We start from the raw sequence: 267,578 nt of genomic DNA on the forward strand, positions 1-267,578 counted from the left end.
ACTGCTGTTTGATGAGTTTTCCATCAAACCAGCTCCCTTCCAGTTTGAAAACATAAGCTAAAGAGTTAAGGTGAGGTGGGCACATTTGAGACAGATGTTGCACATGCTCAGTTGACAGCTCCACAAATAGGAGTCTGGGGGTGGGGGACAGATGTGGCAAAACCAAACAGGTAATGCACATTGGATGTAGATAACCCTGTCCCCACTCTGGTGTGCCATCTGAGAAATTTCGAGCAGCTCTCCTTCTAGCATTTCACTGTTGGCTTTTAGCAAATGAAAGGTGGCTTTTATTTAGCTGTGCATCTGAATATTAGATTTGAGCTAGTGTTTAGGGCAATGCTACATCCCCCTATCTGGGACGCGGGTGGCGTTGTGGTCTAAAACACAGAACCTAAGGCTTGCTGATTGAAAGGTTGGTGGTTCGAATCCCTGTGATGGGGTGAGCTCCCATTGCTCGGTCCCAGCTCCTGCCAACCTAGCAATTCGAAAGCATGTCAAAGTGCAAGTAGATAAATAGGTACCACTCTGGCGGGAAGGTAAACGGCATTTCCATGCGCTACTCTGGTTCGCCAGAAGCGGCTTAGTCATGCTGGCCACATGACCCAGAAGCTGTACGCCGGCTCCCTCGGCCAGTAAAGCGAGATGAGTGCCGCAACTCCATAGTCGTCCGCGACTGGACCTAACGGTCAGGGGTCCCTTTACCTTTACCCTTTACATCCCCCTATATTTCAAGTCTGCTTCTTCTTCTGCATGCTTTGCTTAATCTACAATACCATGAAGACTGTGTGAGTAAACAGCAATTGCTTCTTGGCTTCAAAACATGAAAACAAGGAGGTCATCCATTTAGAGAAGAAGAAGAAGAAGAAGAAGAAGAAGAAGAAGAAGAAGAAGAAGAAGAAGAAGAAGAAGAAGAAGAAGAAGAAGAAGAAGAAGAAGAAGAAGAGGAAGAAGAAGAAGAAGAAGAGTTTGGATTTGATATCCCGCTTTATCACTACCCTAAGGAGTCTCAAAGTGGCTAACAATCTCCTTTTCCCTTCCTCACTCTGTGAGGTGAGTGAGGCTGAGTGTGACTAGCCCAAGGTCACCCAGCAGCTGCATGTGGAGGAGCGGAGACACAAACCGGTTCACCAGATGATGAGACTACTGCTCTTAACCACACTACACCACACATTAGCTGACAAATGAAAGGATGTGCTGCTTCACGTTCCAGGTTCATGTTCCACCATCCAGGTTGTGGGGATGGCAATATGATCACAAGTAATAAGGTCTTTAAAAGGGGGTTGGGTGGTTTATGGTGGATGAGTATCTCAGGGAACAGTAGCAATCCAGATTTAGAAACAGTACACCAGATACTGGGGGCAAACAACAAAGAATAGCTATATTCAGCATGCACTGCTTGTAAGCATCTTTGGAGGATCTGACAGGCCACTAAAGCAGCCAGCGTAGAGGTTCTGGACTGATTCAGCAAAGTGAAATCTTACATTCAAACAGTTACTAGATGTTTTCATTGTATATGCATTATCCGTCGAGCAGCACCAGCCAACACTACAATGTGTTGAGTAGTTATCTAAGCAGAGCAGACCCAAGATTTCAAAATCCAAAGGCAAGCCACTCTATATCTATTTAAAATTGAAAGCAGGCACATTTTTTAGATGTATGGATTTGTGATTTGATCGCTGGAAGTCTGGTGATTTCATCTTTAGCCCTGTGGTTTATGACCTCATCAGTACACCATTACCACTATTTTTCCCCTTAGCAGATCACAAGTGCCTGTTCCTGATTACTTCTTTTTTAAAAGATAGGGGGGGGGGTTGATGGTTGGCACCTAACTTTCTTGCAGCATTGTGTTGTATTAAATAAGACTTCCAGGAGACTTAATAGCTGCCTTCTGAGGCACTCTGGCTTGTTCCTTTTAAAGCATGCAAATTAGATTTACTTTTACTCTGATATCACAGTACTTCTTATGTGCTTACATGGAAACAGCAAAGTTGCACAACACTGCTGCAGAAAGGATTGCAGTATTTAAAAGAGCACGTTTGATCAACATGGCATACCTTTATTTTGAAAACAGGTAAGGGGCCACAATTCTCTTGCACCGTTTTAAACCCTTTGCCACTGACATTGGTTTTCAGCATACCATCAGCAGTCCAAACTCAACTTTCCTCCAAGTAATGGAGAAGAAGAACAGGTGTTATGTCCACTCATTTTGACATACAGTTGAACCTCTTTGGAGGATGGGTAGAGACCAGCAGACTTGCTCGTGATTCTGTACCAGCTTTGCAGCTGACTTGATGCCAAAGATGCAACTGTAAATTAATTTTGTTGGCAAGATAATCTGATAAAAGATAATTGGGGGACACACCCAATGGTGCTTATTATACTACATTAATTAGGACATCCTTCAGTTCTTACAAAGAAATTAGATTTGTAAAAGAGCCAATTCTAAGAGAGAAAGCCAAACTAATGATAAATCTGAACACTGTTCTGGGTTTGAATCCTTCCAGAGAAGGGGGTGTCATAGAACGGGCTAGGGTCCTTTGTGGAAGTAGAAATGGAAGATGACATCAACAAGGGACAATCTTGCTAGGGATGTTAGTTGAATTAAGGCAGTCAGAAAACCAGGCCTGCCTCAGCTCTTAATATAGTCCCTCAAGGTAAGAAGGTAGCTTGACAAATGGGATATGATTTCTGCTTCTTTTTCGTGCTGATCAGATGTATATCACTCCTGTCAACCACCAAGTCTTATTTCTGTCCTTTTGCATCATGTTTGCTGTGATGGGATCAGGTAGCTTTCATATCAGTTTGATATGAATATGAAGTTCTCTTCCCAACCATGGAGGAAAAAGTTATGCCATCTGTCCTTTTCATCTCTTCCTGGTTTTTGACAACTGATCCCCTTGTGGCCTTTCCTCACTCTCTAATGCCATTCTTAGAAACAGAAACTGCAGTGTAACTTGCAAAGATTTCCCATTACTGGACAGCCATCCTTAAAACATGTGGTACAAAAACCAAGAGTCTTCTTCTCTGTATCTCCTAGGAAATTATACAACTGGCTTTCATTGAGTCAAACTCTTGGTCTATCTAGCTCATTATTGTTTGCATTGATTGGTAGCAGTTCTGGGCTCTCTGGGTTTTTCAGACTGGAGTATTTTCCAGTCTTAACTGGAGATTCTAGGAAGTGATCTTAGGGATACCCATCATGTAATGCAAAACATACACTCTACCACTGAGCAATGGCAAGTCTCCAAACTGCTGAATTGCAAAAGATAATTGTAAACTTAGGTTGTGAGGCTATCTAGTTCAGAAAAAAAAGCTTTCTGGGATTGTGCTTTGCTTTAAATGTCTTAATACCTAGTGCCTATGAAATAAACTATGAAATGAAAATATTTTGCCTGCTTCTGCTGCTGATTATACCCAAGGAGAGCTGGATTGAGAGACATCTGCAGTCACTGATTTGGGGGGAAATTGAGCTGAATCAGGGAGGATTAAGTTGTCTGAAGTCTCCCAACATTCATCCATATCTGTAGCCAATATGTTTTGGAGAAGTGGTCAAAAACAAACAAAACCTTTTTACCGAGACTGATTGAGAAAGACACGCCCCCTGCAAACACTTACAAAGTGAATACAAGTTGTGGGGATCACATTATGGCACTCACATGCTGCTTGTGGCCTTCTCATAGGCATCCTGTTGGGAGTAAAGCAACAATCCTTACAATAAGCTACCTGAACCAGTGAGGGGCAATAAACAGCAAGAGAACCTTCTTTCCAAGTTTAGTCAAGATGAATTAGCATGTGCTAGTGTTTACTCCTTGGCTCCCTCTTGGCCACATACATATAATGGTTTTGTTTGCCGTGGGTAATGAATCTTCAGTTTTCTTTATCCTTTCTGTTGGTGCAAATATACAGTGGTACCTCGGTTTAAGAACAGCCCTGTTTACGAACTATTTGGTATAAGAACTATATATATATATAGAAAGGAGAATTTCTGGATGCCAAGATCCAAGTTTGAGGCAAGCACTCTTTGGTGAGAGAACCCCAGGTGGGATTTAAAATCACAAAATATGTAAAACCTAAAGATATGTCCTTGCAAGTGAATTCCAAAGTTTCCCCCCCTTCTCCCAGCTTAGGAAAAGACCACACATTTAGAAAGTTTAAAAAATGGTTTACTTACAAACTCTGCAAAGTTCAGATTCATAATAATAATAATAATTTATTATTTATACCCCGCCCATCTGGCCGGGTCTCCCCCGCCACTCTGGGCGGCTTCCAACATACATCAAAATACATTAAAATATCACAGACTAAAAACTTCCCTAAACAGGGCTGCCTTTAGGTATTTTCTAAATGTCAGGTAGTTGTTTATCTCTCTGACCTCTGATGGGAGGGCGTTCCACAGGGCGGGTACCACTACCGAGAAGGCCCTCTGCCTGGTTCTCAGTAACTTTGCTTGTCGCAGTGAGGGAACCACCAGAAGGCCCTTGATGCTGGATCTCAGTGTCTGGGCTGAACGATGGGGGTGGAGACGCTCCTTCAGGTATACAGGACCGAGGCCATTTAGGGCTTTAAAGGTAAGCACCAACACTTTGAATTGTGCTGGGAAACGTACTGGGAGCCAATGTAGATCTCTTAGGACCGGTGTTATGTGGTCCTGGCGGCCGCTCCCAGTCACCAATCTGGCTGCCGCTTTCTGGATTAATTGCAGTTTCTGGGTCACCTTCAGAGGTAGCCCCACGTAGAGCGCATTGCAGTAGTCCAAGCGGGAGATAACCAGAGCATGCACTACTCTGGTGAGACAGTCTGCGGGCTTTTCCATGTATCTGTCCAAAAAGTTGCACAGGCAGAAAAACTTAGTTTAGTTACAAAGTGGTTGGTTTAGAAAAAAACAAGACTGGCTGGCAACAGCCATGTGACTGAGTTTCTCCCTCCCCTCAAAAAAGTCCAACAACTCCTGGCAATGACAATGGGTAGATCACAGCCAGTCTTTTTATACTGTGAGTAGATCGCAGTCTCTTGGGAGTTGGACGTGCCTGCTTTATCACATGTGGTTTGTGCTGCAGAAGCTTCCTCACTAAACTGCAGACTGAAAAAGGAAGGTGCAATCGGATGGAAGTTACTTGCCCTGCAACCAGACATGACGTGAAAGCAAAGAATTCAAGCTCTGGCGGTTGGAGGCTCTGAGTTTTCTTCCCAAGGCAAATGTTCTGAGGGTTGGAGGAGATCAAGGAGAAGCAGATGGCTCAGACTCTCCCTTTCCCTTTCTCACTTGTCAATCGGTGGCTGGAAAGATGCAGGAAAGAAGGTGAAAAGCATCTGGAGATATCCTGTTCTGAAGGATTATGATGGATAGTGAGCTCTTCAGCAAATCCTGCCAGAAAGTCAAAGTGAATCCAAATGGCTCGTGTCTTCATGTCCTAGCTCACTCATTCTGGGCAGATGGGCTCTGAATCAATGTTTTTCTTTCCACCTCACCTTTGCAAATGTAAAATGAGATGTGTATTGTAGGTAGGAATGAGTGAGAAGAAGGAAAGGCTGGTCCTTTACTTTTGTCTGTGTACACTATAGGAAAAGGAAAGAGGTTTGGGGAAGTGGCACGTTGCAAGATGGCAAAGGGCCGGTTCACACAACTATGTGTGAATGATCCATCATGGGTCTAAACACCACAGACAGAACTTTTATCTTGCCTCATATCTCCTGACATGCAGTGTCTTTCAGAAAGTCAGTTCACAAATTCAACCAAGTGAAGAGGCATGCATGTGTGTGCAGGCGAATTCTATGCAAGGCATTATTAGGAAATGGATTGAAAATGAGTCTCATTATCACAATGCCATTATACAAATATCATGGAGTACCATTACAGTTCTGGCCCTTACACCTCAAAAAGGATATTGTAAGGCTAGAAACAGTGCAGAAAATGACATCCAAAATAATGAAGGGAGTGGAGCAGCTCCCCTATAGGGGCTTTTTAGTGTGGAGAAAATGCATACAGTATTGAGGGAGCAGGGACCTGATAGAGATGTATAAAATTCTTCATGGTGAGAATAAAGTGGTTAGAGAAACGTTTTTCTCCCTCTCTCATAATACTGGAACCTAATGGAGTCATTCCAATGAAGCTGACTGGTGGCAGATTCAGGACAGGCTAAAGAAAGGACCCTGGAAAAGACCCTGATGTTGGGAAAGATGGAGGGCACAAGGAGAAGGGGACGACAGAGGACGAGATGGTTGGACAGTGTTCTCGAAGCTACGAACATGAGTTTGACCAAACTGCGGGAGGCAGTGCAAGACAGGAGTGCCTGGCGTGCTATGATCTATGGGATCACGAAGAGTCGGACACGACTAAATGACTAAACAACAACAACAAAGAAAGGAAATTTTCCACACAGCACATAGTTTAAACTGTGGCATTTGCTGGCACAAGATGGAATTATGGTTACCAAAAGGGGATCACACAAATTTGTGAAGGATATCAATGGATATTAGTCCCTAGGCCAGGATACCATTACTTCTAGGATCAGAGCAGAATGCCTCTATGTAAAAGTTCCTGGGAGGACAAAACAGGGTGATTGCTGTTGTGTTCAAGTCCTGCTTTTAGGTTTCCCAAGAGAGGCATCTGATGGGCTATTGGGTCTGATTCAACGGCTCTCCTCTTTTGGTGTGATGTACCTATCAACTCATGCATAAGTGGATCGTCCAAAAGGCACAACCAGAAACCAGTGTTAGGCTCTCCTTTCACATGCAGCAGAAGGGAGCGAGCAGAGGATGTGCACCACTTAAAAAGTGCTTCCTACAGGGCATCTAATGCTAATAACAAGGCCAGCTGAACTATTTAAAATTTTAAAAGATGATGCTGTTAAGGTGCTACACCCAATATGCCAGCAAGTTTGGAAAACTCAGCAATGGCCAGAGGATTGGAGAAGATCAGTCTACATCCCAATTCCAAAGAAGGGCAGTGCCAAAGAATGCTCCAACTACCGCACAATTGCGCTCATTTCACACGCTAGCAAGGTTATGCTTAAAATTCTACAAGGCAGGCTTAGGCAGTATGTGGACCGAGAACTCCCAGAAGTGCAAGCTGGATTTCGAAGGGGTAGAGGAACCAGAGACCAAATTGCAAACATGCACTGGATTATGGAGAAAGCTAGAGAGTTCCAGAAAGACATATATTTCTGCTTCATCGACTATGCAAAAGCCTTTGACTGTGTCGACCACAGCAAACTATGGCAAGTTCTTAAAGAAATGGGAGTGCCTGATCACCTCATCTGTCTCCTGAGAAATCTCTATGTGGGACAAGAAGCTACAGTTAGAACTGGATATGGAACAACTGACTGGTTCAAAATTGGGAAAGGAGTATGACAAGGTTGTATATTGTATCCCTGCTTATTTAACTTATATGCAGAATTCATCATACGAAAGGCTGGACTAGATGAATCCCAAGCCGGAATTAAGATTGCAGAAGAAATATCAACAACCTCAGATATGCAGATGACACAACCTTGATGGCAGAAAGTGAGGAGGAATTAAAGAACCTTTTAATGAGGGTGAAAGAGGAGAGCGCAAAATATGGTCTGAAGCTCAACATCAAAAAAACTAAGATCATGGCCACTGGTCCCATCACCTCCTGGCAAATAGAAGGGGAAGAAATGGAGGCAGTGAGAGATTTTACTTTCCTGGGCTCCTTGATCACTGCAGATGGTGACAGCAGTCCCAAAATTAAAAGACGCCTGTTTCTTGGGAGAAAAGGAATGACAAACCTAGACAACATCTTAAAAAGCAGAGACATCACCTTGCCGACAAAGGTCCGTATAGTTAAAGCTATGGTTTCTCCAGTAGTGATGTATGGAAGTGAGAGCTGGACCATAAAGAAGGCTGATCGTCGAAGAATTGATGCTTTTGAATTCTGGTGCTGGAGGAGACTCTTGAGAGTCCCATGGATTGCAAGAAGATCAAACCTATCCATTCTGAAGGAAATAAGCCCTGAGTGCTCACTGGAAGGACAGATCGTGAAGCTGAGGCTCCAATACTTTGGCCACCTCATGAGAAGAGAAGACTCCCTGGAAAAGACCCTGATGTTGGGAAAGATGGAGGGCATAAGGAGAAGGGGACGATAGAGGACGAGATGGCTGGACAGTGTTCTCGAAGCTACAAACATGAGTTTGACCAAACTGCGGGAGGCAGTGGAAGACAGGAGTGCCTGGTGTGCTCTGGTCCATGGGGTCATGAAGAGTCGGACACGACTAAACGACTAAACAACAACAACAACAACAGGGCATCTGCTGTCTGGGTGGCAAGACTGTCACTGCTAATGTATTTGCATCTTCTATGTTCCAGCCACTAAGCAAGCACCAGGCTTCAGCCCTTGTGGCATGCTTGACTAATAGGGAGGGGTATAATGCACAATTCTCCTGTGCCGCTGCAGGAATGCACATGTGTCAAAGCATTATAAGCCAATGTAGTAATAAAACTTTGTGCCTCCTCCCCCCCCCAAAAAAAAGTTTGCAGGAGAAGCTTGTAATCAGTAGTCCAAATATGGCCCAATCAGAGTGGACTTTTACACTTCACTATAAAACATATTTGCTCGCTTTTTGCTCTCTTGCCTGTGGATCTCACTCCATGATCTTTTCCAAATGTGTTTTAGAACAGAATGAGCAGGATTCTGAAATTCAGAATTCACACCCACACCCTTTAAATATTTCTGGAGAGGGAAAGAAGATAAATGTTCATTCAAAATGCAAGAATCTTATGGTCTCCCTAACTATGCAATTCCCTTTCCATTTTTTTTAAAAAAATATTTAATAGGATGTGTAAATTGGTTTACACTTGTTAGTTCCCTTTCTCACACATGCCATATTGCAGTTCCAGCGATTCCTTTGACAGTCAGAGAGCAAACAATTACTTGCTTTTTAAGTCTGCTTTTAAACAGAAGGAAGAGTTAATCATCTCAGTCAAATTATGTTGCAAGTTGCAACAAAGAGTGTTTTAATCTGAAGTACTTTCTAGTAATTTAAACAAAATGAGGTTAGAGTGAGGCATTTACCTGTGGAAAACAATTGCTTGTTTTCTTCCAATTAATTCAGCTTCAAATGCCTTTCCATTCCTTCTTTATATAAAAAAGTTTCCTATTATGAAGAAGCTTCCACAACAAATCTCACAGATCTTCTCTCTGGGTGGCTCTCCAAATAAGGAAAAGATTTCCAAGAACAGATGAGAGAGACTTTTTAGGACTAGGATTTCTGCAGTGGTTCCTGCAGTATTTGTAAGTAAAATATTGTTGCTCTTGCAAATATACAGTATTTACCCGAGTCTAATGTGCCATCGAATCTAATGCACACATCAATTTTCAGAACCTTGAAACCAAAAAAAGTATTTGCAGGCGAATGTAAACGTGCCATTGAATCTAATGCGCACCTTCATTTTTGCAATGTAATTTGGCCAAAAAAGGTGAGCATTAGATTTGAATAAATATGGTAGATCATGCAGACTCTCCTTTTGTTGTTACATATTCTTCACCCCGAAGGACACCTTTCCTGGGCCAATAGAATACGCCATCAAACATTACTAAACACCAGAAATTGCTTCTCTGGGTGCTGCTTCACACAGAAGCTGTAGCATTTTGAAAAACATTTCCCATGTGATTAGTTGAACCATGTGGGAGTTGGCTTTCAAAGGACCGGATTATATGCCACAGGGAGTGAAGTGTAGAAGTGGGAACTAGGGTGTGCTGATTTCCCATTATTCTGTTGTTGGAAGACTGATGTCATCATGGAAATTACTGTCAGCTGCAACCATGTACAGCCCAGTGAAAAAGGAGTGAAAAAGGAGTTACGTAACTTCCAATTGACTCCCTTTTAAAAAAAGAAGGGTGGATTTCCTAGTGTATAACAGCATTGACCACTTTTTAAAATATTTCAGTTCCGTTTCTATTTCTGGCATTTTGGAACACAAGCATCTTGCTAACTCATAATTTCCATGCCTTAGATACTGGGTTGGGTCTGTGCTGCCAGGCTAGCCATTGGCTCTCTTCAACAGGAAGTGGCTTCTTCTTCAGGCTGGAACTTTGTCATTGGTAACCTAGAAGGGATGCAAAGTGGCAGAGTGGGTTTTCCATGGGATGCATAGGTTTTAAGCGGAATGCAGTTCTTGTTGCCTACGTGTTGTGCGTGTGCTCAGATATTTTATCTTACTGCTGCTTTTTTAGATCAAATTACTTTTTTTATTATGACATTTGCACTTTTTTGTGTTTGTTTTATGATGTTGTATTTTATTTTTATATTGTATTTTATACAGTACGTTGCCTCTAGACTATTTTATAACTAGGTGCCCCATAAATTGAATGAATGAATAATACCCGCAATGACATCCAATGAAGCTGAATTTTGGAAGATATTCAGGACAGATAAAAGACTACCTCTTCATGTGGTGCATAGTTAAATTATGGAACTCTCTGCCACAGGAGGCAATGATGGCCACCAACTTGGATTGCTTTAAAAGGGGATTAGATAAATTAATGGAGGACAAGGCTATCAAGGGCTAGTAGCCATGATGGCTGTGAGGTGATCATGGGTGGTCAGAGGAATCCATTTGACCATGGTGGGAAGAGGATGCTGGACTACATAGGCCATTGGCCTGATCCAGCAGGCTCATTTTATGTTCTTGCATTCTTACCTTCGCTGATGAATGCGGCTAATCTTTACCTTAAAATTCAGCATTATTGTTGGCCATTGCAACCCTACTGTGACTGTGAGTTCCAAATATCAATTTGTGCACTGTATATGGCGGAAACCCCTGTTTTCTAAAGCACCATTACCAAAACAATTATTTTAATGTCATTGTGTCCCCTCTAGTATATGCCAAATGGCAAACAAACACACTTCTATTAATCTCCCAACATACATAATTTCTACTAAATCAGCAACGCTTAGTTCCTATCACTGAGTCATCTCTCTCTTAACTGGAAGTCTTTTGCTTTTATTCCCCATATTTTGTGTGGGAGACATTGCATCTCGCTTAATTGTTTCCCTCCCATCGTTATGTTTTCCTAAAGACTGGAACAGGCCTTGCACACATTGGTCAGATAACAGGTTCAATGGTGGATAAAGAGCCCCTGTTTACCCAAGGACTATTTCTCTTGCATTTACCTGGCTCCTACCTTGAGGAATATACCTGAACAAATTAATGGGGTTGTGTTTTTTGCCTTGCTCAGACTTGGAACTTGCAATCTCCTTGGAAAAGTAGGAGGTTGTCGGACTCCAGAATGTCCAGCAACCTGGGCATTTTGAGGAATTTTGAGGCAAGTCACAGGGACTCACTTCTTTCTTCCAATGCTTGTAAAAAGGTAAAGGTAAAGGACCCCTGACAGTTAAGTCCAGTCGCAGATGACTCTGGGGTTGTGGTGCTCATCTCGCTTTATAGGCCGAGGGAGCCAGCGTTTGTTCGCAGTCAGCTTTTCCAGGTCATGTGGCCAGCATGACTAAGCTGCTTCTTGCACAACGGAACACCGAAACCAAGCAGCGCACGAAAACGCCGTTTACCTTTCCGCCGGAGTGGTACCTATTTATCTACTTGCACTTTTTGGCATGCTTTCGAACTGCTAGGTTGGCAGGAGCACGGGCTGAGCAATGGGAGCTCACCCCATCGCGGGGATTCGAACCGCCGACCTTCTGATCGGCAAGTCCAAGAGGCTCAGTGGTTTAGAGCACAGCGCCACCCGCTTGTATCTCCTAGCTAGTCTCCCCACTGCCCTCACCACCTTAATAGGTAGCATGACATTGGTGGACACGCTGTGGAGCAAATCTCAATACAGTTGGGCCTGCCATCTTAATTTCTAGAGTCTCATATTCATTCATTCATTCATTCATTCATTCATTCATTCATTCATTACTACTGTATCTCACCTTGTCCTCCAAGTAGCTCAAGCTGGCATATCTCCCTCTCCCTGTTTCACCTTCACAACAACCCTGTGAGATATGATAGGCTGAGAGACAGTGACTGGCACAAGGTCACCCAGTGAGCTTCATGACTGAGTGGGGATTAAAACCCCTGTCTTGCAGGTCTCCGTCCAACACTCTAGCTCAGGCATCCCCAAACTTCGGCCCTCCAGGTGTTTTGGACTACAATTCCCATCATCCCTGACCACTGGTCCTGTTAGCTAGGGATCATGGGAGTTGTAGGCCAAACCATCTGGAGGGCCGCAGTTTGGGGATGCCTGCTCTAGCTCTTACACCATGTTGGTGTAGAAGCACAGCATTCTGAGAGGCAAATGCGGTGGACGCAAGTGTTGCCGATGGGTGATGTTGTTTGGTGTCTCCTCAGACTGTGGGCCCCCCAAACTGTGCCCTGCCCAGGCACTAACAACGCCACTGCTTCCTGATCCAGGGGGAACAGAGAGTCTCTTGTCTCAGGATGACTAAGGATTTGCACCCGGAACTTGCAGAGCCTCATTTGGGCAGGAGAGTGCCCAAAACTTAGCACAGCTGCCTTCGTTACATTTTGAAGTAATACACATTACCATCTAAAGAGGTGTTACCCCCCCCTAAGAACATTAAGCCTGGAGTCTAAAATCACCTAGCTGCACCAACGCACACACTCAAACCTGAGTGTGCAGTTTTTTCTCTGACACATGGAGGTGCTTTGAAATGTGCAGATAAGGCCTTAGTTAGTCGGGGTATTCCTTCTTCTGAGTGTTTAATGAATGCAAGAGACTGCAATAGATCAACAGTAAGTGGTTCCCAGGACCAAGAATTAGGGATTCTACCTGTTCTAGATGGAGTTGCACTCCCTCTGAAAGAAGAGGTTAGGGAGTTCAGGGGTGCTCTTTGAACCATCTTTGTTCCTGGAGAACCAGGTGGCCTGTGATGAAGAGTGCCTATCATCAGCTTCAGGTGGTCTATCAACTGGATTGCTGGTGCACCTGGACAGGGATATCTTGGTCCCTGTGGCATTGGTAACCTCAGGGCTGGACTACTGTATGTGGGGCTTCCTTTGCAGTTAGTCTAGTGCAGAACACCCCAGCTTGGGTGATGAGTGGTGCTCCTTACTGGGCACATATCATGCCAGTGCTTGGGGGAGGGGGGTCTGCACTGACTGCCTATTAGCCACTGAGCCACTCTTAAGGTTCTGCCCTAAATGCCCTGGACCAAGCTGAAAAACTGTCTTCCCCTCCACTGTCCATTAAGGGCACTAGGGTCAGCTAATGGAACCCTGTTAGTTTTGCCACAGCCTGAAGATGATTGACTTGTGGTAACTCAGAGACAGGCTTTTTAAATGGTGGCACTACCGTAGTGCTTAGATATGAGAGACCCCATCAATACTGGCATTCTGCCAACTCTTGAAGACACACCTGTTTAGGCAATCCTTCCTCTCAGCAGAATTTTATTGTTCTGTTTATGAAAAGGCTCTTGTTATTATTTTAATTGCTTTTTTATACTGTATACTTTAATGTTTTAGTATCCTATGGAATTGTTATTGAATATTTTATTTACATATTGATTTCATAGTTGTAAACAGCTTAGAAGACATTTTGGCGTATAATTGGCTTATTTATTTCATAAATTTTATATACCACCTGACTGTAAAAAAAAAAAGTACCGTAAAAGTAAAAGCAGACCCAGTTTCACTTTCCATGTTATACCATGTCATATTCAGGATTACATTTCACCAGAGTTCCTGGGAGACCTCTGCTGAGAGCTGAAAGCTGGATTCTGGCACAATTGTCCCTCCCTGTTTTTCAAAACATAGTAGCACTTTAAAAAAATAAAGTTGGAAAAACACTTGATTTTCGAGACACAACTGAAGCTGTGCCTTGGTTTAGGTAGGAAACCTTTTGTTTATTATTGCGTTTATTTATTATGGCTTCATGGTTGTAATAAGTTTAAACAAATATAAAGGATCAATTTCATGGCTAGCCTCCAAGAGATATTGGAGACTAATCTGTCAGATCAGAAAAAAAAGCATCCTGAGTTTTTGCAGGAAGAACTCACTGAAGGACTCCCCCTATTATTTAAAGAAATAATTCTAGTGTTGCCCTAAGCACTGTAAAACCACACGTCTGAATTGCCGTCACGTTTTTTTGCAAGTGGGAATTTTAGAGAGAGAAAAGAAGAGGCAAAAATGCCACTAGTCCTTCTTGGAAAGGAATCCAGATCCCCCAAGAGCCAGTCCATCTTTTCTAGGCGGTTGCATCTGCTTCTCTCCAGTACTCCTTGATGCTTATTGCACTGTACTATTTCGGTGGCCAGTCTGGGTGGAAGAACACGGTGAGGTGCCACGCCCCTCCTCCCTTCCCAACAATCCCACCAAAGCAAATCCAGGACGGCGCAGGGATCTCTTGTTGTGCCTGTGTGCTGAGGCTGGGACTGTCACTCATTCTCTGATCAGCTCATGAAAGCAGCTAGATAGCAGCTGGACAAAATAATATATATATATATATTAAAATATTACACCGTTCTGGGGGGATTTTTTCCCACGTCTCCCCCCACCCTTCTTCGCTTTGCACCTGAATCTCTCGTCTTAACCGGCCTAGGTTCCTATTGAAAGAGGAAAATATATATGCAAGAAAACTTCGTCTCCATTCAGCAGATGACAATGCTTCAAAGCAAGGCTCTCATCTGGACTTTGCTATTCATCGGGACTGCAGGTACACCTTTTTGCATTTTTTAAAAAAAGAAAACCTTAAAGTGATGATTATTTGCATGTAATTTCCTCTGGATTGGATGCTGGTGCCTTACACTCCCCACCCCGCGCCCCCGGCTTCAGTTTGCAGCAAGGGATGGAATCCGGTTTGTTTGCTTGGATGGCAGACCGGGGGGCTTTGCAATTGCCTTCTCGGCTGGCTTCTTCCTCCAAATATTTGTCGCGTGGAATTTGTACGCGTGAGGTTTTTCTTATTTTTTTGTGACCGTTGCTTTTGCTCCCCCCCTCCCAAATTCTCCATCCTTGTTGCATGCCTACATTTTTTTTGAAGGAAACATTTTTTGGTGACTTGATGGTGCTAGGAGACGTTTGGTTTATATGGGAGGTGCTGCTCCAACCACTCGGAATGCTAAACATGACCCCCCCCCCTATTCCCCACCCCAAGATCTAACTCTAGCATCTTCAGAATAAACCAGGCGTGGGGGGGGGGTCCTCTCAATTTTTATTTCTTTTTTAAAAATAAAAAATTAAAAATGGCAGGGACCCCCTTCTGCCGTTGCCTGCCTCGGAGGATTGTCAAGACTGCTCTATTTTGTTAACGGTTTGCAAATTTGAGATCTAGAGGGGGCACGAGGGAAAGAAAATCCGGGAGTGGAATTGGTCCGGGGGTTGCGGCGGGGTTGGGGTGGAGGGAGAGAGGGAGTTAAGAAACCCTGTGGAGCTGGCGGGGGGGGGGGCGAGAGAGAGAGCGTCTCGCTTTTGGAATTTATTCGGAGTCCTTGCTCGCCCCCCCCCCCGGGCTGAGTGCATGGTGTCTTTGCTTCACGAGCAACATTGTTCTCATTCAAAAGAGCATACAGAATTGAGGGATTGGCTGGAACCAGGGGCGGGCGAGGCGCGGGGGGGGGGGGGGTTGGCAAGAGGCAGACAGAGAAGGGAAGATGGTCCAGAGACCGAGCGGTTTGACAGCAGAAAGTGGAAAAGCAGAATAGAAAGCGGGGGGTGGATGGAGAGGGCGTGAACCAAGGGCATGCGGGGGGGGGGAGGGCTCGGGCACGTTTGATGACTCTATTTTTTTGGGGGGGGAGATTGGAGGGAGATGCAAATAGTGGCGAGATCAGCCCCCCTGTCTCTCTCTCTCCCCCCCTTGTTTGATCCTCAGGCTTGTGTCTATTGCCAATTGCAGACAATGGAGGGAGGAGAGAAGTGGGGGGGGGGTGAGGATGCTGCGTGCGATGTGTTAATGGTGCCGCCGTGTGAGCAGCTGAAGCGCGTGGGGGCGGGGGGGCGAGCGAGGCGGCGATTGGGGCTGTTTATTTCTTCAGCACACCAGCGAAAGGCTGCTGCAAATTCCCCACAGGCAATTCTTGCCATTATTCTTATCATTATTATTTGCAGCCGGGAGTGGTGGAGGGAAATCGACGCTTTGCATTTTGCAAATACATCCCTGCTTTTGGTCGGGAGTGGCGCGCGGGGCACACAGGATTGCTCGCTCGCTCGCTAAATAGATAGATAGATAAACAAACGGATAAGGGAGGCGACGTCGTTGTTGCAAAGGGGCCAGGTGGGGTTGCGTGTGACTCCTGTGAATTTATGGCGGCGCAAATGGGGAACTGCTTTTTTAATTTTTTTAAAAATCAAATCAAATCTGGGTACGGGGGAGGAAGCTCCCCACAGTGCAAACGCGTCCCCCCCCCGCTTTCCATCCCCAGCGACTTGTGTGTGTGTGTGCGCGCGCGCGCGCGCGCGCATTGCAATAGATGGAGCGCGCGCGCTGCTGCTGCTGCTTATGCTTATGCTGAGGTGTATGTGTGTGTGCGCGCGCGCGCGTTGGGGGGGGGTTGTTGATTGAGTCCTCGGCCAATCAGAACCTAGCAGAGGCCGAGCGGGAAATGCCGTTAGGGTCTCTCTCTCTCTTTTTTTTTTTTGCTAGCCCAACGTTCGGAGCCCAACGTTCGGAGCAACCCCGCCCCTCGGGAGCGCCCCCTCCCCTCCAGTTCCTAACGGGCATCATTACCTCAGAGGGGCAGTCCGCCAATGCAGCCAAATGTCCCTTCTTCTCTCCTCCCCGCAAATATAAAATAAAATCCACGAAGCATCACAGCTTCCGACTGTTAGGCATATTATAAAGCAGATTCCTATACCACACTGAAAACCTCTTCCATAACGTACCAAGAATGCCACACTTGTGGACTTCATACAGTGATAGTTGTTTCTCAAAGGTTTACTCTTCGTCTCAGTACACACTGTGAAATTGCCCCCCCCAAAGACCCCACATGAAGATACAGCCGAAGAAGAGGCAGACTAGAATCCCTCAGCCCCACCTGGCACTGCGCTTGCCTGGTGCCAGGCGTCTCTCGCTTGTTGTTGACGGAAATCCCCACAGAACTGCGACAAATGATAAAAATACCTCAGCCATGCCACCCCCGTGGAAACGCAGCCTCACCTGAAGAAGCTTCCCACTTTCATGGCTGCTAGTACTGTAGCTTGTTTTATTCTCCTGGGGCCAGCCAGATCCCTCACAAATGCCATCCTCACATTCTGGGCTTAATGCTGCGAAACGGGGGTCGTTGGGAAGGAGCTGTTGGCAACAGGATATTTTTAATTTATCAGATCCGCTTCTCCCCTAGTACTGTAAATAGTAAATGGGCGGGAATGCAGGCTAGCATTTTGCTTACAGTGACGTTATTTGGTTGGTGCGAAAAAATCTTGCGTGCATGAAGAGCACCCATTCCAAGCAAGCATCCGATGCCTGGAAGCACCTTTGGTCACTGGTCTCCATCATTACGAAAACATCACAAAAGCCCTTGTCCCATCAAGGCAAAGGGTCAGCCTTCCTCATAGAAAATGGGGAGTTCCTAAGTCTGTTATCATGTCCTGTAGTACTACAGCCACTGTCATGATAAGCACCCCTTTCAGTACCCTTGTTGGGCTTAAGGGTGGAGACTTTGCTGTGATTCCCTCCTTCGTGAATGATGCTCCGTGCTTTTGAAACTCTGCACCAGGATAGGGAATGTCAGGGGCCAGGTGTTGCCCTCCAGCTTCTCTGTCTGGCCCTTGGGACTTTCCCCAGGCCACACCCTTCGCTGGCCTTTCTTCACACCCTCCATGAATGCTTTTGCCTGGCTGGAATGTGTCCTTGAACTCTGATAATGCTTATTGCTTGTCTGGATGGAGGCAATGTGTGTGTAGAAACTTGCTTGCTGTACAAAGATTAAAAAAAATTGCATTTGTTGCTCCTCCCCATTTTGTCTCTAACCCCACCCACCACTGATATATGGCCCTTGGAAAGTTGTCTAGAAGGGAATGTGGCCCTCAGACTGAAAAGGTTCCTCACCTCACTCTAAAAAGATAGTATTCCCTCACCTGATTTCAGTAAGAGGCCTCACAGGTTTGTACCCATCGTTGCAATAGCTCAGCCTGCGTTAGAATACTATGCCATGTACACCAAATTATTTACTCTTTATGTTCTGCGTGAATAGGTCTTGCATAAGTTACCACCTCTAGTTATGTATGCATTTAAATGGGTTAAAAATACCCAGTTCACCCATAAGTATGTAGTGAACGTGTGAAGCTCCAGGAAAGGTGAGTCTATAGTTTGTTTGGACAATCTACTCTTTATTTATTTATTTCATAAAATTAATATACTGCTTGTTTGTGAAACAAAAACAACCCAAAGCGTTTTACAAAAGGAATACTGTAAACAATAAATATTATTGCTTGCAAGTTGAATCCATTGCTTCTTTTCCAACCTGCAACAGCTCTTTGCTGAGGTTTACTGCTACCTTGCCCAGTATTGCTGAGATAACACATCCGATCAGTGCAAATAACAGTTGCTGTCACATCAGAGGTGGATTTAGGGAAGTGCAACTGGTTCTCCCACATTGGGCACCAAGCCAAGAGAGGACGCTGCAGGGGGTGTTGCAACAATGACAAGCAATGGAAGATTGGAGTGGTGGTGGTGGGGCAAATTTTGGCTTTGCAGAATTTTCTTGTGAAAGCTCAAAGTCTGCCACTGGTCACATAGTCTGCAAACAACCACTGTTGGGATTCCATGCATCTTCTCAAGATACTGACACGTCAAAGCCCAGTGATCACTCATACACTTGATATTTCACCATTGCCATGACAAAAATTGCAAACGTAACTCAAACAAATTACCATTACTGTATACATATGCAACTGAAACCTCAACTGGATTACTCCTTCCCCCCCCCTCATTTTTGCTACAACACAACACACCTCATACAGTTCTATTCCTCACCTCTATGTAGTGGACTCATGCAGGCAATACCAGGAGCTTTCCATGAAAATTCCAGACACTCACATTCTTAATGCATGCTCAAAACCATTTAATACAGATTATTATCTATTGGCATACTTTAACTAGCATGCATTGCATAGCACCATTGTGGTTGAAAGTGGGACTTTGAACACTTTCTTTTTTTTTTTTTTGATTGTAAAAAGCATCTTTATTAGGTTTCATAAAACATAACAATTTAAAATCGTAAAGCCATAATATTGAATATGAATCATATAATACTATAATACACATATAATACTATATACACATATTCCCAATCAAAAGAAAAAGAAAGAATAAACAGAAAAAAGAAAAAAGGAAGGATAAAAGAATTACCTTCCGAGTCATTTCCCACCGCTTACCTTCTGAATATATTTTAAAATTGCGTTACTTTCATTTGTTATAACTGTCTCAATTTTGATTTATTTTATTTTATCATATTATTATTATATATATTTTATTATATTATTATTATTACTAGTGGTTTTCAGCCCGTTCAATAACGGGCGCTAGAATCCTGGGGTTCGGAGAAGCGCTTGCGCAGCGCTTCTCCGAACCCTGGGACCTGTCCTTGCTGTCGGCGGCAGGGGGACAGGAACGGAGGAGGAGAAAGCGCTGCTTTTTCCTTCTCCGTTCCTCTCCCGCAGCCGCCGACAGGAAGCAGATATCCCAGGGTTCGGAGAAGCGCTTGCGCAGCGCTTCTCCGAACCCTGGGACCCGTCCTTGCTGTCGGCGGCAGGGGGACAGGAACGGAGGAGGAGAAAGCGCTGCTTTCTCCTTCTCCGTTCCTCTCCCGCAGCCGCCGACAGGAAGCAGACATCCCAGGGTTCGGAGAAGCGCTTGCGCAGCGCTTCTCCGAACCCTGGGACCCGTCCTTGCTGTCGGCGGCAGGGGGACAGGAACGGAGGAGGAGAAAGCGCTGCTTTCTCCTTCTCCGTTCCTCTCCCGCAGCCGCCGACAGGAAGCAGACATTCCAGGGTTCGGAGAAGCGCTTGCGCAGCGCTTCTCCGAACCCTGGGACCCGTCCTTGCTGTCGGCGGCAGGGGGGCAGGAACGGAGGAGGAGAAAGCGCTGCTTTCTCCTTCTCCGTTCCTCTCCCGCAGCCGCCGACAGGAAGCAGACATCCCAGGGTTCGGAGAAGCGCTTGCGCAGCGCTTCTCCGAACCCTGGGACCTGTCATTGCTGTCGGCGGCAGGGGGACAGGAACGGAGGAGGAGAAAGCGCTGCTTTCTCCTTCTCCGTTCCTCTCCCGCAGCCGCCGACAGGAAGCAGACATCCCAGGGTTCGGAGAAGCGCTTGCGCAGCGCTTCTCCGAACCCTGGGACCCGTCCTTGCTGTCGGCGGCAGGGGGACAGGAACGGAGGAGGAGAAAGCGGCGCTTTCTCCTCCTTCCTTCCTCTCCCCCAGCCGCCGACAGGAAGGACGCGCGCACTCTCCCCCCCCCGCCTCCTCCAACCGCCGCTCCTCACGGCCAGGGAGGGTTGTGAGGAGGCCTTCGCCGGCCTCCACCCCGGCGGGAGCGGCGGTTGGAGGAGGCAGAGTGGGGGGAGAGTGCGCGCGCGCAGTCTCTGCTGTCCAATCCCTGTATCCCTGGGGCACATGCGCAGTGACCCAGGGACACACGGGACATCTGGACGCAGGGACAACATGGACATTATTATATAGGATTATTATCATATTAACACTTTCATTGTTTAATTAACAATACATGTAAATAAATTAATAATTAAATTATTAAATTATTTAATTAACAATAAATAAACTAATTGTGTAAAATTGTACCTCTATATTTTGTATTTGAGTGGAAGAAAGATGTAGAAGTTACAGTATTTGTTACAGATCATAGAATCCTAGAGAAACCTGTTGTCCTCCAGATGTTCCACTCCCATCAGCCCCAGCCAACATGCCCAATGATCAGGAATGCTGGGAATTGTAGTCCAGTGCCACAGGTTGCCCCTCCCTGATCTATTGCAAGAGATTATTTTGCATACATATTCTTTATAGGCTACCTATTTATCTCCATCTTCTCTTCTCACTGTTAACAGCCTATACCAGGCACCCCAAAAGTGCAGCCCTCCAGATGTTTTGGCCTACAACTCCCATGATCCCTAGCTAACAGGACCAGTGGTCAGGGATGATGGGAATTGTAGTCCAAAACACCTGGAGGGTTGAAGTTTGGGGATGCCTGGCCTATACCACTAATTTTAATAAAATTGATCCATAGTTGGCCTCCACAGTCACTTACGGACCGAACCCACTGCTAAGACTGTGTTCATGGAAGACAATCTTACTCGGCTACGAGTGATCACCAATGAAAAGAAAGAAGTCTATACCACTTCTCTGAGCAGAGTAATAAGGGCCGGGTTTGGTTTCCGTTGGAATGAGGCAAATGAAAGCTTATTGGTATTTTGTGTAATATTTGCCTTTATTTATGAACATATGAGTAGTGGCACAGGTTAAAGACTCCATAGGACAAAGTCAGCTGCTGTCATCAGCTCTCTGGGAGAAGTCCAGCACCCTAAGATGCATACAGAGCCAAACCCCAGCTCTCTATGTGTCTCTCAAATTCAAACTGCAGCCTGTTGTTATTTTTGACACACAACCTCGCTTGCCCCCTCTTCCTGACTAGAGGTGGTGCTGGGGAATTCAGATGAGTCTTGGCAAACTACACCACTTGGTATTCTCACAGAAATCTGATGGGAAACCCACAACACCTCATATAAAATTAGTTCTTCTACACCCACTGTACTTTCAAAGCTATTATTTGTTTTTAAAATGTATACAGTACACAGCTTTTCACGTGTCTTTCAAAATGGCTTACAAAAAACAAATAAACATATACAGTAATGTACACAATTTAAATTTATATCAAAACATCAGAAAACAAGAGTATTGGAGTAGCATTCATGGTACATTGGCCATTGATCCTGGAGAAACTAATGCATAGATTGTCACCCGCCACCATTAGCATAGTTACTGTTTGGTCCTCATCTGCACTGGACAAAACGTTTAAAACTCTTTGGTCCAATGCTGTTAGGGATTCCCCCCCCCCCAAGTCTTCCAAGTAAGATCACATCCCAACCAACTTTATTTCTGTGGGAATGTGTCTTGTCCTAGAACATACATTCCAACCACACAACACCTGTTGTGTAGGAATGATGGATACAACCTCCTTTTAACTGTTCCTTGTTCTTAAGATTTCTCTCAACAAACCACAATAGGGTGTTGTTGCCTCTTACATGACTGTAGTTAGCAAATTATGAAAACCGCTAAACTAGCCTTCCGTGTGAAGTGTGTGGTTTTCACCTATTCTTGCTCTGTCCTTGCCCTTTCTGCTCATCCTCCAGTTAATCAACTGTTTATGCATTTCATCTCACGCATTTTCCCAGCTGTCATATGCATACTAACATACCATCTACTATTGAAAGTGACTTTATTGTCCTACCACAATACACTGCTATCACCAAATACCGGCCTTGTTTTTTGGATCCATGCTATGAATTGTACTTCAGGTGACAAGGAAATAGGGTAGGGTTGGGGAACCATTTTCAACTTGAGGGCTGCATTCCCTTCTAGACAAGCTTCTGGGGGCAAATTGCTAATTGTGGGCTGGTCCAGAGGCAAAAGTGCACAAAGCAACAAATATGAATTTTACTTCCGTGTGGTAGGCTAGATCCTTTACCACTCCATCCAGGCAAGCAAGAAGCATTGGCAGAGTTCAAGGACATTTTCTTAAAAACAAACAAACTTTAAAATGGCATGAAGAAGGGCTACTGAGGGGCATTGCCAGTCTTGAGGGCCATATAGAACCTGGAGACTGCATTTAGCCCCTGGGCTTGAGGCTCCCCATCATAGCTGCCAAGTTATCCCTTTTTTAAAGGGATTTTCCCTTATGCTGAATAGGCTTCCTCGCGAGAAAAGGGAAAACTTGGCAGCTATGCTCCCCATCCCTGAAATGAGGGAGGCAATTTATATTTCCCAGAAGTGAGCACCCATATGTCCATTTGTCACTTCTTTGTTTTAAAGGATGTTTTATGCAGTAGTGTTACAAAAGATTATAATAACGGTCCAGGGTTCTTGAGGAGCTGCATGAAGGCATCATTTCAACATACATAAAATGGAGAAGCCAATTACAAATAGGAAAAAGCGAAATCCAAATTTTGGTGTCACGAGTAACATTTTCCTTTCATAGAACAACGGAACTGTTTTAATGTACTAAGCCTTTCCTCTTGGGGGAAACATGGCTGCAAACAAAAGACAGACAAAATGGTGACTAGAGGGTTCCATCAACCATATTATACCAATTAAAAACAAAACGGTCTCCTATTTACAGTAGCTTAAATGAAAGCAGAGAAAAGGAGATAGCTGCAGGGGTGTAGTGAAGAAGCCTTCAATAAACTCAGCTGTGATCACCCAGTGGGGTAGGAATAAAGGCTTATTTTGTGCCCACCCTAACACATCTTTCAAAATCACCTTCCCTTTTGTTTACATTTTCTGTGGTCCAGGGATAGCGACACCCTAATTTACTTTTCAGATTAAAAAAATATTCCTTTTATAACGCAGGGCTTCATTTATAGATACAGCAGATGGATCCTCATCTTGTATGCTCATGCTGAGTACTATACGATTTCTTAAATAATAGAGAGTTTTCTATATATAATCCTTCCACATATTGACATGCAGACTTGAGGATCTTGGTCTTGACCAGTTGATTTTTTTTAAAGGGACAGTTAATTTTAATTTAATGAATTTCAATATTTTAGTTCTTTCAAGGATTATGGCTGTGTTCCAGGCTGCAAAGTGCCTTGATGTTTTCCTGGCTGAGCTCCAGATTTATATTTTACAGATATCATGTATTTTGCCATAAGGAGAAAATAAAAATTGGCACCTTACTCTTAAAAGAAGATATAGACTACAATGAGTCAGGTGGCACGAGACCAGAAACAATTGATGTGGGGGGAGGAGGAGAAAATGCACCTGCTACCATCAAGTCTGGAGGGAACAACAAACAGCAGCCAAATGAGATAAAAAACACACTTTATGTTTCTTGATGTAAAAAGAACACCACCCCTCATTTTACTGATCCCTGAAGGAGTTTGAGGTATATGCAGGTTTCCTGCCCCCTGGTTTTATTAGTGTGTGTGCAGTTTTTGAAGTATTATAACATTTTTATAGGGAGTTCAAATGTGAGCAGCAAATTTCTGGTCTACCTTGTGCTCCTTTGGGACAGATGTTACAGGATGACTGGGATGTACACATACATGAAGTCAGAGCCCAAGGAACCCCAGGTGTTTGTTCACCTCAGCACTTTTTTTTTAACATTAAAAAAATGTTCTTGCCTAAAAATTCAGTACTGGCTCCTAAGAATTCAAAATACTTTCCCAATCTTGTACAGCACATTTTTGGGAGAGCAGCTTTTGGTATGTACAGTATACTACACATACCATCTATTACCAGGGAGAATTAATGGTGCCATATAGCTTTGCATGCAATACCAAGAGTTGTCAAAGTTTGCCACAATGAGGGGGTCTCTTCTGAGTGCAATGATACTGGCATTTTTTTTGGTAGCACTTACTGTTTTTTGGAGGAGAGAATAAAGTGGGTATCTGGAATCATTCCCACCCCTCCAAGGAAAACTGATCATTAGGTCCAATCGTGACTGACTCTGGGGTTGCGGCGCTCATCTCGCGTTATTGGCCGAGGGAGCCGGCGTACAGCTTCCAGGTCATGTGGCCAGCATGACAAAGCTGCTTCTGGCAAACCAGAGCAGCGCACGGAAACGCTGTCTACCTTTCTGCTTGAAGCGGTACCTATTTATCTACTTGCACTTTGACGTGCTTTCGAACTGCTAGGTTGGCAGGAGCAGGGACCTATCTCACCCCGTTGCAGGGATTCGAACTGCTGATCTTCTGATCAGCAGGCCCTAGGCTCTGTGGTTTAACCCACAGCACCACCTGCGTAAATATGTGTAAATAAACCATATTTCTTAAAGACACTGCTGACTCTGCCATGCCTCATTCCAAAGAAAACAAAACCCGGTGCCAAGACCCCTGGAATCTTGTGCACCACTTGGCAGAGATTGGGGTAGCTGGTAACAATATCTTTTGTTAGGCATTAAATTCATAGCAGTAGATTTTGAAGGTCAGATTTGCACTGTTTGTAGTCCCTTTGTTTGGAAAAGCACAGTGCCAAACCTTAAAGCTATTGCTGATGCAAAGTGATGTAAATGAGTTGGGGTTGGTGGTGCTGTTATTATGCTCTTTCCTGTTTGTAGTGTTGAAACACTGCTTCTCTCTTGCAGCTGCTCATTAGTAGCTTTGCCTTTTGATGTTACCCTGAATGCCAAATGGCAGGTTTTCAAACGCTTTTAATACACTGTATTTATAACTGTCTTACAGAACCACTGCTAAGTGCTGGAATATCTATCTGTTACAGCCTTCCTCAACTTGGTGTATTCCAGGTGTTCTGGATTATAACTCACACCAACTATGTTAGCTGGTAGAAGTTGTAGTTCAAAACATCTGGAGGGCATCACTTTGGGGGAAGCTGATCTGTAAGTATTTGTTTTTCAGTTTACAGTACAGCGACCAGATTGTGCACCCAAATAAAAATATATATAAGAAACCACGAAGAGTCGGACACGACTAAACGACTAAACAACAAATAAGAAACCAGAGGATGATATTTCAGAATGAAATAATGCTTTTGGTTTTATGGCTCAGACTGTGAGTGTAGCAATTCGAAGATTAAAAGGGAGAAGATTAAGGTTGGGGTCAAAGCTAATGATTCTTGTGTTATGGTTGCAGTCAGAAAGCAGTTGTCTCTCCCCCACTCCCCCAAATAACTTAGGAAGTACGGTAGTAGAAAATTGAAAAGATAGAAATACTGTATAGCAATAACCAAGAGTTGGCAGGACTGTACCTGCTTCCAATAAGGGTGGATAAAAATCAATGATTTTTTTTAAAAAATCAGATTTTTTTGATTTAAATTGGATTATTTTGATTTAAACCGATTTTTTTGATTTAAATCAGATTTTTTTAAAATAAAATGCTTTTCGAGGAAAATATATTACCATCCAAAGGTTATTCCATCATGAAATAAAGATTAGTTTTTTAATTATGTAGAATAAGGTTGTATATGTTTAAATTTTGGGGTAAATAAATTCCATTAATCCATTCACAATGTCATGCTCTTCCAGAGGTTTTTGTAAGATTATTGGGCAGTTTCTCTGCCTACAAGATATTATCACAGATGCTTGGTTTACTTTTGCAGTTCTCAAAACTGAATTTGACTCAACAGAGGTCACATGTCTCTTCTTCACAGCAAAAATGTTATAACATGAACAGAGTTGAGAAAAAGACCTTAATCCTATTCTACAAACCTATGAATACAGAAACAACCCCTTCAGTGCTAAGTTTCAAGAAGTTCAGTGAATAGAATAGAAACAATATTTTTCTGATTGTTTGGAGTGGACAGTATTTAAGTTTTTCATGTGTAGGCTGGGCTGACAGTCTAAATTTCTTTAAATATATATATTTTGTTTTTGTTTAGCCAAATTAGTTAACAAGCATGGATGTTTGTTTAAGCAAATAACATATGCTGTAATGTTATTGTTTCAGTTGAATAAATCTATTTAAATTGTTATTATTAAGGTAATGATTATTTTTCTCCTTCCTAAGTACAACAGTAAAGTTGTCCAAATATGAATGATTAACCTATTAAACTGGGGATAAAAAACTAATATGAAAAGTTGTTATTCTAAAAATCTTCATCTACTTGCATATTAAAGTTATACCAGCAAGAATTAGTCTTTATGTAGAAAACTATGATTTAAATCAATCCTTACTGACTAGTGATTTAAATCGTGATTTAAATCAGTTTGATTTAAATCAAATCCACCCTGCTTCCAATACCCCACCTATTTTTGTCAGCATGCTCTGCTGTTCCCTGATGTATTTACATGTATTTACATTTTGCAACAGTACTGGAAGAGTTATAATGGGTGCACCATGATATAGACTAAGCTATAGGCTAGCCTTTCCCAACCTGGTACCCTCTAGACAAGAGGGTAGCAGTGTTTGGATTAGGAATCCCATCAGCCTCAGTTAGCATGGCCAATGGTTGGGATGACGGGAGTTGTCATCTAAAACATTTGGAGGGTACTAGGTTAGAGAGACCTGCTGTACACTTTCCTGCACCCTTAATGTACCCTTAACCCCCGATTCTACTTGCAGAAGGGAAAGGTCTCCTCAACAAGAGAAGCCTCTGCTTTTGGGTTTTTAGTTTTAAATTCCACCTGTGGAATGCCTCTGGGCTAGAGCTGATTAAAAGAAAAAAAAATGCAGATTACTAAAGGAATAGCTATCCAAGTATTCCCTTTTAACTTACCTGCTAGCATGACACCCAGCACATGGCTGATAAGCTAGTCACATATAAACCTAACTCTCACTGCGTGTTGGATTTGTCATACTAGAAATTCATTTTTATTCCTGGATATATTATAGACACAGAGAAGGGATCAGGTTTCCCATGAGGAATTTTGGAGATCTACTGCTACATCTATAAATTTAAAAGATGGTCTTGTTGATGGTCTTTCACCATGGTGCTGGATTTATTCTGTGAAATAGGAGGTGATGTCTGTGGAGAGCTATCAAGTTAATAGTGACTTGAGAAGATTGGACTCACACAGAATACTATTGAGAATGACACAGCTTTACCTCGGTGGTCTTCAGTGCCATTCCATCCTGTCTGCTGAGTTCCATTTCCCTCTCTTAACCAGCAACTGAAAAAAACTGCTTTTCTTGAGTGAGTTTTGCTGCTGGTTGTTTGAGTGCTGAGACCAAAAAGGGAAAGGCAGGGATGCATCCAGCCAGGCCAGCCCTTGTTGCTAGCCCTTCTCATATTCCCACCCACACTGGCACATGTCAGTGAAATTAATAATAATAATAATAATAATAATAATAATAATAATAATAATAAATTATTTATACCCCGCCCATCTACCAGATTTTTAGAAGACATCTGAAGGCAGCCATGTTTAAGAGATAAGATAAGATATCTTTTAGGGAGGCTTTTAATGTTCAATAGATTATTTTATTTCATTTTTCTGTTGGAAGCCGCCCAGAGTGGCTGGGAAAACCCAGCCAGATGGCTGGGTATAAATAAATTATTATTATTATTTATTATTATTTATTTGCTGAGGGGTAGTACAAGGAAGAGAAGTGGAGGATATTCCCCGTGTGCCAGAGAGGAAGCAGCTGGAATTCTGAAATTGTGTCCTGGAATGGCTGCAGAAGCTGTTTTGGGGCTGGGGGATTGGTTTGGAGGTTCACAACCAGAGGGAAGACAAAGATGGAATAAGAGAGCCCCAGAAACACTGAGCCTGTGGTTTTGAGCCACAGAGTGATTGTTTGATGTCCTGGAAGTGAGAACTATGCAAAAGGCAAAATCCCAGTAGCTAAACCTCTGAAATTGCTGCGAACCAGGAATCTTGTGTAGCTGTGTAAGCTACTGGAGCTCTGTGATGACCCCAGGAGCTCTGTGATTACCCTGATGGACTACTGCAAGGGGTGGAGGCTTTTGCTCTTGGGATTGTGCACTGATTTGGGCTTGAGAAACAGAGGTTGCTAGGGTCACTGGAGTGCAGTGGGGGAAGCTGGAAGCAGAAGTGGAGAAGTGGTTTTCTGCAAGTGCTGGTGGGAAGCAGAAGGAGGAAGTGGGCAGAATTCTATGCAGGGACTCAAAGGCAGCAGCCACGTTGGCTGGCTGGTTGAGGCTGTTACAGAGAGATATGGGGATGGTGCTTAGGATGCTTCTGAATCCAATGCTGCGCTGCTAGGAAGGACAAGCCCCTCTTGAGATGCAAAGCTGTGAACTCTCTCTCCATAAAACTCAAGTGTAAATATGTGTGAATAAACCATGTTTCATAAAGACACTAGTCTCTGCTGTGCCTCATTCCAAAGGAACACAAACCTTAGTTAAGTGCCAGGACTCCTGGAATCTTGCTACTGCTTTCCAGAGATTGGGGTGGCCTGTAACACTTGTATGGCCCTTTCATGTGAACCCCAAACAAGGAACAACATATTTAAATATATGCAGTAAAAGTTCAATAAATACAATGAAAACAATACTGTATAAAATAGCAAGGTCATTAAACAAATTTTATATTAGGAACACCAATTAACCCCGAAACAAAGAAATATACCAAAACATAGCAAACCATTCCGCAAGTCTTTCACAGTTCCAACCTTAAATGTGACTGTGCATTTATTGAGTAAAATAAATAAAAAAAGTAAGTAAGTAAGGGCATGACAACATGGCAGAGTGGATGGGGATTATATCCATGATGGCACTACGCCATATTCTGCCTGACTCCCCCCTCCCCAGTAAAAAACCCCTTCTCTTCTATTTTAAGTTAGTTAAGCTATTCTTGATGGCATTTTCTAGGAGTTGCTATGCTTGTTTGTTTCTTAAACCTGACTTAGGGAACTAAAAAAATTACAGGTACAAGTGTTTTCTGCTTTCAGATTGTTCATATTAACAGGAAACTGCAAACTAGAAACCATTTACGGTAATTGATCAGCTTCCTTCTTTTAGATATTGTTTTTTACTTCACTGCTGGTGCAATCTAAGAGATAGCTCATAGAGCTATGTCTACCCTGCAGTTAAATTTGCTAATTAATTACGGCTTCGGCCTTTATCTGTTTACTGTCTTGCATAACAGTGCTAACGATTAGGGCTGTACATCAGATTTGGCCAATTGCTGTTGTTTAGACGTTTAGTCGTGTCCGACTCTTTGTGACCCCATGGACCAGAGCACGCCAGGCACTCCTGTACCCAAGCCGAATTGGGCATATTTGGAGGGCCTCCGGTCTTGGATGAGTCAGGTACATATGCAGCCACAGATCACAGCAAGTTAAACTGGATTGGCACAGAGTAGGGCATTAGTCAGGAAGGGTAGGAAAACTGAAAAGGCTGAGACCTACCTGACCGGTGGCTGCATCCTCCCAGGAGAAGGTAGGCCCCATGCCACAGTTCACTTTCCTGCCTGACACTCTACAGGATCAGTGCTCTACAGGAGGCATCAGTCCAGTACGATATGGGGAACTGGATTCTCCTGCTTAAGAGCTGTTAAATGAGAGGATCTGATCCTGCACAGTGCAGTCAATGCTCCTTTGCAAATTGCTTGCTTCTCTTAAGTGCAGGGAAATGGCTCACAAAGAAGCAGCAACTAGCATCATGTAGGATCAGATTTTCTAGATCCTGCACTTTGCTGGCATACTCCTCAAACTTTAAAAACCCTGTTTAAACTGTATGTTAAGATGGAGTTTAAAAACCATAGGCCAACCTCCTAATGGTTTTGGGGATAGATCTGGGGCAGTGTGACTGGCTTCCAGTGCTAGCTTGAAAGAGCAATCCAACTGGCTTTTATTTTTCAGCTCCAGTCAGAGGTTTAGCTGTTGTGCTTTACCCATGCTCTGGGCTTCCAGTAACAGAGTATCAATGATATACAATGAAATCATTCCAAACACATAGTTTGGAATGAATCAGCTTGATTCAGATTTTAAATACAGTGGTACCTCGGGTTACGAACTTAATTCGTTCTGAAGGTCCATTCTTAACCCGAAACTGTTCTTAACCTTTTGCTAATGGGGCGTCCCGCTGCCGTCGCACCACTGGCGCACAATTTTCGTTCTCATCCTGGGGCAAAGTTCTCAACCCAAGGTACTACCTCCAGGTTAGCAGAGTTTGTAACCCGAAGCGTTTGTAACCCAAGGTACCACTGTATTAAACTTCAGTAGAAGATAGTTCTAGTTTTTTCTCTTCCACCACATAAATTGATCCATCAAAAACTGACCCATAATAAATAATAATAATAATAAATAAATAAATAAATAATAAAGAATCATTTTTTTAAAAAATTGATCCATCCCATTGTTTACACCTGCAGTGAAGATCTGGAGGATGGTGTAATAAACTGATACAAAAAGAGACGTTTGTAATGGAGCACCTGGCAGAGCTTGGATTTCTTGCTGGTTCCACTCTGGACCTCATGAAGAAATGAAGCAGCTGGAGAAATCTGTAAAAATGTAATGTGAGAAGAAGTGTATGGGGGTGGTGGTGGTGGTATCCTGGCTGTTAGTCACCAGCTTGAGCAGTCTGAGCAGCAGTCCATAGGAGTAGCCCCTCCCCAAATTCTGCATGTAGTTATTTTCATAGATCACTGAATGAACTATGTGAAAGGCCAATTGCTCCTCTGCTACTCATTCCACAGGGCTGTTTGATTTTTAAAGGCCTTTGGGATGAGAGCCAGTTTGCTGACACATGAGCCTTCAAAACACAATTGAAATAAAATCTTTGGAAGACAGAGCAACTGGCAAGCAGTGATTCTCTTATTAAGTGGTGGTTTGAAAATAGATAGTGTCTTCTGTAGTAGTGTTATATTGAAAAGGATTGGATAAAAATATTTTTACACAGTGCTTAAGAAAAAAGGAGAGAAAAGAATTACATCTTGCAGTTGTGGGTTTTAATTCTTCATAAAAGAATGAGCCAAGAAAAGTCTCATTGGGATTTCACTGCTATTAAACTGGGTGAATACAATGTGTTTGTTTTATATTGTTGTGCCAAAATGTGCTGATGTTAAAGGTTTTGTGTATATTTTTGCATTTTTATTTTGCTGGCATGAGGAAATGTGAAAATTGACAGGGCAGCGAGTTTTATTAGCACACGAGCAATTTACATCCCCTTGGATAAGATAAACAGAACAAAAGCATTACATATATGTAGAAAATGGTGCTCTCAAACTGTGGTGAGGGTGCTTAACAGTTGCCAAGAGAGACTGAAGAACATCCCTTGATATCTTCCTATAATGTATCTTCATTGGCCGGGAGGCAGAGAGCCAAATCTTTTAATGTTGTTTTTCAGTGCTGGTGATCAGTGGAGTCACCCCCCCCCCCCATGAAGCCTTTTGATCTGGTACATTTGAACCTACTTGTATATTCCCTGGACAGGGAGGTTAAACTGGTGGGCAAGAGGGATAGAGCCAGCCATTTTTGTGGTTGCACCATGGTTGGGTAAATCCCTTTACCAATAAACACAACCAACCCCCATCTTGCTGTTATTTAGGTGTGCTCTAAAAACGTTTTTATTCATGATTGCTTTTAGTGAGGGTGTAGAAGAGCTAAAGGGATTTTATTTTTATTGAGATAAGTGGCTGCTAGAACTGGAGTAGAAGATGTGAAATGTTCTGCTATTATTGCTTGACATTTTATATGGTTTTGAATTGTTTTATATACTGTAGGCAGCCATGGGAACTTTTTGAAAAGTTACATACAGTATAAATTCATACATGTGGTATCTATCTATCTACAGTGGTACCTCGCTAGACGAATGCCCTGCTAGACGAATTTTTCACTAGACGAATGGGTTTTGCGATCGGAGGTTGCCTCGCAAGACAAATTCGTTTTGTGAAAAATTCGTCTAGCGAATTGCGGTTTCTCATAGGAATGCACTGAAATTCAATTAATGCGTTCCTATGGGCAAAAATAAATAAAATCAATGCATTCCTATGGGATTCGCAAGACGAATTTTTCGCAAAACTAATTGACTCACAGACCAAATTAAATTCGTCTTGCGAGGCAACCCTGTATCTATCTATATCACACACAAACACACCCCTTCCCCTCAAAAGGCATGAGAGTCTTTGTTGCAAGCTGAACCTCTTCTGTACTTCTGTCTTGAATTTAAAGAGATGTGAACAATTTCTTCCTCGACCTGGAGAGGCTCTCCATGGCTAGTGGATGTTCATAATTCTTTTTTATATCCTTTTGCTAATTTCACAGACAACAGGTTTCTTTGCAATTTTTAGAGATAATGGTGAGGCTAAAAACTTCCACTAAGAGATGATCAAAGTTTTTCATGGCAAGGGACAGCACAGGGGTTCCTTGGTAGCCAAATGGCTTGGCTCCCGAACTCCACAAACCCGGAAGTGAGTGTTCCGGTTTGTGAACATTTTTCGGAAGCCAAATGTCCAACGCGGCCTCTGCGGCTTCTGATTGAGTGCAGGAAGTTTCTGCAGCCAATCGGAAGCCGTGCCTCGGTTTTCAAACTGTTTTGGGAGTCGAACGGACTCCTGGAATGGATTAAGTTTGAGAACCAAGGTACCACTGTAGTGTGAACCAGTGCAACACAGGCCAGTGGGAGATACATGACAAGGTGAAGTATGCCCCCTATCCAAATGAACTGGCATAAGGTGATCAAACCCCTGCTTTTTGCAGACCATAAACACTTGTAAAATGTATCTTTCAGGTTCCTTTACAGTTTTTCAGGTCTTCATGATCTTCATATTCACTGGCTTTTGCTTTTCAGGTAAAGATAAAATTCTGATGCATACAGGTACCTGGATTCCCCCCCCCCAATCTTTCAGAGTTTGAGCAATTTAAGTAGTTATTATTTGCCTGAAACTTAAGTTGCTTCTGAAATTGTCAGGAGTGTTGGATGTTGTACTGTCCATCCTTAAAATGCCACTGAAAATTTCACATGAATCCTTTGACATCTGGGATTAGATGATTGACATACAGCTTTGAGTTCTCACATCTAAAAGTGGTACATTTTAGAAAATGGCTACAGATTTTCAGAAGGGTTTACAATCGGAAGGCAATGAACAGATTCAGACTCCAATATAGGGTTGCCATGGGCAAAGTTTGCGTTCCTGAAATACAAAGTTCATGGCATTAAGAAGCTGGGCCTGTATGCCAAGACGATACAGTACTATCGTGAGAAGGTGGCAAGAGAAAAAACCAAGAAGAGAGAAATGGAAATTTATTCATGACATAATAAAAAAGCCCTTGATTCTGAATAGGTTTTCTCATCTTTCACATCTGTTGTTGAAAGCCTACGCTATCATTCTAAACAATCATTTTCTGAAATTCCATCACTTGTGTGGTGTGTGGTATTAAAATCACTCCTATTGTCCTGCTTTTTGCAACCACAAAACACTTTGAGGAAAACATCAGACTTTTTAATGAACAACCCCCCATTAACATTTTGTTTTTTAAATGTGTTTTCTTCCAGTTCGCAAATATTACGGATTGCATTTTGGTGGATTATTTATGACACCATTTCCATTGTAGGATGCAAAAAAAGACTAAATTTAAACATAATTAGCTAATTTGGATTTGTTTACAAATATTGGCAAATTGTCTCAGATGTTTGGCATTATTGAATGGTCTTCTGCTTGAAAAGAAAGAGTGGGAATAATTGATGAATCCTTGGATTTTTTTTAAAAAAAGAAATGCTTGTTGATGGTTCTTCACATGCTACTAAAAAGCAGTCTGTCTTTGCATATTAATCCTCCCTTGAAAGGCTTTTGCATGCATGGAGAAATCCCATGGTGTGCCGAAAGAGGGTGTGGGGAACAGGGAGGGGGGCGGATTGTAATTGTTTTCTGAAAAGGGTTTTTATTTCATTCAAGTGAAAAAAGCTGAAAGCGAGAGAATTGCTTCAGTGTTTTGTGGATGGAAAAGCCCTCAATTGGTCACTGTGTTTTTTACGTGGAGCTTGTATGCACCCTGAATGCTGGGGGTGTAGGGTTAAGAGGGGAGTGGCAATGATGTAATGTAGAGCACTAAGGATACTCTAGCAGGACCTTAGCACTTCTTCTCTGGCACAGAAATGTTCAAAGTGAAGACCTGCAGCAAGATTGTAAATTGAAAGATGTTGGCCATACAAATCTTTAGATATAAAATGGAGAATCAGTTTTAATATTTAACTTTTGTATGTTTTAAAGTATGGTTGTGAAATTCTCTTGATCTTATTTTTTATCATTTTGTAAGGCTTCAAAAGTGTTTTTTTTAAACAATCAAGAGGTGTATAAATTTTATTAAACAAATAAATACTGTAATCTGTCTACATTACATGTTAAACATATGGTGGTGGTTCCCAGCACCAGCCTTCAGTCACTCTTTCATTTATTTGTAAGATGCGTACCTTGAATTTTTATCAGATGATCCTCAAGTAGCTTATGACACATTAAAATGAGGGAGGGGAACACATGAGGCTTTGGCCCTGCATTTGTGGTTGGACTACCATCAGCGTCAACCAGCATGGCCACTGGTCAATGGTGATGGGTGTTCTTATCCAAAGGTTCTCCACTCCTCCATTAAGACAACAATAAAACTACCCAGTGTCCTGGGTATATATGTGTGTATATGTACACTCACCATATTTTTCTGTCTATAGGATGCCCCCGTGTATAAGACCCCCCCTCCCATTTTAGGGGACTCAATTTTAGGAAAATGAGGGGAGATGGCCCAAAGTTGTTGAGCCTCTCCCCCCCACACAGCTGGGGGCAGGAAACACTTCCTAGATCGTTTCCTGCGCACATCGGCATCGGGGGAATTTACGCCCCCACCAGCCATTGCGCTCTGATGCTGCCGCGTGCGGGAAACAATCCAGGGAGCTCCCACTGCATGCAGCGGCATTGGGGGAAGTTGCGCTCCCGCCAATGAGTTGGCTGGCGGCACACTGCTTCCCCCCCATGCCACTATCCATGTATTGGTCGATCCCAGTTTTTTGATGTGGTTTTTGAGTCAAAAAAGCTCGTCCAATACAGGGGAAAATATGGTATATATTTTGGTCACGATATGTAATCTTCCTGTAGCAGCTTGGGGCCAGTACAGGTCTGCCCCTTACCATGGTAGTGTGATTGGTAGGGAAGAGTTGCAACCTACTGTCAGTGATCCTTGTTCCAGTGGCCTCACTTGGACTTGGTATTGATTTATATGGTGCGCCTGGAGGCTGCTAACATAGATTTTTTGAATGTTCAAAATGTTGATCAAGTTCAATAGAATGTTTTCACAGTCCAGCCCCTACCCCATTTTTACTTGCACTGATGAATGCATTGCTGCCCTTTGATGAGTGTGACAAGCTCCAACCTCTCCCTCTCAACATTAGAGCTGTAGAGAAATAGGAGGGAATCATCGTAGCAGTTGCAAAAAATGGCTCCAAAATGAGAAGAAGGTTAGATGCAGCACCTTGGCTCTTCAGGGCCAAATTGGCAAGTTACTTCTTGCTACCCTTTCCTGTTTTGGGGATCTCTGGCTACTGTGTGGCCAAGGTGCCTGGAGTACCTTGGCTGTGCAGTGGCCAAACCAGTGATGCCCACACCTCCCATTTTTGTAGAAAAGGGTAGCACGGGGGGGGGGTTCTTTGGTTGCTTTGTAGCTATGCAACAAGGGGGAGGGAATGGGGTTCTGGAGATCAGAATTTTTGGCTTGGCTACCAAGGCCACCCCAAATTTATGGATCACCTTCCCCCCTCCACCTCCCAGCAAACTATTACTGAGAGTTCCCTCTGTTTCAAAAGCAGTGCACCATGGATTTCAATGCTCAGTACACATTTTAACATTTTTCCTTTTAGTAAAACTTAATTGGTTTGGCCAAGCTCCAAGTTATTAAACAGCTCTGACTTGTGTGGATTTTGCAAGGTTGCAGATGAAATAATGTAAAGATGTTAGAGTTTTTTAAAAAGTAATTATCTGTTTTTGAATAATTATAGACTGCAGAGAGGAAAAAAGAGAGAGCTTTGATATTCTGATTTTGGGTGAAGCTGCTTGAACTCTTGAAAAATCTTTGCAGAAATTAGTCAAAGGAACTGAACCACTGATGCTTTTGTTGTCTTTGATTATGAGGCTGGTACATTTGGCTTTTCAGCAGAGCTGTTACTATGAGTGCTGGGGATCTCATTTTAACATTGCCGTTGGTCTCTAAGAAAAGGAAAGAAAAAAACACCACTTACTTTATTGACTTTCTATTTCTGTGCTTGATACTGTGTAGTGCTACACTATTCTTGCGGCTTCTTGAATGAACTAATGTATCTTCCCAAGGTGGGCTTGTTCTCTGTTTGGATTTGTCTGATGAAATATATTTCGAAGTATGCTGCAAGTGAGGTTTAATACACCTTGTATAAAAGCAATTATTATTTGGGGGGCAAAGATCTATAATTCGTTGCGGCATAGCACTGGTGAACTAGGGTTCAGTCATGAATGCGACTGGTCTCACCTTCTTCAGCAATTTGGGTGAACCTTAAAACAAACTGAGAGTGAGCAAAATGATTTTTTTTTGGGGGGGGGAGATCTACTACCCCTACCCCCACCATTATAGTTTTTAAAGCTACAGTGGTACCTCAGGTTACAAACACTTCAGGTTACAAACTCCGCTAACCCAGAAATAGTACCTCAGGTTAAGAATTTTGCTTCAGGATGAGAACAGAAATCGTGCTCTGGCAGCACAGCGGCAGCAGGAGGCCCCATTAGCTAAAGTGGTGCTTCAGGTTAAGAACAGACTCAGGTTAAGAACGGACCTCCAGATCGAATTAAGTTCTTAACCAGAGAAGGGGTTTTGTACTGGCTTTGCAGTGGCTTCAGTAGCATAGGAATAGCAGTAGAGCTCTGCTGCAAGTTTTCCTTCCCAGGGCACCTCAGGAAGGACACTGTCCATGGTGGACTTCAGACTTTCGAATTTCAGCAGCACCCTGTAAATACCAAAATTTGTCACCCACTCACCTGCCTTTCATCTTCCATTCTAAGTCACTGTTGTGCTGCCCCCTGCGGTGCCCTCCTGGCTTGGCACCCAGTATGAGCCAACTGGTCGCACTCCCCTAAATCGGCTTCTGAAAGTGTAGTCCTTTCCAGAGGTAGTTTGGAAAGGAAGAACGACAGTGTCAGTGAGCTGACCTCTGTTGTGCTCCTGAGATTTCTTTTGTGGATGATAATAAAAATGGGGTTGGAGAGAAACAATAAACCAACACCCTCAAACCCAGAAGTAGTTGCCCCCAATTCCGCAAATAGGATGATGAATTAGTGGCGGCTGTTTTCATATCATTGTATGTGCAAAGGAAAGGAAAGAGAAAGCCAGTTTGCAGAATTCATTTGCATTCTACAGTGACCCAAAGCAACCCACAAAATAGCTATGCAGATGAAGGTTGCTATGCAAATAGGAACAATCTTGATTTTCACTGTCTGCTATTTAGTTCAGTGGAAGAAATTCAACTGATTGCAGTCTGGGACACTGCTGAGAGAGAGCTAAATCTGCCTCTCACCTCAGATCCCGAGGTCATAGTGGTGGATCTTGGTGCCTCAAATTTCAGTGGTGCCCTGTGCAATGCCAAAATCCATTCCCCTCCCACTCTTGTCTTCCATTGGATGTCATAGTTGTGGTGCCTGCTGGGGTGGCCCAGAAACTCTGTGCCCGCGGTGCAATCGAACTGGTCGCATTCACCTAGATCCACTTTTGATAGAATAATAGAATTGTAGAGTTGGAAGGGACCCCAGGGGTTATCTAGTTCAACCTCCTGCAACACAGGAATCTTAGCTAGGTTATACAAGACAAATGACCACCCATCCTCTGCTTAAAAACCTACAAGAAAGGAGAGTCCACCACCTTGTGGGAGACTGTTTCACTGTTGAACAGCTCTTACTGTCAGGAAGTTCTTGCTGATGTTTAGTTGGAATCTCCTTTCCTGAAACTAGAATCTATTGGTTCATGTTCTCACCTCCAAAGCAGGAGAAAACAAGCTTGCTGCTTCCTCCATGTGACAGCCCTTTTGATATTTGAAGATGGCTATCCTATTGCCTTTTTACCAGGCAATACATACCCAATTCCTCATAATCATTGGTTTCCAGACCTTTTATCATCTTGGTCGCCCTCCTCTGCACACATTCCAGCTCGTCAACATCCTTAAATTGTGTTGGACAGAACTGGACACAATATTCCAAGTGTGGTCTGACCAAGGCAGAATAGAGTAGTACTCTTCCTTTGATTGGGAAACTATACTTCTGTTGATGCAGCCTAGAATAGCATTAGCATTTTTTTGCTGCTGCATCACACTGTCAACTCACGTTAAGCTTGTGGCTTCTCCATTTTTTATTTGTTGAGATGCTTCCTGCATGCAACTCCTGCAGCTCCTCAAGAACCATGGACCACCATTATCATGATCATCTTTTGTGATTCTGCTGCATAAAACAAATTTTAGTGATTCTGCTGCATAAAACATCATTAAAACAAGGAAGTGACAAATGAACATTTGAGTGCAACCTCTAGGTTTATCACCAGGGATTGGTTGCCATTCAGTCCTTTGGAAGAAGTAATTTTATTTCTTAAATTTGTATACCGTTCTTCATCCATAGCTAAAGGAAGATACCTAGGAACTAGAAAGGGTTTTAGGCTTAGATGGGAGAGCTATACAGTGGTACTTTTGGTTACAAACACCTTCAGGTTACAAACTTCGCTAACCTGGAAGTAGTACCTCGGGTTAAGAACTTTACCTCAGGATGAGAACAGAAATTGCATGCCGGGAGAAATGGGGCAGCGGGAGGCTCCATTAGCTAAAGTGGTACCTCAGGTTAAGAACAGTTTGAGGTTAAGAACGGACCTCCGGAACAAATTAAGTTCGTAACCCGAGGTACCACTATATTGAATATGTTCAAGAAGCCATCTTTCCAGTCATATGCTGGCGTTGTGTTTAAAAATCTTTTGTTGCATCTTTAAATGTGAATCTGGATTCTGGGAATTTGAAAGAATGGTTTTTATTGTTATTCAATATACTTTTAGGATGTGGGAGTCTGAAATGGGGAAGATACAGTAGGTATATGAGAATGATGGTACTTTTAAACTTCTACATAGCTAAAAGCTTTTAAGCTTGACAATAGAACAGACAATTATTTAGTCCATTTGAGGTGATTCTGTGTTACTTTGCTTTGATTCTTCTGTTCAGGTCCCTGGTACATCTGCTTAAGTGAACCCTTCAGTGCTTTGGGGCATCATTCACCCATGTGCGTGAGCCACTGGGATGGAGTTGCAGCAGTGAATAATCAGCGGTTTTTTGGAAGTGTCTAATTGTTTCTGGTGGTATAACTGTCTCGACTACTGTGTTTTCAGTTGATAGTGTGTGTCTGTGTGTATTCGTGCACACATGTGCAGTTTGTAAGTTAAAGATGGTGGACAGGACCAATATATCAGCAGCCATGGCAAGCTGCGGAAAAAAGAGTGGGTTAAATGGATGAATTGGAGAGGAGGGGATAAAGCAAGAAACTTTATGGACTAGGTATGTCCTGTGGGCATTTAAGGAGATGTCCACTTGCTCATACCTTTGTTCGAACTATGGTTCAGCATTCCAAGAATGGGCTGCAGTGAACTTCACCCTCAGACTCTAGCTCTTCTTTCCGCTATGCACACAGTGGGAGGAGATTAGCAGCTTTTATTGCTACTTAGCAGCTAGCCATCCTCTGCTGTTTCACCTTAAAGCAGGGGACATTGTTTGTTGCATTTGAAAAAAATGGCAAAGGACGGTTTGCTGCAGTTTGGATCTGAAAATGTTTACAGAGCAGGAGGAGGGGATGCACAAGTCTGAGATGTACTGCTGCTTACTGTTATAATGACAATCTGTCAATCCACCCTTCCACTTCTTTCCTGCACTATGTCTTTCTTCAGTTATTAATGTTGGCTTTCGTAGTGCAGGGAAAGCACATAAAGATCCTAACCTTCCTTGTTGTTATTGTGGGAAGCTTCCCTTTTTTCATTCTCAGAGTCACACCCACCTGCCTCCTTGTCAACCAATTTACTATGATATGTGAAGAAAAACTGTAAAGGAGAGCAAAGGGGCACATAAATCTGCACACAGTCCACAGGCTTTGTTGCTCATGGATAACCTTACCTGTGAATTGTAACTAGATCTCACCTCCCAAAGGAAGATTGCAGGAAATAGTGATATCAATAGAATGGGGGCAAATGGGGGGGATGGATGGGAAGCCTGCTTTATGATAGTTGACAGTGCTTTTTCACTTCACTGTCAGCATTCATTAAAATGATTATCATGCCCATTATATTGTTGTTCTTATAATTTGGAGTGGAGCTATAACAAGAATTACTTAGAGCTGTCCATATTGCAAAAGGATTTTCGTCATTAACTGCGTTGTACTGAGTAGATGCATCAATTAATTAGCAAATGAAAGAAAACATTCATTTCTCAATGCAGCTGGTACTTTGAAGATATTTAATCCAGATAATAGTTCAGATTACCAAACAAATAAGAAATGTGGCGTTCTATAAAGCTATCTTAAATAGCAGGCTTGAACCATGAGCATGTGACTGGAGAGTGAGTCCCATGTGGTTAGTCTTTATCCTGAGGTGCCCTCATGGTGTAATAGGGGAGTAAGTCTCCTTTGAGCAAATGCTTATGTTGGTAGAAAACTGGTCAGTAAAGGACACCTGCTTTTAGCTGGACTTTTTGAAGAGGCACATATACCATAGACTGCTCTGTTGCTAAACATAACTTGTTATCAGGCTGGCATGAAGCTTTTGCACATGGCACTGTTGACACGGCATGGGGGTGGTCATTTTTCACCATCTGTGGTTGGTCAGATACCTTCCAGCAGGTGCCAGTTTGGCCTTCCCCCTTGCCATTGGATAGGTCTCTGTTTGGGCCTGCTCTCAGGACTCCCTGCTTGCCAGCTCCGACATCCATGTAAATGAGCAGAATCAATCTGTAAGCGGTGCAAGTTCACTGCATCCCTGCATCACTATGGTTACGTGTTGTGGTGATGTTATTGTGGGTGATGCACCTCTCAACAGCAGCAAAGGCTTCAGTGGGGTCTGGCAGTGCAGCAGGTAACATTGCAGCCAATGGGCATGGGGCTGTTGGAATTTTTCCAGCTTGGATAGGTCTTTGCAGAGGAGTAAGTGCATTTTGGAAATCCAGCTGAATGCACTTTTCTATGTAAATGTGCATGGAATACTATTTATCATTTTCTTCCAGAAATGAGTAGCCTGTCATTTTTCCATTATCGGTCATGGAAGGTAAAAGAAAATTGCCTTGCTTTCTGTCTGTCTGTAGCCTGCTTTTTGACAGGGGTCTCCAAACTGGCTCATGACATTCATAGAACACAACAGTTCCATTTAAAAATCCTACACGTAATTTTTTTTTAATGCCATGGAAGAAATAGATTCACCAGGAAAGGCATTTTGAAAGTGGGTGGTGGAGGAAAGAGGAAATCAGGTTTTAAAAAGTGATTTTTAATACACTGAAGTCAAAAGCAAAACACTGTGCCACAAATTTGCAAATATATATATATTTTTTAAATCCTTTGAACGTGGGCAAGGGAAGCAGCAGAAGAAACTGATTCAGGAGCAGGTGTAAAGGGTGTCTTCACCTTCTTCTTTTAGTTCTCTCAAAGGGAAGTTGATCTTTAATGCTTGCCTAGTTGTGGTGGAGCAGACCAACAAAGTGCATGATTGTGTCTTTACCTGCCATCATTTTTCTCCTCTGTTGGAAATGCCAGTTCATTACTAGTTGGTACAAGCATCTGTCTGGATTAGATACCCTGTTTCTCATATTTTAAGACATACCCATAAAATAAGCCATAGCAGGATTTTTAAGCATTCAAGGAATATAAGCCATACCCCGAAAATAAGACATAGTGATAGGAGCAGCAGCAATGCCAGCCGCGGCAGGAGGAAGAGGAAAAAAATAAGACATCCCTTGAAAATAAGCCATAGTGTGTTTCTTTGAGGAAAAAATAAATATAAGACATGTCTTATAATATGAGAAACACGGTAGGTACATGTCAGTATAGTTAGAGCCACCCTTGGAAATCATTAATAGTGCTTCTGAGAGGTTTAAAACATCTTCTATACTCTTTCGTCCACAAATGGTATGGTATTTGTCAATTCTACCCGAGCCATGTTGTGACATCACATTACCCCATGTGAGCAGAGCTTGTTGCTGAATTTAGACTGACCAGTGGCAAAAATTATCTACATGAAGTTCTTCTTGTGCTTGTTGTGCAGTGATTGGCCTCAAATGTTGTAGAGAGTAGACTACATGCAGTCTGCTATGGCCTCCAGATCCAATGTGAGTAGCAAAAGTCATTTTTTAAGTTTGGCAGGAATGCGCTGATTATCCTAGTGTACTTAACGCATTAAAATGATAATGTCAAAGCCTGTCGTTTGACCTGCAAGCATTATAAGATTCCCAGTGGAAGTTACCTTTCTGTTACTTGGAATTACTTGTGGTTCAAATGAATTATGCATGGTATGAATAAAGTGGATAGAAGAAAATTTTTCTACCTTTCTGATAAATCTGGAACAGAATGGGGCTATTGAGTCAAGAATCAAGACAGGCAAACGGAAATACTTCTTCACATAACAGGTAGTGTGGAATTCGCTACAGCAAATAGAGGGAAAACATGGAACAAAAATTGGGAACTTTTAAGAACTACCAACAGTGGACGAATGGCAGAAGAAGCTGATAGAATTTATGGAACTGTCTGAGTTGACTGGGAGACTCCGGGATCGGAGTGAAGCAGCAGTGGAAGAAGATTGGAAGAAATTTAAGATTTATTTAAAGAATAAGCATATAATAGATTAGAATCAGTGGAAGTGAGGGAGATACAAAGAGGTTGTAGATAATACAATGGTGTGAAATAAGTATTGTTAGAAGATAATGATAATTTTATTAAGAAGTAAGATATAGATAGATTGTAAAAGGATAAGATGTAAAAGATAGAGAAATAAGGTAATATTAAAGTAATAATTAGAGTTTATATAAGATTTAGAGTTTATTAAGGATGATATGTAAAGAATCACAGAAGGAGGTGGAATGAGGAAGTCAATAGATTAGAAATAAGGGTTATAAGTTAGAATTTTTGTTTTTGTATTTTTGTATTTTGTATTTTTTGTGTTTTGTATTTTCTTTTTGTATTTTGTATTTTCTTTTTATGTTTTTGTTGTTTGAAAAAATCTTTAATAAATGCATTTAAAAACAAAAATTAGGAACTTTTATGAAAGGTTGATAGCACTCATTTATGTGGAAAGTAGGAGTAAAATTAGGAACACATTAATGAAGTTGAACAACTAGACTGAACTGTAAGCCAGTTGGTTGGGAAACTAGTATTATAGGAAAGTTCATTTCTAAGTGGCCATTTCTAAGTGGCCAGCGACAGCAAGCGCTTCAGAGCAATTACTTGATCAGACACACAGTATGATTAATGTCACCCATAGCAACCTATGTGGATGCATGGCAGTTGTTTCCAGGGGCCACAATCAAATTAGTAAATGGAAACAAGTCTTGAGATTAAAGTGGCATATCTCATCGCAAGCAGACATGCTGTGTGTTTGCATAATGCAATACTGTATTTGTGATGCCCACACTGTGCAAACGTTGTAGTGATTTATTGTGTATATAAGGAGAAACAATTGGGGTGGTGGGATATGGGAAGAGTAAACATACTGGAAGAAGGCGGCTTCCTTATATGAAAAAAAGAAGAAGTTTTATCTTATCCTCTGACTGTTCAAGCTTGGAGTTGAGGGCAGGGGCCATACGGATACTGCTGGAGTGATGAGTGAAGCATCACAGTTGATTCCCTGGGAATTTAGCACTTTAAATGGATTAGGACTAAAAATACCTCTCGCCTGGCATTGCCTGACATCAGGGAACATTTGAAATTGCTGGTGTTGTTTTGTGTGTGCATATAATAGCAATATATTAACAGTATGATTGGATTTTTAAAGGTATAAAATAGCATAATAGATTTTTTTAAAAAGGTAAACTTGCTTTTAACTTCTGACTTGTATTGACATTTTTTTTAAAAAATGTAAATCACCTAGTGGTTTTTGCAGTTAAGGGGTACACAAATTCTGTTAAATAAAAATAAAATAGAGTTCTTATATGAGCTTGTCATAGGAATTTATATAATTGAGAATTTTGAAGGGGTTCAAGTCGGGAAGGAGGACTGAAAAAAATCTCATGTGTCTAAAGTTTTGGTGCCTGCTCTAGGAATTCAAATCTGCTCAAGACAGGTGTTCCATATCTGGTTTTTGGCTGCTATAAATATGCTAGCAGCCATTTAGGACATAGTTTGCATAGGTATTGACTAAATAAAGGGTAAAATCCAGCCATGATTAAGCATTTTTAATTCCTGTTGATTTAAGTATAATAGCTAATACAAGGAGGATAACAGGTTATGCTTTGGCATTTTAAAACTTAAAGTGGAAGTGTCAGAGCCCTGGTGTAAAGCTTGATGGAGTCAAAGGATAAGATCCTATTAATTTCTGTTCTTTTATTGGTTTGGGTATGGTGGATTGTTCTTCTATATTGGATTTTAAAATGTTTGCTAAATTTGCGGGCCTCACCTGTTTCCTCCATTTTGAATTTTGGAATCTGATAAAGATCTGGAGCCCTTTTTTATTAGGGTTGCCAGACTCAATAGTGGACAGGACTTCTGTGCCTTTAATTGCCCTGCTCTCTTTTGAGTCTGGAAACCTTAAAGAGAAACCAGCAGACCCTTTGCTTGGAAATTGAACAAAGGGTCTGCTGGTTTCTCTTTAAGGTTTCCAGACTCAAAAGAGAGCAGGGCAATTAAAGGCACAGAAGTCCTGTCCTCTACTGAGTCTGGCAACCCTAATTTGTAGTATTGGAATTTGATAAAGATCTGGAGCCCTTTTTTATTACTATGGAGGGGACCCTTAAGGTCACCAAACTGAGGGCTCATCTACACTTCTGCTTTCCCCACTGCTTTCCCCTGGGAAAACCCACTGCTTGTAGCTGAATTGAAACAAGTGTCAATTGGTTTTTCTGTGGATTAATGTTTGTTCTGATTTAGAACTAAACAGAGTGGTTTCCTGGAGAAAGTGGGAAGAAGAAGAAGAAGAAGAAGAAGAAGAAGAAGAAGAAGAAGAAGAAGAAGAAGAAGAAGAAGAAGAAGAAGAGTTTGGATTTGATATTCCGCTTTATCACTACCCGAAGGAGTCTCAAAGCGGCTAACAATCTCCTTTTCCCTTCCTCCCCCACAACAAACACTCTGTGAGGTGAGTGAAGCTGAGAGACTTCAGAGAAGTGTGACTAGCCCAAGGTCACCCAGCAGCTGCATGTGGAGGAGCGGAGACTCAAACCTGTTCCCCAGATTACGAGTCTACCACTCTTACACTACACCACACTGGCTCTCAACAAAAAAACGGCTTGGACTCATGTTTAAAAGTTTAAAAAGTACACGACAAGTGGCAAACCTCTCAGGCTCATCCTTTCTAGGCTTGGGACAAACAGAAGTGTGAATGAGCCCTCAGTTGAAATATGTAATAGTGTTTGGGCCATACATTGTGGAAATATGTGCTTGAAAGATTACTTGGATCTTCTGGCATTTTAAAACATGCAGACATCTAGATGTCAGGCTCCCTGTGGAAAACACGACAGAGACCCTTGAAAATGAGGAAGCGAACTTTACTCAGGCTTATAGTGGCACAGGCACAGCAGCAACCACAATGCCCAGAAGTCCAGATGCCAAGGTACAGTACTTGAGCAAGGCAGGGGGTTCATAAATCAATGGAAGCTGCGAAGATATTCCAAACAATTGACACTCCTCTCCCACCAAGCTTTAAAAGATGAGGTGGAGTGAGCTTACAAGACTTTCTCTCCCAATAGTTCTGCTGCGTGTGTACATGCAAGTTCCTTCTGGGCGGGTGCATCTGATCACATCTATGAAGCTGGTACCTGGTTCTCTGTGACAAGACTGTGGACTGCCTCTCTGCTGCCACCTCCTCCTGTTCAACCTAACCATCTGGCTGGTTGAAGTCTTTCCTGAACCTGTTCTCTGTAGGAGTGATGGGAGAGAGAGCTGGCAGATCTGTTTCCTGCTCTGTGACATCTAGGATCGCAAGGGGAGTGTGACTAGTGTGTGGCTTTCTGTTGGCCTCAATCCCAGGGTGCCCTCCTTTAATCCCCATCTCCTCTTCCTCCTCCTTGGGGCTGCCAAGCCATGCCAGATCCTAATGAAGCTCATGGTCCCATGACAAAAGGAATGCGTGACTAGTTAGTTAGTCACTTTTACCTTTACAACTTGGGTTTGTAACAGCCTTCATCCATTATTTTCAGGTAGCTTCTCTAATGTTTTGCCTTAATCAGAGCTAGGTATTAGATTTCAGAAACATCAGACAGTCTTCAAAGCCTTGTTGGAAAGAACCCAGTGATTTTCTCCCCCTTCTGTTCAGTGATTGATATATTGCATTGGAACTCTTTACAGAGACGTTTCCTTACATCCAATTACTTTTCTGCCGGCCTCATCACTCTCTTGCATTACCTTTCCTCGTTAAGGATCACTAGTCTTCAGAGACCACAATGGGTCTGTTCAGCTGCCTGTTTCACAAGTTCCAGTTAATACTATGAAGCTTTTTTGCCCTTGTAGTGGAAAAGATCTTGTCTCCCGTTCATTTCTTGTCGGAATGGGCTCACTGCCACTTCAAATGGTGGAATGGAAATAAAATAGGGTCAAAAACCTCTCTTTCTTACAGTGTAACCTGTAGCTATCAAAGTAAAATATTTATTTTTTTAGTAGAAGAAAGGGTTCTGAATATCATATATTGATTCTAAGAATGGTGTCCAAACTAAAGATAAGTATCTATAGAAGGAATTCAGGGTTTACCTTTACTGTATATCCTGGTGTGCACTGAGATGAACCACAGATTGATATCTAAACTTCCTGTATTCCAGTTCCCCAAATACTTTTGTATTTTTAAAGACCTCCTCTGAATGCAGGAGAAATTGCCCCATGTAGTGATATTTCCTTCTTGAATCTTCAAGCGTAGGATATTAACCAGCACCTCAGGCCCTGTTAAAATATGGTTTGCTTTTATAAGACATGGGAAAAGACCATCTCTTTCTATATCATGTCTTTTATAGTCAGGAACAGATCCAAAACCTCACTTCTTACAAAGAGCAAATATTTAGTTTAGTTCTCATTGCAGTTGAGTCCTTCTTAGCAAATAACTTTGAAGTGCTAAGAGCCTATACTTGTAGTCCATTGGATTCTGTAAGAAGTGCTACATGTTGACCAATAGGGATTTATTGGATACGGTTTCTGTGGGGAAATTGTTTGAAAGGATTTTCTGCTGTGTTTCCCTCTCATAACATTTAAGATGCTATATCATAAATATATACATAAATATTCATGGATTGCTAGGGAGGTGAAAATGCATCTGATAATAGCAGCAGTGCAAGAATGTTGCTGAACTGGGAGATACGGTAGGTCACCACTCAAGTCACTGAATCAGAAACTGGAAATCATGAGCCAGGGGGAGACAAGTTAAAGCCAGTTTCCCAGCCTCAACAGGAAGCCTTCATAGTTCTACCTGGTGCATGGAGTCACTTAGAAGCTTATGAACCCTTCGCTGCCAGAGAATGTTCTTGTGTGTGTGTTTGATGGCAAATTATGGCTATGGGTTCTTAGTTCTAGCTCAGGCATCCCCAAACTTCGGTCCCCCAGATGTTTTGGACTACAATTCCCATCGCCCCTGACAACTGGTCCTGTTAGCTAGGGATCATGGTAGTTGTAGGCCAAAACATCTGGAGGGCCGCAGTTTGGGGATGCCTGTTCTAGCCCATCTGATGCTTCCGTTAATAAGGTGGGATCATGTTAACCCACCAAGGGGAAGAGGCAAAGGCAGCCTTTACTACTTCCTGGATTCTTAAGTGTTTCTCATCAGAGAATAGGTATTGTCTACATTGTGACCTTGAGACACAAACCTTTCATGGAAGTTTTCAGGTACTATCTAGTGAGGGTGTTTTTTTTTTTTTTGCAAGCACATTGAACTAAGCTATGCTGTCAAGTCTATTCTGGGTTGTGGATGGCCATATTTGAATCTAGGCTGGGAGGGTATGTTCCTGAGCACAGGCTCTGTGAAGTCAGCTGCTGAACTGCAAAATAGCTTTTGATTTCCTTGTGCTTCAAAGGAATGTGAAATTTTCTAAATTTTTAGAAAGGGGGGGGCGGATTTTGGAAATGACGCATCTTTTGTGACAGTTCCGTTGTTTCTGACACCCACAATTCTTGGGCATTTCCAAAGTCTTCTGCAGGAACACTTCCTCTGATTTCGGTTTATTTTTAAACTGAAACTCCCCCGTTGTTATATTTGCTGCTTGCTATCCTCCACTGTCTTCTCGCCTCCACGGGAAAGATGTCAAGTTTACCTTTCCTGAACTTCTTGAAAATGGGTTTTTGTCCATTTGAGTCTTATATTTGGGGATGCAGTCCTTTTCTTTCCAGAGCTGGGAGACTGGAAGTACCTTAATGATGGAAATTCCAAACTCATCAACCAAACCCATTCTTAGGCATACTTGTCACAAGCAGTTGCTTATCAACAGATCAGAAATTTGATGGTAGCAGGCAATGTGTTTTGTCTGTGGGCATGAGGGCTCCTACTCACATGGAGCTTTCATGCTTGCAACAGCTTATACTGTATTCTACATCTGGAGTCCTCAGCATGGTACCCATGAGTACTGAAAAACCCACAGACATCTTTCTTGGTGCCTGCCAAGGCTCCTCCTAATGCTATTTAGATGTCAGCATTTTGGGAGGCTTTTTTTTTTTGTAAAGGTTTGTCTAGTTTTGGGACGGGGGTCAGGGGTTGCTTTCTGTCTCATTTGTTTTCAGGCATGTCTGGGTGTTTTGCCATTGCAGGGGACACCACCAGTTTTTCTTATGTGAAATTTGTATTTTGTGGCGCTCATGACGGTTACTTGGATTTTCAGATGTGCACCCAGGGCTACACCAGTAGAGGGTAGCTTCTTCTGTACCTGTAGGGAGATCTTGCATTGGCGAGATTGATCACAATTCAGAATTCTCCTGTACTTGCATGTGTGGTCTTCCTTTACCTTTACGAGTCTTGAGTGGCTTGCAATGAGTAGGGAGAAGCATCTAAGTTGCTGCTGCTGCTGCTGCTGCTGCTTTGAGCACATCTGGGACACTTGTAACTAAGGAGTAGTTCCCTGTTTGGAGAAGTCTGGGTGGGGCTTGCCTGTAAGGAGCCAGGAGAGGAAAGGGGAATTTTTTGAATTTCTGGGTAGGCTGTGCTGGGAACTCTGTCATAGAAGTCACATACATTGCACTAGCATACAGGGGTGCCTCACAAGACAAATTTAATTTGTTCCGCGAGTCAATTCGTTTTGCGAAAAATCCGTCTTGCGAATCGTGGTTTCCCATAGGAATGCATTGAAATTTCTTTTTTTGCCCATAGGAACGCATTAATTAAATTTCAATGCATTCCTATGGGAAGCCGCGATTCGCGAGACAGATTTTTCGCAAAACGAATTCATCTTGCGAGTCACTATCAGATCGCAAGACGCATTCATCTTGCGAAAAATTCGTCTTGCAGGCCATTCGTCTTGCGAAGTACCACTGTATTCAATAATGAGATTACCTGCTACCCAGAATTGCTTTATGAAAAGGGTTATCATCACCCTTCTCATTTCCACACAAATAGTGAACAGTCATCCCGTGTTCTTGAAGCCTTTTGCTTATTTTCCATGTCTTTATGCTTTATGCTTGAAGACAGGTCCCAAAGCAGTGCCCTTGGAGCCATGGTTGACAACAAGCATTTGCTTCATTCATATGGCAGTTCTCCATTAAGTACATTCAATGTATCTATTGATACTTTTTTGTTGTTTTAGGGGTCTTGAAACAGCACATTTCATCAGGTTCACAGTAGTTCCTCTAGTTCCTCTGCCTCTGTGTGCAAATGCAATTTCTCCTCTAGCTACCCGGAACAACATGAAGTCCCTCCAGGAAGCACAGCCAAGTCTGTTGTCTCTCTTTTGTTTTGATCTTTAATGCTGTTAATTTTTTTATATAAGTTCTTGAAGAATGTGATTATTTAAAGGACTGACAATTGCCAGTATCATTGCCTTGAATTATCACGGTTGCTAGAAAAACGCTACAGGAATTGCCTGCAGTGTGCATGTTGTTTTCTTCCTCTTAAAAATAACAATCACAAACCCAATGTTGTTCTACAGTGGTGTAATAAGTGAGAAATAGGAAAATGTTTGGTGAACAGAAAACGCCTGCGTTAGTGATGTAATCTGCATCTCCTGAACCTGGCTGAACTGTGTGCTCCCAAGAAACAGATTCTAAGGGGATGTGTAAATATTCCAGTATATATCTGGAGAGAGCCTTATGTTTCCTAAAGCTTGCATTCCTATTAAGTTTGCACAATCCTTTTTGTTTTGGCAGCTCTTTTTCTCAGTGATACACTCTTTAACAAAAAGTCCAGTGCCTCGACACATTTGGGCTAGATGTTTGGCCCATCTTCAATTGCTACTGCGGTTTCAGAATAGCATAATACTCTGGGGATGTTTGGAGACCAAATGACTACTGCTTTAAATTTCTGGGCCTCTCACACACCCAAATGTAAATGGGTCTCAAGAGGAAAAATTTAGTGGAGCGTATCTGGGTCTATTTGGTTTGTTGTATTGAGATCATCAATCAGGATTGATGGCTCCAGTAGGCGGAGACATGCTGGGGGCAAATGGATGGCTTGTTTTCTAGAAGGTAGATGGGGGGGGGGGAGAGGATGGGTAGATGAACCAGATGGAAATCCCTTTCTTCTTGAATACTTTTATCTAAAACCTGAACTTTCTTTCTTTCTCCCTCTCCATGCCCCGCTCTCCCTTCCCTTCCCCGCCCCACATTTCTAATTTTAAAACAAAACAAAAATGTTCTGTTCTTAAAACTTGTTTCAAGCCTGGCTTTAAAAACATTTTAGCGGCATCTGAAACAGCTGCATGTGCCGAATTGAAGACAAAAACAGAGTGAGAGTACAGAATGCATAGGTTAAAAAAAAAATCCCCATCATTGCCAGCTGAAATGAACATTAGAGTTAATGGCGTCTGACTCAGTAGGAACCACCATTAATTGTTTAATGCATGCAGCCATTTACAATAAAGAGAGATTTGTGCACAGCATTCCAACTTGATGTGTTATGTCTTCAGAGGGAGGGGGTTGTTGGGTGTGATTGTTTTTTTTAAAAGAAGTTTAGTTATGAATTAAAAGATTTATATGTGGAGATTTGTATGGTCCTTGTGCTTGTATTTCCCAGGGTGCCATATTCAACTTGACTAAACCATGCTCGGTTGGGGTAATCTCCTGTTTACATATTCCATTAATGTATTTTATTTATTAAGTACTGCATAATACTTAGCTAAATGCCGCTAAGCCCCCCTTCACACCACCTTGGAAGTCTAATGGTGCTTCACAGTAGAATAATATTTACACACAGTTTACTAAAAGTAACAGAGAGACTACAGAGAAGTATGTGAATGATAGATGCCATTGGTTTTTATTCTTCAGTGGTACCTCTACTTACAAATAACTCTACTTACGAATGTTTCTACTTACGAACGGAGCTCCGTCCGCCATCTTGGATGCAGTTTAGATAGGATTTTTTCTACTTACGAATTTTTAGATAGGGTTGCTTCGACTTACGATTTTTTTCTCCCAATGCATTCCTATGGGATTCGACTTACATTTTTTTTTTACTTACAAATGTGCGTTCGGAACGCATTAAATTCGTAAGTAGAGGTACCACTGTATATCAACAGTCTGTGTTTCCTGGGTAGAATAAAAAGTGCTCTGATTTCCTTTATTCTGTGCATATTACAACTGGCCTCCTAACCCTGTTTCAATTCTTTTAAAGTTGGCACAGGGGCTCCAGTTTTCTAGGAGTGGTTATCCTATTGTGTGGGTTAGGGCTCCACTCTCCCCAAAAATGTGTTCAACCAGCAACTGGAAACTCAAATAAGGACCAGATTCAGAGTTGTTGCTTGCCTTCCATTACAAGGGACTGTTCATATTTGGGTATTACAAAAATATTTTGTTTAGAGTCCCATCACCAGCTTGTCATTCATTCCTGGTCTGTTGAATTGGTCCTTTTCCTCCAGTTGAGGAAGTTGGTTGCTCCACATTTCCAAGTCTGAAAGATGAGGGGGCATAGATGAATATTTCCCAGGCTTCCCCAATTGAAGCCTTTCCCCAGGAAGCTGAGCATGGTGGTGAAATGAGAGGCAAGTTACAGGTTTGGAGCTTATCAGCATTTGTTGGGTGTTAAGAGGATAACAGTACAATATATCTATGCTATTTCCTTTAGGCTTCCTACCTTTTGCTGAATTCATGGCTAGTAAGGTGCGTTGATAAGGGACGCGGGTGGCGCTGTGGGTTAAACCACAGAGCCTAGGGCTTGCTGATCAGAAGGTCGGCGGTTCGAATACCCGCGACGGGGTGAGCTTCCGTTGTTCGGTCCCTGCTCCTGCCAACCTAGCAGTTCGAAAGCACATCAAAGTGCAAGTAGATAAATAGGTACCGCTACAGCGGTAAGGTAAATGGTGTTTCCGTGTGCTACTCTGGTTCACCAGAAGCGGCTTAGTCATGCTGGCCACATGACCCGGAAGCTGTACGCCGGCTCCTTTGGCCAGTAAAGCAAGATGAATGCCGCAAGCCCAGAGTCATTCGCGACTGGACCTGATGGTCAGGGGTCCCTTTACCTTTACCTTTAAGGTGTGTTGATGTTAGCTAAAGTTAGAATTTGATAATTGAGAATTGCTGCATAAACTTTCTGCAGAAGTTCTCATTTAAAAAATTGAGTCAACAGATTAGAAAATGAAGTAGAGCGGGAGACAAGGGATTTGACCAAGGTCAGCCAACAAATCTGTGACAAAGTCTGGTATAATATCCAAATAGTATATACTGTTCTGTCTCTATCCTCCCTTTCACCTCACCAGCGGTGGAAGATCAAAGTGCAGAGATTGTAGTCTTCCATTTTCAGTCCTTTTGGCATTATTATTAATTATTATTTGGCTTTTGGTGTTATTCTAATTTGCATGAAAAGTGCAGAATCTACATGTTAACAATAGACTAAAGGGAAATATTCCTGTACTTTCCTGTTTATAATAAATACAAGGGCGTACCCACCATTCGGCAAGTTAGGGCAGCTGCCCTACTCTAGAAGCAGGGCTGGTGGGCAGAGGCGGAGCACAGCCCGGCGGAGCGCGAGTTCGCCATTCCCGCCGCACCGCGCCGCACCCTCCCTCCAGCTCCCCGGCGCGCCCTCAGGCAAGGCCAAGCGCGGCGGGGAACCAGGGAGCGCGGCGCGGCGGGCGGGAACGATGAACTCGCGCTCCGCTGGGCTGGGCTCCGCCTCCGCCCACCAGCCCTGCTTCTAGGGAGGGGCACAGCCCGGCGGAGCGCGAGTTCACTGTTCCCGCCCACTTTGTGGCCCCTCCCCTTCCATGCCTTGGGCCCTCCCCTTGCCCCCCCTAGTTTTGATCCTGGGTACGCCCATGAATAAATACCTGCTGTGCACGCACACATCCATATTGTGTGAAGGGAGTTGGCTAAGCCACTTATTCTTCATCGTTCTTTATTACATATTTTTCCTTGTCTGATAGCTATTAATTTTTAATTTCCACCATTATGATTTACTTTTCTCATTTTACTGTGGGATGGAGAAATCACATTCTTCTTCACCCCCCCTTCTCTTTCTTATGTCTTCCTTTTGTTTTCTTGTTTTCGTTCAACAAAAAAAAATGAAGAGGAGTAAAGAAGCGGGGGGGGGGGAGACCCAACAAGATAATGCAGTTATTTCCAGTTCAAAGCTAAGCAGGTCTTGTATGAGCCTTGTCTAATTCATTATAGATTACTGCTTTAGAATTAGAAAACTGTGTTATAAATCATGATGTCATTTCGAGCTAATCAAATTCAGGCAAAGAGCTTTCAAATTCCCGTGAGAGCTGATCCATTGCAAGCAGCTGTGTCTTCTGCATCCAGGCCTGAAAGGGAGGTGCAGTTAGCCTTGTAACCTGAAGAAAGGTCTCCCTTGCAGCCTGCCTTGTTTTTCACAGAAGGGCAACAGAAAAAGAAGAGGAACTAATAACAATAATTTTAAAAACCTTGTAACTTGAGAGGAAGCAGAAGGCACAATGCTTTGAAGGTGTAAATCCCTTAAAGGTGGTCCTCACTTGTCAGAGATTCACCACAGGGGGTACCATGTCTCTTGCAATGGAATATTAACCACATCAACCCACCCCCAAAAGATAAAGGGAATTAAGGAAAAGAACAAAGTGTATTCCTCTTAAAGAAAGAATGGCTGGTTCAACCTGATAGGAGATGGTGCTTTAAAGGGGGTATTTTGTTATGTGCTAGAACAGACCCCCCTTGACAGAAAAAAGGGGGAAACCCTAACAATATAATTCAGAATGTACCAGTAGGGTGGTGTAGAATTTGTTGGAGTTCTGAATTGCATCTCTGATGTACAATTAAAGAAAAAGAGGAAACAGAATAGAAAATGGGTCTATTGAGATGGCCAGTTGTAAGATATCCTTTGCAATAAACATGCAGATTATAAAAGATCTCTCTCTTTCTTTGTAGAGTATTTGTTACCTTGAAAACATGAAAAATATTTTACAAAGTATTCTCTTTCTCTGGACGACAATGATCTATTTGTTCCTTTAGTACAGCATGCTTCCGCTCTGTGTTTCACAAATTGTATGATTTAAAAATAAAATAAGATAAAATGGATGTCTCCAGTGAATTTATTATTCAAATTAAGGTGATGCAATGTAGAGGAAACAAGATGGCAGGTTTAAGCTTGGTGGAGAGAAGATGGCAAACAGCATGACTAATAATGTTGAGCTCTCCCTGTAGAAATAGAGCGTTGCTGGTTGATGTAATAAAAACATTGGGTTGTCTGATTTAAAGTAGCTCTGTATGCCTAATTCCCTGAAAAAATGTTGGAATGGCTGACTTGTTTTTCAGTATGGAACTGAAAGGGTTGGCTTATTGTGTTTCCAAAAGGCAGAAAATAGAAGATAAATTTTTTTAACTGGCTACCTTATCTTTTAAAACGGTTTGCATGGACAGGGGTCCTTTTTTCTGTACTGTTTGCATGGCTTATTTTCCTCCCCATCCCTTGCTAATTAAGGGGAGGAGAGACAACATTATTAAACATCACTGCTATTGTTGCGCTGTTTCCACAGCTGAGTATTGCGACTCCTGCCAGTATAAGCTTGTTTGCTCTTTCTTGCTCCCCCCCCCCCTGCAGCCTGTGTTGGTCTATGCTTCTCTAGCAGAGCAAATTCATCACAGCACTATGGCAGATGCTAGTTGTGTTTTCAGAGTGCTGCAGTGGCTAGTGTTGTTTCCAACAGTCAAGCATTCTCTTTCCAACAGTCAAGCATTCTGCAGTGGCTAGTGTTGTGTCCTGTGCCCGTCAAGCATTCTCTTTCATCATTGAGTTGTCTTGGGATCTCCCCTCCCCTTTGAGGTTTTTTTTTGGGGGTGGGGGGTGGGCGGGGGGAGGTCCATAAGGATTTATTGTACATCTGCACACTTCAGGGCTTCCCCAAGTCTTCTGATGCTTTCCTTTCACTTGTGGCTGTTTTGGTGAAATCCACCACCCATCCATGTATGTCATTGGATCACCTTGGACTAGTGTCACTCAGCCTGACCTTCCTCACAGGGTTGTTGTGAGGCTAAAGTGGAGAGGACAGACATATTCACTTGGAGCTCTTGGGTGGTAAAAGAGTATACAAATACAATTAATTACAAAAAGCCCAATAACTATTATTTTGCTGCTATAATTGCCCCAGTTATTTTGGCTGCTTGGCCCTTTCTAAGATGGCATCCCAGTCTATACTTCTTGAAATCTGAGAGAGAAAAAAACCTTGTGTACCGGCAGTAGACAGTGTTTTTTGCTTGTCAAGCAGGACAAAATCCCAAGTACTCCCAAGTCCACTCTTCTAAGTCTTATTCAGGCAAGGCTCTGAAAAATGTTAACCTGTCACTTCAGTATTTGAAAAATTTTCTGGCTTCATGTAGGAATTTGATACTCCCTCCTGCAAACTCTTTTGTGGAGCTGCTGTTTAAGTAAAATATTTGCATCTTTAGTTCCCCTCCCTCAAGGACATTAAGCAATCTCATGGTCCTGATTTATTGCCTTCTATGGCTCCAAATGCTGAATGGACCTCAGTGACTAAATCACCTCTCTGTCTTTTGGCCTTAGTTTTGTCTTACAAGGCTCAAATTACAGTTCATTTCCTTTGCCCCCTTCTTTTTCTTGGCCTTTGACTGCCTCTAACACTTAGATCCAGGAAACATTAGGGCAGAGGTTTTCAACCTTTCTGAGTCCACGGCTCCTTTGGCCCCTGTGGGGCTCGGGAGCACAGTTATGTCAGCCTTTGCCTGCAGAGCAGGCAGCCTCTCACCCTTATTTGAACACCCTCCCTTGTGGAGTGCTCCCTCAGCCTCCGCTCCTCTCCCCTCTCCTTGGAAGTCTCTTGGGCAGCCGCTGCTGCTGCCCCTGGTCTCTGAGCTGCACCCCCTGCCCCAAAGAGAGGTGCTTTCCCACACTGTCCCACAAGCACCTGGGAAGAGGATGCCCCCAGCCTTAGTGGCCCAACTGAGACTCACCAAAGGTGAGTCCTTACCTTGGGAGACAGCAGTGGCAGCAGCCGGCGCTGCCAGGCCAGCATGGCGGAAAGGCTCCTCTTCATCACCGGGCACTCTGCTCCCAAGCAGGCCTTGCACACAGCAAGCACAAGAAAGGCCAGCGCAGCACCTGCCTGCCTGCCTGCCTGGCCTCCCACTTGTTTGTCCATTCCCAACAACAAGTGCTGGCGGTCTGATTGGCTGGGCTCCCTTGCCCACTTGCTTGCTTACTCTGAGGCCACCTCAGCTCCTGGCCAACTCCAGAGGCACCATTTGCCTGCAGAGCTTGTAGCCAGAACTGCTGCAACTAACACTTGTGCAAGCCTTTGTGCAAGCAACCAACACTTGTGCAAGCAGAGAAGTGAGAGAGCCTCAGGCGGGAGGGAAGGGAAGAGGAACAGAGGCCGCTGTTGCACGCAGCAGCAGCCCTGACCATCCTTCAGGGCACCCCAGGGCGACACGTCACCCTGGTTGGAAACCACTGCATTAGGGCCTATCTTCTCTCATATTAGCCATGCAGCATCCTAAGATCTGCGGAAGAGCCCTTTCTTTGTGTCCCACACATGGAGGCGGCTTGGCTTATGGAGTCTAGGGAAAGGACCTTCTATGTGGCTGTGTCTAAATTGTGCTTGGTCTCTTATGGTGTGTTACTGTAGGACTTTTGTCTTCAATCCACTGCAAGTTTTTTATTTTTATTGTTGTTGGTTACCCTCAGTGATGAATCCACACCAGAAGGGCACAATATATTTTCTTAAATACTTCTAAAGCTGAGCTGAGTATTCTTACTTGGACTTCTCGGAGAGTTGGGGAGGTGGCTGCAGGGAGAGAAGGGAGAAGGTTCCCCAAAATTGGCTCCCCAGCTTACATTTGTTTGTTGCTGCCACTTGGTTTTTTTTAGCCCTGACGGTGATTGCAACAATTGGGGTCTCTACAGTGAATATTCACCGTGCTTCCCCTTTCCTAGGATTCCTTAATGTGAGGTAGGAAGTCTCACCTTTTACTCAGATTGACTTCATGAAGATTCAAGTGCCATTGCCACTGGCAGTAAGTTTGCCCCTGCCTTCACTTCTTTTTGCAGCCTCTGAAAATATATTTGCTGAAATTCTACCCCCAAATATTTGCACTATGATACAGGGGCAGCAAAAATGAAGAAGGTGCTTGATGATAATATTCCTCTAAAGGCCTCCTCCATTTCGCTAACTGCCAGGAAGCATTTACTCCACAATGAGCCTCCTCACAGCTTAAAACAGGGATGAGGAACCTGCAGAGCTCCAGATGTTGTTGGACCACAGCTCCCATCACCCACTGCATGCTGGTTGGGGAATGTGCATTCTGCATGAGAATTAGATTCCAGTAGCAGCTGTAGGGCAACAAGTTCCCCATCTATGCCCTGATATGAGCGAAGAAGACCCTGCTGCAGATATCATTGCGTTGAGGAGTCAGGTTGGTCTCTGCAAGAAGCAGAGTATCCTTGAGACCTGTGGATCTCTATCCATGGTACATTTGGCTATATTTCTGCTGGTGATCTGTAAGTATCATTTAGTTGCCCATCATCTCTATGTTAGGAATGCTACTGCTATTTTGGGGAGTGGGTGTGTGTGATTTTTTGGTTTGCTCTCTGTGGATTTATACTTCCCTATTTTTGAAATGTGTTGTTTTATTATCAGTCTGGTTTTAATTTTAGTACATATCCCATTTTTGCTGTGGAAAGTGATATATAAACACACTGTCTTTCCTTCAACAACCATCCTTATTTGATACCTCCCTGGCTTGTACTCTTTTCTCCACTGGGCTCCTCCCTCCCAATCATCATCTTCTTCATCTCCTTAAGCATGACAGGCAGCTGGCCTTTGTTAGTCTCTTGCCTACAGCCAGGGTTCATTTCTAGGATATTTTAATAGTTCTGTTGTCATTTGTTTATTCAGTTATCTGATGATTAAACAAATAGACTTAATATTCAAAGCCCACTGATAGTATATTATTGAGTGTTATTCTGCCATTAGAGAGGAGTTAAAAAAAAATTGTAGGGGAAAAAAAAGATTTATTGTCCTAATTGCAGTTCATTATCTCCATGCTGATGAGGTAAAGGTTTAAGATTGTCCCAGGAGATGGTGGCTGATAACAAAAATCACCCACATGTTATTTTGAAGTCTCTGGCTTCTCTCCTGGGTCTATCCTATTTAATGAACTTACGTAAGCCATACTCTCTCTCTCTCTCTCTCTCTCTCTCTCTCTCTCTCTCTCTCTCTCTCTCTCTCATCTATCTATCATCTATCTCTGTATCTCTCTGGTTGAGCAAACTACTGTTCTTAAAGCAACATAATTGCTGGGTTGTATCATCTTAGAGAAGTCACCCCTTTTTTCATCTTGGCAAAATCTTCATTTTCAGTTTCTTTTGTCCTTTGGCTGTTATTTATTTTTAATGTAGAGAAGGAAGAGTGAAAAATGGGGGAAGGGCACTAGCTAAATTATTCGAATTTTAATGATGCTCGCTTGGGACTGAAGATGAAAGGTACAGTTATGTATGCCCCCAATTTGCTGCCTGAGACCAACTAAGAGACCAGCTTTTGTATCATGGAGTACATTGAACTTAAAGCTAATGTATAAATAAATAGTGCTGTTGGGAATGAAATTAAATCAAAATGAAGTCGAAAACATATCCCCTCCAGGAGTAAAAAAGCAAATTGAAGTTATTGCAGGTTGTTAATATGTTAAGGGTACATCTTAAATCTGAATAAAATTGTATGGTAGATTGAAGAAAGTGTGTGGATGGGTCATTGCAGATATACCACTGTAGCACATCACCTCATGCACAGTGCATTTCAGTTTGTACCATAAAAGATGTTGCAAGGCATGTGTGCAAGCATGAGGATGCCAAGTGCAAACTCTGGCCCTGGTTGGGGTTAAGCTATCGTGTCAATTTCTGTTCATCTTTTTAGTAGTTTTTAATGGCTACTTGCAGTGCTTTTTTTTACCCTGGGGGGACGCAGTGGTACGCATACCCCTAAACATTTTGTGAATCTAAGTTTGGCCTCATTGAGGGGCAGTATTTCAATATGAGTAGGAAAATGAGAGTAGCCCTAAACATTTTTTAAAAAGAAAAAAAGCACGGGCCATTTGGCATAATGGGTATGTGCTAACTCCAGATAAAAACACCATGCCTCTCACTACAAGTTGCTGGGAATAAATCTAGACATTTTGTCTCCCACACAGGATGAATTGCATTGGTGAAACCAGTTTGTGTAACATCTGAGGATAAGTAATGTAATACAGTATACTTGAGTAGATGACAGACAGGATGGCGAGATAAACTTGTCCCTCTGCAGCACATTGAATATTGCTTTTGCATTGGGACTGCAAGCCACTGTACATTTACATATGAATTTATTTCATCCCCTGCCTTTCTTGCGTTAATTCAAGGTGGTGTCTATTGAGTTCCCAGATGATGTGCCATCTAGGTACTGCTTAAATCCTGTAAAGATGCTGCATCAGGTGCAGAGATGTGCATCGTTCATCATATCAAGGTGTAACAACTTTCTTGGGGTGATTACCTTTTAGAATCTTCCCACAGTCTCAGTCATGCTAAGAGCCACTGGAGGTGCTCCTGGTTTGTATGCGTCTGGAGTGGAATAGCAAGTCACTGGGGAGAGGGAGTTGATTGGCTAGGGCCGGGGCCATTCAGGCGAGAGAGAATAATCTACTGCCATGAGAATTGGCTCATGTTTCATATTGTGCCTTGTGGGAACAAGGGATTTAGTTTTGAGGGCAGAGCTGGAGTCGAAAGGCAGCTCTGCCAGACGGCATCCATGCCTTCATTCAGGGGCTTGCTTCCGCGACAAGTAGGCTGGCAGAACTCAGATGCTTGTATATGAAAAGCCATAAATTCAAGAGCTCTGTAATATCTGAAATGGAGCTCTCCCTCTCTGTCTCTGAAACATGTTCATTCTGTTTCCATGGTTATACTCCTCGCCATCTTGTTTTTGCAAATCTCTTTGAGCTATAATTTTTGGATTTGCAAGACATACATATGAAACACAGAGACACAAAAATCTTTTTTGTCTTGGGGCCCTTTCCACTAGACATTCAGTACAAGTTGCATGGTTAAATGTGTGACCTGCAAGGAGCGGGGGGTGGGAGTCTTGCACATAGAGAATGAACATAGAAGCTACATTAGAATCTCCATTATGTCTAGTTTTCTATGCAGAGGAAGAAACGATGGCTCCAAGGGGTAGTGGGTGCTCCCCAATAGCATTTCCTAGCAATTTTTTGGTTACAGTATACTTGCATTTAATATGTATGGCAAAACCACTGTTTCCATAATAGTCTTTGCCTCCCTTTGCTTCCTCACTCTGTTTTTCTGGAGTTGCTCCTGGCACGGAGAGGGTTGGGGTTTTTTTTGTAGGTAAGAACATTTGAACAGATGATCACACCTAGCCTGAAATGTACTTCCTGGTACAGTCCATGAAGAGTCGCACACAGCCTGCTTGGACTCCACGGTCACAATTGGGCCTTGTTTCCCATGTTAAAGCAGTGCCCATCTATTAAACCTCTTTCTTCAGTGTCTGACCCCATTTTACTGCCCGGACACTGAGGTCCAGTACCGAGGGCCTTCTGACGGTGGAGAAGCCAAGTTGCAGGGAACCAGGCAGAGGGCCTTCTCAGTGGTGGCGCCCACCCTGTGGAACGCCCTCCCATCAGATGTCAAAAACAGCTACCAGATTTTTAGAAGACATCTGAAGGCAGCCCTGTTTAGGGAGGCTTTTAATGTTTAATTGTTTTATTTCATTTTTCTGTTGTAAGCCGCCCAGAGTGGCTGGGGAAACCCAGCCAGATGGGCGGGGTATAAATAATAAATTATTATTATTATTATTATTATTATTATTATTATTATTATTATTATTATTTCACAATGTGTTTGCATGGGAAGCATTTCTTTTGACCAAGCCAATATGACAAGAGCTGATATTTACCATGGGGTGTAAATGAAGACTCCATTTGAACTGAAGGTTTTTGTTTTTGTATTCATTGGTGACTCGCTTTCCCCTCTCCTGTTTATGCAGAGTTGTTCTGCTGTTTTTATATTGTTCTGCTGTTTTTAAAGTTGCCATAAAACGCACATCTGCTTTTGTCTATAAAGCTCTCAAAGGTTTCATATCATAGATGATAAACAACTCCAACCACCCATTGTTTTTAAGGCAAAATATCTCCAAACGATTTTAAAGGCACTTGGAGATTGTACCTGATTTACTACTCAATGGGAAAAGGGGGGGGGAGGGAGCTCCTAACACCAATTCCCAAAGTTTCAGTGCTTTTTATTGACTGAGCTGTTGTAAAATGAGATGTATCTTTCTTAAATTATTCTGTCTTAAGAAAGTCTACAATGATAGATGTGGTTTCATAGCAAACTGAAAGTTTGATGAACAAATCTGAGTTCTGGTTGCATTGTGAATATATCAGGAAGTTAAACTGAATAGAGAATCCAACCAATTGGTGTTCAGTTTTCATTCGACACCCCGGTAGACTATTCTTGGTTTGTCCTTGCAAAGCAGAATCATAATATTCTGTCATTCTGCGTAGGACAAACAGATAGTCTCTTGTGCAAAAGAATAAGTGGACATAAATCTGATGCTGATAATGGATATATACAGTGGTACCTCTGGTTAAGAACTTAATTTGTTCCGGGGGTCCGTTCTTAACCTAAGTCTGTTCTTAACCTGAAGCACCACTTTAGCTAATGGGGCCTCCTGCTGCCGCCGCACCGCCGGAGCACAGTTTCTGTTCTCATCCTGAAGCAAAGTTCTTAACCCGAGGTACTATTTCTGGGTTAGGGGAGTCTGTAACCTGAAGCGTTTGTAACCCAAGGTACCACTGTATATATAGAGAGAGGGAGAGAGAAAGAAACATTCAACCTCGCAGGACACTCTGTAGCCGAATATAAGGTGGCCATCTTCAGATAAAGGAAGTTCAAAGGGAGACTGCAATGTGAAACCGCTGAATGAAAATTCATCAATGCTATCACTTACGTATTGAATCCACACAATGAATTTTTATCATGCTACGTGTATTAATTGTCTTACCAGTGTCAGTATGTCTGTGTTATCAGCACAACTTTTCTGTATTTTCTTTCCTTCTGATCTCACTCTTTACAATGCCTTCCTTCCTCGGTTGTGTGTCTCTCAGGATAACACTTATTGCATCAGATGGACTGTTGTCCATGAAAGCCTCTGCCACAATAAACATATTAGTCTTTAAGGTGCCATGGGACTCATCATTTTTGCTACCACACACTAGCATGGCTACCCCTCCGGAAAAAGAGATAAGAGTTTTTGAATTCCCAGCTGGATATAAGATTGTCCGTTTGAGTAGAAATCCCATCACAGGTAAATTTCTTAATCTCAGCCCCACTTGCATGAATGGAGCCCTACATTTGTTCCTAAAATGCATGAGCCAACTCACTTCGCATCTCTCTTTTCTGAAGCTATAGCAAAACAAATGTGGCTTGCTTTATAAAATGCTGGTGCAATGTGCTGAGGGATTCAAGGCTGTGCATCCTGCTCCCAGGAACTTGCAGTTCTGGTCTGCTGCCAATCTTCTGGTGATTGTCTTCCCTGGCTGAGAGGATGTCTACCCTACATTGGGGGGCAAAAAGAGCTTAGTTGATGAATTGTGAGCTGCAAAGAGAATAGCATGAGCTAGAAGAACACAGACAAGGGTGAATCCAGGACACCGTTGTGTTTCTATGCCTGAAGCTCCTTGCCTTTGGTGTCATTACTCGAAACCTTTCAGAGTACATTTATTCCTCAGAATATTTGTGTGTGTGCCTTAGCTGACACAGTTTTGAAAGACAAGGAAGCATCACTTTGAGCTGAGAGAATATACAGAAATAAATCATCTTGCTCCTACTGGAGCTAGCTCAGCCTGCAAAAGATAAATCGGGCTTCACTGCCTCCCTCATTGGAGAAGAGGGGACGTGACCTAGCTGAGTCTCGGAAGCACACATCTACTTTCTTAACCACTTCATGAACTAACTAGCACAATGTTTGCTAGCTGTATTTGACAGCAATCTGCCACAGAGATGTTATGTGTTCCCTACAACTGGGGCTGACAGTGATGAACGGAGGGAAAGAGGACATAGCAGATGATGGGTCCTTCACCAGCAAGAGGGGTACAACGGGTACTCATAATCTTGGAACACTGAGGTGTGATGTATGGACTAGAATAGTACTGTAATTAAAAAAAAAATCAATACCTAGCCCGCCCTTTCACTAATATATTCAAGACAACTCACTACAGAAATTAAAAAGAACAAAATACAAATATATTATTGCTTGTTTCACATATTATACTATTGCCCATTTCACGTCAAGTAGATGTGACCCACTGAAATTGGAAAGAATGTTGATGGAGAGGGTGGTTGAGCTCAGAGCCCACTATTGCTTTGATCTCAGTTATTCCCTTGAGTTGGCTATCTTAGCCTCCTGATTTGATTTAAAAATGTGGTGGCCGAAGTTGCATCTATGAAAGAAGCTCCAGTTAATGCTTTTGCTCAGATAAAAGCGATTGCCTCTCTATCCCACAAATCTCACCTTCTTCAGATGATAAATTATTTGTGCCTGTGACCTTAAAAACCAAGAAACCCTCTAAATCGCTAAGCACTTGTCTGAGCCTCAAGTCGTGTGTCTGACCAAGGTTGGGGAGATGAATTATTGTCACCTTTATTCTTTTCCTTTCAGATTACACTTCACCCACTAGATCACTCAGTGTAAGCAAAAGAACATCCCAGAGTCAGTTCTTCAGTTTTTTGACAGAAGATGGCAGTTTCTTTTTATACAAACTGGAGTTGTTGTGGTACAAGCTTAAAACCACCAGTGACATTGGAATCATGTCTACTAGGACTGGGCTGTTGTGTTCTGTAACCAGTTTCTTTCTTTTTTTTAAATTTATTTTTATTAAAGGTTTTCTCAGGTTACAAAGACATGGGCAGTGTCTCTCATAGCATTTTTACAGATCAGTTTCAATTGTTGAGACATTGGGGAGGAAAAGGGGGAGAGCGGTAGATAAGGGGAGGGGGTGGGGGTAGTGTGACAATGTTTCTAGTTTACTTAAAGTGTGTTGGGGGGGGGGTTTGTCAGCATCGGTTGTGCAGGTTCTTTGTTGTGTTCTGTAACCAGTTTCGATGTAAAGCCTGTTATTCTACTAGACCATTCCTGCTGTTGTTAGACATTCATGACAAATGAGGGTCTCATCCTTTTCCCGAGTCATCTTTGCACCATTTCCAAGTTTTCCTGGTCTTGTCAGCCAAACAGATAAGACTGATCCATGTTGGCAAGACAATGTTTATAACCTCTGTAATGGTGTATAGTTTCTGTCATCTTTACGGTGAACTGGAATTTGATCAGCAGGGTTTGAAAAGCCTTTTGTATGTAGCCAAAAGCTCCATGGAAGCACTTTGGGAAATGGGTGAGCCACTTTGGACTGAATGCCCAAACCAAAGTACGGCTGTTAAGTTGGAACTTCAGATTCTAGCACACCTCTTCCTCCAGTTTCTTATTCCTTCCTTAAATTTCTGGTTTGTAGACTTAAGTATACATTGAAAGGCAAATCTGCCAAATTTGCACTTTCCCAAATAATATGCAAACTGAAACACAGGCGTCTTTCAAAATTTGCATTCTCCAAATTTTGTAGTGCGGTTTCCCAGCTAAGTAATATGTACAAAAATGTATATACTAGGGTGAAATATGTATAGAAATGCATATATTAGTGAAAAATAGCATACAAAAACGTAAGCGTTTCTTTAGTCTGCTTGTAATTCTGTTTTCTTCAGATATTTTTTGCATTTACTACTTGGGACAGACTTGGAAACACATCCTGGTTTGGCGTGGCTCAAAGCTATTTTCAGCCCTTATTTCCCCAAGCTCTTGCAAGATGACCTTGGGAACCTTTCTTGCCACCTTCCATTTTTTACATCCCCACCCCACCCCCGGTAACAAGTTTGGATGTTTTATGAAATGGAGAGTCATAGATACACATTTAAGTGGATGAGATAAAAGAATAAAAGCCAAACTGTTCCTTTTATTGAACTTTTTTTTTTTTGGTGTGTGCCAGGAGAACTGTAATACACAGCCAAAGAATAGAAGGGAAGGAGAAAAAAAATCCGGAAATAATTAAATGCCAGGGCTGCTGGTTGCATAGTGCTCTATTCAGCTGTCTGCCCACAAAGTGCTTCCAGAGAAATTTGGAGCCAGTTCCTTACTTGGCAAACATTGTTTGCCTTTTTTACATTTTTCTTTAAAATCATTTTCAGTGACCATCTCCAGCTGAAAATATCCTCTTCGGACAAGGAAGCCCATTTAAGGCCCTGTCAATCATAGAACGATCACTTGCGATAATAACCTACATTGTTAAGTCACATTAAAAAGAAGAGCTGTGAAATAAGCAGCACATTTTTTTGTACTTGGGATGTGGAGATGGGCCAGTGTCTTGAGTGCACAGCTCCTCCTGGAAGAAAGGAAGAGTTTTTGGCCTTTGGGTGTGAGTGTAGACCACACTGCTTGCTGGCACAGTGGCTGCACTACGTATTGTCTATGAGTTTGGGAGTTAAATAGCTGGAGAAGCAATTTACCTGTTTGTTAACACAGTTTCTTACTGAGTTGCCCGTCATTGGTAGCATTAATGGAGGCTCAATGCACATTCTTATGCTTCCACTTTATGCCACTGTAGTTAGTTCCATCCCTGTCTCTAGTATCCATTTTGGGACAAAAGGTGGGGTTTGGGAATGGGGGCAATTCTGAGTGATTCTGAGATGTGTACATCTGAATGACTGCCAAGTTTTCCCTTTTCTCACGAGGAAGTCTATTCAGCATAAGGGAATTTCCCTTAAAAAAAGGGAGAACTTGGCAGCTATGCTGAATGACAAGCAAGTCTCTATGAGCTAGGAGCCTCAGTTGTTGTTGTTGATGATTTATTTTAAAGGAACTCTTTACTGCTATATACAATTCCCCCCCCACACACACTGTGAGGCTTTTTGAACCACGTGATATTTCTATTCTGTCAATTCCATGTTTTTGTGAAAGAAGGAAAACTGCTTTTTGTATTTAGGTTGGCATATGGTGAAGGTGAAGTTGACTGCTTTTAACAGGCTTGGAAATGTTCTAAAATATGTTCCTGCTGGACTGGTGCTTTTTTCAATTCTGTGACTAGGACTTCCTTTCTTTTAAAGATGCCATAAGATAGGGAAACTTAGGGAAATTGGATCTTTGCAAATCCTGAGTCCCCCGGGAACATTTTCCCCAATTTATCTAACACCCCCCCACCCCCATTGTGCAGCCTGGAACTTAGTGATCCACTGGGTTTTATACTTCCCAAATATTTTGATGTAAGTCTCAGCCCAAAAATGTATTAAAATGTGTGTATGTGTATTTACTTATATATATGTGTGTATTCAAATGCACATTTTGTGTGGATTAAAAAATGATTGGCGGAGTAATGTGGAAATGAGACAGAAAAGAATGCAGAAATATGAAATCACATGAAATCAAATCAACACACTAATTTGTGAATTTCTACCCTCATGTTTACTAGAAATGGTCTGATTTGTTAATCCTTACCATGAAGGCAAGAACCACGAACTAACTACATAAAGCTAGAACCACATCATCTGTTATTTTGTGTGATGTGCCATTTGCTCATATTACCCAAATGTAGTTAGGGTGAGAGAGAGGACTTGCCCAAGTCTACCTATTGAGTTTCTTGTCTTGAGTGGAAATTGAAGCCAAGTTCTACTGATAAAGCCCAACATTAGGCAGCATATTACACTGTCTCCAATAACTGTAACTCTAAACCAAAATGGAAAGGAAAATGCCTTACTTTTAGCAGCGGTGGTTTTGTTAAAACCAACCTCTTACCACCCACCCACCTGATTGTTTCCAAAGGGGAAAAGATCTACAACTGGTACTTATTAGTAATAAATTAATAGAGTTTGTTGCCACACAGAGCAGTGAAGGCCACCGGGTCAGAAGATTTTAAAAGTGGACTGGAGAAATCCATGGAAGAGGAATATCAATATCTATTAGCAATTGTTGATACTAAGGGCTCTTCCACATTTCCACTTCTCCCATGCCTAGAAAACATGGGTCTGAGGTGTTTTGGACTTGTCCTGTGTTTCCTAGGCACGTCTGAGCGGTTTTGCCTTTGCCCCACTGCTTTCCCCAGAAAACCTGGTCTTTAGCACTAAATCGGAACAAACAACAATCCACTTGATTGCCATGTGTTTCAATTCAGCACTAGTGTTTTCCTGGGGGAAAGCAGAGGGGCAAATGGAAGTGTGGAAGAGCCCTAAGTGGAGTGCCCATGTTCAAAACCTGTATGCTAGACTGGGTCTAGAGATGCAGTGAAACCCAGGGTGGAAGAGGGCAGAATACATATGGTAATGATAAGGGCTTATCCACACTTACCTTCACATTTCTAGATACAGGTCTGGGATTTCCAGGTCTGTGTCTGAGAGGGTTCCACCCGACCCCGGCACTTCCTGCACAAAAACTCACATTTTAACTCTGAATCAAAGCAAACAGCAATCCATGGAAAACCTGAATTGCCCTTTGTTCCAGTTCAGTGGTAAAGATTGGGTATTCCTGGGAAAGTGGCATGGTAAAACAAAAAGCGCAGATGCAAAAGTGTGGACCTGTGTCTAGAGAGGGCGGGAGAAAAGGTAAGTATGGATGAGCCCAAAGATGTAGTAGTATGGGATTACAGGCCACAATTGTATTGATTACAGATGTCAGCGGTTATGGTGTAGGCACTGGGCATGTGTCATGAAACCAAGCAGCCCACCTGCTGGTTGATGATTGGCAGGATTGACCACGGTTAAGGGTCGCCCTATGATGTGCATCAGTTCTGGGCAACCCCCATGATCACCATTCAGGAAGGCTATGGTCCTTCAACCCCAAGCTCCTCCCCCACCAGGCTCCCTTTAAGGGGATACCTTGCTACTGCACCCACCCCACTTAGAACTAAGGAGCCACCACAATGCCTTATCCACCATTAAGTTGTGACTTTTGTTATGGGGCAGGCAAAAGCCTCCAGGCCGACCAAATGGCCTGAAAGGAAAATTCCTCACTGACCCCCCCAAAACTGTGACTGAAGCACCTTGATAGCAAGGCACACACAGAAGCTAACCCTCTTGCACATGGGCAGCTGCCAGACATGAAATAAAAGGGAGGGAGGGGTAGGAATCCAGGGGAGAACTGAGGCTATGGCTCGCGCACAGCTGGCTTTTATCTATAGGGAGCAGATGAGAGAGAAGACCACGAGTCAAAGTTTCCTCTCTAGCCCACTCCCCAAGCCATACCTCTGGATTCCACCACAGTTGGCTGCCCCACATGTGGGAGAGTCCCCAGCAATCAGCATAACCAGTGGCGGAGGAAGGGAATCTCCTCCCTGCCCTGCTACTGGCACATGCCGCAGGAGGGAGACCTATCTGCCTGCTCCCCCAAATTCAAGTAAGTGGGCTTTCTGGATACTATGCACTAGGGAACAACAGCTAGTGAAGACAGTTGTCTTCATGTCCTACCTGTGGGTCTTCATGTCCTACCTGTGGGCCTTTACATTCTCACACATTTGACTTCTTAGTCCTCATGTGCCTACAGCTACATCCCATGTTGGTCCCTTGTCTAACAAAGCCAGTGCAACTCACTATCTTGTGTATTGCTACAATAAAATTTGGCCCGCTGAATCATCTGGAAACACTTGAGACCGTTGAATTTTTTTACAGCTAACCAGATACGGACTTTGTGACTAGAGGGAAGATCACTGGGAGTCCCACATCAACCACCCTGGATTTTCTCGGAACAAATACAAAACAATAAATGGACACAGATAAAACCAGGTCTGAAATAAGGGACCAGCTCCCCCATCCCTTTCTGAGAAAAGACATTTAGATATTCCTGTCATATGTTGTGCAATCTGAAATCCTGCCGGGTTTTTGCATGTCCGTTTTGGGCCAGCAAAATGACTGCTTGTTTTCTTTGTTTTAAAAATGTACCCTTACACAGTCTGGCGTGTCTCAGCATGCTGGGTTGTTCTGTGTAGGAGTGGAGATTGCAGTACAGTACAGTATACGCTTTAGACAACAGCCACCACTTGGAGAGCTCCAAGAACATCATATGAAACTTTGTGACAAACAGCAGTGCGAGGCTGGTGTATAGAGGGACTTGTTTCTCCACCCTCCTCCCGTCAACATTTTTTGCCTGAACTCTCCTTTGCATATCGACCCTGAACAGAAGGAATCCTTGATTTTTCTTTTGATGGAGTTCATAAACTTGCAATTAAGGACAGTGCTGTTAAATGCTGATTGTGGCAGAGGGGGCTGTGGAGCACAAAGGCAGGCCTTGTTTGGGCCATTGTTTCTGTCCTCAATGTCAGTTTCCTTAGCTTTGTGGAGGACTTGGCTTACAGCTTGTGCTTCGTGATGTACCGGACACACAAGAGGCCCATTCTTTTCACCCAAACATTAATTACGGAGGCAAAATATGGAGGAGAGAGACATACTGATATCACGGCCTTGGAACATTGCAGGCTCAATTTTGTTCCACCCCCCTTTTTTCTTCTGGTGACACAGAAAGCAAAGGTCCACATTTTCTGGGTCATGTTCTGGGATGCATATAGATTCAGTGAGATGTAAAATCATGATATTCACATTGGTAACAAGCAGAGGTCTACATCCCTAACATAGGTGAGGCCCTTGTTTGACCTAACCAGGTTTCAGTGGGAAGTTGTTCTTCCTGTAGAGGAATTTGCTATGGAACTGATAATGAGACGCTCAATATAGATATAGAATCAAGCAACATAGACACTTGGGGGGGGGGGTTGCACTGATTATGAGGCATAGGGGGCTCCATAGCTCAGTGTTAGGAATTACTGGAAAAGGAATTACTGGAAAAGGAATTACTGGAAAAGGAATTACTGGAAAAAGAAAGCAGCATGTTATATTTTGGTATCATTCATAGCTGCATCATACATGCTAAAATATAATGTGCAGGACTTAAATATATATGAATTGCTGATTGCTCTAGCTCCACCTCCTCTCCTACTACCTCAGAGCTGTATTCTTTTGAGCAGGGGTCCCCAAACTTACCTCGCCGAGGGCCAGTGCCGCCAGCGCTGATCATGCTGTGGGCTGGAGCGCCTGGGAGCGTGCGCCCAAACGCGTGCGCACACGCGATTTCCTGCGCACTTCTGGGTCACTGGAACACTGGAAATAGCTTGTGCGCATGTGCATGGGCCTCCTCTGGCCAGGAAGTGCACCGGAAATGGTGCTTGCACATGCGCGCAAGCTATTTCCGACGCTCCAGCGACCCGGAAGTGGGCAGCCTCGCTGTGCTGGTGAGAGCTGGTGGCGGCAGTGGGCGGCAGGGGTTGCTGGGGGCCGCATAAATGAGCCTCATGGGCCGCATTCGGCCCACGGGCCTTAGTTGGGGGAAGCCTGCTTTTGAGCATTCCAGACGTACAGTCTAGTGATGCAAGCAGCTCATTCCCAGCTGTTGCATTTCTGCACATGTGCAATTTAGTAATGATAAGTAGCATATTTACATTATCTCAGTGATCTTTATAACAGAAGGCTTGACAGTGTTATTATCACTACCACATTGTAGACTGAAAGAGAACTGGTATGGAGAAAGGCTGAGAAAACTCACTTATGACTACTTACGACAACATAATGCCAGATGTTTTGGACTAAATCTCCCATCAGCCCCAGTCAGCATGGCCAATGAACAGAGATGATGGAAGTTCGAGTCTAGAGAGAACCCTATTGGCTACCATAGCTGCCAAGTTTTCCCTTTTCTCGCGAGGAAGCCTATTCGGCATAAGGGAAAATCCCTTAAAAAAGGGATAACTTGGCAGCTATGTTGGCTACTCAAACCTAAAAAAGTATATAGTTCTGTTGTCTATCTAGCCCAATATAGCTTGTTTTGACTGGCAACAGCTCTCCAGGAGCTCAGAAGTCTTTGTGACCATGGTAAAATTTGAACTGGGGATTCCCTGGTTAGCCCACTCTCCTTGCAAGTATTCTGCCATACCAGCAAACCAGCGGAAGAAGGAAACATGGAGGTTAGGGTGTCATTGACTACTTAAAACAGCAGATAACGTATATGTATGTGGCAGTGGTGGGGGAAGGTGAAAGAGCAGTGCAGTGGTCGATAGATTTAGGCCCATGTGATGGTAAGACCTTCTGAAGAAGTTGCATCCATGGAGAGGGAGCCATAGCTGGTAGAATCCAGCAGCAAAACGTTCCAAGTTCAATCCCCAGGATTTCAGGCAATAGGGCAGAGAAAGGCTCTAGGATGCCACCAGCAGCCAGAAAAGACCACATGAGACCATGTGTACCAGTGGTCTGAATTGACATAAGGCAGAGACATCACCTTGCCTACAAAGGTCCGTATAGTTAAAGCTATGGTTTTCCCAGTAGTGATGTATGGAAGTGAGAGCTGGACCATAAAGAAGGCTGATTGCCGAAGAAATGATGCTTTTGAATTATGGTGCTGGAGGAGACTCTTGACTGCAAGAAGATCAAACCTATCCATTCTTAAGGAAATCAGCCCTGAGTGCTCACTGGAAGGACAGATCGTGAAGCTGAGGCTCCAATACTTTGGCCACCTCATGAGAAGAGAAGAATCCTTGGAAAAGACCCTGATGTTGGGAAAGATTGAGGGCACTAGGAGAAGGGGACGACAGAGGACGAGATGGTTGGACAGTGTTCTCGAAGCTACGAACATGAGTTTGACCAAACTGCGGGAGGCAGTGCAAGACAGGAGTGCCTGGCGTGCTCTGGTCCATGGGGTCACGAAGAGTCGGACACGACTAAACGACTAAACAACAACAACGTTATATTTACTTATTTACTTTTTTTTAAAAAAAAATACACGCCACTGTTCACTACATCCTTGTATTTAGGCTCCCAACCTAGTAGTCATTGGTGAGAGGGATGTACATGTAGGTGTATGAGTGCGCTGGCAGAAGAGGGACAGTAGTAACTTTGGTGGCCTTATTTACATGGCTGCATCTATATTCTGTTCTCTGTGGAAGCCACTCAAGCCTTCCTGCCTCATCTAGGGATGAGGCACCACAGCTGAAAACGCCTTCATGGGTCATGATCTGCCTCTTCAGAGGTGGGAAGCTTGGGGAAGAGCCTCTGACAATGACTTGGGGACACCGGTAGGTTAATATTTGTGTTCAGAGAAAAATATGTTTATGCCTTCTTACATGGTGTGGAAGTTGCCATCTAAGGCCTCTGTCCTCAACCATAAAACACCAGGAGTCTCAAGTGAGCACCTTCCTTGTTTTATCTACTGGGAATCTTCTCACAGTGCCAAGCCCTGCATCTCACAGCATCCATGCCCTGCAGCACCTACTGGGGCTTTAACTCCTGCCACAACCACTCCCCCCCCCAAAAAAACCCCCCACAGTGTGGCTTGTGGGTGCCATGGGTTGGTGAATAGCAGCCTTGTACTGCAGGGGAAACAAGCCCTTTGTCTGGCATTGTTGAGATCATTCAGGCCTCTGTGGCTTGATTTGTGTGTTTTATATTCAGCATAAGTGGCAGGGAGCTTGTGACAGTTGCAGGGTGTCTAGGGCTGTCTGTTGAATATCAAATTGTTTGACATCAGCTGGAGCACCGCTGTGAAAATTGTCTGACAGATATAGGCTCTTTTGACCATGAAGGGTTTGGGGAAGGGTCATAGGTTAGAGGCATAAAGCAGTAAGAGACCTCCATTAAGGAATATGTCTTACCCGACTTTAGGAAATCAGCCATTGTTTGCTAATTATTTCACTTCTTTAATAGAAGAAGGAATGAAAATCAGAGCATCTTCTTCTTTGCCCTTTTTAAGTTTTAAAAAGTTCATCATGCTAAACTGAAAATCTGCTTTCCGTGGTTTGGCTTCCAGGGTGCACCCAGATTGAACAGCAAATCCTGTTTTGGTGTTACAAGAATGATCCTGAAATGTACCTAGGAAGCTGTCTTATACAGAGTCAAACCATTGATTCATCTATCTCAGCATTTTCATCATCAGACTGGATTTGTCTCTCCAGGATTTCAGACCAGAGTCTTTTTCAGCTTTTCCTGGGGATGGTGAAGGTTAAATCTGGGAGCTTCAGTATGCAAAGCATCAACTCTGGCTTTCCCACTCAGCTGTGGCTAGAGAGCTGTTTTTCCTTCTTTGGGGGCCTCTTTAGTTTGCGAGACATTGATGTACTGGTATAGCACACAACAATTTCCACTCACTGTACGTACACATCCCTTGCTTATAACGCCAATCCATGCTACATGCCACTGGAATAGAATAAAAATCTTAAGTAATTGTTTCTCTTTTTTCATACAATTCTGCAGTTAATGAAAGTGAATTGAAACCACCATTGCTCATTAACTTGCACAGGGGGGGAGTAGAGTTGGGATCCAGAAATGAGGAATATTTGAAAGGTGTATTTCAACAAAGAAAATGTGCATTTAAAATACGTACAGCAAGCTTCAAATCTCTTTATGTGCTTGGGTTGCCCAGCTTGTAGAGAGCTTTTAAGCTCTCTGTCTTGCTATGGCTCTCCTCGCTTTTTTTAAAAAAAAAGAACAGCTGATGCTCTATCACTTTTCTTTGTTGTTTCTCCTGGTACCTGAGTAGTTTATTTGCTTTTGTTTTGTTTTTCATAGAAATTGAATCTAATGTATTCAGTTAAAAAAAAACCCGCACTCTATAGTTTTTAAAAATAGCAATAATCTACATCAAAGATTCGCCTGGTGTTTCTTGAACTTTGGGGAATAAGATAGCAACTTTCTGCTTTTTAAAAATAAATATGTGCATCTCGTTCCATATATTGTCATAACAGAATCCTCTTTTCTCTGTGATTGAAAATTACAGGAATGATAGCAGCCTGTGTTTGATTTCATAGATGTTTGCTTCTGCTACTACAGGTTATGTAAAACAGCAGTGTGCTAAGGGGCAAATAAAATTAGTCAGATCCTAGAGTGATTACAACATGAAATAAGAGTTACTATTGTCCAGTGCAAAGCAAATGCACTTTAGTAAGTCTTTATTCCCTTTGCTTCCATTCCAGCATCCCTGGTCAAATGTACAGTAGCAGCAAGTATGTCAAGAATGCTTTGATGGTGTTTCCTGCTCGGCAGGGGGTTGGACTGGATGGCCCTTGTGGTCTCTTCCAACTCTACAATTCTATGATTCTAAGTAGACTTCTTCATGCTCTCAGATTTGGAGAGCTGCTAGTAGGTAGAGTAGGCAACATTGGCCTAGATCAGGCATCCCCAAACTTCGGCCCTCCAGATGTTTTGGACTACAATTCCCATCATCCCTGACCACTGGTCCTGTTAGGTAGGGATCATGGGAGTTGTAGGCCAAAACATCTGGAGGGCCGCAGTTTGGGGATGCCTGGCCTAGGTGGAGCAATGGTCTCATTTGTTATGGTAGCATTATGTGCATGAAAGGAAGGGTTAGCTGGGGTAGTAGAAAGTATGGAAAGGGTGTCGAATGGATTATAAATGTGGAAGGGAGCCAAGTCCTCATCAGTCATTGTGCAGCATTTATGTGTGTCCCACAATCAGTTCCTAGAGACTGTCTTGTGTTAAGGGACTAACAAAGCAAATAAATAATGATGAGTTCTGGAGAACACAGAAGTGTGTTGCCCTTTTGTGACATTTTGGTTGGTCCCAATCAGGGTATTGCCTAGTTGTGGATTTTGAAGGTCCCCCCTCCCCGCTTTTTTAACAGTAAAGTGGTGTTGAGAGGGCTCACATTGAGAGTAGTGAATGGTATGATTAAAAACAAGTGACTTGTGCTTCTTCCATTGTAACCATAACCATAACAATGACAATGACAATATTTAGATCCCACCCATCTGACTGGGTTTCCCCAGCCTGCTATTTAATAATAACGTGTCTGCTAATGGTAAGAAATTGGAATAATTGCCTCAAAAAGTATTGGGCTGCGTATTTCACCTGTGAACATAACATGTTCTTACTCAAAGTAACGTTAGGTTCTCCTTCTGGTGATTTTCTAGAAAGAGGTTGCTGCGTTTTGAGGACTCTCATGGGAAATTTTTCTTCTGCTTCCAACAAGTGCCTCTGGTAGATTAGTTTGAAACAATTTAAAGAGCTAAAAATGGAATGCTGCTTAAGATAACCCATTTTCTTTTGCATTGTTACTGCAAGTTACAGAGGATGTTTATTTTGAAGTGGCAAAATTTAACTGACGATGAATGGCAAACTTTGTTCAACGCTTTCATCCTGTGGAAATGTGTATCATGCTGGATGTGCTGATATGGTTGAATTATTGTGACCGTTTATTCCATTTACAGTATCTTTGCATCAACACCAGCTTATATCTTGTCTCCTTCATGCCCCCCCCCCCCCCGGTAAATACTTGGCCAGATGGAAAAAAAACATTACCTGGTGTGATTCCAAGTTCCTATTCCCAGAGTGAATTTTTAACATTAAGAATTTCCATTTGTTCAAATTCTAATGCACAGTTTGTTTGACCTTCATAGGTTAAATAAAAATGGCTGTTTCAGTTGTTGCCAATGCTCAGACATATATCTGTCCTGTCCTACTGTATTTTGTGCAGAGTTTTTGAAAGAACATGTGAAAATTCTGCATTTAAATTTTGCAGATTTTGTACAGTTTTTATATAAGTTGCACAATTTTTTAATGCAGCTTTTTACATGAAATACGTATTTGTGTGTGAAAGTTTCATCCACTAAAACATGCATTACAAAATCTAGAGAAGTGTGTGAGCTGACGAGGAGCTGCATTCTGGTCCACAAACAAAATTGGGAGCAGTGGTTTGGTTTGGTTTGGGGCAAAAAGTGGACTGAATGAATTACTTTTTGAACCCTCCCTTGAGTAGTGTAACTACTTTCACCCAAGCTTCTCTTTGTATTCCGCTGATGCATCATTGTATATTTTATTCTTTTTTTCTTTATGTTTCCCCCAAGCCCAAAGCCCTGGATTTCTGTTGAAAATTCATTGTAGGCATTATTCAGTTCCCATACTAGGTGGGTCTGATGTGCTGCATATGCCTTTCTGTTGAGGATCCAAGCAAAGAAGTTTGCCTTGGACTTCCTACTGCTCAGAGAAATAAAACAGCATAATTCCGAGCTTGTTGTTGTATGGTTAGGCCCACAAGGAAGCTGATAATGTGCTTGAAGGAAGGCTGCAGCCAGTCTCTGCCATCAGAAACTGCTTATGAATAAGGAGGAAGAGAGCCTCATTGTGAGAGGAGAGTTCCCCTGTTTCATTACAGGAGGCAGTGGTCACTGATCTTGCAAACTACATGTTGTTGTTGTTTAGTCGTTTAGTCGTGTCCGACTCTTCGTGACCCCATGGACCATAGCACGCCAGGCACTCCTGTCTTGCACTGCCTCCCGTAGTTTGGTCAAACTCATGTTCGTAGCTTCGAGAACAGTGTCCAACCATCTTGTCCTCTGTCGTCCCCTTCTCCTAGTGCCCTCAATCTTTCCCAACATCAGGGTCTTTTCCAAGGATTCTTCTCTTCTCATGAGGTGGCCAAAGTATTGGAGCCTCAGCTTCACGATCTGTCCTTCCAGGGAGCACTCAGGGCTGATTTCCTTAAGAATGGATAGGTTTGATCTTCTAGCAGTCCATGGGACTCTCAAGAGTCTCCTCCAGCACCAGAATTCAAAAGCATCAATTCTTCGGCGATCAGCCTTCTTTATGGTCCAGCTCTCACTTCCATACATCACTACTGGGAAAACCATAGCTTTAACTATACGGACCTTTGTCGGCAAGGTGATGTCTCTGCTTTTTAAGATGCTGTCTAGGTTTGTCATTGCTTTTCTCCCAAGAAGCAGGCGTCTTTTAATTTCGTGACTGCTGTCACCATCTGCAGTGATCAAGGAGCCCAAGAAAGTAAAATCTCTCACTGCCTCCATTTCTCCATTCCAAATGAAACAAATCTCCTTGGGCATTGAATGGGGCATCACGGGGCTCCGTAGATGCTCCTCTTGCCTCAGCACATGGGCAAAGCCTTTTCAGCATTGGCACCTCACTAGTAAATGCTTTTTTTCTTTTGAGAATTGCACCGTTGGCATCCTTTTAAGATCCAGAAAACACGTGGAAAAGTTCTTTTAAGCCTTCAACACATAGTTGTGAGGGTGTTTTTTTTTGTTTAAAAACACACACACACACACACACACACACACACACACACAATCCTAAAGAGCCTGCTTTGTTTTAGAGTGTCGTATTACTTTAACTGTCTTGTTATTTCAATGTGATTGTTTATTATATTTCATGGCTGTTAGCTGCCTTGCAAGTGTAGAAGTGGGCGGAAAACCAGGTTATGAAAGTATTAAATAAATCAAAATAATACCTAGCTCATGATGGAATGCTTGAGGAATTTGATCATGACAAATTCTGTTATGAACTGACTTGACCCTATATCTCCCATGCTTATGTGTGGATTCAGTAACATAGTTCCTGAATATTCCAGCACAAGTTCTCAGCTCAGAAAAACTTATCAAAAGATGTTTAGAAATTTAAATACTTAGGTTAGTGTGAATTTTTGAACAGATTAAAAATATTTAGAATCACAGATGAATGTGGAAATGGGATGGAATGGATTTGTGTGACATGGACAGGGATTTGACTGGTTTATTCATCCCTAAATTCATGCAGGTCTCCTGTTCTGCTGGTACTTACAGGAAAAGTGGTACCGTAGTGATTACCAGACCCTCTTATAGATCAAACTTGGCCCTGCAAGTTGAGCTATGGAATATCTTGTCTCATTCAAAGACCAGAGTCCTCCTCAGGTTCTCCTCTCCCTCCCAGTTGCTGTCCATAGTCCTGAAAGGGTTCCTTAGATGATCCCACAGTTTGCAGGTTGAGAAGGAAAACATACAGGGGAATAATCCCCCAAGTCTGTTTGATCGGAGAGCGATGTCCTCAGCTGTAATGGTATAGAACAGGGTACTAAAGACTCCCACCTCAGTGAGTGAGGTGATACGTGAGTCTACTTAATCTGAGTCCTTGGAATGGCATGGGAACCCTGGTGTAAGGGACATGACAGCAAGTGAAGCTGATAAACCCATTAACTGTCTGTGTTCCTTGTGTTTTGGAGAGGAGAGATGCCTTATGTAATGTTATTCTGTTAGTTTCAGAATAAAGAATTCCGGGGAGCCTTGACCTTCACCTGAGGAAGGGTTTTGGCTCTGTGGTGGAGCATCTGTGATGCACCTCTGGTTCCATCTCCTGGCATCTCTAGATTGGGCCGCAAATGACTCCTGCCTGAAACCCTGGAGAGCTGTGGCCACTCCGTGTAGTCAATACTGAGCTAGATGGATCATTTAGCTCAGTATAAGACAGCTTCTTATGTCCCATCTTGGATATGTTCCTGAACATTGTAGGAAATTTGAAGCATTTGAAGCATCAAAATTGGGATGGATTTCAATGTGCAAATACTTTCTTTTTAAAGGTGCTGCAGAGCTCTCAATCTCGCCTTCCTTTCAAGATTATTGCATCTTATTTTCCTGTTTCTGTGCCATGCAGGTGCTTATTATGGTAGCTTGTTGTTGTTCGCTGATGTAAATGAATACAAAATTAAGAAGCATATGGCACGCTGCTACATTTCCTTAAAAAAAAGAAAACCCAATGCAGCAATATTTTTCCAAAATTATTTATGAAGTGCCTGTGGGCATTTCTGTAAAATGGTAACTAAATACCACTGAATTCGCTGGTTTGACGGTTGTTATGTTGCTCCATACCTTTGACAGTAAAATGAACAATATAGCAAAGTTAACAAAAGACTAATCAGATTTCTGTTTTCTCTCCCCTCCCTGCCCTTACTTTTCCTGCTGCAATCTTTGGTGGACAAAACAATGTATCTTGGGATGGTTTCCACAATGACATTTCATTGCATGATTTTTCTGTTTCATCAGGTAAGAAGTGTCTTATTTCTTCTTCTTCCTTGTAAATTCAATTTTTTGAATATTGCTGGTGTACTTGTGAACATAAAACATCTGGCCAGGCTGGCTGTTACCTTAAAACGATAGAAGCTTTGCTACAAGCTACATCATGTTTGTTTGTATGTATGTGAGTGTGCAAATGCATATATTCATTTAAAGTACCATACAAGCTAGTGTTAAAATATGTATTATATTTTGGCTGCTGATAAGAAAGGCAATATACATTGGGCATAAGAGTAATGAAAAAAATAAATTGTAAGAGGGAAAACAGAACAGTAATCTATCATTCTGTTGCATAGAGTCGTTAATTCTTTATGCACATTGTGTGTGTGTAAAATAACAAACAGTGGGTCTAAACCCACTGATTTTAGTAGGCTTAAGCGTGTTTTAAAACTCTTGGATTGTGGCCAGAGAATGCATTCAAGGCAGGCTACATTTGCTTTAGGAAAACATGGAATCACCATTTTGCTTGTGTAGAACTTTACGTAGCAAAATGGGGGTTTATTAACAATGTCAGAGGTTTGCAGAAGTACAAATTTTTTTTTGGGGGGGGGATAGCCCAATGAGGACTTAGAGTGCTCAGTGGCTGGCATAAATGCTGGCTTACTTGAGGTAAAGCTTGATTTAGTAAAGCTATTCTTGAGATGTTATGGGGTATTTTATTTTATTTTGTGTGTGTGTGTGTGTGTGTGTGTGTGTGTGTGTGTGTGTGTTCATGTGCACCCAAACATCTGTGTTTAAGTGAATATGTTTGTAGGATGGCTTTCTGGGATGAAGAGCCAGCATTCCAAAAGCCACTCTTCAATCTCTTTCCAGAAACCGCTGCAAATGAGATGCAGCCCTACAGTGCATTCTGTAAGCAGGGAATCCATGGCTATTGTGCACTGCTTGAAATGAAAATAATTGTGTGTCTTTGGAATCAATATAAATCTACGTAAACTGGCTTAATTGCCTTCCTAGACCTCCTAATCAAAGAGACTAGATGAATGTGAACTGACATCTAAAAATCCATAAATTTATTATTTGTTCTTCTTGCTGTGTCAAGGTTTAAATGTCTTGAAATGTATCACTTTCTCTGCTATAGGTACCTTTTTTCACTAACCCCTGCCATACAGTGGAACCTCAGTTGTCGAATGTTTCGGCTTTTGAACGCCGACAACCCGGAAGTGAATGCTTTCGTTTTCGAATGTGCCTTGGAAGTCGAATGGCTTCTGAGGTGCATTTCTCCATTTTTTTTCAATGGAAATTGCGCCTCGGTTGTCGAACGTTTCAGAAGTCGATCGGTCTTCCGGAACGGATTACATTCGACAATCAAGGTTCCACTGTACTTCTTCCCCATCCCAGTTAGCTGCCCCTGCTACTACTCTTCAGATTAAATCCAGTCTCCTCTTCATGACTGGGATCACTCTTCCCCAGAGAGGTTTTCCTGGCACCTACATGGATACCTTTTAGGTGCCAAGTCAATACTCACTTCCCTTCTCCTCCCAGCTATTTCTGGATTTCATTTTGGATCTTGTGTTAAAGTTGCTTCTGTGGCCTTTGTGCTGCTGAAAAAAGCTTAGCTGTTGTTCCATAGCTAGTTTAAAGGTAAAGGGACCCCTGACCATTAGGCCCAGTCGCGACCGACTCTGGGGTTGCAGCACTCATCTCGCATTATTGGCCGAGGGAGCCGGCGTATAGCTTCTAGGTCATGTGGCCAGCATGACAAAGCCGCTTCTGGCAAACCAGAGCAGCACATGGAAACGCTGTTTACCTTCCCGCTGTAGCGGTTCCTATTTATCTACTTGCATTTTGACATGCTTTCGAACTGCTAGGTTGGCAGGAGCTGGGACCAAGCAACGGGAGTTCACCCCGCCACAGGGATTCGAACCGCCGACCTTCTGATCAGCAAGCCCTAGGCTCAGTGGTTTAACCACAGCGCCACCTGGGTCCCTCGTAGCTAGTTTAAGTGCTATGTATTATTGGGATTTTATTGATTCACTTTGGGCTTTTTGGGTGGTATTCTGTGATTTTGTGTGTGTGTGCGGGTGGGGTTAACATGCTGTGAAAGGCAAAGTTGGATAGGTGGTATAACATAAATATTCCCACTCCCACCCCCCACTCTGCCAGAGCGACAGCTCTGCGTCACGTAGGGTCTGGATTATAAAAGCTCCAATTTCAAAGTAGACATGGAGTGAACGTTAGAAGGAAGGAGCTTGCTCAAATAGGCTAACTCCATTTTGAATCTCAAGCTGACCACTAGCCCCTCTGGCAAGTGGGTTTATCTCATGCAAATGTTCTCTCATATTTGGGAAGAGTGACCAGAGGTCAGTCATACGAGGAGTACAAGCTCGCCATGCCTAATGTCCCTGGATCAATACCCAGCATGTCAAGTGACGTTAAATATCTTCTTGTCTTGTAGAGCAGGAATGAACACAAATCAGAGGCTGCTCTCAGAGAGAGTCAATATTGTTTGACTTTACAGAGGCTGTTGTTACTATTTTTTTCAGTGTGGGGCTCCCATTATGGGTGCATTTCCCCCTGCCCCTGCAATCAGGCAAATCTTGAATTTTGTGGGGGTTGTGAGGAGGGAATAATTGTTTTTGCCAGAACTCTGGTTCTCTAAAAGCTTCAGATGAAGAGATATGATAGCAGAAGGCAGAAGGAGTTGGCCAACTAGCATTGTTCTCACCAGCTCTGCCTCATCTTCCACTCTGAAACAGCCGTTCTTTAAATATGGGTCTGCCCAGGGACAATCAGTTTAATTCTTTGCTTTTGGCTGGCAATGTTAGTTTTGAGGTGCTGCTCTGAGCAAGATACGTTTCTTGTCTGCATATGGGAGTTTGCTGTTGGCTTTAATGAGGAAAGGCGCTGCCTGCAAGCTGCATTGCTTGTCGTTCTGACTCTTGGGAATGAACTTTTTGCTACATGGAAGACTTTGTATGCTGTATTATTTGTCTCCACCTGGTGGGAGAGAAACAACATTTGGATTTTCCAGTTTGCACAAATTTCAGATAATATTTTCTGCAGGTAAGGAACTCATTGGGATAATGTAACACACATTTCAGTATAAAGCATCATTGCTAGAAGTCTTTAATACATTCATTAGCAGTTTTGAAAACTCTGCCTTGCATTATTTATAGCACTCAATTAATTTTCTTTCTTTTAAATCCATCTATTTCTGAAGAATGGAAATGTCAGAAAAAAATACCCCCCCCCCCGGTGGCAGAAGCTAGTTGCTGGCTTGTTCCTCCCCTCTGGGCTTTCTTTTTGATACTTGCATTTAAGTTTTGTGAAACAGTTTTCTTTCTGGTGTAGCTTGGGGCTTATCCACACTTAACTTTCCTCCATGCTTTCCAGGCACAGTCCGATCACTCCCCCACCCCCTTTTGAGCTTTCCCTCCCTGCAACAGCCTGCTCTTTACTGGTGATTTGGAGCTAATGGCAATCCATAGGAAACCTGGATTGCTGTTTGTTGCATTTTGGCTTTAAAGAGCAAGTTTTCATGGGGGAAGCTCTGGGGTGAAAGAAGAGCGCTCAGGCTCAGAGCTTTAAAGCATGGACCTGTGTCTGGAAAGTGGAGAAAATCCTGTCCTCCCTCAAAGAGGGCACATACTGCAGTGCGACCTGGCAACTGAACTCTGTTGTGGGTGGGTTCGATTGGATAGCCACAGCACCCTATTGGTAGGTTCCTTGTTGCTGGGTTGAATCAGGCCAATGGGACGCTAGCCAAACCGATCAAGGGACCAATATAATAATAATAATAATAATAATAATAATAATAATAATAATAATAATAATAATAATAATAATGTATTTATACCCCACCCATCTGGCTGGGTTTCCCCAGCCACTCTGGGCAGCTTCCAACAAAACATTAAAAATACATTAAAGCATCAGTCATTAAAAACTTCCCTAAACAGGGAAGATGTGCTCAATATAAAGGGATGAGAAGGGTGGAGAAAAAAGGGAAATCCAGGCACTAGTTTGTAAAGTTTTGTAAAGTTACAGTTCTTATAATGACCAGATGGTGCATTCCGCTCTATAACCTCATTCTGCTACATTTAGAGACCTGGCCCAAATATTGCATAATTGGGGCCTATTTTTCTGGTTGCCTCTAAATTTTAGCAAAAGATTTTTTAACAAAGGATATATTTTCAGCTGAGCAAATGGCCAATGTCATTATATCTGGTCCAGCTCTTAACTCTTTCTGCCCCAAAGTGAACCACACTGAAGCCCTTGTTACCTTTTCCCTGAGAAGGCCTTTTATAGCAAAGAGTGCACAATGATGGGGCAGCAGAGCACCCATGTCACAGCCTAGGAAAAGGTGGCTGAGTTGGATAGTAGGGCAGAGACTATTGCTGTACTTATGCATTTTACTTAACACTGTGAGAGAGAAGGCCTTTGTCTGTGTCTCAGCTAAGGTTGTGGTAGTAACGTATACATGTGTGTGTGGCTTTCTTTAGGGGCTATTTGGGGCAGATGGGAAGCCTTTGGGACTGGATAGCCCCCTAGATCCTAGCTGCTTTTCTTTACCTTACTGTCTTTCCCTGGAGGTGGTTTTGGTGTGTGTGTGTGTGTGTGTGTGTGGTATGGTGGTGTCTCAGCTTGCAAGATGAAATGAGGTTTTGTCATCTGGCAGCTAGACTCTTGTTTCCCCTGCTCCCCTGCAGTGTATTGTGTGTCCTTGTCGGAATAATAGAAAATCAAGTCTTATTTTGGTCAGAATATGATGCAATATTGATTTCCCCTTGTTAGGCAGGCTGTAAATCAGGACACTGAATTCCTTAATCTCTTTTCACAGAATGAATCTCCAGTCAAAAGGTTATTCTCTTGTTTGACATTTATTATCATTAACATGGTTAAGGTGCTGGCTATTTGGTTCTTGTGATGCTGCCTTCTCCTTGTTATTTTGTGGTTTTAAAAATTCAACTCCTAAACCAAGAAGCCATGAAATGCAACCTTATTAGCACAGAAAGCCGCCTTTCACTGAGTCATACCACTGGAGCATCTAGCTTAGTATCAGATGATAGAAGAAATACATTTTCAAAGAATACTGCTAGAAAGAATGAAGATTTGTCAAGCCCAAAATTCACCAGTATGGTGCCCTCTGGATCATTTGGACCACAACTAATAGTCCAAAACATCTGGAGGGCACCAGGTTGGTGAAGGTTTCTTCATTGCTTCTTCCTCTTAGTGTGTAGTGTGGTACTTTTTAAACTGATATGCCACACTCTGCCAGCATTTGTAAGGTGAATTGTGCAAATGTGTCCTAGCAGACATCTGGATTGTATTACCTCATGTTTCCTATCTCTGCCAGCACAGGCGATAGTAGCCTTAATCCCTTCTGGTGCTTCAACATTACAGTGCATTTTTAAAACATCAAATAGTGTGGCATCCATAATCTTCTTCCCCTTATCTCAATTTGTAAACCTTTAAAGTACTTGGAATTTAAAGTGTGCAATGATTTTTGATTTTCAGTAGTTCAGACGCAAACTAAACCCAAAGCGAATCTCAAAATAAATCCTGCGCAAGATTTCAGCTAACCGAAATGGAAAGCTGAAGAAGAAAGGATGGACCTTGGTCTGACCAGCAAGACTATTCCTGTATTCTTAAACCCCACGGCAGACAAATATATCCCAGGGCAGTGGTTCCCAATTAGCTGAGTACCGCGGACTCCCCCCCCCCCTGTTATGGTTTCCCCCGGGGCTTGCCGCTTTGCGTAGAAGGCATTTCGGCAAGCTACCTCCGAGGGCTGTGGTGAAAAGTGCTCCTTCAGCCGTTCCATTATTGTTTTGTAAGAGACGGTAGCGACATCTCTAGGTGCAAGGAGAGCCCGGGCGATTTCAAACGTCTCCTCTCCACAGACGCTGAAGAATGTCGCCCTCTTCATGGCATCGTTGGTGACTTCTTTCGCTTGCAGGAGGAAGTTGAAACGGGCGGCGTACCCTTCCCAGTCTCCTGATGCTGGTTTGAATGGCAAGAAGCTGCTGTCGGTTGCCATTCTGGGTTCCTTGGGTCCTGGAGCTGAAGCCTGGATGCACGGTGCGATGCAGCGGTGCAGCAGGTGGCGGTGCTGCGGTGCAGTGCGTGGTGGCGGTCAGCTCAGCAGGATCCCATCCTCGTCGCCAGTGAAATATACTCGGAGTCGAGAGTGAATTTCATGCTCTTTATTCAGCTCATATTCATCAAGGAGAAGAAGAGAAGACGAATGGCTCTTTTCCCAAAACCATCTGCTTATATACATTATTTACACAATGGGCCTTGCGTGATTGGCTACTTCAGGGCTACACCTGTGGGCCAATTATATTGTGGATTGACTTCTGCCTGCAGCCTGATTGGCTGCTCCTACAGGCCAATCAGGTAGCAGATTCACTTCTGCCAGCCGCCTGATTGGCTGCTCCAGCAGGCCAATCAGGTTGCGGATTCACTTCCACCTGGAGTTGGATTGGGTAGCTCCCGCTGATTCTGAATCCTATTGTTCTAGGATTCCGCTCAGTACATAACACCCCCATTTTTCAAAGTCAAGCCATGGGCCCCCTACTTTTGAAAATGTTGCTATCTCTGTGGTACTTTCTGTTTTGGGAACGGTGCCACCATACCCTCCAACATGTTTCAGCGCAAAAGCAGGATGCATGTTTTCTGGGCTGTGCCCCTACACACGGTACCAAAAAACGGGATGTCCTGACTGTTGACGGGTATGTGCTGTGGACCACCTGGGTTTCATGGACCACCAATTGGGAACCACTGTCCTAGGATAAGCCACATGTTTCTCTTACGCATTGGAGGATTGTGTGAAGGAGGGAGGGCAGGGCTATGCTGACCAACCCCATCCTGGTGCCACATGCCACAGCTAGCCCCGTCCCATGGTGTGCATACATATGGGGGGGTCCCAGAGTGCACGCAAGCCTTCATGCAGATAGCTGTAAGTTTTAAGCCTGCTCTCCTACAGCTGCTTTGCCTGACAGATGCTACAATCTCTTTTTTTTTCCTGCTGTAGTGCAGAAATCTGTAGCGCAACAGATGAGGACATCAATGTGTTCTGGTCCCTCTTAACGTATCCAGGGTGACTACATTCACTTCATTATTCATACACATGCATAACATTTTGACAGCACAGAAGGTCTCAGGTTCAATCCCTTCCATTCTCAGTTTAAAAACAAACATACAGTTCAGGTAGAAAGGGAGAGAGCTTGGAGCTGGTGCCCGTGTTTGTTGGCAGCACTGCCATGAATGCCATAATGGTCTGACTCTGTATAAGATAGTTTCATAAAGCTTCTTATACTTTTTCTAGCAGTTCTCAGTAGATCTGAAGATATGTGAAGCAGCAACTATCAGTTGCTTCGTATGTCTTTTAAAGACACATCTTTCTGCCCAGGCCTACCTGACTCATATAAATCAAACCTTGTTTTCTGTTTGTTTTAGTTTACTGAATTTCAATTTTTATCTGCTTTTATAATATTGTTTTACTGGTTTTATATTGTATTTTTGTTTTAATCATATTGTTAGTTTTTTCTATGTTGCAGGTTTAAAATATAGCTGTTCCTTTTGTCATTCCCTGGAGGTATACTGCCTCTGAACTGGGAGGTTCCATTTTTTCTCTCATTCTAATAGTTGTCATGTAGAACTTGCTGCATCCCCCCCCCCAAAAAAAAGTCCTCTCTCTGCTTTCTAAGTTGCGGCGCTCTCAATTTCTTTATTATGTAACGTGCATTTCCATGCCTTTTAATTGGTAGCCATCTGCAAGCACTGTGTGGCAAAATCTATTTTTGCATCTGGGTGGATTTCTCTTCCCTGCCAGAATGCAGCTCACTGAGCAGCTGGTTCCACATGTTCATAAACGCCGTGTGACTTTAATACAGGCACATTTGATTTTTATTGACAGCCCGTCAGGCTCGCGTCAGTGGAGGCTCTTTGCTGACACGAGGCAAGCAGCAGCCAGCCGGAGAGGGGCCCTATTAGCATGGCGAGTGCAGAAATCTCCAGGCAGGCTGCGTTCCTTCAGAGGCCGGCTGTTCTCTTTCTCCTCTCTGCCATTGCCCCAAAGAATTTTGCTGTCTTCCTAAACCAGTATCAAATGACATAGCAAAGACTTTCTAAAGCTAAGGATTAAAACAGTTGCATCCTTCTTGTAACCTTTCCTTCTGCTGGCTCTCTTCTTCCAGTCATTGTGGAATTATAATGCGAAATATTGTGTTTCTTTGCCATTGCTGTGGAGTCTTCCCTGTTGAAGTCTCTGTGCTAGATATCTGGCATTAAGTTCTGTCCTTTACTTTAAAGTTTAGAGCAGGCATCCCCAAACTGCGGCCCTCCAGATGTTTTGGCCTACAACTCCCATGATCCCTAGCTAACAGGCCCAGTGGTCAGGGATGATGGGAATTGTAGTCCAAAACATCTGGAGGGCCGAAGTTTGGGGATGCCTGGTTTAGAGAATGCTTTGTTCCACCTCTGATATGGGTCTGTTTGCTTGGCCATTTCTGCTGGTCCATTTGTCCCACCCCCTAAAAATAAAACCCAGCTTCTTCCATGTAGCTGTATGTAGAAGGTTGTAAATTCAATCCTCATTATCTCCAGGTAGGATAAGGAAAACCCCTTTACTGAGATCCTGGAAAGCCCCTGCTAGTCAGTGCAGACAGTGTTAAGATGACGACTTTTTAATTTCTATACCAGTTCATATATTAAAAATATATCCAAGCAGTGTACACAAAACTGAAGCAACAACATACAACTTTAACAAAATATTGCAAAAATACACAATTACATATAAAAACGTTACATTAATACAAAGTTACTAATATATATAGAAATCAATATCATTTCATTTTCCTTCTGACACACCCTCCCTCTCAGCCTCTGGGATCTCACTTAGCGCCCAAGCAAACTCTCAGCTCCCGTACAAAAGTCTCACAGCAAGAAGAGATCCTGGGAACAGTGGACATCAATCACCCTAGCCTCTCACTCTAGACTTGCTTTTCATGGGCAGCCCCAAGGTGGATGGGACGTCCTTAGGCTGCCCACAGCTGTGTCCCATTCAGCCACACTCTTCATACTCAGTTCCAGGTGCAGCAGGTTTGTCGAGTTTCCCAGGGGGTCAAGAGGTGGGGAAAGCTCCCCCCCTCCACTCGCGGCTCTTTCTTCACCCTCTGTCCTCTCCTCCTCCAGTTGAATTAGTCAACAAATAGTCTGACTTGCTATCCAGCTGTGTGTGCCAAGCATATGTTCTGCGCTTTGGCATCCTACCCATTAAAGTGTGCAATGAAGTGCATGCTTGCCCATCAGAATAATCTCTGCCTTTGTTCATGGAATATATTGCTCTGTCGCTGTGTTCACCGCCACTCTCCCTCCGCATCGTCCTCTCTCCATCTGTACTGATTCCATTGACATATCCTCCTGACTCCTTTTCTCTGTTGGTGAATAGAAAATGTGTGTGTAAAGGGCGGGCGGGTGGGCATTGGTGTGTGTTACTAGCAGGGATGGAGGAGAATTTGATTTGTTCTGTATTTTTACACGGACTGCCCTAATTTGCAGCTCCTGGGTTAATTATACGGATTGGAACATAATTAACCTTCATATCTGGCAATGCTCCACATGTTTTTGGCTCAAGAAACATACCAAAATGTGCAGAAAAGTCTATTTTAGAATGAAGTACATTCAGAAATGTGCACGTTGGGATAAAATAAATAATTAACTTTGTATTTAAATAAGAATTTTAGTACATTATTTTTTAAACAATAACCTGCAGATTAAAGTGGAAGAAGGACAGAAATGATTTATAAATACACATATGTGATAGTGATATGGGCCCAAAATAGATGGATCTGTTCATCTTTATTTGCTGGTTCTCTTTCGTTAATGTATTCCATTGTTACAAAGGCAAGCTTTCAGTGGAAGTATCTCTCTCAAGAGTGCCTGTGCTTGCCTCACTATTTATGCACTTAAAGTCACTTAGCTGCAACAACTTTCCTTGCCCAAGGCACTAATAGTATTACATTGTCAACTGTTGCCAGTTACCCGGGAAAACGAATGAGTAATAAAGAGAGCTGAATGAGTGCGGTTTGGGTAGGACTGATAATGTGTAAATTGTGAGTTGCAATATTTCAATAAGTAAAAAAAAGGATACCCTGGTGGGTTTTTTTTGGGGGGGGGAGGGAGGAACTACTGAAACTATTGAGCTGGAAAATCAGGACACATGGCAGCCCTCCCCTCCTCACTTTCTGGTTTGTTTCTTTATTATATACTAGCTGGCCCTGCCACGCATTGCTCTGGCTCAGTCTGTTAAATGGAGCCTCAGAGTCCCCCCTCAGACTCCCCTCACCTTCAGAGTCCCCCTGTTTTACGCATGTTATGTTTACACAGGCACATCCCTGTGATTCCCCCCACCCTGTTCCGACCCATTACCTATCCCGCCCCCTCCTCCCCCCCGGCTCATCCCTGTGATTGGGCCCACCCTGTCCCGACCCATAACCTATCCCGCCCCCTCCTCCACCCAGGCAAGCCCCCACCTCCACTCGGCCTAGTCTGGAAAGCGGCCTAGTCTGCAAAGCCAAGCCGAGATGTTTTGGAGAGGAAAGCTTTCCTAGGTGCAGTACCGTGTAGTCGTCGCAATGGGGCGCTGGTTTCCAACCTCTCCTGTGCTCCCAGCATGCACTTTCGTATGATTTGTGAGTTCTGAAACACTGGGTTTTTGGGATTTTACCTGGTGTAGGTGACACATCTGTCTTAGCAAACTTCCCTATAGCCTTCGGACATTCACATGTGATGTTGTGTCAAAATTTTACCTCAGTCGGTCAAGCGGTTTTGGTGAAAAGTGGAAACACGCCCACATGCCCAGTTTACACACACACACACACACACACACACACACACACACACACATATATATATATATATATATATATATATATATATAAAATTGATATCCCACATCAGGCCAGCATATTGAAACTCTAATTAGAAATCTATGAACAGTGGAAAAAAGCAAGACTGAAACAGAGCAGCAACAGCATTAAGAAATCAACCAAACATCAAGCTAGAAAAGAGCTACAGTGCATGACTTAACAGTATGTTGTTACCTGACACCTAATATTATTACAAAGAGAAGAGGAAGTCAGGCAAATCTTCTAGGTCATAGCTGGGAGCCACTACCAAGAAGGTCATGAACGAGGGGTGAGCAGTGAGGTCGCCAAGTTGATTGATGGTTCTGACTTCTTTGGGGTGTTTAAAATGAAAAAAGGATTGTGGAGATCTCCAAAAGGATATCTCCAAACTTAGGGAATATGTGGGCAAATGGAAAATGAAATTCAATGTACATAAGGGTAAATATATGCATGCCAGTGATGCATCTGCCATGCAAGTTCTGTTTTGGCTCGTGAGAAAATGTATGTGAAAATTAACCTAAATTATATATGTCATATAAATGCCAAGAATTAGAGAAGTTGATGGTCATGCCCCCCCCCCCGGGTGTGTGTGCATTCTTACTTCTCATATCTGTTTATTTTAGGCCAGCGGACTTCTGACAGGTTTTCCTGGAGTTTGTAATTCATGTCCGTTTGGGAAATTGTGTTGTGCTCTTCTTGTGGAAGGTGACGGGATATCTTGGATGGACAATTTACTGCCCCAATACTGGAATACATCATGCTGCTGATGTGACATTCTGTTGATGTCCCCAAATTAATCCCCCCCTTTACCAACAGGATGACTCTTTGATTCTGCTCTGCATGGCTAATCCAATAATGAAGCTCTTATTTGCGGTTCTACTGCAAAATTCACCTGTTCTTAATTCCACACCTATCTCATGATTCATACTATTTATTGCACTTCATGCTCCCTTGCTTTGATTAATTTGGTACTTAAGCTTATCATAAGAAAGCTAAAGAATGAAATGCCGGTCGTTACTCAGGGATGAAAAGGACATCTCAGTATGCTTTAGACTTTCATCAGTGAAATACGCTCTCCTAACACATCAAAAATTGGGACAATGAAAGATATGAAATTACTGAGCTGGTATGTTTGTTAACAACATGTATAAATTAAAGAGCCCGGAAAGAACGAGATGGTGCATGGTGTCCTTTTTCACATCCGGAGGACAGCCACCTAATTATGCAGATAAGAGCGCTGAACGTGCATGCTGCTGATGGATTCTGCAATGGGGGCATCTCACTTTAGCTCTCTCGACTTATCTGATGAAAAGGGAGACTCAAGACAGATTGGAAGACACCCGTAATTAATTTATTTCTCTCTGTCAGAGGCGTTTTATCTTCCTAACAGAATTAGCATAATGATTTTGATTCACTGCTCTACACAAGTCCTTTTGTAAATAAACAAAACAATGTGCATCACTTTCATCTGCGGTAAAGGTAAAGGTACCCCTGACCGTTAGGTCCAGTTGTGGACAACTCTTGGGTTGCAAGCTCATCTCGCTCTATAGGCCGAGGGAGCCGGCATTTGTCCACAGACATGTGGCCAACATGACCAAGCCGCTTGTGGCGAACCAGAGCAGCACACGGAAACGTTGTTTACCTTCCCGTCGTAGTGGTACCTATTTACTTGCAGGTTGGCAGGAGCTGGAACCAAACAACGGGAGCTCACCCCGTCGTGGGGATTCAAACTGCCAACCTTCCAATCGGCAAGCCCTAGGCTCTGTGGTTTAACCCACAGTGCCACCCACCTCCCCCTTCATCTGCAGTAGGGCTGGGCAATACCAGCTTTTCAACACTATCACCAGCCAAATATCACAGTCTGGTGATATACTGTGATGTTGAAAAAACAAGCTGCATTGGCCTCAGCCTGCGAGGCACCAGTTGAAATTGCTGCAGTTTTCAGCGCAGGTTTCCCCCCAGCGCCTAGCAGGCTGGGACAAGGCAGCTTGTTAGTACGGACGAGCGGGGAGGCCGGGGGAATCTTTGACGTGGCTCTGCCGGGGATGGGGAGGGCTCCCAATCCTCTGCAGAGTCACTGCCACAATATGTAATTAGGCCCACTAGCATTGCCTGCCAGGCAATTGGACAGATTCATGAGATGTGATGGCTAATGGGACCTATATACAGTGGTACCTCGCAAGACAAAATTAATTCGTTCCACGAGTCGTTTCGTGTTGCGATAATTTCGTCTTGCGAAGCACGGTTTCCCTTAGGAATGCTTTGAAATTTAATTAATGCGTTCCTATGGGAAAAAAGAAGTGCAAAAAAGAAAAGGTGCCAACTCATCCGCCATGGCCAGAAGTCTTCAAGGCTCTGGGGAGGGGGAAGCAGGAGGAGGGCCAGGGGTCTGGAAGGAGTCCGGAAGCCATTTACAGAGATGGGAGAAAGCAAGGCTGGAGCCGCGGGGTCTCCTCCCACCGCAGCCTCCGCTCCTTCAGGTGTTGCCGTTATTCCCACCAAGGGCCGCCTGGCGAGCCCCGCTGCTGCTCTTGCTGGAGCTGCGGAGGCCGCCGAGGAGGGCAAGGCCGGAGCTGTGGAGGCCGCCATGAGCGCCACGCTGCTGCAGGAGGCAGAAATGACGGCCGTGGACGTCACCGGCGGAGTCCTAAAGGTAAGCGGTGGCGGCTTCCCTTCCCCTTGCGAGGCTGCTTCATTTTGTGAGTCGTCCAAAAAATGACAAAACGCTTTCGTGTTGCAATTTTTTCGTTGCACGAGGCGTTTGTCTTGCGGGGTACCACTGTATTCAGAGTCAGTTACAATGCCATTTTTGGACAAAACAGTTGAAGAGGATTGGTGTCTTCATGCTCAGCTTGTGGGCTTCCTGGAAATAGGATGCCAAGGTAGATGGACCTTTGACCTGAAACGAGAGCTGTTCATTTGTTCTTGGGGCAAAGAGGGATTCTCCAACTCACCTAGGGTTTTTTTTTTCACATGGACTAGTGTTTTTTTCAATACAGGCTGAAAACTGGCAGTTGCCTACTTGTATATGAGCCTTCGTATACCCATGGGCTGATACTCTTACGTTGTGAAATGTCTCTCAGTATTCTAGCTGTTTAGTGGGCAGCTGCAGTCAACAGTGCTGCTTCTGTTAGGGAAATGAGTGATCACTTTGATCAAAGCCTCATACTAGGACAGGAGGATGATTGTGCTGCTGTCAGGGAAACAGGGCAGAACTATTTTAGGAGTTAGGGAGTTGTTGGCTAAGGAGTCAATGAGATAGCAAGATATACAAGGTCTGGGTAGCAGTGGATGCCCTGAATGTCCAATGTTTATTATTATTATTTATTAGATTTGTAAGCTGCCCTTCAAGCGGTTCACAGCATAAAAGTGCAAAATAAGAAGGCAAAACACATAATAAAACAAAAACCAGAACAAACCAATCACACACACCCCACACACATTTAAAAGGCTGTACAGTCAAACCTCGGTTTGCAACTGCCTCTGTTTGCGACCGCTTTGGTTTCCGACCACCGCGGACACGGAAGTGTTTACATCCGGGTTCTGTGGCGCTCGGATGCGCAGAAGCGATTCGTGCAGCTTGCGCATGCGCAGAAGCGATCTGTGCAGTGTGTGCACGCGCAGAAGTGTTCTATCGGCGCTTCGCGCACGCGGAGAAGCATGCCTCGGGGAGCGACGAACTCGGGGAGCGACCAGCTCCCCGGAACCAATTGTGGTCATAAATGGAGGTATGACTGTAGAATGTTAATCAGCCAAATGCCTGGTTATAAAGAAATGTTTTTGCCTGGTGCCTAAAGATATAATGAAGGCCCACCTGGGGAGAACATTTCACAAACAGAGAGCCATCTTAGAAAAGGCCTCATCTTGTAATTCAAATTACACAGCCAGATGTTTGCCTGCAGAAGATTGGTTATAATTTTGAATCTTCAGGCTCCAGGAAGAATGCTTGGGGCTCTGAAAGAACCTCTGACAATAGCACAGAACATGGCAGGAGCATAGCTGCCAAGTTATCCCTTTTTTAAAGGGATTTTCCCTTATGCTGAATAGGCTTCCTCGCGAGAAAAGGGAAAACTTGGCAGCTATGGGCAGGAGCTTAGAAAAACTTTCCAGCCTTCCAGATTCTCATCCTGGCAACTGATTTGCTGGTCAGCTGTCTGACCAAAAGAATTCATTTAATGCTAATGCAGTGCCCTGGGAAGAGGTGCTCAGAATCACCCCTACAGTTTGCTTATTGGGGTGTGGTGAGGAGTAGGGAGAGAGAGCTACCACACAGCCCATCAAATCATGCAGTAGATTAGATTCAGCAGTGCGGGGATTCCTTATTTGCATAGCTGCCAAGTTTTCCCTTTTCTCGCGAGGAAGCCTATTCAGCATAAGGGAATTTCCCTTAAAAAAAGGGAGAACTTGGCAGCTATGCTTATTTGAGTAAATCTAACATGAGAAATTATTCCATTGTGGCTTTTTTGCCATTTGGCCAGGCAATTTCTTTCATAGCTGTCAAATTTTCCCTTTTCTCGCGAGGAAGCCTATTCAGCATAAGGGAATTTCCCTTAAAAAAAGGGAGAACTTGGCAGCTATGATTTCTTTAATTTCTGCACAATTTTTTAGGGTCTGCAAGACCTTTCTTGTTTTTATCCTAGAACAAAATTACATTGGGGTTAATGTAACACCGTGGTTTTAGGATGATTGCGTCACTGGGGAAAATTGGTGCTCACTTCTTCTTTTTAGGGGGTGTCAGTTGTGTCCTTTTGATTTTAGCCATAAGAAACTATTGACGAAGTGTGCCACAAGTTGTAGAAGATGAATAGGAAGACATCAAGATATGGATTGTAAAACAAGTTTTCTTGTGTTTTTTAAAAATCTTCTAAACTAAGCACCGTTTATTTTTAGCTTCTGACACTTTGTGCCTTCCTCAGCAGGATCAGAAAGCAATTTAATCACAGTTATTAACCCTAATAAATGCTTTGCAGAGCAATCAGAGAGAGGAACTATTCTCATCATCAACTTTTCCTCCTTCCTCTTTGAAAAATGAGGCCATTAACTTGCTTTTGTATATATTGAGAGTAGCACCAGAAAAGTATTCTTTCCCGGCCATTCCCGACTAGATAGTTGTTGAAATTCATTGCGTTTCTGAAATCTACCTGTAGGAATCACCAATCACTCTGGTGGTTGGCATGGGAATGTGTGTGGCTGAGACCTTGGAACCCTCTTCAGATGGAGAAGGGAAAAGGATGGTGTGTGTGATATTGGCCCCCATGATTGTCAGAGTGTATGAGACCCTAGGCTTGATAGAGAGATGCTAAGGATGTCCGGTCTTCTGGCCTTCCTTGGTTAACACAGCAGAGTCTCCTGGATTGGCAGATGGGCAGAGTATAAATAAAAATAAAAGATACAAATAATAATTATTATTATCCTGGATTCCAACCTCTGCCGCAAGCCTGGTTTTCCTGTTTCAATTTCAGCACCGGGCAGTTAGGGAGTTAGAGATTTGCAATCCATCTTGCTGAAACCCTTAAGGTGTACAGTGGATATTTGTAATGAATAGGAATAGTTTTTTGTTGCTGTTCCCCACTTGAGGAAGTAGCACATACTTTCCAACCACTTAAGGATGTGGCCCTCCAGATGTTGTTGGACTACAATTCCCACCCATCAACTCTGACCATTGGCCACTATGGCAGATGCTGGTGCGAACTGCAGTCTAGCAGCATCTGGACGGCCACCTCTGAGCTAGATCTTCGTAGCCAGACCATTCTGAAGTCTAAACAATAGAATAATCATATTCTTAAGTGCTTGACATCTTCCAGCTGGAAGTTGGCAGGTGCTAGTGTGTAAAATGTCCACGTCATTCAGGAGAACTGATCTATAGCCCCATTCAGACTTTCTCCATGTTTACACTGAATGCATGGAGAAGCTGGGACAGGCAGTGTTCATGCTGGCTCTGCCCCAATCTCAATGTATTGAGCCAAATTTATGAAAAGGAGCTGCATGCAATTGGAAAGTTGCAGTCCTGCTTCCTCTAAATGTTGGCTTTTCAGAGTACCCCTTATTGCTGTGCGTGGTTCTGGACATTTACACCTTCATGGAGAATAAATCTCTGATGGTTATACTTCAGAGACAGCATGGCAAAATTACAGATGTTGTGTTGGGTGGAGGTTAGAATTGGCTGTTGCCTATATGTCTTTCTTTGGGGCTTCCTGGAAGCATGTGTCTGGACACTGGGAACTGGGATACTGGATTAGATGAACCTTTGATCTGATCCAGCACGATCCCTCCTACATTTCTGAGGCAGGATAAGCACAGGTCCTTCTGAACTAAGACACACGTGCCCATAAAAGTTAAAGGTAAAGGACCCCTGGACAGTTAAGTCCAGTCAAAGGCGACTATGGGGTTGCAGCACTCCTCTCGCTTTCAGGCCGAGGGAGCCGGTGTTTGTCCACAGACAGCTTTCCGGATCATGTGGCCAGCATGACTAAACCACTTCTGGTGCAATGGAACACTGTGACGGAAACCGGAATGCACAGAAACGCTGTTTACCTTCCCACCACAGCAGTACCTATTTATCTACTCGCACTGGTGTGGTTTCGAATTGCTAGGTTGGCAGGAGTTGGGACAGAGCAACAGGAGCTCACCCTGTCACGGGGATTCAAACCTCCAACCTTCTGATCACAAAGCCCAAAAGGCTTAGTGGTTTAGGCCACAGCGCCACCCGCGTCCCTTTCAACACATGCCCATAGCTCCAGCTTGGCCCTAGCAGGAATCCTAACTAGCCTCTGCTATTTTCTCTACAGCTGTGATTGTGCCATATTGAGATGAACCCTAACCCTGTGCTGCAAGGTAGTGAAAGACGAAAAACAGGCAGGAGGGGTCATCTTCAGTGTCAGGCACACAACACAGTGATCACTTTGTGCCTTGTACACCTGCAAGGGTGTTCCTGGCAAGTAACCTGAGGAGGTGGATCACATTCTGCATATGGAATATATAATGGACCACCATATAAGCCAGGGAGGGGAGCAATTTTAGGCCTGGGGGCCAAATTCCAGGCCTCTATTCACATGCACTTCCCAAACTATAGCCTGTACCCCCACTTTGGCACTATCCTCAAGTTCTTCTGTCTGGATACAGTGCAGCCTCAAACTGGGAAAATGTCTCCTGCATGCCTGGATGGAGGTATGTCAATGTAAAAACCACTCACTTTTCCGTGGCTGGAATTCAGTCTTCTGTACAAAGATAAGAGCCACATCTGTTGCTATACTCTCTTTTTCCTTTGGTCCTACACACCAGCAGCCCCCAGAAAGCTTTTTATGAGATAATGCAGCCACCAGGCTGAACCCCCCCCCCCCCACCTATCATACAAACAACTTGCTTGATGTCTGAAAGTTTTTGGACAATTATTTTTGGACAATTATATTTTGGACAATAAACTATTTGATCAACAGTTACTACCGTATTTCGATTGTGACGTTTTGAGCAATTAAGGCTCAGAAGAAAATACTTCGAAAAATGAAAAACCCTTTATGTAACAGATTTTCAGTCCAAAGGGATAGGGCTTATGTGGATGATAAGCCAAAACCTACAAAATGCATAATGAAAGAATATTGATGATTATGAGATCCAGTTAATTTAGGCAGACCAATAAGATTTCCTATCATATTGTTAACATTCTTGGTTCATTGGTGTAATGCCAGCTTAAGTATTTCTTGATTTTACTCCAACTAAAGACAGTGAAACTATCCCAAGTCATGTTTTTTTTTCAGTTGGAAGGGTAGGATGTGGCCTTCATTGCAACTTGTGCTGCTGGATGCCAGGTCAGGAAATCTACACGTGGGAGGGGCATTAGGCTGAAAATGGTGGAGCCTTAAGGGGGCTGGTACCCCTTTTCCCGGTTTGGAGGGAGGGAGGGTTGGAGTCTCAAACTTGTTGGCTGTTCTCCACCCCCCACATCACCTCCACCTAAGAATAATAATCAGTTGAAGTGGAATTCATCTGTCATCTTTTATGGATTGGCTACTTGTAACCTGCTATCAGCTTGGTATTTTTCATCAGCGGGAGGCAAGGTTGCCAATTGATCTGGTTCCGAGCCAGAGAATGCTTTGAAAGAGAACATTTTTATATAAAAGCATTTAAATAAACCATTTTGGGGGAGTGAAGTAGTGATATTACGTGAGGGTGTCATGGGTGGAAAATAGCACATTGTTGAAATAAACATTGAACAAAGTGAGATCATGTTCTCTGGAATGTACATTGCCAAGGTCAAGTAAAAATAGTTTCAATGTATTCTGCTGTTGGGGGAGCTGCTGTTCTGCTCAGCGGTCCTGTAGAAAGCACCCCTGTCTCCTATACGCAGCTTGCAAGACTCAAAATGGGGAGAGGCTTGAAACGCCATTGTCCTTCCTGTTTCTAGATGGTCTTCAGTCCATTGAGGCATCAGACTTGGGGGCTAGCTTGCAGGGGATCCTTTACTGGACAGTTCCTACTTAAAGTACTCAATACCTCTATGCGCTTTCACTTTCTGTGTCAGAGTGAAGTCATTGCCAGCTGCTGACAGACTAAAAAGGCCTGACTCTTACCTGCGCTGAGGCTGAAGTTATTAAAGTTGCAAGCTTCATCAACATGTTTGGTGAAACCACAGAGAGCTAAAGAGATGTTTGCAAGGTCATCATCATACAAGTGCAGCTTAGAGAAGAGAAGACATGTTGTCTCTGTTTGAGATTAATCCCTCCTGGATCCCTGGCATTCCACCTTCTCTCCTGCCACAGGGCCATACGGCTGATGCGAGCCAGGTAGATTGATGATGATGATGAAGAAGATGCAGTACGAGTTTGAATTTTTGCATAGATGTTGCCAGGCCCCAGTAGGATTGTGGGTATTGCAGTTGATAAGGGTTACAGAACCTTCCTTTTGGTCCAACCTGCTCCAGCACATTTAAGTGAAATTCCAAGAGGGAGTCTAAGTAGCTTTGTCAGAACCATTTTTCTTCATTCATGCATATGCCACACTCGCCCATTAAGCAGGTGTTTCCCTCTAATTTTTTTTCTGATCAGATTATCTGAAACATAACCCCCTACTCCAGCATATCTCTATTCTATATCTCCCCAGAAGGGCTTATTTCCGATATCTCAGAGTATGGGTCATGAGTAGGAAAGGACAGATCAGATTATTTCCATTCCTTGGTAATTTTACATATGCTCAATCATAAGTCCCTTCTGTCCCATTCTCTGCAGATTTATTTTTAAGTTTGGAGGAGTGAAAATCACATTTAAACGGTACTCATTTATAGACATCGTCCCCACAAAATTTGCATTTTTGTGTAAAATTCTCATTTTTGTATGCATTTTTGAATCAAAAGTGCATCACAAAATCCACAGAAGTGGGAAGTTCAGTTTGCTAAATACGTTTACATCTGTGTATAAATCTGGAAACTGCAAATTAAAATGCTGTGCCTTAAAACGTAGTCTAATGAAATTTTCTTCCATCCCTAGTCATGTTAGTACTTGAGGTCTCTTCAGCTGGAAGGAGAGGCTGAGGATTCAGTTTCTACATTCAGAACATGTGCTTTATCCAGTGAGCTGTTGGCCCTCACTGAAGTCTTTGCTTTGTGACTCAGGGGGATAGAAGCAGCAGCAGACTGCTTCTAAACAGAGCCGGTTGTTGCCTCTTAGAAAGAAAAAAAAGTTTTTCCAATTCTCATCTTCCCATTCTTTTACCATAAAAATGGTGTAGTCTTGAGATGCTGGGACCTTTTTAATGTCTGTTTAAAATTCTGTGCCAAGCAATTTCCTCAAACCACTCTCCATTTTGTAGCCTCTCTGCTGAAAGAGCAGTTCCCTCTTGATTTTAATAATCCATAAGTGGGCTCTTCCTTGGTAGTTTTTGAGATACAGAAAAGCTTAAACATTTTCTTCCCCCTCTCTCTTTTCCTTTCCTTTGGTACTTGATTCTTAAGCTTTGAATTTTGGATAAACAGCTCATGTAGTGATAGCGAGAAGAATTTCTTCCACCCGTCTCCACTGCACCCCCTTGTGCTATTATGCCATTTCCCTTGCAATAATAATACCAATTTGCTATTGTAATTAATAGCTTGTTTTTTTAAAGAAAAGTATTTAAATGCCCTTCTTGCCTAGTTGAAGAATTAAGCTAATTCTGCTTTGATACTACCCAGTGGTCCAGTAATGGCATTAAGATCTCAGAAGTACCGGTACATCAACATTTTGCATCCATATCTAAGATATTTTGGTGAAATGGATGAAGGAAATGTATTGATGCGGGACTGATGGGAATGTGTGGCATTACCTGTAAATTAAGCAGGTCTAACAGCTAACCTTAGGACTTGTAACCTGTGAGTGAGGCTCTTTATTTCAGAGTGACTCAAGAGAGCTCAGCACTGATGGGCATGTTGTATTGTACTATTCTTGAGGATCCTCGGAAGTGTGAAAGCACTGTGCATTTGGGCTATGGTATGTGAATGTATGCACGTCTATACGTAATAACTTAGCCAGTAGAGCGTGAGACTCTTAATCTCAGGGTCGTGGGTTCGAGCCCCGTGTTGGGCAAGAAGAATCCTGCATTGCAGGGGGTTGGACTAAATGACCCTCATGGTCCCCTCCAACTCTACAATTCTATGATTCTAATAAGTCAATGCATCACATTTGTTGCATGCATTTTTCTTCTTTGATGCAGCCTTGTAGTCGTTAAACACACTGAAATCATCAGCACCTGCCACTTTTCCAAAAAAAATTGTGTCCAAAGTTGCACACAACGTATAAAAGGTGGGGCTGCCCTTGAAGACGACTCAGAAACTTCAACTGGTTCAAGATAATGCAGCCTGATTCCTAGCTGAAGTGCCATTTGCAACTGAAACAAACCCTGTTCTATAATAGCTGTACTGATTGCCATGTTTTATTTCTACATCAGTGTTTTAAGCCCTAAGCAACTTAGGTCCCAAATATGTGAGAGACTGCTTCCTTTCCTATAGACGTTCATGAGTGTTAAGATCAGCAGAGGAGACCCTCTTGGTAATTTCACCACCCTCAGAGGTGTGGGGAATTAAAAAAAAAACACTTTCTGATTTTTTTCTAATAGGTTTTATTTGTTTTTATAATTGTATATCTTATTGTCGTAATCTGTTTATGGTGAAGGGTGCATAAGAAAACTTCTAACTCAATTAAGTGAATAATAAGTATAACAATTCAATTACCAAATCATGGACATTTGCCTGATAACACTCCTGCACTTGATGTGAGAAAATATAAAACTAAGAAGATGTTAGAGTTCTTAAGAGTCCCACAAGACTAGAGACATTTTTCATTGACTGAATTGGAATCTGGTGTTTTATCAGTCCTCGTAGGTCACTTAATCATCAATTTCTTTAATATTTTTTTTAAAAAATCCAACCCATAATTATTCTATCAAAATAATGTTGAACCTCTTTCTCTGACCCATTAACATTATAGATTGCATACGGACTATTACTTTATGAAACTGAGTGCCCGGGAATTGAAGATATATGATGTTGGTTATTGGCAGTAAGTTAGAGTTAACATTCCCAGTGACTTTGCAGTGCATAGATTATTACTTATGCTATTACTGACCCATAATAATGGAATGGGGAGCAATACATCTTCTCCAGAGGAGCAGCTATGCATTCTGGGCCAATAATGTAAGGCAATGTGGTCTGGCAGGAGAAACATTTTATTGGTTTACTCTTGTCTGGTGCAAGGAACCTCTACTGTCTCATTGGTATACTATAGAGTTTTCACAGCTGGATCAAGGAATGAAGCCCAGAAATGAGAGAGGGTTCTGCCTGTTGGACTTTAGAATCAGATTCTGGGTTTTATTTTTGCCTGGCTCTCTGCCACTGTGTAATCTTCCCCAAATCTAATTGGGTGTGCTGGAGGAAGGAAGGGTTCATAGCAGGTGTATCGGGGCCGCAGTTAGGCCCCTGATGCTGTTGTGAGTGTGTGTACCAACATCTAGGACACCCAGAACAATGGGAAATGTAGTACCCTTGTCTCCCAGTGCCCCACTTCAACATTATGGTGTGTTCTCATAGTAGTGGCTAGGAGCCAATGGAAGCACTGCCATGAATGTCCCCTGCTGCCATATCTAGGTAAGCTTGGGAAAGTGTAAAGGGTGTGCAAAGGGTGTGGAGGACTCCTGAGGGAAGAGGGCCCCCAATCTGTACTGAACCCAGTTTGGGATCTGGATTACGTTGCTGCTGAACATCTAAGGGTTATACAAAAACGCTGTCGACAACCAAAAATTATTTTTGGTGCAGACCACAGAGGGCTGCCCATCTTATTCAACGTCCCTTGGGTAGATTCTATCTGCGACAGTGTTTATAAAACTGCAACATAAGTAATAATAGTTAAAGGAGAGTTATTGAGAACTGATTCTTAACAGTAATAGAGATCCCAGCTGTGAAAAAGCAGTGTTGTCTGTTGTTTATGAAGTTGGTGACAAAGACTAACTTGGGGGCCTTTTCATGGTGGGCTTCTTCTAATGCAGCTGTGGCCTGTGACCCTAGATGTACTTGGGCTCTTATCTCACAGCCCACAGTCATAGGTCCTGAGAGTTGTATCCCCCCACCATTGGGAGGCCAGGTTCCCCTTCTTTTCTTTAAGGGGGTGTGTGACTCTGTTGCTGGGGCTACTTTGTATGGTACAGAATCTGCCTCTTTTATGGGGTTCAGAGGGCAGTGAGACTGCCTTAGCTTCCGTGTTTGTGTGTGTGTGTGTGTGTGTGTGTGTGTGTGTGTGTGTGTGTGCATTTTCAGAGCGGAGGAATACAGAGGAAGGAAGATATAGACTTCTGTAAGCTTATTTACTTGGTATTGTAACATCATCATTAACAACAACAAATACAACAACTGTTTCAATAAACTTTAAACTTTAAAAAGGGATATTAGTCATGTAGAATTCTCCGTTATTGTGCTGTGCTGTAGCATCCTAAACAATGTTCCTCAACCAGTCTCATGCAGATCAAGAACATTAGAAGAACATGCTGGATTAGACTAACAAGACCAGAATCCTGTTTCTCAAAGCTGCCAGGCAGGAAATTCTGGGAATGTTCCTCTCAGGTTGTTTATCCTCAGCATCTGGTCAAAATACCTCCGAAAATGGAGTTCCCATCCAGCTGTTAGTTCCTCTGTTTCTGACATTCAAGCTGTGAGTGCTGTTGCTTGTGTAGTCAAAATGCCATTGCCCAGAGACAAGAGGGTGGCTTCGGCAGGCTGCTGTGCAGAAGTACAACAAGGGTTGGTTGTTTTTTTTTGCGGGAGCGGGGAGTCTTCAAAGGGGGAACCACACAAAACAGCCCACCAAGGACTGAGTGTATACAGTGAACATTGAAAGGTGACCTTCTCTGGGCGGGAAGAAAAGCTGAAGATTGGAGGGAGGAGGGGGACTGAAGTAGAGTGGCTGATCTTCTGAGCAGGGAGCACCCCCCACCCACCCTCCAAACATGGCCAGCATCTTGTTTCCAGCCCTGCTTGTCCTGGCCAAACAGTATTAACGGACCCATGAACTGTGAATTTGTCTAATCCTCTTTTAAAGTCACATAAGCCTGTACCCATCAGCACATTTGCGGCAGGGAATTCCATCCGTTAATTTCACTCAATGTCGTTCTTGTTTTGAGAATAGCTCCTTGCAATGATCAGCAGCTTCCCTGCTTACCCAAGTGGCGTCAATGCGCCAGGGATTTTTTTACAGTCTCCAGTGTCTTTTCACGGTTCCTTTCCAACTTATTTATGTGCTGGCCTCTCTCCCCACCCCGGCAACAATAACAAAAAACCCTTTGAGGCCTGCCCTGCTTTGGCGGGCTCTCCTTTCAGAAGAAACCGAAGACTGATTTACTACCATGGCCCTGGTTGGCGCTGCCTTCCCCTCGCCCCTTATCAGGGCGTGCTCTCCTTTCTGCTAACATGCCACTGTGTCTACATGACGGATGGGGGAAGAAGTTCAGTTGGGTCAGCAAGGTGGCCGATGGAGTGCATGAGAAGAGGGAGTCAGGAAGGGGATTTCTTTGTCAGTAATTGAAGTGTTTCAGTTTTCAGTGTGAGGAGGCACCTCTCTTTGGGGTGGGGGTTGGGCAGCTCAGAGACCAGGGGTGGCAACAGCAGCTGCCCGGAGGACTCACAAGGAGAGAGGAGGGTGTTCGAAAAAGGGTGAGAGGCTGCCAGCTCTGCAAGCAAGAGGTGACATAACTGGGCTCCTGAGCCCCAGAGGGGTGCTGCAGAAAGAATTCAGTTGGTCAAGGGAGCCGTGGACTCAAAAGGGTTGAAAACCTCTGAATTAGTAACTTGGCTTCTCTTGACGTTCGCTGTTTAAAAATCAGAGTACAGTCATACCTCGGTTTAAGTACGCCTCGGTTTGAGTGTTTTCAGTTTAAGTACTCCGCGGACCTGTCTGGAATGGATTAATCCACTTTCCATAATTTCAGTGGGAAAGTTCGCTTCAGGTTAAGTACGCTTCAGGTTAAGTACGGACTTCCAGAACCAATTACACTCATACCTCGGGTTAAGTACGCTTCAGCTCCAGTACTCCGCGGAGCCATCTGGAACAGATTAATCCACTTTCCATTACTTTCAATGGGAAAGTTCGCTTCAGGTTAAGTACGCTTCAGTTTAAGTACTCCACGGACCATCTGGAACGGATTAATCCACTTTCCATTACTTTCAATGGGAAAGTTCGCTTCAGGTTAAGTACAGACTTCTGGAATCAATTGTGTTTGTAAACCGAGGTACCACTGTAGTTCTGATTCTAGCTGACAGTCTAGCAGAGGAAAGTTTTTAAAACTTATTTGTAAAATGGAAAGTTGCTAAAACAAGAAAAGGCCATTAAAATGTCTTTCAAATGAGAAAGTACTGCAGAAATTCAGAAGAGAGGCAGATTTTGCAAATCTCTCCAGGGAAGGTAACACCATAAGATTTCCGCCATAGCATTTTACATGTGGGATGGAGAGACGATCCCTTCCCCCACACTTCTTTTTTTCACTACTGCCATCTGTTTTGTTGCTTAAGTGCTCCTCCCTTGAATTCACCATGGAACAACACTGTGTGATGGTGTTCCAAGTGGGTTTCTATATGTGTATGGGGGGAAGATGCCAGTTGATGGCTGCTAGAAAGATCGGTATTCTTTTTACTACCACTGTATTCCCCCCTGCAATGGCCCTTCCCAGTTTCAATACTTGCAAATACCCTGTTTCTCATATTTTAAGACATACCCATAAAATAAGCCATAGCAGGATTTCTAAGCATTCAAGGAATATAAGACATACCCCGAAAATAAGACATAGTGATAGGCGCAGCAGCAATGCCAGCCGCGGCAGGAGGAGAAGGAAAAAAATAAGACATCCCTTGAAAATAAGCCATAGTGTGTTTTTTTGAGGAAAAAATAAATATAAGACATGTCTTATAATATGAGAAACACGGTATTTGTGTGCATGTGGTGGATTTCAGATCAGCCTTATTTTTTTACAGTCTTGCAAGTAGTGTAACATGCATTCTGATCTAATAATAACAATAATAGAATAATAATAATAATTTTATAATTTATACCCCACCTATCTGACTGGGTTTCCCCAGCCACTCTGGGCGGCTCCCAACAGAACACTAAAACAGAATAAAAATTCAAACATAATAATAATAATAATAATAATAATAATAATTTTACCGTTTCTAAATAATAAATAATCTCAGGATGCTTCCAGAGAGATGGTTATTTTGGGATTGGGATTCCTCACATATGCAACTTTTTTTTTTCAGCATTAGCACAAAGCTGTTCACATAAAAATGTCCTTTGCTCCTTTCAATCTGGGTTTTCTCTTTCTCCGTAAAATCTGCTACATATAAAAACCACTGCCCTGTTTGTGATACCTCAATGACCTGCTTGCAAATTAAGCCCCATTAGGAAGCTTCCCAGATTGGGACTGGAGTTGACACAGCCTTCACTGTATGCCAAAAGAAAAACAAATAATTTGCTTTAAAACTAAAAGCAACTTGTGAAAGTTTTTTCTCTTTCTCTTATATATTTTGGGAATTGTTCTCATTTCTGCCACTCAGAAAGGCAACTCCTTCAGTCATAAAAGTGCTTTATGTTAATTGCACACATATGAAATAGAGGATTGATTTGTTTTTTTGTTATTGTTCTGCAGGGCATGGCTATGAATCAAAATGCACCACTGCAAGGCAGAAGGGGCTGTTTGAATGCCTGTTTCTTGACTTTTTTTTTAAAAAAAGTAACCAGTGGTAATGAGTTATCTTGCCATTGTGTGCACTGATTGCCATGGTGTTGCTGCTGCTATGGAGTTAAAACTTTATTTGGCATGAACACTGTGACCTTTGGATCACAATTGTGGCAGCACAACACCACAGGTGTTTGTGGTATGTTAGGACCCATCTGCCGAACTTAGATGACTCTTATGATCAATGTGTTTTCACAGGAGTTGCGTAGATACACCTGTGCATATTTGAAGTGATGTGATGTTTGCCAGCATTTCTGTTTTGAGTCCTGTCAGTTAACTGGGAGGCGGTGGAAGAGCACTGCACTAGATCAGGCATCCCCAAACTTCAGCTCTCCAGATGTTTTGGACTACAATTCCCATCATCCCTGACCACTGGTCCTGTTAGCTAGGGATCATGGGAGTTGTAGGCCAAAACATCTGGAGGGCGGCAGTTTGGGGGTGCCTGCACTAGATACTTTGGGTGGGCTCTTGCCTTTGGTTTTGCCTTTACAAAGTGGGAGGAGAAGTGGAAACTTGCAAGAGTTATAAGTTATGCTTTAACATAGCCTTTTGTTCCATTCGTCCCTTTCTTTGCTTCCACTCGGATTTCTTAGCTCATCTGCCTTGGGTAGCTATGCTTCCAGATGGTAGCTTATCCCCAACTGTCATAGTGGCATGGTGGGTGATTGACAGCGTATTGCCCAGATCTGCTCCTGAGATGGAACCCGTGGGGCTCAGAGAGCTCCTAGTCAGCAACACGCTCTGACAACTTCTGGGACCAGACTGAAGCCTTCCACGCCTTGACGTCCAGTACCCCCCCCCCCTTCATGCTTTGCCCTCTCTTTAGAAACTGGAAAGCCAGCAGGATATAAATTGGAAAAGGAATATAGGGAAGTGAAATGTACCGAAAAATGGTGTTTTTTTTGTGCAGTAACACCTGCAAAAATCTGCAGTGTGGTGGCTGGGAAATGGAAGACGCTGCTGACCTCCTTGTCTCGAATCATTATGTTAAGCATCTCTGGCTTGGTTCAACTATGCTGATAGTCTCTGCTTAATTCACAGCTGGCAATTTAGTGTTAATGGTGCTATATCAATCAGCATCCTCAAATCATTAGGGACTAATGGAACCTGTATTTTTTTCTTCCCCTTGCCTTTCCTCCTGCTACGACTCATCTGGTTACCAATTTCCAAAATGTGGCTGCCTTCCATAATTGGCTCTCCCCTTATCTCTTGATGGTTATACTGCCTTTGCTTTGCATCTTAAAGGTAAGACCCTTTCCCAGAAATGTTTTAAATAATTTGGTTTTTCGACACAATAATGAGAGTTGCACTTGACTTGCTGATTTAATCAGCTGATTAGTCAACTATATAGCTTCACTTGATGAATTGACCAGGAGACCATTTTAATCTGCAAGAACAAAATTTGAGGCCTTTCTTTTTCTCACTTAGTGCCATAACAAGGAACTTTTTTAAAGTGTATAGTAAAGATGGCCTTAAGTATAATGACCCCCCACCCCATTAATATGAGAAGCATCTATCTCAAAAAGGCCTTGTCCAACTTCCCTCTGGGGAAAACCTCTCTTTAGTGCTCAATCAGATCAGACGGCAATTTGGGTTTTCTCTGGGTTGATGTTTGCTCCGATTTAGAGCTAAAGAGCAAGATTTCATTGGGAAAGGAGCTGTACAAGTGAAAAACTGCCTAGACCTGTGCTTTCTAGGCAAAGGACAAGTAGAAATGTGCATGAGCTTTAAGCCTGGGTTTCTATCCCCACTATTGTTCCCTTTATGATAAGCTGGGAGCTGACTATGCATGGCAGACAGTGCTCTGGTGCATTGTGGTTTGTCAAGTTGTGTTAATGAAGAGGATGTGTTGGGTCATGAGGCTCTTCTCTGTAATTCGTCGGCAGTGGTGGTAGCCTTGTAAATTCAAATAAAGTAGGGTATGCAGGGAAAAAGCTGTTGGGAAGTGGGTCTATTGGGATCTCTAATTTTCCTGTGTGTTCCACCAAGGGAGATGAGATGAGACTCCTTGACATCAGTGTTGCCATCTAGGTTGACAGCAACTTGCAAATGCAGCCTGCATAGCAGCTCTTGTACACAGCTAATGTGTAATACAATCTATCTTCAAAGACAGCGCAACTATTCACATTTAAAGGTCTCATTTAACCAGAGGGTACAATAAGGAACTGAGGTCTCCGAGCCATAGACAAGATTGTCTGAGATTGTCCAGAAACATTTTCCTATTCTCCTAGGCAATGAGGAATTGTATGTGAAAAGGAAGTGGTGCTTCATTAATGCAGAGGCACAAAAGAAGCAGACAAATACTTTGCTATGGGGAAATTCTCTCTTCTAGTTTGCTTTATGCCTCTCTGCTCTCCTTAAGCTAGCTGTGGTGGGCAACATTTTTGCCCCTGTGGACCAAATGCTGGCAGTGGCAGAGAACCTATGCGCATTCTCTTCCTGCCCTCTCTCCTCTGACACACAGAGCCTTCTCCCCCCATTCTCTCTCACACATAGCTCTTCTCCACTTTATCACTCTCACCCTAAGCACATCCCCATCTCAGGATGTAGGGGAGTAGCATGTTGAGATCCCATCATGCCTGCCCAGCTCATGTTGTCTACACTTTTGTGGTGTAATGTTCACATTTCTTCATTTTTGACTGCTTCCAGTGGCAGAGACTTAATGGATAGTTGGAAATTTTTGGTGCTGCTGGAGTTTCCTTTTTTTAACCCCAATATTTTTTTGCTGAATTCCTGTCACATTCGATTGTCTCCAAGTAAAACTGATAATGTTAGTCTTTTTCACACTTTCACTTCACCAGAGGCGGAGCTAGCTGCTCCAGCACACGGAGCGGCGCACATGCTGTGCACTTGGGAGCGGCGAGCATCCCAGGGGGGCGAGGCGGCAATGTCACCCCCCCATGGATGATCCCTGGGGCGAGCCGCACCTACCGCACCCCCTTCCTCTACCAGTGCCCTTCACACATTCAGTGAAAGCATGGGATTGCACACACTGCCTCCAGTCCCCCAGCCTCAGTGCACGGCACCTGAAAGAGACTGCTCTGTACATAGAAGCTCCTTTCAGACCTTTGGTTGGTGGAGCCAGTTTATGTGCAGAGGTCAAGGTGCAGGGTCCCACCCTGCTCTCCCGCTTCATATAGTCACAGTGGAAGATGGAATTAGCAAAATGCATTGCTGAGTTTGCTGGTGAGAAACATTTCTTTGCAGGTAGAAATGGTAGAAGGAGGCACACATTTTCCCCTTATATCTTTAATGGGGCATGTGACATCTGGCTGGTCATTTAGGATAGTTGCCCACTGCCTAATCCTATTGTTGCATTCATAGATCTATTACAGTACAACATCCTATTGCTAGGCCAGCAACCTGTCATCTGTTTGGCTCATGTGACGAGCTGATAATTGGTACAGCGGAACCTTGTGTTACGTACCGTCCTCCTTACGAATGCTTCGGGTAACGAGCTCTGTTAACCCGGAAGTAGATGCTCCTTGTTTTGAACTTTACCCCGGGATGCGAGCGGAAGTTGCGGGAGGCCCCATTAGTGAAAGCATGCCTCGTGTTAAGAACAGTTTCGGCTTAAGAACGGACCTTAAGAACGAATGAATTAGGTTTGTAACAGGAGGTTCCACTGTACAGTACTTCATGTTTTTTGGTTTTGTGCTTGCAACATTATAGCTGTACACCCTTGCTGAGGTGAAGAGTATGGCACTTGGGGCTGACATGCCTCCACTTTGCCCCTACTATGCCCTCCCCCCAACTTCTATCTGCATTTGAGTGGTGCAAAGCCTTGCACAGTTCTGACTTCAGTGCGACTTTCTTCAGCACTTTTCAGAGCTCCTAAATCAGCGTCACAACTTGTTTGCCTGACTTGAGGGCTTTGCACTTAACCATTTTCTCCTTTCTACCTCGGAAGGGAAAGCATAAAATTGGGGCCCGAGACTCCTCTCTCTCTGTCTGTTTATATGCTTCTTGAGATATAAGGGGCAGAGAGCACTGGTACACTCTGGGAGAAAAACAATCCACTAGCAGTAATCACAGTGAACCCTCGAAGCCAACAAAGGGTCCAGAGAGTTCTCTTTGAAATTTCCTAATCAATCATCTGGAAATGATATTCTGCCCAGTGCATCTCCTAGCAGGCTGCCAGGAGTCATCCCTGTCTAGTTGATTCTTGTAAGATGGTCATGTTACATCTGCATGCAGAATTCTACCCATTTAGGAAATGAAATGGACTTTCAGCTTATTTCCTTGGCCAAGGAAGCTGAGGACTGAACCATCATTAGCTAAGTTACAGGTAGGTAGCCGTGTTGGTCTGACGTAGTCGAAACAAACAAACAAAAATTCCTTCCAGTAGCACCTTAGAGACCAACTAAGTTTGTCATTGGTGTGGTATCTGAAGAAGTGTGCATGCACACGAAAGCTCATACCAATGACAAACTTAGTTGGTCTCTAAGGTGCTACTGGAAGGAATTTTTTTTCATCATTAGCTAAATTAAACATGGTGAAGAAGCTTGAATCTCAGGCAGCCCTACAGTGAGGGGCGGGGGGAAGTACCGTATTTGATCCCCTGCTAAATTTGCCCGTTTGCCCTCTGGCAAAGAAATGACCAGTCCATAATTTTAATGGTAGGTTTATTGTAGCTGTGAGAGACAGAATAACAACAGGAAAACCCCAAAAACCCAGAAGACAAAAATCTGAGATTGATGTGCATTATAATGAGTGAAATAAGTATTTGAACCCTTTGCAAAAGATGACTTAGTACTATTCATACAACTTTTATAAATTGTCTTTTTTCAAAAATTACATATGGGGCCTTTTTTTTTTTTGCTGAAAGTTAGCACCGAAGTGAACCTAAGCCCCTTTCTCTCCCTCTGCCCCCCTTTGTAGTGACAGTTCTATCCTTGAGAAGTCAGAATTGTAAGTCCTTGCTCTGTGGATTATTTCCATCTCTGCGCCATTGAACAGTAGAATGCTGATACTTGTTTCTTGTAGCTAAGCTGAGCAGCGGTGATGAACAGATTAGATGCCCAAGATTGCAGAATGGAGATCAAAGCACAGCAGGCAGTTAATAAGCCCACATCACTCACAAATATGAGCGTTAGCATATATGATTATATGTTATGAGTGTTTTGCTGCCCATTTTCATTCCCCCCGCAAAAAAACCCCCAAGATAGCTAATTGTTGCAGTTAGCGTATTATATTCTCAAAGTGCCCTGCCAAACAGATTGCAATTCCATCTGATGGGACTTGTGCTGTCGCTTCTGTAACACTTTAAAATGCTCCATCACAGGCTTGTTCTGTACACTCCCGTACACAGCGTATGTGCATGGCATCTTTTACCAGAACACAATCCAGGGAAGTCTTGTCCAACTCCTATTAGCTGGGAGAACACAGCAAATGATTGCGTGCAACAGATGGATCCTCTGTAGGAAAATGGCCACGCGGAATCTGAAAATAAGCAAGCAGTGGTACTCCGTGGCACTAAGTCACATTCACTCACCTGCCCTTGAGGAATATCTGTCCAAGGTTATCCTCACAGGTATTTAGGAGGCAAGAGAAACATTTGCTGTTTATGTCATCTCTTTCCTTTGCTGTGTGAATGGAAACTGAGCCCCTTAGGGTTTTGTGGGTTGCTATTTGTGTTTTCTCCCTCGCTATGTTTTCCTGGAGCCAGAGTTTGATCCGGAAAGGTGGATGATAAATTTAACAGTAATGATGATACGTCCACAAGGCACAAGTATCAGCTGCTATGTCTTGGTGCTGGGAGACAGCCTGCACATGGAGCAAGGCTATGCTGCTGCCTTGGTTGGTGGGTTTGCAGGTGCCATTAAGGGCATTAGAGCAGGAGATGGACAGATCTGTTTCATGCAATGCATCCACACTGAGAGAGCTCACCCAGACTTCATTTCCTGCCACGTTTCTAGAAACAGGTCCTTACTTTAAAGTGCCATGTCCGAGCCCCCCCCCCCTTTTGTCCAGTTCCTTTCCTTGCGATGACCGGCTCTTTACCACTAAATCAGAGCAAATGGCAGACTGCAGAAAACCTGAATTGCCATTTGTTCTGATTCAGCGGTAAAGAGCGGGTTTTCTCAGGGAAAGCATTGGGGCCTGTGCCTAGAAAGCATGGGGCAAAATGCAGATGTGGATGAGCCATTAGTTCTCCTGCACATGCCTCATTTAAATGAATAGGAGCTGTGCTAGAATAGAGAACCGTAGGGAACTGCCTTATTCCAATATGCACAATCTATGTAAAACCATAGCCCCAACTAGCTCAGTGTTGTCTACAAGAACTAGCAGTGGGTTCTCCAATGTTTCAGATGGGGAGGGGGTTTTCCAGCCCTACCTGGAGATGTTGGAGATTAAATTTGTGCCTTTCCACTTGCAAAATGTGTGCGTTGGCACTGAGCTACATGCTACGCCTCCTAAATGCCTGTTGAAATGAAACTTGCCCAGGGGGACTTCCTGGCGGATTGTGCCCCATGCCAGTTAAGGGGAGGAACCTTTTAGATTTTCTGTCTCATTTTCCAAAACGTTGGCCAACTCTAAATCTGACACCAGTTCCGTAAGCATTGGTTAAATGTTTGTGGCAGTAAATTGGGGGAAGAGTGGGTGAGGATTGACATTTTTTCCTGTTGTCTCGCTGCTTGCCACAAAAGAAGATCAGCTCCTCAGCAACTCTCGCATTGATTTTCTTTGTAAAATACAGTAAAGGCAGAAGCAGATCTTTGAGGATGTGTGATGAGGTCCAGTTCCAGAATAACTGTTCTTTTGGGAATGAGTTATTGGAATCAGCTTGTGTTCTCTGAGTTATTGTCTGGTTGAAAAAAAGCTTCTGAATTTCACAAAGGAATTGTGCCGGTACCTTTCCATTTTACAGGATCTGATTGATGAATAGTTTAAAATCCCTGCAGAACAGAGACTAGTCAGTGGATTTGGTCTTGTTGTATCTACTAACCCTCCTGGGAAATGCTTCGTTGCCATCTCATGTATCCTCTTTATTTCAGCGTTGCACCTTGCATTTTCCTTTATTTCTTATTTCCGAAGATGTACATTTTCAGTACTCAGCAGCTACTGTTTAGTCTGAAATGTGTTTCCATGTTAACGGACAAGCTTAGGAATTACTCATGGAAATGTTGGGTTAAGCAGGGGCAGTCAGCTAAACTGATGGATGTATCACCTCCACCAATACTTGATTATTTGCCTCTGGAAAGTTTCCTTTGGTTGTGAGTCTGCTTGTATTCATGTTTACTCCCATGGAACTCGGCCTCTGCCTGCTTTGGACCATAGCTGTCAAGTTTTCCCTTTTCTTGCGAGGAAGCCTATTCAGCATAAGGGAATTTCCCTTTTAAAAAGGGAAAACTTGACAGCTTTGCTTTGGGCCACCACCTTATTTCTGACAAAGCCGTGTGCAATTGGCCTACTTACGTAGTTATGGAACTTTAACGAGTGCCATGTGCAAAATTTACAGAAAAATGGCTTCTGTGGCACTTCTGTAATGTATAAAGGTAGGACCCTCTAGAAGCAGCTGCTACCCTCTTTCTTGTTGCTGGAACAGGGACAATATTGACCCACCTGGACAAATTGGTTATCCATCATGTAGTTTTCTCACAGTATAACGAATGCATTGCAGCCAATAGTTTTGTGTCTCTCATTCCCCATGCCCACCGAGTGCTCTCTCTTTGTCTGCCTGTCTCTGCCTCTGCCTCTCAGCCTTCCTTCATCTGAAGAGAATGCAAATATTGGATTTAGTAAGATTGACTAGTGTCAACCCGTGATTAATCTCTGGATGAATTATTTGCATAGCTGTGGATCCAGGCAGCAAGGGGAGATGGTGTGCTAGAGAAGGAACCCTTCCTCTAACCAAAAGAAGAAGCAAATATTGGTTCATTGGTGAGCTGGAGCTGAAAAGCAAGAAATTGTGGAAGAGGAATCTGAGCTTGTTGCATGTACTCATCGCAGCATCCCTCAGGGAGTGTTTAGAGTAAAGAGTGATTAATAACAATAACAGGGAATCTAAAAGGCTTTTTAGTGGTACATTATGTGCTGTGTTTTTCAATTGTGGTGGTAAAATAATACAGTGACTATCATATTAGGCATTGATTATCATGTCATATATATGTGCATTTTTCAACTTGAATACTGCTTCACTGTTCTTCCATTCTCAGAGGATGTTTCTGTTCAAACTTTTATCATTCTTTCTTTTCTTTTATCATTGAAGTAAAATCCAATGTTTTCTTTTTTACAAATTGTTCTGTCTTATGACCTGGAGGATTCTATAGTTGAACCACACCATAGTTCTTATGAGTAACCCAGTCTTTCTTCCTATTAACAGGGCATAACGTAGGGCTGTAAGGGATAATGGATGGAAGTTTCTTCCAAACATAGGTTGGGATGCATAACATGGCATAACCCAACCAACCTGAGCTCCCTTTGCATGGACAGATGGAGTCCCCCAAATCCCCCAGTGACCCGCTGAGCGGAATAAAGATGCATAACAACATGCTATGGGATTCAAATTGGCCACAACTTTATTAAGATTCAGATGTAGGGAGCCCTTGGCTCAGGCATTGGGTATTATCCTTCCCAGTCCCCAGCTGGGGTTCTGGGAGGCTTCGGGGTTATCCACATGTATGGGGGTTGGGGCTGGCTCTGGAGAACATATGTTCAAGCAGAGAGAGCCCGCCCCCTGTTCGCCGCCACTGGAAGGGGGAAGTGATGACGCCTATTGGCCTGGTCAAGGCTTCCCCCAATACCCCGATCTTCTTGCCGCAAAGGGGGTGAGGTCTCCACCTCACGCCCCTCCCTCTAGAAAAATCGCTAAAGAATTCCGCCCAAGGCCTGACACCGCCAAATTTGTGACGTATTGCTACGGGAAAGGCGAAACCTGCCAATGCAGGAAAATTCATTTCCGACCCTTCAACAGCGGCCTTGACGTAGCAGCGCCCGTGAACCTGTAGAGAAAAGGTTAACCTGCAAAAGAACTTGAATGAGGGTGTGGAGGGTAGGAGAAGCTCTGGAACCAACTGGTGCTTGGAGGTAGGTAAGATTCAAATTCTCTTTGTGTGAGCCGGACAGTCCCTCCCCTTACCTGGCCATCCCCTGGCAACACCTCCCCAGGCAGGATTGGACGCTGGGCTTGGGTAGGTGGAGACCCCTGGCATCCTACCTGGGAAGGCGATGCCAGCCCCGAACTACCAAGGAGTCTCCTCTGGGACCAGGGGGCTGCGCGCGACCATGCAAAAGTCGCCCCCCCCATTGATGTGTGGAGCGGTCATTATTGTGCACACATGCCAAGGCTATGGATATGGAAGCCTTTCACATAGACTGTGTATACACTTATTATTTGTAGTTCTATTTCTCTTGGCCCACCTCAGCAATTCAGATAGTGGTCATGGTCACATGTCTTGGTAACTCATTAACCATGGCCTACTGTGCAGAAACCAGTTCAGCCCTTTCCATTCATCTGCTCAACCCAGTTGTTTGTTTCCCTACCAACATACCACAGTCTGTAGCTAAGGTTTGTTTTTGGCTAACTGATTGTGCTGCAGTCAAGTGAAACAAGTCATGACCTTGGTTCGCATGTAACACTGGTGGAGAGGAAACCAATGACCTAGATAGGCATATTCATGGGAAAGCTTCAGCTGTGGCTTACTGTGGCATGTGAATTGCTTCTGTGCCATCAATGCATATGGATGGTTTTTCTGCCTGAGCTGTATTCTGAAAATGAGTATGAAGCCATATTAGGACAAATACCAGGGAACCTGGGTTGGAGGTGAAATATTTAATATCATATAAATTAGAATAGATCCATTGCTGGAGACTCATCAAACTTGGCATTTTCTTCACATTCTCCTTACCGAGCCAAGTTTCCATTCTATTAAAAAGCTCTCCTCCCTAAAATGTCAATGGGTTCAACATAACATCTTCCTCACTCCGTGCCACATGGCAAGTTTCCTGTAAAATACTATCCTAATACATTAGACGGGGGAGATATATATATATATATATATATATATTCTAAGATTTATGGCTCCCCAGACCACATCTCCTAGTTTCAGCCTGTGAAATGTCTTTTGGAGCAGTTGTGTAATATTTAATATACTTTCACAATTTTGGTGATAAAATGTTTAGCGATGAGGCAGAAGGAAAGAAGCAGGGAGATGGTTTTCGTTGCTTCATAAAATTGGCAAAGGAAGAAGGACGGTATTAGCCCCCCCTCCCCCCCCCAGCAGCCACTGCCTTGAAAATTTAATTTCAACATACAGTGGTACCTCGGTTTAAGTACACAATTGGTTCTGGAAGTCTGTACTTAACCTAAAGCGTACTTAATCTGAAGCGAACTTTCCCATTGAAAGTAATGGAAAGTGGATTAATCCATTCCAGACAGGTCCGCGGAGTACTTAAACTAAAAGTACTCAAACTGAAGCATACTTAAACCGAGGTATGACTGTATTGGTTAGCTAGTAAATGGGGATATGGTGGGTATCACTGATCACTTTTTGATTCTGCAAGCTCACAAATGCTCTATACATTCAGGAAACAAAGGGGTGGACTTTGAGGCACCCTCCCCACCCCCACATTCATCCTAAGGTTAGCCAGTCTTGTAGCCTCCCACTACCCACTTATTACAGGGCCCAATGTAATACACACACCCTCACACACAACCCCAGACTTGTGACCAAGGAGGATCCCATCATATCGTATCACTGAGCAAAGTCTCAGCTTTTCCGTGAGGCTCCTGGTTCAAGGGTGTTTGAGTCTTCTGAATGGCTGTTATGGCTTTACCAGCTAAAAAAAGGCTATTTTGAAAGTCTCTCATTCTTTCAGTTTGGTTACATTTTGGGGGTTGATGTAGCTTATAGCCTTGTACCATCTCATTCCTGTTTTGATTTCCAGCATCCTCTTTTGCAGCATTTCAAGCAGAGGATTATCTTTGCCTATGAGCCATGCATAGATGTGGCATTAATTAAACATGCCGTCTTCCCATGCATGCCATTTTGTGCTTGATTTTCAATAAAGAGGTTTTTTTCTTCATGCTTGTGTATTGTGGATTGTTGATAGCATTGGAAAAGATCATTAGTTGTTGTCCTGGAAGTCCACTAAGTTGGGGCAGAAGGGGAACCAATCTTAGTTTATTTTGCCAAAGGAAGACACAAAGCTTTAAAAGCTGGAATACGATTGTACATGTAATAAAAGATTAGAATGTCCCAGCCTCCTTTAGGAGGAAGGGCGGGATACAAATTACAGTAAATACATAAAAATATAGAAGAAAATCTGAATTTGACAATGCTTGAAAACCCATCCAGCACATTTGAAATGATACACCTTCTTTATTCGGGTTAACGGTAAAAAGTAAATAGTCTTGACTCTAAAACAGAGTAAAAACATGAAGCAAATCATGCTGTAATCAAATACGTTAATTAAATGGGTGACCTTTCAGGCTCCATTTAATGCCCCATTGGCACTGCTTGTGGGGGTAAGCTAGCATTTGTTGTGTCATTGATGACTGTAGACTTGTCCTCAGATGGGTAGAGCTCCGTCTAGTGGTGAAAAGCAAAACTGCTGCTCCAAATAAAACATTAGCGGGTTACCTGATAGAACTCAGTTTTCAGTGATTTTCCTTCACCCAAATGGTGTGCTTAATTGGTTGAGGTTAGAGACTCATGGTTCACGCTTCTTAGTTCCTTTCTTCTTTATTATAGTATGTTGTCTTGTTTTGTCTTGTGAATCAGTATTTCAGATGCCTGCCATTTTGTGTTAACTCCAGTTTTCCTACCTAATTCCGCCCCTTCCCTTTGCCTCCCCCCCTCGCTTAACTAGGAATGGGTCCACAAAGTGGTGGCCCTGCAAGAACTCTTGGGTAATACTTCCCAGAATCCAACTCTTCTTTGGCAGCCACTACTGAAGGTCTCCCATGCGGCTTCCTCTTTAGTGGATGCTTCCCTCGATATGGTTCCGTTCTAGACTCATTCCTTGGTGACTAGTGTATTTGTATGATGGTCTCTATGGTTGAAGCATTGTGCTCTACAGGTTCAGTTTGGCTATGGAACCATTAGTTGGCAGTAAGCTTTTTGGAGATGCCACCTTGAAGGATGTCCTTGTAGAGTCTAATGACAAGAAGAAAGCTATGTTGAAGAAAGAAGAAAGCTATGCTGAAAAACAAAGAGAAGGCATGCACTTTTAGGAGACCTTTCTACCCCCTATCACTCAGCTCAGTCCTTTCATTCTTCCAAGAGTTCTGGCAGAGGCAGAGATTTTTCAGACCTCCTATTTCCCCTGGGCTTGCCAGTGCAGACGAACAAGGCTGCAGTATCAATTAATTTTTACAGACTTACACCGTATCAAAGGTATTGATGGATCTTAAACTAAGACTTATACAACAGCAAATAATATTTATAATCTATTTGGACTCCACTATGTTTGTCATTTCCACATTCAACTGACAGAAGAGGTTTGCCATTCATTTCTTTGCTGGGCAGAGAGTCGCCTGGATTTGATTTCAGCGAAGTACATGTAGGTCCCGCTATGTGAACTTAATCCGTTTCTGAGAAATGGTTTGTAAAGTGAGTATTTGCATTGCAAGACAATGATTTCCATTGTTTCCCATGGGGAAAATTCCAAAGTGTTCTCAACCAAGAAGAAATTAACTGATTGCCTTCTTTCTACATCAGACTTCTATAAATTAGTTTTGTTTGAAGCAGTTGCTTTGAAGGCCTGGTCTTGCTCACAGATTCAGAGGCATCAGTATTATTAGTTCATTACAGTGGTACCTTGGTTTATGAACAAAATTGGTTCCGGAAGTCTGTTCATAAACTGAAGCGTTCATAAACTGAAGTGAACTTTCCCATTGAAAGTAATGGAAAGTGAATTAATCCGTTCCAGATGGGTCCGCGGCGTTCGTAAACCGAAAATTCATAAACCGAGGTGTTCGTAAACCGAGGTTCCACTGTATTCTAAAAGTGTAGAGGATTGAACATGGCGAGAACAGACTCCTGCCCCTTCCCTCTATGCATTTGCACCTGCATAATTTGACCTCCAATGCAGCAGCTCTTCAGCCAATCTATACCACATCCCCCCAACCTTATAATATTTTTTGATAAAGAATGGTGGCGTTCCATGGTGTTTCTGTAGACAGAAATAGATTTATTGCAGCTTCAACTGCATTGGTGGTTTTGCTCTCAGAAATATCTTGTCAACTGCAGCTGTGCCGAAGTCTCGTTTAGATGGTTTAAATGGAATTTGTCTTTTCGTTCTCTCTCACTCTCTCCTGGGGACCCATTTTGGAGCTGTTGAGACAGAAAGCAGCTTCTCAAAATGATTCATCTTGCACTGACCCTTCTTTTGAAATCTCTGTAGCCTCCATAGTCTGAGCTAGGAGAAAGCAGCCACTTATTGGCGTAGATTTAGCAATATCCCCCCCCCCCATGACATCCTGCTGCAACAGGCAAGGATAGTGCAGGGAGGATGCACAAGGGTGAAGGAAGCGGTAAACAAACATTTTATTTCTGCCTTGGTTCTCTCTGCAGTCCCAGTGTTGTTAAGTAAAGAGGCCACCACATTAGCATATTATTTTATTCAGGCTAACCTCCCTCTCTTCCCATTATATCATTGCCTTGCCTTTTCTTCAAGCTAAGACTTGTGGTTTGTTGTTATTATAGTGCTGAATCTTGGTGAATTAAAGCTGTGGCAATAAATAATGTTCCTCTAGATAATAAATGGTTGAATCAGAATCTTAGAGCTGGAGGGGTCTTTGTAGGCCATCTAATCCCATCTCTGTTTGATACAGCTCATCCAGAGATAGTACACCTCAATAAGGATGTTACAGATGTTACTTAAAATGGGAAGACCTCTCCCACTCTATAGGCCCAGTTCACGTCTGTACAGTGGTATCTCTACTTATGAATTTAATGCGTTCCAAACGCACATTTGTAAGTCGAAAAAATTTGTAAGTCGAATCCCATAGGAATGCATTGGGAGAAAAAATTCGTAAGTCGAAGCAACCCTATCTAAAAATTCGTAAGTAGAAAAAATCCTATCTAAACCGCATCCAAGATGGCGGACGGAGCTTCGTTCGTAAGTAGAAACATTCATAAGTAGAGTTATTCGTAAGTAGAGGTACCACTGTATTGTGCTGTGAAGGGGCACCACTCTCCTAGTACAGACTTGACACTGATGCTTGAGCAAGATTCATTTTAATACTTGGGTAGCAATGCCATCGCCCTTGACAGGCTACTCTGTTATCCAAACAGACCTGCAAAAGGTTTGGACAATATAGATTTTTTGTAACAGTAACATGTATTGCTCTTCTGAACTGCAGGGATGGGTGTCAGTTTTGGTTTGGAAATGGTTGCACTGCCGTACACCTCTTTCTTTCTTTCTTTCTTTCTTTCTTTCTTTCTTTCTTTCTTTCTTTCTTTCTTTCTTTCTTTCTTTCGTAGTATGCCTTTGCAAAGCCATAGACTGAAGTCAGGCCTAACTGATATCCCAGAACCACCCCCCTTAATTATGCAAAGGATAAAGGTAAAGGGACCCCTGACCATTAGGTCCAGTCGTGACCGACTCTGGGGTTGCACGCTCATCTCACATTATTGGCCGAGGGAGCCGGTGCACAGCTTCCACGTCATGTGGCCAGCATGACAAAGCCGCCTCTGGCAAACCAGAGCAGCACATGGAAACGCTGTTTACCTTCCCGCTGTAGCGGTCCCTATTTATCTACTTGCATTTTGACGTGCTTTCGAACTGCTAGGTTGGCAGGAGCTGGGACCAAGCAACGGGAACTCACCCCGTCACAGGGATTCGAACCGCTGACCTTCTGATCAGCAAGCCCTAGGCTCAGTGGTTTAACCACAGCACCACCTGGGTCCCTCCCTTATAACTCTATGGTCTTCTTTCCATGTAATAAAACATTATGAGTGATCCCTGGGTACATGTAGTCTAATATGAGTAATAATTCGATATTTGACCTGCTCACCTATGATGAGTAGGAACCACACCCTGTTGAGCTGATTATGGCAAAATGTACTTACACTTCATTAACCCACTAGCTAATGGGTGCCACTGTGCTACCCAAGGAGCCTTCCCAAAACATTTAGAGCCACTACTGATAATATGCATGCTTCTTCCTTCAACCCCACCCCACCTCACCCCCATTTCCAAGCCCTAAATGAAGCACAAAGCTAATGCTGGCTTGCCTTTTTTCTTTAAATTAACAATTAAAAGCTGGATTTTTATTTTTATTTTAAAAAACTTACTTTATCAAATTCTTGTTTCTTCATAAAAGCAAAGTTGCATGGCTTGTGTACTGTGACAGTGGCTGGCCCTGACATTTTGCTTGCGACAAGTGCCAAATACCAGAATTACAACTTGATGCCTTGAGGAGAGAGACAAGTGCCACAATCTAGAACCAATGATTAAATGATCAGTTGAGAGGGTCCTTGTTCATGCGACAGGACATCGTCTTTGCTCTCCATGAACCACTCCAGTAGACACATTTTATTCTCTGTAATGAGAACTTCAAAACTAATCACAGTAGGGAGATTAAATAACTATTTTTAAACAAACTAGAACAAAATGATTCCTTCATCTGAAAAGCTCTTCAGATGAAAGTTGGTTTTACACTTGAAAAATAAATATAATCAAATTAATGGACTAGAGCCAAGCTGTTTGTGAATTGTGTCATTCGTGCATTTTGCAGATGTTATAAGAGAAAGTGAGGTGAAACAGCAGTAGAGGGTTCCCCACACCTATTGTACTCATTAGCTGAAAGAGTATATTTACAGAACCATTTATTGGGGGGGGGCAGAATAGAATAGTAAGCCCAGAGTTTAAACAGCCCCCTGTTATGCAGGGGCTCTGTTCCTTGCTGTTAGCATGAACAAAGCAGAGAAGCAAGCAAGCTATCTCTCTGGTTGAGGCCCAGAGTTGAAGGAAGCCAAATAATTCATTCATGATTACTGATGGCATAAGCAAGCAAATCACCCTTTTTGCGGATGGTTTGTGATTTATGGATTTGCATCACGATTCAAACTAGAAGTGATGGAGGCAGCCCCATCTACATGTATTAAGTCAGACCACTTAATTGTCTACTGAGCTTTCAGGGTTTCAGGCAAGGGTCTTCCAAATCTCAGCTCAGATGGAGATGCCAGGGATTAAATCTGGGACCCTCTGCATGCAAAGCATGTTCTCTGTTATTGAGTTCTGGGTGTGTGAATAGGAGGTGTTAAGCCCTCCGTTACCCACCTTATCCTCCTATCACACTCTAACTCATGTTCCCCTCCATCCTGGAATTGGCTGGAAAAATGAGCTGAGCTTGTATAAGTGTCTGGAACAATAGGGAGAAGGGACCACTAAGCACCATTTGTAGTGAAAACTGGACCTTGCAAATTCCCCTGCTTTGTATACGAATGGAGCAGACTTGTGAATAGCAGAAATGGCTGCCCACATCATGCTAATCATTTCCCTGTTTGTTTCATATACCGTGTTTCTCATATTATAAGTCATGTCTTATAATCTTTTTTTCTCAAGAAAATAAGCCTATGGCTTATTTTCGGGGGGTGTCTTATTATTTATTTAAAAAATTACAGTATGGTACCTCCCCTGTCCGGCGCCCGGAACTGGCTGCTGCTGCGCTGCTGGGCGCGTTGTCGGCACTTCAGCAGGGCACGCTGCTGGGTCCCGCCGGGTCGGGGCTTCACGTGGCGCGCGCTGAGGCTCTTGCCGGATCCCGGCTCGGAGCAGCGCGCGCTGCGGCTCTTGCTGCGTCCCGCCGCTGGGTTGCGGCTTGGAGCAGCGCCAGCGCCAAGCACCAACGCAGCGGCGGTACCGGCGGGACCTGCAGCGCGCGCGACAGGAAGAGGAGGGACCAGCGAGTGGCAGCCGCGGCGGCCAATGAAGGCTCGGCCGGGTGTTTTTTGTCGTTGTAGCTGCGTCCCGCTGCGTCCCTCCTCTTCCTGTCGCGGCTCGGCGCCCGGAACTGGCTGCTGCTGCGCGCGTTGTCGGCGCTTCAGCAGGGCACGCTGCTGGGTCCTGCCGGGTCGGGGCTCCACGCGGCGTGCGCTGAGGCTCTTGCCGGGTCTCGCCGCCGGGTCGGGGCTCGGAGCAGCGCACGCTGCGGCTCTTGCTGCGTCCCGCCGCTGGGTCGGGGCTGGGAGCAGCACGCACTGCTGCTCTTGCCAGTCCCGCCGCCGGGTCAGCGCTTGGCGCGGTGCATGCTGCTGGACATTTTGGAGGGGCAGCAGCAGCCGGTTCCGGGCGCTGACAGGCATCTTCCTCTTCCATGGCGCCATCCAGACCTGCTCCCACCACTACGGCTTATTTTTGGGGTATGTCTTATATTTCCTCAACTCAGGAAAATCCTGCCATGGCTTATTTTGTAGGGATGACTTAAAATATGAGAAACACGGTAGATATTAAGGTAACCTTTTCCAACCTGGTGCTTTCCAGATAGTTTGGCCTACAACTCAGCCCCAACCAGTATGGGATGGGTGAGAATCTCTAAGGGGAAATGCTCTCCAAACAGCCAATGTATGTGTGAGCATGCGCCAGCTGAATAATAGGCAATGGAAAACCTATGTGTGTGCGCGCATGCAGACACATATCACAAAATACTTCTTGAGCCTGTAAAAGTTTATAGAATCCTGGGGGAGGTCATGACTGGATTACAGGAACCCTGAACAGTGACAGTTCTGCTAGAGGTGGTACATTGCAACATTTCATTGTAGGTCCTAACTCGGCAGTGGAATTTGCTACCAAGGAGTATGGTGGAGTCTCCTTCTTTGGAGGTCTTTAAGCGGAGGCTTGACAGGCATATGTCAGGAATGCTTTGATGGTGTTTCCTGCTTGGCAGGGGGTTGGACTAGATGGCCCTTGTGGTCTCTTCCAACTCTATGATTCTATGATTCTAAAGGCATCCCATTTGAATGAGATATTTTGAAATTCTTGCTGAAGTTTTTTCTTCTTAATGCACATTGAGTTTTAATCACTCCTGTTGCTGCTGCTGCTGTCATATGTAGGCTTATATGCCACTAAACATGAAAGATTAATTTGAAACTTAAATAAAATATTGATTATTGGGCCCTTTTGCTGTTGGCAGGAAGCAGCCCTGGTTACGAAGTGAGTCTATTAAAAGCTATAAAACTCAGTGCAAATGAGTGCACTGCGAATCTCAGCATGTGGGAGGTGTTGGAATAGCCACAAAATACCTAACTCCTCTTGACACCGGAGGTGCAGAAAATGCTTCTAAAGACCAACAATAAAGTGTTTTGGAAGAGTGCAGAAATTGAAGTGATATGAAATATGATCAATGATCTGGGAGGGCGGTTGCTGCTAAGTAAGTAATTGATTCCTATGCATAGTTAAATGCAGCAGGCTGGGTTGTTCTGTCAGAGTCAGGCTTCTAATATGCTGCATGGGTTGTTGTTGTTTTTTGTTTTGCATGCCCCACCACACATCCTGTTAATTAAGGATGCCTATAAAAAGGAGTTGCATATCATCCATAAAGAAAGAAACAAGTGAAGGAGGAAATGTTATTGGTGGGCATTTTTTTAAAAAAAAAATGTTAATGGTGGCTGTTTAATGGAACAGCCCTTTCACAAGAAGGATAACAAAGCCAGTTGCCAGGGACTTGGAATGTCAGTTTGAGATAGGACTGTTTTGGCTCTCAGTTTCAGAGGATTGATTATTTGGTCTGGAGAAATGTATTTGCACCCAGTAGACTTCCTTGGATGAGGCTGATTTTTCTGAGTCCATTTCATTTGGGATGTAGGTCCAGTTCTGGCACTGAAACAGCATCGGTTGCCCTGTGAAATAAGCTCTGTCAGAAGAACGACAGAGCGCAATTCTATCAACTCTCTTTCACGTCTCAATGGTTTTCAATATCAATAGCCAGTAGGACTAGGCGATAACTATTTTCCAACACCATAATATACCGGTACTGCCACCTCAATACTGCGGTATATCACAATGTCGGAAAGGAGTCCCTGTCAAAGCAGTGGCGGATGAGGCAGGTGTGCTAACACTGTTTGTATGCTGCTTCACCCACTGCCTTGGCATGGGCAGGGTGGAGGAGTGAGCAGGCTACCTCTCCCTCCGTAGATGAAGAAGCAGGCCATTGGCTCCTCCCGCCCACCTGTCCCAAAGCGTCGGAGACAGCTGAGGCAGCAACAGCAGCTTCCTCCACCTCCTTGGGACAGGCAAGAGGCGTGGGTGGACTGCCTCTCCATCAGAGAGTGTTTCTTTTCAGCCCCCCTTCAGCTGTGCAAGCTCCATGTCCCTCCAGCGTGCTCAAGCCGGAGGGACACAGGGCTTGTTGAAACAGAGGGAGGAACAAGCTGTATTGCACCTTGGTAGGTGAGAGGTGTAGACAGGCTGTTTCTCCCTCTGCAGCGGTATGAGGACAAACCGCAATGGCGACTTCACTCAGCGGTAGATCGCTGGTGAAACTGCCCAGTGGCTCCCAAGTCCCTCTGCCTCCAGTGCCCGACTGCAGCTTGTTTCTCCATCAGCGTGCTGGGCGCTGGTCAGAAGGTGGTGCTTTCACCAGCGGTATACCGCTGAATAAAGCTGTCTTCACGGTCCGCCTCTAATACATGTCCTGGGCGATATATGGGTATATTGCTCAGGCCTAATAGCCAGGGTATACTTCTGGAGAGCATGTCTGAGTTGGGTATGGGTAGGCCTGTCTTGTAGTGGTTCTACTCTTACCTGTAGGGTGTTTCCAGAAGGCAGTGCTGAGAGATTTGTGCTTGACCCTGGGGTATCTCCTCTTTGTGGGCTCATAAGATTTCATCACCCTTCCTCCAAAGATAATTCAGCTTCATTGGATGACCCAACATCCAACACACCTGCCCCCTGCTCAGAGGTTTAACTTCGAGAGGAAGGAGCTGAACTATGAAGAACAATAACTCCCATTCAAAAGATATATATCTCTTTTGTCATGTGTGGACAGGCTGTTAACTGAATGGTGAAGAATTACACAGAATTTACAGCATTTGTTCTAGGAAAAACCACTCTCCCCTATAATCATTGTTGAGCTCTCAATAGCCATGAAGGATAACAACAGGCTGATTATGGATCTGCATTGCCATTTTGATACCCTTAAAGGGGCTGCTCCTCACACTGACAAAATTTCAACAGGCATCCTTCAAGCGTGAGTGATTTAACAGGAGCAGGGACCAGGAAAATAGGAACTAAATGGGCAAAAAAATGGGAGCAGAAGAGGGGTGGGTGTCAAGGCTGAAGTGCTACTTGAGGAAGTGTCGCTTCCAGAGGTACCTTTTGGTCTTGTAAAGCAGCTGTGTGGGTTGTTGAGAGGAGGGAATATTAGTAGCAAATAACATTAAAACAACAACAACACCTTAACAAACAGATGACTGCTGATCAAAATGAACTGAACGCAATCATGTCTGGTCAGCTCTGCAAGATGCCTTGGCCCTTGCCTCTAAATTGAGGGCAAACAAGTCACACATGTTTTTGTCATGCAGAGAACCTCATTCTCCCAGAAGCTGATCAAATGTCAGAGCATATGGGGAAAGGCAGCTGTTGGGTTATTTTTTGTAGATGGAGTTAGTGAACAAGATAAGAATTGTCTCACTGGATCAGATGAAAAGTATATCAAGTTCAGCATTCTCTGTCCATTCATGGCTATCCAGATACCTTCAGCAGTGTACTTCAGGAGAGGAGCAGTCTCAGTCACACAGGATAACTATAGTGATGGCTGCTGACGTACATGGCTATAAATGAGGAACAACAACAACAACAACAACAACAACAACAACAACAACAGTATTCCTCCCATCTGACTGGGTCGTCCCAGCCATTCTGGATGGTGATTAGACAAATTCATGGATGAGGATCAGGTTATCAATGGCTACTATTCACAATGGCTGTGTACTACTGTTCTTCCATTATCAGAAGGTATATGCCAAGAATGCCAGTTGCTGAGAAACACAAGTGAGAAGCTGCTTTTGTCCTGTTTATATATAGACATCTGCTTGGCCACCATGTAAACAAGAGCTGGACTAAATGGGTCACTGGCCTGATTTGATTTGCTACACCTGGCTCTTCTTACAATCTTAATATAGGTGAACAAAGAATGAAAAATGAAAACTGGGGGAACTTGAATAGGATATCTGTATCAACATAAAATCTTCCCAGAAATCTGGAGTTTCGTTTATCGGCAGGAGACTGTACCTAACGACACGAGTTCCCTTTCAACTCTTGATTATGTAGTTATGCAGTTGTGAACTTTTGGTTTTCTTTTTTTAAAAAATTAAATACCATGCCTTTAAAAACAACAACCCTTCATTAAAGGCATCTGGGATATTTATCATCACCATCAATATTAAATATTTCTTCCTTTTTTAAAATGGCAAAAACTAAGAGAGTGTGTTAAAAACATCTCCCTGCAAGGAAGTGCACTTGTGCCCTTATATAACAGACTTCAATATTTTCACAATTTTATTATCTCCCCCCCCCCCCCGGGAAACTAGAGATTTTTACTTTTTTGAGTATTGTTGTCTTATATGTAAGAGGAGTACATGCAAAATCTTTGATTATGTCTTGAAGGCAAATGAAGTGGAATCCAAGGGGTATTTCAATGGTGAACGAATCATGGAGCTGAACTAGGGCTCGTCCCTCATTATAAGCTGTCACAGGTTTGACAGAATGGCATATGGATTGAAGAAAATGAACTAAAATCCATGTGCCTGTGGGTGCATGTTGGCAGTTCCTAACTGTCTTGGAAGATTCTGACATTGTGGATGCTTGTGGTCAGTTGCAGAAAATGAAGAGTGATCTTTAGGTGAGTGTTTCAGAGTAGGCGTTTCATATTTCTTTAACAACATTTGCCTTTTCACCAGCTTCCACCAGCCACATGGACCTCCCCACCCATACATCTCTCCTCTTCGTCGGGAAATGTAGCTTTCTTTCTTTCTTTTTTAAAAAAGTTTTTAATTAATTTTGCCTACGCTCTGATTTTAATGGCTTCATAAAGTGTCTTGGCTTAGTCCACTGTGGGTGAATGAAAAAATATTTGCTATGAAAAATAGCAAGGCTATTAGTTTTATGATCCCCCACACTCCACCTCCAAGCTTTAAAGAGCTTCTATCAAGAACATAATCAGGACAGCCATAAAACTGTGTCTCTTGCAAATTTATTGATACCTTTCCACAACATTTTAACTACGGTTGTTGCAATGATTCTGTTGGCTTTCTAGCCACAAGGAGACAACCTTCATTCTTATTAGTAGTGCAGGCCATGCTTATGTTTATACTCCAGTGTAGCCCCATTGAATTCAGTGGGACCTGGTCACTGGTTACTTACAGATTATGGAATTGCATCTTTTTTAAAAAATCAGTGGTGTTGTTATTTCAGCTGAACTAAGTATAAAAGTGAATTTACAAAAATGTTTAGGAGACATAGGGGAAAGTGCCAGCCCTTGCCAACCATTGCCAATGTTATTGTTTAGAAGAGTGGACTTCATGCCTTCTTGCTGAGTTCTATTTTGGCCACCACATTGGCAGCATTAACAAGAATGTTCTCTTGTTTCTTAAGCCAGGCTACCAGGCCTCTGCTTTTTCTTTTTAGCTCTTTCTGTTTTTCATATGCTATTCTCTCTATTTGCGTGTTCAGACCCAGAGGACCCCCCCCCCAAAAAAAAAAAACATACACACATTTGACTCAAATTTTAGTTTTGGTTTTTGGCACAATTTAGGCCACAATTTTATTGATTACAGAAAAGTGAGTGGTTACATAGGCTCTGGTTCGACTGGTTCCCTGCACCCTTGCAGGTAGCTCTGACCCAGAGCTCCATCATAGGTCAGCCAAGGATGAACACCTGAGGTAGGTGAAAAGCCCGGGAACAGACTCTGTTCACTCCCCAGATGCTCCCCTGGACTCAGGCACGGGCACAACTCCCTCTCGAGGGTTAACCAAACCAAGTTGAGTCCCTGGATTCCTTTAGCGGAATACCCTTCACATAGGGATGACGAGAGCGTTCCCCCATCCCTGTCACCTGAACCAGTGCCTAACCACAACCTTACAAGTTCTGACGATTTGCTACGCGGCAGGCGAAACCCAAATGGTGACAGCCAATCAGCCAAGTGGGGAAATTCCTGCCGTGCCCCTGTCCCAATGACAGACAACACACGACAGCATAGCAAGGTCAATTGCAAAATGCCCTAAAAGTAGGGAGAGGTGGGCGGGTGTTCCAATGCACAAGCCGAAAGAGGAAGCTCTGGGTCATGTGTATAGATATATATATAGGTCCCTCGATCCATTTAGACTGCACCCATTGGCCAGATTACACCCAGCAACGAGGGACCTACCAATCGGGTGTTGTGGCTATCCAATAGACCCACCCACAACCGGGAGGTCAGTCTCCAGGTCTCACCACAACACGTGCCCTCTTTGAGGGAGGACACAATTTCTCATTTTCACCCCTTTTCTATTGCGATATTTGGTCCTGTGTTTGTTACTGAGCACAGTGGAGACTTGAACCCAGAACTCTCCACCACTCTTGCAACAGCCACTTGCTTGGGGCACCTGTTCAATCTCCAACCTATTAAAAATGCTGTCCGGGTCACACAGCAGCTTCTGTTTCCAAATACTGAAAGACCCAATTTTAGGACCTGGTGAGTGTGCCTCTTCTTAGTTTCCCCAGCCTCTTCCTTCTTTCAGAATGGACACCACATTTACCTTCCTTGCATCTTCTTCCTCTGTTATCTCCAGAGCCATCAAAGCACACTCCTCCTTCTTTCCAATCCACCCCGGGGAATTCCCAGATAGGTTGCCATGGCAACTGGCTCTGCAGACTAGCTGAGATCAATTCCTTTTTCCTTTCCCCCAGAAACAGTCATCCCTTTTTTTAAAAGAAAAGGAAAAGGAAAAGGGGCAAGGGTGTGATCAAGCTTCTTCCTGTATGATTCATCTCATTTGCAAATGCTTTTCAATATAACCCAAACCCATAATTAGCCACTTGTTATATTTTAAAGCTTTTTAGATCTCACACTTACTATGGGGGCAAGTTGTTTTTCTGAGAACAAATACTGTAAATTCTGTGTAATTCTCCACCATTTCCTTATCAACATGTCCACACACGATGAGAGACATAGCAGCTTTGGAATGGGATCACGACCATTGTAATTTTTTCTGGTGGTTGCATCTTTGCTTTACCATGTAGGTTATAGAAAGCATAGCTGCCAAGTTATCCCTTTTTTAAATGGATTTTCCATTATGCTGAATAGGCTTTCTCGCGAGAAAAGGGAAAACTTGGCAGCTATGATAGAAAGGGGTGTTTTTATGGGAGCAAGTATCAGTGCAGAATTAACACTGATATCTCACTTTGTGGTGACATTTTCCTGCACATTTGCTTGAAGCTGGCAGACATGAAGTCAGCAGTGCCAAAATATGGTCCAAGCCAGTTTTTCCATGCTTAGGAAATCACCTGGGAGAAGAGCCATTATGGGTCACTGTCTTGCAAATGCTTTCACAAGCATTGCCATCATAATAAACATTATGGTGATTAGAGTTCTTGATCTATGACTGAGTATATATGATATATGACAAGACCAGTTCAGCATGCCCAGTTTGCCAGATGCTGCTAGAGGACATTCCTGATAGGGTTCCTACTAGAAGGACCAGGCAGGATCCTTTGAAGCCATGTTGGAGTCATTAGGAAGGGCATTGAAAATAATGCAGCTTATATCATAATGCTTTTATACACATCTGTGATACAACCACTCTTGGAAAACTGTGTGGTGTTGTGGTTACTTCCTATGCGGAAAAGCTGTAATATTTGGAGCTTTTCAGTTCAGAGGAAAGGTCAGTAATGGAGAAAAGATAGAGCTGTTTGCAATTATACAAGCTGTGGAGAAAGTGCTTAGACCCCTCTCATGAAACTAGAGCCCAGAGTCATCCAGCGAACTGGCTGGTAGGAGATTCATGGCAGACAAAAGGATGTACGTATTTACATAAAGGTAAAGGGACACGGGTGGTGTCGTGGGTTAAACCACAGACCTAGGGCTTGCCGATCAGAAGGTTGGCAGTTTGAATCCCCGCAACAGGGTGAGCTCCCGTTGTTCGGTCCCAGCTCCTGCCAACCTAGCAGTTCAAAAGCACGTCAAAGTGCAAGTAGATAAATAGGTACTGCTCTGGCGGGAAGGTAAACGGTGTATCCGTGCGCTGCTCTGGTACGCCAAAAGCGGCTTAGTCATGCTGGCCACATGACCCGGAAGCTATACGCCGGCTTCCTCAGCCAGTAAAGCGAGATGAGCACCGCAACCCCAGAGTCATCCGTGACTGGACCTAACGGTCAGGGGTCCCTTTACGTTGGGCGGCAATTGCGTTGGCGTGGCGATTGTTGCTGTACAATGGAGCTCAACAACTTTGTCCGCTCCCCCTAAAAAAACCCCTGGGTGTCTTAATCTGAGCCTGGAGTTATGAACCAGCCACACATCTCATTTTCTTTTCTTTTTCTTTTTCTAAAGGAAAATCAAACTCGAGCTTTTGAGTCTTCTTCTTTTGCTCCTCTCTCATTAAGCTTCTCCTTCCACAGAGCATTTGTAAGTTGTTAAGCTCTTGGCTGACAGCTCTATTTCCTGAGCAGGTGGAATGTTTGTGGACATTCCATGCCATGGCGCCAGCTCAATCAACCAGTGTCAGAGGCTTCACTGTGACAAGAGCAAAACTTTGTAGATGTAATTAGACACTTGTACATGAATGAGCAGCCACCTTGCATGGGCTCTACCCACTGAAAGGCAAGGATAGTGCCTAAATCTGCCTGCTTTTTCGTGGGTGTCACATCTCTATATTTAGGTTACGATGGCAACCTTAGTAATCATAAGAAACCGTGGCTTCTCCTAGCTCAGAGCTAATTTTGCAGCGTGGGGATTCTGTGAGACTAGGAGGAGAATTACGGCGTGGAGTGAATTTTGATTGCTGGGGCTGCAGAGGTGTAACATGAAAGTCGTCACCTGGCAGGCGGTTCTCTCTTTCGGGGAGAATGTGGCTAAGAAAGAGGCATCTCATGAATATTCACAAGCTTTCCCTTAGAGCTGCTCTTTGTCTTTCAAGAAAAGAGAAAGCCAAGAACAATGCAGAGAGCGAGTGAGCTGCAATCTGTCCTCCTTGTCTCTCTGAAGGAAACTGTAAAAATTCCAGGGCTCTGAGCAGCTCCTCAGGCAGTTATGCAGGCTACTTAACCTGCTTAGGTGCTGTAGGGAATGTGTGGAGAGTTCTTTGGTGCTGGATCCAGTTCCCTTGCTAACTCATTTCCTTCTGGGGTGGAGGAATGATGGTTTGCCAAAGAGATGGAGGCTGGTGTTCCTCTTCTTCTTTTTACAAGCCTTAGATACTCTCTGTTGATTGAAGAGCAACGTGCTACTCTACGAAATCCACTACTCATAGTAGGATACCTACCCCAAATAAAAACTCTTTAGGGCTGATTCCCAGCCTAAAGCTACTTTGGTTGACTGCCTTGTTATGGTGGCGGCGGTGGCGCCTTGCTGTGATGTATTGTTCTTTCTATAAAATGTGCTGCGTCTGCCTTGTTTGGAGAGCTGTGGCGAACACATTAAATGACAGACGAGGGAAATGATAGCTTTCTCTCTTCCCTACTAGCCCCAGGCTAGAAGAAGGAGAAACAGTGGGCAGGATTCACTGAGCACTTTCCCTTATTGAAATCCCGTTTGAAATAGTTGTGTGCTGCACATGGAAACGTGCAGCTTGTGTTAATTGCATACGAGCAAATTCAGTGCAAATTCCCGGTGGATCAGGCCTAGCATTGTGTCAGTGTGCTGTGAGGCTTCTGAAAACTAATCCCAAACTTCTGTACGTAGGATTAGCTGGCACTGTCAGTGGTAGACCACTGGAATTTTAATGGGTTGGAAATGACCCGATAGGGTGCTTTGCTGTCTTTCATTCCGTGCCTGGCTAAAAATGTATTTCTGGAGTCAGCAAACCTCGAGAAGAAAAGTGGATGCCACATTCTCTTGAGATGGGACTAAATTAGCTTTCTTATTAAAGAATCTGTTCTTAAGAGGGCAGCGTGCCCAGGGGTAATTGGGCCGTTGTCATCAGCAGGATGTCGCTGTGGGATAAATGATGCTTCCATAGCAGAAATTTGCTATTTTTCTCCGAGGCCAGTTGCTCTTGTGCATCAGGAATGCACTGGAGCATTTCTTCCATGTCATTCATATAAATAAATGGATTGTGCCAGCATACCCAGCACTTTGGGTGGAGTCGTGATGCTGATGTCATCTTGCACCAAGTACAGTGATACTTGCACAGCTTGAAAAAAGAGAATAACCAATGTCTGTGTTTAATGCGTAGGAAAGGCATCTCCCTCATTAGACCTCAGAGTAGCTTATGAGAACTGGAGTCAAACCCAAGAAACAGAGACTTCTGTATCTTTCGTATCCTGGGATTTTCTTCTCTGAGAGGGGAGGCTAACTGGAGAGAAAACAGGCCATACATACCCTACGCCAAAGGATAAATGGACATAAATCTGACATCAGGAACCACAAGACAGAGAAACCAGTAGGAGAACACTTCAATCTCCCAGGACATTCTATACAAGATCTCAAAGCAGCTGTTTTATTACAGAAAAATTTCAGGAACAGACTGGAAAGAGAAGTTTCTGAATTGGAACTCATTACCAAGCTTAAAACCATGGAGCCACCTGGGATGAACAAAGACATTGGATTCTTATCTCATTATGCATGATCAAGCTTTCTTTAGCGCCTCAGCCCTTGCTTTTCCCCCACAGGACCAATTGCAGTCATCAGCAGTCGTTAACAGCCATCTACAGGTTTACTACTCCCATCAGCCCATCACCCATTCCCACCCCCCCACCCACCCTCTGTATATACATAAGGGTCTGACGCTTCTGTTTCAAGTGTATCTGAAGAAGTGTGCATGTACACGAAAGCTCATACCAAAATAAAAACTTAGTTGGTCTTTAAGGTGCTACTGAAGGATTTTTTTTATTTTGGAGAGAAAACAGATTGAGGTTTATGAGTGGCTGGCACTGCTTCCCCCTGTACTGAGTTGTCATCATTAGACCAGCTCATACTCTTTACCTTGTCCCATCCTGCCTAACCAATATTGTTTGACCACAGCTCCTGCCACCCCTGGCAATTGGGTTGATAGGAGATAGAGCTCAACAACACCTGGAAGGATGAAAGATGGCTGGTTTGGTCAGAATGGCTTCAACTGGCAGCAGCTCTCCAAGGTTCCAAAGCATCCCTTTGATTGGAGATGCTGCTAGGGGTCAAATTGGAGGCTGTGTTTTTTATTTAACTCAGTTTTATGCACGTCCTGTCTTTTCTCCACCAAGTTCAACACAGTGTACAAGGGCCTCATCCCATCGACTTTTCTCCTCGTGACAACCCTGTGATGAGGAAAGGCTGAGAGGTAGTGCTTGGCCCCATGGTCAACAGGGAGGTTCATGGTTTAGTGGGGATCTGAAGAGGGACTCCACAGATACACTAACCTTAGTACATGAAGCATGCAAACTGCCACTGAGCTGTATGTATACCCAATGTGCATTAAGCCCGGAGGACTGTAGTATGGCTTCTCCCTTCCTCAGCCATGCGGCACTACTTTTGGTATTCACTGGAGACCATCTGGCAGACCTCTCCAAAACCATTCTTTCTGGGCAGGCAGGTAGAGGTGTCAGGGATATCAAGTCTAATATAAATGGGTAATAGTAGAAGTTGGCTTTTAGTGTTTTCTCCATTATGCTTTAGTTGCTTTTTATGGGGCCAGAAATAAAGGCTCCTCCCCACCTTTGCTCCATATTTAAAATGCCGTAAAGCACAGGGTTGAGGAACCTGATATTCCAGGTTTTTTTTAGACTTTAGATTCCATTATCTCCAGCCAGCAGGGCTCATGGCCAGAGATGATGGGAGTTGTAGTCTAGCATCATTTGGAGGGCCATCTGGTCCCCAACTCAGCCATAAAGCAAACCTGTGTTATAGTCGTAAATCCTCAATTTTCAAGGCATCTGGAATGTAGGAGAAAATGTTCCTTCCTATGACAATACGTGAGACATTTGCCAATTTGAACTTTTAATTCCTAGCTGACGGACTTGCATTGCCTTCTATCGTGATGCCAGGCAGCATGAAATGATGCAAAGGTGGGGAACATAAGCAGCTTAGACTGGTTTGGGAATTCAAAGTTTTGTTTCCTATTGATCCAAAGACTTCAGTGAGATCTGAGCAGGAGTTGCAGAGAACCTTTATATAAAGCCGTATCCTGGGTGCCTTTCTTGGTCATGCTGCAGTGTGACAAAAAGATGGGGGACCTGGGATCTTGCTTGTATTGTATATGATGCCCTGAGGAGGCTGTAAGCCTGTTGGGAGGTTAGCAAAAAACTAAAAACATGCACTCTCTTTTTATTAAGGCTCGAAACAAAACAAAAAATTCCTTCCAGTAGCACCTTAGAGACCAGCTAAGTTTGTCATTGGTATGAGCTTTTGTGTGCATGCACACTTCTTCAGATACCTTTATTAAGGCTGCAATAGTTATATCCCCGTCCCCTGCCAGCCCCCAATCTTTACCCTCAGCTTCCTTGTATAGCCCTTCCTCATCACTGATCTTTGTGAAGGCAGCTTAAACTTTTCACAGGCTGCCACAACCTTGGAACTAGCACATACCGCACAGCAAGCAGCTCTGGTCTACTGTGCCAGCACAAGGAGGGGAGAAGCCTGCTGCTATCTGAACAGCCTGTTCTAGTGGTGACAAGGTCAGCTCTGATAGATAATAACGCATCACATGTCTGCTTTTGGCCTTCTCATTTTAAATAAATAAAAGCAAGCAGTCGAGAGGTGCATCTTCTATTTGCGAAGGGTGGTGATGAAGTGGTAACATGGTAACAGCCTCGTTCCATGTAATATAATATGGAAGAGAGAGAACATTTGTCCAGCCTAATTAGGACAAGAAGTAATTGGTTGATGCTGAATAGGAAAGTAGGTGAGTGCACCACAGATCTCAAGGAAGTATATCAGCCTTTACAAGCCTAGAGGGGATAACATCTGAGCCTCCTGCCCTTGAATTTCCGTTTGCATGCTTAGAAATCATGACTGAATCATTTGTTGAGCTGTTGCTTTGGTTGGTTTGTCCAAAGGGGCCCACCCATGCACCCACAGCCCTTTCAAGCCGCATGGGCAAATGATGCCATGCCCTGGTCTTTATGCGCCCCCTAGTGTCTTACCCGGGATTGACATGACTCAGCTTTCATTCCAAATAATGGTGTAAAGGTAAAGGGTAAAGGGACCCCTGACTATTAGGTCCAGTCGCGGATGACTCTGGGGTTGCGGCGCTCATCTCATTTTACTGGCTGAGGAAGCCGGCATACAGCTTCCAGGTCATGTGGCCAGCATGACTAAGCCACTTCTGGCGAACCAGAGCAGCACACGGAAACACCGTTTACCTTCCTGTACTACCTTACCTTACCTATTTATCTACTTGCTCTGCGTGCTTTTGAACTGCTAGGTGGGCAGGAGCAGGGACCGAACAATGGGAGCTCACCCCGTCGCAGGGATTCGAACCGCCAACCTTCTGATTGGCAAGCCCTAGGCTCTGTGGTTTAACCCACAGCGCCACCCCTGCAATTTTTTCGTGTCACCCCATTTTGGGTATTAGTGCTCACAGCCAAGGTTTCCCTCTTTCTCCATCACACTGTGTTTGCATTCAGTATTCCTGTGTGCCACATCTGCTATTCAGCCTGTTTTTAACATACTTTTCTTCTGGTTTGCTGTTGGCTGTTACTAACCAAGCATTGTAGAGCCTGTCTTAGCAGGGGAGGGAGAATAAACATTCCCCAAATCACAGAGTACCATTTGTGGGTGGAGTGGTTGCGATGCTAACCTAAATATGTTTTAACCACCGGTCAGGAAAGGCTAGATTGGAAGCACTCTTCATTTTTTGTCTTCTGAATTGGTGGGAATTGTCCAGGGAGGTGCTTTAGTTCAAAAGAAGAACATCACTTTGGAATAACCCTGCTGGCTCAGATCCAAAAATCTGCTTCCAACAGAAGCCTAGAACAGCTCGTAAATTCAATAGCCTTTTCCTGTTGTTGCTTCCCAATGACTTTGAACCTAACCTTGGAGGGTGCATATAGCCATCACAACCAGGAGCAATTAATAAACAAGTCCATGGAGACGGAGGCCTAATCCCCCTTTAAAGTCCTCTAAGATCCATCTCCAGAACTCGTGGCAGAGAGTTCCACCAGTTTATTGTTTGCTTTGTGAAGAGCCCTTCCTTCCTTTGGCCTTTTCTCAATATCCAGCCAACCAGGGAACCCCAGTAGGTTTCTAGTATTATGAGAAAGAAAGAAAACTCTCCATTTTCTCCACACCACGGATAATTTTAGAAACCTTTATTGTGTCCTTCCTTAGGTAAGGGGATACTGAAGTTGGAACAAGCATAATGCTGTGTCCAATCTGTTGCATTCTCCCCCCTTAAAAAAAGAAACCACAACCCCACATTGAAATTAATGGGAGCTCTCCCAGGATACTCTTGTGCAAATCCTGTTGGGCTTGCATAGGAAAGGAGCATTTGTGTGCAGTGAAGAAATAGCCTTTCTAAACTGTTGTCATTTGTTGCTAAAAGGTGCTTTTGCATCATGTGGACATGGAAGCTTTCCTCGCTGAAGCAAGAGATAGGGCCTCTCTTGAAAAACATACAGATAGGGAGGGGGAAATTGATAATAATTAGCTGGTGATTGAAATCCACGGTAGGGGTGTTTAATGAGCATTTCAGCAGTGGGGGAAGATTGTTTATAGACCGCCAAGTGCCTCCCAGGCAAACCTGTTTACCCAGGACACCGTACCGGTAGACCGTTTCAACCTGGCTTTACTGTATTGGTATAACAATTAAGGCTGAGCTCTCTCTGGTGGAAAATTGCTGGCGTAGGTTAGCATTAATAATTCAAGGTAAAGCGGCTGCCTTGCAATGAATGGCTGACTTTCCCCACCCAGGTTTGGCTTGTTAGTTGCTATTTCCATGGCACATGCTGTAGAGGGGCTCAGCTTTTAGAGTGGGGGAGGTTGCAAGGGGGTTCCTTTCAGGTGGAAGCTTACTACAAATGAAAAATGAGAGCATTGTGTGTGTGTGTGTGTGATGTGAACATCTAACAACACATGCTTTTTCAATGGGATGGTCATTTCTAGTGGATTGAGGGTTGAATGGGCCAGGAGTGGCTGTGGGCTGAATGTCTTCCCACCCTTGTATGTACAGCAAAAATGTACAGTGGTGCCTCGGTTAACGAATGCCCTGCTTAACGAAATTTCCGCTTAACGAAAGGTTTTTTCTAGCGGAGGTTGCCTCGCTAGACGAATGCGTTTTACGAAAAATTCGTCTAGCGAATCACAGTTTCCCATAGGAATGCATTGAAATTCAATTAATGCGTTCCTATGGGCAAAAAAAAATTCAAAAAAAAATTCAATGCATTCCTATGGGATTCGCTAGATGAATTTTTCGTTATAAGAAAAGACCTGTGGAACGAATTAAATTCGTCTAGCGAGGCACCACTGTATAGTTGCAGAAATGTTTTCACGTTGTAAGAGAGAGAATGAATCCACACTGAATTATTGCTTGAGTCTGTGATGTCACAAGATGGGAGTATACGTTTGTGCTCCAGAACTGTGGGATTTTGTGAAACTGTTAGATGTTGTTGACTTTATGCATTACGACACTGACCACTCCTGGGTCTCTGCAGGACCAACATAAGACTTGTGGGGTGGGAATTGGCACTGTGCCAACAATGGGCCCCCAAAACACAAACAAACATGCATCTCCCCCCCCCCAACATACTGGTGGTGAAAGCAGCACCTCCTTGCCATGGTTTCAGGCATGGGGCATTCCCAGCCCTGCCTGAAGATGCTGGGGATTGAACCTGGGACACAAGTGAAAGCCCCTTCCAACTCTATCATTTTTCTGTGTGGGTGGTATTGGTTACCAGTTGGGTTGGGTACTTGGAATGTGGAAAAGCCACCCCAGCTCATGAGTTGCAACCCTATGGAAGAAAAGCACACAGTGCGTATCCCATGTCTTGTCAAATATTTCACTCGTTCAAAATAAACCAGTTTGTATTCTTTTTATGCCAAATGTAGCGTGAGCCATCCTCACATCTTTCTCTCCTACACTGACTACTGACCCTTCCCCATTATAAAAGCATAATGAAATACAGCTTGCTCAAAGGATCACGGCCGTGACATAATACTATAGTACTAATCCATTCCTGTTACTAACCTTTTATGGAAAAATCAAAAGTTTTCTCAGCAAAACAGAGAAGACTATGTCATGGAAATATATATTCCTCTCCAAAAAAGTACCGTAATAATGGAGAGGGAGACACACGTATGGGAGAGAAAATGTTCAGAGTGCTTTAATGTTAGAATTCATGGACCACTGCACTATGCAATATAAAAGTGAGTCCCTTGACAGTGGAAGTATGAATCAAAAGGAGAAATAAATTATGACATTTGCTGTTTGGGAAAGGTTATTGTGTTGAAATGGTAGCAGGCTGATTTTTCTGAGTAAGAATTAATGTGACTTTTTGAAACGGACAGTAGGGTCTTCAAAGGACATTTCCACTTTCCCCTTACTTTCCAACAGTTATTTTCTTTGCTGGTCATCAGGTACAGGATATTGACCAGCTGGTGTCATTTGGTGTTTCATATTTGACTTCCAGCACAATGAAGGTAGATTTAGCAAAGCTGAGCAGGTATTATTTCTGGAGGGGAAAAAAAGATAACATGAAGCTCTTTCTTAGTAAGAAATGGGCTTACTGAGTTAACCCTTTTGATTTGTTGAGCTTGGACCATTGTGAACAAAGGTTTGCTTAGGGATTTGTTGTTCAGTCGCATAGCTTGGCAGAACTTCAAACTTGAAAGAGGCTAGAGAGCCCCCCATTCACGTATGCAGTGCAGGTGTTATCTGTCTTGGTTTCTAGAGCCAGTGTGGTGTAGTGGTTAAGAGCGGTAGACTTGTAATCTGGGGAACCGGGTTCGCGTTTCCACTCCTCCACATGCAGCTGCTGGGTGACCTTGGGCTGGTCACACTTCTCTGAAGTCTCTCAACCTCACCCAGCTCACAGGGTGTTTGTTGTGGGGGAAGAAGGGAAAGGAGATTGTTAGCCGCTTTGAGACTTCTTAGGGTAGTGATTAAGTGGGATATCAATTCCAAACTCCTCCTCCTCCTCCTCCTCCTCCTCCTCCTCCTCCTCCTCCTCCTCCTCCTCCGGTGGGTCATAGTTCATAGAACTGATAACAGAATCAGTCTACTTCCAGTCAATATCATTTTTGCCTGTGTTCACCCAAAAGGTTGTTCTTCATTTCTGCATAAATCTGCAATTGGAAGAAAATTCACAATTAAAGTAGCTTCTCTAAGCATGTTTTCTATCAAAGTAAGCATTTCTAAATTTATTTTTCTACTTTAAAACGTATTGAAACATTTGAGAAAAGGAGAAAACCAGTAGATGACTAAGTTTTGATCTATAATTTACTAGGTCCAGGATGGGTCAGTTTGCGTAAGAATTCACAAAGTTCAAATTCCTCAGTCATCTCTGTTTCCTAGCCTAGCTTTCTGAGATGCTTTTACCTGGAGATGCTGGGAATTGAACCTGGGATCTGCCGTGAGTAAAATGGAAGTATAGATTTTACTTTAGATCTTTTCGTCTGTTATATAACACCTTAAATGTACACTGTGTTTCACTAAGTATAAGAGGATCAGTTGCTACCCCAAGGAGCTTGTAATGGATAAAGACAACACAAGAAGAGGAGGGAGATGGAGGCAGGTGCAGTCAGTAAAATAATATGCCTCTATTTGAGTTGGAAGTTCTTGGGCTTTGGTAGGGTATGGTAAACAAGGGATGGGGAATAATGTTGCTGCTGCCCCACTATGGCCCTCTCTACCACCTTTCCCCCAAAGGGTGTATGGGCAAATGGCTGATACCGTGTTTCTCATATTATAAGACATGTCTTATATTTATTTTTTCCTCAAAAAAACACACTATGGCTTATTTTCAAGGGATGTCTTATTTTTTCCTCCTCCTCCTGCCGCGGCCGGCATTGCTGGTGCGCCTATCACTATGTCTTATTTTTGGGGTATGGCTTATATTCCTTGAATGCTTAAAAATCCTGCTATGGCTTATTTTATGGGTATGTCTTAAAATATGAGAAACAGGGTAGTTGTTTCAATCCAAAGGGTCCAGAGATGGTTTATCTGGGAGTGGTCTCACCACTGCCTCTTTCAATGCAGCAGTGAAGGGTTAGCTACACTCTGGACCCAAACATTCAGCCCTCCTCTGTTAGATTTAATAACCAGGAGGGACAGATTGGGGGTGCTGATTATATAAGGTAAATCAAAATCCCACAAAACATCTTAAATAATGACACCGAGTCCTTCAGCTAGAGCTGCAAAAAAAAAAAAAAAAAAGCAGAATCCAGATTACACCAAAGTCATGCAACTTCATTCCCACAGTGTATGTAGCCAGTTGGTCGCAGCAGATATTCGAGTGCTCCAGAAGTTCCTTCTCTCACATTAGGAGTCCGTAACCTAGGACAGAGCCTAGCACAGAGCCTAGGGCTTGCTGATCAGAAGGTCGGTGGTTCGAATCCCTGTGATGGGGTGAGCTCCCGTTGTTCGGTCCCAGCTCCTGTCAACCTAGCTGTTTGAAAGCACGTTAAAGTGCCAGTAGATAAATAGGTACCGGTCTGGCAGGAAGGTAAACGGCTTTTCTGTGCGCTGCTCTGCTTCGCCAGAAGCGGCTTAGTCATGCTGGCCACATGACCTGGAAGCTGTACGCTGGCTCCCTCGGCCAATAAAGCGAGATGAGCGCTGCAACCCCAGAATCGTCCGCGACTGGACCTAATGGTCAGGGGTCCCTTTACCTTTACTTTAACCTCTGGACTATCCGGAATAACTCTGCTGGCCGGCTATTAGAGGACACAATGTGAGCTGCAAAATGAGTCCTTTTGCAGCCCGCAGTGCCACACTTTGCCTGGCCTGTTTCATACCCCGGAGCTCCTCAGAATACCAAATTGGGTTCCAAAACGATAGAGAGGACTACCAAGAACGATTGTGTCAACCACCTGTTTCACTACTCCATAGCTTTAACCCCCCCCCCCAAAAAAAAACAAACCCTGCACACAACCCTTCAGAATCACTGAGTCCTGGAATAGGATATTATTCGAGATCTGCTTGTAGAATTCAACTTCATGCTGAAAAAGTCACTTGAGCTTTTGAAATGGGTCTGAATGTGGACCCCAGTAAATGAGGCTTGGTTCTCACTGAGATCTGGTTTGCACCACTACATACATAGCTAAGTTTCCCTGCTCCGAGAAAGCTGGTATGTCAATGAAAGGGCTAAGGCAAAATCCTTTTCTTTGATATCTAGTTGTCTTTGTGTTCATCAGATGTTTTCCCCCTGCAGCCTGACATGGTACAGCCCAGAAACAGGTTGACTCACCTTGACAAGAACTACAGTAGGTTGAAGGCTATTGGGGTGGCTCCTGTCTTTAGCTGGGTCACTGGGTCACTTGGCAGCATCTCCAGTGCCCTGTTGCATTTAGTCAAAGGATTACCTTTTGGAGTGATCATTTTTTAAATGGCTTGAGAGTTTAAGCCTCTTGTATGGAGGCAGCCTGGCCCAGCTAAGCCCAAAGACCTGATGCTGTTAATGAGGAAATGGAAATGAACAAGGCTCCGTGGTTCCCTGGTTGGGCTCCGATTTTGTTTTGATACAAACCCATTAATTCGTCCTCCTTGCCCTTTCACGTCCGGGATGGGGGTGGGGATTAGATGGATTAGGAAGCTTGGGCAGAGGAGGTTATTTAATATGCAAAATGCTTTCTTCCGATTCTTACGCAGGGGAGATAGAAGTATTCTTTTATCCTTCTTTACATATCTGGGACACTGCATGATTAAATCGCTCTCTGGGACCCAAGATAAGGGATGCAGGAAGATCTGCATCACTTAACAATCTCCAGTTGTTAAATAAGGACACACACCCTTGCATTTGTCTAGACACTAGACTGCCGCAGCATACAGGGTCAGCTAAGGTAGCTGTCATACCGAGAGCCGAATTGCGTCTCTTTGTGACAAAGGCAATTGTGTGTCCCTGGACAAGGAGAGCTCCTTGAAAATTGCCTCTGCTTCGTTTGGCTTGCTGTTTTCCTAGACGAGGAAAGGGCTGCTCTTGCTGCGATTGTGTCCACCAGCGGGGGATAACATTTTGCCCACTGATTACTGTCTCTGGCTTTGTGCAGAAAACAGTCAAGCAGATGGCGAGTGCCCAGCCCAGTGTTCCGGTCTAATAATTGCCTAGAGATGATCAAGAGTTTTAGCCATGTCAAAACTGCCCCCTCAACATAATGACTTTGACTTTTTTGGGATCTTGTTTTTGTGTTGTGTGGAAGGGGCCACAGTAAACGCTGAGCTGATGGCACAATGCTGGTTGTGGGCGATTTTTCTCCTGGTTTTGTTTGATTGCAAATTATGCTGTTCTTCAGTTGGCAGTCCACTTTCATGGCTTGTAATTTGGAGGATATGTTTACCCTAGAAATGTAAGCTGGCTTATGCCTGCTTCTTTTTCTTCAGTTGACCATTTCCCACTGACAAATTCTGGAGAGGGTTCCAGGAAATACCTGTGACTTTTACCTCTCTAAAGTGAAGATGAGTGCCTCTATAGCAAACTAAGGCCTGGGGGCCGGATGTGGCCCAGTCGCCTTCTAAATCTGGCCCATGGACGGTCTGGGAACCAGCATGTTTTTACATGAGTAGAATGTGTCCTTTTAATTAAAATGCATCTCTGGGTTATTTGTGGGGCCTGCCTGGTGTTTTTATGTAAGTAGAATTTGTGCTTTTATTTAAAATTCAAATCTGGGTTATTTGTGTGGCATAGGAATATTTTTTCCCAAAATATAGTTCGGCCCCCCCACAAGGTCTGAGGGACAGTGGACTGGCCCCCTGCTGAAAAAGTTTGCTGACCCCTACTCTATAGCCACTTAATCTAGGCCACTTAATCTAATCTTTCCATCTACAGTGGTACCGCTGGTTATGTTCTTCATTTGTTCCAGAGGTCCATTCTTAACCTGAAACTGTTCTTAACCTGAAGCACCACTTTAGCTAATGGGGCCTCCTGCTGCCAATGCGCCGCCAGAGCACGATTTCTGTTCTCATTCTGAAGCAAAGTTCTTAACCTGAGGTACTATTTCTGGGTTAGCGGAGTTTGTAACCTGAAGCGTTTGTAACCCGAGGTACCACTGTATATTCAAGAGTTTGGAAAAGCAAACGGGAATACCCTGATCCTCATCTATATGGCACATATCAGCCACATTCCCCATGTTTGGCTTAGTCTAAGGGCTTATCCACACTTTCTCCTGTCCTTAACCACCACACTGAGAGTGGCCCACAGCAGTTTAAATTTCATAGTTTCATTGTATTAGAAACAATGGTTTTTACAATTATTTTAAGATGTTTTTACATTCCCCCCATGCAATTAAAATAATAGGACAGAAACAATGACAACAGTTAAAGCAGAGCTAATTGAAGCAGATAAAGACCATTTAAAAGTGGGCCTAACAATCTCCTGAGATGTAAGGAATTCTGCAAGATAGGCACAGTTACAGAAAAGGCTTTCCCCATGTCCTAGTGTCAAATATTTCCAGGGCTGTTTACAATCTATTTATTAATGACTCTGAATACGAGTCATTGGAAGAGAGCAAACACTCCTTGTAAGCTTCCTACAGTGGTACCTTGGTTCTTGAACTTAATCCATTCCAGAAGTCCGTTTGACTCCCAAAACCGTTTGAAAACCAAGGCACGGCTTCCGATTGGCTGCAGGAGCTTCCTGCACTCAAGCGGAAGCCACACCAGATGTTCGGCTTCCGGAAAATGTTCACAAACTGGAACACTTACTTCCGGGTTTGCGGCATTCGGGAGCCAATTTGTTTGGGAGCCAAGTCATTCAAGAACCAAGGTACCACTGTATAGGAATCTGGTTGGCCACTATGGGAAATTTGATGGCCTTTGTGTCTTCTTATACAGTGGAACCTCGGTTGTCGAACGTAATCCGTTCCGGAAGACTGTTCAACTTCCGAAATGTTTGACAACCGAGGCACCAAAGCTGTTCGACTTCCAAGGCGCGTTTGAAAACGGAAATCATTCACTTCCAGTGGGGCAAGTATGCAAGTATTGCAGATATAGCCATCCATGAGCAATGCTTTACCCTCTACCTCACCTAGCTTCCCTTCTCTGCGACTTTTATAGGACTGCTATAGCACTTGTTTTAATAGGAACAAATATATGCCAATAACTCCTGATGGTCAAGGTTGTATCAAAAATGGTTTAGCAGCTCCAGCAAGGTGCATAAATCTGGCTTGTCCTAAAAATAGTTTTGTTACTTGCTATAGACCAGTCCTTGTTGATTTACATGTATGTGATTGCCAGTCTGAGGTGTTGGAAATATGTGACGATGGGGGGTGGGGGTGGGAATCCTGGTGGATCATTTCCAGAATATCTTTCTTCCTGGAACTTGCAAGTCTGTATCAAAATCGGATTGAAAATAGATTCTCCCCCTGCAAATTAAAGATCAGAAACATAACAAAATTTGGAGGTTATCTGCAGAGAAGCTGAGGAAAGTAACAACAAAGTTTCAGCTAAAAGCATCCAGTAACATTTTCCTGTGTAAAGCATGGTGGGGTTTTTTTTAAAAAAGTTGTTACAGTTTAACTGGCAAATATAGTAAATGTGATTTCTGATGCAGGAAGCAGCCATTTTGAATTCCAACCAATGGTCCCTGCAAATGCAGTTATTCAACTGGAATGAACCAGTGGGTGTGCTTCTTTCCATACCGATGAACCAATGTCATCTTCAAGATTCACAGAATCTGTCACAAGCTTCTGCACTTTTGTTTCAAAGGCAATACTTTGTTTCCTTATGCTTTGACTTCTGTGGGCGATCTTTTCTTCCCCATGTACGGGTGTGCTAAGAGGCTGCATTAGCAAATATTTAAAAGGAAACAGAAGAACTGCACTTAGCCGTTCTCCCCTGGGAAGAGGATGAGACACCGAATTAGCTTTGAGCAAGAGATTAATGGTTGCTATTTAAACAAGCAGGGATGGGAGCGGGTGGCATTCTGCAGAGAGCAGGGTTTCTGGAATTTCTGGTTCAGGATTCTGCATCGAGAGGAGTCTTCATTCTGCATGCTGGAACTTATGGTGGACACCAGGCAGTTTTTGCAAATATTTAGTTACCTTTCCCATTTCCTGAAATGTTTTTGTCTTGACAATAGTTAATTTTGTCGCAGGCCAGCAGGTGCAGTAGACGACCATGGTCGGGATGCATGTTGTTGTTTGTTGCAATGTGACTGCTTCTTCCATTTCCTTATAGAAGAAGCACTCAGTCTGTGTCCCATGGATATTAAGAACCACTCCATAACCTTCCAAGTGCCCTGGAAAAAATGGGACACCTTGTGGTTTTGGCGAGATCTCGGCAGCCATTTTGGGTGCTGCACTTTTGCGTGCTGTCACCCTGAAAAGGTGCTTTGGGGGAGGGACCATGATCTTGCACAGCACCCAAAGCACATTGGAGGGAGCAAGAGTGAGGCGCAAGTCACATGACTCAACCAGGAGTGTGTCCCAGAAGACACGCATCCTGGTTTAGGGCTTGAAAAAGTTGGATGGCGTGCAGCTCCTGCACTGCCACCTCTTCTGTGCAGGCAACTACCTACATGACAGTTGGATTCCTAGATTGCAGCCCAGAGGCTCCTCTTTAGCTTTAAATTTGCTGCTGAGAGATGAGACAGCCCACAGTTTCATCTACTTGCTTTTCTGTCAGTAGTCTTTCCCAACCACCTCTCTTTTGAGATCGTTTTAATTAAAGATGGCAAGGACTGAAACTTGAACCTTCTGCATGCAAAGCATGTGTTTTGTCGCTGAACTTGAGCATCTGCAGAGGAGGAGCTCCAGGGAATTGATCCAAGTGCACACAAGAGGGTCCTGATTCTCATTAGCCAATCTCACCTGAAAAGGGACTGGGGAGGAAACTTCCTTTCTATCCATCCATGTGATGTAGTGACCATCATGAGAGTGAAATGTACCCACCAGGTTGTCGCAATGGGAGATGTTACTGGATGCAGCACAGTTCAGTCAAACAGCAGGAGAAAACATTAAAAGAAGGAAAGAAGGCAGGTCATTTGGAAATGAATAATGGTTTCACAGCTACTCAAACGGTGCTGGGAAATTCTGCTTAGTTTGTGACAGTGAATGCTTGGGGACTGCAAACATACTTGCTGACTCAAAAGTATTTTGGTGCTTGAGGCAGAAAGTCCAGTTGACACAGGCTGATTAATGCAGGGTGCAATTCAGTGGGTAAATTCTCACGTGCAAGCCTTGTGGGAAAGAATGGCTCCATTTGTCTCCTCTGCCTGCCCCCCTCTGCCTCTCCAAGTAGGACTCCTAGTGTGCCACTCTGCAGATGGTAAAAGCAGCTGATTTGAAGGGCTATGGGGAACTCAAACAAGAGAAGTCCTGGGTGCCGCTTCTACTAATTCACCTGCAGATTTTAAAAGTACCGTATTGGCCTGAATATAACCCTCACTTTCTCCCAAAATTCCAACCGTGAAAAGTTAAAGTGTGGCTTATATTAACGATCTTACGGTATGCAGCCAGGAGCGCGGGGCAAACAGTGCCAGGAGCATGGCAAAGCGGCACCCGCCCCATGCATAGTCCCCCATCCTCTCCCCCAAGGCTGGAAAGGGAGAGAGTGAGGAAGGGGAACACCTGCCAGCAACGCAGAATGCCCCCCCCAAAGTATGCAACCAGGAGCAGCGAGGAATGGAGTGACTTATATTTGGGCGTCCCCCCCCCCCCAATTTTAAAGGTGCGGCTTATATTCAAGTGCGGCTTATATTCAGGCCAATACGGTAAATGGGGGAGGGGGGGAGATTCCTGGTTTGAAGCCAGCAGCCTGTGACCAGGTGATGTTACTTGCCACACCAGTAGCCTTGTACCAGTGCTGATGAATTTTCTTGCCCTCTGAATTGCCCTCTGTGGTATTTGGCTGCTGCAAGAGTCCTTGCCTCCGGTTCCCATCCATGTTATTTATTTATTTATTTATTTATTTATTTATTTATTTATTTATTTATTTATTGCCTCGCAGTGTAGGCTGTGAGATTGGGCCAGGCAATGAATTTGAGCAATGGATTGCCTCTGACTGCTGCTACGCTGTCAGGAGACGGCGCAGGGCCTTTCCGTGGCACGCCACAGCTGAGTCACTTCAGATAGCAAAAGCCATCCATTTCCCCAGGAGACGCTTTCCAAATGTAAGGCTGATTTTATGAATTGGGAAATTGAATCTCTAATGAATTAATATGGGTAGCAAAGCTTGGACAAATGTGATTGGAAGAAGAATGGGGAAGGCCTGCCAAGTGGCCTTATGGGAGCTTAATGCCTTAAATGACAGGGAGTTTATCGCAAATGGATGGGTTCAGTGGACAGATCAGACGGGGCTTGCTTCCAGGCTGTTGTTTCTTATGTGCTGTGCATGCTGCTCCCAGTTGGAGAATCCTTCCTATCCACGTATATTGCCCATTCCCCCCAGACCTGGAACTGAGGCTGAAAGACCAGCTTTTGTATTCTGTAAGCCAGCCATGCCTGACATAGTGCCCGCCAGCTGCTTTGGACTACAACTCGCGTCAGCCTACCACCAGCCCCCATAGGGGGCATTAGGTTAGGAAAGACTGCTGTAAGCTTAGCATCTACAGTGTCTCCTGCATAACTGCTATTTTAATCAATTGTTTTATATCCGGTCTTGGCTGGGGAGGGTGGGGTATTGTCAGGGGACCACCAGGGGTCAGCAGAGAGTCCAGGGAGTCGGGACGGGTTCTCCGATGCAGACGGAGCCCGGGATGTCAGCGCTTTGGAGCTGTCCACGTAAGGTGGTGCTGACGCTCAGGAAGCGGTGCAGAGCCTTGAGGATGCTGAGCGGGCAAGGTTCCCAGAGGGAAGGTTTGGAGGGTCGGACCAGAGTGCTCAAGAGGGGGAGGTGCCAGAAGGGACAGCACCGGCTCCCCAGCTGGGTAGTTCTGGTGGGGAGGATTCTCCACCAGCAGGGGGGGGGGGAAGAGGCGCGAAGAGAGGAGGAGATTCAGGACGCCAAGGGTGTTCTGTTGGCGGAAGTCGCGACGGGCGGCACTTCCGGATTCTGATTCGGAATAGAGCAGTCGTGCATTTTGATCCTCTGCATTGTACATATGTACATAATAAAACTCTGTAAAAACCAGCTACAGCGTTTGGAGCGCTTTACTTGTGAGGAAGCAATCAGCACCATTCCAGGTATAAATAAATTTATTATTATTTATTATTATTATTATTTTATTAGGAGCAGTAAGGAGGATAGTACAATTTTGTTGGGGTTGGGGAGAAAAATAAATAACATTTCCTGAGAGTGCTGGCTCTTTTTGTCAGGATTTAAATTCCCGACTCCCTAGGTTTTGAACTATCCTGGCATCATCTTGCCACTGACACCTTCAAAATGGGTCTTGGCAAGTGTATGAGCAAGAAATACCTGTTGGGGTGACTGCCATAGAATTTGGTTGTTCGCTGCCCTATAACCCTAAATGGTGTGAGGGTTAGCATGCAAAGGTTCTAATTAAGGAAATAAAATAAGTAGACTATACACACATGTTCTCAATTTCAGTCTGCAGTATCTCCTGTTAAAAGGATTATACAGCTATCCTTGGGAAAGACCCCTGTTTAGAACCCTGAAGAGTTGGGACCAGTCAGAATATACAGAAATGGACTACATAGACCAGTGGACTGACTTGGACCTCATCCACACTTCCGCTTGTCCTTGCCTAGAAAACAGAGGGTCTGTGTGGTCTCCCCGCTCCTTTCCCAGGGAACACCCACTCTTTAGCTTTAAACTGGAACAAACAGCAACCCACGGAAAACCCCTTGCTGCTTGCTCTGATTGAGCACTAAAGACTGGTTTCCCCTTCAGGGTGGAGGCAAGCAGCAGGACAAGGGGAAGTATGGATAAGCTACCTTTATATTCTCACTCCTTAGGCCCAGTTTGTTTAGACTTGCCTTCCTTCACCCCCTAAATGGCTTCATCATTGAAGATATTTAATATGCCCTTTCCTTCTAACTGGAGATTATGATAAGCTCATGGCTTCTGTCAAAAACAGCTAAGGCGTGTCTACCTCCTCCTTCCATAGTACTTGACTTCCCATAATATTCAGTATTCATTCCACTCGCTGCTGCCACCAGAACAAAACAGAACACGAGAATGTTCTAGCCAGTATTAACACACAAGGGAAAAACTGTATGTGTGGCAGCTGTTTGTGGCAAATTACATTTACTTCAATATTTATCCCTGTTGGTGGTAGCTTTTGATTATGAAGCCGTCTAGGATGCCACACTTCAAAAAAGACTATCTCCTTTTGTTAGTAGATTATTATTATTATTATTATTATTATTATTATTATTATTATTATTATTATTAACCTATATTAAATCAGTTGACAGTTCTTGTAACAACTAAATTCCAGTATTTTGGAGGCCTCAAAATTTGAAAGCTCAGAATTTGCCCATCTGAACAGCTGATATACAGCATTTTCCCATCCTGCTGGTATCCAAGTCTCACTACTTTTCTCTCCGGAAACATGGGCCAAAGCCCCACCAAATCATTCCCCCTTGTTCTCTTCCTCCCCCCAGTTGATCCAGCTGTGCAATCAGTCCCATTGTCAACCTGTTGTCCTTTAGCAGCATCTTTCAAACAAGACGTTGAAATTTGTAAAGGCTGGATCAGTGACTGTCAGCAGAGGCTTATTTATAGGAGCAAACAATGTCCGTCTTGATGTGGGAGAAAGTAAATCGAGCGTAAAGGAAACAGGTTTCTTCTTGTCAGCACTTTGAAGAAAAACCATTTGAATTTTAGGTGGCGCATCCCCACACCTCCCTTTTTTCTTCAGCAGAAGGAACCCAAAAAGGACTAGGAAAGGCAGAAGAAAGTAGCTCTTTACATAGGCTATAGTTACCCTATGGAACTCCTTGCCACAATAACTTACATGGTTTTGAGAAAATATTAGACAAATTTGTGGAGGATAGCTGGGCTATCAACAGGTGAATAGAACCTCCAGATTCAGAGACTTGGGGTAAGGAACAGGTGCTGTTCTCATATCTTGCTTGGAAGCATCTGGGTGGCCTCTGGGAAGGTAGGCTACAATCTATGGCCAGTTGTCGGGCATATTTGGAGTAGTAGTCCAACAACAACTTGCAGGTAACAGTTTGGAGAAGGTTGATCTAGAGCAGGGGTGTCAAACTCAAATTCATCGGGGGCCGCATCAGCAGTTTGGTCACCCTCAAAGGGCCGGTTGTATCTGTAGGACTATGTGTCCACTCTTTATTATCATAAATTATTGTCACTGCATTCAATTATTACTGTTTTTTGTAATAATGTAAGTAATAACTAGCTCTGAAAGCAGAAACATAGTCAGAATAATGGCAAGTAGATATTCAAATGTACAATTATTGTACAATTTATTGAAAAATGATTTTTGGAAACTGCACTGGGTGGTGAAGGCTCGCTAGGGTTTCATGCAGGACCTTTGTAGAGCTACTAGTACCTGGAGATGCTGGGGTCCTTCTGCATGCAGGACAGATGTTCTGCCAGTGAGCCACCACCCTTCACCAAAGGGACTGGCTGAGGTTGACTCACTGGAGCTGCTCTCCTGGTTCCAGGGTTTAAGGGCCAGAAGTATAAAGCAGCATCCTATGTTTCTGAGGAGAGGGAGGGGAGGGGAGGGGAGGGAGGGAGGAAGAAAAGAGGGAGTGGGAGGGAGAGAGGAAGGAAGGAAAGAGGGGAGAGAAAGAAGAGTAGGAAATAAGGAAGGGAATAAAGAAGGAAAGAAAAAGAAAGAGGGAGAGAAGATGGAAAGGGAGAAATAAGGAAGGAAGTAGAGGGAAAGAAAGAATAAGAATGAGGGAGAGGAAGAAAGATGGGAAGGACAGAAGGAAGGAAGGAAGGAAGGAAGGAAGGAAGGAAGGAAGGAAGGAAGGAAGGAAGGAGGGAGGGAGCAGGAGGGAGAGAGGAAGGAAAGAGGTGAAAGAAGAGTAGGAAAGAAGGAATAAAGAAGGAACGAAAAAGAAAGAGGGAGAGAAGACAGAGATAAAGAAGGAAGGAAGGAGAGGGAAAGAAAGAATAAGAACGAGAGAGAGGAAGAAAGAAAGGGAAGGGGGGGGTCGCCGCCTTGATTCAGCGCCAGAAAAGAGTGCGAAGGGTCCCAGGGGCAAAAAGCATTTCCCGTGCAGCGTGAGGCAGCGGGTGTCCGTTTTAGGAGAAGTGCGTAAAGCCTCAGAGTTGCACGTTCTTGAGGCTGAGCCGCGGCAGGAGGAGGAGGAGGTGAGGCAAGAGGAGGAGGTGGCAGCTTGCCAGGTCGGTGCCCGGCAGCGCCGTGCGGAGAGTCCCGAGCTTCTGGGACACAGCAGCGCTCTGTAGCACTTTGAATCCTCCTCCTCCTCCTCCACGCGGCGCTGCTGGGTGCTTTGTCTGTCCTTCAGCAGCAGCAGCCGTTTCCAGGTGCCGAGCCGTGGCAGGAGGAGGATTCAAAGTGCTACAGAGCACTGCTGCGTCGCAGAGGCTCGGGACTCTCCGTGCGGCGCTGCTCCGGCCGCCTTTCTACCCCCCCGGCCCCAGCTGTTTGTCGGCACTTTGTCGGCACGACGCTTCAGCAGCAAGGTCCCGCTGCTAGGTCCCGCTGGCTGGGGCGCTTGGCGGGCCACATGACGAGGTCTGGCGGGCTGGATTTGGCCCCCGGGCCTTGTGTTTGACACCCGTGATCTAGAGGGACCATTGAGCTGATACGTACCTTTCAAAATCAAGTGGCATAATGTGCAGTGAATACCAGGCCCTGCAACAACACTGGATGTTGAAGCAGCAATTACATCTCTGAACGAGACAGGCTTCAGCCCTGGTGCAATGTTGGTTTTGGAGAGAACCAAGCTACTGGAGACCTTCTTTAAGTAGAGATGCCAGGAATTGAACCTGGGACTTTTCAGTTATTTTTGGAAGGGATGCCATGGTGGCTTGCAGCCTAAAAGCTTAGAAAACATAAGCTGACAATCAATAAGACACATCAAAAATTCATCAGCCTAAAAAGAAAGCAGGAAGGCAAAGTCTTAAATTTTATGCATTATAAAAAAAGCAGGCAAGGTATGGCCCTTTTTGCAAGGTTAATGTTCCGGATGCGGTTTGCACACCTTAACCTCTATGTGACCTCTGTCAGTGGGGCTCTGGTTGTTTGCTGGTTTGGAATATTTATATATCTCACAATTGCAAGTTCTCTGGACACAAATAAAAGTGCCTTTAAGCTAACAAAAGTTACTAATCTGCCTCGCCCCGCAGTAACCTGCTGGGGCTAGAAGAAGCAGGAGGCAGAAAAGTCCTGTTTTTTCCTATAGCAGCCTGCTACATTCCTACACTGGGTACAATGGATGGGGTGTGTGTGTGGAAGGCACTCTGGCCTTTATCCACCAGCCCACTCCCTTGCCTGCACTCAGTTCCTTCTTGCCTGTGGCTACAAGGCCTAGGACTTCAGTACGAGACTGAAGTAAAAATTTAATGCCATGAAGTTGTAAAATATAAAATGTAGAACAAAATAAAAGCAATAGTGGAATAAAATGAGAACCAGTGACAGTACAAAAGATCATTGAAAAGAAAAGCCTGAAAAGCCTGAGGAAAGGAAGTAGAAGTCTTCACTTAGTGCTGAAAGAACCATCACATAGACAACAGGCAAAATTCAAGCAGGTGTCCAGTTTTTTAAATGCCCATGTATGCATTTTTGCACACATTTGTTCTAATTGACATATTTTTGTATGCAATTTTGCCTAATATAAAGCATTTTTGTGCATTCTTCCCCCCCCACTTCAAATATCCACATTTCGGTCCCCACTTTTCTTTGACATGTGCACTTTTTGACTGGAGACGTGCAGGGAAGAGTGAGTTTCACATGGCAGCTGCATTTCAGCTCACACGTTCTCTGACCTGGGCTTGGGAAATGCAAATTAGGTGGGCTCACATTAAAATAAGAAGTAACTGAGGGTTCATCCACACTTCTGATTGTCCAGTGCCTGGAAAGCACAGGTTGGCATGTTCTTTCTCTTGCCCTGCTCCTTTCCCACTCTTGAATGCTAAATCAGAGCAAATGTCAATCTTGGGAAAATCTAAATGGCTTTTTGCTCTGATTGGGCTCTGACAGTTTTCTTGGGTTTGGGTGGGGAGACAACAGTGGGACAACAGGAAGTGTGAACAAGTCCTGAGTTTCTCCACTGTCCTTGTGTGCTGCTAAGGAAGAATACTGCTGCTGCTGTCTTAAGGAGACTGATTCCTTTCCACAGGATCATTGTGGTTTTAAAATTCTCTATGTGGGGGGCAGATAGGCACATGTATCAAACAGCTTTGTGGTCCAGCCACCCCTGAAACGAAGCCAGTTTTGTAGTGCTGGACCACTAAAGAGTTTTAACAAATTAAGCATTTGCAGGAAGTAGAGGGATGGAGGAAAGTTTTGGCTATGCTGGGCTGAGCAGTTGTTCTATTATGGTGATTGTTTTCTCTCCAACTAATGGCTGCAATTTGGAAATCGCACACATTAGGTCAAACCTCTTGAAATCCTTCTCTGACCTGGACTTGTTAGGCTAGGAAGCTCCGACAAGTTTGTCCGTGGAAGTGAGCCAGGATCCAATTATGCCTTCCCTAATGGCTCATTACTTATCACGAAAGACCACAATGCTCACAGATTCTGGAGTCCAAGAGAGAATGTGTAGTTGTGATGGAGAGGCATTTATGGTACTGTATGGAACAAAAAGATCCCCAGCTAGCAAGGCACAGAGGAAGAAGGTGTGCTCTGATGTATCCCAGCATTGCAGGGCAGACGTCTGAGACAAATCTGAGGGCCAACTTGAGTTTGGCAAAGAACCAACTGATGTCTTCTCCAGTTGTTCTGCTGGGATCCTTCAGCTTTAAATTTCACTCACAAGTGGTTTGAGGGCCAGGGAACTCCCATACAATGGAAGGCAAGAATTGGGTCGGAAGATAGACCCCTGAAACAGCCCTCCCCATCCTGGTTGCACTCCAAATCACATCATCCCTGACCATTGGCCTTGACAGCTGTTGTGGCTGATGAGAGTTGGAGCCACACAGCATCTAGAAGGAAGCATGTTTGAGAAGGCTGGCCTAGAAGCTCAATCAATGTAAGCCTGAGTAGACCCTTCAAAGTTAATAGACATGACTTGGGCTTGCCCACACTTCTGCTTATCCTGCACGTAGGCACAGGTCTGAGTGGTTTTGCCTTTGGCCCACTGCTTCCCTCCCTCCCCAGAAAAAGCCTGCCCTTTAGCGCTAAATCAGACCAAACTGATCTGCTGAAATCCAGATGGCTGTTTGTTCCGATTCAGCACTAAACTCTGGGTTTTCTCGGGGGGAAGCAATGGGCAAACAGAAGTGGGAATGAGCTCTAACTCAGTAGGTCCATTGTGGGTCCATTTCAGTGGTCCATTGTGATTATAACGTAGTTGGATACAGAGGAATCAAAAGCCCTACAGTGTAACAGAGACCTGTGAGCAAAACCTCTTGAAGTGGATTTTCCTTCTAGATACATGTTTTCTTTTGGGATGACCACTTCTGAGACTACAGCTTTGTGCATTCAAATTGCTCGTGTGTGCCTGGGCTCTTGAGCCCCATAGCTGAAACCCCAGCCTTGGTGATGGGCACTGCCCAGTGTACAAGAGTGGGTGCCAGGGCAATAAATTGAAGGAAGGCACCACATCTCTTTGGTCCTGGGCTATTTAGGTCTCACCACACTGAATCTAATAAACGTTTCACATTCTATTACTGCGTTTGGCTCTTCCATTCTGTCTGGGAGTGAATTATGTTAAAGTAATATGGATGAGCAAAATTAGATTACCTAGAAATAAAGTAGAGGAAAAGGGCAACCAGCATATTGGAAAAGAGAGATAGTCACCTCCAGTGCCGTCACAAGAGCGTACAAAGACTTTCAAGGGGGAAGTGTACTGGAGAGAGGGCAGTTCAAAAGGCAGCGTGCTCATGGACTAATGTTAAGGGACTAACTGAGCATCCAATGTAATTCTCCTTGCCTATGTAGAGCCCAATTCAGAATACAGTAGTTGGCATGACTCTCGATTATTTTCTCATAGACAGACAGACAGACAGACACACACACACAGAGAGAGAGAGAGAGAGAGACAGACAGACAGACAGACAGACAGACAGACAGACACACACAGAGAGACAGAGACAGAGACCGACCCCTACACATGGGGCTGCTAACAAGCCCCAGATGCTATCAGACTGTTCCTGTTGCTCCAAACCAAGTTATAAGCTGGTTATAATGTAGGTAAAGGTAAAGGGACCCCTGACCATTAGGTCCAGTCGTGAGCGACTCTGGGGTTGCGGCGCTCATCTCGCGTTATTGGCCGAGGGAGCCGGCATACAGCTTCCAGGTCATGTGGCCAGCATGACAAAGCCACTTCTGGCAAACCAGAGCAGCACACGGAAATGCCGTTTACCTTCCCACTGTAGTGGTACCTGTTTATCTACTGGCACTTTGATGTGCTTTCAAACTGCTAGGTTGGCAGGAGCTGGGACCGAACAACGGGAGCTCACCCCGTCACGGGGATTCGAACCACTGACCTTCTGATCGGCAAGCCCTAGGCTCTGTGGTTTAACCCACAGCGCCACCCGCGTCCCATACTATATTAACTTGAGTCTAATGCACTATTGAATCTAATGTGCACCTCAATTTTCAGAACCTTGAAACCAAAAAAAGTACTTGCTGGCGAATGTAAATGTGCCATCTAATCTAATGTGCATCTTAATTGTTGCACTGTAATTTGGCCAAAAATGGTGAGCATTAGATTTCAGTAACTGCAGTAACTAATTTTACAAAGTAGTGGCATCCCTGCAGAAGGACAGTTGCTCCTTAATTTATGTGGCAGGATGTGTTCTAACCTTCCTCTCAACTATAGGTCTACTGGTGACAAAAATAGTTTCTCAGTAAATCCATATTAATGGCCCATTAAAGCACAGTTATAGGCATGAACAGCTAGGCTTCACTGTGGTGCGTTCTTAGCATAAGCAAACATCCTACAGTTTTACATGACAAAAGTGGTACAACTAGTTTGAGAAGGCTCTTCCAATCTACAACAGATTTGTATTTTGTTAAGTACAAATGCTGTCACATCATAGCGTTTCTCTCTGATCTGCTTCTTTTTGTTTTTTTGTAGTCTCTCTCCAGGTGAACATTGCTCCAAATAAAGTGGAGGTGCCTGTTGGAGAGTCCAAATTCTTCTTGTGTCAAGGTGAGTAATGACTTCCCTCTTTGGCTGTTCATAGCTGCTTGGGGTGAAACATTATTGGTTAGTCAACATATCGCTTGTGGGAAGGCAGAATCCCTTGTCTTAAGATCCCATTACATGACAAGGTTCCTTTACACTGTTCCACCAACAAGCTTTGGAGACCACCTTGCATGTGCTCTCATTCTCCCAGCTTTACACAAAGATTACTTATCCAAAGATGTTGTAAGCATTTACCACAGCATGGTGAAACCACCCTTTCCTCTAGCATAAGCCAGCAATTCCATGCATATCCAAGTCCCACTGAATACAGTGGGGGCTGTTTCCTTTAAGCATGCATAGAATCGGGATAGAAGAAGGAGATTCTTCAGGAAGTTGTCTTGAGACATGATTTTGGCCACTGGGTGTAAAAGCGTACTGAGAGTACGCAGAGACTTCTGTTTTGGTGGGGCATGTTCAGAAAGCTTCTGTTGCTTGTCTAGATTCTAGAGTTTATTTTGTGTGTGTGCTTGGATTCCAATATATTGTAATCTGTGTCTAGACCTTTGGTTATAAATTGAAACTAACTGTAAAGAACCTGGCACCTTCTATATTGCGAGTGACAGAGACCCAAAGGTTTTAGAAAACATCTTCGGTGTCCTCTTTTTAATATATTTCAAGCCCTTTCTTGGGGAATTCTAGAACTGCTGTGAGAAAGCTAACTCGCCCCACCGCCACTTTAAGCCTTGTGAATGCTTTTCTAATTTTCCCTGGGACCTGAGCTGCAAGTGGTCAGTGTGTAAAATCAAATGAATGCATAGCAAATCCTTAGAATCACAGTACCTATCATCTGCAGTGCAAGGGCTCCCATGAACACCAGGGCGTTAATACATCACAAATTTGAACCTTCACCCACCCATGACTTTATTCCTTGGTGTTCAGTAAAGCTTTATCACCTGTATGGTGGGCCCCAAGAGCAGTGATTCTAAAAGGCTGCCCCACACCTGCCCAGATTCTAAGGGGTTGTCTGAATGATTCCTAAGGAAGAGGGAACCTCCAATGACTTTTATCCTTTTTGATTTAGTGACTGGAGATGCCAAATCCAAAGAAATCTCCTGGTTTGCCCCCAACGGTGAGAAGCTGACAACAAACCAACAGCACATCTCAGTGGTGCGGACAGAGGATTCATCTACTCTCACCATCTACAATGTCAACATAGACGATGCTGGCATTTACAAATGCGTTGTCTCCAGTGAGGAAGGCGATGTAGAGGCCACTCTCAACGTGAAGATTTTCCGTAAGATACCTGACCTATTTCCTTTCAAAGGGTGGGAGAGCTAGGTGGGAGGGCAATTTTACAATGTCTGTCAAGAACATTGTATGCTTACATTTGTACATCCCAATGTCTTCCAGTTTTTGGAAGAATGTTGATGAGTTTCAGCCCTTCAGACTAGGTGTCATTCCAGCTAACAGGGCTTTCTACTGAGGACACCCCAGTAATGGTGCCCCACCCCAAAACCTTTATTGTCCCAGCTCCTATAGGTTAAGAAGTGGGCCTCACTGGGTTCTATGCCATAGGGACCCCAAATGCTGTTCTTTTCTTAGGTTTCTTTGCGTTCTAAATATTTTTGGCTCATGTTTTATGGTAGTTCTGTTAAGCACTTTGTATTTTCCTCGTGACTAGTCACTTTGTGGGTAAAGGGAGGATATAAATATTTCCAGCCAACCGATGAACTCACTGCATTCTGGTGATCAGAGCCTATTGAACCCTGCAAAACAAGCAAATGATCCCTGTGTGGTTTTGTTTTCCCTTGTCTCGCTTGAGTTTCCTAGAGGCATTTGCACTGTAAGATCCTCTTGTAGTCAGAGGTATACATAGGGGTTGGCGAAACCAGCCCCCTCCGGGGTGCAGCCCCCTGCAAGAATCTATTGAGTGTATGAGGTATATGTGTGAGGAGACACACTGCTGCTGTCGTGGTGAGAGCGAAGGAGAAACTTCCTGTCCTCACACCGTGACACAAAGGCATGTGAACTTTTTCGTCCTTCCTCCTCGACTCACTCTCGCTCCAGACACTGAGTACTTGGGTTGCATAAAATGTAGTAATTTCTAATGTGGCTACTGCAGTAAAGTGATTTTTTTTTTCAGGAGGGGGGGTGCCAGTACTGCTCCTTGCTGTGGGTGCTGAAACAGCTCCTTGCCAAGGGCGCAAGGGACCCTAGGCATGCCTCTGCTTGCAACGCTAGTGGCTTTAGCAAACTCAAAAGAGCCAAGATGGTGACCTGAGCAGCAGCCTTTGCCTTCGCTTTGCTGTTCTTTACATTTTAACTTTTGCTGCTGACCTTGTTTTTTTGGATTGCCTAGGCCGATAAATGCAGTGGGACACTGTGCCTCTGTTGGGACTTCAGGCAGACTGTTGGGTGGATACTCCAGCTTTGGCTTTCCTGCACGGAGCAGGGGCTGGGCTGGATGGCCTTACAAGGACCCCTCCAACTCTGTGCTTCTGTACTTAGTATGTGTCACTTGGGTGTATAAGGCCAGACGTGGTTAACTCTCCCTGCTTGCTTTCCAGAGAAGCTGACTTTCAGGAATGCTCCCAGTCCACAAGAGTTCAAAGAAGGAGAGGATGCGGTCATTGTGTGTGATGTTGTCTCCTCGCTGCCTCCCGCAGTCACATGGAAGCACACGGGCAGAGATGTTGTTCTTAAAAAAGATGGTAAGGTGGTGGTGAGGAAAGAACTCTGAACATCTTTATCGCAGTGCCAGAACCTAGTTGTTGTGAAATGTGAAGGGGAGCACCTGGCATCAGCAAGCAGAATGAAGCACTGAGGCTGTCAAACAGACCCTGTGGGGCTTAGTGCAGGTGCATAAGAGGTGGGAAACTTGAGAGCCCAGGACTAGATTTAGAATACATTTGTATGTCACCTACTAAACCTCCTTGCTGCTGCAATTGGGCTTCCTGTGTTCATCAGCTCTTATTCCTGGTTTGATTGGACTCAACTTCTTCCAGGCCCTGGTGAGCTTGATTATGGAAACTAGGAGAGAGGGAGAGAGAGAGAAATGCTGTTATTGTCCAAGATGAACCTATCAGGGATAGCTGTACAAAAGACTCTTAGGTGGCCACCATCAAGCTTTCTGTTCCATTTTTTTCTTGCAGTGCGGTTTGTTGTGCTGCCCAACAACTACCTACAGATCAGAGGGATAAAGAAAACAGATGAGGGGATGTACCGGTGTGAAGGAAGGATCCTGGCTCGTGGAGAGGTTGATTTCAGAGACATTCATGTCATTGTCAATGGTGAGTTCGGAACGTAGGAAGCTGCCTGCCTTATACTGCGCCAAGCTACCTGCCCACCTTTCCCAGTATTCTCTACAACAGGAGAGGGGAGCCTCGGGGCCCCAATGGGAGTCTCCAAGCCTCTCCTTCTGACCCCCAGGGCTCTTCCCAGGCCACACTCTAAGGGTTGATCACTTTCACCTGGCTACAATGTCTCATTGAACTATGATCGTGCCTCTTCCTTCCCAGCTTTGGGTATGTAGAAATCTCTGACTTCTGTGTGGCTGCTGGAATGTAGCCCAAAGGCAAGAGTTATATCAGTTGTTCTGTCTACTTTGCCTCTGGCCCCTTCCAACATTGGTACACGACCTCCAGAAGGTCACCCATGAAGGAATAGGTTCTTGGACTGACCCAAGGTTTTCACTCAAGATGCTCTCATTGACTTGGCAGTGGCTTTTGGGGGGCCGTATTAATGTGTGTGTGGGGGGGGGGGTTGAGACAAAATAAGGTGCCCTATCTGGAAAGATGGGGGATTGGATGTGGGACCTTTTGCATACAAAGCATTTACCATTGAGCTATAAAAGGTAAAGGGACCCCTGACCATTAGGTCCAGTCGTGACCGACTCTGGGGTATCTGGGGTTGCGCGCTCATCTCGCATTATTGGCCGAGGGAGCCGGCGTATAGCTTCCAGGTCATGTGGCCAGCATGACAAAGCCGCTTCTGGCAAACCAGAGCAGCACATGGAAACGCCGTTTACCTTCCCGCTGTAGCGGATCCTATTTATCTACTTGCATTTTGACGTGCTTTCGAACTGCTAGGTTGGCAGGAGCTGGGACCAAGCAACAGGAGCTCACCCCGTCACAGGGATTCGAACCGCTGACCTTCTGATCAGCAAGCCCTAGGCTCAGTGGTTTAACCACAGCGCCACCTGACCATTGAGCTATAGCCCTCCCCAAAGATACTATCTATATTGGAAGCTGTCTTCCACTGAGTCAGACATTTGGTCCAATATTGTTTGTTCTGTAAGGTAAGGACTCTACAGGGTCTCATGTAGAGAAGCTTCTTTCCTGTTGCTTGATCCTTTTAACTACAGAGTGAACCTGGGACCTTGTCCATTTTAAACATGTGCTCTGCTATTTAGCCATCTCCCTTGCTCCTAAAGAGCCTTAGAAGAGAGGCTTTGCTGGCATGGGTGGGGGAAGGAAGAAGTGCAATAACCTTCTCCCAAGCTGACACTTCTCACAACCAAGGAATTCAGAGGCATTTCATAGCCAAACTTCTCATGCAGAAATCACAAGTGGTGGCACATGGAGGTTTTCCTTTGGACTGGGACTGCTAACATGAACAATTCAAACTAAACAGCCAACCTTTTCAGGGAGTATAAGTTGAAGGGTAAAAGTTTTGTTTCTAACATTGCACATTGCATTAACTGAATGGAACAGTATTTGAAGTTCCCCAGAGTCACAGGTTGGCTGCATTTGAGCAGTGAAATGGCTTGTAGGTGCTAAATAAACAGTACCAATATGTCACTTTCTGGACATGTTTCTGCATCTATGTTTGTTTTTATTTGCCATGTTGCAGAGTTTTGATCAGTTGAGAATTTGGGGCTTTGGAGACCATTAAGAGTCCTTGCCCATAAACTCTGTTAGCATATTGCAAGAAGACTTCTTTTTAGTAATTGTGCAACTAAATCAAACACCAAATAGTGGAGAGGCAAAGAGTGGGGAGGACGCACAAGAACAGGACTCTTGCCTAGAGTCCATTTGGCAATGGTCTTGGCCTCTTTAACTGCTCTGCCTCTCTATCTGCTGCTCATCAAAAGTGTATCTATTGCTCTTTGTTTCTCTTTCTTTCAGTGCCTCCTACTGTTCGATCCAAGCAGAGCACTGTGAATGCCACGGCAAATCTCAGCCAGTCAGTCAAACTAGTGTGTGATGCAGACGGCTTTCCAGAGCCAACCATCAGTTGGACCAAGTAAGATGTGCAGCATCTCGGGTCATGTTCATTAGCAGTGTGCTAGCAGGTTTTAGTTGAGAGGCACTGTTGCTATGGAACACCGGGGTGCCCCAAAATGCTTAGTGTTGTTGTCTTGCTTTGACCCAAATTAACTCTCTCCAAGAGCATGGGTTGCTTTCCTTTTAATCTCCTTCAGTTCCAGTCACTTTGCTTTTGAAAGCCAGCCCCAACTGATAAACCCCACAGTTGAAATAACCACATCTGTCCATGTGCTTTGCATCCTTCAGGGATGGGGAATCAATAGAAAGAGGTGAGGATGATGAAAAGTACGGCTTCAGTTACGATGGCTCAGAGCTGACTATTCGCAAGGTGGAGAAGAACGACGAGGCAGAGTATCTCTGCATCGCTGAGAATAAAGCTGGTGAGCATGATGCCACCATACACCTCAAAGTCTTCGGTAAGTTGGGCTTTTATTACTTTTCTCTGATCCAAAAATAAGCAGACAAAAGTTGGTCTTAGGTATCTGTTGGAAGGTTTAGTTAAATTTCTTAAACACCTGTTTCTAAAAAAGACTCATGGGATCTTAAAGAAGTTAAAACATATGAAAACTAAAACAATATATACATATATAGGGCCTAACCTTTAACTAACCTGTTCCACTAGTGGAAGTCATAGAATCATAGAGTTGGAAGAGACCACAAGGGCCATCCAGTCCAATCCAGTGCAAGGACTCCCGCTACCTCAACAGAGCTTCACCTCCTCTTCCCCCTGGTGCATGGAGAGGAAATGGGAGATTGTTCCTTCAGACAGGCGGAAATGGAAATTGAACAATCTCCTTAGCGCTATGTCAAATTCCACCCTCATAACCACACCACCGCAGTAGACAGAGCCTCAGGAATAATGAACTAAAAAAGTTGTAAAAGTAACCATCCTATCAAATGCTCGGAAGTAAATTATTTATTTTGTTTCATTTGTTTACTTTAGTTTTTCATTTGAATTGCTTTCCCTTAGGCATCTTGAAGTAATTTTTAAACAAAAAGTTTAAGTAGTTCCATGTGTGTGCGTGTGCATATATATAACAACAACAACAGCACACGAATAAATATGTCTATACCTGGTACATGGATAAAAATGAGTTTGCTAGTCCCCAGTTTAGCTTCCCAGATTTCATGTAGTATTTGACAAGTTTCTAATTCTGGAGAGAGCAATCCAAAAGGGTATGGAGAGATAATCAAACCGCCCTTCTCTGCTGGACTCAACAACAGAGTGGAAGGTAGGTGTGTGGGATCAGGGCTGTAGCTAGGAGGTGGTGAGGTGGGCCCCCGCCAGGGGCGCAGGCGATGAAGGGGGCGCAAAACCGGCTTTAAAAATGTCCATAAATATAAATATTATTGCCTCAGAGGAAATGGTTTTAAATAGAGGGTGAATTGAAGGGCGTGGGGGTGGGGTTGGAGAAGAGGCAGAAAGAAGAGCTAATTTGTCTGTGGCTAGGGGTCGCAATCTAGTCGGTTCTGCCGGGGCGCAAAATCACCTAGCTATGGGTCTGTGTGGGATACACTTTCTCTTCTTATGTTCTGGGTTTGTCTACCATTATTATTATTATTATTATTATTATTATTATTATTATTATTATTATTATTATTATTGCTGCTATTGCTGCTACCTACTAGTTGCTTTCCTCACAAAAGTGACCCAAAGTGACTAACGAAAGTATGGTAAACATTAAAACCAATCATAACAAACGCAACCACTAAAATACACATTTTGAGAGAAATTTCCCCGCCCATTGACTTTGGTTGTGGGAAATAAAGCTCCTGCACTCACATGGTTTTTCTCATGTCCCAGGAGCTTATCAGGGTGCCCTTCCCATCAGGATCCTGACCCACATGCACACACTTGGGGTGCTTCCTCTTGTGTGTGATGTTGGGGATATCTGAGAGGAACTACGGTAGCTGCAGACCTTTCCCCAGCCTCCTGAAGGAAGCATCCTATGTTAAACGTCTCACGAGGTTGGACCTTTCCCTCTGCCATTAGATAGTGAGAACCAATCGACTCTATGGCCCCTGAGATGCCCTGGGTAAAAAACAATGCCTAGTGAATATTCAGCTGCTCCTTAAAATCTCTTTCTGCAGTGTGCAAGAGCAAAAATATGCAAAATGAACAAGCTTATTATGCAAATTAACTTTCATTATGGGATTATAGTGTACTTTAATATGATCCATCAAAAGCTAATGTTATATTGTATTTTTTTCCCTGACTGTGTTTGATTTGTATTGTTTAGTTAAGTACCCTGGAATAAATGTTTATGAATAACACAAATGCCTTAAAAATAAAGAAACAAAGACGTTAATTACATTTCAATCGTATGGATTTCAGTGAGAGAATTTGAGCACAATCCTATGTATGCCTCCTCAGAAGGACACTTATATTGGTCTTATTCCTAGGTTGTTATTGGAGTGCAGCCAATATTTGGTTGGATTGTGGCCTTATATTACTATCTAGCATTATTGTTCTTAAGAATAATAAATTGATTATTAAGATTCATGTATACAGTTGCAAAGCCCTGATAGGTTTTGGTTCCCTTACGCCTACAACTAGTAATGGTCAGACTCTTGGCAATTCCCAATGAAATAAATGGGAATGGAATTTATTTTGATGAGCCTTGCACAGTTGTGACTCCTCAGAGGACGGTGCCCTGTGTTTTCAGACAACATAAACCAACAACCCAATAAACCTTCTTTTGTGTGCTTTTGTACCCTTTCTTTAGCAAAACCCAAAATCACCTACGTGGAGAACAAAACTGCTATGGAACTGGAAGACCAGATCACTCTGACCTGTGAAGCTTCTGGGGACCCCATCCCTTCCATCACGTGGAGGACCTCTACACGGAACATCAGTAATGAAGAGAAGGTATTGCTTCACCTTAGGTCCACTCCTCCTGCACCAGGCCAATAAAATCAAGGGAAGTAGATGGCCCAGGAGCTTCCTCTACTCCCTCTCAACGCGCAATATAATGTTGCACACTGGAACCGCTGTTCCTCTAAGCTTGGTTCACGTGCAGATAGTAATATTTAATATTTATACAATGTCCAAAGTACCTTGCATACATTATCTCAGTAACCCATGCAACAGCCCTCTAGGGTTCACCAAGATTAGATTCCCCACACTAGGGACGGGAGTGGGGATGTGGTTTGGTTTTCATTTTAATAAGGACTTACCCAACTTTGCATTTTTGAGGCAATATGTGAACCAAAACACACCTATCTTTTGAAATTCATATATTTTGCAATGCAGTTCCCCTGCCAAAAAAATGTGTATATAAGGAGAAAATATGCCTTTAAATGCATTATGCTAGAGACAATTGCTTGCAAAAATGTGTACATTAGGTAAAATTGTATCCTAACATGTATATAGTAGGAAAAATTGGCAATAAAAATTGAAGTCATGAGACTTTTTCAAACAGAATTGCACACTGATGCTGATATGTCGCGAGCTGAACTTAAAACTGGAGAAATGGGAAACTAATGAAATCCAAAATTGACAGATTTCCCCCTTCCCTTTCCCACACTGCTAATGGAGGATCCAAGGCATGTTCCCAAAGTGTCATACAAATCCCTTGTAGGATAAACAGCTGGTGACAACTAACCTGATTCCACTGTAGTAAGCCAATGGATCTCGCTGTAGCCCCTACCTCTGGGTCCCCCATGTCCAATTAGCATAGATCAGAATATCTGCCATTGACCTGGAGACTTTTGGTGTGATTGTAAGAATCCAAATGATATGATACATTACAAAAAAACAAACAAACACATGATTGATAGATTGGGACTGGGTTCAGCAGTCTCCTGTGTGCAATACATATATTGGCCTGTTGAGAGGTAGCAAAACAGGGTGACACTAGCCTCATACAATTTCATTGGCCTTGTTGTATGTTAAGGTAGGATTCATATTTATGTCAGCTTAGCAAAAACAAAAACCTGCCTTAGTAATTTGCAACCCTGCAATGGCTTCACATAAGAATGGAACTTGCCTGAGCTAAGCCATCAAGAGAGAGCCTTGAGTTAAAGGGTACATGCTAGGGACCAGGTCTAGAGCCAGGAAAGGCTTTGATTTCTAAGGCAAGGTCCTAGCACTAATAGGGAGGTTTTATAGCCCTTTGTGTCGACTACAACCAAAAACCAGCCTGGGTGGGTAGAGTCATTCTAGTATCTGGTGACCTTCCACTGTCAATGGTAACATGGAGGACCTGTGTGTTATTGATTCTAGCCCCAGGCAACAGAACCAATTATCTTATCTACTTCTCCTTGCATGGTTGCCCAGAGGCGATTTCTTAAGCACACCCAATAAAATGATTATTTATTTGCAGACCTAAATAATCAATTCCATTGCTTCCCAGGAGCTTGCTGGATCTGTAGCCTCTTGGGAGGTGCATGTTTTTGTTTCTTTCTGATTGCCAAACATGCAAGGAAAGTTGTACCCATCCTTTTGCTCTTGGATGATGGGCCGGGTATTGGTGCTGCGATTCCAGTGTGCAACAGCCATTACAGCAACTACCAAAAGCAGAAGTTGCTTGGGAGAAATTGGGGGGTGAGGGAAGGGAGAGATGCATATGTAGCCTAAAAACATTCTGTGGACCCAAATGAGCCTGTTCATTCTTTTTTCTCTTGATATCCTGCACTTTTACTTTCACGCTGCACGTAACTCCAGGCACAAAAGCCCTGGCTGCCTTTGTGCTCGCTTGTTAACTGTCGTCGACCACATATCGAAACCATTTTTTTGTTCCTGATGGCAAAAATAATTAGCAGTTTTGAAATAAAGATGATGTCTTCGGATTAGATGCGGCCAGAAGCTGCACAGGGCTGGCCGCTCGTCATAATAGTCCCATGTGAACGGCAAGTGAATAAAGGGAGAGCATTGCTCAGTTCTCATGCAGCTACAAATCCAAGCAGTGCTTATTAGTTAATTGCATTTAAGGACAAAGAAAAATGTTGAACCTTTTTCATTAGTTATGACAGTGTAGAAAAATAGGGAATTCAGAACCAAACACATACTGTACATAGAGAGCAGAATGGTTTGGAGGCATTGGACTGCTTTGTATGTCATGGTAAGCTACAGTTTGTTGAGCCATGTTTTCATTGTGAACATGCTTCTCTCCTGCCATGCAAGTTCCTATCTGACTTCTCGGTTCATTTTTGGCTTGCTGTTTCAGGTTTGGTTAAGGCAAACAAATCACAGTCCAGGTTCAAATGACACAAGAAGCCATACTATAGATTGTTTGAGCCACTTGGGAAGGCATGTTTATTAATGTGAATTATCATCTGGATTAGTTAAAAAAAATGGGAAAGTAGATTCATGTGGAAATGAGACAGAATAAGCTTATGAACGAACACATGGAAAACAGACACAAACCAGAAATAGACTGATCCGCCCATCTATAGTTCCCTATGTTCAGCTACTAATGGCAGCATTTTCTGTGTTCAAATATAGCATGAGAATTCATTGTAAATCAGCCAAACAATGCACAAAGCTGGGAGAGGTGGCTGAGTTATTTTTGCCCTTCAAGAAGCTCAGAGTAAAACTGCTAAATATTTTTGAAACGTTCACTTCTGCCGTCGAACACTCTATACTAAGGAAGTATAAAGGTTCATCTTCCTTTGGATAGTTTCTAATGTAGACCGGAATGGGCAGGGGGAGGAAAAACGTGAAGAATTTAGAGCTGCTGTTGTTGTTGTTTTTGTTGCTGCTGCTGTTGTTGTTGCTGCTGCTGCTGCTTTGTCTGGTGCGTGGGCTGGATGCCTTGCTGACGAGTTTCCTTGTTCTTTGTATATCGCCATTACATTCCAGTTAAGTTTCAGGTATTTATGCTTTGGTTTTGTCATTAGTTCAAACAAGAGATCTGTGTTATGGGAGCAGACTAAGCAAGTGTGGGGTGAAGCAAAATGGCAACAAATGGGCCTCCCAGTGCTCAATATGGTTAGCACAACATAATAAAAGGAGGAGTGGAGTTGATTTTAGCAGATCCTTCCCCAACTGGGTACCCTCCAGATGTTTGCAATTACAGATTTTATCTTCATTTCTGAGCATTCAGAATGCTGGCTGGAGTTGATGAGAGTTGGAGTCCAACAACATCTGAAGGGCACCAGTTGGGGAAGCCTAGTAGTTTAGTTCAGCAGCCAAAATTGTAATCCCCATCTTCAGCAGTGGTACATTTCTGACTAACAGATGACAGGGACTGAACAGTAAGGATGAATTATCACTTCCTTTCCTGGCTCAAGAATTTCCATGAAGCACCTCTCAGGTTCCTGTTGGCCACAGGAAGCTGAGTTAAATGGGTCTTTTGAACTGATCCCACATGGCAGCTTAGTTCTTATCACAGTAACTCAACTGTCCCAGCTAAATACCAATGCATGGTATGCATTTGTATTAATCAGCAGATGGCAGGACATAGTGCCAGTTGTCCAAACCAGTGAAGCCTGGAGTTAGTCCAGTTTCTCTTGCATGAGAATTAAACTGGACTAGATCCTTGTGAGGTTTACCAGGTTGTCAGAGGGATGATCAGATGTTTGTTATTCAAAACTGTTGATTATGCATTAGGATGCGCCTCCTGAGAATAGGCTAACTGATGAGATGACTTTGTGTTCTTTTTTTAATGTAGAACTTGCTGTGTTTTCAAGAAGCATCCTCCTCCATGAAAGTTTCTTGAACAAGCCCCATTGTGAATGAATGGGATTTGTGCAAAAGCATAGAGGTGCCCATTGACTGTGCAAACAGTAGAATCTAGTTGCAGTCAAGCCAGGGTGTTATCTAGATACGGGAACAGTGCTGTCTATGGATCAATTTTGCTGCCAGGAATGGTGCCTTTTGTGGTGGTAGGGATCTTCATGTGCAACACCATGTCTGCTATCAGTTATGCAGCTTCTCTCAGTGGAACAGAAGAAATACACAAACAGCAGTCAAAACTGATAGAGCTTAGTATGCATTGTGCAAAGCCTCCAGCTCGGTGCACAGATGCAATGTTAGAGTTACACCTGGTTTAAGGCAGTGGAGGTAGCCAAATAACCCTCTCCCCCTGACTCCCACAAAGTAGACTGCCACCCAGTGGTTCCACTCCTATCTACCTTCACCCCATGCACATAAGCTTATTTGCCTCTGTTTTGGCAACTTAGGCCGAGGACCTGGAACTCCTCAAGGAGGGTTGGCCCAGCAGCCTTTAAAAAATAAAATGAGTATTTTAACAAGTTGTATACCAACTAGTCACAGTCAGCTCTAAGCAGAGTTGCCCCAGCCTCTTGCCCTAAGTTGTCAGACCTAACTCCTATACTATATATGTGTGATTAACACCAGGCAAAAGCATTCCTCTTTAGCTAGGCCTTTGACTGATAGACACCCAATGCCCTTTTTAAATGTATTGTGGAAGGGTGGGCGGTTATTGGGTTGTCTTTGTCCTTGTTTTTATTATGTATTTTCTGTTGTTATATGTTGTGAACCACCCTGAGATCTACAGGTATAGGGCGGTATACAAATTTAATAAATAAAATTACAGTAAAAACTAAATAGATGGAAAAGACACATTGATCCCATTTTTACTATTAGCTGCCTTGCCAACACACTTGGCGAAGGGTTTATAAGGGTCCTGCTTATGGGAGAATTAGCCACAACTAAATTCTATGCCTCTGGCTCCTCCCTATCATTGTGATAGGTTTCAGCTTTGTGAGGCTGGTGTCATAGTAAAAGGAGAACCCATACACTTAGGAGTGCTGCTCTTAGACTCTTAAGACCCTTCAGCCCCAGCCAGCATGGCCAATAGCTAGAGAAATTGAGTTAGAGCCCAATCAGGTTGGTCATCCGTGCCATAAAGTAAGGACGGGAATTGGTGTACAGGGAAGAATCTTTTTTCTTCTCCAGAAAACCTCCAGTCAGTTTTCCCCACCTGACTGCCTCTTAGCTCATGATTCCTAATTCAAGTTTGTCAAGGTTAGTTGTAATACTATATAAATCATTGTCAAGACAATCAGTCATTCGTCTCTTTTTGTGCCAAATTCCCTAGCTTCAGTAGTGCCTCCACCAAAATAAATGTACTGTACTGTACATACTTTTGAACATGATCTTCAAAAGGATTAATTTTGTTAGAAATGCCTGGAGTTTTGCCCACTTCAAAGCAGCTTTAATGATGATAATGACCAATAATAATTAGCATTTATATTGTGTTTAAAATAACTAAAAGTACTTCTTACCTATTATTTTAGCATTCCTTAAAAATGCCTTGTAAGTTGGGGTCAGTATTATTTCTGCCCATGTTGCAGATGGGGTAAACTGAGTCTGAGAGTTGACTTAACTAAATCCTTATAGGGAGTTTATTGAACTTGGGGCTTATGGATTTGTAGTGCATATGTTTGTTGCAAGAAGGAAATGTCCTTACCCCTTCTGTTTTGGTTCTCCCGATTGTGTTTGGGAAGAACATCCAGTGGGGCTCAGACAAGCCAAAGTTCCTTTAGATTAATGTCACCAGTGTCAATGATTTCAGGTTGCTGCTTAGGAGGAGTCAAGGCAATATTGCTAAAGATTTGCTCCTGTGTATGATGGGTAACTAGGCTTGTTTGTAATGTAGTCCCACACGTGTACAAGCACTCGTATTTGCATGCAAGTCTCTTATGTGAGTAGCTGTCACCTGAAGTTGCAGATTACGTCCCCCCACTGTATTGAATGGGGACGTTTCTACAGAGGGAAGAATCCTCAGGGCAGCTGTGGGATCTCCTACATCTCTGTGCCAATTGTGGTGGCTGGAGCTGATGTGAGTTGTTGTCCAGAACATCTGGAGGGCACCAGGTTGGTGAAGGCTCTAAGCACTTCCTGAGTCAGAGCAGAGACATAAATTGTTGAGGCAGGGTTTGTGTGCATGCAGTATGTCAGAGACTGTGGTCATTGTTAGAGCTGGTGGCACTGACCTTGCTGGGAATGATTTGGGAAACAGGTGCCTCATTGCCCATCCTCACTCCCTGAACATGCCATTTGTGTTTGGTGTCCATTGGCCTTTGTGTCTGTTGCTGCCATCCAGACATCCGCAGTGTTCACTGCACCCGAAGCCTTGCATCTTCCTGGCCATGTGATTCTATTACCAGGTGATTATGGACTCCTTTTACTGCAGCAGATTAAAGCAGGAAAATGGGCATAGGTGGAAAATGTCCTTGGGTCTCAGGTAGAAGAGAAATTGACCTGGAGGTTTAAATTGGATTCTAACTTTTCTTGTTTTCAATAGATTTCAAATTGTGCTTCTTTTTCCTGATATGAGCATTCTTGCCTCTTTAAAGCATGCATCATAATAATATGATATGATATAACATAAAGAAAAAATATGCTTGTATGCATGCATGAGAAAGCATTTAAAATGTGTCGCTTTAATAGCTGTTCTCTGCTTGTGGACACAGAGTAATATGTTTATGCAGTGCCAGGAAAGCATTTCTGTCCATATATTTGCATTGCAAAGCTGCTGCAGTGGGGCAGGGAGGGGTGGGGATGTCGCTGGGATTGCTGCCATTGGGGGCTGCTTGTGGCAAAATGGTGTGACAGAGCCAAATGTGCAGATTAAGTTGCCTTGCTGCTGAGCAGAAGCAGAGTCTGCAAATGATAATTTAGCCCTTGATCAATCAAACTTGGGGTTGTTGTTGTTGTTGCTTTAATTACTGATTTGGAACGAATACCAGGGAATGGAGGTCCCACCTTAATCCCCCTCGCCCTTCATTGTCCCACCCACCTCACCTCCCTTCTTAAATTTGGTTTCGCATGTGCACGGAATGCAGTGTGATGCATACAACGTATTAACTGAAGCGGGGGAAGCAACAACATTTGTAAACATTTATTGCTCTTTTTTTGTGTGTGTTGTGTTTTATCTATCTGTTCTCTCCAGGCTTCATGGACCCGGCCCGAGAAACAAGAGGTATAAGATTACCAGACAAATAGCCAATCTTCTCTAGCTTTGTGTATATATGTGTATAAATATGCATTTAAATGTTGTGGATTAACAAATTTCTTGTAGCAGTAAGCAAGCCAACTAAATCTAGTATTAATAATGTAACTGCATTGGTGTTGATTATCTATATATCTACTATAATAAGTTCAAGCTATCTGCCGGTAGCTCTAGAAACCTCTTTCTGTCCTACTGCATCTTTGGATGAGCAAGCACAGTGTCTTTGGAATGGGACAAATGTCACCAAGGACCTCCACCTTGGGACTTTGGTGGGATTAAAGTGGACCTGTGATGTTCAGTAACAATGAACAATATTCTCCATTTTGGACCTAGAAGGTCCCAAATTCCCAAAGCAAAGTTCTTCAAAGCATTGTTCATCCATGACATCCATGGGCTCATAGAGTTAGGTGAGGGTGAGTTGGTAATTCCCCTCATCTCAGGATTTGTGCTCACAGCCCACTTAGCCCAGCTCAAATTCACTTGTTTGCTCATTCTCCTTCAGTTAGGCACATTCTGCTTTACTTTAAAATGTTTGCATCACATTCCATCTCTGAAGCAATGCAGTTACCTACCTCAAAGTCTATGTGTTCTCCAGAAGACGGTCTTATAGACTACATTTAGAGATGGGTAATTGGCTGACCTAGATGTTGAACTGGAGCTCCTATCTGTATTGTATGGATCACCAACTTCAGCCACAATGCAACAGAGAGGGATTGATCGTGTGCATTCATCCCACATTCATCAAGTTTGGACTTCATGCTCAATTTTGTGATTGGGAAATTGGGAGCAGGAAGGGAAGGGGATAATTTAAATAGTAACCCTACTTTAGCAGAGATGATTTTGATCAACAGGGATTGTGTACCAAGTAAATGAAACGTGTATTGCATAAATTGGATAGGGTAGACTTCTTGAAATGCGTCAGAACCGTGTACTAGTAAACATGACCCGGCTTATAGCAAAATCAGTCTGAGAAGTCTGGTGCAAGAAACTGTGGGTTCTACTGTGGTTCTCATAATTTCTTTAGAGCTGCTTAGAGTTCCAAACTCTTAAGAGCCAAAACACAACATCATGCCGGAGATCCTAGCTGAATCATCCTCTCTTCCATTTCTTCATTATGTATGCATCTATGGCAGGAGATGAGAAGGGTTATTCTTACTCTGATGGGAACTCTGTAGGATGAGCTTCTGTCATTTCTTGGTCATTTCTGTGATCTGCTTCTGAACCCAGGCAGAAGATAGATCTTCCTTTGCTGCTAGACCAATTTCTAGATGAACCACTTGCCAGGTGCTGGGTCTGTTGGAAAGAATACTGAATTAGGTGGAATCTCAGCCTGATAAGAACCTCTTTTAAGTAAGAATGCATTAGGATGATCACAGATTGTCGAGGGCTTGAGCTAGGTGTGATCCTGGAAATGCATGAGGGCATATTCAATGTCTTTCTGTTTTGCCAGAAGAATTCTTGGGGGAGCCTGATATGAATTTGAGCTGAACGGAGAGGCTTTAACCATTTCCCCAGTGCATGGTTAGCCATAGGAAGAAGAAATTTGCATGACGGCAAAGCACCATAGCCCCATGCAGTGACTTCCTTTTGGAAAATAAGATGTATTCATGCCCAATTTGGCCACAAGCCTTAAACCTTATGAGAAACGGAGTCTAGACAGATTTGCTTTTATAAAATGTGAAACATGTTGGTGGATTGCAGGGTTCCTAGTAAACAGAAAAAAGATAGTAAGAACTCAAGTCAGCCCGCCATCTTTCTACATCCATTTGTATATAATTTAATACCCTCCATGCTGCATGTGCTGTTTTACTACTGAGAGGTGGTGCTCGTAAACTCCAGTTCTCCAAGAATGTATTCACTTGCTTATTCCACAAGGTGAATCCAGCTTGTTTTTCCTCAGAGTATTTTGTGGGGGGAAATTGAGCTGGTAAAACTGCCATTGTGTATTTGTATGGGGGGTGCTATTGCTTGTAACCTTTAAAAGTCATTTAGCCCCATACTTCCTAGCATAATTCTATCTGTTAGGATACAATCTTTATTTGTTTGTCAAAAGAATTGAAGGCATAGAAAAATCTCTTTTTAGGGAGAGAGATGAAATACCTTGAAAATGCATTCCTTTCCCCAACCCAAGACCTGTTTTGTGTTTTGGGGGGGTTGGATCCAATCCAGAATTTTGTTTTCAAGGGAAGGGAGGCAGTATGTCAGAAGCAAAGAGGGTGGCAGTTGGGAGTGGGTAAAACACTGAAATGAGGGGGGAAGTGTCTGCAAAATGCAATAATTTCTTCTTCGCCATGTATGCATATGGAAAACTATTGTCAAATGAAAAATTCCAGTACATGTGCATTGGACAGAAATGTGCAGATTTTCTATATATGTGATAAATAGTCACGTGTGAAGTAACCCTGTTAGATCTGCCCCTCCTGGACACTAATATGTTTTGTTAACCAAAGTGGTTCTTTGATGTGACACCCTTTAACAATGATGGCTGATTTTCATGGGATGTAAAATTGTTCACTGCTGCAAGGGCATAGGAACATATACCCAAATTTGTATATATATATACCCAAATTCCTGGATCATCTTCCTTGTGCATCTGTTGCCATGACAACTGATGATAAAACTGGGCATTCAGTTGAGTGTGTGTTCCCTTTGTAGCTGGCTGGAGCCTAATCAGGCCACAAGTGCCACTTTTGATGTGCATATTATGGAATGTTGATTCGGCTGCAGATGAAAGAACAGGGACCAGCTGACAGCCTCTTGATGCATTTTCAACCTGAATGGAGTATATTAATAATCTCACTGCCCCAATTTGGAAGAATCACTTTTTCATTGATAGGCAGCTTTCTAGTAGACGCCACCTTTGTTTTTCTTTTGTATAAACATCTTGCTATTTCTTTGTTAATCTACAGGAATTTTTCTCTTGGGAGTAAAATTTGGGGGGGGGGGGTTGGGGTGTGGGTTGTGTGCTTGTTTTATTTCTTTTTGTGCATTAAGGGGAATGGGTGGGGAGGGATGGGGGGAAATCCCTCTCTTTATCCAAGCTTCACCAGCCACGATGCAATAGCCGCCTTTCCCACATGTAGGGGGGGGGGGGGGGAGAGCAACTGCATCAAAACAGTTTTGAGGACAAATATTATCAGTTCCATTATCTATGATATTTGTATTTAGCCTCCACGTTCGGGGCAGTCCACCTCTGTGAACCGATTGCAACGTCAAGCCACAGTCTTCGCCTGTTTCTTTCATGTCCTCCCCAGGGACCTCTAGCAGGCTGATGCCAGAAACAAGATTCTAGCCTAGAGAATTGGATCCAGGAAGGAGCTCCTTCAAAATGGCATCAGCCTCATTGGGAGAGGAATCTGACGTGTCACCACTGGAATTTCAAGACCTGTCTGGAGCTGCAGTTAAGCCAGGCTCAGCTGCAGCAACCAGGACAGTGTGAAAGTCTGGAAGCCAGATACATACTATGTTGCTGGCTGCATAGCACAGAGTCCAGTCCAGTTGCTCTCCAAAATGACCTCATTCCCCTGCATTGCTAATATTTTTGTCATTGCTAAGACTGAACCCAAAGCATCATGACATTTCTAGGGTTGTCTGAAAGCCAAGTTTACAGCTATTTTTTCTTGTTGGAGCGTGAGTCTGTTGGTTGCAGCTACTGTATGATGAGTGCTGCCATTTTCCAGACATTTGCCTGTGCAACACAGGAGCATTTCCATGTCTTCCCGCACTCTCCTTCAGCTCAGTGCTAGAAAGACAAGATAGTGGTATCCATCCTGCCTGTGAACAGCTGTTGGAGAAATTAATTAGAAATTAAATTGGACCAGGATGTCAGCACAGTGGGTCTATTTTGCTCCTACCTTCGTATGGCAGGAGTGCAACTTTGCACCCTGAAAACAAAGCAGTGTTGTTAAGCAGGTTTTTGTTGGCTCAGTTCAACTTCTTAGGTCAGACAGCAAGGAAAGCATCATGACCTCCGGAAAGCAGAATGCATTTGGCAGCCTCTTAGTGTCTCAGCCAGGAGTGAAGAACATGTGGTTCTCAAGATGTTTGGGGGCTATATCTCCCATCAGCCCAAGCCAACATGACCAGTGGTCAAGGATAGTGTGAGTTGGAGTCCATCAACCTTTTGAGGGCCACTGCTTCCTCCATTCCAGGTCTGAATGATGGACATAGGGTAAATGATGCCCAGCAAATCCCAGCCTGATTTCCAAGCATTCCCTGCTCTCTGAATGCACCTTCATCTGCTCATATCTTCCATATCTTCTGAACTCTTCTCTCTTTTCCTGCCAGACCCTGGATGGGCGCATTGTGGTGCGCAGCCATGCGCGGGTATCTTCTCTGACGCTGAAAGACATTCAGTACACGGATGCTGGGGAGTACATCTGCATAGCCAGCAACACCATAGGGCAAGATTCCCAAGCCATGCACCTGGAAGTCCAATGTAAGTGGGCACATTTCACCACCACTCCCACTCCCGTTGTACAGGTTCTGCCTTTTTCCACTGCCCTCTCTTCTCCCCAGGGGGCCAAACCCACAGAATGTTTATGTGTGGAGGGAAGGAGGGAAGAATTTTAGGGAGGTAGTGGTGGGCATGGCTTTCTGGGTGTAACAAGCAGGGGGTCGTGATGATGGAAGGGGCACAGTGGTGGAGTGAGAAGTTGCTGTAGCTGCATGAGAACTTCACATTCAGTATAGCTCTGAATAACACGATAGGTCACAAACAGTAAAGTGGGGCTGTTGCCTTCATTAACTCCTCTGAGTTTTAAGAAGCTTCTAGCTGGCTAACATTGGACACAGAATTCTAGGCCAGAAGGGCCTCTGCTCTTATGTTATCAGTCTTTAGCAGCAAAGGACTTCTGGCTACTTAGATCTCTTTAGGATTTCTAAACCCATCTGATTCCCCTCGACAGCCAGCAGCCAGAAAGCAACACTTGCTGGACAAAGACTCAGTTGCCTGCAGCCACCCATAGTTAGGGCCACAAAGTTTATATTATCTGCCATGCCTGCAGCCCCTTTCCAAGGCGAGGTGGCTGCACCAAATCTGTCCCAAGGCATCACAAGGAGCAGACTATTGAAGCTAGAATTGTAAACTGGTTATCTTTCCATGGTGTTGAGCAGAAGGGTAGCTGTTAGCACTTGGGAAGGTATGAGAAGGAAATGTTGCAGCACATCTAGAGAGGGGCTCTTTACTCTCTCTTGCTCATGACTTTTCCAAATACTGCTTTCTCCTTGTTTCAGATGCCCCGAAGCTACAGGGCCCTGTTGCCGTTTACACTTGGGAAGGCAACCAGGTGAACATCACGTGTGAGGTGTTTGCCTACCCAAGCGCTGTCATCTCCTGGTTCCGGGATGGGCAGCTGCTGCCAAGCTCCAACTATAGCAACATTAGGATCTACAACACTCCAACTGCCAGTTACCTGGAGGTGAGACATACAGTTCCCTGGTAAGAAGGAACCTGGGGCACATACATATTCGTGGGGATGTAGAATCTCTTCTTCATCACAGAGGGTGGGTGTTTGGTTTGACCACACCTGTTTCTCCTTAAGGGTGAAAGGAGTTCAGCATACAGCCAGTGGGTCGGGGTCTGTGGCTGCAGCTCCTCTCCCACCCAGCATGGCCCAGTGGTCAGGTTATTTCTAAGACACTTTTTAATCTACTATATTTTCCAAATTTCATCATACTTGTCCATGCAGGTCTTTAGTCCTGGTCTTCAAGCCATACATTTATATTTCAAATGCAGCAATATCAGTCTTTTGGCAACACATAGTAAGGGCACAGTGAATTGATTTATGTTGCCCTGTTGTCAAATTCCATATAGTAGGCATGTAGTTCAAAAGACTATTATCCTCTGAAAAAATTAGCTCCCCCCCCCCCCGCACATATTTATATAATCCACTACTTTCTCCCAAAACTTAGTAAGTTTAGGCCGTTATAAAATCATGTGCTTTAAAGAAGTATTACCCTTATTACATCTCCAACAAAATGCTGTCTTAGACAGTCCTTTTCTGTGCAAACATAGTGGAGTCCAACAAATTCTAAATATTATTTTCTGTTGTATGTCATAATTTAAGGTCCACTGACAGGTTTGTTATAGAGGTTAAAACACTCTCCTATTGTCTCGGCAATACAGGATCCTCCAATTCTATATTCTCTTCATTTCTTAACATCTGCATATCAAACTGATTTATTGATAACAAATATCTATAAAAAGTCATCACGATTTTTTATTTTAAAAGATTTAACCAATTGTTCTAGTATCAGAAAATTATCAGAAAATTAACATCAGTTGTTGGCTTCCAGTATTTAATGCTTGACAATAAGTAAGCAGGATGATATAGCTCTGGATTCTGAATACCAAATCCTCCCTCATTAATTTGTAATTGTAATTTGTAACAGTCTTTTTTTTAAAGAAATAAAAAACTCCAAATTCTTTATTCTTTTTGAGTAGGGAAGGTGCTCTAACCCTCCTGATCAATTTCCCCTTTGCAGGTGACACCAGACTCAGAAAATGATTTTGGGAACTACAACTGCACAGCAGTCAACCGGATTGGTCAGGAGTCCTCAGAGTTCATCCTTGTACAAGCAGGTGAGTCATCCAAGTGCCCCTCAGAGGTACACATGAGATCTATAAACTTTGCTCTCCCCCATTTTTTTTCTGAATGAAACTGTGCTGCCTTATAAGCTTGCTCAGTGGTTTCCTATTGACCACTCACAAATTTCTTGGTAGAGCACCCAGTTTGAAAGACCTTAGCCCCTAAACTATGGCTACTACAGTGATTCCCATGTAGAGTTTCTTCTAGGACTGCACAAAACATTTGGAGGTTCAGCCCAAACTTGGGGGTAAGAGGTGTCAGAGATGAGTAAGGCGCAAAACAGTGTTCAAGGGGTGAAACTTGCTACTATTTTCTTTTCCCAATAATGCTCAGTTCAAAGAGGCATTTTGAGTGGAGGGGGTGGGGTCACCACCACACAAAAATATACTGTGCATATACTGTAAAGTTTTTTATGTGTGCAAGTTTGCCCTGAGCCTGCCCTGTCTGGCCTCATTAGTCTGTTCCACCTCCCTCCCTGTCTCAGATACACCATCTGCACCTTCCATTGAGAGAGTGGAACCCTACTCAAGCACAGCCCAAGTGGAATTTGATGAACCTGAGGCTACCGGCGGAGTTCCCATCCTCCGGTACAAGGCAGAGTGGAGAGCGCGGGGAGAGGAAGACTGGCACTCCAGGATGTACGATGCTAAGGAAGGTAGGGTGTTGAGTACTGCCAACCAGCAGAGACTGTGATGTCTTTGTGATATATGGTTTATTTACACATATGTACAACCTGAGTTTAGATGGAGAGCATTCACATTCCAAGAGGGTCTCTTGCTTCTCCCACGGATGCAGCAGGCTTGGGTTTAAGAACAGAAAACATCAGCCATGTTCTCTTTCTCTTTGTTACAGCCTGTTCCAGTGAGCCCACATAGTATTCTTCGCCTTCCTTCTTCCTTATCACCGCTAACCTGGTGAAACTAGTCCCTTCCAGCCTACAGCATCCAAACAGAAATCCTAAACCCATTTTTTTTTGTCTCTGCCCACTGACAGACAGCTGGAGGATGGGCACAGTCTTCACCCTCCTGGTGGCTTTCTTGATGGGTCATCACTGGTCTTTGTCCCCTTAACAACCCACGTTCAGCTAGCAGTCACCAGGCTGGCCTGACATGTTAAAACAATCCAGGTGTTCAGTGTTTGTCGCAATCTAACTCGCAAACATTGATTAAGTCCAACTTTTATTTGACCCAGGAATGTAGAGTGTCTTGCACCCCACTACCTCATAGCAATACATTTGCTTGACCCATGTTTTAATCGACTTGTGCACAGATTAATTTCCCCATGCCCAAGAACTTTTAATGCTGTTCTGCAGCTGTGCCATAGGTTTCTCGCAAAAATCTTATCTTAACTGTTGCGCGAAAATTCTGAAGGGAGATTTGGCCCACTTGAAAAACTGATTTTGCAAGGGCTCATGAATAACTGTCTTCAAAATTTCCACAGATTTGCAGGCAGAGAAAGCCTTCTTTCACCTCCTCCCTTCCTTTCTATGCCCCCTCCCCCAAAAACTGTTCAGTTTTTCATTAGGAGTTTTTCCCTGTTGAACTGCATGCTTCTGGTTATTGCCTGACTGGGACCCAGGATTTCCACCTCATTTTCCGAATGACCCTGTTATGAAAAAACAAAAAACCAACCAAAAAACACCACACTCATACTTCTGTTCTGATTCTATCATGTCATAACTGCGAAAACCTGTCCGCTAAATATAAAAGGGACAAATAAAGAGGGACAAAGAAGGAGCAATGCGTCCGGAAGCACGAAGCACCCTTAGCAACCCCTCTTAACAACAGGGAAGGAGGAGGGAGCATTGAGTCCCAAAAACCTAGTGTGTCCTGCTGCTCTGAGTCCTGATAAGCACAGTGGGCAGAGCAAGGCGGATAAACTCAGAAAAAAATCAGACTAGGTGCAACCCAAAAGTGGACAAATAAACATGAGGTTTTGGGAAAGGGTTCCAGGGCAAAAATAGGAAGTGCACAGTGGACCCACTGAACATGAAAGTTGGGATTTTGCCATCAAGCGTGGATCAGCCCTTTATCTATTGACTAACCATGAAGAAACTGTTAGTTTTGGACTCTGTGGGAGCATGACACGGAGAAATAGCGGGACCACAAGAGGATCTATCTTTGATAGAGTAGAATTTCATCTCTGTGTGTTTTTGTATAGAGGAGCTTAACATCAGGTAACAACTTGAGTTTTCCAACTTCTGAATTGTGACTTTATTAAGAAGCCCTGTTCAGGGGTGAAAAATTAGCAACCTTTCCATGGGTGATCAGAGAGATCTTTGTTAGTATAAAGCTTGCATATTAATTGTATCATGAAAAAAAGCTTTTGTTGAGGTGAGGATGGCAGGTCTCCTCTCTGTCCACCATTCCTCCCATGCTCCTTTCTCTCCAGGTCCTGCACACCCAAGGAAATAGTGTTGTTGATTGTGCAATGAACCGTTTTCTGTTATAGATTAAAACGTTCCTCTGCTTGTTTCATCTCTTTTCTGGAATAGCCAACACGGAGGGTGTGTTCACTGTGATGGGCTTGAAGCCAGAAACAAGGTATGCCATCCGTCTGACTGCCATCAATGGCAAAGGCGCAGGCGAAATCAGTTCTCCCTCCGAGTTCAAGACACAGCCAGTTCGTAAGTAACCCCCTGCTTTTCTGTTCTTCCTTGCTTTTTGCAAACGTCCTTCATTTTCTCTCCCTGCCTCTTTGCAGCCTCCCTTCCATGCATGGATGGCTCCTGTTCCTCTTGCAGGTCTCATTCTGATCTTTCCCAAAACATTTGTCCAGATTTCTCTGATTTCACCAGGTTGTAACATCGACCCACTTCTGTTATTTTCTGTCTTCCAATGGTCTTTTCTGTTTTTGTTTTTCCTCCCACCAAGCTGCGAGCCCAGCGACTGGTTATGGAAATAAGGGGTTTGATTGTTTGGGGGTGGTGGTATGGCTTTTCTTTTCTTTTTTAACTAGCCCTCACTCCTTTATTGTAACTTGGCACATGTCATAACAATCTTGTGGGTAAGCGACAGAGAAATGATCCAGCTTTTTTCTGGCACAGCTGGTAGAAAGGTGGGGAAAGGGTAGAAAGGTGATTTTTTAATATCCGAACTTCCTCTGTTATGAAGCGTTGGTTGAGTTTTGAGCCAAACTGACAATCCTTTTACTTTGCCTGGGCCAACAAGTTGCCGTCATCACCCACCCACACATGCCTCAATCCATTTCAGTGGACAAACAAATGCCCCAATGAGAAGCCAGCAAACAGGGCTAGAAGGATAGCAGTAGCCTGCTTCTGTTGTCCATTGGCAGCTGCTACCGAGAGGCACACTGTCTCCAACCCTGGTGTTAGCATCATGGCTAGTAACCGTTAAAAGACTTATCAACTTTCTTGGATTTGTCTTAATTCCATTTTGAAGCCAACCAATAGAGCAGGCATCACTGCTGCTTGTGGCAGCATGATCTGTAAATTAACCCTGTGCTCTATGAACAACTGTATCTTTTGGCCTGTCTTGACTCTTATTATATACTCTGCCTCATTGAATTGTCAGAGACGGAGAAATTTTGCTGGAACACCTTAAAACTTCCATCTAACTGGAAGAAGAGTTAAGCGCAAGAATCAGGATGCCACAGAGCTGTGTACGTGCTTGGGAGCATGCATGTTCTGCTGTGGCTCCTACTTTACAATTCCACATCATTTGTGCACCATATGCTTTGTAGGATGTGGGCAGGATTCAGAGTGAACAAGCGAGAGCTAACTGCAAGTTATTGCTGTGGATTTTGGCACTCCTCTATGTGAGGATGGACCTGTACGTCTGTCATACTGAGTTGTCACGTTTTCCAGTTCCTTCCTTCTTTGGAGGGGCAAGTGGAGGAAGCTGAGCTGTTTTCAGACTTGTAATAAAAATTAAACCATGATTAAATGTAACATGACATGGAGCAAAATGGGATATATATATATATATATATATATATATATATATATATATATATATACACATACTGTGAGGGACAGGGGATATCGCGAAGTCCCTCCCCTCCTGAGTTCAAGCCCGTCCCCGAGCAAAGGGGAAAGCAGGGAGAGTTCCGATTCCAGTGGGGAAGCAGGAAGTCGTGTCCGAGGCTCAGGCAAGGTAGAGGAGCCAGGGTCCCAGGTGGGACAGGAAGGGGCAAGTAAGGGGGGAAGACCCATCCCCCCAACTCCAGAATTACGCAGGAAGAGGAGGGGCAAGAGGATGGGTCTGCCAAAGCTTTTGTGTTGGAGAAAGACGCGCCAAAAGCCATTAGGAGGTTCTGAAACCGACTGACAACATCGCTCCGTGTAAATAGCAATGACTTGAGCACTGTAAATACGCAGCACCAATAAAAGAATAAAATGCAGAGCTGCGTAGCGTCGTTACTCTGAAGTAGTCCACTCCGGCCACTGTGACAGCAACCTCCTAATCATTTTTGGGCTACTTTGGAGTTGCCGGGATGAGCGTGTCAGAGGCGGAGAAGTGGCGGCAGATCGCTGAGCAAGCCCAGCTAGAACTGCAACAGCTGTCGCTGCAGGCGCAGGGAGAATTGAAGGCAGCTAAAGAGGAGACTAAGAAGGTCCAGGACGACCGGCTACAACTTGCGGAACAGGTGAGAGAGCTCCAGGAAAAAGAGCAGCATTTAAGGGCGGTGGCGGTAGACCTCCAAAACAAGCTGGATGCAGAGAAAAACAAGGCGGGAGGGGCACCCCAAGTCCAAGTGCTGCCAGGAAGGAGAGCCGGGACCCTAGTAAGCAAGTTCAATGGAGACCCGAAGGAGTTTCAGGGCTTTGAGACTGAGATTGTGTATGCTCTTGAGCTGCACCACGATGAGTTCCCTGATGATGAGCACAGAGTAGCGTTTATTGTGGAGCACCTTACAGGGGCGGCCAGGGAGTGGCTAAGACCGTTAATTGCAACAAGGAATCCTTGCATGAAGAATGTCAAACTATTTCTAGAAGGTTTGAAAACGATGTATTCGTCCGATAGTCATATGGACCAGACTAAGGAGGAACTTCATAATTTACGCCAAGGAAATATGACAGTTCGCGCGTATTGGGCGAAATTCACCATGCTGGTGCACAGATTGGGGTGGGATCTGGAGTCTGCCCCAATGCAAGCGGCGTTTTACTTGGGGTTGCATGAGGAGGTGAAGGATGAGCTCTCGAGAGGTCCAAAGCCCAGTAATATGGATCAACTGAGCAAAGCGGCTCTGGCGGTGGGGGTGAGGCAGGAATCCAGATGGAGCGACAAGCAAGCAACGCGCGCAAAGCGGGCTTGGTTCCCACGGTCGCAGGAGAAGCCACTCCCTCAACAACCCTTTCAAGCCACGCCTGGGGCCAGTCAGGACCAGGAACCCATGCAGATTGATAGCGCGCGCGCGCGGGCTTTTCAAACCCCAGCGGCGCCAAGACGCAAGGAGGGAAGGGGTGGGAATTGCTTTCTCTGCAACTCCCCCCAGCATCTCGTCAGAGACTGCCCACATCGCAGGGAGTGGCAAGGAAAGGCGGGAACGGTTGTGCCCTCCCCCACTGACGCAGCACCACAGCAGGGAAACGGGAAAGCCTGGCTGCAGGAGACAAGGGGCGGCAGCCAGGCACAGTCAGCAGACAACAGCCCCAGCCCACCCACCCGCACAGAGAGGAGCAGAGCCAGCCCACCCCTCCCAGAGCAGGAGTGGTTCTAGAAGTGACGCTCACGCTCCCAAATGGCTATCCATTGACGGTCCTCGCCCTAATTGACAGTGGTGCCTCAGCCAACTTCTTCTCGAGAAACTTTGCAGAAGAGCACCAGATCCAGCTTCTGCAGCTGGATTTTCCTCTGCACGTGGCAACCATTGACGGCAGAGAGCTGCTGGGAGGGGCCATCACTCATCAAACCCCCCCCATGAGAATGACGGTTGGAAGGCACTCAGAGACACTGGCATTCAACGTCACCACCATCTCAGACCCCCCAATCGTTTTGGGCATGAGCTGGCTGGCGCGCCACGACCCCTCCATAAGTTGGCATCAGAGATGCATCACTTTTGGATCGGACTTTTGCCTGGAACATTGCATGCAGCACCAACCAGGGGAGGGGCCTCCGATAGCCACGGTGGCCACCATGCACGTCAAAGGGGGTGAGGCGATACCCAAACCATACTGGGACCTGCAGGAGGTCTTCAGTGAAGCGGAGTCCGACCACCTGCCCCCACACAGGCCTTTTGACTGCCAGATCAACCTGGTGCCTGGGGCAACTATACCCCCAGCCAAGCTGTACGCCATGTCAGACCAGGAACTGGAGGATCTGCGCGCTTTTATCGACAAGAACCTCAAGCGGGGGTTCATCAGAGAAAGCAAGGCAGCAGGGGGCAGCCCGGTCTTCTGGGTGGACAAGAAAGACACGCAACAGCGCCGTCTTGTGGTGGATTTTAGACGGCTGAATTCGGTGACAGAGCCAGTGGCTTTCCCCATGCCCAGAGTGGATGATCTCCTGACAGCGGCACGCAGAGGCAAGATTTTCACCAAGCTAGACCTGAGGGGGGCGTACAACTTGATCAGGATCCGGGAAGGCGATGAGTGGAAAACCACGATGTTCACGCCTCTGGGCTCTTTTGAATATCTGGTGATGCCCTTCGGGTTGCAAGGGGGCTCAGCATGCTTCCAGGCCTTCATGCACCACGTCCTGGGGTCCCTACTCTTCAGGAAATGCTTGGTCTTTCTGGATGACATCCTTATTTACTCCAACGACCCGGTGCAGCACGTGAAGGACGTCAGGGAGGTGTTACAGCGCCTGAAGGAGAACCACCTGTATGTGAAGCTGGAGAAGTGCAAGTTTCACACCAAGGAGGTGGACTTCCTGGGCTACAAGCTGTCAGACAAGGGGCTGGCAATGGACAAGGACAAGGTGCAGACCATCCTGGACTGGCACAGCCCCAGGACGCGCAAAGATGCCCAACGCCTACTAGGCTTTGCCAACTTCTACAGGAAGTTCATCAAGAACTTCTCTCGAGTTACGGCTCCCATCACTGACTGCCTGAGAGGCAAGCAGAAGTTCAGGTGGACACCAGAGGCGCAAGCAGCGTTCGAAAGCCTCAAGAGGGTGTTCGCCTCAGACCAGAACCTGTTCCACGTGGTTCAGGACGCGCCCCTACGCATTGAAACAGATGCTTCTGATAAGGCTGTGGGCGCCATTTTGTTGCAACTGGACGCCAACAGAGAGTGGAGACCCTGTGCCTTCTTCTCCAGGAAGTTGACCCAGCCCGAGCGAAACTACACAGTTTTTGATCGGGAACTTCTTGCGATCCACGCGGCGTTCCAGCACTGGAGACACTTCCTGGTGGGCGCCAAGCACCCCATCCAGGTGTGCACAGACCACAAGAACCTGGAGTTCTGGAGAACTGCCAGGGTGCTCAACCAGCGGCAGATACGGTGGGCGGAGTTCTTCTCGAACTTCAACTTCTCCATACACTACATCCCAGGAGAGCAGAATGTCAGGGCGGATGCCCTCTCCCGCAAGCCAGAGTACATGGAGGAGGAGGCGCCACCAGCCCCAAGGCACATTTTCCCCCCGTCGGCATGGTCCTGCGGAGCAGCAGTGGTGAGCGAGGCAGAACTCACAGCACTGACGGCAGCGGATGAATTTGCCAACCGCATCTTCAGAGAACTGAGAGGGGGGAGGGAGCAGGCAAAAGACTTTGCAGAACGCAGAGGGCTGCTTTTCTACAAGGGTGCGCTGTACCTACCCACCACCCAGCTTCGACGTACGGTCCTCAAGCAGATGCACGACAACCCTACAGCGGGGCATTTTGGAAGGGACAAGACCACTCACCTAGTCATGAGACACTTCTGGTGGCCAGGGGTGAGGGAAGATGTTCGAGACTATGTAAGGGGCTGTACCACCTGCCAGCGGGCGAAGGTGGTCAGAGCAGCGCCACCAGGGTTGCTGGAGCCCTTAGCCACACCACACAGGCCGTGGGAAGTGGTGTCCATGGACTTCATCACAGATCTGCCTTCGTCCAGGGGTAAGACTGCAGTGTTGGTGGTGGTGGACCTCATGTCCAAAATGTGTCACTTTATACCGTGTGCCAGGGCAGTCTCGGCAGAAGAGACAGCCAAACTGTTTGTTGATCACATTTTCAGACTGCATGGATTACCTTTAAGGGTTATTTCGGATCGTGGCCGCCAATTTGTTTCCAGGTTCTGGCGGCGGCTCATGAACCTCCTGCAGGTGGAGGTCAGCTTGTCGACGGCTAGACACCCGCAGACCAACGGACAAGCGGAGAGGGTCAACGCCATTCTGCAGCAGTACCTGAGATGCTACGTCAGCCAGCGGCAAACGGACTGGGTGGATCGCTTGCCGCTAGCAGAATTTGCCTACAACAATGCAGTGCACGTCTCCACAGGGGTGTCGCCCTTTAAGGCCAATTACGGGCGCGACCTCAGATCTTTCCCAGAGAGGGAGAGGGAGGAGGAGGAGGAGGGCCCACAGGCTGAGGATTGGGCAGAGGAACTGGAGACGGTGCACCAGCAGCTCAGAGAACACTTGGAGAGGGCCAAGGAAGCGTACAAAAAGGGGGCAGATCGCCACAGGCGACAAGGGGAGGTCATCAGGGTGGGGGACAAGGTGTGGTTGTCCTCGGAGGGCCTTCCCACCAGAGGGAGGTGCAAAAAGCTGGCACCCAAATGGCTGGGCCCCTTCACGGTCACGCAACAGGTCAACCCGGTGGCATACAGGCTGGCACTGCCAGAGGACATGAGGGTGCATCCAGTGTTTCATAGATCGCTGCTGTCGCCGTACAGGGAAAGCAGCAGGCTCAGAGACAGCGAACAAACCCCCGAGGGAGGGGGGGAGAGGGAAAGCAGGGAGCAACTCAATGAGGCCACGGCCATCCTGGATTCAAGGTGGGGGGTGGGGGGCCTGGAGTACCTCATGGCATGGGAGGATGCTCCACCGTCCCAGAATGAATGGGTCCCCGCCACTCAGATACAGGAGGAATTCTTGGTGGAAGAATTTCACGCCCTCTTTCCCCACAGACCCAAGCCCTGGCACATGGAAAGGGAGGGGGAGGAGGAGGAGGCACGGGAGAACAGCTCACCATGGCGCTGGGAAGCGGAGTTTGAGGAACCAGAGGATGAGGTATGGGTGTCGCCAAGATCCACCCAGTCAGAGGAAGGAGCAGATTGGCAAAACATTTTTACCCCCACCAGCTCTGACGCCACGGACTTTTTGGGATTCCCGTCCTCCCAGGCGGAAGGGGGGGGCTCGCAGGACTGGGGGGAGGTGTTCACACCAACGGGCTCGGAGAGCACCGAGTTTTTAGGCTTCCAGTCGTCACCGACACATGGGGGGGGCCTGGGGAGGGGTGAAGGAGAGCTTGGGAGGGGGGTGGATGTGAGGGACAGGGGATATCGCGAAGTCCCTCCCCTCCTGAGTTCAAGCCCGTCCCCGAGCAAAGGGGAAAGCAGGGAGAGTTCCGATTCCAGTGGGGAAGCAGGAAGTCGTGTCCGAGGCTCAGGCAAGGTAGAGGAGCCAGGGTCCCAGGTGGGACAGGAAGGGGCAAGTAAGGGGGGAAGACCCATCCCCCCAACTCCAGAATTACGCAGGAAGAGGAGGGGCAAGAGGATGGGTCTGCCAAAGCTTTTGTGTTGGAGAAAGACGCGCCAAAAGCCATTAGGAGGTTCTGAAACCGACTGACAACATCGCTCCGTGTAAATAGCAATGACTTGAGCACTGTAAATACGCAGCACCAATAAAAGAATAAAATGCAGAGCTGCGTAGCGTCGTTACTCTGAAGTAGTCCACTCCGGCCACTGTGACACATACATACATACATACACACACACACATATACATACATACATACACATACATGGTTGCCCCAGATCTAAGCCCTTTTCTGCTCCCAGTTTCACTCAAGCCTCTACGTAGCCAGCTTGCTCATGTTTGGATGGGCTTCCTCATATCCCTTTCCCAATTTTCTCCAACCAATGTTCTTCGCGTGTGCCTGGAAATGATCAGCAACAAACCCACACCTCCTTTCCTATGCCTGTTCAGCTCAGTGCTCCTCCTGCTACGTCCAGGGCCTTGCAGCAAAGACCAGAGGTTACAGCGACTCTCCCACTCCGCCAGTTGCTCCCTCTCTACCTTGGAAGCTAGTTGTGCTCCTTGTCCCCACAAACTATCTAGTGCACAGATAAATGAGCACAATTACCCTCTTGTGCTTCTGTAGCTGCCCAGTTTTTACTCTTCTCTGGTAATCTTAACCTGCCTCCCTGGAAAATGTGACCCTAATGCAAGGAACACTCGCTTGTTTTAAATTTCCAGTGCCTTGTTCTATCGCCTCCTTTATTTTCATCTCTGTTACATCTTTTCTTTTTTTGGGGTCTGTGTCTGTCTTTTCTTTTCATCTGTGTTCCAACCATGGGGAAACCGCAGGCACTCCACCGCCACGTAAGTGCTTCTGAATTCCTTCTCCTGGAGTGCTCTTACCCTAACATTGGATGTAGATCTAGCCCTTTTTAACTTAGCATTTCTCTCTTCTCTTCTTTTCTTTTCTAGTTTTTTTTTAACCTTCCTTCTTGTGCTTAGAAATAAAGTAGCATATAAAACTCTTGCATCTCCTAATAACACTGATGCTAGAGTAGCTGTTGTATTTTTCCAGTTAACCACTGCCGTTTGTAGAAGTTGGTCAAGAGGTTGATGCCTCCTTCTTTCCCGTCTCCAAAGCATGCAGTGTTGTTCGTATCTGCATGTATGCCTAGTTCACTTGCGATGTTGTTGTTTCACACACACACACCTGGGGTAGGCAATGTTGACGTTTCCAGGCTGTCTCCAATGGTTTGCTTGCTCTGATACCAGGTGACAAACTCACTTGTAGGAGGTCAATATTCCAAAGGAAAAGCTTTTTAAAAAATCCTTAGCCTACACAGTACAGTTAGGGGGTGACGGATCTTGCACTTTACCAGCCTCTGTTTTATCATTAAAGGGGCTTTAGAGTCCAGAAGAAGGAGAAAGAAGAGCAGAAGTAGTTCATGAGCAAACAGGGAAGGTGGGCAGAGGCAGACTCTCCTTAATTTTTCCTTTCATGTTAGTTTAGATTTGTGGAAGCGAAAATTGGAAAAGACCAAACAGCCCTGGCTTGGATTCTGATCAGTCCAAAATATCTAGAGGGCACCAAATCGCGCCAAGCTGCCCTAAAATGAAACTGTACTGTTGCTGTCACTCCTCTGTTAGGTTTAGTGCCAAAATAATTCACCCTCTCCCCCATCAAAATCCGAAGAAACAGAAACTCCCATACATTGGGGCCAGTTCACTTTCCCAAACGGACCAGCCAGAATTGGGCAACATCCTTTTTCCATTGTGTGTTCAGTACATTGCCCTTATATATATGGAAGTTCCATTTAGCTTTCATGGATAATAGCCACATATTGTACCTCTGGTGGCGGCCAATCTTATGTGGCTGGTTTATGGACATCCAATTCATGTGGGGTTCAAGCTGTATCCCTCCCAAGGGTGATCAGATAAATAACTGAGGGTTAAAGGGGGGGGGAGTGTTAAAGGCACTTTGCTCTCAGGCTGGTGGTGAGCAATAAAGTTGCTGTCCAGTGCAGCCATGTCCGAAAATAATGGATCGATAGCAACTCCCTTGCAGCTGACTGAGCATTGCGAAGAAGTTACAACCAATAATTGGAAGTCAGGATTAGCACAAGAGCTGGGACTGGAGGGCAGTATTTCATGGAGGCTCCGGGGCATTTGTGCAAGTTGTGATGTCAAGGGGTGCGGTTGTGAGAAAATGAGAGTGTTTTGTGGCTGGCTCACAGAATCACAAGGCTGCAATTGCAACCATTTTGGCTTCAATATTAATTACACACACACACACACACACACCTACCTGGGCTTAAAAGGGGAGGGGGGAAGCTTGCTGTCAAAACAATTCCAGGTGGAAACTGTGAAGCAGTCTGCTTCATTACAGAGCTGCTGATTGCATTTGAGAAAGAGCATAAGGAATGGTGGAGAGATGATGGCATGGACATTTTTTTTTTACTAAATTGTGATTGAGCTGATAACCTTTTGGATTTAATTGCAGGAATGTTATTTCTTAAATGTTGCTGAGGATTTTATTAAGATAGAGTGAGAAAGAAAATACGTTCCATCACTGCAAGGTCCCCAGATAGCAACACGCTACATCAGTGTGAATGATGAACTGTTCCACTCCAGGACTGGAGAACCCTTTTGTCTGCTTGGGCCATACCCACAGAAGTTGTGCCTCACGGGCCAGATTTGACAGGAGGAGGGGCTGCCCCACCTGCCAAAATCACTTGCGCACACTTTTAAGCCTTTGAGATTGGGGACTTAAAGGGAGAGGGAGGAGTTTGCAAAAGGCTTTGTGCGTTTCCTTCTTCCCTCTTTAAGTCCCCTATCTTGGACCGACCTTTATTCCCATTTGAGCATCCAGAGGCTCAAACAGGGGTGCAGGAGCTATCTTAACCTTTTTGAAGTAGCACACATGCACAAGCTGCTTCAAAGGGTGCTTCTGCACTGGGCTTTAATCTCTGTTTAGCTGATGAATGGCGGTTAAATCATTCTGCCTGGGAACTGGATCACCCAACCAATTAAACCCTGCCCTACGCATCAGCTGACGTAATCAGTAACTTCAGTTGATGGGCAGGTGGGTGGGGTTTGTAGGAAATAGCCTTGTGGGCCAAATTGGATCCCTTGGTGGGATAATATTGGCCTGTGAGCCAGATGTTACCCATGCCCACTCTTTCAAAAATTAAATGGGGAGGGGGGTGGGACTTGTGGTAGGTTTAGGAGCACCTTGAGATGCACCCCTTTTGCATATATTAGCACACCTTACACCCGTCCTGTGAGACTGGCATTGCCACTGCATACTACTGGCAGGCAATGTGCATTTGCCAATGACAACTTTGCTGAGTCAGATGAGCCTTGTATCAGGAGCCTTCCAATTCAGTCTCATAACCACTCTGCTCACCCATTTCTCCCCTGTCGGGAAGTCCAGCTGTAACAAAAACCCACACAAGAGTTTCTCACAGTTCTTGCTCTTCAGCTTGCCTGGTGCTCCTCTGTTTGTCAGAGGAAAGAGCAACCCTGGAATGAGACAAAGCTCTGCAATGGGAAAATCTACACAATCAGGTAGTTCTGATATTATAGAGGTGACTGATTTCCATGGAATGAGAGCCTCTTTTTTTGACCACCCCACAGCTCTCTTCAGTTCTATAAATGTTCTCAATAAGTGAGGCATTAAAAAGTACTTTATGGGTTTCTTGACCTGCAGTGATGTTATGCAGTGAAATGAGCAGGTGTTGTGTTTGGAAGAGAGTATTGGGGAATGGCCAAAATGGACAACACACACACACACACACACACACACACACACACGTAAAAAAGAATATTGAGGGCAAAACCCTCAGGAAACCACCCACTCCATACAAAACACAGAGGCAACTGAGTATACTTTATGGGCACAAAATACTGACCTGACTGTTAGGGTGGGGCAGCAGGGAGATGAAATGGAGTTACTGGAAATCCAAAATGGAGCTTTCCTCTCTACACCACAGCATTTTGTTGCAGACATACACACCCTAAATTTCTGTAGACTTGCAGCAGTCTTTGCATGTTTGTTTTCTGAAGGCTTCATACTACAGCCAAATTTGGGTTGGCCTAAGGAGTTCCCTCCAACCTCTGGAATGGAGCTGATGTAACTCCTGCTTTTCCGAAGGGGAAGACAAGGAAATCCCACCTCTGAAGAGTGCAAAACTATTGGAATATTCAATCAACATTTTTCCAATATTCTGTTTATTTATTACATTTTCTTTTCTTTTCATGGAGTTCAGGACCTTGTTCAAGTCTGCCCCAACTTTCCTTTCCCATTTTATCCTCACAGCTATCAGCTGAGGGAACTCTAGACATACTTCTGAACTATGCAATTAAAGTAATGTCTAGTTTGACCCTGAGATAGGTTTGTCTAAAGGAGAGGAACTGCCCCAAGATCACCCAGGGAACTTCTGGGATCTCCTCAGCCCAATCCTTTAACCACTATGGTTCTCTTTATTTTATAAATCCTTGGTGTAAATGTTCTTCAGCCCTTGCCTTTTTGTCATCAGGTGCTCTCCCCCCCTTCCCCGCCTTTTTATTTCCCTTCATAATTTATCTTCACACCAGGCTTCACCTTTACATGTCCGATCTATCCTTCGTGTTTCCATAGCAACCCAGCATCCTACTGAATCTGAAAACACAGAGCCAGCCCGTGAGTAGCAGAAAGGCTTTCCTCCCCTCTTTCCCTTCTCTCGCCCACACCCCATCAGACACGTTTACAAAACAGTATGGTGTGTGATAGAGTGCACGGCCAGGAGCTATTAACATGCCACGCCCCACTATGTGATGGGCACACTACAGCATGAATGGATGTGAGTAAGAAAAGACGTGGCGCCCTCATTCCTGCACAGTTGCAGAGTGGAGATACTCTTCTGGTGTTTTGCCATCTATGTTTTTAACATTGTCTGGAATTAACGCCTATTTCATCTGAATATTTAGCCTGGCTTCCCCTTTAACTCCCTCTTTATAAACATCCTGTTGATCTTGCTCCCTCGTTTTAGAGGTGAAAAACTAGATTAGGCTTAATTAAAACGGAGCAGGTTCAATTTGAGAAGCCTTCAAAAAGGAAATAAAATGCCCAACAAGATCTGATGCTTCCCGAGCCCCTGAAGCCTACAGCTGTGATCTTGTGTGTGATTATCCAAAAATTCTCTCTCTATTTGATGACATGGAACCCTCGATTAAAAACTATCCCAGTCTACTGGCAGGTCCCAGTGAAAGAGCATCGAGTATTGACATTGGATCTAGCCTGGCTATTATCTATTCTTTATTAATATAGGATAACTTCTTAATAGTTGCTTGGAAATAGCAAGTTCTTTTCTTGGAATTTGCCCTTCTCAGATCCTATTAAGCCTCAATACGCATCATGAGCAATATATGAAAATGGCCACTGAAGGAGATTCAAATTAAATTCCAGTTTCTTGCTGGAAGTTGCATTCCATGGTTTGTAAATTAGCATTCCTCAGAGGGAGTTGCGGGGAAACTTGAGGACGTGGCATGAAATGTGGTTCCTCTAAATTATTTAAACATCTACGTCAAATACATCCTATGGACTCAAAGGGATGAAGTGGTTGCATTTGATAAGATAAAATGTACACCTGTTAAAAACCTCTGCCTTGTGACATCTTTGAGGTGAGCATGACTAACTGCATAATAATTCTGAGCTTGATTTGGGTTCCAGTTAACACAGAATTTGCCGCTCGGTGTCTTTGCAGTTTGCTTACAGTTTATCTACGTGTTCCAAAATTAGAATGTCTAAAAACGGCACAGTTTGTTTTTTTCATGGCTTGAAGAGGGGGTGGGGCATATTTGATGTCACCAGAGTTTTACGTCATGGTGTCATATTACTGTGTGGAATATCTTGCCATCTCCCACAGAACAGAGGTAGTAATAGTCTACTCTTCCAGTGAACCATGCATAGAACCCCACTTGCCCCACTGCCTTCAAAGCAGGTGGGGCTTCATATTGTAAAGAAGCCTTGGCCTTCTATAGAGTTTTTTTGCTTTGTATTTTTCCCAGCACAGCTTAAATACTTGAGTCTTGTGAATATAGGTTTGTCCTCCCCAGTGGGAAGCAGGGGAAGTTCCAGTTCTGCATCTGTAAGGAGGTGGTCTTTACATATTAGGAAAGAAGAGGTGGGAGGGAGGCCGCTTGGCATGTCACACCAATCTTTAAAATGCACTGATTTGGGGTTTGGATCAGGACAAGTCTGCCTATTCACAAATGAGCACCATCTTAAAGCTTTTCTGAACTAAAATTGACATACCTTTTTAAAAACTATTTCAGTATGTAGTCACAGGGATACAGAACCTGTTGCTCAGACATCATTGAACTCCAGGTTCCAACATTCTTGACCAGCAGCCATGCTGGCTGGACTGATGTGAGCAGGAGTCCATCAATATCTGGAGGGCCATATGTCCCCCAACCCTGGTTTAAGATCTGTTGATTTCATTTCCCCTCAGGTTCTGATTTTTCTAGTCTTAAGTACCACTTTGGTTGGTTGGTTGGTTGGTTGGTTGGTTGGTTAATTAGTTATAAATCCCAATGAAAATTCACCAGCATTTTAGTGCATATTCCTACCAATATACATATTTTTGCAAGCAATTTCTTCTCATATGCATTTCTGCGCATTATTTTCACCAGCATACACATTTTTATGTGCACTTTCCCCTTGACACATTTTGGGATTGATAACTGCACCCCAAAAATCAGAGAAGGGTAAATTTTGCAGGATAGCTACATTTCTGTTTGCATATAGTTTGGGGTGTGTGTGTGTGAATTGGGTACAGGTATCCATTAAATGTACATGAAACTGAGTTACTCCCTCATTACTACTCTGATATATTTCATTAGGCACCACTGGACAAACATGTATTCACAAGACTTCATTTTCTTACTGCCCTCATTTCAAAAGGGACTTAGGACAATTTTCAACTTCAGAATTTTTTTTAGGCACTTTTTGCCATTCCTGTCCCAACAAAATGGTGTTGGACTAAAGACAAAGACGATATTCTTCCAGGAATGATTTCTTTATTTGGAGTGGAGTGGAGAGGGGAAATAAGTCCTCAAACTCAAGGCTTTCCACACCTCTGCTTGACCTGCTAATGTTTACTGCTGAATCAGAACAAATGTAAATAAAAATTAAAAAATCCTTCCAGTAGCACCTTAGAGACCAACCAAGTTTGTCATAGGTATGAGCTTTCGTGTGCATGCACACTTCTTCAGATACCAGTGGTAGACCTGTTGATGACTGTTGATGACTGTTAACGACTGCAATTGGTCCTGCAGGAAAAAGCAAAGGCTGAGGTGCTAAAGAAAGATTGATCATGTATAATGAGATAAGAATCCTATGTCTCTGTTCATACCAGGTGTCTCCATGGTTTTAAGCACACATGGTTCGTGCATGCACACGAAAGCTCATACCTATGACAAACTTGGTTGGTCTCTAAGGTGCTACCGGAAGGATTTTTTATTTTTATTTTGACTGCATCAGACCAACACGGCTACCTACCTATAACTAGTAAAATGTAAATAAGTTTTTCTGCCCAATGACGCTTGTTCCAATTCAGTGATAAACAGCAGGTTTTCCTGGTGAAAGTGGTGGGACAAACAAAAAACTGCTTGGACTCATGCCTGGAAAGCACAGAGCAAGCAGACCCCCAGACCCAGGCTTTCTAGGGACAGGAGGAAGTGCGGAAGAGCCCTTAATCTTTGTTCAGTCAGTGATCTTATCTCTTCACGTTTACCACTGTGTGAGCCCAAAGGTATGAAAAAGGGTATTTAGATCCACAAATAAACTTTAAAAAAAGTTAATGGAATCTATTAGTAACTGCTTGCATGCTTGTTGAACAAATTTTGGGGGGGAAAGTTACCACCAACAGTTAAAGAATGGTTAACAAAAACGTGGAAGGGTAACCACCATGTATAGACTTCTGGAATTGATTAGAGTAAAAGAAGCCAGAGAAGAAAGAAAAATACCTGCTTATTGAATTTTTGTAGTATAAATTTAACTTAATTATGGAGTAATACAATAGTTTTTTATGTGGTGAAATATTAAGTGTCATATATATTTATTATATGTAGGTATCTGCAATTTATGTCATTATTGTGATAATAAATTGCAGATTTAACAAAGTTTGGGCAGGAAGGAAAGAATGCAGATCCCTAAAAGGAAGGGGGGGGAGGAAATTGATTCATTTATTGCTGGGGCATTGTAATGGATGAATGAAGTGCTTGTGTTTACCAGTATAAAGCACCTTTTTACCTTATAAAGCCACTGCAGAGGTTCTGTGCTTGAGTGGCTGAGGTATAAAGAATTTAAAAATAAAACAATAATTTAGTAAACTTCTTTTGTTAAAGGGTGTCTCATCTCAACTGTCACCCTATATGCTGGCCGGTTGAAACTTGAGAATTATATCAGCAAGCTCCCTACTGGCTCCCCAGATCGCCTGATCTGCCTGGGTTAAAATCTCAACATTCTTGACATTATCAGGCTGGGATTGTGGAACGGTCTTTCCATGCTGGTGTCATGTGTTGATGGTAGTCCATTCCCATCACCAGTCTAGCCACAGCATTCTGCACCAGCTGAGCCTTCCTGTCTAGACCAAGGGGCAGCCCCAAATAGAGGGCATTGCAGTAATCCAGTCCTGACATTACCAGTGCATGGACTACTGTGGTCAGCTTGTCCTTATCCAAACCACCTGTGCCTCAAGTTGAAGAGGGTTTCAGGAGTCAATCCAAACTACGTACCTGCTCCTTCAAAGAAAGTTGAGTGCTATTCAGGGCAAGCAGCTTGTTCATCTTCCAGATCAAGGAATGATCAACCCACAAAGCCTCTGTCCTCCTAGGATTCTGGTGAGGTTCATTGGTCCACATCCAGACATTGGATCACTGAAGGTAGCTTGCCCCAGAACTCCCAATGACCATTCAAGATGGCTTGTTATAGATGTTGAGTAGCACTAATAGCGCCCTGCAGGATCCCATAACATACTTGCCATGAGCCTGAAGATCCCTGGTTGTGATCTCGTAATGATCCCTGGTTGTGATCCTGCAAGTAAGAATGGAATTACTGTAGCACAGTGTCCCCGGTGCCCATCCCACAGAGCCAGTCCAGCCAGATACCATGGTCAATGATATTGAAAACCACAGAGAAGTCTCTGTCCTGGTAAAGGTCATCCAGCAGAGTGGCCTGAACCCATATAGAAATTCCCATTTGACCTCCGTCTGAGATGTAATCAAAGCACATTGGATACTCGCCATTCTGCTGAGTGCAATTTTCAATACTAGCCCAAGATATTTTGGCACCTCAGATTTAAAACTCTGGTGTCTAAAGCCTGAGGAGTTGAAGCCCCTTGAAATATAAGGATCCCATGAGCTGCTAGCTGAAGGGGCCACCCCTTGCAGTAGAAGCAGCCTTGACCAGTTCAAAAAGTATTGCTAGATGAAAGAGAGAGAGAAAGAAAGGAAAGGGTGAGGGCCTTTTTCAAGGTAATCCTTGTGGGCCTTCTACAATTTGCTTGAACTTGTGTGACTTTTTTTTCCCTTTAGCAGTTCATTGCTCTGTCCCAGCTTCTGCCAACCTAGCAGTTCGAAAGAATACCAGTGCAAGTAGATAAATAGGTACTGCTGCAGCGGGAAGGTAAACAGCGTTTCCCTGCGCTCTGGCACTCGTCACGGTCCTCCATGTGCCAGAAGCGGTTTAGTCATGCTGGCCACATGACCTGGAGAGCTGTCTGTGGACAAACATCGGCTCTCTTGGCCTGAGAGCGAGATGAGCACCACAACCCCATAGTCACCTTTGACTGGACTTAACCATCCAGGGGTCCTTTGCCTTTGCCTTTTTACCTTTACTATTTCACAGAGAACAAAAAGCAAAGAAGTGATGGATTATAGATAATACCAAATCTCTATGAAGGCACACGGCTTCTCATCTTGAGTAGCATTGTGTAATGCCCTGTTGAGTGAGAAGACATCAAACAGCTTCTCTGTTTTCTACATTTCCATTTCCATCAAACCTGTTTAAACACAGTGCTTGTGTTACAAAAGCTCCATTAAAATGGAGCACAAGTAGGATTGGTGTTTGTTTTTAAACATCTGCCCTATTAACATCACCTTTTTGACAGCCCTTTAGATATTTGAAGATGGCTATCATGTCTCCTCTCATTCTCCCCTTATCCAGGCTAAACAAACTAGTTCCTGCATCCATTCTTCATAATGCTTGGTTTCCAGATCCCTGATCATCTTGGCTGTCCTTCTTTTGCACATGTTCCAGCTTCTCAATATCCTTCTTAAATTGTGTCCGGAACTGGACACAGTACTCCAGGTGTGGTCTGATCAAGGCAGAATAGAGCAGTACTATTATTTCCTTTGACCTGCACACTACACTTCTGTTGATGCAGCTTAGAATAGCATTAACTTTTTTGCTGCTGCACCACACTGTTGACTCACGTTATGCCTGTGGTCTACTAAGACCCCTAGATCCTTTTCACATGTTCTGCTGGTAAGCCAGGTGTCCCACACCTTATATTTATGCAGCTGGTTATTGCTGCCTAAGTGTCGAATCTTATATTTGTCCCTGTTGAAATCCTTTTTGTTAGCTTGTCCCCAGTTCTCCAATCAGTTAAGGTCATATTGAATCCCAATTCTGTCTTCTGTGGAATCAGCTACCCCTCCCAGTTTGGTGTCATCTGCAATTTGAATGAGAATCCCTCAATTTCTTCATCCAAGTTGTTTATCAAGATGTTGAACTACAACGGGCCCAGGACAGAACCCCATGGCTCCCCACACGTCACAAGGAACCATTAGTGAGCACCTTGGAGAGCTTCTGCTAGTCAGTGTCGAGTGACAATACTGACCTAGGTGGACCTATGATCTCACAGCTTCCTCTGTTCCTCTCATGTTCCAGTGTGTGGCTATGGGAGAAAGCAATTCAGTGTATAACTTTCTGTTGCTTGCCCCAATTCAGAGTCATGCTATACATCTGAAACAATAAGCATTAACATGATAGAGAGGGGGGCATGGGCGTAGCCAGGATTTTTGTTTGGGGGGTGTAGGACTTTTGTTAGGGGGATAAGAACCAACATGATAGGTCAGTTAGTTGAGTATTTCTATTATTTTACTTGATGGGGGAGGCAGCAGCTGCCTCTCCCTGACCCCCCAACCCCGGCTATGCCCATGGAGAGAGGAAATATAAGCCAAATTCATCACAGTGCCCAAGAACTCAGGCAGCTGTTTCACTACACAGCTGGCTTGCAAATCAGCCAGGATATTCAGCTTGCACAACAAATGCACTCCAGATCTTTTGGTTGCCATGTGATCTGAACTGACTAGTGAGCTTGCTCATGGGGTGAAATGGTAATGTGACACACACACACACACACACACACACACACACACACACACACACACCCTTCAGGGTTTTGTTCAACCCCCTCAGACACTTCCTGTGTTAATTTGGGTGTTTCAGCTGGTCCTCGGCCAGCTTGTGCTGCAGACATGGACCTCATCTGAGCATGTGGTGTTTCTAAGCAACCTGTATTCATCTTACTCTTCCTACCTGGCTGTATCCACGGCAGCACTCCTCAGACAAAGACTAATTTAATTGTGTTTTCTCTCTCTCCTCACCAAAAGATGTGTAGCTGGGTTTGTTTGTTTGCTTGTTTTGCTTTTCTGTCCCTACAGGGAGGAGATTTCATCGAAAGGAGACAGCAAGTTCCATTTGCAATAAATCCAAGAAGCTAACTTTTCTTTCCACAGTCTTCCTTCATGTGGGCGAGCTGTTTCTAAATAACACTTACTTTTCCCTCCTTTCTGTTTTGCATTCCTCCTTAGTGGTGTTAAGGATGCCAGTTTGATTTCTATGAGAAAGGTTTCTCTTGTCTCAAAATATATATACAGTGGTGCCTCGCTTAACGAATGCCCTGCTTAACGAAATTTCCGCTTAACGAAAGGATTTTTTGAGTGGAGCTTGCCTCGCTAGGCGAATGCGTTTTATGAAAAATTCGTCTAGCGAATTGCGGTTTCCCATAAGAATGCATTGAAATTCAATTAATGCGTTCCTATGGCAAAAAAAAAATCAAAAAAAATTCAATGCATTCCTATGGGATTCGCTAGACGAATTTTTCGCTATAAGAAAAGACCCGTGGAACGAATTAATTTCGTGTAGCGAGGCACCACTGTATTTTGTTTCCCTTCTTGGCTTGAGTATTAATTAATATGCAACCCCCAGTGTTGCCTAACAAACCAAATCTCTTGCTGTAGTAACTCAGTGTTTTCTCCTGTTTAATAATAATCTTGTGTTTGCAGGTTGGTGGGGTTTTTTGTTTTGTTTTTTGTTTTACTGTCTTCCCCAGTGTTTCAGTGGAGTGGCTAATTTAATTTTGTTTAGACTTTAATTTAATCTATGAATGTTGTTGATTCTTTTTGCCCATTGTTTACATCATTTTTTAAAATTTTTTTGTATTTTTCATGTGACCTCCTCCACTTTCCTTTCAACCAAATCATGTGCGTGCGTATCATGTGACTTTGTCATGTGGCTTGCATGGTGCTGCTGATGTCGTCCACGCTGGTGAACAGAAGGTAAAAATTAAAACAACAACAAAACACAGCTTTGTTCTGATTGGTTGACAAGTTCTGCACAGGACAATATATATACATATATATATATTTATGTATATCCAAAAATACACTACCCGCTCAGGAACTTCTAAATTTCCATTACTCAGAAATTTTCTTCTATAACCTTTTATTATTTTTACAGCTTTGTTCAACACCTTCTATCTGCATGCAACTAAAGTCCATCATGCCGTCCTTTTACTGAGCTGGCAAGATAGCACAGCAGTCAGAAAGCTGGGCTGAATCATTTGCTTCCATTGATGCAAAGAGCCTATTTTGCATGTGACCTTTTTAGTGCACTGCTAAGCTTTATTTTATTAATTCAATTTATATACTGCCCTTTATTCTAAGATCCCAGAGTAGTGCACAACATTACGAACATAATTTACACACAAAATTTTAAAAAAGCAGAATACACAAAATACAGCATAAGAATAGAATAATCATAATAACAGTCTACCCACCACCCAACCCGCATTTAACAGGTCATAATGGCCAAAGGCCTGAGTAAAGAGGAATGTTTTTGCCTGGTGCCTCTACTGGGATACCAAGGAACATAGCTTTGATGTAGATAGGATTGTACTTAAGGCTGCCACTTTGCATAATTGCCGCTACCACATAAATCTCCCTCTCGTGTGGGAGACCTTGGGCACGCAGTTACACTCCCCTGAGTTGCTGCATTGATTCAAAGCCTCCAGTCAGTTCCACAGAGTAGATCTAGGCATTGTGCTTCAAAACTGCAACCCGGGTCATTTTTACCTTCTTCCCTCATTATGCTTAAGCAGAGCATGACATAATATGGAGAGAAGGGAGACTGCAGACCAGGGGTCCCCAGACTTTCTGCGCGGCGGGCCGGTGCCCGCCGCGCCGACCGCGCGGTGGGCCGGAGGGCAGGGGAGTGCGCGCGCAGCAGGCCGGAGGGCGGGGGAGTGCGCGCCCGTGCGCATGCGCACACGCACACGGGCGGGAAAAAATCGCCAAAAATCGCTTGTGCGCATGCGTATGGGCCTCCCCCGACCCGGAAGTGCACCAGAAATGACCTCTTCCGGGTCGGGAGAGGCCCATACGCATGCGCACAAAGGATTTTCGGCGATTTTTTGCCGATTTTTTAGATCGTCGCTGCGCCGCGCGCCGTGAGAGCGGGCGGCGGCAGCGGGCGGCGGGAGTCGTCGCGGGCCGGATTGGAAGGCCGATTGGGCCGCATCCGGCCCGGGGGCCGTAGTTTGGGGACCCCTGCTGCAGACCGACATGTCTGACAGGGCGGTCAGCTTCCCTGTGTTGAGTAAGCATCATCTCTAGTGCTGGCCACACATCCAAGGGTCTTGGATGTGACCATAGGATTCAGTTGTTCATAATTTTCCTCCTAAGAGCACCTTACTCAATTAGCATAAATAAGAAGACAGAGGGGGGGAAAACTACTTAGAAATTCATTCCCATTGTGGAAATAATTCAGAGGATGATCGTGTATGTGTGTGTATTGTTTATCTGTGTGCACATACACACACATGCATATAGGCAAAACCAAGCAGCAAGCTTTTTGCCTGGCATGTAATAATCCATGCAGTAGGAATAACGCTACGCATCTTATGGGCTCCACTTGCTTCTCTACTAATTGAGCATATTTTGCAAGTCAGGGAGGCACTTTCACACCAGTACTAAAGCCATATTGAAGATACACCTAGAGGTTTCCTTCATAATCTGGAAGCAGATGATTTGGCCCTTGCGACATAAGGAAATATGTTTACTTTCCGTCCACTGTAAGAGCCGATGGCAGCAACAAAGGAATGGATTTCCTAGAGCGATTCTTGCAACCTCACTTTTAACACTCCATGTGCACCATTCAAGGAGAGAGGAACAACCCCTGCATTTTTGCTTCCCAAGAGATAGATCATTTGGAAAACCCACCAAAGAGTTGAGCATTCCACCTTGTTTGACTCTCATGTTTTGGATTTTCCCTCCCCTTTACTGTGGGAAGCATTTAGGCAGGGGTAAGCCAGGAAAACTAACCCCAGTAACCTATCAGATGTTGCATGCATGGAGACAAGTCACTGGCCCTTTCTCCCTCTCCTTCCACAGATGTTTGGGCGACATCCACATGGAACTAACATCTAGCCATCTTGATTTTGCACAACCTTTCACCCCCCCACACACCTGTGTCATTTATTTGTGACTTAACTTTAACCCACTCCCCCTTTCTTTTTCTTTTCCCACCTCATGTATCTCTCCACTTGTGATGGGCACCAGTAATGGTTAGAAACTGTGGCAAACATTTTTGTCACAATTTTTCACCCATTTTACACAGTGGCCAAGGGAAAGAATTGGTGAAGTTGGGTGGCAAGAGATGAGGAGGGGGAAGGATGTTCCTGTTCAGTGGAGATGGCCAAGGCTGCATGAACTATCTACCAGGTTGGAGAAGGCTGATTTTATGGAGGAGTCCTTCCACTTTTACTTAACTGAAGTAAGGAGGCAATTGATTTTACTGCCAAAATCCCACCACCACCACCCTTTTGGGGGTATGTTTTTGTCTGAAGAAGAGAAGGTTAAAGAAGGCATGGAAGTTGAAGCAGACTTATTTTCTGTTGCTCCAGAAGACATGACTAGAATGAGTGTGTGGAGATTGCAAGGAGACAGATTTCAGCTATGTGTTATAAGGAAGTTCCTACTTGACAATGACAAACTGCCTCTGGAGGTTTGCTGGAGATACTCAATTAAGCACAGGCTGGATGACCACTTCTCATGAGCACTTTTAAGTTGCGTCCAGTCTTGCTGATCCTGCCTTGAGCTTTGAGGTTGGACTCGCCAAGGTTCAAAGTCCCAAATTTAATGATTCTGATCATCTGTTTTTACCACTCTCCCTCCAAAGATCTTAGGTTGGAGTGCAGAGTCCATTCTTCCCCCCTTTTTATTCTCATAACAACCATGTGAATTAGATTGGACTTAGAAGTAGTGACTGGCCCAAAGAGGGCACTGGAACCCAGAGATCCCCCTGATTTAAGTCCAACACTCTAATCACTACACCACTTAGTTTCCCCAAGTCCTTGCTCTAAAAAATGGTTTGTCTTTTCCTGCAGTCTTTTAGGATTTCCTTTGAAGTTTAAAGCCAGTATCCACCTCTGGCAGTTTTGACAAGGCAGCCATGTAGGCGGAGGAAATCTGGATCAGCTGTGCCACATTTTATGCAGCAGCTGCTGTATTCATTGAGGTCACAGCTACAAATGTATTTGTTGAGGTCACAGCTACAAATGGTCTCCTATCCAGTTTCAGATAAAAGCAAATGATTAATCACCTGTCCTAATGTACCTAGCTGACTGCATGCCATTGCACAAGAAGAAGCCTTTTCACTTCAACCCTGAATATTCACTTAATTTTATTATCCTAAAGCATAGGAGACCCACAGCAATTTGTTTATTTATAAGATTGTCTATATACCACTTTTTGGTTCCCAGAAGAGGGTCCCCAAAGCAATTTACAGCAAAAAAACTGAAATATAATACTACCAGTTTTTAAAATATTAAATCCAAGAGCAGTATAGAACAACCACAGTTTGATTCGTTTGGGGGGGGGGTGGAAATAAAAGCTTCAAACCTAAAAGCTAGGTGGGAAAAATAACTTTCAAAATCTTGACAGCTCACCTAAAGTTGGAGGAAGAGGCCAACCAAATCTCTTTGGGTTAGAGTTCCCCAGCCTGTCTGAAACTATGAACAGAAGTACCTCACACCTTAAAAGTCTACTGCAGGACCCATTTGTGTTCCTAGAAGTTAACAGCCAACAGAATAAACTCTGAAGGCACTGTGTAAATGGGCTTCCCTTTACTCTCCCAGCTGTCATCTTGGCTTCCCACCTCCTTTCTCTTTTCAGTTTCATGCGCATGTTCTGAGCATGACCTTTTGTATGATCTTTTTAATAACCAGACTTCTTTTTCTCTTCAGCTAGTGGCACTTGAGAGTTATGCTAAGATTGTCGGTTGGTTCGGACAGAATATTCTTACTAAAGCTCAGCCAAACTTTTGAACTAATTAAAGCTTGGCCTAAATTGTGTGGGGGTGGGGGCAGCCTTTTTGGCCAAGCCCCTTTACTAATGTACTAAACATGTGAACTGTTATTTGTTTTTGCTGAGCATCATAGTACTAATCTACATGAGTGTTTATGCCTGGATAATTACCTTTTCCCCCCTTTTTACAGCTTGGTGATGTGATTAAGCCAAAAATTCTGGCCAAATTGTGTGCTTTGGGTTAAAAACAAGCATGGCATGGATATATTGATGCCTAAACATTTCCTGCCATGAATCCACCCTCACTCACATTTATTCCTACTCTGAAATGAGTGCAGCTCAGTTTTTTCACACTATTCACTTATAAGTGCTAGCTATATTGAGAGCATGTTCCAGCTGGGGACCGTAAGGTCCCTTCAGGGTAACAAATGGGCATGCATATATGACTAACAAAAAACATGTTCTCACTCACAATGTAAAATGGAATTATCCAAACTCATTTCATGCATTTATGCAGAAGTAAGTTCCACTGAGCTCTAGGACATGGATGGGGAACCTATCCACCCACACACCATGTTCTTGGACTTCCATTCTCATCAGCCCTACCCAACATGCCCAGTAGTAAGGTATGATGGGAGTTGCAGTTCTACAACATCTGAACTATAACTTCTGGGAGGCTGCAACCAGAGGGATGTGCTAGTGCAACAGGTGTGTCTGAAGAATGTGAGGTGTCCAAGCCAGCAAGCACTACCCACTACCCCCAGCAGAACCAGCTATAGCGTGAGAGAGCTGTTGAGTCAGGGGCCACTTGAGACCCCTGTGTCTTAAGGCAGAGGCAAGGGAGCCCATCAAGCCTAGGGTGCCCTCAGTCAGCCTGAGAGAGGATCTCTGCTGCTCTATATTGATGCCATTTATTCATTTTAGTATTTTAAAATTGTGAACCACTTTGGGTTCCGTGGCAGAAAGGCAGTAAATAAAGAATAAGCCAGAACGACCCACAGGTTCCCCATCTCTGCTGTAGATTGTAGCTGTGTCTGCATCCCTTGTTCAGAGCATGGGTATTGGGCGTGCAACTAGCTGGCGCAACCTCGCTCACATGTTTACTGAATGCTTGAGTGCTATTGTTTGAAGAAGATGGTTAATACACACATCAGTTCCAGATTTCAATGGGTCTGCTCCAAGCATAGCCAGGTCCAGGTTAAGCTTCGTGTTTCTAACCCCAAATGCACAATTTTAGGCTTTGAGCAGCCCACTGTGGTTTGCGAAACACAATTCTATAGAGAATGGGAGAGGCCTGCATTGTGTTTCTTTTGCATTATGATGATTCTGAGTTCGAGTGATGCTAATTTCAGTTCATTTAAAACTCCTTTGGCGGCACAAGGTCTGCCTGGGAGAAGGGCCCATATGTTTTGCATGCAGAGAAGGGTCCAGGTTCTGTCCCTGGAATGGATGGACTAATGTTCCAACTCATTCTAAGGCAGCTTCATCTGCTAATAAGCTTTGAGCAGTTTTCCAGAAAGAAGGGGCTTGTGATATGTTGTACAGAGCCCTTCTGGAATTAAAACAGCTGCAAAGAACACACGATCTTTTAGAAGATAATTTCATAGCCAAAACCACTGAGAGTGTATCCAGGCTTTTGAGATCTCTCTCGTAGACTTTCTCATAAAACCTTTTTGCAATAAATAGGCTACAGGGAAATGTCACCACAAGGCAAGTTACATTCTGGCAAATGTGCTGTGTGATGGCATAAAGGAGAAACTGGGTTGAGCAGATATGCTTGAGCTCTTATTTTGTAGTACAAACCTCACAAAGATGTGTTGCTGCTGCTGCTAGCAGTGGTGCTATAGAGCAAAGAGCTCTGAATCCCAGAACTCATGAGCATCGTTTGGAGACGACAGGAGCACATGACGAGTGATGCAAGTTTGGCCTCACTTCCAAGTGGTGGGCAAGCAATGCTACTACGTACTGAGCTTGCATCAGTGCCCAGATGGTTTCACAGCAGCTGCCACAGGTCAGCTGTGCACAAAACCAGTTTGGCACTAGCCTGTGCCATATTCATAATACGGGCAAGTGCCGTATTTACCCAGCTCCGCAACAGGAAATCCCTCCTTGTTTATGGCCTTTAGGGGACAGGAGAGTCATAATCGGCAAGGGCTGTGGGGGAAAGGTAATTATTTCACTATCATCTCAATGCTTTGACGACACCCAGGAGAGGTAACCTGGTACACTGCCTCCCCCCAGGCCTGTCAGAACTCATTTGTCCCCATTTAATTTGCGCTGCAGTTTAACTTCGTCTTCAAGCACTGTAACTGCTGAATTGCTTTGTGCTGTAATGGGATTTGCAAAACCTACAGCCTTCATTAGCAGCAGCAGCAGCAGTAGTAGTCAGAATAGTGTCTGGCCTAATTGACTATGGGGTTGGTGGCCAGCAAGGCAGTCAACACACTTTGTTCCTTTCAGTTAGAAAATTATTTTTTGAGGCAGAAATCTAAGGACACTTCAAGGGCCAGAAAACCCCAGTTCTTGATCGACAGATTTCAGAAAACAACTGCTCCACCTGATGATAGTTAGAATACTAGACATACACTGTGTATTAGGAAACCTCCGTGAAGTACGATTAGCACTCACAACTTGAGCAAGGTAGGCATGTCATCAGGCCACTGCTTGAAACAGGATGAAATCTAGGTGAAATCTTTCTATGAAGTCTACCATAGCTCTTCTTAATGTTCCAATGCAACAAGAGGTTTCTAGATGGTGCACTAATGTATCGTGAGCTCTATTTTAATTTTATGGAAGTATTTATGTACCACCCACCCACATTAAATATCAATGCCTCATGGCCATGGATTCGGCCTTCTTCCACACATGTAATGTAATTTCTGAAAGAGCCTCTTTGTGTCAATAGATCCTGCAGGGCAGAAACACAAGCTGGCAGATATGGTTCCGCCCACATGTAAAGTCCTTAAGCTAGTGGCTACCAGTCTTATCTTGTGGCAGTGAGTTCAAGAAGTGGGCTAGATATTTTGGCAAGCTGTCTGTAGGCATGGCCTGTGTAAAAAATGCCAATGGGGACCTCGAAGCCTTCCTGCGCAGCCTCCTTTGAAGTGAAGGGCTCTCCAGTCAGATTGTCCCCAAAGACTGGCATGGCAACATCTGTGCCGAGAAAGCCCAACCTATGAGTTTTGAAGTGACCCAGTACAAATTACACTTGGGGCCATGAATAATAAGAGGAACTAGGGAAAATGCATCACATAGTAATATTTTTTTTTGTTCATTTATTTTGACAGCGGTAATTTATTTCCCATTATTCCTGATAAGGCATCCTAATGGAATTGGAAATATATACAAGGCACACTTCACTAAAAGCACCAGAGCTTTAATCATACAAGACCTCACTGCTGCTCCTGCTCGTCAATCATTATCGGAATGAGGGGTGGGGAGAGCAGGGTGTTGTTTTTTTCACCTTTCTTTTTTTGAAGAATGCACACATGCACCCTGAGGGATGAATTAGGACACTTCCTAATCAAACCATTTTTGTTAGGTTATGCTCCAGAATGCATTAATGCTGGAGGAAATTTATCTTTCTTTCTCTCTCTCTCTCTCTCTCTCTCTCTCTCTCTCTCTCTCTCTGAAGACTTAAGCTGTCACTACAGAGTTAGGACTGATTTGGTGTTTGGCTAGTGAGAAATTAAACATGACATATAATAATAATAATAATAATAATAATAATAATAATAATAATTGTGCAGTTATAACCAGCAAAAGTGTCCCACCTCTCTGCTATAGATAGTCCTAAGGCATTTTGTGTTTATTAAAAAAGAAGAAGAAAAAGACACCTCGGCTCCACACTTGCCCTAAACAAGCAGCATCAGGGCTGCTGTGAAACTGATTTGTCAAATTTCTTTGTCAGGTGAAAGCCCATTAATGGACCTGCTGGATCAGACCAAACTTCAGTCTTCTCCAGTACTCACCAGTCTCATCTTGGTCCCTAGTATCTACCCCTAAATACGTTGCTGGGCCCTCACCTTGTGAATTTCTCTTAATCCTTTTTTAAGAGCCTGCACTATTGGCCACCACAGCATTCTGTCTCAATGAGTTTCATAGGTAGATTATAGTCTTGTAGATTAAGTTCTTCCACGTACTGACAGCTTCGTTGGCTGAGTGCTAGTATGCTGGTGGGGGGGGGGGCGGTTAGAGAGAAACATTTATTGGGCTACTTCTCCTTTCTATATTTCTCTTGGTTCTGCAGTGTAGTAGAAATGAAGTACTTCTCATTGTTGACGGTTCCCCAGAATTTCCCGAGTGCCCTTGTTTACTTTTTCTGCCATCAGCAAACCTGCATCTGAAAATGAAGCAGTCTCTCTATCCAAGGAGCCTTATGCTTTCTGCATTGCACTTGAGCAAAAACTGAGCAACAGCTTTGTTATAATTACACCAGTCAGGCCCCTTCTTACCCAGCCAGTAGAATTTTCTTCAGATTGAGGGCGAGGGAAGTTCTGTTCCCACATTCTGAATAGAATCAAAACGCTTCTTTTCCCTACCACTCCCTACCACTGAGAGTAGAAAAGGAAGTTCTGGGAAGTCTTGGTCTTCTCCCTTTGAATATGGAGGCTGTATTCAACTACCATGCCAAACTGGTCTCTACGGGATTATCCTTCATGAATTTGTCCTAAGCTTTCAAAGAAGGACTATTCAAATTAGTGGAGGATGTATCTGTTCTCAGCGGTTGGACCTTATTGTGGCATTGACTTAAATATGAGAATCTTGGAACTAACAGTAGGATATTGGCCATTGGGGCCAGATGCTTGGCAAGGCGTCCTGCAGTTGACAAAAGACATGATCCACCTTAAAGGTTTTTATGTGTGAGCCATGTCAAAAGTAACTTCAAACCGGCCTGGATTTACACCCTAGTACTGTACCAGTTTGTTAACTAGTCTCTGGACCCTAATCTATAAAGAGTCTCTCGGTGAATTCTGAGATCCCAACAAAGGTTATTGAGGGCAAAGCCTTTGGTCCTGTTAAGCAGGTAAAGGATTAATTGTTCACCGCCTCCTGGGAAGCAGATCAATAACCACTACCCAAAAGAAAGCAGCCTATTCACTCACCCTTCTGTTACTGTCATTTGCTCACTCAGTGGCTGTCACAAAATCCATGTCAGAGCAAGTTGCCTTCCAAAGAAGGGGGGAGCACAAATCAGTTCCCACGGAAAAGATGGATTGCGGGAGCCTCTTAGTCATTTATGGATTTCACCTTCCTCCCCCCCCCCCCCCCCGTGGCACAGTCAGCATGACAGGTGGCAAGAATGGCACTAAGGGGAAATGAGGGAGAAAGGGCACTGGAAGTAACCAGGGGGGGGGGTGCCTGTCATTTTCTCAGGCCGTTTGCCTCTTAATGGAAGCATGATTGATTTGTTGCTGCTGTAGTGCCCGTGCTCCCCAGAACATGGATATTTGAGTTAGGAAGGAAGGAAGAGCAAGGACATTTTAAAGGCAAAAAGATGATATAAGGCAATGCATGCCTTGTTATTGGCTTCCTTCTTTGCAAAAGCTGCAAATACTGGCATCACGTTTGTTTGGTACCAGGAGAGAAATGACCACCTTCCACTTTGAACCTTGTACATGGTACTTTGAGGCCCCCAGCCATCTGCTTGTTTGTTTTCAGAGGCAGTGGGGTTCCATGATTCATCCCAAACCTTGACTTAGGTACGTTAGGGATGCGCTGAGCACTCAGGAAATTCCCAGGCTTTAATCAAAACCCTGTTGCCTTGACAATCTTCTGACATCCCCTAATACACCTTAAGTTGAGGAAGGCATTTAGCAGCAACTCTAGAATAGAGAGCTCCATAGTCTCCTTCATTCTTTGACTTGGCCACACCCATGATGTAAGGGAAATGTTTTTGTATCATGGAGACCTTTCTCTTAATGCTTAATTGAAATGCCCCTCCAAAACTATAACCAGATTGAAGCTACCTTTTGATAATTTACTGTGTTTTGCCTTCTTATATTAATCTGAGAACAACTCTGCTGAATCAGGCCGAAGATCCATGTAGCCCAACAAATATTTGGAGTTGTCAGAATTTCATTGCCTGTGTGCTCACTTTTGTAGCCTTCATATAATCAAACTTATGGGATGTATCATTTTCCCCACATGTTATAATCAAGTCTAGTTTTATTACTTGTTGGTTGTGTAGAGGAGCCCATATTGTAATGCCAAAAGAAGACAACAGGCTGAAGGCTGTGTGTGTGTGTGTGTGTGTGTGTGTGTGTGTGTGTGTGTGTGTGTGTTTGTAAAGGCTCATCCAGAGTCCCATGGCTTCTAGGCATGGATCCAAGAGGTTTTTTTCTTTTGTCCCATCACTTTCCCTGGGAAAGCAGGCTGTTCACAGCTGAATTGGAGCAAACATCAATCAGCTTTTCTGTGGATTGGTGTTTGCTCTGATTTAGCGGTAAATAGTAAGTTTTCCCGGGGAAAGTGCCAGGTCAAAAAAAAAACCACCCCTCTCGAACCTGTGCCTAGAAGTCACAGACCAAACAGAATAAATTGTGGGGTGAAAGGGATTCAGGTAGGTAGCCGTGTTGGTCTGACTCAGTAGAAACAAATTAAAAAATTGTCCAGTAGCACCTTAGAGACCAACTAAGTTTGTTCTGGGTATAAGCCATAGCTGCCAAGTTATCCCTTTTTTACAGGGATTTTCCCTTATGCTGAATAGGCTTCCTCGCGAGAAAAGGGAAAACTTGGCAGCTATGGTATAAGCTTTGGTGTGCATGCACACTTCTTCAGATACAACACTTCCTCAGATGAGAGGGAGGGAGAGCATGACTGTTAAGAACATGGCAGATAACAAGTCTTGGTTGGATCAGATAGCTCTGTTCCTTCTTGTTAGTTCTAATGAGTAAGCAGCTGTGGGCAAGAAGCAATCCAGGAGAGTCAGTCGAGGAGAGAGAATTTGCAGTAGGAATGGGGAGACTTTGGTTCATTCGCATTTAAAAGCCAACCTACCTAATATGACCTTCCCAAAACAACATGAAAAGCAATGCACAGGCATCCTTCAAAATTTTCACATCTTCAAATTTTGCAATGCACTTCTCCAGCCAAGTAATGTGTACAAAATGTATATACTAGGGTAAAGGGTGCGTAATAATGCATATATTAGTGAACATAGCATTTATAATGCATTATATTAGGGGGAACTGTTGTAAAATGTATATTCAGCAAAATTGCATAAAATGTGTATATTAGAAATTTGCACTAAAATGCTGTTGAACTTTCATGAGGCCTTTGTTGTTGTTGATGGTTGAGTAGGCCAATTGGAGTGCTAAATGATCTGCCCACCATGGCGGCTAGATAAAAAGGACTGTTCTGCAGCTACCTAACTGCTTGCGACTGCCTTCCAAAGGAGTCAAAGAATCTGGGATAAGTTCCCCATAGGTTCTAAATCTATATAGAATCCTCCTTGAAAGAATTTAAGCATGTTAGTACTTAGTAGTTTGGCATTATGCATTCTGAATCTGCAATTCCTCCCAGAAGGAACACAATAAATGTGTGCTGTAAAGCTGCAACCATTTTGAATCTCATGCTTGTGGGATTTCATTTATGCTTTCAGTAGTTAGTTGAGCCAATCATTTATCCTTGACAGGATGTTAAATGTGAAATGTACCATTTTTTGCAGGTGAGCCCAGCGCACCCAAGCTGGAAGGCCAGATGGGAGAAGATGGAAACTCCTTTAAAGTGAATCTCATCAAGCAAGATGATGGAGGCTCCCCCATTCGGCACTATCTCATCAAATACAGAGTTGTAAGTAAGACACTGGCATCTGGGCAAGCCCTGCGTAGTGTTTTATGAATTGTTTCCTGGGCTGTCAAGTGATTAAAAACATTTTTCATTCACTATGACTTCAGTCAATCTAAATTTGTATAAGTTTGCATATCATTCTGAAGCAGCCTTTTGCTTTTAGATGACACACACATATGTCTTAGCAGGCACTTGCTACCTGCAGTCTTTAGAAATACTTGTGTTAAAAACAGCATTGTTTTAGAACAAAAATCTTGCTTCTAAGCTAATCCATCTTTATTCAATTAAAAGTTATTTCCTTGGTTCCTTGGTTCTTCAGACCCAAGGCCTAGCCAACATGGTGTCTTCCAGATGTTGTGGACTACAAATCCCATCAGCCTCAGCAAATGTGGCCAGTCTTCTGGGATGATTGGAGCTATAGCTCTCTCCATTTTGGGGGCCCGGGCACCAATTTGGCTACCTCTAACAGCTTGGGGCCATGTTATTTGAAGGGTTGCTTTACCCCAGGCATCCCCAAACTGTGGCCCTCCAGATGTTTTGGCATAGAACTCCCATGATCCCTAGTTAACAAGACCAGTAGTCAGGGATGATGGGAATTGTAGTCTAAAACATCTGGAGGGCTGAAGTTTTTGGATGCCTGCGTTACCCCAAATGTGCCTAATCGACTGCTTTGATCTGGGGAACTACTTGCACTTCTACAAGGACCATATAATGTCCATTTGGATTCTTTGGGGAGTTGACCTTTCAGTGTAGCAGCACCTATGCTTTGGAATTCCCTGCTTATTAACTTTAAGCAGGCACCCTCACTATACTATTGCATATGCCTGCTAAAAACTGTTTCATTTCAACATGCCTACCCAGGCATATAATTCAGTTACACACGCTTGTTTTTAACATTTTGCTAATTATCTCTGTATGTTATTCATAATTTTATGTTATTTTATATTTTAGAGGGTTGTTTATTAGGTGTTTTATAAGAGGAAGTAGCCAAAGCTTTCTGTTGCTGTCATGGCATCACAGGAGTGACAGTAATCACACAGCTCGAAGCTGGGGTTAACTCTTTATTAGCAGAAACACGATCTCTGAAGACTTGGTTGAGTGTTAATATCTAATGAACACAGCAGCTTATTCCCGGTGGTCTTACTCTGTGAAACTCAGTTGCCAAAACTGAACGTCTGCACCTCCTCACAGCTGTCTGTCACTTCCTCTGCAGGGCTTTCACCAAGCACTCAGACACTGAACCTGCGTGCAGCCAACCTCTCCTCCACCCTTTTCATGCCTCTTCTAGTTCTGGGAGATAAACAGGGAAGGGAGCTCTGCACCAGCCCTTACTCGTCTCTATCTCTTAGCCCAGGCACAGGCAAACTTGGCCCTCCAGATGTTTTGGGACTACAACTCCCATCATCCCTAGCTAACAGGACCAGTGGTCAGGGGTGATGGAAATTGTAGTCTCAAAACATCTGGAGGGCCAAGTTTGCCTATGCCTGTCTTAGGCTCTCTCCTACCACCCTCCTGCTTCAGTTTCTGCCTCTGATTCTGGACTTCTCTCTGCCACCAGCTCTCAGCTCACTATGCCCTGTTACCTGTTCCCAGTCTTCTCCCTCTGACCACTCATTGTTGTCTCACCCCAGGCTCTGAGCCTTCTTCCCTTGGTGGTTCCCCAGCTGGTTCCTCCCATTATACCTCTATGTCCAACCAGCCCACGACATAAACAGGTTGTTGGTATGTGTTGTACAACTCTGTTTACAGTCAAATGTATTTTTCTATGTGGTGGGGAAGAGGCAGGATGACCAGGCCTGATCCCTGCACCAGCTGCAGTATAACAAAGCAATCGGGTCCAGGTCAAGCCTGATACAGTCGCCTGCCAGCAGTGAGACTGGCTTTGGATCCAGCAGAACCTCAGCCAGGCTCAACCCCACCTCCTCCCCAGCTTGGGATCATTTTGGATCTTTCTGCTGGCAAGCATGCCACCGTTGCACTTCAGTGAGTGCAGCGACAGGGGCGTAGGAAGATAGGGGCGGAGGGGGGGCGTCCCGAGCTGCGGGCTGCAAGGCGGGCCGTCGTGGGCGCCCGCCCCAAAATGTGCACCCAGCCCCCAGAATGCATGCCACACCCCTCTGTAGCCTCCTTGACTGCCAGTGGTTCATGATACGTGGGATGGGGAGATGTCTCCCCATTTTCCTGTGCTTACAGGAGAACCCTGCCAAGAACATTGTGGGTTTTCAGAAATTATAGCTACCCGAGGGGGCTGTAGAATGCAGGACCCCCCCCCCCAGAGCAGTGACTTATACACTGAAGGAATGGGGACCCACAAAACTCCTCTGCGAAAATTTCAGCACAATTTTATTTCCCCTTTTGTGACCTTTAGACATAATTTCTTTTCTCGTTATTTGATGGAAAGTAGTAAAAAGACCCTCTCCCTGCTAAAAAAGACAGAATCGTTTTTCAGCCAGTCAGAAGCTATAAGGCAGAGAGGCTCCTAGGCTCCTTTAATTCCTACCACTTGTGTGCCAAAGGCATTACTTAAGGGCAGAGAGGAGATGAGGAGAGAAACCATTTGTCTGGATCTAGATGCACTGGTGGAGGAAGAGGAGTGCGGGGGGAGCACACCGCCCCCGGCAGCGTGATCCCATCATGGCTGCTCCCTCGCCCACACTGGGCACCACACCCCTGCAGGTGGCGTGCCCCGCCCCCAGGATGCGCACCACGCCCCTGGGACGCGCACTAGCCCCACCTCCGCCTTCTCTCCGCCCCCCGATGCCGGAGCATGAAATTCCACCACTGTCTAGATGTCCTTGCATGTTCAGAAATCATAGCCTTGTCTAAACAGCAACTCACTGCTAAACTGCTCTCCCTGCCTTTTCTATCCATTCCCCCAACCCACGCTGCATTTCTGCAGAAGCATTCCGCTGAATGGAAACCTGAGATGCGTCTTCCTTCAAGCAGCGACCATGTCATACTCAAGGCTCTGGACTGGAACGCTGAATACGAGGTCTTCGTGATTGCGGAGAACCAGCAAGGGAAATCCAAGCCTGCGCATTATGCCTTCAGGACTTCAGCGCAGCCGACCATCATCCCAGGTATGGCAGCAACCAGCTTCCCGCCATTGTTTTCTGCTTGGAATTAATGCAACAGCGCCACATCCTTTAATGTGCTTGAGTTTTTAAAAAACCAAAACACACCAAAAATCCTCAGCAACTTGCTTGCTTACAGCCATTCTCATAACCGGTTACCCATCTAAAGCTTTATTACTCAGCCCTGGACATACCAAACACAATAGGTCGATCCATAGTACAGTCCAACTGGATTAACCCTTTACCCTGCCTGCCCAGTCCATGAAGTGGTTGTTCTTTTTAACTCATGGCACTCAGGTGGGAATCTTCAAACCCATAATCAAGGCAAAGGGCAAAATCCAGGTCCTGTGCCATTGTTTCTGGCGATGTACTTCTCCTTTCCTCCAATGGCCAGTGCTGTGAAGCAGGGCTGGGGGACTTGTAAACCTTCAGATGTTTCTGGGCTACAACACCCATGATCCATGCCCACTAGCCATGCTGGCTAAGTCTGATGGAAGCTGGAGTTGCAGCTAAATGGGGAGGACCAACATCAGCAGCAGGGAGCATTGACTGTCGTTCAAATGTACCTGTGGATTTTTCACCCCTTCATAACCACAGGAGCATCTCTGTGGCATTGAAGCTTAAGCAGATGAGATGCTCAAGAAGTGTGAGCTTTTCTCCTTAGTTCTCACATGCGATTTTTTTGCTTTATTTCCTATTGGCTATATCCCAAGATATATCAAGCTTAAAATTCAAAGAAAGTGTTCTAGCTTGATTTTTACCGCACAGAGGTATCACAAATGAGAAACCACAGAAGATCTGTAGCAAATAAGGCACTTCATGGTATTATTAAAAATCAAAAGCATAACCATATATCAAGCCAGTAATGCCTGGAGGAAAAGTTTGGAGCTTTGGAGGGGTGGTTAACCTGTGCCCCCTCCCCCAGATGTTACTGGATTATAACTCCTATCCTTTCCTATTGGCCATGCTAGTTGAGGCTGATGGAATCTTAACATTTCTAGAGTCACGGGTTAACAACCCCGGCTTAAAATGTCAACCACAGGCAAAACCAACCTTAGGGATTAGCAAAAACTCTGGCGACACTTGATATTAAGTACCATTGTGACCCTGAAATTGCTCACCTCTACAGAACTCTTGCTATTTTAGACCTTGAACAAATAGTGTCCCAAAAATAACTGTTTTGGCACATTGAGATATTGATTGCACAGGAAATGCAGAACGCCGAGTCCACGGGCAGAGCAGCTGCCTGAATGTTGGGCTATGAAATCATGTTGCAACATGCTGCTGTTATTTGGAAAGTGATGTAGTGAGCCGTGGACTCAGAGCGGAAGGAGGAAAATCACTCATTCACTTGCCACACACCTCTTAGCCTAAGCTTTCTATACTTGGTAATAAGGGGGGGGAAATTAAAATTCAAAATTTCTTGCCAAGGCAGCTTAGTCACACATTGTGCCAAGAAGAACTGAACCTCATGACGCAAATTAAGACCATGTTTATATTTGGCTTTGTTTGCTTAATCCATTTTGTGTTGGCTCATGAAGGTAACGGGCAAAAGAGGAAAACATTTTAGGAGCTAGAAATAGATTTATACTGGGCCTGACATATTTTTTTGGGGGGGGGGCAAAATCCTTCTGGAGGGGCTCATGTCTGCAGCAGGCAAGTGCAAGGGATGCTAGAATCACTGCAGTATCCCTTGAATTAAAATACTGTTGCTAGAAGCATGTCCCCAAGGAGGATTCCCCACCCACAAAAAAATCCCATTGTGCCTGGAATACATCTATATTTACTCTTTTTTGCCTATCAGTGGTGTTTCCCGCATTTTTGTGGTGTATTTTACTCATCAAGTTGATGAGCAACAATCTAGAGAGAAGGCTAAAGACCCCCCTGTTCATGGCAAGCCCTGGGCAATATTCCTGCCTCCATGCATATAGCTCCAGTTTTGGGTAAGGGTAATGGAGACACCTTGGAGAAGAAGGCTTTACTTGGGATTTGCGGTAATCTCTGCATTTTGCCTTTTCTCCTCTTACTTTCGGAAGGGTTGAGGTGGACACCTAATGTCATTTGCCAGCTAAAGATTACGCCTAACTAAGCAGGGACACTCAGTAACATACTAAACTGACTGATCTTCTCATTTGCCACGCCAGCATCTCTAATGTTCCACACCATCAACTCTTTGAAGGACAAATTTCATGGCCAGAGCTGTAACAAATTCTGGGGTAGGGCAGTGGTGGTGTTTGGTTCTCAAGCGCGTTTTCCAATTCAAATTTGTTTGCAAGAATTTGAATTTATATCTTCCTGGTTTGACTTCCCCTTTCCCACCCCAGCCCCCAAAACGTTCCAAATTATTGTTGGATCCAGATCACTAAAAAAGAAAAAAGGTATTTAAAAGGGAATTGAATTGGCTGGTTGAGATTTGGCATTCACGCCATAAAATTGAGTCACAGAACTGGCAGCCAAATTTCAAAAGTTCAAGTCTGAAATTTAAGCATTTGGCTTTCTGGCTGGAAAATTCTTTCAAAAATTTGCAAAATAAATGAATAAATAAGAATCCATTTCAGCTCCATTTTATAACCTGTTTTAAGTTCAAATGGAAAGTGTGACAGTTTACAAAATAGGGGTGAAAAGCAGTTGGTAGCCCTTAGGGTTCAGAGCTGCCAAGTCTCCCGTTTTCCCTGGGAAATCCCCGTTTTTCCAGCTCTTCCTAGCTGAAAAAAACGGATTTTTTTTGTTTTTTCCTGGTTTATTCTGGCGCGGCGGCCATTTTGGAACTGGGCAAAGCAGCATCAAAAGTCACTTCTGAGCATGCTCTGCCCAGTTCCAAAATGGTGGCAGCGCTACTTCCGGTCTGCTATTTCCGCCCGGTCCCTTATTTCTCTGACAGCAACTTGGGAGGTATGCTTAGGGTTAGCAGAGGTGCACAAGAAATTATCAGCTGGGAGGGACCAGAGAAGACTGGACTCTTCTTCCATTTAATGGAGTTTGAGGCACTGCTGCCGTTGCATGGTTTATTTAGCTCTGGTGTGGTGTAGAAGGTGCTATACAGAATGTGGCAAGACCATTCTCTCTGCAGAGGATTTGTAGTCAACATTATGCCAACACAATTGGCACATGGGGGAGGAAGTCCAGGACTGGCAGTGAGGTGAGGGGTGGGGAACAGCATGGCAATTCTGGCTGGGACTAATGGGAGTTGTACTCTAAACCTCCTGGAGGGCACCAAATTGGCAAAGGCTGCTTTGATTCAACTCCCTCCTTGTTCAGTGGTGCCCTTGCTCCAGCTTGGTAACCCCTAGGTCCCAATCTCTATGCCTACAGCACGTACTGTCGGCCACATTCTGTATTCTTAAATGAGAGCAGCTGACTTGTTAGAAGTTTGTAGTCCAGGTAAGGTCTGAGACGTTCCTCTCTTGGGAGACCCAAGTGGTTATTAGGAGACAAGCTGCAATCTCTTCCCCAGTATTTCTGGATGTTGTGGGTGTTTTTATTGTCAGCGAAGATTCCCTGGGGCAGCAGCTCATGGAGTTCTACCCAAGGACTATTAGGAAGGCAGAGGCAATTACCAAAGTTGAGGCGACTTTCTTGGGCAGGCTGGGCATTAGGTAGAAGTGGGTTTGTTTATTCTTGCTTTGAAAATCCCCATTGGAAAGTGTTCCTTTGCCAAATAACTGCAAACTCATTCCCTTGTCCTCCAAGCATCCTCTGTCACAGTGTTGATTTCCGTCTCATTTGCTCGCTAACCCTCCATCCTCTCCAAATTCCTCTTCTCGCTGCCAGCTTCCATATAAACCTTTACCACTACCATTGCTGCTGCCGCTGCTGCTCTGTTTTTCTAACCTTTTGGACATTTTTTTAAAAATTATACTAAGTTAAATAAGCCTTTTAAATTCTTATTGTTTTTTCTATATTTATGATGTTTTTTTTCTTTTATCTATTTTTCTCTCTTTCTCTCTTTCTTTCCCCCCTGTATCCCTTCCCCGCCCTTGTTCCTTTCCTGTGTCTGTCATCATACATGTCACTTTGGACCCCAATGGAAAACATCCACTTCACATACACCCAATCTTTTGTTTTTATGATGGTGATGATGATTTTAAAAAACAACAACACCCAACCATTTTCTGACCCCATCTTGGGAATCAGCAGCAACCCTGGGATGTCCAGCGGCCTCGTCCCCCTTTGTCTTGTGGCTCATCTCTGCAGCAGCTCTGCTTCTGCTCTGTTAGAAACTTTTGCAAACAACAACAGCATCAAACAGATATTTGCTTTTGAAGACCCTGGTTTTCTCGCTGAGGCCTGAAAGCAAGATAAAATTCCTTATTTGCAAGGATTGCTTCTGAGGGTTGGGAAATAAAATGCAGAACACAAGAGATCCATTATTTTTGGGGAGAGATGTGCTATTTTGTAATGAGGGAGGGAGATACAAGTTTCAAATCAGGCATTTTTACTGTTTTGTGTGTGCATCCTATACCATGATTCCCTCCCTCTCCCCCGTTTTCAACCACTGGATGTAAAAACAACTTTTCAAATGACAAGGGGGGAAAGAATGAAGGGTGTTTCTGATACTGGTCTTTGTTGCCATTTTCACACATCACTGTTTGTTCATCCTTGCCAATAGTTCAACAGAATCTTTTTTAACAAACTAAGAAGAATAAGAATAAAATAACGAGAAGCAACACCCAAAATTTATCGTTGAACATTTCCCATCTTGATGTGACTGGAGTTACTTGGGGTAGATTGTCCATGAGACTTTTGTCATGTGTTAAAAGGGTTCCTAGGGACTAGTTTGCCCAAACATGTCTAACTCAGGATGGTACACTGCAGCTTACATTCATTGGAAAACCTGCGGAAATCTAGTTGGTTCAGTAAGCTGTTGCCTGTGGGTTCGTGGAGCATTTCAGCTGAGCCCTGCAAACTCTTGTCCATAGCATTCCGAGTATATTGCAGTGGTAATAACAAATCTACCTATGCAGCCATGTGAGTTGATAAGAGGTCTGAGCTGGTTTTTAACTTGCAGAACAGTTTTTAAAAAATGAGGAGGGGGCATTCAAAACATGGCTTCTCTATCTTGCAATCTGAAGTGGCACAGGCCACTCTGCTACTATCAAGGCTCTACCACACTTATTCACACACACACGATTTCAGAAAGATCATGGTGCCGTACAGAATGACAGCCTCAGGTAAGGTATTCAGACAACCAGTTTGCCCTGAGTGCCATTCAGTACAGAAGGAATATATCTCTGTATTAGGACCTTAGGACGTTCACTGTGATGCCACAGCCATTTGTTCAGAACTGTTAGGAGTTTTACATGTCTGGAAGTATGGGGTGTCATTAGTCTCCATTCTTTTTTAAAATGAAGTTAGTTAGTTAGTTAGTTAGTTAGTTAGTTAGTTAGTTATTGTTACGGTTCTCGACCAGCATACATATATATATACATAAAACAATCCAAAATACAATCTAAAAAATAAGCAATAAATATAAACCACTTTAACCATTATAAAAATTATTAGATAAAATAAGGTATCATAAAGAAGATCATAAAGGTATCAAAAAGAAGGTAGATAAAAGAGGGTACAGCAAATGGTAGTAATGGATCATCTTTGGCTCTGTCCTGAAATTTTTGGGCACTACTAACTAGGTCGGCTCGGATTTTTATGACTCTAGCACAGAACTTGGCTACTTTTGCTGTCACAATAGAGTTAGCATCTGAAAGAAGCCACTCTATATAGAAACTGTCCGAGCGTCCAGGAAGCTCAGCCAGCGCCGTGTGGATGAGCTCGCCTCGCACCTCCTCGTAGTAGCTGCATCGCAGGAGGATGTGGCCAATAGTTTCCACTTCCCCAGAATCCACACGGGCAATATCTCTCGCACAATGGGATCCGTTTGTACTTCCCTTGAAGAACTGCTGAGGGCATTATGCGATTTGGGGCTAAAGTGAAAGCTCTTTGATGAGAGGGTATTTCCAGATGGGATAGGTACGTAACTGGGCGAGATAAGTATCTCCTTTCCTCCTGAATAAGAAAGTGAGGTACTTTACTCAGATCCTTCTGCCTTTCTATATCTGTTTAACAATGATCTTTGCTGAGTCAAGGTCACGTGACATCAGGCTGGCTGGATGAAGGCCTATACTTAGCATCTTATTTACTATGGCCTTACTCCAAAGGAATTGATACTTATCTTTTGATAACAGCAAGCTTAAGCTCATGCCCACCCCCAGTGCTTACCAACATGCTTGCCATGAGTTGGGTCCCTTAGCATCAAATGGCAGGCAGGCAAAGTTATTTGAGTACCAGCTGGTTCAGCAAGTTTGTATGGCCATTTTGGTCTAGGTTTCCACTGCTGTGCTGAGAAGTTCATAAGAAGCTGCTCTCTGCCCTTTCAACAGTTAAACGTTAGCTGGAAATACATAACCTGTCAAACTGATATTATTTTTTTCCTTTGTCACCACATTCTTCACCATATGAGTGCTAACTAATAGGAGATAATATGGCACATATAGCACACCTCCCACTTAGACTTCAGCTCATTGCTAGTTGTGCTTTATTATAACCTTTCAAAAGCTTCTCTCATATGTCAGTACAAAACAAAATGGATGCATGCCCACCAGATTTTTCCACACAGCATTATGTGGAAATTCCATCACTCCTAGTCAGTGGAATTAATTAACAGAAGGTTAGGAAGGCTCACCTTTTGGGGAAAGAGAGAGAGAGAGAGAAACCCTGTCGTTCCACTCTGGTTTGTTTTAGAAGTTTGCCAAGAGGTCTGGATTGGAATTGGAAATAATATCCAAGTCTTAGCACAGCCTTGGAGATTGTTCAAGTTGTGGAGAGAGGCCTACTTCAGCCTGGGGACATCTCTTCCCTCCAGATTTGATCTAGAAATTGGTCCATTCCAATGAGGACCCAAGAATCCAGCTCAAATTCTGATAAAATAAATAAATTCTAATAAAGGTGGAGCTTCTTACCATTCCTGTTCAGGAATGCTTTTGGTATAAGATAATTCTGTCTGAGAGCAAGGGTTTAATTTAGATGATACACAAGATTATTCTGATACCCATGACCTTGCAAAGCCATACATGAAACACACCTTTTATTTGCACCTGCTGTGCTTGGTGATTGCAAAATGCTGCTTGAAATCTTCAAGCGAAAAGATGAACTATGAATGTTCAGTGCCCAGCTAAGAGTTGAGGTACTGATAGTGTGAGGTCTGTGTCATATTTTGAGCAAAATTATAGAGTGCGAAATTCAGAGATTCAGAATCCATAGCGAGTCAGTAGAGATGGAGTTTGCGGTTGAATTTGTGCAATGGAAATCAGCATTGGGAATTAGCTTTTCCTTAAACATTTTGTGAAAAGCACTCCCTCACAAGTCAGAATAATTCGCAGTTACAGGTAGTGGAGTGTTGATTCTGGATTCACAGGCAATACAGTCTCTACTTGCTAATGGAGAGGAGAGGAGAGAACTTTCAAGCTGCCAGCACAGTAGAATGTTGTGAAATCATCTCAGTCAATGTTGCTCAATACAGGTTCCAGGCCGTGATCCCTTCTGAATGACCCCTGGCAAAGGATGCCAGGATATCCCTGGCACTGCATTGAGCTGATGAGCTTTCCTGACAGCACAGTACCCTGGCCTGCATTCCTGAGCAAAGGTTGTGTGTGTGAACAAGAAGCCACTTTTCCATAGTGGGGCTAGGCAGGCTGCTCCATTCCATATACTCATAGCTGTCAACATATGTATCCACTCGTAACACAGCAATGGTGCTTAAGCAAAGGAAATCGTTTTAAATGTTTACACATTTTATTTTGTTCTCTGCATACATGTGTGTCTGTTAGCATTTTAGTGGACATTTCAAGCCCCTCAAGCCAAATGGACGAAAAAGAGCTGCTGGATTTATTCAGGAAGGTGGTTTTTTTGCAAAGGGATTTCTTTTTCTGCACTCCACTTCCACCCCCAAGAAAACAAACTATGTTGTTGTCTTCACTGCAACAATTTGCGTGACTTCTCTTCTCATACCTATATTTCTTGGAGAGGGTGGGGGGATGGGACGCCGAAGAGGAAAGGTTCCTTATCACTTTCTGAATTTCTGCATGCACAGATGTGCAGCTACAAAGTGCATGTGACCTGCAGTGTCATTGGTGTTTTACACCCACTACACCTCCCCGCCCCCCGCACACAATCTATTTGAGGACAGGTGTGGTACGGCAGCATATTATTCCATCTTGGGTGCTGCGGAAGCCATAGTGTTGTCACAACAACATTACCTCCCTCTGCATCACCACCATGGCACTCCAGGGATCGTGAACTCACAGCCATTACCTGCCTCACCCGGTTTTGACACACTATTAGGGATGTGGGATACCTTGTCCATTCATTTTGCATTTTAAGGCAAATACCTAGTCCATACTTCTCAGTCCAGTGAATGAACTGAAACACAGAGACACTTCTCCAAATGTTGCGATGCAGTTTTCTAACCAAAAGGTGTGCACAAACATGCAAATGTTAATGAAAATAACATACAAAGCTACATCCTGTTGGGGAAAATTGCTTGCAAAAATCTGTATATTAGGGGAAATTGTGTACAAAAATGCGTATGTTAGAAGAAATGCTCACAAGAAATGCATCTGAATTTTCATGTGTCGCTCCTGTGGGGGAAAATTCCAAACGGATGTGGGCATTTGGTAAACTGAGAATGCTGGGAAAATGAGAAACTGGGAGAAAGCTAAATTGGAATATTTCCCCATTCTTACAGCCTCAGCTCCATATTACACGCTGTGGTTGACTTGCCTTCATGGTTCAAAGGTAGCTTAGTACTATCAGCTCACTATGACTGATGGGTCCAAAAAGGCTTGTGGAGGTGGGGAACCCTCCTGTACCCACAGATTTGGCATACATCAATCTTTTGAGGGCGGACCATAGAACACTTGCCACATAAGGGAAGTAGTGAGATTCTGTGTCTCATTTCATATTGATGGATATAAAGTCAGAGAGAAGTGTTGGATAAATACTTCAGCCTTCCTTTTGCAGATTCAAGCATGGGCAGAATGGGCCTTTAAAAAAGTATCACATAGACCTTTTCAAGAGCTCTTGAACAATGGAATGGAATGGACTCCCTTGATATGGGGTGAACTCTCCTTAACTGGAGATTTTTAAGCAGAGGTTGGATGGCCATCTGTCAATGCTTTAGTTGAGATTCCTGCATTGCAGGGAGTTGAACTAGAATTCAGGCATGTCCAACAGGTAGATCTACCGGTAGATCACTGGACATCTGTGGTAGATCACTGCTCGCCCCAAAGAAGCTCAACAACTTTGGCTTCCCTAAAAAAGCTCAACAACTTTGCCCTGCCCTCCTAAAAAAACAGGGCTTTCCTCCTCCCTAAAAAAAGCTTAACAACTTACCCAAAAAAGGGGTAGATCACTGCCAGTTTTTAACTTTGTGAGTAGATCGCAGTCTCTTGGGAGTTGGCCACCCCTGAACTAGATGACCCTCAGAGTCCCTTTCAATTCTACAATTCAATGATAAGTAAATCTTCTCACCTCCCAACATGATGGGAGGCCACATGATTGGCCACAGCTACACTGAACAGGAAAATGAATGGCAGTTGGGCTCTGCCAGAAAGATTTGTGGTGGACTGTGCCCTGTGATCTATTAGACCCACATGTCAGTGGGGAATGGGCCAGAGCCGAAGTGTGGTAGAGCAGTGGATGTGGCTCTTTGTCCAGTAGAATACATTCCAGCCATGCAGAAGCCAATGGTTTCTACATACCCACAAACACCCTACACCTTTCCATCTGCCATCCAGGCAAACATCAGGTATTTTAACATTTCAAGAGCACAGTTCTTCCAGGCATAAGCAGTCAAAGAGGGTGTAGGGCAGGGCCTGTGGAGGAGGCACAGCCTAGACAGTGTCTTGAAGGCTGTATATAGAGGTGTTTGGAGGGCTGCATTTGGCACCTGGGCACAGGTTCCCCACTCCTATAGAATTACTGCATGGCATATACAGGCATATTTAAAAAGGAGATGGGCCATCTATTTTTGCCCCCACCCACTGATCATTGAGCAAGCCCAGCTTCTCCTGACTTTGCAATGACAGACATACTTAATGATGATTCAAAGGCGGATTATGTATGTAATTTGTCCCTCTATCACCATGATTCAGGCAAGCTTTCTGACTATTTTTTAATGCAGTAGTCATTTATCTGGATTCTGCCTTATGTCAAGTCACATCATTGGCCTGCCCAGCTCAGTGTTGTCCTTGGCAGCAGATCTCTGGGGTTCAGGACTTTCCAGTCCATCTCTGGAGATGTCAGAGACCAAACCTGGAGGTTTCAGCAGGCAAATTAGTGCTGTCTAGAGCCGGCTCCTCCTTCCAAAGGGACAAACACAATTTCCCTTGAGCTGAAGTGAAGATAGTATATATGTGCAAAATGCAACCAGTGTGCTTCTGTGGTGGGTCCACTGCTCATTATGTGCATCTATTCACTCCTGATATTGGCCATTCGATGGTGAAATGTGTTCGTTTCAAACTTTGCATACATAATCCAATCTCAAATTTCAACCTTCTGTATTTCATTGTGGTTGTTTTGCTGATCTTAAAAAGTAACCGTTTGGACATTTGGAAGTTGTGTGGCATTGTGTTACAGCACTCAGAGTTACTTGCAAAGGAATCATAAGGAAGTGGCTGTCCTTGGAAAGGACATCCTAGTAACCTGTTAAAGGACTGGGTGCTTGCAGAACTGCTTGCAATGGTTGCGATTTGAAAGAAACCACTTCAGGTTGAGGTGCAAGTCATTCTGGAAACATTTAGATAGCTGCCTTATGCCGAGTAAGAAGATTGGCCCATCTAGCTCTGTATTGTCTACATTGACTGAGCGTGGCTCTCTATGGTTTCAGAAAACGGGTCTTTCCCAGCCCTCTCAGACACTTCCTGCTGGAACTCTTGGTGGTCTCCTGGCAGAGCTTCTGCTGTTGTCAGATCAGTACTTCAGTCTTTTGCACTACAGAGGAGAAAGACACTTAACATTGAATGTCTCTATAATCTTGCACAGAGGAGAGTACATTCAACATTTTGCCTTGAACATGGTTTCGTGTGGCCCATAATTACTACACCCTTGTAGGAACAGGGCCTATGTTCAGAAATCTCAGCCAACTAAGAAGATTTGAGAAATTGTACATATTCCCCTATTTCTTTGGGGGGTTTCCAGGTCTTGGCTCCCAGCCTTCCAACTAGTCAGAAGCCTATCTAAATCTTCTAGCATGGTGGGGTCCACTCTAATCCAAGACACTTGCTAGCAGCCTGCTGATCCTGCCTCCTGTCCTCTTTCCCCATGCTTGTCCCTTCCACCCTGTTGCAGATTTCTTCATTTGCTCCAGTTGCTGGTTAGAACGTCCTACATATTTGAGGTGGAGAGAGCTGCACAATTGTCTCATCTCAAAGGTGGATGCTGAACCAATGATGCCCCTGTCCAGCTTTCACCTTCATGTCCAACTCCAGATGTGCTTCTGTGGTTCCTCAACCCAAGGGAGCCGGAAAGGAACATGAGGCACAAAGTGGGACAGGGAGAGAGACCCTACCAAAATACAAAATGATAATAGGTCAAGCATTCTCTGAAGCTCTGAATTAATGCCCCACACCATTTAGTCACAGCACAGAATAACTGTGTTTGCTGGATCTGGCTCGCAGTCTGTATAGTCTGGGATTGTGTTGCCAGGATAGAGCCAGATATCTCCAAGAATCTGACCAGCAGAGTATAATAATGCTTAGTCAATCCCTGTTGCTTCACTCCCACCACCATAAGTACAGCCTGGGTGCTGGATCAAGCCAAAGCGCCATCTAGTCCAGCATCCTTTCTCCCAGTGGCCACCCACATGCCCCATTATGGGAAGTCTACAATAACCCTATCCTGCTCCTGTTTCCCAGGCCCTAGCATTATTCAGCGGCATAACATCCCCAACAACGGAGGCAGAACATGGCCACTGTGGCTAGTAGCTATTGACAGCGTTATCCTCCACGAATCTGTCTAAATCTCTTTTAAATTCACCCAAGTTGGGGGCCATCACTACAGCTTGTGGGTGCAAATCCCATAGTTTAACTATGTGCGGTGTGAAAAAGCACTTCCTTTTGTCTGCTTTCAATCTCCCAATGTTCAGCTTCGTTGGCTGACGGAAGAATACAAGAAGAATTGGGTATGCAAAAGATATATATACTACTGAACATTGAGGTTTAGTTTAGCATTCATGGTTAATAGCCTTTCCTAAATGTATCCTTCACAGTTCCAACTAGCAGGATGTTACTTGTTTCAGAGATCTTCCCCCAAGGCAGGGACCCCTCTGGCATTCACTAAATGCCTCTTCTGTCCCCGTCCCTAGGCCAGAATTAAAAGTGCCGTATAAGAGTGAATGTGTACCACAGGCATTCAGAATTGCTTCTTTTGGATTTCCCAGATGGGAATTTGAGATGAGGAGAAGGGAAGATTTGACGTCTCTGCTAAAGTTTCTCCTCCAATAGCTGGCAAGAGAGAGAAGGCTGAATAATCCATGCGTGAATTTAGAATACATTACAAGAGGGAATGCGTATGGCGCCCCCTCCCTCTCCTTGCAAGAACCAAGGGTGATGAATTTGTTTAATTATGTATCTTGGCAGAGAGCTGATCTGGCTGGCGCAGGCATTCTGCAAAGCGCTTAATGGACTTCTGATGCAAACGTCAGACTTCACCAGCCAAAGCAAAAAAAGAGAAGCACAGTGCTTTGGCTTTGCTGGGGAGAGAAACGAGAGATTGTGGTTAATATGGGACTTCTTAATGGAACTTCATATTGACAGGGGAGCAGAGGCTCGGGCTAAGGTGGGGTGATCAGAGCTCTGTACAATGGTTTTTATATATATATATAAAGCAGACAGTATGCTTGTGCATATGATTCTAGCATAATTCTTACTGTGAGAAAGAACTGAGATGCCGTCAGACAATCACATCCAATTTGGCTTTTTTGCACTGCTTCATCAGTGCATGTGTATACCTTGATAACATAGAAGGCCAGAGAGAGAGAGAGAGAGAGAGAGAGAGAGAGAGAGAGAGAGAGAGAGAGAGAGAGAGAGAGAGAGAGATGGATGGATGGATGGATGAGTGGGATATTGCGGCAAACTGCACATGTTTCAGGCCCAAAATTAATTTTAGAATCTCCAAGCAGTGAGATGTATTTCAGAATAAAAACAGGAAAAAAGAACAGAACCACGGGGTTAGGAAAGTGGGTAGATTTGTAGGGCTTTGGTTGTCTCCTCTTGAACCTCATCTGTAAAACATGATAATAATTACAAGACACAATATAAGGTTACCAGATTATTATTTTTTCAATGAATCCAGGAACATTTTTCAACTTCAATAATGGATTTTGTATGTGGACTGATTTGTAAATCTGGGGACTGTCCCTGGGAAACGGGGACGTCTGGTGACCTTACATTAATAAGGGCTGACAAAGGCCAATAAAAGCAACAGCAATCTTACCGCAAAGAGACTTTGTCCTGTTTGGCTGGTGTGCAGTGAAAGATGTTATCACCTGTGGAAACTTTGCCTACATCAGAGCTTTCCAAGGTGACATGCTGAGGCCTTTTAGCCCTGGGCCAAGGGAGAGAGTTTGTACTTCACAATTCCCTAGGCCTTCATTCCAGCCTTGGGTCATAAAAATGTATGTATTGCTATGGTGGGTTAGACCAGCAGTCTATCTTAGGTTGATACCGTGTTCCCCAGCAGTGGTCCCCTGAGTGCCACAGATAACATCACAAGCAAGGAATGATGGCTCCTGGCACCCGCTCTCCAAATTGGTAGATCCCAGCATTTGGCAGTGTACGATTTTGGAGAGACATGTGATCTGCCTGACCAAGGGGTAGACTGCTAAGGTGACTTGCTGCACACATAGCAAAATGGTCACTTGCTTGTCAACTATCCATTCTGGAGACAGCATGGAGCAAAGAACCAAAAAGAGAGATTCCAAATAAAATTGTACCTTGGTTTTCGAACAGCTTAGTTCTTGAACGTTTTGGCTCCCGAACGCCACAAACCCAGAAGTGACTGTTCAGTTTTGCGAACTATTTTTGGAAGCCGAACATCCGGCGGGGCTTCTGCAGTTTCCGATTGGCTGCAGGAGCTTCCTGCAGCCAATCAGAAGCTGCGATTCGGTTTCTGAACATTTTGGAAGTCGAATGGACTTCCAGAACGGATTCCGTTCGACTTCCAAGGTACAACTGTATAGTTTCCTTTGCAGATTAGGAGCCAATCTGCATGAACATATTCAGACCCATTGAAGTTAATGGACATGACTAACTTAGGTTCATTAATTTCAGTGTCTACCCTGAGCAGAACTTAGTTGACTACAATCCTTCACTTGGATCATTATGTTAGTATGGATTGCATGTGTTAGCATTAGTTACTATTCAGATGCATATTTAATTTAATAATTCAGAGGGCTAGTCCTGTGCCAGTTTGTTCAACAATTCTGTTACATGTTTGGGGGCTCGTGGTGTTTATGTACTACACACATGACTCTTAAAAGCTTACCCCTCCCTGGTCAGTTACAAGTTTTGGGGTTAAGATTACTAAAATTATGCCTCATGCATGGTGCTTTTTGATGCTTAGGTCTGGTTTCCCAGGATTAGGATGTTTCTGGAAAACGAAGGTATTCTTATTTTCCCAAGGAGGGGTTTGATTGCATTGTAGGCAATTCCATCTTTGGCAAGAGGAAATCCCACTTCCTGAGGGGTTAATTGGATTTACCTGCTGAGAAATTTGACCAGGTCAACCTTTAGTTTAGCCCTTTTTAATTATTTTTTCTTCTGGTCAATTCCTGCCCTGTTGCAACATAGCAAAGTGAAGAGAAAGGCCGTCTGGCATTAAAACTTTCACCAATACGTAGGTGGTCTCCGCACTTTCCCTGTCCAATGTTCAGAAACTTAAAAGGTGGGTTGCTGTGTTGCAATGTCCTGTTGTTATTTAGTATTCCCCCCCCCCACTTGTTTGAAAACTACCAAGCTGCATACATAATGGAACAGCAATCAAGGAGAAAGCATTAGTAAATGCAAAGCAGCAAGAAATTAAAAGGCACCACTAAAATACCAATTTTGAAAAGAATAATGTAACAATAATTTAAAGCAGCAGACCCTAATGTCACCACATGTCAAAAGCAGTGGCGGAGGAAGGGGTGTGTGGTAGGTGCAGGCCGCCCCAGGTTTTATCACGGGGGGGGGGGGGGGAGAGAAAATGACAGAAAATATGAGTTGGTTTTTAAAAAAAGAAAATGGGCTCACGAAACTTTTTCGTTCAGTCAACAAACGCAACAAAACGTGGCTGGCACTGGGTGCCATACCACGGGGGCCAGCACTTACCATGGGGCCTGCAGCATGCCTGAGCCACGCATCTCTCCTGGGAGTGATGTGGTGGCTTGCGCATCTGCAGGCTCAGCGCTGCCTGAAAAGGCAGCGTGGAGCTTGCATCTGCCCACTGCCTCTCCCTCAGCCGCCCTACAGCTGAGGGGGAGGCTGCGGAGAGGCTCCACGCAGCGTACCCCACCCCTTTGGACGGCTCGTTTCCCACCCCCAGCTGTGAGATGCATGCTGCACCGGGCACCCAAGCGACTACCTACGCCACTGGTCAAAAGGCAGCTAGTTGAAATAAAAATGTTTCCAACAGCCACCTAAGTTCTCTTGAGCAGGGTTATCTACAATCTTGAAACATATAAAATTGTTCTTAGCAAGGGATGATAAACTTAGGGCCTGCTAGACACTGAATTTGAGCATACTAACTGGGGCTGATGGGAGTTGTTATCCAACAATTTTGGAAGGGTCCCCACAGGCTCTGCGACCCTGTTCTTTGTTATAGGGCGTTTCTTGCGTCCTCCTTGCACAAGGTAAAGGATGCCTGGACTAACTAAGGACACCACTTTGCAGATTGACAACTGTATGCCCAGGATAGGCTATTTCTAGAATGTGTTTGGTTGCATTCTATGTCAAGAAGAGCAGTGAGGAACCTGTTGTCTTCCAGATGATGTTGAAATACAACTCCCATGTTCCTTGTCCATTGGTCATGCTCAGTGGTGCTGATGGGAGTTGTAGCTCAGCAACATTTGGAAGGCCAAAGGTTCCCCACACCTGGTCAAGAGAAAACCTTATATTGAGAACCAGAGTCCAGCTAAACTCCTATAATTCACTCCCCCTGTGAGATGCATGATAGGAGTAAGTTGCCAGCTTCCAACGTTGCATTTGAAAATGGAGGATAGGTTTCGGACTGCATTGGCTAATAGCCACTGTTGGCCTCTTAATTGTTCTGAATGCAACTTGATAAGAGTATTACGGGATTCTTAGCTTCTGTGTTGCTGGTCCATGTTTTAGGCTATGTCCAAAGTGTGAAATTGAGTGAAGTGCCATTTCTTTTAGATAAGTAGAATCTGTTTGCGCGGGGGGGGGGGGGGGATATCTACAAACAGCATCTTTCTCACACACAAACACACATTGGATTTATTAATGGAGGTGAGGAGGGCAACTGTTTTGCTTTCTAGTGACGACATTTCTCTGTTGGTGAAAAGGGGTGCTCTGGAAGGAGATGAAGTATTCCTTAAACCAGCGATGCTTCACCTGCTCAAACAGGAAACTAGATACAGTGGTGCCCCGCTAGACGAATTTAATTCGTTCCATGGGTCTTTTCTTATAACGAATAAATTCGTCTAGTGAATCCCATAGGAATGCATTGAATTTTTTTTAAAAAAAAATTTGCCCATAGGAACGCATTAATTGAATTTCAATGCATTCCTATGGGAAACCGTGATTCGCTAGACGAAAACGCATTCGTCTAGCGAGGCAACCTCCGCTAGAAAAAACCTTTCGTTAAGCGAAAATTTCGTTAAGCAGGGCATTCGTTAAGTGAGGCACCACTGTAGAAGAGTGTCTGTGCTAAAAGAAAAATGTCCATCCCGACTTGCAAACTTCTATGTTTTCTCCCTTTTCTCTCTTGGCCTCTAAAGCGAGCACAAGCCCTACTGCAGGACTGGGCACTGCTGCCATTGTGGGCATCCTCATTGTGGTCTTTGTCCTCCTGCTGGTGGCTGTGGACATCACCTGCTACTTCTTGAACAAGTGTGGCCTCCTGATGTGCATCGCAGTCAACCTCTGTGGCAAGTCCGGTCCTGGGGCAAAAGGCAAGGACATGGAAGAGGGCAAGGCAGCCTTCTCGTGAGTAATTTTGTTTTCACTATACATACATATATATAGTTGTATTTACATTGCACATTGCTGCAAGAAAGAAATGGAAGGAAAAATTGTCTGCACGATGAAAAAGCCCATCCTTTCTCCCATCTACCCCTCCCAAAGTAAAATGGTAAAAGCTGCAGGGGATCTTTCGCAGTCCTGCTAGCTGATATTTTCTTTAACTGGGAGGTGCTGGGAATTGAACTAACCCTGCTTCCTTTCCTCCCTTACAGTAAAGATGAATCAAAAGAGCCCATTGTGGAAGTGCGAACAGAGGAGGAACGGACCCCGAACCATGATGGAGGGAAACACACAGAACCTAATGAAACCACGCCACTAACAGAGCCAGAGTATGTTGTGAATGTAGAAGCCCCCCCTCCCCCCGGGTGTGTCCTTGAAGAGGGGAGGGGAGCAGAGCCCCTCTTTAGGCTCCATTGTGTGAAAGACAACTCTGTGCTGAGAGAGAGAGAGAGAGAGAGAGAGAGAGAGAGAGAGAGAGAGAGAGAGAGAGAGAGATATCATTCACATGGAGTGTGAACTAGGGGGAAGGAAGGCTGAGCAATCCTGAGGAAGTGACGGGTATTTTAGGAGTAATAATAATATGTTTCCAAAAAGAAGAAAAGCTCTCATGGCACCATAAAAAAACTTTATTGTGGCAAAGCTTTTGTGGACTAGAGTCCACTCCATCGAATTTCTGAAGCACTATTCTCAGTTGGCAGTGTTATATTGGGCTGTGGTGGTGGAGGAGGAATGCAATGGAATGTGGAAGCTGGGATTAAATGGCAATGAAATGCATGAAGTACAGCTGCTGACCATTCCCAAAGGAGGAGTCCAAAAGTTTGCTTGGGCAGATTTGCATCTTTGGAGGGTGTGCTGCAAATCTCATTGTGACCCAGAAAGGGTCAAGCAAGGCCTTTTTTTTCAGCTGGAACTCACCAGAACTGAGTTCTGGCACCTCTTAGGTACATTCTGGCACCTCTTTAGGTTGGGACTGTGCAGGTGGCATGGCACCTGGGGCTGTGTGTCGTGACCATCGGGTTGCTTTAGCGATGGTGTGGGCGCAGCGATTGTGGCCGCGTGCCGGAGGTGGAGGTCAGCAGCAGTGTCGCCAAAAGTGGCAGCTGGGGTGAAGAAGAGAAGGTGGGTGCTCCCCTAACTTGCTCAGCAAGTTCCACCACCTCTTTTTCTAAGCCCCGGGGTCAAGGCATGTACTCTTCAAACAGCCTCCTCTGATACCATGGATGTGCCCCCTTATTTTTCAGGGTCTCCCTAACGTCCAAAGGCTTGATGCTTTCCTTGCCTCCATGTCTTCCTTCTTCCTTCTCTTTGTGTGTTAAATAACCGCATGTTGTTTCTGCAGTTGCACTGACTCACCCAGCCGCCTGCTGCTTTCATGGCTTTCATTGTCTGTTTCTCTCTTTTCTTTCCCCTCCCCCCCCCGCCTTTTACTTCCTTTCATCCCCACAGGCACCCTGCCGACACCACGGCAGCCACCGAGGATATGATGCCGTCTGTCACCACAGGCACCACTAACTCTGACACTATCACTGAAACCTTTGCCACCGCTCAGAATAGCCCCACCAGTGAGACTACCACCCTCACCTCCAGCATCACTCTGCCGGCCACGCCCATGCCCGACTCCAATTCCGTGGCTCCCAGTCAGGGGACGCCTTCGAAAGCGGCCTCGGCATCTTCGCCCCCACCCACCTCCACACCTAAAGTGGCTCCCCTGGTTGACCTCAGTGACACGCCTACTTCCACCCCGGCCACTGGCAACTTGTCGTCCGGCGTCCTAACCAACCAAGGGGCAGTGCTGAGCCCTAGCTCTACCACAAAGGCACCCGAGGCTCCCAAAGGCCCTGCTGCTGCCAGCAAATCCCCTGCCCCACAGCCCCCAAACCCCGCTAGCTCTCCAGCCTCTTCAGAGCCAAAGCAGGAGGCCTCCGGCGCCAAAAGTCCAGAAAAGGAAGCCACGCAGCCCAGCGCGGCGAAGACTCCAACAGAGGTGGCCAAGAATGCAGTGAATCAGAAAGGCGAGGCTGCCACGGGGGGCACCACAAATGCTACTCAGAATGAGGACTTCAAAATGGACGAAGGGAACTTCAAGACCCCAGACATTGATCTTGCCAAGGATGTTTTTGCCGCCTTGGGCACGGCGGCTCCTGCCACTGCACCTGCAGGCCAAGCAGCTTCCTCCGGCCCGGAGAGTTCTGCATCGGCAGCACCTGCAAAGACAGAGTATGCCTCCCCGCTTTAAACCCTGCTTGTTCGTGTGCTGTGTCTCTTGTCCGTGCTGTGCCGTGCTTGTTGCTCCACTTCTCTCTGTGTGTTATGAATTAACCTGGCTTTTTCTCTAAGCAAGCTAACCTTTATTTATTTATTTATTTATTTATTTAACCAACCAACCAACCATTACAGAAAGTTTAGAATCCAGATGTCTTTGTGCCTGGGATCAAGCAGTAGTCTCCAGATTCTGTTGTTATAAGCTCCCTTCCTCATCTCCTAGGATGGAGTCACCTTTAGCTTCTAAGAAGCAAGTTGTTTGCTACAACTTGTCACGGGATAATAATTCTGTTGCCAAATGGCATCTACAAATAAGGGATGGACATGAGGGTAGTCTTTTTTTGCAAGGTTACAGCTGGAAGGCCTTAACATTTGGATATTTAGAAGAGATGACTTTCCTCTAAGTGTGAGATTCTTTCACAGGGCTGTGTAACCTGTGGCCCTCCAGATGTTGTTGGACTCTTTAACTCCCATCAGCTGCACCTAATGGAGCTGTACCCTAACAAAATCTGGAGAGCCATGGGTTCCTACATCTCTGTCAACCAGGTATGTGTTAAGCTTTCTTCCGCCTTTTCCCTGGAGCAAAGTAGCCAGCATGATTGAACCAGGCAATGCTAGAGGATAATACCGATAATGGAGAGGATTGCTTGGGCCCTGGTTTTAAGGTGAAGTTCCTGTACAACTAAATAGCTGAGGGGGAAGCGCGGAAAGAGGCCGAGTTCCCACCTCAGCTCCGTTTTAAAAGGGGGGGGGAGGCCCTGCCCTGCAGCCGACCCTATTGGTCGGCCCAGGCGTGACGTCGGCGGGAACTCGCTACACGCGAGGGGCTGGGCTCCCTGCCCCATCGCGAGAGTGCAGAAGGGTCCCGCCCACAACACCACCTCCATCGGGGATGCGGAAGTGGTTTTCCTGTACAACATGCCAACATGGCTGAATTCATCACTTGGTTCTAGTTGCAGCAGAGGGGTAAAACATGGTTCACATGGAGGAGTGAAAAAGGACCAGTGGTGGGTAAGGATGAACTGGGCTTCAGAACCCTTCCCGTTTCATTTCGAGGCCTTAGGAAACCTTAAATCACATATTCAATTAACCATGAGAAGCACAGTTCCCAAAATTTCAGAAACTGAAATGGCAGCCTTATTTCTATCAAGAAACCATTTTTAGGACAAAACCCAGGCCATTAGTAGGAGTCTTTCAAGGACTTGCCATGTGTCTCTGAAGGTATCTCTGCTGTTGGGGATTGTGTTGAGAACATTCTAATTCTATTGTTAATAATATTTTAGTACATAGCTGTCAAGTTCTCCCTTTTTTTAAGGGGAAATTCCCTTATGCTGAATAGGCTTCCTTGCGAGAAAAGGGAAAACTTGACAGCTATGTTTTAGTATTGTTGGACATTTATACATTTCCTAAATGGTTGAGAATATTCTTTTTGTCAACACATATATTAGTATATATAGTTAGCTTAAAAATGCAAACCAAAGGATGTTTCTCCTGCATCCCAAGACTCACTAGGTGGTTGTGCTTTGCAGTCAACTGGCTGAGGAAAAGAAATTGTGGGGGAGGTGAGAAGGCTTGCTTCCTGCTTTTTTGTCCCAGTCTTGAGAAGCATAAACTCTAGCGTGGAGGGATTCTCCTTTCTCAGGCACCAAGTTTTGTTGAAAGGGCAGCTACCAGCCTTCGTTTAATCCACAATATTTGGTGACTTTCCCAACAGGAAAACCCCCGTAGATGAAAAGGCTGCAATTCAAGCCACAGAAGCCAAGACAGCCCCCGCAGCAGAAGTCAAGACGGTACCCAATGAAGCCACACAAACAAATGAAAATGAAAGCAAAGCATGATGGGCAACTGAGCCGAAACAAAACAAAACAAAAATTTTAAAAAAATTGACAGAACAAACAACTTCACCTGAGCATTTAAAACACACAACACACATCTCATCCCTCTAATGTCTTTGCCTTTTTTAAAAAGAAAACAGACAAAAAAAATGCATACAATGGGGGAAATGTGGTGGGGTTTTTTTTTTTTAGGTTTGTAGGAAGAATTTTATTTTATGTGCACTTGCTTTTAAGAAACAAAATGTTTTACTTCTTCGTCTTCAACAAGGATAAGCCCATAACCCCACTAGGATACCAGGGCCCTTGCGAAATATCCATGCAGAGTTAACGAAACAAAAAACCCAACTGCAGCATGTTTAGGAGATTCAGAACAAAATTAGGAAGCCAGGCTTGGCTCTGCCAGGCTGAGCAGACTGGGATGGCCAGTCGCAGATCGTTTATTTTTATACTTTTCAGCCGAGTTGAGAAAAACCTGTAAACTCTTTGAAGTAAGTTATCTCCTCCCCGTTTTATTTTTTTATTTTGTTCACTTTGAATTCGTCCTGTACGCAAAGTGTGTTTGCCCTTCCAGACTGAATTCTGTTCTCCTTTCTAAAGGGGCAATCCCCCATCAGCGTCTGTTGCGCAGAGCCCCCTGGAATGAACGGGAAGTGTGCAGGGTACCTGTGGATGTTCATTTAAATGGGGCTTGCGTGGAAGACGTTTTGGGCCGATTGCGGCCCTTTTTGGTACAGGTGATAATTCCAACATGTTTCGTTTTAGGAAGAATGCCTTTGGGCAGTTTTGGAGTTTATATTTCAAAGTGCAGTATTCCTTGTTTTGTTTTTTTAATTTGGTTTTGCCAACTTTATTTTCTTCCAGTGTTTACAGTCGACAAAACGTTTTTTAAAACTTTTGTTGTGTTTAAATGTCTATGTAAAATAGCTGCCTTTTTTTAAAGAGAGATTGCGAGAGAGAGAGAGAGAGACTGAGAGAGAGAGAAAGTAAAAACAGGCTATATAGATAGTAGGTTGATCAGCATGCTTGCTTTGCAAAGGGAGACATTTTGAAATAATGGATGTTTACAGTAGGTGTTTCCCCTTTTGTCTTTTCTTTCTTTTTTTAATTATTATCATTTTTTATTTCTTACTGGAGTAATAAAAATAAGCAAACCCTTACCCTTTTCTCAGACGGGCCACGTAAAGTCCAATCAGTGTCCTGCTTCAGGGCCCTACTGATGAGCATGAGTTTAACTTTAAGCATGTGAACAAAGGAGTGAAGTTCTGAAAAGCACCAGCGCAGTATCTGCAATTTAGGACACTGGGAAAGGTGGCTTTGTATAGCTGGTTGGGGCGTAAGAAGTGTAAGTCAGTCCATCTTAAAGAATGAATATCTTGTGCTGCAAACCTGAGTCTCGAAAAATGCTTCCTCTCAAACGAATAGGTGAGGATTTGCTTTTGATGGAAATCATATTTCCAGGGTGTTTTTTAGGACCAGGATGCTGGGCCACGATGGTTCAGCTCCAGGCAGTTCCAAACCTCTCACTAGGATCAAATCTCAAGGTCAGAATGGTTCCCCCTTTGCTTTGATTGGCTGAGGATTTGACAGGTCCCACCCCAATTCCTGACCATGGAATATGAGGCCTTTTAATGTCCAAAGCTTCAAAGCATTACACCTGTGATCCAAAGGCTTAAATGTGTAGTGCAAGATTGGAGGATCTATTATGCGCAAAGCTGTTCGCTTTTGAACATGTTACCCCTTTGAGAGAAAAGTCACTGGCTTGAACTTAAGCAGTTGCTCAGTGGTGGTGCGGAGTCAGGGTCAAAACTGAATACAGGAAGTAAGTTATTTTTCTTATTCTAAGGCATTATCTCCCCTTTCCTCTCCAGGAATCCCCCCCCCCCAAGGTTAGTTAAGCCAAAGGGGAGGTTGTATAGTTAAGGGCGGGTCTAAGAAGGTAAGTTTTAAAAATTACCCACTCTCCCTCCTTATTTAAGATATATTGCTGCAGATATGGCTTCCTTCCAGCCTACACAATGTTTAAAATGTAGTGAAGCTCACCACTTATGGGAGTTCGGCATAATTTCGGAGAGGAGGCAAGGTGGAGGTAATCTACTAAGAACCATTGCTGTGCAATCCTGATTCAGAAAGCCCATTGAAAGGAATTCAGTTTCCATAATCACACCCTGATCCAAAACTTCATATGGCTCTGATGCACTCAAAAAACGCCATAAAAGAGGCGGGTATCCCTTTCAGTTCAGCTCAATGCAGTAGAGGGTGTGCTCTCAAGAGCTTTCAAAGATAATGAAATGAGCAGGATAGCCACTATGGATCCTGGTCTCTGCACATGCAACAAAATATATGGTTGGGGGCAGACTTTTATCCATTTTACACAAAAGTCAAAAATGGTCTGCTGGAAAAGTAGGAAAACCCCCCCCCAAATCCTCCAGTTGCTGATTCTACACAGTTGTTAGGAAATATCCAGGGGGGTTTGTTGTTGTTTTTAAGAGAGAGAGATAAAATGCATCAAATAATCTGATCTGGGAGGTTTGATCTGATATTTAAGTTGATTTCTCAAGCACTTAATGATCTTCTTAACTTTTCTTACCCGAGTATTCATGTTAAACATTATTGCCCCATAGCTTACATACCACGGTATGAAACTTGGGTTCCCCCTGTTCTATTCAGGATCACACCCAGAATCTACAGAGTTCATGCAGTGGTCTTGTGCTTAAAGTTGTGACTTCGCTGCTTTTTAAAATAAATAAATGTACAAACAGGGATGTGGGTAAAAGGATGTAGAGGTGAAGGAGACCAGCCCTTTGTATAGAACTATCTTTTCCCCCCCCCATTTTTTTAAAAAAAGAATTTCATTAGATCTGCAAGCTTGTGCACTGTGGGTGCGTGAATATCTTAGTGTGAAATGTGTTTTTTGTCATAGTATCAAAAAAATTTAAAATTGGAAAGAAAGAAAAAACCTTCCACATCGTTTGGGTCTGGAAGGTGTAGCGGGAATAGTTCGGGGTGATCGAGAAAAATTCCAAATGATGAAACCCCAATTTCAGGATACATAAAACGAAGAGAATACAACTGTTCTGGACTGAAAAAAAGTAGCCTTGAAATCAAGATTTCTACGACTTGCTTCGCTCCAGATATTTTTGGGCTACAACTCCCATCATCCTTGTCGGGGGCTGATGGGAATAATGAGCTCTAAACTTCCGGAGGCCACCAGGCTTGGAAAGGTTGCTTTAAATACATACATATATATATATCTATATATAAAAACCTGCAAAATTGAATGTGATCTATAGCATCCCTTTGCGCTAATGTCAATTGGGGGGGGCAAAGGAAGGGAGGGAGGAGGTGGCAGTGGGGGGAGACTGCAGTCCGGCCTAAGCAAAATGAAGCCACGCCTTTCGATATAATAATCTCATGTGCGCAGTCCGTCAATGTGGCATCTCTCAGTTATCATTCCCAACTGTGAAAAACCAAGAGTCTTTGTCATTTTGCTAAATGTGGGGGGCAGGGTGGGGGCTGCTTTCTTGTTGTTTTTTTTTGTTTTTTTCTCTTCAGCTCATGGGGGTGGAAATGGAGGCTGCCTTTGTATTGATGCGCTCGCACCCAGCACCTGTGAGGAGCAGGTGGTGTCCGACCCTCTATTATGTGCCTGGGTGGGGGACTTGTTTATGAAGGTGTAAAGTGAGGAGGGGAACTCTAGCCCAGGGGTCCCCAGACTTACCGGCGTTTGGGCCGGTTCCCACCGCGCCGATCGTGCGGCGGGCCGGAGGACAGGGGAGCGCGCGCCTGTGCGGGCCGGCGGGCGGGGGAGTGCGTGCCCGTGCGCATGCGCACGGGCACTTACTGGCGCGCCGGCGCGCTTCCAGGGTGGAAAAAGCGCCGAAAATCCGTTGTGCACATGCGTATGGGCCTCCCCCAACCCGTAAGTGCACCAGAAATGACCTCTTCCAGGTCGGGAGAGGCCCATACGCATGCGCACAAAGGATTTTCGGCGCTTTTTTCCCGACCCGGAAGAGCGCTGCCGCACTGCGCGCCGTAAGAGCGGTGGGCGGCGGTGGTCGTCGCGGGCCGGATTGGCAGGCCAATTGGGCCGCATCCGGCCCCCGGGCCGTAGTCTGGGGACCCCTGCTCTAGCCCTTCAAGGAATTTATTTTGTTAAAGGGTGTAAATATAACCCCCCCCCCCTAATCTTCTCACATAGACTTTTTTTCCTCCCCAGAGGGAAATGAATGGGCAGGGCTTTTTTGTTTGGAAGATAGCAAGAATGGCGTTCCTTGGTCCCCAGAAGGTCGGCCATTGTGAGGGCTTGCAAAATACTGTCACCAACCATTATGTCAACTCTTGCCTCATACCTCATATGTTATATTTCCCACTAAGAGATGAGTAGCTAACGGGAGGCTTATGCTGCCATAATCTGCCAATAGCCTCTCCCAGTGGGGCCCACACAGGCAAAGTGTGCCGTGAGTCTCCTGTGGGAACATTAACCTTTCAAAGCTTGGCTGGGGTAGCCTTGCTGTGGGCGAGCATTTTTCAAGCCTGGCTGTCATCTTGAGGCCTGAACTGAAGCCCGGCCGACATCCCTGGAAAGATTCCTGTGGCTTTCAAAGGGCTTTGATGTCAGCTGAGCCTTTCTGAACAAGAGCAGAGCCTCACAAATTCCCTCACGAGCCAACCAAGATGGCCGCCATTTTTGCCCTCTTTCCCCTCACCAGGCAGGCATTTCTCAGCATGGTTGCCATGGCGGCAGGAGGCCGCGGCTGCTTCATTAAGAGCTCTTTGGCAGGGGAGCATTTCCACTTTGCATCGGCAGCCCTCCTTCCTGTCCCAGAGCTCTCTGTGAAGCAGACTTTTATTTCTTGGTGAGGGGAATGGCGTTCAGTATCTCTCTGCCTATTCACTCTTGCCAATATGTTGTTCGTTCCTCCTTTGGCAGCGAAAGAGTTTTGTTTTGAATTTAGAAGCAACATTCTCTCTTATGAATTTTTAAAGGTGTCTTCACATTAATTTTATTTTTATACCTGTTTATTTTATTTTTCAAGCAGACACAGACCTTTGAATAGGGACCAACAATACACTGTTTACGATGTGCATATTTATATATGTATGCGTCATACATATATATCTGTATAACCACCTAGCTTCTCGTAGTACAGTAAACATGTATTTCATGCAATGTATTAGGAAAAAATAGCACATTTTCTTGCTTGAGTTTTACCATGGAGTCTTCTTTTAAAAAACAACAACAACTGTGGATTTTATTTTATTTCTCCCCCTTTTTTCTGTGGATGTCTTCAGACCCCTGGGGGTTCACTTAGGCAATGGTGATAGTGGTTCTCAGTCCTCCATTCACATCCCTACCCAGCATTCCCTGTTTTAGGGGCCTTCTCTCTTGTTATAAAAAACAAAACAAAAGACAAAAAACTTTTTACCGAGTGAAACATGGAATACCACCTTTATTTCCATTCTCACCAATGTAAATACTGATACTAACGGAGAATTTTGACTTTGCATTCTGTCAGAATACTTGTGTTCAAATAAAAATTACCAAAAAAAAAAGTTTTTACATTGTCTAGCCCTCTTGTGTTTATATCGGCGACAGCTTTGTGAAGCTCATAAGCAGGATTTTTGCATTTTACCCGCAAATGATGGCTGGATATATTGTAGGTATGCAGAAAGTCTCAAGTTCAATCCCTAGCAATCTCTCCACCCGCCTCCCAAAGCCAGAATAGAGTTCAGATTTTGCTGGATTACACCTCCAATCCTTCCAGATTGCTAGTATAGGTTCCTTGGCCCTTTGATGTTTTCCAAAGTATGTTTTCCAACTGATGGCCCAGGTGGCGTGGAAGCAGGTTTTCTTTTCTGACAGGCTCATTTTCCTTATTAAGAGAGTAATTTTTTACTTTCTTGACAGTGGTTTTTGATGGTCTAGGCATATAGGCTGAGATGGGAAGGAAAAGCGCCGGTGATTCACACAGCCATCTTCCTCATATCACTTAATAATTACAGCTGAACGTTGGAAACCAACAATGTTTTTTTGGGGGGGGGGAATTATGTTTGGACAGGGGTAAGGAAGTCCTGTTGCTGGTGATTGTTTGCTAACACAGAAAGTCTGTGAGGGAAACCATCACTTAGATTGTGAAAGCTATAGGAAGAAGAATCCTCATGAAGTTGCCTTATAGACTCAGCCCATTGAGAGGCCTGCTATCTGAATCCTTTTAATGGGAGATGCCAGAGGGGCTTTCTGCATGCAAAGACAGTGAGAGCCCTCCTTTTCTCCAACAAAAGTTATGTTGCCCATTAGTTTTAAGGCAAAACCGAACAATGGTTTATCTTGTGTTTGCAGGATCACTTCCAGCTACATCTCAGCACTCATGGGATAGGCCGTTCACAGTCTGTTTGGCTGGACAGGAATCATTGGGGAGGGGCAGCGTCGAACTTTCCTGAAGCAAAACATTCACATCAATGTGAATTCCTTGCGTTTAAGCCTAAGCTGAGTGGAATCAGATCTTGGGTCTGTAGCATTGCAAGGCTTGTTTGTTTTTAATCAGAACTTAGCATCATCACATGGAAAGACATGTGAATACACATGGAAATGGTATCTGAAGAAGTGTGCATGCACACGAAAGCTCATACCAAAATAAAAACTTAGTTGGTCTTTAAGGTGCTACTGAAGGAATTTTTTTATTTTACTTCGATCCAGACCAACACGGCTACCTACCTGTAACATGGAAAGACACACACTCTCTGGGGATATTAAGTTTCTAATCTAAGTTGGCTTCATCGAGCACATTAATCAAAGCCCTTTTTGACAAGCTCAATTATGGCGCACTTTCCATAAGCAAATCCTGGAGGTGAGAGACTCTCCCAGCTGCTGTTCCTTTTCAACTCTTCAGAGGGGAGGTGAAGACAACCTACCAGAAAGCAAATTGAATGCTTCAAAATTGACAAAGGGTACCTTTGGTTCATCAGGTGTCACCACCGACAGCTGTACTTACACCAGCTCTTGATAGTCCATTACTGAGGTGTAACCTAGCAGCTCTGAAAAAAACGTTTACAGCAGTATGTATTGTATAGGCCTGCAGAAATGGCATGTGTCCTATGCTACCAACTCTTCAGAACTGCAATAATAGCCATGGTGAGTCAGACATTCTGACATGGCTCCTGCTTTGGAGATGAATCTTGTAAACATGGCCTATTTATTTGTCCCTTGGATTCAGATCTATGAATCTGGCAGTTCCGTTTTGGAACAAATAGACCCATGAAGTGGAGCCAGTCTAAATTGCAGAGGTCATTGGTAAGCACTGGCAACCGAATTATAAGGAGAGGAGGGTGGTCTCGCCAACTTTTCACTGAAGAACTAACTTTTGGGCTGTCCCAGATTATACATGCATACGTCTAGAAGGCTTCCTATAAACTGCTAGTCTAATTAAGCAATAAGCCATCATGACTGGTGAATTCTAAAAAGCTGGCCCATGGACCACTGCCTCCTCCTCCAGCCTAGATAACTTTTTAACTATAGCTGTAGTTTTTCTGTTATGTTCTACTCCATACATAACATGCTCTCCCTCTTCAGTCCAGGCAAAGCAAAAGATGTCAAGAGTGGGCAAAACTTCAGGATCTCTCAAGTTGACTATTAACTACATTTGAGGCAAACCAATTGATACGTAGAAGTTGCTGCCTCTCAGGACTTCCCAGCTCCACCCAGATGTGGCAAGATATGATTATTGGGTGTTTATATTTGCTAGATTTCACACAGTCTCCTTGGCTGTGTACACGTGTAGCCTCTGAAATGCCTAGCAGGTCTTTCCAATGTCCTTTTGTACATAGTGGTTTGCAGTTGTACACATCTTTGTGCAAGAACATCTAAAGCAGCAGCTATCTGTATTGCCTGCACCCTCTGGTGGGCATGTTTTCAAACAAGTATGCAACAGTGCTCCATATTTCCCTCCCCCCAATCCCCAGTTAGTACATCCTCAGACTTTTTTTAAAATGCAGTCTCAAAAAGAGAGGCTTTTGTTCTGGGTTGGCCCTTATCTCAAGGGTGGCTCCTTGGCACTTCTAGAGAGTTGTGTGGTTTTTGCTGTCCTCCAGTAGGAAGGCTGCAGAAGCTCTCCAGAGAACTGTCAATTTCTTTACAGAAGGCAGCACAGAAATAATTTTAACAAAGCCACACAAGCATCATAAATAATCTTTCCTATGCACTCCTCTAACATCCCGTGTTGTTCTAGCCAACTGCACCCAACCTGCTGCTCTTCAGTGAGCATCAAAATGAACTGTGAGAGTGACTCCCGCCTCCTCCTAAAGATTAATGCAAGCGCCTGGAAGATGTTGACCTAAATTTATGGCGTTGTAGATCAAACTCCAGTGTACCGACATAGGTTTGGCATCTCTAGAGCTGGGCTGATCTCTGTGACAAAACAGGCTGAAAAACACCATATTGGATTTGAGTGTTTTTCTTTAGATACTCATCAATCTGCAGTTCCCTTTTCGGATGTTCAGGCTTCTAAAGTCATCACTCAGTGCCAAGAAATTCTCTTTATGGTTGCAGAATTGCTAGGAGAGTATGTAGGTAGATAACTGGTACGCTGCTGGAATCGACTTGCGTGCTCTGCTCAATGTTTTCCACCAAAGACACATTCGGCAAACAAGCAAACAAACTTCTGTAGGTGATGGCAGCAGGGTATGGCATGGTGGCAAGCTCCTGAAAGTGGTGGGATGTGAGGGCCCTAGAAATTCAGTGTCTGCTGATAGTGAGAACCCTACTGCTGTGGCCCTTGAAAATTTGCTCTTTTAAAATGTGTGCTAAGACTTCTGTACACAAGCAAAAGCTCTGGATTAGTTTCCCTGACTGCTTCTCCCATGTTTAATCTGCTCTTTCCCTGGTGGTTGTGGATGGGAGCCTGCTCTGCGATTAGAAATTGAGATGAGATCAGTTGCTCAGCGCTACCCTGGGCTCCACAACTCATCCAGCAACCTGTCAGGCTCTTATCTTCCACAGCTGGATGAGCTCTTAATAAGTTTCAGAGGTGATTGGCAGCCCTAATTAAAAACAAAAAGTTGTGATTGTAGCCAGAAATTGCGAGGCCTGTTGAAATGGCAGGTGATGGGCTGGACGGATGAGAAAGAGGCGCTCTCTGTTTTTAAGGACTGCAGAGGAGAATGATAAGTTTTGAGATTCTGCCATTTCCTTAAACCAGGGGTCAGCAAACGTTTTCAGGAGGGGGCCGGTCCACTGTCCCTCAGACCTTTTGGGGGGCCGGACTATATTTTGGGGGAAAATATGAACGAATTCCTACGCCCCACAAATAACCCAGAGATGCATTTTAAATAAAAGGACACATTCTACTCATGTAAAAACATGCTGATTCCCGGACCGTCCGCGGGCCAGATTGAGAAGGCGATTGGGCCACATCCGGCCCCCTGGGACCCCCGCTTAAACCATCTTTGATAGAGAGGGTTGCAGGCAGCCCAGCAAGCCTAAGGCTGCCCTGTTCCAGTTGCAAGTCTGCAATGGTGATCAAAACTTCGGAGGGAGCTGACTTCCAGCAGGAGCTGGCCAACAAAGAAGTGGGTACAGGTGACAGCATCAGAATTTGCAGGATCAGGGAGAGACCCCAAGGTGGCTGCTTCAGCAAGGATCAGAGACCAGTTTGAATTCTTAAGTGGCAGCACTCACCCTCTGAATGTCCAAAGCCTGTCACTCAACAGAGAATTGAAAGAAAGTTTAAAGTGCTGCCCTGGCTAAGAGATGTGCATTTGAGCATCATTGGGTAGCACCAAAGTGCAGCTTTTGACTTGGGGAGAACTCATGCTTGCCCACACCTACAGAAGGCCCCCTCTGCCTTGCAGCTGCTCTCCATAAAGTACCCAGGCATCTCTTCCTGTGCCCTTGCCTATGGGTGCCCATGTCCCTATCCAGCTGAGACATGAATTTTCAGCTCAGAGTTGCAGCACACCTCCGGGAGAATTAAACACATATAAGACACTTGGCAATCAGGCAATAGCCCAGAGCTTGGAATCCGAAGATTTTTGACAAAAATAGAGACAATTTTATTTAATAAGCAGGTTGTTACAAAATAAAAAGGTTTATAATATAGGCATTGGCCCTTTGTGCCTCTTCTGCCAACTCCTGCAGCAAAGCTGGTGCCAAAAATATTGTTCTGCTTTCCTTTGGGCCACATCAGCAAGGCCAAGAGGGGGTAATTGATGTCTGGGCATCCCAGGACCTCCATACACACTGCCTGGGACTGTGCCCCAGGGAGGTCACTTCGGTGCTGGCAAAACAGTGGTTTGACTTTACTCCTGGAGGTGCACTCCATTGTCTCTTGAGACATTATGGATAACAACAACAATAACAACAAAACATAACCTTGGAGTTAAATATAAGAGGTGTAGAAGTAGGAAGGTCCTCATTCCAAATACGGCAGGGGGAAGCGGTAGGTGCTAGACTGACATGCATGAGGCTACGTCAGATGAGAGAAGAATGTTGGGGGGGGGGAAAGCAATACAAGCAAGGAGCAGTGTAGCTAAGTTGCTTGAGGGAGGTCTAGGGAGACAGAAGGATAGAAAGAGTAAAAATAAAAACCTGGGTTGAGGTATTGCCTCTCCTACTGTAAAGTAGTGGGAGAGAGACACTTTTTCACAGGGAAATGTTTGTGAATTGTGCTTTGGCAGTTTGTGATGGGAAGTGGAGAGGACCAAGGAGAGGACCTTGAAACCTCTGTTGATTGGAGGCTTCCTAAGACAGAGGCTCTGGAGGAGAAACACGAGGCTATGTGTTCCCTTAGCTCTCCAGTGGGTAAACAACGACAAGGAGCAATGTGGGTTAGGAAGGCGAACCAAGCTGACTACAATTGGAGGCACCCGGAGACAAATGGAAAGGAAGCACAAGGGCTGAATCCTGGAGCTTAGAGGCCATATGGACACCCGAGGGGAGGCAGTTGCCTTGAGCACAGCGAGAGAAAGCACTAGAGTACTGGTGGGAGTTCTAAGCTGCTGAGCCTTGGATCTAAATCTCCAACCCCGGGTGGTAAATACAAAAGAATCTGCAAACAGTTCCACATGCACATATACCTGCTAGAGGGATCTAACCTCAAGTAATGCTAATGAGTGCTAATGACTATGAGCATAGCTGTCAAGTTTTCCCTTTTCTCGCAAGGAAGCCTCTTCAGCATAAGGGAATTACCCTTAGAAAAAGGGAGAACCTGGCAGCTACGACTATGAGTCTGTCTAGCTGTGGTGCCACAGCCTCATGCATTTTGCTTTCCTCTGCCGGGGCTCTAACTGCATCAAATCAGGATGTGCTGCAGATGACATAATTAAGGAAGATGTCAGGAAGAGAGAGACAGAGGCATTTGCATGGGCTGGAGATCTCACATTGGAATGCATAGCCAACACTTTCCCAAGCAATATGGAGCTTTCTGGAGTCCAGGTGCTAGGAGACATTCGTGAAATCCTGAGACTAAGCCAAGGACTAGGACCTGATCCCCTACTGATGCCTTCTTTCTGGGTGACTAGAATGTGCATTTTCCTCAAAAGGGGCTGAGCCACATGACAAAGCAGTTTACATCACTGATATATAGGAATACACTATCTAAAATAAAATGTCCACAAAGTGCAAAAACCTGTAATGTTACTTCATCTACTACACACTTAGAAAATTATACAAAATCATTGTCCAACCTGATTGGACTATTAATTATGAGATAATGAAGCAGAGATATGCATTAATTTCCACATTATAATTTGTCCTTCAATAATCAATAAAAGCACCCCGCTCTTACAAATTTAGGATTCTGCGACTGTCTTTTAATTTTAATGTCTCACTGATTTTTAACAATCATTCTAATTGCCAAACCTTGTTTATTCATTTTCTACATATATTTTTGGCGTCCCCACCACCACCCTCAGTTCTTTGCAATGATCAACTTTGCTGTTGTTACTAAGTTAAAGATGTGGCAGAAGTCAGAGCACAGGGAAATGCTGTTTACCTTCCGGTCGCAGTGGTGCCTATTTATCTACTTGCATTGGCATGCTTTTGAACTCCTAGGTTGGCAGGAGCTGGGACAGAGCAATGGGAGCTCACCCCTTCACACAGATTTGAACTGCCAACCTTATGATCAGCAAGCTCAAGAGGCTCGGTGGCTTGGACCACAGCACCACCCATGTTCCTTTCCCTCTCATATACTCCTGCACACGAATGAACTAGTGTTTCATTCAATGCTATAAGGTTTGGGCCACCAAAAGCGAAATATTTTATATAAGTGTATTGAGATATGGTGGGAAGCGACTGGACCTCTTTCAGCAGAGCACAGCAAAACAAAACAATAGCAGGGGGTTGTGAAGAAAGAGCTTCCTAAGGGACTCTCTTCAGATTGTGTTTTTAAAAAAGAAAAGGGGAAGGAGTTGGCCACCAGGAACCAATCTGAGACTCGTGTGAATTCTAGACTAAACCAGGCATACCCAAACTGCGGCCCTCCAGATGTTTTGGCCTACAACTCCCATGATCCCTAGCTAACAGGACCAGTGGTCGGGGAAGATGGGAATTGTAGTCCAAAACATCTGGAGGGCCGAAGTTTGGGGATGCCTGCTCTAAACCCAATCACAGTTATTGTTGCCGATCCAGTTGTGAACTTCTAGTGATGGCCAGGCTCTGGTGGGAGAGGTGGAAGCTCACCAGCTCATTCCAGCAAGCAAGAACATATGAGCAAGCTTCAGAAATCGGGGTCCCATGATAATCAAGTCTGTGGAGTGGAGGTAGAGAAGATGAACTGGAGGGCTGCTATGTTTTGCAGGTGGGGTTGTTGAGGCTCCATACCTTGGCCATGGCTGCCATCTAGTGGACAGTCCTCCATTTGATCTTGCTTTTGCCCCACAACTATTCTCAGTCATAATAAAATACTTTCCTGACTCACTTGTGGCATAACCCAGGTGCTAATATGCTTGGTTAACCTACATCCCAGCCATTGTAAACCAAGCCTGGTGACTGAAGAGGACTAGGTCAGGGGCTCAGAAGAAGCAACCATGTCTCCGTTCGATCTGAGATTGGGGCACAATTCCTCCGGTTTTGTTTTGTCAGTTTAACAAGATTCCATGAAGGAGGGCAACACATGGATTTAATCTGCACTGTACAATGACAATCCTGGGGGGCGGGGACTCCGTTGCACGCCGGCTCCCCTGCACTGCAAATAGGTGTGCAGGAAGTTTCTGTGACTTGCATAACATTTGGAAGTTGACCAGCAGCCAAGGCTGGCCCAAGACAGTTTGTCACCTGAGGTGAACCACAAAATGATGGCTCCCTCCCTGCCAGAGAAGGAGGGGTGAGTGAAGATCTACAGCAGGGACAAGAGGGGGAAATAAAGATCTGCATTGGGTTCTGCTGCCCCCCAAAATCCTGCCACTTGAGGTCACCTCACCTTGCCTCATGGGTGAACTAACCCTGCACATTGCTGACTTGGATGGAGAAGGGGCAGGTGGAGGGTATATATGGATAAATTGGTGTGTGGTAGATAGAGAGGCTGGGTGATGTTTGGACATTTCCATATTTTGTACTTCAAACAGAATGCAGTATTTAGGAGGGGAGATCATATTTAGACGTGTGCTCAATGCTCAGCAAGCATAAGTTGAGGGCGGAGATTGAAGAACGGTGTGTGTTGTGGACAAGTATTTATAACCAGTACGTACGTAGTAGTAGGGATGAGAGAGAGATTTGCTTTGTATTTTAATTCAAACTTACTAGTTCACACTTCCCAAAACAAGACATGAACAGAAAAACACTACCCTTCGAAATGTACACTTCTCTGAATTTTCACAATGCAGCTCTCCGACTAAAGAGTGGGTACAAAAATGCACACATTAGGAGAAAGAATGTGCGTAAATGTGCATGTGTCCGGGGGGGGGGGGCGGCATACAGTATAGAAATGCCTTGCCTCAAAGATTGCAAATATGTGTCCATTAGGCAAAGCTGCATTTAAAATTGAGTTTATCAAGAGGAACACCCATGAAAATGCTGGGAAATTTTCACGAGGACCTGTAAAAAATAAATGACCCTGAACTGATTTATTCCTGCATTTCATGGGGTTGGACTAGATGACCCCTGGGTACCTTCTAATTCAATGATGTAGAGAACAGGAGAGGTGGGCAGGATGGAGAGGAACTGAAATTAACAGATTTGCCCTTCCCTGCCTCCAAGGTTGGGGTCCTAAAAGGAGCACAAAACACTTGAGTTCTTTGTGATGCTTGAATAGAGAACTGGAAGCAGCGAGTGTTTAGTGCCTGGTGATCCAGCCAGCTTTCTTGATTCTTTGGTTTCTAGCAGACCTTCCCAAGTTAGAGGATACTGGCCTGCCATTGGGTGTTCATAATTCTCATTATCCCCTCACCCTCCATTAATATTTATTTGCTAGGAAGAACATGGTAGACTCTGCAATCTCAACTAATGACTTGCTTGGCATTCTGGCTTTGAAGGCATCCATTTAGTGGGACATACAAGCGAAGATGTGAAGGGAGAGAAGAATGATTTACCACAGGAAAGGCAGTTAAAATAAATGTCTGCAAGGCCAGGCACGATCCTGCTAATGGACAAGAGCTGCAAAGAAATCACTTTGGCAAATTTCTCTCATACTCTTTCTCTCCCCGGCTCCTTTGCACTAATAACGTTGTGGAGAATCGGAAAAGCCAAGGATTTGGGGCCTGCAGGGATGGTGGAGGAGGAGGAGGAGGAAGAAGCAGCCAGCAGTGATCCATGCAGGGAATTAATGCTGCAGTATATTCTGGAAGGAGATGGCGAGAAGTGGAGGAGAGTGAGATGCAGGAAAGTGCCATGGTATTTGGTGGGTGGCCTCAGGTAAACCAGCAGTGTGACATGCCCTCTAACATTTCTCCAGTGAAAATAGGGACGTCTTAAGGAAAAGCGGGACATTCTGGGATCAAATCAGAAACCGGGATGGCTTCTGTAAATCCAGGACTGTCCCTGGAAAATTAGACCAATGGCGGCTCATGTGTTCCCTTCCAGATGTTGGAGCCCCAACCAGCGAGACTGATGCTCAGGGAGAATGGGAGTTCCATTCAAAACAACTTCCAGGATAAGCTGCTCTGCCTGCGTGAAAAGAGCAAGCAAGTGGGAGCCCAGCTCACAGGGGACCCCCCCCCTTCAATAAGAAGGACCACCAGTGGCTCAGCACAGACTTTGTCTATAGGAGGGCTGGACCTAGACACATCAAAGAAGCGATTCACTTAAACGCATTGTAAACTCATACAGTACAGGGAAATCCGGTAGGGAAAGACGGGACTCCACACCGCCCTCCGGTGCCACAGTGTTATATTGCATATACAACGCATATATGTAAAACACTTTTTATTTGCCAATCTAGCTGAGTCCCAAAGTCTCAGGTGGATTCCTGGTGTCCCCAAGGAAAAGCTCGTCAGGCCTTGTCCAAACTGGGTGTTACTGTGAGCCAAAGACTTCTGGGCATCGTTCACGTGACATTGTCCTCAACTAGAGCCGATCCCTCGATCCTGGGAAAACCTGAAAAGCAACATGCAAAACCAGCCTGCTTCAACCTGGCTGGGAGAGATGCCCTCCTGGCTGAAACCCTACTAGAGCTGCTGCCAATCAGTGTAGACAATACTGAGCTGGATGGTCCCAAGGATCTGAGTTGGTTTAAGGCTGGTCCCAGTGTTCCTATGCATTATTTTACTGTTTGTTCTAGATTATTATTATTTTAGTATTTTATTTAATAAGAGTTATATGCCACTTGATTGTAAAAAAACAACAATCCCAAAAACCTCAAAGCTGATTAGTTTTTAATTTTATCCACTGGTAGTGCACATGCCTTCTTAAATTAACTAGTTCTGAATGATCTCAATCGGGAGAAATAAGTAGCCATTCCACGTGGAAAATGCTAACAGTTTGGGTTTTCTTTTAAAAAAAGATATACATAAATAATGCCAGGTGTTTCGTTAGTGCTTAAAAACGATCAGATGTTGCCATCTAGTGGCACACTTCTCAAATTGCAGTTGTCCCTTTCCTTCGAAGACCCTGCATGCTGAGTTCTTCCCATGGCCTTAGAGCAGTATGCAATGTGTGGAGAATGGGAAGAGACCTCCAAGTGCAAGTGTGCTTGCACCACAGATCTATATAAAAGCATGACAGTGCATGGGGGCAGCTTTACATTCAATCCCTTTCCTTATTGTACTCCCTCAGAGTAGATACGGGTAAGATAACTAAATCAGAATGCACGGCCATCGTAACCCTGTCCATATAACTTAGGAGTGGGGAAACAAGGTAGAATGAGGGTGCCAGTTCCTTTCCTTTTAGCTTTCTTCCTTTCCTCACGGTTATCATAGGACCCAACTCCTAGGGCAGACATAGGCAAACTCAGCCCTCCAGATGTTTGGGGACTACAACTCCCATCATCCCTGACCACTGGGCCCTGTTAGCTAGGGGTGATGGGAGTTATAGTGTGGGGGCTTATATATATATATATATATATATATATATATATATATATATATATATATAACAAAAAACACACAAAAAACATAATAAATGACAATACAATACAACAAAAGAAAACAACAATATTTTCAAACTATCTTATATTTTGTATCTTTGTTGACTTCCTCCCTTCCCTCCCAACTACGTTTCTATATATCACTTCATTAGCACTTTCCAAATCTTAATTCCAATCTTTTTCTTAATTATCTGATCCAAATAATATTCTTAACACCTTCTCAATACAAAAAGAAAGAAAGAAAACTCTTATATTTATCTCAAAATATAAATCTATTCCAATTAAATCTTAAAAACATAATAACACTTAACTAAATCTTAACACATAATACAATCTAGCTCTCTTCTACAACCTCCTTTTACTCCCAAATCCTTTGCTAAATACTACTAATCTTACAATTCTTCTCTAAATAAACTTTAAACTTCTTCCAGTCTTCTTCCACCGATTCTTCCCCCTGGTCCCGGAGTCTCCCCGTCAACTCGGACAGTTCCATAAATTCTATCAGCTTCATCTGCCAGTCGTCCACCGTCTGTATATCTCCAGTTTTCCAATTCCTTGCTAATACAATTCTAGCTGCTGCTGTGGCATACAGAAAAAAATGTAATATCTTTCTTGGGTAATTCCTCTCTAATTATCCCAAGTAAAAAAAGCTTCTGGTTTCTTAACAAACGTGTTTTTCAACATTTTCTTCAATTCATTATAAATCTTATCCCAGAAGCTCTTTACTTGGGGACTTGTCCACCACATATGGTAAAAGGTTCCTCCCACATTCTTACAATTCTAGCATTTATTGTCCTGTTTATGATAAATCTTAGCTAACTTTACTGGTGTAAGATACCACCTGTACATCATCTTCATCATATTCTCTTTCAACACATTACATGCAGTAAACTTCATATTCTTCTTCCACAACCTTTCCCAATCTTCTATCATTATATTATGTCCTACGTCTTTTGCCCACTCAATCACTACCGATTTTGTCTGCTCATCCTTGGTATGCCACTCCAACAACAAGGGGCTGTGGGGGCTTTGGTCCTCACAATATTTTTTTGAGAGGGCTGGGCCCCCACAACGTTGAGAGGCATTCCCATTCAAATGGTGTGTGTGCACTGCATCATGTGATCAATTATGTGGGGCGGGGCTCACCTGGGCCCCTGCTCTATTTCATTCAAGTTTGCACTCTCAGCTGTTGTTCCTTATCATAAATTGCAGGCGCTAAGCCGACTCGGAGAAAATAAAACCCTTTCCTACTTGCTGCTTCGGCTGCAGTGCCACCTCCTCCTCCAAACTGTGGAGGGTGTTCAACCAAGTTTCACCCAGGATTAGACCTAATGAAATCAATGGGCCTGTCTTAGTCATGTCCATTAATTTCCTTGAGTCTATCCTGAGTAATACTTGTCACACTGGGTGCCTTCCCAATATATGTTGAACATCCAGTGGAGCTATGCAGTCGGTGCTATTTTTCTAGAAAAAAGAGCTGCTGGGATTTATCATGAAAGCCTCCCTTGTTCTCTTAGAATGGCAGTGGCACCCACCTGAGAGGTGCCAGAACTAAGTTCCAATGAGTTCTAGCTGGAAAAAAAGCTGTCATTAGCTGTTATTAGTGTGAGCTCTAGGTGGCGATAGCACATTGTTGTGGCCTTTTGAATCACATGGAAAAGAGAAGAGCTTACCTTTGCTTTTTTTAAAATAAACATACTTATTTGCTTTCTTCGGGGCTTACCTGTTGCAGGTGACTTCCAAGGCCCCTCCTGCTCTCCCTTCTCAGGGTTTCTTACCCTTAAACTAGATTTGGAAGGTAAATCTTCAAAAAGGTCAAGGTGTTATTAATGCTCTTAAATGTGTCTCATTGCTTTTAAATGTTATAGATAGATAATATTGATTTTCATCACTTTGGTGTTTGCCACCTTGAACTACTTTGGGAGGAAGGATAGGATAGAAATTTTAATCATCATATTAATAGATGGCTGTCCTGTGTAAAGTAGGATATAGTATAATTGGGGGTTAATGTGTGCCATTTTCCGTACAAAATAAAATAAAATAAATGAATTGCTATTTGCCTCCAGTGGATATTCAGAAGAGATCCTATTATCTCCAGCAGTTGCCTTCTGAACTTTTCTACAGGTATATGAAAGCCATATCCATCTCATCTCATGCCTAAGGTGATTTGCACCTTGTCAGTTAAGGTAAAGGTAAAGGGACCCCTGACCATTAGGTCCAGCCGTGACCGACTCTGGGGTTGCAGCGCTCATCTCGCGTTATTGGCCAAGGGAGCCAGCATACAGCTTCCACGTCATGTTGCCAGCATGATAAAGCCACTTCTGGCAAACCAGAGCAGCACATGGAAATGCTGTTTACCTTCCTGCTGTAGCGGTACCTATTTACCATATCTACTTGCACTTTGATGTGCTTTCAAACTGCTAGGTTGGCAGGAGCTGGGACTGAGCAACGGGAGCTCACCCCATCACAGGGATTCGAACCCCTGACCTTCTGATCGGCAAGCCCTAGGCTCTGTGGTTTAACCCACAGCGCCACCCGCTTCCCATCTTGTCAGTTAGATGTTGCAAAATGGGCAGGGTCTGGACATGTCTCATCCTGTCAGGGCTTAGCAGTTCAGAGACAGAGAGAGAAAGATGCCCCCAATTTTGCACTGATGGGCAATAGACTGCACAATATCCCCTTCATGTGGAATTTGTTGCCTTGTATTTGACAGTGGTTTCAAACAGCAGAGAGAAGAGGCTTGAGTTCTTGACCCCGGTCAGAAATCCAGATTTCCTTTGTGACTTTGAGCAATCCACTGTGCCTCAGCTTTCATTTCCCCATCTGCAGAGTGGGGGACAATTGCAATGACACCACACAAATTAAAAGCACAATGCAGTCCAAACAAACTGTACAGGTGCAACAGGAAATGCCCCATGGAAGGCTTCTAGCAGGTTGTGAAGAAAGTGTCCTTGCCGTTTGTCTCTTTTGTTGGTGAATTCTGTTAGTTGCTTAACAACCAGGCAGAGTAGCATGAAGTTTGCTGAAGTAGTGTGTTGTGCTGAGCGAAATTAGTTGACTGTCTCCCTCCCCCTGTCTCCCTCCCTCCCTGTCTCACTGTAAGAAACACAAAAAAATCTCTGTTCCTTTCCCCTCAAATCATACACTGTTTTTGTTCAGTATTCTCAGTAAAGTGCTATCAGAATTTCTCTCTCACTCTCTGAACTCTATCTGTGCTATGTATATGACTTTTCTAACCTATAGACACGTGTGCATCTGGCTCTTGGAGGACGAGTGACTAAAGGAAGGGCAGCCGCAATTTCAGCACTGGATCAAAAGACAGCACCTCTCCTTTATCTAAGTCCAACCCAACCACCAATGGCTCATCCCATTACAAATAGCAAGCATGAGAGCCTCAGTGCCTATGAGTGATCGCCAAAGAAGGGTTTAAACCCCACCTTTCTTCCATTCCTCTGTAGCTTCCATCTATGCTGGTTATTTATTTTAATTTTAATATATACCTTGCACCCCAGGACAACAAATGGTGCCTCTAGCCAGACAGAGCCTTAAACGCTTGTTAAGTGCCTAATTCAGAGGAAAGTGAGGAATGACAACCAAAGGAGTCAGAAGTTTAGTTTCCCTTGGTTCATTTGCCTGGAAGGAATCCAAGTTGCCACATTGATAACCATATCCATCTCACTGAGCTGGCCATGATCACATAGATTGGACCTCTGTCTAGTGAAACTAATCAATGGCTAGGAGGAACTTCAATGAAAGCAAAACTGAACAAAAGAAAAATGAAATGTAGAAGATAAAACCCAAAGTCAGAGGGTAGGAATTGGGTTGTAAAACTTTAACTAAATTGTTAAAATCTGGGGTTGTTGGCAGGTCAAGCAAACTCAACAATTACTCAGCATTTTACGTGCTGCAGTGGTGGCCAATCTACTATTTGGAAAGCCTCGTGGCAGCATCATTCTTTCTAATACTGTACCAAACTCAGTGCTGTCGTGCATTGAGGATTGGAGCAAAATAAGGGGCCATTGAGAATGCCCACTAAGGGAATGGGGCCTTCACAGCTGGTCTGCTTTAAGACCCTGGTAAAACCTCTCTGTTCTGCCAGAGATGCAGACGTTCTGCCAGGCAACGGAGTTGGAAACATTTTTGCTGCTGAGTAGAGCAGTATGAAAACAAACCAAAGGACCATTTTCCTCCCTCCTTGTTTAAACCATGAGGAAAGGAGTGGATTTTGAGGGAAAGGGTTTTAATGCATGTTGGGTTTTTGCTTTTGTTGTTGTTTAGTCGTTTAGTCGTGTCCGACTCTTCGTGACCCCATGGACCATAGCACGCCAGGCACTCCTGTCTTGCACTGCCTCCCGTAGTTTGGTCAAACTCATGTTCGTAGCTTCGAGAACACTGTCCAACCATCTTGTCCTCTGTCGTCCCCTTCTCCTAGTGCCCTCAATCTTTCCCAACATCAGGGTCTTTTCCAAGGATTCTTCTCTTCTCATGAGGTGGCCAAAGTATTGGAGCCTCAGCTTCACGATCTGTCCTTCCAGGGAGCACTCAGGGCTGATTTCCTTAAGAATTGATAGGTTTGATCTTCTAGCAGTCCATGGGACTCTCAAGAGTCTCCTCCAGCACCATAATTCAAAAGCATCAATTCTTCGGCGATCAGCCTTCTTTATGGTCCAGCTCTCACTTCCATACATCACTACTGGGAAAACCATAGCTTTAACTATACGGACCTTTGTCGGCAAGGTGATGTCTCTGCTTTTTAAGATGCTGTCTAGGTTTGTCATTGCTTTTCTCCCAAGAAGCAGTCGTCTTTTAATTTCGTGACTGCTGTCACCATCTGCAGTGATCAAGGAGCCCAAGAAAGTAAAATCTCTCACTGCCTCCATTTCTTCCCCTTCTATTTGCCAGGAGGTGATGGGACCAGTGGCCATGATCTTGGTTTTTTTGATGTTCAGCTTCAGACCATATTTTGCGCTCTCCTCTTTCACCCTCATTAAAAGGTTCTTTAATTCCTCCTCACTTTCTGCCATCAAGGTTGTGTCATCTGCATATCTGAGGTTGTTGATATTTCTTCCGGCAATCTTAATTCCTGCTTGGGATTCATCTAGTCCAGCCTTTCGCATGATGAATTCTGCATATAAGTTAAATAAGCAGGGAGACAATATACAACATTGTCGTAATCCTTTCCCAATTTTGAACCAATCAGTTGTTCCATATCCAGTTCTAACTGTAGCTTCTTGTCCCACATAGAGATTTCTCAGGAGACAGATGAGGTGATCAGGCACTCCCATTTCTTTAAGAACTTGCCATAGTTTGCTGTGGTCGACACAGTCAAAGGCTTTTGCATAGTCAATGAAGCAGAAGTAGACGTTTTTCTGGAACTCTCTAGCTTTCTCCATAATCCAGCGCATGTTTGCTATTTGGTCTCTGGTTCCTCTGCCCTTTCGAAATCCAGCTTGCACTTCTGGGAGTTCTCGGTCCACATACTGCCTAAGCCTGCCTTGTAGAATTTTAAGCATAACCTTGCTAGCGTGTGAAATGAGCGCAATTGTGCGGTAGTTGGAGCATTCTTTGGCACTGCCCTTCTTTGGAATTTGGAATTTTGCTTTTAGGACAGGGCTTTGGGTATTGACCTGGGCCACCAAGTTTCAGAAAAGGCACATTCTATAGAGGCTTTCCTTGTTTTCTGTTGATAGGAGAAAAGGTCTGGATTCTTGTGAAAAGAGATTTCAGGTGTGTTTTCAGACTGGATACCAGGATCAGTGGTTATTGTTAGGAGCTCTGAAGGTAATCTCCTCCTCAGTCATGAAGCTCAGCAATTTAACTGAGAAAATAAACTTTGTGAAACCTGAGGTCTTAAAGCCAAAGCAGAGCTCTATGCAAATTGCTGGCTGTTCTGCAGGTTAGTTTAATTTAAATGAGGGTGGATTGTGGACTTGAACACAGTCTCTATTCTGCACCCACCTCAGACCCAGACCTCCTGAACCAGCACCTTCCTCTGAAGTCTAATCTCATAAGGCTTTTCAATGAACAAATGAAACATTTTGCAGCTCATTAAAGCTTCAAATGAGATTCTAGTTGCAATCCATCTAGTGAGGGGGAAAGTCTCAGCAAAGGGCACTAGGGAGGGAGGAGAAGAGCTCCAATTTAGTTAGAGTGCAAAAAAGAAAGGGGTGGTGGTGGAGAAAACCGAAAGAAAACCCAGCTTGTACCTTGGTGGTGATCTATATGGGCTTGCTGAGAAGAACCTGTGCTTGGCTAAGAGACAGTGATGACAAATGCAGGACATATTGTCCTCGAAGAAACTGCGGCTAAGTTTGTGGCACCCCAGGAGCCTCTTTTTTACAGTAATGCTGAGTAAATTTCAGCTGATAGCACTGGCTAGGGAAGCTTGTGGCACTGAAATATGCTCCTCTTCCAACAGGGAAAATTTCAATAGCTTCGGAAAGGAAGAAAGGGGAAATTTGTGAGCAGTGTGCATACTTGAGAAATGTTGTTACTTTCCTTTCCTTGCCTTGTTGCTTGTAACTAAAGGCCAAGGATGACATATTAGCTTCATTCTTCTGCCCACAAGTAAAGGTTTTTTTTTAAAAAAAAAAAAACCCACAAACTGTCAGCATGGGTTTGGACCCTAGTATTGGGGTGCAAGGTAGATTTTTAAGCCTTTGCCTCTCTGCTAGAGTATTGATTTGATACCACCATCCCTGCCACCAGTTTGCACAGAAAAACAGCAGCTCCCATTCACTTCAGTGGGAACTTTCCACCTTATACAAACTGTTTTTTTTTGGGGGGGGGAATAGAATGGAATGGCTAACAGCTCTTGATACTGCAACATTCTGTTGCAGAGCCCCAGAGAAGGTCACACATGACATTTGGGGTTTATTGGAGTCCGAGGCTGCAGCAACAGGACCTTCCTGGGATGTGAATGATCTGAACTCCCTCCATCTAGATGCAGGTTCTATATATGTTTTAAATAAACCATATAGTATAAAAACAACACAGACTCCCCCCACCCCAACAAAAAACCTTTTTTCAGGTGAGCTGGCCAGAACTGCATACAGCATTCCAAATGTGGTGACACCATAGATTTGTATAATGGCGTTATGATGTTGGTGTCTTCCTGCTCTGAGCCATCGCTGTGCTTGCTGTGGGAAGCCAAACCTTTAGTTATGCACAGTTTAGGGTGACGCCGTGTGAGAGAAACCCTTTTTGCCATGCGGCCGCACAGTCCTGAACTTCAGGGAGCAGAATGGCAGGTGGAAGACCCATAATTGGCCCATAATTGTCAAAACATGAGCCAGGGAAGACCATTTGGGACAAGTTGTGGGCAGGATGAGATGTTGGCATTTCAGTCAGAAGAGAGCTACAAAGCAAAATAGATCCTCGGAATATGGAAACGTACCATGCTGCCCCTCCACCCTTTTAGCACAAATGCACATTTAAGTGGCTATGTATCCAGACCCCCTGGAGAGAAGCCTTTACAAGCCCTGAAATGGGAGAAGGCATTCTGCATTTATGAGAAAAGGAGAGCGCAGGCTGGGTGATTATTGTATTTTTTTTTTAAATCTGCACAAATAAACTATCCGGTCTTTGGCTGTCAGTGGGTGATTTCCAACACACTGCCTCCTGTCTTCTGGGGCCCATTTTAATTCCACCATATGAAATAGCAGTTGGCTTAGTGTTCCCTCCAGCAGGAAATAAAGCTAGATGAATGGATGGGAATGACTCCGTGAATTTCAGCAGGCATCCTCGAAAGGGGGCCAATATGCATGGTGGTTCATTTCCTAAAATGTGAGCTGTCTGGAAGATGAGAATTTCACATTCATCTTTCCTGAAGGAAGGAAGGGTGATAAAATTGCTAATTTGTCAACTTGGAAAGAAGGACTTTTTAAAAAATATGTTTTTCTCCCACACCTCAGTAAGATTGGCTGGATCAGGCCCACGCCCATCTAGTCCAGCATCCTGTTCTTAGCCAGCAAACAGGGCCTGAGTGCATTAGCATTTCCCCCAATTATGTTTCTCAGGAACATGCATCCAGAGGTTTACACCCTCTGTTAACAGAAACAGTACACAGCCATCATGACTAGTAGATATTGATACCTCATTCTCCCTGAATTTGTCTGATCCCCTTCTAAACCTATCCAAAGAGGCTTTAATGGATGGTACCCAGCTCTTCCTCACTGTCTCACCTGAGTGGTACACGCCCTGGTTATCTCCCGCTTGGACTACTACAATGCGCTCTACGTGAGGCTCCCTTGGAAGGTGACTCAGAAACTACAACTAATCCAGAATGCGGCTACTAGACTGGTGACTGGGAGTGGCCGCCAGAACCATATAACACCAGTCCTGAAAGATCTACATTGGCTCCCAGTACATTTCCAAGCACAATTCAGTGTTGGCACTGACCTTTAAAGCCCTCAATGGCCTTGGCCTGTATAATAATAATAATAATAATAATAATAATAATAATAATAATAATAATAATTATTATTTATACCCCGCCCATCTGGCTGGGTTTCCCCAGCCACTCTGGGCGGCTTCCAACAGAAATATTAAAATACAATAATTGATTAATGTGACGACCGGTCCCACTCTCTCTTACTATCACTGCGACACAGGAATCCAGAGGGGAAAACACCCACCCTCTTCTCCTGCCGCCTCAAAAATAAACCCCTTTTACTAGTGGGTTTCTAAGTAAGGAGAGCCTTCCAGCTTGCGTGACCTGGTACCTTAAGAAACTCTAGGCTGTCCGATGGAATAACCTCTTGCCTACAGTAAAGGGTCTCCCTCAGTTTGATTCCCCACTGTAAAAGTTTGCCCTTTTCACTCTGGCAACTTCTTGGCACCTCAGGTTACCCTTCTAAGCCTCCTCCGTGTAACTCCAGGGCACAAACTGCCACCTCCCTGCCTGAGGTGAGTTTTGCCCTCTCTTGAGCCACCACGGCTGTGAGTCCTGGTACCTCGCTGGAAAAATAAAGACGGACCTTTTTGGCAAAACAGAGATGAAGTTTTATTGTGTTAAAAGCATAAGTGTTTCTTTAACGTGTCATTTATTTATTTGCCTTGTTCCAGTTGTACAAGAAAAAAACCTCAGTCAAACATTTAACTTTAAGTTTTCCTAGCCTCTTCACTTTCTTCATACAAGCCACCACACCCTCCTCCCTCTCCCTCCTCACTGACCAAACCAACACTCCCTCCTTTTAAACTGGGCACAGTCCCGCCCCCATCAGAGTTCTATGTCAGTCAGGCTGGAGGTGGGTTAACTCTTTGCCAGCCGGGTAGGAATAAACGTTTCAAAAGTGCTTCAATTTGTCACAATGAAACATTAAAAGCTTCCCTAAACAGGGCTGTCTTCAGATGTCCTCTAAAAGTCTGGTAGTTGTTTTTCTCTTTGACATCTGGTGGGAGGGCGTTCCTTAGTGCGGGTGCCACTACCGAGAAGGCCCTCTGCCCCCTGGTTCCCTGTAACTTGGCTTCTCGCAGCGAGGGAACCGCCAGAAGGCCCTCGGCACTGGACCTCAGTGTCCGGGCAGAACGATGGAGGTGGAGACGCTCCTTCAGGTATACTGGACCGAGGCTGTTTAGGATTTAAAGGTCAGCACCAACACTTTGAATTGTGCTCGCAAACGTACTGGGAGCCAATGTAGGTCTTTCAAGACCGGTGTTATGTGGTCTCAGAGGCTGCTCCCAGTGACTGGTCTAGATGCCACATTCTGGATTAATTGTAGTTTCCGGGTCACCTTCAAAGGTAGCCCCACATAGAGCGCATTGCAATAGTCCAAGCGAGAGATAACTAGAGCATGCACCACTCTGGCGAGACTGTCTGCGGGCAGGTAGGGTCTCAGCCTGCGTACCAGATGGAGCTGATAAACAGCTGCCCTGGATACAGAATTAACCTGCACCTTCATGGACAGCTGTGAGTCCAAAATGACTCCCAGGCTGCACACCTGGTCCTTCAGGGGCACAGTTACCCCATTCAGGACCAGGGGGTCCTCCACACCTGTCCGCCTCCTGTCCCCCACAAACAGTACTTCTGTCTTGTCAGGATTCAACCTCAATCTGTTAGCCGCCATCCAACCTCCAACCGTCTCCAGACACTCACACAGGACCTTCACTGCCTTCACTGGTTCTGATTTGAAAGAGAGGTAGAGCAGGGTATCATCCGCATACTGATGAACACCCCGCCCTGAAGAAGCCTGAAGGAGCATTTCTGCCCCCCATCATTCAGCCCCGGACACTGAGGTCCAGCTCCGAGGTCCTTCTGGTGGTTCCCTCAATGCAAGAAGCAAAGTTACAGGGAACCAGGCAGAGGGCCTTCTCAGTAGTGACACCCCCCCCCAAGGAATGCCCTCAGATGTCAAGGAAATAATGAACTATACAACCTTTAGAAGACATTTGAAGGCAGCCCTGTATGGGGAATTTTTTTAATGTTTAATGTTTTATTATGTTTTTGCATATGTTGGAACCCACCCAGAGTGGCTGGGGCAACCCAGTCAGATGGGTGGGGTATACAGTAAATAATAAAATTGTTGTTGTTGTTAATAGAGTCCCATTTCTTTTGCACCACTTTTATATTCCTGAATTGCACAAAATAACCAATTGCTAACAACAACATTTCACACTTCAACACCTTTTCTCTAAAGGGACTTTGGTGGAATGCCCATTTTGCTGATGGGCAAACCAAGGCCATGTCAAATTATTAAACTGGAAAATTAGCAGTGACCCATACGCTTCTAGGTAAAGGTAAAGGGGCCCCTGACCATCAGGTCCAGTCGTGTCCGACTCTGGGGTTGCGGCGCTCATCTCGCTCTATAGGCCGAGGGAGCCGGTGTTTGTCCACAGACAGCTTCCGGGTCATGTGGCCAGCATGACAAAGCTGCTTCTGGCAAACCAGAGCAGCGCACGGAAACGCTGTTTACCTTCCCGTCAGAGCGGTACCTATTTATCTACTTGCACTTTTTGACGTTCTTTCGAACTGCTAGGTTGGCAGGAGCTGGGACCGAGCAATGGGAGCTCACCCCGTTGCAGGGATTCGAACTGCCGACCTTCTGATCAGCAAGCCCTAGACTCTGTGGTTTAACCCACCGCGCCACCTGGGTCCCTCTAGCCAAGACAAATGGAGAGGAATCAGAGCTCATTATTGCTTCTTCATGCAAGGAAAGGTTACCGATGCTGAAAAACCTCTCTTCCAATTTTCCGGGCGAATATGTGAATTACATTATTGAATGTGATATAATTTTGAGTTTAGGTTCCGGTTCAGCGCACGAAAAAAAAGTACAAAAGGGTGCACTATAGTGCTGATACGCCTGCTTGATTTTCTAGATTTAATACACAGCAAACTGGCAATAAATGTGAATCATTATCTTTTGACAGAGAATGATGGTTTTGCTTTGCAATATCAATTGAATGCTCATGGGCAAAGATTCTGCCCTAGTAGCTGTTGAAAATTCTTGATTAGATGTTTGGCGGTGACGGCTTCCCATCTTCGCCGTAGATCTTTGCTCTTCTCTAATCTCCCTTGTCATATATATTTTCCTATTTGAGAATGCCATTAAAAAGCCTGGCTCTTTAAGAAGCAGAAACTGTTGCCTTTCCCTCTATAAGTGAATGGGGAATGGAGATGAAGTAATTTTACTGAAGGTTTATAAAACAGACCAATATTATAACCATAATGACAACGACCCGAAAGAATCTACTGCAGAGATTTAATGACTGGCCCTGGGAATACCAGAGGCAGCCTATTGCCGTGATATTGCTTTGGTGGTTGAAATTGGTTGATGCAGATAACTGTCATTATGTATTAATCTCATCTGGGAAGAATACTATGCACTGTTCTGCAAATATTGAGGAAAATTCTGCAGGCAGTCTTTTTTGCTGCTAAAGAGGGGATGGAAATACTTGACCACAGCAGAACAGATAATAGGGAAGAGTCTTCTCATTTTAAGATGGACCTTATAGATCAGGTATAACCAAAGAGGGGCAAAAACAATGTTGTTGGATTACCACCATCTCTGACCATTGGCCATGCTGGCTGCTGGGGCTGATGGGATCTGGAGTCCAAAACTATTGTAGGGCACCACGTTGGCTACCTGTTCTGGAATCTGTGATAATTGTATGAAAATCAATATGCTTACGTGGGTGACTAATAATCAGTTTTAATCAGAGAAGGAAGGAAGGAAGGAAGGAAGGAAGGAAGGAAAGAGATGGTGATGAGCTGCTGTGGTGTAGTGACTGGGGTCTCAAGTCT

At 44.2% G+C, this 267,578-nt stretch overlaps 1 protein-coding gene across 8 annotated transcripts; it reads left to right on the forward strand.

Annotated features, from left to right (window-relative positions):
- Window positions 1-14,244: 14,244 nt before the first annotated feature.
- Window positions 14,245-242,703, forward strand: NCAM1 (neural cell adhesion molecule 1). 8 transcript variants are annotated; one of them, XM_060268501.1, is made up of 20 exons: window positions 14,245-14,629; window positions 158,602-158,676; window positions 159,734-159,946; window positions 161,220-161,363; window positions 161,805-161,942; window positions 163,779-163,896; window positions 164,166-164,335; window positions 166,646-166,788; window positions 173,783-173,812; window positions 178,130-178,280; window positions 179,078-179,262; window positions 180,329-180,425; window positions 180,917-181,087; window positions 182,927-183,058; window positions 214,297-214,421; window positions 217,318-217,498; window positions 234,486-234,693; window positions 234,942-235,058; window positions 236,176-236,946; window positions 238,706-242,703. In XM_060268501.1, the coding sequence occupies exons 1-20, from the start codon at window positions 14,542-14,544 to the stop codon at window positions 238,827-238,829; spliced, it is 3,381 nt and encodes a 1,126-aa protein (XP_060124484.1). In that variant the 5' UTR covers window positions 14,245-14,541; the 3' UTR covers window positions 238,830-242,703. The 8 variants fall into 8 exon arrangements, with proteins under 8 accessions (XP_060124484.1, XP_060124478.1, XP_060124479.1 ...); XM_060268495.1 differs by lacking the exon at window positions 238,706-242,703 and having other exon boundaries at window positions 236,176-237,041; XM_060268497.1 differs by lacking the exon at window positions 236,176-236,946 and having other exon boundaries at window positions 14,247-14,629; window positions 238,706-242,701.
- Window positions 242,704-267,578: the final 24,875 nt, after the last annotated feature.

The sequence above is a fragment of the Zootoca vivipara genome, chromosome 15, assembly GCF_963506605.1.
Source record: "Zootoca vivipara chromosome 15, rZooViv1.1, whole genome shotgun sequence".
NCBI classification, from domain to species: Eukaryota; Metazoa; Chordata; class Lepidosauria; order Squamata; family Lacertidae; genus Zootoca; species Zootoca vivipara.

Coding starts and splice junctions, on each gene's coding strand:
- NCAM1 (XM_060268501.1), top strand. CDS start 14,542: ATGCAAGAAAACTTCGTCTCCATTCAGCAGATGACAATGCTTCAAAGC. Junction 164,336..166,645: donor CATACACCTCAAAGTCTTCG/GTAAGTTGGGCT, acceptor CCCTTTCTTTAG/CAAAACCCAAAATCACCTAC. Junction 178,281..179,077: donor CATGCACCTGGAAGTCCAAT/GTAAGTGGGCAC, acceptor TCCTTGTTTCAG/ATGCCCCGAAGCTACAGGGC.